Source organism: Mobula hypostoma, chromosome 23 (genome assembly GCF_963921235.1).
Source record: "Mobula hypostoma chromosome 23, sMobHyp1.1, whole genome shotgun sequence".
Classification (NCBI taxonomy): domain Eukaryota; kingdom Metazoa; phylum Chordata; class Chondrichthyes; order Myliobatiformes; family Myliobatidae; genus Mobula; species Mobula hypostoma.
This window is the reverse complement of record NC_086119.1, coordinates 51,123,323-51,392,990: the sequence shown is the minus strand read 5'-3', so window position 1 is coordinate 51,392,990 and position 269,668 is coordinate 51,123,323. Positions and strand designations below refer to the sequence as shown.

Sequence of the window (269,668 nt, the reverse complement as noted above, 5' to 3'; positions counted from 1 at the left end):
GCAGGATTTCACTGGTCAAAGCCGATATATTTATGCCAGATGATCACTATTGAAGACTAGCATCCTCTTCCATTGGGGTATCATGTAAGTGCAGACCTTTAGCCTCACAACTTTACAGTCTTGGATTTGATCCTGTCATATGGTACTGGATGTAGTTTACATATCCTCCCTGTACCATGTGGGTTTCCATCAGATATTCCAGTCTCCAGGCTACAGCGAAAAAGGAGAAGATGATAGAACTGACAGAATTGCTCTGCTGAGAACTGTCATGGATTGGATAGGACAAATGACTTCCTACATTGACAAAATAATTTTTGCCTTTATAGGCAAACTCATTCAAACAATTTGGTCTTAGTATTTGAGTTCCTGACTGCTCTTGCCATTTTCTGTTACACAAAACTCACTGATCAGAAATTCTTCAGCAGTTGTTATCTCCAATAATGCGGCAATAATCCGCATGTGCAAAAATTAAATTAATATTTATTAAATAATTTTGATTGAAGTTGCTTATCTATTAAACTGCCCAGGAAACTGCCTTCCACTCCTTGATTCAGGAAGGCACTACAATTCATGTTTCCATACGCATTAGGAAAATCATCACTCATGGTCATGTCTGCTCTTAGCTTTCTGGTTCCAAATCCCTGGCCTTTCATTATCCCAAAGGTGCAGGATTAAACTCAACATGCAATCTCACTACCATCTCATTGAATAAAGCATCTTTGTCTTGAGAAATGCCAGGAGATTTGGCAAGTTGTACATTTACCTATGCACATTCCCATTAGTAAGATTCTTGTTGGGATAGCTATCCTGTGCTTTCATAGGCATCCTTAGCAAGCATATCTTCATCTTCATGTTCAATAATATTAGTTGCACATTCTACATAAAAACTGAAGGATTCACACACTCTATCCTAAATGCTGCAGTTCTTATGTAACCAGATTGGATCTGAACTGCCATTCTTTGCCACAGCAGTACAGCTTTAACAGTTACCAGTTATAGGGGATGATCAGCATTCAGTACCCATGAGTTCTCCCATTGAACTTAAATTCTGTTGCTTCAGGTTTAGACATAAAAGTATATGCAGTTGCCGGATGTATTCAACTTGTATGGGCAGCTTCAGTCCTTTCCCATTCCATCCAAACCACAGTGTAATGAATGTCCACACGAGTCCCTAGTTTACATTGGAGTAACATGCAGAGTTACACATAGGGAACCTCTAATGAATGTGCCTGACCTCTACAAAACTTTCAGGGTCATGTGGTCAGATATGTCATACAGAGTTGTCAGATATCTTGGCATACACCACAGATGCCAATTTTTCAGGATTACACCAGAGCATTTGAGAATCATTCAACTAAACTTTAAGCAGTTTAGGAGAAAATAAATACAGGAGCATTAAGAAGAAATAGTTTGCTTTCTCTTTGAAAATTTTCATATACTAATTAATTGAGTATTGTTGAGACAAAAAAAGTAAAGGTTTGTTTTTTAGTTGGCAGCAGAAGCTGTGAAGATTTATGTTTGGTGACCAGCGACTGGAGTCTGGGGATGAGTCACTGGAGAAGGTGACAGCGAGGAGATCATAAACTGATAGCTCCAGGAGTCTGCCTGGTTAGTACCGGCAATCGTTAGACGCATGAATTCAGTGCAGCTTTCACAAACAAGACAAGAAATATCTGCAACATAAATATCCCCCTATTTGCAGCCTCTTTGGTGTTTTCCAGTGTATGAATCCTTAGATAGGAGGTAAAGCTGTGCCCATATATAATAACTTTGATATTGGCAGGATATTCCTGGATTTTAAGCAATCAATACAGTACATTTGAAGTTCACTATTAACAAAATGGCAGCTAATTTATGCACACCAACCTCCCAGAAACAGTTTTGTATTAATCACTAATTAATCTGAGATCCTTTAAAATAATGTTGATTGAGTTACAAATATCACCTCTGCTGCTCTTCCTGAAAAAAATAGCATGACATCTTACATTCATTGCAGAGAACCGGTGGGAGCTCAGCTGAAGGTCTCATCTGAAGAATACGCTTGTCTCCTTTAATACTCCATCAGTGTCAGCCTAAATTGTGCTCAAGCCTCTGAAGTGGGCCTTGAATAAAAAATATTGTGACTTAAAGGCATGTGTGGCCCCCACGAGGCCACAGTTGACACTTACGTGTGCGCATGACATACAGTGAAGTGCAGTCACCGTAAGGAAACAAGGCAGCAATTCTGCACGTAGATGATATTAAACACTGCTTCTTACATAGTGTGCAAATGCAACTTCCTGCTCCTGGGACCTATAATGTCCTTTCTAACCACTAGAGTAAGTGCAGTAATACTTAAGTGAAAGATGAAATCTATGGTATGAATGTAGGAAATAGGGCAGCACAGCAATGTAACTAACAGAGCTGCTGCCTCACAGTGCCAGTGAACCAGGCTTAATCCTGACATCAGGTGATGTCCACATGGGATTTGAATTTTCTCCCTGTGAGTCTGGATTCCGTTCAATGTGGGTTGCCTCTGGTGCTCTGGTTTCCCTCCACATCCTGAAAGTATACAGGATGGTTGATTAATTGGTCATAGCAAACTGCCCTTGGTGTACAGTTGAATGCCACAGCCTGTGGGGAGTTGATGGTGGTGGGGGGGACATGGGAAGAATGAATTTCGAGTAGAGTGGGACTGCTATAGATGGGTACTCAATGGCCGGTCTGGAGTCAATGTGAGGAAGGTTCTGTTTCTGCCAGGCTGGTTGTCCTTACTGTTACCTCTGAGCTGCACAGGTGCACACCCACGCATAGAAACATAGAAAATAGGTGCAGAGTAGGCCATTCAGCCCTTCGAGCCTGCACCGCCATTCAGTACGATCATGGCTGATCATCCAACTCAGAACCCTGTACCTGCCTTCCCTCCATACCCCCTGATCCCTTTAGCCACAAGGGCCATATCTAACTCCCTCTTAGATATAGCCAATGAACTGGCCTCAACTGTTTCCTGTGGCAGAGAATTCCACAGATTCACTACTCTCTGTGTGAAGAAGTTTTTCCTCATCTCCGTCCTAAAAGGCTTCCCCTTTATCCTCAAACTGTGACCCCTCGTTCTGGACTTCCCCAACATCGGGAACAATCTTCCTGCAGTAACTGAAACACTCACAACACACTGGAGGAACTCAGCAGGTCGGGCAGCATCCATGGAAAAGATCGGTCAACGTTTCGGGCTGGAACCTTCGTCAGGACCCCAGCATCTGCAGATTATTTTGTGTAACCGAAATACTCCCATGCTCATAGGTCTTGTTGTGACACGCTGCAGGTTTCCTTTATATAATGTTAATATAATTTTGAAACCTATGTTGATATCAAATGGTTCAATTTAATTCAGAGAATGTATACAGTATAGAATCTGTAATTCTCACTCTTCACAGACATCCAGGAAACAAGAACCCCTCAAAGATTGAATGGTAGTAATGTCAGAGCCCCAAAGCCCCACCTCCCTTCTCCCACACACCAGGAACAGCAGAACCATCGACTGCCTGCTTCCCCTCCCCAACTTGTGCCAGCAGAAGCCTTAGCCCCCCCCAACCCCCACCCCCCCCCATCATGCAAGCAATAGCAAAAGGGTCCCCAAAGAGACCTTGATCTAGAGTCTATCAAAAACCACGGCCCATAACCCAGCTCTTCGTTATCCATCGAGGGAAAGAGAGGTCGCTAGTGCAACAACAAGAGTGGGAGATCAGCAACTTGCTGTTCCGATATTACAATCTTCCGCATTGCTTCTCCAAGTCCCCTGACTTGTGGATCGACAGGCTTTCACTCTCTACCAAGAGTGAGAGAGAAAGATCGCTCAAGTGTGTTCAGACTCCTAAGATCTTCATTCGGCAGAATCGGCGCGGAGCCAGATCTACAGAGCTGCTCCCTGAGGACATGCATCTTCCAGGCTGTTCCTGGAGATATTGAAGTGCCAGGCCGCACAGCTGGTCTGAAGTCCCACCGCTTGCAAAGAACCGTAGTTTGAGCTGCAGATCATGGACTTTGAGAGAACCCTAACCACCTTGAAAAGAAAAAGAAAGACATAGGAGAAGAAGAAAAAGCTGCTTCATGGATGAACTGAATGAAGTCACCTGGGTCTGCAAAAACTGTTGTTGTCATCTAAAATAATTGTGAAATACCCTGTCATTAATTATATGTTAATGAATATAATCCATAATTTTTCTAAATAATAAGCATACAACAACCTTTTCTTTGAAACATTTTAGAGCTTCAATACATTTACATTGTCAGTGTTTTAAGTTACAAATTCTAACAATAAACACAGAATGGAAATCGATAGCTCATTGTTAATAAACTGCTGGCCTGCTGAACACCGACGACATCTAGTCAAAACATTTCACTTTTGCCATTGTGTCTGTCAGTTGTTTTGACAGCCAGACATTGTTTACTTGTGTTGTGAGTTGTGGTTTGTGTTTGTTTGACGTGCAAAATTAAACATTTAAAGTGCTGTGCAGTTTTCAGGCCATGTAAAAATTTCCCGCTCAGAGCAATGTTTGGTCCAAGCAGCTGTAAAAAAACAACTAGAGGGAACGTTGGTTGTTATTCTGTAATGTCATAGTTGATTATGAAACCACATTCCAACCCTCTCCATAAACATCGCAGTGATAATGTGCGTGAAGCTGCACTGGGACGTCAGTTTAAATTATGTGACTAATCCCCAGGATGAGGTTTATTCCCAAAAAATTCTGATCCTCAATTGAGAGAACCACCGACAGAACACAATGGACATCATCGGGTGGAGATATTTAAGAGGACAGTGCAAAAATGATGATATAACAAGAAGAGAAGATGCTCAGCACTCTTCTACGTCCAGTGATTTTAAATGGTGTAAGCTAATTTCTTACCTTCATTTCATTGAGCATCCACATTTGCTGAAATATTATTTATCTAAGCACCGTATCCTTGCAGTATTAACAGCACACGTTTCTTGAAATGGAAACTAGGAAACACCATTGTAGAAGGAGATCCAAAAGCATTTTATTGGGACTACTTATAATTTTTTTAGTACAGACCAATGTATTTTTTACATATTTCCTTCAATTGTTTTTTTTGTGAACCTTTTTGATTCTTAAGGTTTTTAAAATTGTTTTGAGGAATCTTGGCATGACTGGCAAAACCAGCACCTATTGTCCATCCCTAATTGCTCTTAAGAAGTGGGAGTAAGCCAGCTACGTGAACCGTTACAGCCTGCCTGATGAAGATACTCACACGGTGCCATCAGCTAGAGACTAACAGGTCTTAGACTCCGCTACAATGAAGGACAGCGATATATTTACAATACAAGATGGTGCACAATTTGGAAGGGAACTTGCAAAAGAGATGGCTTTGGAGGGGTTGTCAGAGCAGCATGGTTGAGTAACAGCAATGCATTTTGCTGATAGTATACGCTACAGCCACTGTGTGTCAGTGGGGAATTGAGGGAATTGTTTCTATAACTACCTCACATTGTATATTTCGTTACCTTCTCCGTGGATTGTCACCTTGTTGTGGTGGAGAAGCTTGTGTGGTCCTGTGATTCTGAGAGCGATGCCGTCTGGAGCTATGCTCCTGGTAGGGTCACCCATGGCGGTAAGGTCGAGGGTGAGGTCCCTGACAAAGAACAATCCAACCAAGACCTCAACGGTGGAACAGGCGAACGATGTTACTTGGAACTCAACGGCTGTGAAGGCGGATGAAGGCTGCGACAAATCCATCAGCTCCAATCGCCGTGGTTTGCACGCTATCGTAATCAGTTGGTTGATTTGTGAAGTATCGTGTGCTTCCTGGAGTGCAACATCAAGTACACGTCAAACAAATACACGCACAGGCGTCTTTGCTCTGTGGGCCACTTCTTCAGAACGAAGACCATCATCCTCAACCTCGAGGGATAGCCACGACGATTTCATTACTGATTGGTGTACAAGAAGGGAATATCACACCATTTCTGAATGTCTAACACGTGCCCATGAACAATGAAAGAAACCCCCGATTCATCAGGTCAACAGACCAGAACCTTGCAGTTAAGATATATTCAACCAAACAGAACAGGGACTGTTAATGGAAGGTCAGATTGGCATTATTCCTGAGATTGTCCACACATGCATCTCATTCAAGCATGAGCTAGTATGACTTTTATTTTATTTGTTTGCTAAGTAACATCATTGGACTGGTCAATCCCAAATTACAAGTTCTGAGTAATTATAACATCGCTGATGATTACCAATCTCATTCCTTCCTTTCCTGGATGGCAGATCTTCCCTATATGATGATTTTAAAAACTGAAAATTAAATTGTTGTTGATCCTTTAAAAATATTTCTATACTTCGTCACTGTGTAAATGCCCAGTTGGCCTCCAGCCACTAAAGCGTATAAATTGTTGTATTACATTTCAAAGTCATGAGAGTAGCCCCTGTATCTTACCTAACACTGTATTTAAAAGTCCCGTCAACAGCATGATCAGCAATTATGAGTATAGCTTTGAGAACCTTCCTTATGTCATGTTGCACTGGCTCATTTTCGTCTACTTGTCCATTGAAAGTTTTGCTGTTGCAGCCAGAACTTAAGGGACATAGCAAATACATTCCGTACTGTTCCAGCAACTGGTTCCATTGATGCTTAAACAATGGATAAACAATGATAGGAAAAATAGTATTCTTAGTGAAGTCAGAGGTACTTAGGGTTATGAAGACCAGTACCCATAGGTAGTGTTCTTTGTACAGAAGGGTAGCAGAGCTCTGTCAGGGAGATCTCAGTCAAGGTGTATGACTAGTGCAGGCTGCCTTCTCTTTGGGGAAGTTTGCTGCTCACTGCTCTGGGCTGAGTAAAAATAAATGGATTTGTCTCTCAAATCTGGAGTTTAGATGTCCTCCCTGATACAGCAGTCAACAGCAAACTATCGGATGTAGCAGAGATCAGCAGCAGAAGTCGGGAATTATCCCGTGGTTAGGAAGGTGAGGGTGACCATGACCTTGAGCTCCATGAACAAAACGTGCAGGAAGCATGTGAGCCTGCACTTGAGGTTACAGTAGGTCACAGAATTTAGCACAGGGAAAGTCTACAAGTTGAGAGCAGACCCCCTTAATAGCATGGTTTCAGGGTATTCAGTGCTAGTTCTGTTCTATGAGTAGGTAAGTACTGCCACTTTTCTGATTGTGGACTTACAGTTTGGATAAAACTACTGACGTGATTTAGGAAGTTTTACAGTCAAAGGAAAGAAGCCGGGTAAACAAACATTGTGCCACAATAGCCAAGAGTTAAGTTTCTTATCAAGTGATAAGGTACCCTGTAATGTTCATAGTTTTTACTGCTCCAACTCAAGCCAACTTTTCACCTGCATAACAACGCTTTTCTCAGTGGTGTTAAGAAATTTCTAGATCCATTGCACCATGTGCAATTGTGCTGTAATCAACCTGGCTGTCACTTTTTGTAACTAACAACAGCCAATTTCATTTCCCTAATGCTGTCAAATATCTTGAGAAGGGAAGAGGAAGTTGGACAATGAACAATCCAAAACTGGGCTTATTTACCTTTCTACAACCACTTAAGGAGCACCACTGGCAGTTGATAGTATAGCTTATCTTCCTGATTTCTCAGCTATGAGTTACAGTTATAGAGTTGTGAGATGCAGAAATAGGCCCTTCAGTCCATCATGTCCGTGTCTATCTACATAAATCCCATTTGCCTGCACCAGATCTGTGTCCATTTATGTCTTACCTATTTATCTAAATGACTCTTAAGCATAGAGATTGTATTTCACTCCACCATCTCCCTTGGGAGTAAGTTCCAGATACCAACCACTCTCTGTGTGAACAAACTTTCACACAAACTAAATTTGTGCCCTTCAATATCTGATTCCCCTACCATGTGAAAAACCTATCCTATCTGTAGTGGCAAAAGCTAATCCAAAATCAAAACAATTGCTGTTAGCCCATGACCACCATGGGTTGTTATACTTGCACCCCCAGCTCCAATGAAATGATTGTTCTCAAGAGTTGAATTCCTGATTTCGATCCCTTCTTAGCAATTAGCAGACATACAAATTTGAAGCAATATTAAGTGGTCAGCAAAGATATGACCTCCACCAGTCCCAAGCCACAAACTGCCACGAAATAAGCAAGAATACGTAACTCATTCCCTCCTATTTTTCCACACCCCCACTCGTGACGAGTTACAGTACCATAATAAACATAAAAAACCGTGCAGTACTGAATACAAAGCAGATAGGGAACAAATGCATGGCTCCTACAATACCTATACCTCTGATAATTTTATATACCTCTATCAGGTTATCCTCAGTCTCTTTTGCTCCTGGGAAAACAGATCCAGTCTTTCCAATCTTCCCACAACACTAAAACCCAGCATTCTGGTGAACCCTCTCTGCACTCTCTCCAGTGCTCATCCTTTCTGTAGCATGACAACCAGAACTATTCACAACTCTCCAGGTGCTGCCTATCCAGTGTTTAGCAAAGTTCTAACACAGCATCCCAACTTTTTTATCCGAAGTCTTAACTTGTTGAAAGTTCAAAGTGACCTTACTATCAAATTACATATATCACCATATACCAACCAGAGATACATTTTCTTGCAGACCTTCACAGAAATACAAAGAAACACAGAAGAATAAATGAAAAACCACACATGACAGAGGCAGACAAACGACCTATGTGCAAAAGACAGTGAACTGTGCAAATACAAAAAAAATTTAAAAAAGCAATAAACACTGAGAACAGGAATTGAAGAGTCCTTAATTTAAAAGTGAGTCCATAGGCCATACAATCGGTTCAGTGCTGGGGTGGGTGAAGTTATCTCCTCTGGTTCGAGAGCCTGATGGTCGAGGAGTGATAGCTGGTGATGTGGGACTAGAGTCTCTTGTACCTCCTTCGCAATGGCAGCAGCCAGAAGAGAGCATGGCCGTGATGGTGGGGTCCTTAAGACCATAAGACATAGGAGCAGAATTAGGCCATTTGGCCCATGGAGTTTGCTCCACCATTCAATCAAGGCTGATCATTCTTTTTATCTCCTCATCAACCCCAGTTCCCAGCTTTTTAACTGACATGTGGCTGTTGTGTTTTACTATTTATTGTTATGTTTATTATTTAGTGTTGTGTTTGTTATGTTATGATTGCACTGCTCCTGAGAAACACTGTCTCATTCTGCCCTGCAGAGCTGATGTACGGTTAGAATGACAATAAAGTTTTTTGAATCTTGAATCTTGAATGAATCTTTGAATCTTCTCCCCGTAACCTTTGATGCCATGTCCAATCAAGAACCTATTGATCTCTGCCTTAATACACCCAATGACCTGGCCTCCACAGCTGCATGTGGCAACAAATTCCTCAAATTCACCACCTTTGGCTTAAGAAATTTCTCCGCATCTCTGCTTTGAAAGGGCAGCCCTCTATCCTGAGGCTATACCCTCTTGTCCTAGACTCTCCCACTGTGGGAAATATCCTTGCCCCATCTACTCTGTCTCGGCCTTTCAACATTCAAAAGGTTTCAATGAGGTTCCCTCTCATCCTTCTGAATTCCTGCGAGTACAGACCCAGAGCCACCAAACTTTCCTCGTATGATAACCCTTTCATTCCTGGAATCATCCTTGTGAACCTCCTCTGGACCCTCTCTAATGCCAGCAATCCCTTTTCTCTTTTCTAAGATGAGGTGCCCAAAACTGTTCACAATACTCAAGGTGAGGCTTCACCGGTGCCTTATAAAGCCTCAGAATCACATCTTTGCTCTTGTATTCTAGAACTCTTGAAATGAATGCTACATGACATTTGCCTTCCTCACCACCGACTCAACCTGCAAGTAAACCTTCAGGGTGTTCTGCACAAGGACTCCCAAGTCCCTCTGCATCTCAGGTTCCTGAATTTTCTCCCCATTTAGAAAATAGTCCACACATTTATTTCTACTACCAATGTGCATGACCATGCATTTTCTCACATTGTATTTCATTTGCCACTTTCTTGCCCATTCTCCCAATCTGTCTAAGTCCTTCTACATCCAACCTGTTTCCTCAACACTACCTGCCCCTCCACCAATCTTCATATCATATGCAATCTTGGCAACAAAGCCATCTATTCCATCATCTAAATCATTGATATACAGCATAAAAAGAAGTGGTCCCAACACCATTCCCTGCAGAACACCACTAGTCACTGGCAGCCAACCAGAAAAGGATCCCTAATGATGGATGCTGTTTCCTGTAACAGTACTGCTTGTAAATGTGCTTAATGGTGGGGAGGGATAGCTTTACCTGTGGTGGACTGGGCTGTATCCAATATTTTTAATAGGTTTTTCCATTCAAGGGCATTGATGTTCCCATACCAGGCCATGTTGCAACCAGTCAGTATACTCTCCACCATGAATCTATAGAAGTTTGTCAAAATTTTACATGACATGCTGAATCAGCACAAACTTCTAAGGAAGTAGAGGCACTGTCAAGTCTTCCTTGTGATGGCAGTTATGTGCAGGACCCAGGACAGATCCTTTGAAATGATAACAGCGAGGAATTTACTCTCTCCACCTCCAATCCCCTGATGAGGACTGGCTCATGAACTTCAAGTTTTCTCCTCCTGTAGTCAGCTGTATGGTTTTACTGAGATTGAGTGAGAGGTTGTTGTTGTGACATCATTCAGCCAGATTGTCAATCTCCCTCCCATATGTTGATTATCACCACCTTTGATTCAGCCTACAACAGTAGTGTCATCAACAAACTTAAATATGGTGTTGAAGTTGTACTTAGCCTCACAGTCAGAAGTAAAACGTGAGCAGAGCAAAGGGCTAAGCACACAGCCTTGTACTGTACCTGTACTGATGGTGATTGTGGAGGCGGTGTTGTTGCCAATCAGAAATGAGTGAGGAAATCAAGCATCCAGTTGCACAAGAAAGTATCGAGGCCAAGGTCTGAGTTTATTGATTAGATCTGAGGGGATCATAGTATTGAAAGCAAAGCTGCAGTCAATAAAGAGCATCCTGATGTATGTACCTTCACGGTCCAGTGTTCCAGGGTAGAGTGAAGAGCCAATGAAATGTCATCTTCTGTTGACCTGTTGTGATGGGAGACAAACTGGAATGAATCCAACTCGCTTCTCAGGCAAGAGTTGATATCTATCATGATCAACCTCTGAAAACACTTCATCACTGCCTTGCAAGTGCTTCTGGATGACAGTCATTGTGGAGGTTACCACATTCTTCTTAGGGGATTCGTTAGTTAGGGTAACAGAATGAAGGTTCTGTGGATGAAAAACGAAATTCCCAGATGGGATGTTGCCTCTCAGGTGCCAGGGTCCAGAACATCTCAGATCGAGTCCTCAGTATTCTTAAGCAGGAGGGTGAACAGCTAGAGGTCATGGTCCATGTAGGTACCAATAATGTGGGTGGGAAGAGTATTGAGGTCCTACAAAGTGAGTTCAGGGAATTAGGTGCTAAATTAAAGGACATAACCTACAGGGTTGTGATCTCAGGATTGTTACTTGTGCCATGTGCTAGTGAGGACAGAAATAAGAAGATTATATAGCTAATGAGATGGTGTAGATGTCAGATTTTTGGATCATTGAGTCCTCTTCCAAGGAAGGTGTGACATGTACTGAAGAGACAGTTTGCACCTGATCTGGACTGGGACCAATACCATCAGAGATAGAAGCAGAATTATGTCATTTGGCCCATCGTGTCTGCTTTACCATTCAATCATGGCTGATTCTATTTTTGTTCTTCTCCTCAACCCCAGTTTCCGGCCTTCTCCCTGTAACCTTTGATGCAATGTCTAATCAAGAGCCTATCAATCTCTGCCTTAAATACACCCAACGACCTGGCCTCCACAACTGCAGGTGGCAACAAATTCCACAAATTCACCACCCTCTGGCTAAAGAAATTTCTCCGCATCTCTTTTTTAAATGGACACCCCTCTATCCTCAGGCTGTGCTCCCTTGTCCTAGACTCCCCCACCATGGGAAACATCCTTTCCACATCTACTCTGTCTAGGCCTTTCAACATTCAAAAGGTTTAAATGAGATCCCCCTCATCCTTCTGAATTCCAGCCAGTACAGACCCAGAGCTATCAAACGTTCCTTGTATGATAACCCTTTCATTCCTGGAATCATTCTTGTGAACCTCCTCTGGACCCTCTCCAATGCCAGCACATCTTTTCTAAGCTGAGGGAGCCAAAACCATTCACAATACTCATTCACAATAACCATTCACAAGGCCTCACCAGTGCCTTATAAAGCCTCAGCATTACATTCTTGCTCTCGTATTCCAGACCTCTTGAAATGAATGCTAACATGGCATTTGCCTTCCTCACCACCAACACGACCTGCAGGTTAACCTTCAGGGTGTTCTGCACAAGGACTCCAAAGTCCCTCTGCATCTCAGATTCCTGGATTTTCTCCCCGATTAGAAAATAGTCCGCACATTTATTTTAAAGCGGTGATAGTTCATTTGAACGCATTAAGACATCTCTGGTGACCGTACTGACCTTGGAAGCAGTTGTGCTTTTTAGCTGTATCAGGCTGAAATGGGAATATTTGCTCGTAGCCATTGAGAGTTCTGCTGCTACTCGAGTTGCTCCTAGGCCTAAGAAGAATAATGTGAGCTGCCTTAATGACTATCACCCAGTAACACTCACATTGACAGTGATGAAATGCTTTGAGAGGTTGGTCATGACTAGACTGAACTCCTGCCTCAGCAAGGACCTGGACCCATTGCAATTTGCCTATCGCCACAATAGGTCAATGGCAGACGCAATCTCAAAGGCTCTCCACGCAGCTTTAGATCACTTGGACAACGCAAACACCTACGTCAGCATGTTGTTCATCGACTATACCTCAGCATTTAATACCATCATTCCCTCAATCCTGATTGAGAAGTTGCAGAACCTGGGTCTCTGTACCTCCCTCGACTTCCTAACTGGTAGACCACAGTCTGTGCGGATTGGTGATAACATCTCCTCCTCGCTGATGCTCAACAACACTGGTGCACCTCTGGGGTGTGTGCTTAGCCCACTGCTGTACTCTCTGTATATACATGACTGTGTGCCTAGGCAGAGCTCAAATACCATCTATAAATTTGCTGATGATACAACCATTGTTGGTAGAATCTCAGGTGGTGATGAGAGGGCGTATAGCAGTGGGATATGCCAACTAGTGGAATGGTGCCGCAGCAACAAGCTGGCACTCAACGTTAGTAAGATGATTGTGGACTTCAGGAAGGGTAAGGTGAAGGAACACATACCAATCCTCATAGATGGATCAGAAGTGGAGGGAGTGAGCAGCTTCAAGTTCCTGGGTGTCAAGATGTCTGAGGATTTAACCTGGTCCCAACATATCAATATAGTTATAAAGAAGGCAAGACAGTGGCTATAATTTATTAGGAGTTTGAAGAGATTTGGCATATCAACAAATACATTCAAAAACTTCCATAGTTGTACCATGGAGAGCATTCTGACAGGCTGTATCACTGTCTGGTATGGAGGGGCTACTGCACAGGACTGAAAGAAGCTGTAGAAGGTTGTAAATCTAGTCAGCTCCATCTTGGGCGCTAGCCTACAAAGTACCCAGGATGTCTTCAGGGAGCGGTGTCTCAGAAAGGCAGCGTCCATTATTAAAGACCTCCAGCACCCAGGGCCTGCTCTTTTCTCACTGTTACCATCAGGTAGGAGGTACAGAAGCCTGAAGACACACACTCAGCGATTCAGGAACAGCTTCTTCTTCTCTGCCATCCGATTCCTAATTGGACATGGAATCTTTGGACACTACCTCACTTTAAAAAAAATATACAGTATTTCTGTTTTTGCACATTTAAGAAAATCTATTCAATATACATAATTGATTTACTTGTTTATTTATTATTATTATTATTTTTATTTTATTTATTATTTTTTTTTCTCTGCTAGATGATATATTGCATTGAACTGCTGCTGCTAAGTTAACAAATTTCACGTCACATGCCGGTGATAATAAACCTGATTCTGATTCTGATTATTTCTACTACCAAAGCGCATGACCATGCATTTTCCAACATTGTATTTCACTTGCCGTTTTCTTGCCCATTCTCCTAATCTGTCTAAGTCCTTCTGCATCCTACCCATTTCCTCAACACTGCCTGCCCCTCCACCAATCTTCGTATCATCTCAAACATGGCAACAAAGCCATCTATTCCATCATCTAAATCATTTATAGACAGCATAAAATGAAGTGGTCCCAACACCAACCCCTGCAGAACACCATTAATCACTGGCAGCCAACCAGGAAAGGATACTTTTATTCCCACTCGCTGCCTCCTACCAATCAGCCAATTCTCTAACTATGCCAGTAACTTTCCTGTAATACCATGGGCTCTTAAATTGGTAAGCAGCTTCGTGTGACATCTTGTCAAAGGCCTTCCGAAAGTCCAAATATACAACATCCTCTGCATCCCCTTTATCTATCCTTCTTGTAATCTCCTCAAAGAATTCCAACAGGTTCATCAGGCAGGATTTTCCCTGAAGGAAACCATGCTGAGTTTATTCTATCTTGTCCTGTGTCACCAAGTACTCTATCACTTCATCCTTAACAATTGACTGTAACATCTTTCCAACCACTGAGGTCAGGCTAACTGGTCTATAATTTCCTTTCTGCTGCCTTCCTCCTTTCTTAGAGTGGAGTGATATTTGCAATTTTCCTGAACTCTGGCACCATACCAGGGTCAAATCATTTTTGAAAGATCATTTCTAATGCCACCACAATCTCCAACACTACCTCTTTCAGAACCCTAGGTGCAGTTCATCTGTTCTGGGTGACTTATGTACCTTTAGTTCTTTCAGCTTTTTGAGCACCTTCTCCCTTGTAACAGTAACTACACCCACTTCTCTTCCTTCACACACTACATCAGCATACTGCGAAGACTGATACAAAATACCATCTCCTTGTACGCCCATTATTATTTCTCCTGCCTCGTTTTCTAGTGGTCCTATATCCACTCTCATTTCTCTTTTATTTTAAAATATATTTGAAAGAACCTTTATTATCCACTTTTGGTATCATTTGCTAGCTTACTTTCATATTTCATCTTGTCCCTTCTAATGATTCTTTTAGTTGCTCTCTGTAGGGTTTTAAAAACTTCCCAATCCTCTATCTTCCCACTAATTTTTGCTTTGTTGTATGCCCTTTCTTTTGCTTTTACAATAGCTTTGACTTTCCTTGTCAGCCACCGTTGTACTATTTTACTATTTGAGTATTTCTTCATTTTTGGAATACATGTATCCCACACTTTCCTCATTTTTCCCAGAAATGCACACCATTCCTGCTCTGCTGACAACCCTGCCAGCAGCTCCTTCCAATTTACTTTGGGCAACACCTTTCTCATACCACTGTAATTTCCCTTAATCTACTGAAATACTGCTACATCAGACTTCACTTTCTCCCTATCAGATTTCAAGTTGAACTCGATCATTTTCTGATTCCTGTCTCCTAAGGGTTCTTTTACCTTAAGTTCCCTAATCACCTCCAATTCATTACATAACACCCAATCCAGTATAGCTGATCCCCTCGTAGGCTCAACGACAAACTGCTCTAAAAAGCTATCTCTTCGGCATTCAACAGCCTTACTTTCTTGAGAACCATTACCAACCTGATTTTCCCAATGGACCTTCATGTTAAAATTTCTCATGATTACCATAACATTGCCCCTTTATCCTAGTGGGAAAATGTACTAGTGCTGCACAGAGAGGTTTAAATGAGAGTTGCAGGGGGATAGGAACCAGTGCACCAGAACAGATAGTGGAGAGGTATTGAAGACAGATGTTGACAAAGTCAGGGATCAAAAGATTGAGCATGGTGCAACTAATGATCTGAGATGCGTACAGTTCAATGCAAGAAGTATTGTAGGAAAGACAGATGAGCTCAGGGCATGGATCGACACCTGGAATTATGATATTGTAGCCATTAGTGAGACTTGGCTGAAGAAGGGGCAGGACTGGCAGCTCAGTGGGGTTCTGCTGTTTTTGATGTGACAGAGTGGGAGGGGTGGTGTTACTAGTCAGAAAAAAAGGTCACAACAGTGCCCAGTCAGGACAGACTAGAGAATCACAAACAAGAGAAAATCTGCAGATGCTGGAAATCTGAGCAACACACACAAAATGCTGGAGGAACTCAGCAGGTCAGGCAGCATCTATGGAAAAAAGTACAGTCGGGTTTCAGCCCGAAACGCCGACTGTACTTTTTTCCATAGATGCTGCCTGGCCTGCTGAGTTCCTCCAGCATTTTGTGTGTGTTGCACAGATTAGAGAACTTGTCTAGTGAGGCTTTACAGGTGGAACTGAGGAATAAGAAAGGTATGATCACATTAATGGGGCTATAGTATAGTCCTCCCAAAAGTCCATGGGATTTAGAGGAACAAATTTGTAGAGAGATCGTAGATTGTTTCAAGAAACATAAGGCTGTTACAGTAAGTGATCTTAACTTTCCACATATTGACTGGGAATCCCATACTGTTAAAGGACTAGATGGGACAGAGCTTGTCAAATCTGTTCATAAAAGTTTCCTCAATCACTACATAGAAGTCCCGATGAGAGAGTGTGCAATACTTGATCTCCTGTTAGGGAATGAGACAGGGCAGGTGACAGAAGCTTGAGCAGGGAAACACTTTGCATCCAGTGATCGCAATGCCATTAGTTTCAACGTCATCATGGAAAAGGACAGGTCTGGTCAACAGGTTGAGATTCTAAATTGGAGAAAGGCCAATTTTGATGTTATAGGAAAAGATCCGGCAAGTGTGGATTGGGACAGGCTGTTTTCTAGCAAAGGTGTACTTGGTAATTGGGAGGCCTTCAAAAGTGGAATTTTGAGAGTAGAAATCTTGTATGAGCCTGTCAGAGTAAAAGATAAAGATGACAGGTTTAAGAATCTTTGTTTTCAAATGATATTGAGGCCCTCATTAAAAAAAAGACCTGGAAGTGCACAGCAAATAGGAACAAATGAAGTGCTTATGGAGTATAAGGAATGCCAGAGAACACTCAAGAAGTAAATCAGGAAGGCTATAAGAAGGCACGAGGTTGCCCTAGCAGACAAAGTGAAGGAGAGTCCTATGGGATTCTACAGGTATGTTAAGAACAAAAGGATTGCAAGGAACAAAACTGGTCCTCTGGAAGATTAGAATCTACGTGTGGAGCCAAAAGAGATCAGGGAGATCTTAAATGAATTTTTTGCATCTGTTTTTATTCAGGAGAAGGACACAGAGTCCGTGGAAGTGAGGCAAAGCAGCAGTGAGGTCATGGACCCTATACAGATTACAGGGGAGGAATTGTTTGCTGTCTTGAGGCCAATTAGGGGGGATAAACCCCAGAGCCTGACAAGGTGTTCCTTCGGCCCCTGTGGAAAGCAAATGCAGAAATTGCAGGGGCCCTAGCAGTGATACTTAAACCAGCCTTAGCAACAGGTGAGGTACTGGAGGATTGGAGAATAGCTAATGTTATTCCGTTTAATATAGCCTGTTTAAGAAAGGCTCTAAAAATAAAACAGGAAATTATAGGCTGGTGAGCCTGACATCAGCAATGGGAGAATTATTCAAAGGTATTCTAAGGGTCTGGATATATGACTGATTAGGGAAAGTCAACATGGCTGTTCGTGTGGTAGGTCATGTCTAACCAATCTTATACAGCTTTTTGAGGAAGTTACCAGGAATGCTGATGAAGGCAAGGCAGTGGATGTTGTCTACATGGACTTTAGCAAGGCATTTGACAAGGTCCCAGGTGGAAGGTTGGTCATGAAGGTTCAGTTGTTTGCAATTCAATATGAGGTAGTAGACATTGGTTTTGTGGGAGAAGCCAGAAAGTGGTAGTAGATGGTTGCCTCTCTGACTGGAGGCCTGTGATTAGCGGTGTGCCGCAAGGATCAGTGCTGGGTCCATTGTCGTTTGGATTCTATATCAATGATCTGGATGATGATGTGGTTAACTGGATCAGCAAATTTGCAGATGACACTAAGACCGGGGATGTCGTGGACAGTGAGGAAGATAATCAGTGGGATTTGGCCCAGCTGGAAAAATGGCAGTTGGAATTTAATGCAGACAAGGCGTTGCATTTCGGTATGACCAACCAGTGTAGGCCTTACACAGTAGAGCTCTGAGGAGTTTGGTAGAACAAAAGGATCTGGGAAAACAGGTCCATAATTTGTTGAAAGTGGCAGCACAGGTAGATAGAGTCATAAAGAAACCTTTTGGCATTTTTGTCTCATAGATCAAAATATTGAGTGCAGGAGATGGGATGTTATGTTGAAGTTGTATGAGATGTTGGTGAGGCCTAATTTGGAGTACTGTGTGCAGTTTTGGTCACCTACCTACAGGAAAGATGTAAATAAGGTTAGAAGAATACAGAGAAAAATTACAAGGATTTTTCCGGGACTGGAGGACCTGAATTATAAGAAAAGATTGAATAGATTAGGACTTTGTTCCTTGGAACATAGAAGGTTGAAGGGAGATTTAATAGAGGTATACAAAATTATATGGGGTATAGGTAGGGTAAATGCAAGCAGGCTTTTTCCACTGTAAACCAGCGAGTTGTTTGTTATGTCTCCCCTCTCGCTGTGAAATGGAGACATCTCTTTCTCCCTTATTAAGGAGAGAGAGAGAGCCTGTGGTATGTCGAATACCGGGTGAATGCGTAGTCTTAGGGGTAACTGCAAGTCTGTGTCTTCACTGTTGCTTTGCTCACATTTGAGTGCTTGGTGGTGGGTGCTGATGCTTTTTTTTGCAGGTGGGGGGAAGGGGGGATCGTTGCTTGCTGCTGCAAGTTGAGTGGAGCTGGGGGGTTACTTTGGGGCTCTAACATTTAACTGTTATTCATTTTTTGGGGGCACTCCTCTGTTTTTGTGGATGGTTGCGAAGAAAAAGCATTTCAGGATGTATATTGTATACATTTCTCTGACATTAAATGTACCTTTGAAACCTTTGAGGTTGGATAGGACTACAATTAGAGGTCATGGGTTAAGGGTGAAAGTGAATAGTTTAAGGGGAATATGAGGGAAACCTCTTCACTCAGAGGGTCAAGAGTGTGTGGAATGAGCTGTCGGCACGAGTGGTGCCTGCAAGCTCGATTTCAAACTTTAGGAGAAGTTTGGACAGGCACTTGGAGGGCTATGGGCCAGGTGCAGTTCGATAGGACTGGGCAGTTTGAATGTTTCAGCACAGACTAAATGGGCTGAAGGGCCTGTAGTTTTCTATGGCTCTATGACTATTACAAGGTCACAGGTAGAGATACTGGCAGATGATGAAAGTGTCACAACGGTGCGGATATGGCCCTAGTGCGGAGTGAGAGACATTGACGTGGGTCGATAGTTCACGGACTTTAATGTGAACAGTGTTAAAGGGAAAAGAAAACAATAAATGCTAGGCCAAACAGGGCGGTTGACTAAAACTCTCAAATAGAAAATGAAGCCTACACTGCAGCTGAAAAGAACAACTAAATATAAAACGAATACCACTAGTTTTCAGAGTCAGTTGACAGGACAGTTCAATTTCCCAGGCAAAGCCGAATGCAAACAGGCAGCGAAACGTTGCTGTGTCCAAGTCTCGACAAATACTATGATGGAATGAATGGAGTTAAATACTATCACAATGAAATAATAATTAGCTGGCACGTGCATATTCACGAGCACAATTGCCGAATCTGCTGTGCTGCCGAATCCATGGTTGTGACAGGGCTCCCTCTCTCTAGGCGCAGTCCCTGAGACACCACAGACCTGTGTACGCTGGAAGTCCTGGATGATGGACTTGTCCAAGATGTCCAAGATGTCTTTCAGTGATGCTGGTAGATAAGTTTCATGGTGTACACTGCCAATATCAGAGTCAAAGACTCCCACGTGGAGACAGAAACAAGAGCTTTTACAGAAGTAGCTCGACCAAGTGACACTGTGAGATGGATCACTCTCAAAGTGAGGACCCTCTGATTGGAGCTAATCAGGCATCTGTTTCAACAATAAAACTAACACAGAATCCCTGAGCCTATTAAAATAAACTTAAAATTAAACAGAAAGCACCAGGAAACCGCATTACAAAGTGCGAGCCGCTCAAGAACAACACAAGCTAATCTTAATCTCTTAATAACTTGTTAAGCAACAATTAACCAGTTCAGGTATTCTAAAAACCTCAGAGCCCAATGCTCTGATGCCCTGCACAAGCCTGAAGTAGTCACTATAGGACTGATGCCCTGCACAGGCCCGAAGTAGTCACTATAGGACTGATGCCCAGCACAGGCCCGAAGTAGTCACTATAGGACTGATGCCCAGCACAGGCCCAAAGTAGTCACTACAGGACTGATGCCCTGCACAGGCCCGAAGTAGTCACTACAGGACTGATGCCCTGCACAGGCCCGAAGTAGTCACTACAGGACTGATGCCCTGCACAGGCCTGAAGTAGTCACTATAGGACTCCTCTCCCTATAACTGGCACTTGATGGACCTGGAAGACCTGAAAAATTGAGATCTAGGGAAGACTCGAGGGACCAAGGGAACTTGAGAGGGAGGCATGGGGAGCTCGAGAGGCAGGGGGACTCGGGGATCCAGAGAGACTGAGAGACCTGGGAACCCCAACAGACTGGGGAAATCCAACAGACTGGGATCAAGAAACTGTGGGCGGGGCCGAGAGGGAGGCTTGGGAGTCCTCAAGATGGGGAGGACATTGAAAAGCCCTAAAGACATTGAATAAGCCTTGGAAACAATTGGAAAAATAAAAACCTTAGGAACAGAGAAAAGTCTTTGAGAAACCTTGACAACATGAAACTTGAAACCTAGAGAAGGAACCTTTTGAAATCTTGCTCTGTGTTTTATCTTTTGCAATTTTTTTCCAGAGGCAATTAGGATATACTCTCAATTTTACAGATCAAGACAGCACAGACAGATTTCTTTCATCACTAAGAAAGTTGGTTCTCTGTAGATCTGCTTAATTTTCTACATGAAAGTTCAATCTTCCTAAACTGTACCATGACTTTCATCAAGAGGCTAAAAATACTCTTGATAGGGTTTCTTTGTGTATTCGCACAGTCAGCCAGGGATCAGCTTTTGGAGTAGGGCTCTTCCAGAATTTACTCTATTGACTTGAATGACAATCTGTTGAATCAATTGAAAAGCTTGCTTGAAGCGCTCATTTGTTATGCAGACCTGAGGCACCAGACCACAAAGCTGGGAGCCTGGGTACTTGTGACTTGAAAAGCGTGGAATAGATACCGGAGAAACTCAATGTAGACTAGAGAAACTCGGAATATAGACTCGGGACTCTCGAAACGTCACGGTTCAAACTTTGCTGGGTCTATTATTTGGCAAGATCCTTCTGTCACGCTGGAGGCAGAAACAAGAGTTTATACGTAGGAATTCCAACAGGATATTGTTGCATAGACGAATCACTCTGACCGATGAATCTCATGGCCAAGGTCAGTTGCCCTCTCTCTGCTGGGTCCATCTTCGTGTGGTCGAGACTTGCTGTCACCAGGTTCGGATATGACTCAAGTGCGGAGTGGGGGACACTGAAGCGGGTCGATATTTCACGGACTTTAACGCAAATAGTGCTAAAGGGAAAAAGAAAATAATAAACGCTAGGCCAAACAGGACCGTTAACTAAAACTCTCAAATGGCGAAAGAAGCCTACACTGCAGCTGAAAAGAACATCTAAAAATAAAACGAATACTGCTAGTCTTCAGAGTCAGTTGACCCGATCATCCAATTTCCCTGGCAAGGCAGAATGCAAGCGAGCAGCGAAACGTTGCTGTGTCCAAGACTCGACAAATACTATGTCAGAATGAATGGAGTAAAACACTCTTACAATGAATTAATAATTAGCTGACACGTGCATATTCACCAGCAGAATTGCTGAATCTGCTGCGCTGACAAATCTGTGGTTGTGACAGAAAGTACTGCAAGTCAGGAGCTCCATAATGAAGGTAGCCCAACCGGTGAAGACTATAATTGATTGCTCTCCATGTGTGTGAGCAGTTGTTCGATAAGATTCAATTGATTAGCAGCAAAACTAAGATCTACATAAGAGGATGGTAGACAAGTTTTTGTAAATTCTTGTGGGATATACCAAATAATTGGTTGGTGAGGTGGAGCTACGTCTCTAACGAAGGATGTGTAAGGCACTCCTCCCCTCCACTATTCTGCAGGTCACATTTGGGCAAGGAAGAGCACCTGCTCAGTCCCCTGATCAGGGTCATGTGAAGCTATGGGTGCAGATGATGGACGGCTGTACGGGCAGCTGGCGCATATCACAAGTCCTGGCTATGCGACCACTGACAACAATCAATCTCTGCAGAGTATTGAAAATGGCTGGTGTCACCTGTCTTGTAAAGAAACTGCCCAGAAGAAGCCAATGGCAAACCATTTCTGTAGAAAGGTCATGATGATGACCATGATCGCCCACGTCATGCGACAGGGCACCTAATGAATGTCAGATACTGTGGTTCAGGGCTCTGCAGAGGAATATGAAAATGATTATGGCTAATTAAATGACGTAGCTGAAGCTGATGGAAAGCGTGGGCTGGGTTCTGTGTGGTAACCCACAGTATCCATGGGCCTGCAGAGGCACTTGCCACAGCACACCATTATGTGAATCAAATATACCGTGGCATTATTGGCCCAAGGCCCATATTGGTATTCATCTGGGAGGTAAGCCCAATATTGTCAGCTGAGACCAGTTCTGTGCCCTGAAGCACATGAGGAGGAGCCGTGCAAATGAAAACAGAAATGGGTATTGCTCAGTGTGTATGAGAGTGATTGTGCAAGCCCAGAAACATTACCCCATTTCGACTGATTAATGTGCATTTATGTTGGCACCATTAATGAGCTCATAGAGATGCTGGAAATCTGAAAGAGAAGCATCAAGTGTCAGAAATACTCAGCAGGTCAGGCAGCTTCTGTGGAGAGAGAAAAAACATTAGAACTTCAGGTCAAGGACTATTTTCAGTACTTACTGCTTTTGTTGCTGATGATTAGCTGCCCACCATGCTGGATTTGGTGGATTCATGACACTTCAGCAATTAGGGTCTTTCCCATAGCTGAATGAGGTTCTGACAGTTGGAGCAACCCGGCAGTTAATAGTGTATTAATATTCTGTGTGGGTTAAAATCAGATGGGGCGAAACAAGTAACAAGGCTGAGAGGGTTGGTTGCCTCTGGGAGTTTTGGTGAGAGATCTCAGCTTACTGGGACATGGGAACTTGTCAAAATGGGGCTATGGGGGAGATTGTGGAGTACCAGGAATGTGGAACTCCGTTGTGAAAATGGGCAACGTAAGTCAGAAAGTTCACATGGGTTAATTGGTATATGTCCATAACCACCAAAATAAAACTTGGTGATTGTCAACATGGATGATTGTAGACCTGAGCTATAAAATTGGGTTCTATGATATAACTCTACAATCTGGAAGCACAGTGGACCTAAATCTGAGAAGGGAGCTTTCATGCTACAGGAGAAGATGTTTTCCAGAACTGAGGTTTTCTGGAATGATAACAGAGTACCTTTGCAGTTGAGACCTTAGAGGTAAGAAGATCAATGGGTTGATAGATTTATAATTGATTTAGTTGATTAATGTGTACACATATATAGATATATCCGTAAGTAATTGGTTAAGTGTATAACTTCATATGGGTAATATTTAACTGATATAATTTATGCATGTAAATTGTTTATTTTTTAAGAGGAGGCACTGCAACGTACATGAGAGTTAGAGTTGAGTCTGTACTTTGCTGTATCAGCTACTGCTGTTAACTGGAAGTTGGCTGTCTTCAATAAAGGATGTTTTTCTACCCTTCTTTTATCAGCACCAGCACCAAAGAGTCTAAAGACACTGCAGTTGTCAGTGGTGGAGGAATATAGTCTACTAGCTTTACTACCTTGTTCCTCACTGACAATCCCTAATCTATCAAACCCACCTTATTTTCTTGTCCCCAGCACTTAAACAAGCATTAAATTAAAATATTCAAACAAAATGAAAATATGTCTCCAATGCCCTTATGCGGTCCAGGAGATTAGTCTTTAATTCTAGAGATACCACACAGTGCAGGAAATCTGATAATCTTGATTGGTGGTTGGCTTGTGTTCCATTCAAGGTCTAGTAAAAATGCAGCAGTTGATTGATTGCCTTAGTAGTACAAGACTAAATTATTCATAGTGCTTGTCTTGTCCTTTCCAGTCCAATATGTTCACTAGCAATCTCTGATGTCTTACTCATATTGTTTGTCCAACCCAAGTATTTGATTTGCTCCACCTCCGATGTTTGATACGAGTTCAAGCTCAAAGGACATGTGCAATTCTATGTTGACAATATTCTCAATTTCAAGATGTTCATAGAAAACATAGAAAACCTACAGCACAATACAGGCCCTTTGGCCCACAAAGCTGGGCCCAACATGTACTTACTTTGAAATTTACCTAGGATTACCCATAGCCCTCTATTTTTCTAAGCTCCATGTACGTTTCCAGGAGTCGCTTAAAAGACCCTATCGTATCCACCTCCACCACCATCACTGGCAGCCCATTCCACACACTCACCACTCTTTGCGTAAAAAACTTACCTGACCTCTCTTCTGTTCCTAGTTCCAAGCACCTTAAAGCTGTGCCCTCTCGTGTTAGCAATTTCATCCCTGGGAAAAAGCCTCTGACTATCCACACGATCAATACCTCTCATTATCTTATACACCTCTATCAGGTCAGCTCTCATCCTCCGTCGCTCCAAGGAGAAAAGGCCGAGTTCACTCAACCTATTCTCATAAGGCATGCTCCCCAATCCAGACAACATCCTTCTAAATCTCCTCTGCACCCTTGTTATAGTTTCCACATCCTTCCTGTAGTGAGGCGACCAGAAATGAGCACAGTACTCCAAGGGGGGTCTGACCAGGGTCCTATATAGCTGTAACACTACCTCTCAGCTCCTAAGCTCAATCCCACGATTGATGAAGGCCAATGCACCGTATGCCTCCTTACCCACAGAGTAAACCTGCGCAGCAGCTTTGAGTGTCCTATGGACTCAGACCCCAACATCCCTCTGATCCTCCACACTGCCAAGAGTCTTACCATTAATGCTACATTCTGCCATCATATTTGACGCACCAAAATGAACCACCTTACACTTAATTGGGTTGAACTCCATCTGCCACTTCTCAGCCCAGTTTTACATCCTATCGATGTCCCGCTGTAACCTCTGATAGCCCTCCACACTATTCATAACACCCCAAACCTTTGTGTCATACCCCACTGTGGTAAACCATGTATATATGTTGTAACTCGGTTACCTGTCTGGACACACACCTCTGCTGACTGCCCCTGTGGCTCCTCTGACTGCTCCTGTGGCTCCTCCCACAGAGTCCTGTATAAAGGTGTTCACCTTGCCCCTCCCCCTCAGTCCAGGGACAGACACTCACTGTGGAGGTCGTATTGTACAACGAATAAAAGCCTTTCAGTATTTTACCAAACCTCAGTCTTTTAGAGTAATTGAAGGTGCTTCAATTTTATTCGCTGTACATTTTAAAACATGGAACAGGCCCTGAGACCAGACAAATTAGACCTCGATCTGCAAATGCCTGACGCTGGAAGCGCTTTCGAACTCTGGCTGGCCTGCTTCGAAGCGTATCTAGAGGAGATTAAAGCGACCGACCCCGTAGTGAAGCGCAGAGTTCTACTCTCCAGGGTCAGTCCACGGGTCTATTCGCTGATCAGAGACCAGCCGAACTACGACGGCGCGATGAACGCACTCAAAAGACAATACCTGCGACCGATAAACAGTGTCTATGCTCGGCATCGCTTAGCGACACGGCAACAACGGTCCGGGGAATCGAGTGCTGAGTTTGTCCAGGCCCTACAGACGCTCGTGCGGGTCTGCAATTGCCAGGAGCTGACGGCGGCGCAGCATGCAGAACTCCTAGTGAGAGGCGCCTTCATTACGGGGACCAGGTCAGTGTACGTGCGCCAGCGGCTGCTGGAAAAAGCCGATCTTACCCTAAGTTCGGCAATCGAGCTGGCTGATACGTTGGAGGCCGCTCTGCATAACTCCGAGGCTCTCCAGGCACGCGATCCCCCGATGGCCTCGTGGGCGCCGCAGACCCCGCAACCCGCCGACGAATCGACCTCGGCTGCCACGAGTTGTGAGTCCGCGAAGTGCTACTTCTGCGGACTGGAGAAGCACCCCCGGAAACGCTGCCCGGCCCGACAAGCTACCTGCTCCAGCTGCGGAAAGAAGGGCCACTTTGCCAAGGTCTGTAAGTCAAAACCGCGAGCGGGATCGAGCAGCGCCACGTGCCAGATGTGGGGGTCGCCATCTTCCCTGCACACTGCCACCACGTGCGAGACATGGGGGCGGCCATCTTGGTCGGCGCCACCTCCCACCACCTACGACCAATGGGTGCTCACGGGCCACCCCACCGCGCCGGACCATGACAGTGACCCCACCCTGCCTTCCGTGACCCTCGACCAAAGCGCTCCCCACCAGCTCGCAAGGTCAATGATGGACATCCTGGTGGAGGGGCACAGGACAAGCTGCCTGTTTGACACAGGCAGGACGGAGAGTTTTATCCACCCAGCCACGGTGCAGCATTGTGGACTCATGATACAGCCGGTAAGTCAGAGGGTCACCATGGCCTCCGGGTCGCATACAGCAGACATCCGGGGGGGTTGTACAGCGACACTAGTGGTGCAGGGCACAGAATATTGGGACTTTAAGTTACTGGTCTTGCCTCAACTGTGTGCCCCTGTGCTGTTGGGGTTGGACTTCCAGAGCCACCTGAAAAGCGTGACAATGAAGTATGATGGGCCCCTCCTGCCAATCACTGTCATAAATCCCCTGTTTTGTAGAGATATGTCACGTACCCCGCTACTGACCACACACACACACACCGACCCGCACATCCCACCCAACATCATGCCAACTGCCACACTACCGACACCACTTGCGGCCTCTCCACCCTCAGGATCCCTCCCCCACTGCTGTTCGCCAACCTGACCCTCGACTGTAAACCTGTGGCAACTAAAAGCAGGAGGTACAGCGCGGGGGACAGAGCTTTCATTAAGTCGGAGGTGCAGCGGCTGCTCAGGGAGGGGGTCAGTGAGGCAAGCACAAGTCCTTGGAGGGCGCAAGTTGTCGTTGTTCGGAACGGGGAGAAGAATAGGATGGTCGTGGACTATAGCCAGACCATCAATAGGTTCACGCAGCTCGCGCGTACCCTCTACCCTGCATCACGGATATGGTCAATCAGATAGCGCAGTACAAGGTGTACTCGACCATAGACCTAAAATCCGCTTACCATCAGCTCCCCATCCGCCGGGAGGACCGCCCTTACACCGCCTTCGAGGCGGACGGCAGGCTTTATCAATTCCTGCACGTCCCCTTCGGTGTCACAAATGGTGTATCTGTCTTCCAGAGGGCAATGGACCAGATGGTGGACCAGTGCCAACTGAAGGCCACATTCCCATATCTGGATAACATCACCATCTGCGGTCACGACCAGCAGGATCACAACAACAATCTCCAAAAATTTCTCCAAGCGGCCAAATCTTTCAACCTCACCTATAACAAGGACAAGTGTGTATTTGGGACCACCCGACTTGCTATCCTTGGGTGTGTTGTGGAGAATGGAGTCATTGGCCCTGACCCCGACCGTATGCGCCCCTTGTTGGAACTCCCTCTTCCCAGCACCCTCAGAGCCCTCAAAAGGTGCCTGGGCTTCTTTTCATATTACGCCCAATGGGTCTCTAACTATGCAGACAAGGCCCGCCCCTGGTCAAGTCCACCACATTCCCCCTCTCTGCCGAGGTCCACGCGGCCTTCAACCGCATAAAAGGGGACATTGCCAAAGCAGCAATGCACGCGGTGGATGAAGCCATTCCCTTCCAAGTAGAGAGTGACGCCTCCAACTTTGCGCTGGCTGCTACCCTCAACCAGGCGGGAAGACCAGTGGCGTTCTTCTCCCGTACCCTTCAAGGCCCTGAAATTCGGCACTCTGCGGTAGAGAAAGAGGCCCAGGCCATAGTGGAAGCTATAAGGCACTGGAGGCACTATCTTGCCGGCAAAAGGTTCACCCTGCTAACTGACCAGCGCTCAGTCACATTCATGTTTAATAATCAGCAGCGGAGCAAAATCAAAAATGATAAAATTCTGAGGTGGAGAATCGAACTCTCCACCTACAACTATGACATCATGTACAGGCCTGGGAAGCTCAACGAGCCCTCCGATGCCCTATCCCGGGGAACATGTGCCAGCGCCCAGATCGACCGGCTATACGCCCTACATGTAGATCTTTGCCACCCGGGAGTCACCCGGCTTTTCCACTTTGTGAAAGCCCGGAACCTGCCTTACTCCCTTGAGGAGATCAGGGTGATGACCAGGGACTGCCAAGTCTGTGTAGAGTGCAAACCGCACTTCTACCGACCCGAAAAGGCACCACTCATCAAGGCCATCCACCCCTTTGAGCAACTGAGTGTTGACTTTAAGGGCCCACTTCCCTCCACCGACCGCAATGTGTACTTTCTTAACGTTATCGACGAGTACTCGCGGTTCCCCTTCGCCATCCCCTGCCCCGACACCACTACCACGTCAGTTATAAAAGCCCTGCGCAAGCTCTTCACTCTGTTCGGATACCCATGCTATATCCACAGTGACAGAGGGTCCTCGTTTATGAGTGACGAGCTGCGCCAATATCTACTGGCTAGGGGAATTGCAACCAGTAGGACCACGAGCTATAATCCCCGGGGGAATGGACAGGTGGAGAAGGAGGATGCCACGGTGTGGAAGGCCACAATCTTAGACCTCAGGTCAAAGGGACTGCCGGTCTCCCGCTGGCAGGAGGTCCTTCCCGAGGCACTCCACTCCATCCGCTCCCTGTTATGCACGGCCATCAATGCCACCCCTCATGAGCGGCTCTTTTCTTTTCCCAGAAAATCGACCACTGGGACCACCCTACCAACTTGGCTGACGTCCCCAGGGCCAGTGCTGCTTCGGAAACATGCGAGGAGCAATAAATACTCCCCGATGGTCGGGAGGGTTCACTTACTTCATGCGAACCCCCAGTATGCCTATATGGTTTTACCTGATGGGCGGGAGGACACGGTCTCCATCCGCGACCTGGCGCCCGCAGGAGCTCCGGGCCCCTACCCTGAACACTCCGTGGTGACTATTGACCCCGTACCCACCAATGTATGTACCTACGAGACACCGTGCACCCCAAACCCTACACAGACACCACACGACACTCCCATACCGGGCGCGACGCACACGCACGAGGGATTACCGACGACTAACGTGCTGACACCTGAAGTCAGGCCGGAGCCAGTACAACCGCCATCGCCGGTGCTACATAGATCACAGCGACGGACTCGACCGCCTGATAGACTTAACCTGTAAATATACTTCTTGTAAATATTGTCAGTCACTTCACCCCGCGGGACTCTTTTTAAAAAAAGGAGGGGTGAATGTGGTAAACCATGTATATATGTTGTAACTCGGTTACCTGTCTGGACACACCCCTCTGCTGACTGCCCCTGTGGCTCCTCCCACAGAATCCTGTATAAAGGTGTTTGCCTTGCCCCTCCCCCTCAGTCCGGGGGCAGACACTCACTGTGGAGGTCGTATTGTACAGCGAATAAAAGCCTTTCAGTATTTTACCAAACCTCAGTCTTTTGGAGTAATTGAAGGTGCTTCACCCATCCCTCTACTTCCTCATCCAGATCATTTATAAAAGTCACGAAGAGAAGGGGTCCCAGAACAGATCCCTGAGGCACACCATTGGTCACCGACCTCCACGCAGAATATGACTTGTCTACAATCACTTTTGCCTTTTGTGGGCAAGCCAATTCTGGATCCACAAAGCAATGTCCCCTTGGATCCCATCCCTCCTTATTTTCTTAATAAGCCTTGCATGGGGTACCTTATCAAATGCCTTGCTGAAATCTATATACACTACATCTACTGCTCTACCTTCATCAACACGTTTTGTCACATCCCCAAAAAATTCAATCAGGCTCGTAAGCTACGGCCTGCCTTTCACAAAGCCATGCTGACTATTCCTAATCATATTATGTCTCTCCAAATATTCATAAGTCCTGCCTCTCAGGATCTTCTTCATCAACTTACCAACCACTGAAGCAAGACTCACTGGTCTATAATTTCCTAGGCTATCTCTACTCCCTTTCTTGAGTAAGGGAACAACATCTGCAACCCTCCAATCCTCTGGAACCTCTCCTGTCCTAATTATGGGTCCATTTAGAATGACCAATTAACCTACCAACCAGTAGATCTTTGGAGATTGGAGGAAAACTGGACTACCAAGAGGAAACCCACAAGGTCACTGAGAGAATGTACTGGCAGCAGTGGGAATTGAACCCAGATCATGCGTACTGTAAAGCGTTGTGCTAACCACCACACTACCGTATCCCCCTTGGGTGCTTGGGTAGATGATGCAAAACTACTGTAAATTATCCTAACATCACATCATCCATGACAGGGTCATAAACAGTGAGTGCCAGGTGATAATATAATAGATTTTTAAAAAGCAGCAATGGCTGGCTACATCGGAAAAATAGATGTGTTCGGTTGCACAAAAGATAACTGGCTGTAGTATGTGCAACAAACTGAGCAATATTTTGAAGCAAATAAAATAGGCAATGAGAATTGAGAGCCAGTTTTGCTGAATACATTGTGCTTGAACCAAACCAGCCAAAGAGAGCTTTGCTGAGATCGTGAAAGTAATGCAGGAACATTGAGGTTTAAAACCATTGCTAATTGCAGAATAGAAGACTGAGGGGAAATTTGATAGAGGTATATAAGAAGAATGAGTGGAGATTTGATAGAGGTATATAAGAAGAATGAGGGGGAGATTTGATAGAGGTATATAGAAGAATGAGGGGAGATTTGATAGAGATATATAGAAGAATGAGGGGAGATTTGATAGAGGTATAAAAGAAGAATGAGGGGAGATTTGATAGAGGTATATAAGAAGAATGAGGGGAGATTTGATAGAGGTATATAGAAGAATGAGGGGAGATTTGATAGAGGTATATAAGAAAAATGAGGGGAGATTTGATAGAGGTATATAAGAAGAATGAGGGGGAGATTTGATAGAGGTATATAGAAGAATGAGGGGAGATTTGATAGAGGTATATAGAAGAATGAGGGGAGATTTGATAGAGGTATAAAAGAAGAATGAGAGGAGATTTGATAGAGGTATATAAGAAGAATGAGGGGAGATTTGATAGAGGTATATAGAAGAATGAGGGGAGATTTGATAGAGGTATATAAGAAGAATGAGGGGAGATTTGATAGAGGTATATAGAAGAATGAGGGGAGATTTGATAGAGGTATAAAAGAAGAATGAGAGGAGATTTGATAGAGGTATATAAGAAGAATGAGGGGAGATTTGATAGAGGTATATAGAAGAATGAGGGGAGATTTGATAGAGGTATATAAGAAGAATGAGAGGAGATTTGATAGAGGTATATAGAAGAATGAGGGGAGATTTGATAAAGGTATATAAGAAGAATGAGGGGAGATTTGATAGAGGTATATAGAAGAATGAGGGGAGATTTGATAGAGGTATATAAGAAGAATGAGGGGAGATTTGATAGAGGTATATAGAAGAATGAGGGGAGATTTGATAGAGGTGTATAAAATTATGATGGGTATAGATAGAGTGAATGCAAGCAAGCTTTTTCCACTGAGGCAAGGGGAGGAAAAAAACCAGAGGACAAGGGTTAAGGGTGAGGGGGGAAAAGTTTAAAGGGAACATTAGGGGGGGGTTTCTTCACACAGAGAGTGGTGGGAGTATGGAATGAGCTGCCAGACGAGGTGGTAAATGCGGGTTCTTTTTTAACATTTAAGAATAAATTGGACAGATACGTGGATGGGAGGTGTATGGAGGGATATGGTCCGTGTGCAGGTCAGTGGGACTAGGCAGAAAATGGTTTGGCACAGCCAAGAAGGGCCAAAAGGCCTGTTTCTGTGCTGTAGTTTTTCTATGGTTTTCTATGGTTTTTCTAACATTTTAGATTTCATATGTGGAATCAAATGGAAGGGGGTCCATTTCAGCATACCTAGCTGAATTGAAGAAGTTGTCCGAGCATTGTTAGTTGAGTGATGGGCTGAATGACACATTGAAAGATCGTTTAGTTTGTGGAAGCTTACAAGAAAGCATTCAAAAACGGCTCCTAACAGAAGCACAACTTACGTTTGAAAAAGCACTTGATACAATATTGGGCACTATTATTAGGAGCCCACACTTATGACATAGAGTTCAAAGGTACCAAACAACACAGCAATACTGATGGTTCGTCATGTCTTTCACTATTGGCAAATGAAGAAGAAAATTCTTCATACCGTGACCCAACAGAAGTGTCGCTCACCATATTGGTGGCCCAGTTGCTGGTAACAAATTCTGAAATACAAAGGGAAAGAAGGAGTGACCCAACATTGACAAAACTCTATGACATCACCATGCAAGCATGGCCAGCTCACGGTAACCCTATGTTTCCAGAGTTCTCACCAAGACGAGGCCAACTGTCGGTACGTCAAAGAATGCTGTGGATCTCGTCTTGTGTTTCCCTCTAAACCGCACACCAGAATATTAGAAAATCTGCATGAAGGACACCTGGGTACAATCAAGATGAAGAGTCTCCCCTGGAGCTACGTGTGGTGGCTGGGAATAAACAGATTGAAAACTTGGCCAAAAGCTGTTTGGGATGCCAAAAAGTTCAGAATGCATCCCACAGGCACCGTTACTCCAGTGGGAGTAGCCACTGTCACCATGGCAAAGACACATATTGACCTTGCTGGGACATTCATGGACTCCATGTTTCTGATTGGTGTGGATGCTCATTCAAAGTGGCTGGTGGCTATACTAATGAAGTCAACCCATGTCAGCAAAGACTGTCTCCGCTCTGAGGGCTATCTTCACCCGAAATGGCTTACCAGAACAAATCGTGAGTGACAATGGACCACAATACACATCAGAAGAACTCCAACTGTTCATGAAGAAAAATGGCATGAGACATTTCAAGTCAGCTCCTCACCACCCAGCAACGATTGGGTTAGCTGAAAGGTTCTTGATGGTTTATCCAAACCTTCAAGAAGTCCATGGACAAGGAGGACATTTCTTTACAGCACAAGGTGGACAACTTCCTTTTTGTGTACTGGAACTCTGTTCATGTGATGACAAATCAAACACCTGCAATGCTGTTCATGAACAGGAATCTGAGATCTCGCATGGACCTCCTGAAACCGGATCTACGGAGGGAAGTGCAGAATAAACAGTTCATCCAGTTGCCAAGTGAAGCAGCAAGGAGCTTTGAGATTGGACAGGAAGTCCTCATGCATGATTACCAAGAAGACATGTGGATACCCGGTAGGACAGCTACAAGAACTGGACCGCTGATGTACACAGTGGATGTTGGAGATCAGACATGGAGATGCTCCGAAGAACACATCGGAGTCCATTGTATTCAAGAAGATGGACACATTACAGTCACCGGACTTACCTCTCAGTGATGATCATGTCACTGACAGCAACGTGACACTGAAAACCAAGAACGTTGTCTTAGTCAAGACACCTACCAAACCTGATGCCATTCCACAAGTCCAGAGGCGCAACGAGAACGTTATCGTTGACAAGACACCTACCAAACCTGATGCCATTCCACAAGTCCAGAGGCGCAACGAGAACGTTATCGTTGACAAGACACCTGCCAAACCTGATGCCACCCCATAGGTCCGGAGGTGCTAATCTGATAGAAACAGAGCGCCACCCAAAAGACTGAATCTTCAGAACCATGAAGTTGACATGGACAGTTATTGTGAAAGCATGTTTATTTGGAATATGGGTTTACAAAAGGGAAATTGAATGTTTTGTACAAATACAGTTTTATGTTACATTAATCTAAAGGGGGAGGAAGTGTAATGTATGGATCTATTTCTTTTAGAGCAATGACCCCCCCCCAGAACTACATATTGATCTGTTGTCTGCACATGCACTGTTGAATACACATGTGTATTGTTATTGCTCTCTCTTTCTCTCTCGCTGCAATGTGAACACACCAGTAAAACCATCTCCCACGTGCATGTTTTTAGTTAATTGATACGTAGTTGTGCACAGACACAACAGCTGGTGCAACTTGAAAATCTCACACCCCTTGAATGAATAAGAAACTCCTACTCCTATTTTCAGGTGTTCTTACCTTGAGAGCCAACGGAGACTAGATGTGCTAAGTGGCCTCCTTTTATGTCATGAGAAATAAGAATAATAGGAGGAAAAGCAGCTACTCTCACTAATTCCAATTCCTTTTCCTTTACAGAATGCACAACTTAAGCATGTGCATACACACACACACACACACACACACACACACACACACAGAGTGCTCTGATAATTTTGAAAGTCAGTGAAGTTCAATATGTGCATTGCAAATTAATTTTCCAGTGTTCTAATCCTCCATTAGGAAAATAATTAGTGGGTGCAATTCAGAATTCTATCATTAGCAGCCTGCAGTCTGTGCAGCTCAGAGCAGGTACTAAAAACATACAAAAAAGAGTAAACTGGGACAATGGTATTGCAGGAAAAGCCAGAAGAAAGGAACAAGATGAATATTTTCAAGTGGTGTTATGGATGATTGTGCTTGTTCATAGGATCAATGATCATCATCTACCTACAACACATTATACCTGTTCCAACTCTTTGCAAGAACTGCCAGGTCTGCAGTGTGGCAGTCTGGAACTCTACCACTATAGCCAAGGGGCTGAGTGAGAACTGAACCCAGATGCAGAGATCACACAGAATGCTGGAATGAATATTCAGACAAGTGCGTTACTGGATAATTTGCCTTTCCAGCATAGTTCCAAAACGAAGGCGATAATCCAAATCAAAAGGCCAGGCATTGGTTCAACATAACAAAAACAGGAGTCAAAAAAGAGTAGGCAAGCATTTTCAAAAAAATACAACAGACTGCATTCAAAGTTCTAAAATAAAAACAGATGCAAAATAAAAAAAATAGCAAAGCAGGTGGAAAAACACTCAAAAAGGAATACTGCACCGGATTACAAGACCAGCATCCTCTCAAGTGTTGGCACAAAGACTGAGCAAAGGACAGCCCAGTTCACAAGTGATTAGGCACAGGTTTAGGGAATTACCACTCAGGTAACGCAGCAAGGCATGAATGTTTAGACACCAGAAGCCCACCGAGGTCTTCTAGTGGCCAACTGCGGGATGGAGACCAAGGTCTTGACAAGAACTTATCTAATTAACTACTCTGTCCAGGGAGGTGTGCAGCTTTTCCCTGTACAATACTTATCCAATTATACTTGGAAAAAATGCTATTGAATCTGTTTCCACCACCGTTTCAGTCACTGGATTCCAGACCAATGCTAGCTTGTTGCTTTACAAAAAAATCTTATTCCCTCATAGTGGTGTATTTTGCTATTATATTTACTCCCCTCCTATCTCAAAGAATGTTATCTCATGAAAATAAATAAATGGACCAAGCACAGCTTTTATCAGTGAATGTGGCTGCAGCCTTCTGTTAAATTTTTGAAGCTGAAAACTCATCTTTTATTCAAAAGGCCAGAAATAGTGATTCATCTTGACTTTAGCCCAACACTGAGAAACAGATAGTGCATCAGTGGGAGAAATGGAAGCTGTAGCACTGTGATACAGGTTTCCCTCATCTGTGCCTGGCACGAAAACAGGAAGGCTTGCTACATGGCTCTAACATTACCACTCTGCACTTAACGTTTATACATTCTGCATAAAGCAACACAGTAGGAATTCAATTCAATTAGGCAAAAGCTGCTCTGCAGCTCAACTCTATTCATCCTGCTTTGCTCCCTGTACCTTGATAGATTTACCTGACAAAAATTCCGTTTGAACCTCTAACATCACAGCCATTTCAATGAAAGTAAGCAGATAAGTTTAATCTCATTGCGATTCTTCTGTAGTCACAAAGCTACAACAGTCTCTGAATAATAAGCCTTTTAAAAATTAAACATTTCTTAAAAACATCCCCGTGGAGCTGTAAAAAAACATAGCTGCTCTGCCTAACTCCATACTAATCAATTTCATACATTTTACCCCCACCATTCCCAGTCTACTTTTCCCAATCTTCCATTTTTCACTACTGGGGAGGCAACTAATATTCAATATAGCAAAATGAATGAGCTGTCTCTGACGCCATTTACAAATTTTGTGACTCTGCCCCAAGGCCTAATTTGGAGTTGGTCTGAAGCCTCCCTATTGGTGCACATACTCTCTGCCCCTCAATGTTATGCAGCCAAAGTGGAACATGTGCAATTTTAGTGTTTAGTTAACGTTTAAGGTCAAGACAATTTATCAAAACTAGGAAAGAAAGAAAATAAGTTAGTTGCCAGTTGCAAAGAAGGTAGGAGAGGGATGGGAGAACAAAGGGGATCTCTCTAGTAGTTGAGGTTAATATGGCAGTGAATTTGGCTTTATTATTGTGTGCTGCTAACAGGAGTGTGGAACATGTCCAGACTATGTAAGGAGAGAGGAAAAAGCTGAGCCAAAATTCTAGATGGATGACCAGCAGATATGGCCAATTCTGAGACAAACAGAAAGAAATTGTGAGTTTCTTACAGTTAATCTCAATAGAAGAAAATACAATACATGTATTACAGGGGTAGGACCACGAACAGGACCTCAGAGCAAGATTGCAGTACCAGAGAGACATGAGGGTCTGCTGTTTACTATGCTTTGCAGAAACATGGCTCATCACCACCATTTCGGCCGCAGCCCGACGGTTTCACCATTCACCACAGAGACAGAACAGTTGGGTCTTTTAATGGTGGAGGAGGTGAATTATGCTTTATGATTAACTCAACATGCTGAGTTAATGTTTTGTAATTTATATTTTTTTATTATTATGTATTGCAATGTACTGCTGTCGCAAAACCACAAATTTCTTGACATACGCCAGTGATATTGAACCAGATTCTTATTCTGATTCTAATTCTAATCCAAGAAGGACACGAAAGAACGGGAGCAAGAGTAGGCCACCTGAACCATCAAATGTCCCTACCATTCAATGTGATCATGGCTGATCTACTCAAGGCCTCAACTCCTCTAGGCCAGAGCAATAGCCCTTGAGTTTCTGATCTTTCAAAAACTGATCTATCTCCTGTTTAAATATTTCTAGTAAGCTAGCTTCCATTAACTCTGTGGAGATATTCATCCAACTTTATAAAACTTCCCCTTCACTTCCTTATCTTTGAGGCCGGAATTCAGAATTGCTTCAATGCTGGAGACACAAGAGACTGCAGAAGCTAGAATACAGAGCGACACAAAAGATGCTGGAGGAACCCAGAGGTTCAGATCTGCTCTCATTCTTTTAAACTCCAGTGAGTACAGGCCCAGGGCCATCAAACACTCCTGGTATGTTAACCTTTTCATTCCCGAGATCATTCTCATAAGCTTCCTCTGGACCCTCTCCAATGCCAGTACATCCTTTTTTAGATATAGGATCCAAAAAAGGGCGGGAGGAGAAGATGGTGGCGCGACGCAGTGCGCGCAGCCTCTCCGGTGAAATGATACCGTATTTGTTAAATAGGGTACCGTGCACAATTCTGTTTTGATGGAGACAGCCGTGAGAAGCATGGAGGAACATCTAGCGAAACTTCTGAAATGCCCAGTTCGCTGCCGCTGCTACTGTGCGATCAAGAATCTCCGGAGGGAAGGCCTCAAAATCCTTGGCTTTGCCTGCTGCTGGTGGCTGGGGCTGGGGTCGAAGCACTTGGCAGAGATGATGCTCAGTGCTCGGTGTTGGAGGGCTGGTCGGAGGCTTGAAGTTTTCGGACGACCCAGAGTCGGACTGTGGTCGGGCATGGCAGAGTTTTCTTCCTTCTCCCGTCTGCGTGAGATGTGGGACTTACGAGAGACTTCGAACTTTTTTTACAGTGCCCATGGCCTGTTCTTCATCAAGTTATGGTATTGTTGCACTGTTGTAATTATATGTTATAATTATGTGGTTTTTGTTAGTTTTGCAGTCTTGGTCTGTCCTGTGTTTCTGTGATATCACACCAGAGGAATATTGTATCATTTCTTAATGCATGCATTACTAAATGACAATAAAAGAGTCATTTCATAATCAAATCTAAAAAAAACTGCTCACTATACTCCAAATGGAGGTTATAATAGTTTGATCTAAAACCAGTGTATTATGCCTAAACCAGGGGGACTACAGTGGGATGAGGGAGGAGCTGACTAGCATTACTGGGAACACAGTCTATATATGGTGGGACAGTTGGAAGAACAGTGGAAGACTTTCAAAGAAAGTTTTCATGGTGTTCATCAAAAGTATATTCCAGTTATAAGTGAGGCAGTAAGGTTGGGTGAGCCAACATTGAGCCAGCAGGAAATAAAAGAAGGCATTAAACTAAAGGCTCTTGCATACAACACCAGCAAGAGTAGTGGGACACTGGAAGATTGGGAAAAGTTTAAAAAGCAACTAAGAACCAATAAGCAAGCAAATAAGAAAAGGGGAAGATGGATTATGAAAGTAAACCAGCACAAAATATAAAAATGGATAGTAAAAGTTTTCATAATTACATAAAGTGAAAAAGGGAGGAAAAATAAACATAGGTCCCTTGAAAGATGAGAAGGGGGAATTAATATTGGGTGATGTAGAAATGGCAGAGGCCTTGATCGACTATTTTATAGAACATAGAACATAGAATAGTACAGCACAGTACAGGCCCTTCGGCCCACAATGTTGTGCCGACCCTCAAACCCTACCTCCCATATAAGCCCCCACCTTAGATTCCTTCATATACCTGTCTAGTAGTCTCTTAAACTTCACTAGTGTATCTGCCTCCACCACTGACTCAGGCAGTGCATTCCACGCACCAACCACTCTCTGAGTAAAAAACCTTCCTCTAATATCCCCCTTGAACTTCCCACCCCTTACCTTAAAGCCATGTCCTCTTGTATTGAGCAGTGGTGCCCTGGGGAAGAGGCGCTGGCTATCCACTCTATCTATTCCTCTTATTATCTTGTACACCTCTATCATGTCTCCTCTCATCCTCCTTCTCTCCAAAGAGTAAAGCCCTAGCTCCCTTAATCTCTGATCATAATGCATACTTTCCAAACCAGGCAGCATCCTGGTAAATCTCCTCTGTACGCTTTCCAATGCTTCCACATCCTTCCTATAGTGAGGTGACCATAATCCAAATCGTTGATGTACAATGTAAAAAGAAGCAGCCCCAACATGGACCTCTGTGGAATACCACTGGTAACCAGCAGTGAACCAGAATAGGATCCCTTTATTCCCACTCTCTGGTTCCTGCCAATCAGCCAATGCTCTATCCATGTATGTAACTTTCCCGTAATTCCATGGGCTCTTATCTTGTTAAGTAGCCTTATGTGTGGCACCTTGTCAAAGGCCTTCTGAAAATCCAAAAATACAACATCCACTACATCTCCCTTGTCTAGCCTACTGGTAATTTCCTCAAAAAATTGTAATAGGTTTTTCAGGCAGGATTTTCCTTTAAGGAATCCATGCTGAGTTCTGCCTATCTTGTCATGTGCCTCCAGGTACTCTGTAACCTCATCCTTGACAATCGACTCCAACAACTTCCCAACCACAGATGTCAAGTTAACAGGTCTATAATTTCCTTTTTGCTTCCTTGCCCCCTTCTTAAATAATGGAGTGACATTTGCAATCTTCCAGTCCTCTGGAACCATGCCAGAATCTATTGAATTTTGAAAGATCATCGCTAATGCCTCCACAATCTCCACAGCTACTTCCTTCAGAACACGCGGGTGCATTCCATCTGGGCCGAGAGATTTATCTACCCTTAGACTATTCAGCTTCCTGAGTACTTTCTCTGTCGTAATTGTGACTACACACACTTCTCTTCCCTGCCACCCTTGAGTGTCCGGTATACTGCTGATGTCTTCCTCAGTGAAGACTGATGCAAAATACTCGTTCAGTTCCTCTGCCATCTCCTTATCTCCCATTACAATTTCTCCAGCATCATTTTCTATCAGTCCTATATCTACTCTCACCTGTCTTTTACTCTTAAGATACTTGAAAAAGCTTTTATTATCCTCTTTGATATTATTTGCTAGCTTCCTTTCATAGTTAATCTTTTCTCTCTTAATGACCTTCTTGGTTTCCTTTTGTAAGATTTTAAAAACTTCCTAATCCTCTGTCTTCCCACTAGTTATTGCTTCCTTGTATGCCCTCTCCTTTGCTTTAACTTTGGCTTTGACTTCTCTTGTCAACCACGGTTGCATCCTTTTTCCACTCGAAAATTTCTTCTTTTTTGGAATATACCTGTCTTGCACCTTCCTCATTTCTTGCATAAACTCCAGCCACTGCTGCTCTGCTGTCTTTCCCGCCAGTGTCCCTTTCCAGTCAACTTTGGCCAGTTCCTCTCTCATGCCACTGTAATTTCCTTTACTCCACAGAAATACCGACACATTGGATTTCGGCTTCTCTTTTTCAAATTTCACAGTGAACTCAATCATGTTATGATCACTGTCTCCTAAGGGTTCCTTCACCTCAATCTCTCTAATTACCTCCGGTTCATTACACAATACCCAATCCAGTACAGCCGATCCCCTAGTGGGCTCAACAACAAGCTGTTCTAAAAAGCCATCTCAAAGACATTCTACAAATTCTCTCTCTTGAGATCCAGTGCCGATCTGATTTTCCCATCCACTCGCATGTTAAAATCCCCCACAATTATCATAACACTGCCCTTCTGACAAGCCTTTTCTATTTCCTGTTGTAATTTGTAGTCCACATCACTGCAGCTGTTTGGAGGCCTATAAATAACTGCCATTACCCCTGCTATTTCTTAACTCAACCCATAAAGATTCTGCACCTTCTGATCCTATATCACCTCTTTCTAATGATTTAATATAATTTCTTAACAATAAAGCCACGCCTCCCCCTCTGCCTACCTTCCTATCCTTCCGATACACCGTGTACCCTTGGACGTTCAGCTCCCAGAGACATGCGTCCTTTAGCCAGGTCTCAGTGATGGCCACAATATCATACCTGCCAATCTGTAGCTGTACGACAAGATCATCCACCTCATTCCTTACACTGCGTGCATTTAAGTATAACACCTTAAGACCAGTATTGGATACTTTTCGCTTTGATTTCACTGCAACTTTATTGCACTGCAACTCATCCCAATGGCTACAAATTTGCCCCATCACCTGCCTGTCTATCCTGACATCTTTACTGCTCACTATCTTAGATTTATTTCTGTTTTCCCCTTCCTCCGCTCTGTCATTCCTGTTCCCATCCCCCTGCCAAATTAGCTTAAACCCTCCCTAACAGCTCTATTAAACCTTCCCGCCAGGATATTGGTCCCCTTCGCGTTCAGGTGTAACCTGTCCTTTTTGAACAGATCATACTTCCCCCAGAAGAGATCCCAATTATCCAAGAATCTGAAGCCCTGCCCCCTGCACCAGTCTCTCAGCCACGCATTCATCTGCCTGATCTGACTATTCTTGCCCTCGCTAGCACGTGGCACAGGTAGCAATCCCGAGATTACTACCCTGGAGGTCCTGCTTCTCAGCTTCCTTCCTAACTCCTGGAAATCTCTCTTCAGGACCTCCTCCTTCGTCCTATCTATGTCATTGGTACCAACATGTACCAAGACAACTGGCTGCTCACCCTCCCCCTTCAGAATATTCAGGACCTGATCCGAGACATCCCATACCCTGGCACCTGGGAGGCAACACACCATGCGGGTATCTCTGTCAGGCTCCCAGAATCTCCCGTCCGTTCTCCTGACTATGGAATCCCCTACGACTACCGCATTTCTCTTCTCCCTCCTTCTCTCCTGCACAACAACGCCAGGCTCAGTGCCAGAGACCTGGTCACTGTGGGCGTCCCCCATCAGGTCATCCCCCTCAACAGCATCCAGAACAAGATATTTGTTGCTGAGGGGGACAGCCACAGGTGTGCTCTCCACTATCCGGGCATTTCCCTTCCCTCTCTTGACAGTGACCCAGTTTTCTGACCCCTGTAGCCTAGGGATGACTACCTCCCTGTAGCTCCTGTCTGTCACCTCTTCACTTCCCCTGATAAGCAGTAGGTCATCAAGCTGCAGCTCCAGATCCCTAACACGGTCCCTGAGGAGCTGCATCTCGGTGCACCTGGTGCAGATGTGGCCATCAGGGAGGCTGGAGGTCTCCCACGATTCCCACATCTGACACCCTGAACAAAGCACTAACCCTGCAGGCATGCTACCTAATTCTACAGGAGTGAATCAGGAAAAGTAAGTCTACTCATCCACTTACCTCGCCAAACAGACGAACTTTTTAAACCGTTAGCTTGTACCGTTAGCTGTGAGAGCCCTGCTGTTCCTGTCTGTCTGGGCCGATTCGCGAAAGGGGGGGGAGGGGAAGAAAAAAAAAGAGTTGGCGCTTCGCTCTCGTCTCTTCCCGTTTACCGCCGAAGCCCATTGAAGCCAAAGCCCTACACTCTGCTGCCCGCTCCGACAGCTGCCCACTGTATAGGGTGGTCTCCTTTTTAATCTCTCTGCGCGGTCCTGTTGACGTCACGCGCCTGCGCAGTCTCGCCCTTCTTGCACTCGAAGAAGTTTTTAAAAAAACTGCCTTCCTTCAGAATTCAGCTCCCACGATGCTCTGCAGTCCCGATCCAAAAGGAGCATAAGGACCAAATGAAGCGTAATGACACTAAGTTGAATGGAAAAGGAAATTGTGCAGAGGATGATAAAACAGGCAGGAAAGTTGTCAACACGCATAAGCAAAGCTTGAACCAGGGCATATAGCCTCAAGATTTGGGAGAATACATTTAGATCAGAGATGATGAGAAATTGTTTTTTTCCTAGAAAATAGACAATCTGTGGAATTCTCTGCCCAGGGAAGCAGTAGAAGCGACCTCAGTAAGTATATTTAGGACACAGTTAGGTAGATTTCTGTAGAGCAGGGTAATTAAGGGATTTAGTGAAACAGCAGAAGTGGAGCTGAGTCCACAGCTAGATTAGTGATGGCAGAGCAAGCTCGGTTGGATAGATAACATCAGAACATAAGAAATAGAAGCAGGAGTAGGCCATCCGGCCCATCGAGCCTGCCCTGCCATTCAATAAGATCATGGCTGATCTGTCCGTAAACTCAGCTCCATCTACCTGTCTTTTCCCCATAATCCTTGATTCCCTTACTATGTAAAAACCTATCTAACTGTTTCTTAAATATATTTAGTGAAGAAGCCTCAGCTGCTTCCCTGGGCAGAGAATTCCACAGATTCACCACTCTCTGGGAAAAACAGTTTCTCCTCATCTTCATCCTAAATCTTCTCCCCTGAATCTTGAGGCAATGTCCCCTAGTTCTAGTCTCACCTACCATTGGAAACAACTTTCCTACTTCTATCTTATCTATCCCTTTCAAAATTTTGTGTGTTTCTGTAAAATCCCCTCTCATTCTTCTGAACTCCAGAGAGTATAGTCCCAGTCTCCTCATAGGTTAACCCCTTCATCCCTGGAATCAACCTGGGGAACCTCCTCTGCACGGTCTCCAAAGCCAGTATATCCTTCCTCAAGTATGGAGACCAGAACTGCACACAGTACTCCAGGTGCAGCCTCACCAGTACCCTGTATAGTTGCAACATGACCTCCCTGCTCTTGAATTCAATCTCTCTAGCAATGAAGGCCAACATTCTGTTTGCCTTCTTAATAACCTGTTGTACCTGCAAGCCAACTTTTTGCGATTCATGAACAAGCACTCCGAAGTCCCTCTGCACAACAGCATGCTGCAATCTTTCACTATTTAAATAATAATCTGCTCTTCTATTATTCCTTCCAAAGTGGATGATCTTGCATTTACCAACGTTGTATTTCATCTGACAGACATTGGCCCACTCACTTAACCTATCTATATCCTTCTGCAGACTTTCCACTTCCTCTGTACAATTTGCTTTTTCACGCAGTTTAGTGTCATCAGCAAATTTTGCTACTCTACACTCAGTCCCCTCTTCCCAATCATCAATGTAAATGGTAAACAGTTGCAGGCCCAGCACCGACCCCTGCGGCACCCCACTCACCACTGACTGCCAACTGGAGAAACACCCACTTATACCAACTCTCTACCTTCTAATGGTTAACCATTCCACTGTCCACGCCAATACACTCACGGTGGTGTCTGAAAAGAGGAGGCTGTCTAAGTTGCATGCCATCTTGGTCAATGTCTCCCATCCACTACATAATGTACTGGGTGGGCACAGGAGTACATTCAGCCAGAGACTCATTCCATCGAGATGCAACACAGAGTGTCATAGGAAGTCATTCCTGCCTGTGGCCATCAAACTTTACAACTCCTCCCTTGGAGGGTCAGACACCCTGAGCCAATAGGCTGGTCCTGGACTTATTTCATAATTCACTGGCATAATTTACATATTACTATTTAACTATTTATTACTATTTTTCTATTACTATTCTGTTACTATTTATTATTTCCATGACTATCACTATTTACTGTTTACTAATAGTAGTATTACTATTACTATTTATTATTTATGGTGCAACTGTAACGAAAACCAATTTCCCCCGGGATCAATAAAGCATGACTATGACTATGCTATGACTAATACACTTCCTCCAACTCCATGCACACGTATCTTATTTATAAGTCTCTTCTGCGGCATCTTATCAAACGCCTTCTGGAGATCCAAGTATATGACATCCACCTGTTCCCCTCTATCCACTGCGCTCATTATGTCCTCAAAGAGCTCCAGTAAGTTTGTCAAATAGGACCTGCGCTTTCTGAATCCATGGTGCATCTGTCTAATGGAGTCTAACGGAGCCACTCCTTTCTAAATGTTTCGCTATTTCTTCCTTAATGACAGCTTCAAGCATTTTCCCCGACTACAAATGTTAAGCTAACTGGCCTATAGTTGCCCGTCTTTTGCCTACATCCATTTTTCAAAAGTGGTGTGACATTTGCTGTCTTCCAATCTGCCAGGACCTGCCCAGAGTCTAAAGGGTTTTGATAAATGATTACCAACGCGTCTACTATAACCTCCACCAATTCCTTCAGCACCCTGGGGTGCATCCCATCAGGACCAGGCCCTCTAGTTTACTCATCACTATCTCTTTAGTGACAGTGATTTTATCAAGGTCCTCACCTCCCATTTTTTCCATAACATCCTTCTTTGGCATATTAGACGTGTCTGCCACCGTGAAGACTGACACAAAATAGTTGTACAAAGCCTCAGCCATTTCCTTAACACCCAATATCAATTTCCCCTTCTCATCTTCCAAGGGACCTACGTTGACTTTAGCCACCCTCTTCCGCTTTATATATTTATAAAAACTTTTCCAATCTGCTTTTTATATTTTGTGCTAATTTACTTTCATCTTCCCTTTCTCTATTTCTTGTTTAGTCATTCTCTGTTGCTTTTTAAAGTTTTCCCAATCCTCCAGTCTCCCACTACTCTTTGCGACTTTGTACACATGAGCTTTTAATTTGATACTATCTTTTATTTCCTTAGTTATCCATGGCTGGCTCTCCCCACACTTACTGTCCTTACTTTTGACAGGAATATATTTTTGTAGAGCACTGTGAAAAATCTTTTTAAAAGTATTCCACCGTTCCTCAACTGTCCTACCAAATAGCCTGTGCTCCCAATCCACATTAGCCAGCTCCTCCCTCATCCCGTTGTAGTCTCCCTTGTTCAAGCATAATACACTAGTTTTAGATCTAACTATTTCATCCTCCATCTGAATGCGAAATTCAATCATACTATGATCACTCTTTCCAAGAGGATCCCTGATTACAAGATCGTTAATCTTACCTGTCTCATTGCACAGGACCAGAACTAAGATAGCATTTTCCCTTGTAGGTTCACGAACATGTTGCTCAAGAAAGTCATCACGGATGCATTCTATGAAGTTCTCTTCAAGACTTCCTTGACCAACCTGATTCACCCAATTTACATGGAAGTTAAAATCCCCCATGATAACTGCCGTTCCGTTCTTACAAGCTCAGTTATTTCTTGGTTAATCACCTCTGCCATTGCAATATTTTTATTAGGTGGCCTGTAGACAACACCCACCAGTGATTTTTCCCCTTTACTATTCTTAATCTCTACCCAGATGGACTCAACATTCTGCCTCATCTGATGAGCCATCACACCCAACAGACTCCAAAGCGGTATATCTGTTTTGGAGGGAGATGACTGTAGGAGACTCCTGTACTACCTTCCTTCTACTACTCTTCCTGTTGGTGACCCATTCCCTATCTTTCCTTAGATCCTTAAACTGCGGTGTGACCAACTCACTAAATGCGCTATCCACAACATGCTCAGCATCTCGGATGCTCCAAAGTGAGCTCCATGCGCGCTCCAGTGCTGCCACGCGGTCTATCAAAGATTCAAAGATTCAAAAAACTTTATTGTCATTCCAGCCATACATCAGCTCTGCAGGGCAGAATGAGACAGCGTTTCTCAGGGGCAGTGCAATCATAACATAACAAACGCAACACTAAATAATAAACATAACAATAAATAGTAAAACACAACAGCCACATGTCAGTTAAAATCAGTTATAAGTGTCCAGTGCAAGTTAAAAGTGTCCAAAGCAGAGTCAGGTGGAGCAGCTATTTAGCAGTCTGACTGCCTGTGGGAGGAAGCTGTTTAGTAGCCTTGTGGTTTTAGTTTTGATGCTCCTGTAATGTTTGCCTGATGGCAGAAGAACAAACAGTTCATGGAGAGGGTGTGAGGGGTCTTTAATGATGTACCGTGTCTTCTGGAGGCATCGACTCTGAAAGAGGTCTTGGACAGAAGGTAGGGAGACCCCAATAACCTTCTCTGCTCCCCTAACCCTCTGCAAGGCTTTTTTGTCGACAGCACTGCAGCTGGAGTACCAGGTTGTGATGCAAAAGGTCAGCACACTCTCAACCACGCCTCTGTAGAATGTAGTTAAGATGTTACTGGGGAGTGATGCTTGTTTAAGCTTCCTCAGAAAGTGCAATCTCTGCTGGGCCCGTTTCACAATCCCAGTGGTGTTCCTGGACCAGGTGAGATTGTCCGAGATCTGCACCCCAAGGAACAATGTTTTCCACTCTCTCCACTGTGGAGCCGCTGACGCTGAGGGGTGTGTGCTCAGGCTGAGACCGTCTGAAATCGACGATCATCTCCTTGGTTTTGGTGACATTAAGCATCAAGTTGTTATCCCTGCACCAGCTCTCTAGGTGTTTGACCTCCTCCTTCTGATCAGGAGCTGCAGCTAGACACATTTCCTGCACACGTAGTCTTCAGGGACACTGTCAGCCTTCCTGAGTTCCCACATGTCACAGGAGGAGCATGGCACGGGTCTGAGCTCTCCTGCCATGACAGAGCAATGGATGATAGCGGAAGAGGACCACGGGAGAAAGGGAAGAGCCCGCTGGGGTTATCTGTGAGTCTCTGCGAATCAGTTCTTCACCAGAGCCCTGTTTGAGCCAATGCCCTCTCACTCTGCTGCCAGCTGTATATGGCGGTTTTCTTTTTAAACTCTTCCCACTCTCTACTGGCTGACATCATGCGCCTGCGCAGTCTTGCCTATCTTTACCCCGAGTAGTAAAGTGCCTTCGCTCCGAAAATCCCTTCAGACGTTCCACGTGCAGCCTTCTTGCTTCGATGGCCAACTCCTGCTCCTATTTCTTATGTTCTCATGTCCTTCTGTCATCTACTCTTTTCACTCAGCATTCACGTATTGGAATGGAGAGCATCGCTTAAGGTGATATCATTCCTGTCCATGCCCTGCCCATTTTGTGGTATTCACACTAGCTCAAAATCACGGAAGCAAACAGCACAAGAAAGGGACTTTCAGCCACTTCTTCCATGCTAACTGGCAGGGATAACTTCAATCACCATGACCCTAAACTGATTCTACAATCTACAGATTCACTTTCAAGGACTCTTTACAACTCATGTTCTCAGTATTATTTTTATTTAATCACATTGCATATTGTTTTTTCAGCTTTGTCTGTTAATGTATAGTTCTTTTAATGTTAAATTCTATTTTATTCCTTTTTCCCTTAAATACCTACAAGAAAATCAATCTCACGGTTGTATATGGTGGCATATATGTACTTTTCCTCTGTCAGAGGACAGAGGGAAAGATGGACGGACAACATTAAAGAATGGACAGGGAAAACACTTGCAGTGACCCAGGCTCCGGCACACAACCGCGACAGATGGAACAGACTGGTACGAAGCTTGTCATGACAGTGCCCCAACGACTCCACCAGGAGCTTAGGGCACATGGCAATATGTACTTTAATAATAAAATTATTTTGAACTTTGCTTCTGTGAAAAACCTACCTTTCAGATCTTCCTAAAAATTTCTTGCTTGTCATCTGAAACCCTTTATTTCTAACTCACCTGCCCTGAGGAAAGAACAATACTGACTCTCTAGCAACATGTACAAAAGTACAAAATGCTGGAGGAACTCAGCTGGTCGGGCAGCATCAATGGGAAAGAGCAAACAGTCCACGTTTTGGTCGCGACCCTTCATTGGGACTCATAACCTGCCTATTCCCTTTGCATTTTATAAACCTCTAGCAATTCATCTCTCTACCTTCTATGTTCCAGAAAGAATAAACCCAACCTATCTTACAGCTACAGTCCTGTATTCCAGGCAGCATTGTAGTGAATCACTTCTGCACTCTCTCTATCACCACCACATCCTTACCGTAGTGGGGTAACCAGAAATATACACAGCACTCCAAATGCAGCCTAACCAAAGATTTGTTTCACTGCAACATGGCATTCCTACTCTTATACTCAATGCTTTGCGAGCAATCAATGCCTTTTCCTCTACCCTGTCCGTATGGTCACCACTTTCAGGAAGCGGTGTACCAGCACATCAGGATTGTCTTTGTACATCAACACTTCTAAGGTCTTTGCCATTTACTCTATATGCCCAAACAGAATTTGACTTCCCAAAGAACATTACCTCTAGTTTAAGTTCCATTTACCACTGAAGGTGGAGCTTAGGAGGGTTAGCGGCGCCTAATGGCAACTCCTTTGTTTACATCTTCGGAAACAGCTCTACTTCCACCTTTAATATCTTTATTTTTCCCTTTTAGGGTTCTCTTGACCAGGAGTTACAAGCAGGCTTTGGTTCTTTGCAGGAATAGGACATGCTCTCAGGGTTCCAAGACTGGCCGTTATTCAACATGCTAAGGGTTTGGCCTGAGAATCTTGATCATGTTCGGAAGCCCAAATCTCGGGGCTCTGGAGACGGGTGGATTGAGAGTTGGTGTCATGGCAGGAGACTCGTGTGTTGTCAGGGAGGCCAGAAAATCTTCCGCTGTGAGCCCAAAGACCCGAGGTCTTTGCGATCTTCGGACACAGACTTGGAAAAAAGTGATGAAATGGACTTTTAACATCATAAACCAGTGGGTTGTTGTGTCTCCTGCTCGCTGTGAAAATGGGGGACACCTCCATCTCCCTTGCCAGGGAGAAAGAGAATCTGTGGGTTGTCGAATGTCGGATGAAATGCGAAGCTTTTGGGGTAACTTTACATGGATAGGTACATTTACATGGAGCTTAGAAAAATAGAGGGCTATGGGTAATTTCTAAGATAAGGACATGTTCGGCACTGCTTTGTGGGCTGAAGAGGCTGTATAGTGCTGGAGGTTTTCTATGTTTATGTTTCTAATTACATAAGTCGCTGTGCGATATTGCATAAATAAGTGGTAAGTAATGTGTTAATTTAGTGATTAATTTGGCTCTAACATTGATAGGTTACCTCCCCACTTGAAAAGCAGTGAAGATTAGTAGACAAACTGTAACCTGATAAATTTGCAGTCACTGTATTATACCTTTACAATCAACTCCTCATACTCCTCCATCATGACCCCTGTGTACATCTTGTTTTGAAAACCAATCCACCATATATGTTGGTACAAAGGCACACAAATGGGAGAGTATGATCTGAGGAGTCCTTGCCATTAAGGGCAGAATCCATCAAGTACAGAGAAGAAGACACCCTCCTTTTTACACTGTGTTACATAGCTCGTGGGTATCTTGTGATTGTTTTATGACCATGATGTAATTGAGTATCTTGTGAGCATGATGTAATGGTCTTGTGATGGTGCGGTGATGTAATTTTCCCGTCAGTGTGAGGTCATGTGATGACATGTTCCCTACAGGTATATAACTGGAAATCCCTGTTGTCACACAGTTTAGTTCATCAGTTATGTCCTTATGCTGTGTATTCATCTCATGACGCAGTTTCACCAATTGCTGCCAGTTTTTGTGTGTTGCACCTTTGATTTACCTTCACAGTCTAGTATTGGAGAGAGAAGACCTTACTAAAGTATGGGAACCTGAAGGATTGAGTAAAATTGGTGTCGTTCGGCGGTTTCATAAAGGATCAACCTTATTGAATCTTTGTTCAGGAATAGTGGCCTGCATCTGAGATAGCCCCTGCAAGATCAGGAAGGTTTGTGCAGTGTTCACCGTCCAGGAAAAAGGTCAGTTCCTTTAGGCTGTTTTGTTTCCTTCATCATGAATCCTTTGGACAGAATCAGCAGTAACATCATGTCTTCGAAGAAATCCATTTCCAGAGAAGTCTCTCCTTATTGACTGTGTAAATCATTTGGACTTTTGAATTTATCACTTTAAGACTGTGCTCGAATTTATCACATTAAGAACAGTTCCAGAGTTGCCGTATAGCAGTTAACTTCTGGTTAAGTTAGTCGTTTGAATACTTTTCGCTATTGTTGAGCAGAGTTTAATAAATGTTTATGTTTGTCCATAAAACCTGACACAATTCCATATTCATTGTTGCTGATGACGTAACAACTGACTGTCCTCCTTCAGATGATGAACCAGTGACCCTCCTTGTTGATCAACACTTGGAAGAAGCACTGAAAGTAGCAAAGGCAGAGAATGTACCTCGTCTGGTGAATATAATGTCCATCACCAAGGACCCGGTAGCAACATCACTGAGCAAGCTGGTCAAGGCCCAGCTTCATATCTACCAAGATGGGGAAAACAATAAACCTATAAACCTCATTTTTAAAAATTCAAAAGTAAACTGATTATCAAAGTACACATCTGACACTATATACCACCTGTGATTCATTTTCTTGTGGGCATTCACTGCATTCACAAAGACCATGGATTTACTTCCCTGGCACAAAACTATTGTGCTACGCCAATAGCTTTTGGGATGGCCTGGTAAAGGAAGTCATTGAAATAAAACTAAAGGAAAAGAATTTGAACGAAGATGAAGGTCTCGATCTTAATAAGAACTGGAATTTGATTGTAAACAAGGTTTGAGAGCAGAAACCTGATTGGATGAGGACTAACCAATCAGAAGGGATGGACTACGGGGATGTAAATACCACCGGACTAGACACACCCAGGCACCATCCCTGATGAAGATGGCAGAGTTTGTCATCGAATCATTGGTTATAATTGATACTTGTACCTGGCTGGAAGCCCGAAAAGAGTTTATTCATCATATACACCGAGAAAGCACTGGATCCTTTTTGAGTTCGGGGAGTTAGGTGCTAAGTTAAAGGACAGGACCTTCAGGGTTGCGATCTTAGGATTGCTATGTGCTAGTGAGGCCAGAACTAGGAAGATTATACAGTCTAACACATGGCTAAGGAGTTGGTGTAGGAGGAAGGGAATAAGATTTTTGGATCATTGGGCTCTCTTCCAGGGAAGTTGGGACCTGTACAGAAGAGATAGTTTGCACCTGAACTAGAAGGGGACTAATATCCCAGTGGGAAGGCTGTTAAGGCTGCATGGTGGAGTTTAGAGTTGCAGGGGGATGGGAACCAGAATGCCAGAACAGTTGGTGGAAAGGTTATGGAGGCGATGTTATTAAAACCTCAGACAAAGTTAGGAATCAAGATGTTGAGCAATGTGCGACTAGCGTCCTGAGCTGTGAATATTTCAATGCAAGAAGTACCGTAGGAAAGACGGAAGAACTCAGGGCACAGATTAACACCTGGAATTATGACATTGTAGCCATTAGTGAGACGGTTGCAGGAGGGGGCAGGACTGGCAGCTCAATATTCTGGGACTCCATTATCTTAGATGCGACAGTGTAAGAGATACTAAAGCAGGGTAACTACTCAGGGAAAATTTCGTGGCAGTGCTCAGTCAGGACGGACTGGAGAATTTGTCTAGTGAGGCATTATGAGTGGAACTGATGAATAAGAAAGGTATGACCATGTTAATGGGACTATATTAAGACCACCCAGCTGTCCAAGGGATTTAGAGGAACAAATTTGTAGAGGGATTGTACTGTTGCAAGAAACATAGGGTTGCTATAGTAGGTAATTTTAACTTTCCACATATTGACTGGGACTCCCATACTGTAGCAAGGATAGAGTTTGTGAAATGTGTTCAGGAAAATTTCCTTGTCAGTACGTAGAAGATTGAGAGAGTGTGCAATACTTGATCTGCTACTGGGAATGAGACAGGGCAGGTGACAGAAGTTTGTGTAGGAGAACACTTTGCATTCAGTGATCACAATGCCATTAGTTTCAAAGTAAGTATGGAAAAAGATAGGTCTGCTCCATGGGTTGAGATTTTAAACTGGAGAAAGGCCAATTTTGATGGTATAACAAAAGATCTGGCAAGTGTGGATTGGGACAGGTTGTTTTCTGACAAAGGTGTGCTTGGTAAACGGGAGGCCTTCAAAAGTGAAATTTTGAGAGTACAAAGTCTGTATGTGCCTATCAAAATAAAAGGTAAAGATAACAGGTGTAGGGAGTTTTGGTTTTCAAGAGATATTGAGACCCTGGTTAAGAAAAAAAAGGAGCAGGTAGAAAGAAATGAGTTGCTTATGGAGTATAAGAAATGAAAGAGAACACCTGGAAAGAAATCAGGAGAGTAAAGAAGGTATGAGGTTGCCCTAGCAGACCAACTGAAGGAGAATCTTAAGTTCAGATCAAATTGGTCCTCTGGGAGATCAGAATGGTAATCCCCGTGTGGAGCCAAAAGAGATGGGGAGATTGTAAATGAATTTTTTGAATCAGTATTTACTCAGGAGACAGACACAGAGTCGATATAAATGAGGCAAAGCGGCATCGAGTTCTTGGACCTGATACAGATTACGTAGGAAGAGGTGTTTGCTGTCCTGAGGCAAATCAGGGTGGGAAAATGGCCAAGCAGAGAAATTTAAGTCATCCTCAGCAACAGGACAGGTACTGGAGGATTGGAGGATAGCCAATGTTGTTCTGCTGTTTAAGAAAGTAAATTATAGGCCAGTGAGTCTTGACATCAGTAGTGAGAAAGTTATTGGAAGGTATTCTCAGGGACTGGATAGACATGGCCTGATTAAGGATAGTCAGCATATGGCTTTGTGCATCGTAGGTTATGTCTCACTAATCTTATAGTGTATTTCGAGGAAGTTACCAGGAAAGTGGATGAAGGCAAAACAGTGAATGTTATCTACTGCATGGGATGGGAACCAGTATGATCGAGCTGAGGATGAGCCAGCAGGATTACAAGTAGATGATGGGTGTAACATGAATGTAAGGAAGGACAAGCCGATCATTGGGTACAAATACAGACAACGCAAAGAGTTAAATTGTACCACAGAGGCAAAATTAAAAAGGGAGAAGAATGCAAGACTGAAGGTGGTGTATTTAAGCGTGTGTTGTATTCGGAATAAGGTGGACGAACTCATGGCGCAATTAGAGTTTGGTTGATATGACATAGTGGGCATCACTGAATCCTGGCTGAAAGAAGGCCATAGTTGGGAGCTTAACGTCAAAGGATATATTTCATATCGAAAGGACAGGGTAGGAAGGCATAGACGGTGGTGTGGCTTGGTTGGTAAGAGATGGAATTACATCTTTAGAAAGAGGTGACATACAGTCAAAGAATGTCGAATCTTTGTGGGTGGAGTTAAGAAACCGCAAGGGTAAAAAACACGATTATGGGAATCATATATGGGATCCAAATAGTAGTCAAGATATGGGGTTGAGATTGGAAAAATCAAGTTGGAATCGGATCACAAGAGAGTGACTTCGTTGAATGCCTACGAGATGGCTTTTTAGAGCAGCTTGTGCTTCAGGCTATTCAGGGAAAGGCTATCTCAGATCGGATATTGCATAATAACCCAGGTCTTACTGGGGAGCTTAATGTAAAGGAACCCCTAGAAGGCAGAGATCATACTGCAATTTGAGAGGGAGAAGCATAAGTCACATGTATCAGTATTGCAATGGAATAAAGGGAATTACAGAGGCATGAAAGAGGAGCTTGCCCAGCTGGATTGGAGGAGGATACTGGCGGGGATGATGGCAGAGCAGAGATGGCAGAAGTTTCTGGGAATAGTTCACAAGGCGCGGGATAGATATGTCTCACTGAATAAGAAGTTCTCAAATGGCGGGGTAGGCTGACAACGGAGGTTAAGGACTGACTGCATAAAAGCCAAAGATAGGGCATATAAGGTAGCAAAAGTGAAAGGGGCTTTTTCTGGTTGGCTACTAGAAGCTAGTGGTGTTCCTCAGGGGTCAGTATTGGGACCACTACTTTTCACACTGTCTGTCAGTGACTTAGATAATGGAATTGATGGCTTGGTGGGAAAGTTTGCAGATGATACGAAGATAGATGGAGGGGTAGGAAGTGCTAAGGAAGCAATGTGATTGCAGCAGGACTTAGACAACTTGGAAGAATGGGCAAAAAGAGGCATATGGGATATTTTGGGAAACGTATGATAATGCATTTTGGTAAAATAAACAATAGTGCAGACTATGATCTAAATGGGAAGAAGGTTCAATCATCAGAGGTGCAGGGAGACTTAGGGGTCCTCGTGCAAGACTCCCAGAAGGTTAATTTACAGGTGAGTCTGTGGTAAAGAAGGCAAATGCAATGTTGCCATTTATTTCAAGGGGAATAGAATATAAAAGCAAGGAGATAATGTTGAGCCTTTATAAGACACTAGTCAGGCCGCACTACTGTCAACAGATTTGGCCCCATGTCTCAGAAAAGATGTGTTGTCATTGGACAGAGTCTAGAGGAAGTTCTTGAGGATGATTCCAGGAATAAAGGGGGTAACATATGATGAGCATTTGGCACCTTTGGGCCTGTACTCACTGGAATTTAGAAGAATGCGGTGGGTGCTCATGGAGACCTAATGAATGTTGAAAGGACTGGATAGGGTGGACGTGGAGAGAATCTTTCCTATGGTGGGGGAATCCAGAAAATTGAGGGGTGACCTTTTAGAACAGAGTTAAGGAGGATTTTTCATTTAGCCAGAGAGTAGTGAATCTGCAGAACGCTCTGCCACAGACTGCAGTGGAGGCCAAGTCCGTGGGTATATTTAAGGCGGAAGTTGATTTGTTTCCTGACTAGTTGGGGCATCAAAGGATATGGCGAGAAGGCAGGTGTATGGGGTTGAGTGGGGTCCAGGATCAGCCATGATGGAATTGATGGAACAGACTTGATGGGCTGAATGGCCTAATTTTGCTCCTATGTCTTAAGGTGTTGAGGTCTGCATGGACGTTGGTCAAGGTCCCGTATGGGAGGTTGGCCAAAAGGTTCAATTGCTAAGTATTCAAGATGAGGTAGTAAATTGGATTAGACATTGACTTTGTGGGAGCAGCCAGCAAGTGGTAGTAGATGGTTGCCTCCCTGATTGGAGACCTGTGACTAGTGGAGTGCCGTAGGAATCGGTGCTGGGTCCATTGTTGTTTGTCATCTGTATCAATGATCTGGATGACAATGTGGATAACCGGATTAACAAATTTTTGGATGACACCAAGATTGGGGGTGTAGTGGACGGTGAGGAAGGCTATCATAGCTTACAGAGGTATCTGGACCAGCTGGAAAAATGGACTGAAAAATGGCAGATGGAATTTAATACAATCAAGTGTGATGTGTTGCATTTTGGTGGGACCAGCCAGGGTAGGTCTTTCCCAATGAAAAGCAGGGCACCGAGGAGTGTGGTAGAGCAAAAAAAATCTGGTAATGGAAGTCCAAAATCATTGAAAGCGGTGTCACAGGTTAGATAGGGTTGTAAAGAAAGCTTTTGGCATATTGGCCTTCGTAAATCAAAGTATTGAGTACAGGAGATGGGATGTTATGTTGAAATTGTATAAGACATTAGAGTATTGGGTGCAGTTTTGGTCACTCATCTACAGGAATGATGTACTGTAAATAAGGTTGAAAGTGTACAGAGAAAATTTACCAGGACGTTGCCAGAACTGGAGGACCTAAGGTACGAAGAAAGATTGAATAGGTTGGAACTTTATTCCTTAGATCGTAGAAGATTGTGAGGGATTTGATAGGAGTATACAAAATTATGAGGGGTATAGATAGGGTAAATGGAAACAGGTTTTTTCCACTGAGGTTGAGTGGGACTACAAGCAGAGGCTGTGGGTTAAAAGTGAAAGGGAACACGAAGGGAAGCTCACTCAGAGGGCCGTGAGAGTATGGAATGAGCACCACAAGTGGTACGTGCAAGCTGGATTTCAACGTTTAAGAGAAATTTGGATCGTGCATGGATGGTAGGGTTATGGTCTGGGTGCAGGTCCATACAAGTAGGCAGTTCAATGGTTCAACATGGACTAGATGGGCCGCAGGGCCTGTTTCTGTGCTGTACTCTTCTATGACACTATGACAAACAACCGGTGTGCAAAAGCGGACAAATTGTGCAAAGAAAAAAAGGACAATAATAATAATAAATAAATAAGCAATAAATATCGAGTTGTAATGCCCTTAAGAGTGCAAATACAAGAAGAAAAACAAAATAATAATAGATGAATAAGTAACAAATAATATTGCGATGAGTTGTAGGGTCTTTCAGTCCACAGGATGTGGATTTCAGCTCAGCATTGGGGTGACTGAAGTTATTCAGAAGTCTGATGATCGAATGGTAGTAAGTGTTCCTGAACCTGGTGGTATGGGATCTAAGATCTCCTCCCTCATGGCAACATGGAGAAGAGTGGACGCTCTGAAAGGCTGGTTCCTTGATGATGGATGCTGCTTTCCTGCAACAGCGCTCCATGTTGATGTGCTCAAAGGTGGGGAGGGCTTTACCCGTGATGGACTGGGCTGTATCCACTACTTTTGGTAGGCTTTTCCGTTCAAGGGCATTGGTGTTTCCATGATATAACCAGTCAGTATTACACTCCACCATGCATCTATAAAGGTTTGTCAAAATTTTAGATGATACGTTGAATCTTAGCAAACTTCTAAGAAAGTAGAGGCGCTGTTGTGCCTTCTTTATGATGGCATTGATGCACTAGACCCAGGACAGATCCACTGAAATGATAATGTTGAGGAATTTAAAGTTACTGACTTACTCCACCTCTGATCCCTTGGTGAGGACTGACAGATGGACTTCTGGTCGCATCCTCTTGTAGTCAATAAACAGCCCTTTGGTTTTGCTGGTGTTGAGTGAGAGGTCGCTGTGGCACTATTCAGAGAGGTTTTCAATCTCCCTCCTATATACTGATTAGCCACCACCTTTGATTCGGCCAATGACTGTGGTGTCATCAGCAAACTTAAATATGGTATTGGAGATGAACTGAGCTTAACAGCCTTAATTATAAAGTAAGTGGGTCTAAGCACACAGCTTGTGGTGATGATAATTGTCGAGGAGATCTTGTTGCCAGCCCAAACTGACTGGGATCTGCAAGTGAGGAGATCGAGGATCTAACTGCACAAGGAGGTATTGAGGCCTTGGTCTTGGAGCTTATTGATTAGTTTTCTGTCTCTGATCGCTAAGCGCTCATTTTTGTATGAACCCTTCCCAACCTATTTTATTCCCATTTACTGCAGTCGGCTATCCTACCAACCTGCATGTGTTTGGGATATGCGAGGAAACCAGAGTGGTCAGACAGGCAGCTCTGGAGGTTAGAGCTGGACCTGAGCAGGAGGCACTGTGGGCTGCATTTTAGATTTGGTCTCACCGCTGTGCTGTACTTGGCTGGTTTCTCCCAAGCCTGCGGTCTTTACGTTGTAGGAGGGCCAGGGTTGCAGGTATTTGAACAGCACCACCAGAATCAGGTTTATTATCACCGGCATGTGTCGTGAAATTTAACTTAGCAGCAGCAGCTCAATGCAATACATAATATAGAAGGAAAAAAATAATAAATAAATAAGTAAACCAATTACTGTATAAGTATATTGAATAGATTAAAAATCATGCAGAAAAAACAGAAATAATATATCTTAAAAAAGTGAGGTAGTGTCCAAGGGTTCAATGTCCATTTAGGAATTGGATGGCAGAGGGGAAGAAGCTGTTCCTGAATCGCTGAGTGTGTGCCTTCAGGCTTCTGTATCTCCTACCTGATGGTAACAGTGAGAAAAGGGCATGCCCTGGGTGCTGGGGGTCCTTAATAATGGACACTGCCTTTCTGAGACACTGCACCCTAAAGATGTCCTGGGTACTTTGTAGGCTCCAAGATGGAGCCGACTAAATTCACAACCCTCTGCAACTTCTTACTGTCCTGTGCAGTATTCCCCCGCCTCCAGAATGTCAGAATGCTCTCCATGATACATCTATGGAAGTTTTCCCCGTGTATTTGTTGACATGTCAAATCTCTTCAAACTCCTAATGAAGTATAGTCGCTGTCTTGCCTTCTTTAGGAGGATGATGGCGCCTAACAGCAACTCCTTTGCTTGCATCTTCGGAAACAGCTCTATTTCTGTCTCTAATATCTCTTTTTTTTTCCCTTTCAAGGTTCGTTTGAGACCCTGACCTGGGGTTACATGCTGACTTTGGTTCTTTGCGGGAATGGGACCTGCTCTCGGGGTCTCTTGACTGGTCGCTATTCGATATATCAAGGACACAGTCTACGTATGTAATCGGTGTGTTATGGGAGGCAGAAGATCGAAAGCAGTGAGCTGGCTGCTGGCTGTGTGCCCAGAGACCCGAGTTCTTTGGGCATAGAGCTCAGAAGCAGCGACGCAACAGACCTTTAACACCATAAATCAGTGAGTTGTTTGTTATGTCTCCCATCTCGCTGTGAAACAGAGACACCTCTTTTTCTCTTATTAGGAAGAGAGAGAGAGAGCCTGTGGTATGTTGAATACCAGGTGAACGAGTAGTCTTTGGGGTACTGTAAGTCTGTGTCTTTATTGATGCTTTGCTTCACGCTTGAGTGCTCAGTGGGGGGCGCTGATGCCTTTTTCCCTGGTGGGGGAGGGGGTATCATTGCTTTGCTGCTGTTTGTGTGTGGGTGGGGGACTTGGGGGGGACTTTGGGGTTCTAACATTTAACTCTCATTCATTCTTTGGGGCACTCCCATTTTCGTGGATGGTTGCGAAGAAAAAAAGAATTTCAGAATGTATATTGTATACATTTCTCTGACATTAAATGTACCTTTGAAACCTTTATAACTGCTTCAATATGTTGGGACCAGGTTAGGTCCTCAGGGATTCTGACACTCAGGAACTTGAAATTGCTCAATCTCTCCATTTCTGATCCCTCTATAAGGATTTGTATGTGTTACTTTGTCTTACCCTCCCTGAAGTCCACAGTCAGGTCTTTCATCTTACTGAAGTTGAGTGCCAGGTTGTTGCTGTGACGCCACTCCATTAGTTGGCATATCTCGCTCCTGTACGTCCTCTCGTCTCCATCTGAGATTCTACCAACAATGGTTGTATCATCAGAAAATTTATAGATAGTATTTGAGCTATGCCTAGCCACACAGTCATGGGTATAGAGAGAGTAGAGCAGTGGGCTAAGCACACAACCCTGAGATGCGCCAGTGTTGATTGTCAGCGAGGAGGAGACATTATCACCAATCCACACAGATTGTGGTCTTCCAGTTAGGAAGCTGAGGATCCAATTGCAGAGGGAGGTACAGAGGCCCAGGTTCTGTAACTTCTTAATCAGGATTGTGGGAATGATGGTGTTGAATGATGGTGTACCAACAAGCACCCTTTGAAAGTGTGCACTAATCTAATATAGAAATTATCATCTTTCCCTGTCATAAGATCTAAGCTTAATTCAATCCAAGCACTGTGGACCAACCTTTACAAAGCTTCAGCAGCTCAGGGAAGTTGGTCAGTGCCATCTTCTCAAGGTTAATAAGAGATGAGCAATCAATGCTGATCTTGTCAGCATCGTCCATAGGCTGTGATTGAAAATAAATGTCAAAGCTATTTCAGTGCAAGTTTTGTTTTGCAGTTAACAACTGATATACTATTATTCAAGAAGGGACTGAGAAACGGTATAGGGGACTATGAAATATTTGGCCTTACATCTGTTATTGTGGCATTTATGGAATCTAAAATGAAGGAAGGGGGCTACAGAATACTGGAAAATGATAATATGATTGGTCATGGCCAGAACAGTTTTATGATGGGGAAATTGTGTTTGCCAGTTATTTCTTGAGGAAGAGACTGTGTTAGCAGATGAGCGGAATATGGTGGTGAATTTCCAATAGACATTTGGAAAGATCTGAAGTGAAAATATAATGCATAATACAAGGGCTTCTGGGGTTGGGGATTAATTTATTGGCGTGGATAGAGCAAGGATTCAAGTGAAGCAATGGGCAGGTATTCGTTGCTTTCTGCATGATGCCACAAGGTTCACTTCTCGGTCCTCCATTATTTATGAATTATATCAATGATTAGATACAAAGGGCAGTTTGTAATGTATCTACAAAGTAAGAGGCCACAGAGTAAGTAGAGGAATATGAAAATGTCCAGATTTAGAGTACATTGCTCCCCCCGCCCCTCCCTGATCCAGAGCAAGTGCATCCTCAGCCTCTCCCTGATCCAGAATACATTGCTCCACAGACACTTCCCGACCCACAGTAAATAAATCCATAGTCCTATCTGATCCATAATATCAAAAGTGGGATTTTGATCAGACAAGTGAATTAAGGGTTACGAAACCAAGATGAGCAGGTTAATTTATCCGTTAACTATGATAAAGCTGAATGAACAGCATTAATAGTCTACTGCTGATTCAGTATTTCTAATCCAGGGATTGACTGATTTTGAAGACAAAAGAGACCGTAGCAGCTGGAATCTCGAACTATGAATAGAACTCTGGAAGAAGCACCATCTTTGGCTGTAAAATGTGTTGAACTGACAGCTTTTGATAACTTTTGATATTAAGGGAATTCAGAGATATGGGTTCAGTGCAAACAAAAACACTGATGAAAAGATGAAATAAAATCACACGGATTAGTGGAGTGGGAAGAAGTGGTGAACTTGCCCACTATAGCTTCTTATTTCACCATCAAGGACGTGTATAGAGAAAAGTGCCAGGAAAAGGCCAGCAATGTCATGAAGGAATCCACCACCCTGCTCATGCACTGCTTGTTCCACTCCCTCTACACAGCATCCACGCCAGGACCAGCAGAGACAAAAGCAGTCAGTCCCCAAACACTGAGGCTGATCAACACCTCCACCTGCAACACGCCCCCCACTACCTTACCATTTCCTGCCAGAGTCACTCTATGCACAGACACTCCTGTACCTAGCATCAATTTATGTACATACAATCAATCTATGTATATAAGCTATCATATGTATTGATATTTATTGTTTTTCTATTATTGTGTTCTTCATCTAAAGTTTGTAATTGTGTTTTGTCGTGCTGCATCAGATCCAGAGTAACAATTATTTCAATCCCCTTTACACTTGTGTACTGGAAGTGTCATTAAACAATCTTGAATCTTGAATTATTATTATTATTATTGAAGCTGGAAATCTCAACTTTCCAAATCAGAAAGAATTGTCCCTGTAAAACAAAGTTGATATTTATAGCTAGTATCAGATTAGAAGTAAACTTGTGATAGTGATGGATTTGAAAATCATCATGATGTAAAGAGATAAATTCAGTAGTCACATAGTTTGGAGGGAGTGTAAGGAGCTCAAAGCTGCATTACTTACAGCCAGATTCAAGGTACATTTATCAAAGTATGTATACACTATATAACTGTGAGATTCATCTTCCCCGCAGACAGCCATGAAACAAAGAAAACCATGGAATTTGTTCAAAGAAAAACATCAACCTTTCCCCCCACATGCAAAACACTAATTGTGCAAATGGCAACAAAAAAAAATGGAGAACAGAATATAAAACACAAAATCTACAAATGTACATAGTCCAGGCATATTCATTTCAGCTCAGTGTTCAATACTGAGAGTATGCAATTAATTCATTTAATCCAGATGTAATATGAGTTGCCTCATCGGGTTGGAAAACAATGTTGAACTACCTTAAGACATTCATATATTTTAATACACTTTACAGGAGTTTTATCAAATACAACTTCATATCAATATAGACATATCAAACAATCAAACAGCTTGGCCAAATAGACAATATCAGTGGTGGAGGGCCAGAGAGGTGCGGAAAAGGAACTCTACAGCAAGTTGAATGAAATACAGAGGACACAGAATAACTTAAGCACTTTGGACGAGAATATTATATTTGTGAGCTTGCCGATCAGGACCTAATATTAGTGAGTACATCAGTGATGGAACATGGTAAGAGTTATGTTACAGACAGAAGGGCTTTAGGTGACCTGAAGTCTACAGAAGGTGGGAGTACAGCCAATGCTGAACTGGCTGATTGTGCAACACAATTTATTTTTGGCTTCTAACACAAATAGATAACAGGTGGCACCTCTGGAAAAGCATTGAAGTACCCAGCAATTGTTTTAATAACCTCAGCATGCAGTGCTGGCTGGTGGCGTAGTGGCATCAGCACCGGACTTTGGAGTGAAGGCTCCCGAGTTCGAATCCAGCCGGCTCCCTTGCATGCTTTCCATCCGTGCTGGGTTGAGCGTCGAGCTAGCAACTCGGCCTCGTAAAAATAAGAAAGCCTGCTAAAAAAAACACCATCATGACGGCGTCCCGATGACTTCACTTCCTTCTTCAGCATGCAGTGGTTAATTTTATTTATTTTAAAATGTTCAATGGTCCGCAAAGGATCCCATGGACCTCCTGTTGTATTCATTCATTTGATGAGCTTCCAATGCAGCCAGGCTGTTAATTGGCTCCTGTTGAACCAGCTCATTTAATGTGATATGTCGCACCTGTTTTAATAGACTTTGATAATAATGCCAACCTATTTTTGGATCTCCCCCTCCCCCTCCAACTTTCAAATCCCTTACTCACTCTTCCTTCAGTTAGTCCTGACGAAGGGTCTCGGCCTGAAACATCGACTGTACCTCTTCCTACAGATGCTGCCTGGCCTGCTGCGTTCACCAGCAACTTTGATGTGTGTTGCCAACCTATTTGATAGGTTCTTGTACCAGCATATTTATTTAAAATGGGTATGTTTCAGTAATATTGACAGACATTCAATGCATGATAGATAATTTTCTGCTAAAAATATCTGGTGCACAGATGGTATGTTTCTTTACCATGGGATAAAGTCATGAAAACCCAATCTTGCTTCTGTAAGTGACCTGAACCGCACCAATCTGGGAGTCTAGTGCCAAATGGAAGCTTTTTGGCATCTTTTTCCTGGGTGCACTGACCACCATTAACTCTACCCCAGTTGTTCACCACCTATCAGCTACTGGAGGTGCTTGGAGCCTGTGCTTGTTACTCAAAAGCAAATCTGTTACAAGGCAACCCCATTAACTGAGCAAAACTAAAAGCAGGAGAAGCTGAAAATACTCAGCAGGTCAGGCAGCATCTGTCGAAAAGGCAGCAGAATTAACATTTCAGAATAGAGACCCTTCATTCCAACAAGGGGCTTCCAAATGATTTGTTAACTTAGTTTCTCTCTTCATAGCTGCTTGACAGTCTAGGTTTCCAGCATTTCCCATTTTGATTTCAGATTTTCAGCATCTGCAGTTTTTTTTTTAACCAATTTTCACCAATTAAAGACCCTGCTGGAATTGCTCCTCTATGAGATCTGCCACTTTGTGGGATCGTTGTCAGGAAACGTAGCGGAGGCTTGACCCAAATACAGAGCAGCTGAGAGGATTTATCAGTGTGTGATAATTTTAATAATAAGCTGTAAAGTAACAAGCTGCAAGGGTCCATGAAACAAGAGAGAACAGATACTAGACATGACAAGGCAACAAGGTAACTGAAGGTTAAGAGCAACTGGTTGAGGCTGGCTAGCTCATGTGAGCGAAAAAGGATTGTGGGTGCGAGCTGGGTTTAAATAGGCTACCGGTGATGAGTTAGAGATGAGTGGCAGGAGACTCCTGTCAACTGGGTGCAGATTGGGAAGAACCTGCACGTGCAGGCCTGCGAGAACCCCTCCCCCGACAACCCAACGATCCAGGTGGATCCGGTGGAACTCCTCCATGAGTGATGGATACAATATGTAACTGGATGGCACTCTAGATCTATCCTCCAGAGTGTACCCTTTCCAGTCAACCAGGTATTGCACACCCCATCCACGATGACTTATATCTATCAACCGTGTACACTGGACCACCTCCCACCACCCCAGATTCCAGAGGTGCAGACTCAGCTGGGTTGAGTGATCCATGGACAAAGGTCTTGAGGCAGGGCACATGGAAGATAGGAGTAATCCTGAGGGGCAGTAGCAGCTGCAGACAGTAAGTGACTGGATTAGTGCAATGGATAATCTTGAAAGGACCAATGAATCGGGGTGAGAGCTGGCGGTTGTCGGTGCACAGGGCAGATCTCGGTCGGTCAGTCAGACACGATCCCCAGGCCAGTATGGTCCGGCTGGGTGCCGATGGCTGTTAGTTTGGCAGTAGTAGTAAGTGCAATTGGCAGCTGGGATAACACTCCGTGCCCTCTGCCAAGCATTTTGGCAGCAACGAACCAGGGCTCTGATGGATGGGACCTCCACCATTGGCTCCTCCATAGAGAACAACAGGGATTGGTAGCCATGAAGCACTTCAAAGGGTGACATACCTGCGGCAGAGGAGGGGTATGGATTGTGGGACTGCTGGGCCCAGAGCAGATACGTCTTCCATGAGGAAGGGTTAGAGGTGGCAAAACATCACAGAAACTTCTCCACTTGCTGATTGGCTCTTTCTAAATTTCCACTGGTTTGCAGACGATAGCCAAGAGGCAAACTCACTGAGGTGCAGAGGAGGGAGCAGAAGCCTCACCAGAAGTAGGAGACGAATTATGAGTCCCAGTCCAAAACAGGGTCCTGGGTGAAGCCATGGAGGGAGAACTACATGTTGGAGAGCCAGGTCCGCTGTCTCAGTGTTTGATGCAAGTTTGTGGAGGCCAGTGAAGTTGGCTGCTTGGGAGTATGGGTCCACCATGGCCCCGTCAGAAGCCATGATGAAATCCATGTGATGTGCAGCATCAAGGGATTGGCAGGGGCTGCAGGAGCCCAGAGGGCCACTGGTTGGAGGAATTGGACTGGGCACACTGAGCACAATGAACTGATGTACATCTGGGATCATGGTGGGACACCAGAATCAGTGTTGCAGATAATCCAGAGTTCATCATCTGCCTCGATGGCCAGAGAGCAGTGAGGATTGGCCTCACTGAAGTGCCTCAGAGCACATGGCAAAGGGCACGGAGCGTTATCCTAGCTGCCTGTCGCACTTACTACTACTGCCAGGCTAACAGATGTCGGCACCCAGCCAGACTACACTGATTATCCATTGCATCAATCCAGTCACTTACTGGTGTGTTGACCAGAGCAGGGACATGCTGTAAAGCCTGACAGATTGGTTTAATAAAGTCACAGATGATCGTGGCACGGATCTGGGAGGGTGGAATGATGGGCTGAGGGTTAATCTCCATTTCAGCTAGGTTAAACCGTTGTGACAGGGCTTCTGCCTTAGTGTTCTTGGAGCTGGGTTGATAGGAGATGGTGAAATTGAATTGCTCAAAGGAGGGGGCTCATTGAGCCTGACTTGAGTTGAGTTGTCTTGTTTACTGAATGGATATGAGGTTCTGGTGGTCAGTGCAGATCAGGAAGGGCTCGGTGTATCCCATCAGTCAATGTCTCCATTCCTCCAATGCCCACCTGTTGGCAAGTAGCTTCCTGTCTCCTACTCCATAATGGCAATGTGTTGAGTTGAATTTGCATGAGAGGAAGACATAAGAGTGTGTCTTTCTGCCTGGTCTTCGCTGGGAGCAGATTCCTTGACACCCAAGTTGGATGCGCACACCTCTACCACAAAGGTATGGAGGAGTTTGGATGATGGAGAACGGGAGCAGTAGTGAAGCATCTCTTGAGCTCCTTGAAGGCAGACCAGCTTGTCCATGAGGTAGGTGAGAAGAGTGGCAGTTTGACTGTAGTTTCTGATGAGCTGGCGGTAGAAGTTAGAGAAGCCCAAGGAATGTTGTAGGGAGCATAATCAGGGCTATTGGATGACAGCATGCATTTTCTCTGGGCCCATGGTTATGCCTTGAGGTGAAAGGATGTAACCCAGGAAGTGGAACTGGCATTTTTCTAACTTACGGTACAGATGGTCTTTGAGGAGATGCCGAAGGACAGATTGGATGTGAGCAGCATGGTCTTGGGCAATTCCGGGAGAAGATGAGATTGTCGTCAAGGTACTGTAGATGAACACATAACTGTATAGAATATCTCGGAGGATCCTATTGATGAAGGTATGAAGAATGGCTGGACTATTGGGAAGTCCGAAAGGCATCTTCAAGTATTTGTAGTGGCCAGTGGGTGTTGTGAATGTCGTCTTCTCTTCATCTCCCTGGTGGATGCAGATCAGGTTGTACGCACTCTGTAAATTCAGTTTGGCGAAGATTTAGGCCCCACAGAGCACTTTGACTGTGCTATCCATCAAGGGCAGGGAGTAGTGGTTCCTAAAGGTGATTTTGTTGAGTCCATGGTAGTCAATGCAGAGACAAAAAACCCCCAATTTTCTTCTTGACTAAGAAGAAGCCTGCAGTGGCTGGGTACTGGGCTGCTCAAATGAAGCTGTGCTATAGCACTTTAGCAAAGCAGTCATTCATGGCTTCAGCCTCAGGAGGAGAGGAGAGAGGGAGAACAGACAACTTTGGGGTGGGTTGTTGCCTGAGAGGAAGTCCATCACAGAGCCGTGTGCTTAATGAGATGGCAGGGTGCTGACCTCCATTTTACTGAAGGCGATGACTAGGTCATGGTATTTCCTGTGGGAGTTTAGTGAGGTCAAGGACTTCCTCCGTCTCAGAGTGAGGTCAACTGAGATTGCAGGCAGGTAAGCCCCCAACCCAGCAGAGAACCGGATGAACGGGTGAAGTGAGGGTGCTGAGTCAAAAGCCAAGGGCAATCCAAGATGACAGGAGAGTCCATCAGGAGGAACTGGATGGAATCGTGGTGCTCTCCAATGCTCATGTGTACAAACTGTGTGCCCCATGCACACTCTGACTATCCCAGACCCCCAGATACACCCATCAATGCTGTGATGCAGAAGGGGGAAAGAGGGGCTCAGTAGGGTTTCCAAGCTGCACATACTGAGTCCAGTGCAGAGAGCTGCCTGCAGCACCAGAATCTACCAGAGCTTCCTATGCGCGTAGAGCCATTAGGATGTGGATGAGGACAGAAAGTGTGACTCGGGCTATGCTGCTGGAATGAAGAGAGGGAGGGAGGGAGGGGAGTTTACCCATTAGAAGGCTCTTCGTCTCTACTTGGTGAAGTCATTTCCCAGACACAGTGGTTATTTGATGCATGGGTGACTGGCAACTCTGCAGTAAGGGCACAAGTTATTTCTACACCAACGCTCACTCTTGACGGGGGGTGGGCTCTCCCTAACTGGGTGGGGTCTGGAGGCATTAACAATGAGGGCCCTGCAGCCTGAAATTGTTCTATTGTTCTGGGGTTCCATCTGAAGATCTGAAGGGTCTTTCGATGAGATGCTTGCCAGTTCAGAGGGCAATACTGATGTGGATTTTGGGTTTGTTGGGCATCTCCCTGATAGAGAGAGCTCATCTTTCAAGAACTCTAAGAGGCCAAGATGGTAATGGGCCAGCAGCCCATTTGGGACCTGCTGTGAGGCCCTAAGTTCCATGGTGTAATCCAGCAGCAAGCATGACCATTGACGCAGGTGAAGTATCTGATCAGCCACTCCCTTTCACTTCCCGGATGGTGGAAAACCTGCTGCATCTCAAAGGTGAATCCTCCATGTTTATTGCAGATAGTGGTTTTATTGTGCCAGTTAGCAGCTATCTGGGTGATAGCTCACCCAGTCGAGAGAGAGGGATGACGAAGGCAATCGTGGCTTGGTTCACAGTTGACTGAAGCTCGAAGTGTAAGACAGGAAGATACGGCATTGGGTTGGGTGTCTATCGAAACGGTCAGGCACTGGAATCTGGGGCTCAGAGGAAGGAGGTTGACTGTTGTAGGGTGCTGCATCAAGATGGAGACTTGGTTGAGTATGGCGAGTAGATGGTCAATGGTTTCCTGCTGCTTCTAGATCATTCACCCTTGTTGACAGTCAACTTCCTTTAGGTAAGCATACTCTGCTGGGTCAATCAATGGTTCACTCATCCTGTCAGGAAAGGTAGCAGAGGCTTGACCCAAATGCAGAGCAGTGGTGATGATTTAGCTGTAAGTGATAACTTTAATAATGAACTGCAAAATAACCAGCCACGAGGGAACTCAAAAGATAAGAGAGAACGGATACTAATCTTGACAAGGCAACAAGGTAATTGAAAGCTTGGAGTAACTGGTTGAGGCTGGCTGTTTGAATGAGTGAACAGGGATGGTGGAAGAGAGCTGGGTTTAAATAGGCTGCAGGAGCTGAGTTGGAGATGAGTGGCAGGAGACTCCTGTTAGCTAGGTGAAGACTGGGAGGAACCTACGTGTGCGGTCCTGACAATCATAAGATGGTGCTTGTTGCAGGACTTTAGGCAATCTAAGTAGCTGGTGAATGCAAAGCCTGATGCTCCTGGTTTGGCTGCGTACAATGTTTTGTATATTCTCTGGGTTAGGATATTGGTGATGAGGCCTCGCATCCAATTGGTGCAGTTTCCTTGGACTGAGCTGTTTCAATATAGGTTTTCATATATTGAAGGATTCTGAGACACTTGCCACCTACTTTTTGTACAGAAATGTACCACTAAAACAGAAATTAATGCTCAGATGATCTGTATTCTTTGTGGTTGTTGTGAGGTTAACTCTGAACACTGAGACTCTTCAAGGTTTTTAATACAGTAACACCAAGTGATATTTCCCATCTACCTGAGAGGGCAGTGAAGACTTCACCTGCATTGTAACACCTGTAAATTCAACTCATTCACACTGTGATTTCCAGCATGAGGCAGCTGAAATGGATTTCAATATAACAAGAAACAAGGACAGCAAATACTTCTGGGACACTTTGACTCGATGTGAAAATCAGGTATTTTGAGACACCAGTCTCCCCGGTAACCCTGGCATGGCATTTGCATCAACATGTAATGACATCGTCCCCTGTGCAAACAGAAACAAACATTACCAGGCTGGAATGCTGGTAGAAAACAAAATTACTTGCCTATGATCTTGAGCACTGGCTACAGCACTCAACTAAACCTGTTCTTTGCCTGATATGCTGCCTGTACCGATTATCTTCATTTCAAACAAGATTTCTGCTCCAATACATTACTGTTCTTCTCTCCAATAGTTTCCTGAACTGAGGCATGGATTCAAGGGGATATTGCTTTGTTGATCCAGAACTGACTTGTCCACAGAAGGCAAAGAGTGGTTGTGGACAGGTCATTTTCTGCATGGAGGCCGGTCACCAGTGGTGTGCCTCAGGGATCTGTTCTGGGACCCCTACTCTTTGTGATTTTTATAAATGACCTGGATGAGGAAGTGGAGGGATGGGTTGGTAAGTTTTCTGATGACACAAAGGTTGGGGGTGTTGCAGATAGTGTGGAGAGTTGTCAGAGGTTACAGCGGGACATTGATAGGATGCAAAACTGGGCTGAGAAGTGACAGATGGAGTTCAACCTAGATAAGTATGAGGTGGTTCATCTTGGTAGGTCAAATATTATGGCAGAATATAGTATTAATGGTAAGACTCTTGGCAGTGTGGAGGATCAGAGGGACTTTGGGCTCTGAGTCCATAGGACACTCAAAACTGCTACGCAGGTTGACTTTGTGGTTAAGAAAGCATACGGTGAATTGGCCTTCATCAACCATGGGATTGAGTTTAGGAGCCAAGACGTAATGTTGCAGCTATATAGGACCCTGGTCAGACCCCACTTGTAGTACTGTGCTCAGTTCTGGTCGCCTCACTACAGGAAGGACGTGGAAACCATAGAAAGGGTGCAGAGGAGATTTACAAGAATGTTGCCTGGATTGGGGAGCATGCCTTATGAGAATAGGTTGAGTGAACTTGGCCTTTTCTCCCTGGAGCAGTGGAGGATGAGAGGAGATCTGATAGAGGTGTATAAGATAATGAGAGGCATTGATTGTGTGGATAGTCAGAGAGTTTTCCACAGGGCTGAAATGGCTTGCATGAGAGGGCACAGTTTTAAGGTGCTTGAAAATAGGTACAGAGGAGATGTCAGGGGTAAGTTTTTTATGTAGAGAGTGGTGAGTGCATGGAATGGGCTGCCGGTAACAATGGTGGAGATGATAGGATCTTTTAAGAGACTCCTGGATAGGTACATGGAGCTCAGAAAACTAGAGGGCTATGGGTAACCCTAGGTAATTTCTCAGGTAAGGACATGTTCAGCACAGCTTTGTGGGCCGAAGGGCCTGTATTGTGCTGCAGGTTTTCTATGTTTCAAGTGCCAGTCTTCTGCCCCGCTGATTTCCACCACAATAGAGAATCTTCCTTTCCCACCCACACCAGACTCAGAGACAATTACTCTTCCCAAGCAGAAAGACTGATCAACACCTCCACCCGCTGTCCCCCCACCACACCTCCCACCGCTGTTATGTGTTGGAACTTCAAAGCATTAAACTAATTCAAAGGAAGACACGCGAGTCTGGGAATGCAGGTCTAACTTCGTGTTTAAGTGAGGCATTCACGTATCACGTGGTAATGTGATGATCTGTGCAATTCACATATTTATTGTTTCAATGATCAAGAATACTTAATCAACCAATATATATAGATAAGATTACTCAAATATTACTTAAATATTAAATACACAACAACCAGCACTCCTTTATCATTTCCTGTCAGTCACCTATGTACAGACACTCCTGTGCCTAACGTCACTTTATGTACATAAAATCTATGTATATAAGCAATCTTATGTAATTATATTTATTTTTTTTATCATCGTTGTGTTTTTTTTTCTGCGCTGCATCAGATCCGGAGTAATGACAATTTCATTCTCCTTTACACTCGTGTACTGGAAATAACATTAAACGAACTTGAATTTCAATATTCTTCAGGTGGCAGTGACTTTACTGCATCTTAAAAAGGCAATAAGGATCCCTACCACCCATCCCACAAACTCGCTGATCCACTCCCTCAGGAGGGAAGTACAGGAGCACCAGAACTAGGACTGCTAGACTGGGTAACAGCTTCTTCCCTCAGGGTATTCGATAGACTTCACCCTGCCACCACCAAAGTCTCGTCACCCGGATGGCGAGCTGTTTACTGTATACCTCTGCTGCACACGTCGCGTGCATTTTGAATTATATTTTATTAAGTTATTTGTGGTAATGTTTTGTTTTATGTGCCGCGTGTGATATATTGTGTATATATTGTGGATGCATTGTGGTGCAGAGGAATGTTGTTTTAGACCATAAAACATGGAGTCTTCATGACTGATCCCTTTTTTCTCCTCCTCCTCAGCCCCACTCTCCAGCCTTCTCCTTTGATGCCACGGCCAATCAAGAACTTATCAAGCAACACACATCAAAGTTGCTGGTGAACGCAGCAGGCCAAGCAGCATCTATAGGAAGAGGCGCAGTCGACGTTTCAGGCCGAGACCCTTCGTCAGGACATATCAAGAACTTATCAAGCTCGGCCTTAAGTACACCCAGTGACCTGGCCTCCACAGCTGCCTGTGGTAATAAATTCCACAAATTCACCACTCTTCGGCTAATGAATTTTCTCTGCATCTGTTTAAATAGACAACCCGATATCTTGAGTCTGTGCCCTCTTGTCCTTGACTCTCCCATCATGGGAAACCTCCTTTCCATATCTACTCTGTCTAGACCTTTCAACATTTGAAGTTTTCAATGAGATCACCCCCCGCCCCCCCCGATCCTTCCAAATTCCAGCGGGTACAGACCTAGAGCCATTGAACATTCCTCATATGATAACCCTTTCATCCCAGAATCATCCTTGTGAACCTCCTCTGAACCCTTTCCAATGCCAGCACATCTTTTCTTAGATGAGGAGCCCTAAACTATTCACAATAGTCAAGGTGAGGCCTCACCAGTGCCTTATAAAGCCTCAGCATCACATCCCTGCTCTTGTATTCTAGACCTCTTGGAATGAATGCTAACATGGCATTTGCCTTCCTCACCACCAACTCTGCCTGCAAATTAACCTTTAGGGTGTTTTGTACATGGACTCCCAAGTCCCTCTGCATCTCAGATCTCTGGATTTTCTCCCCATTTAGAAAATAATCCTCTCATTTATTTCTTTTACCAAAGTGCATGACCATGCATTTTTCAACGTTGTATTTAATTTGCCACTTTCTTGCCCATTCTCCTAATCTGTCTAAGTCCTTCTGCAGCCTACCTGTTTCCTCAGCACTACCTGCCCCTCCACCAATCTTTGTATCATCTGCAAACTTGTCAACAAAGCCATCTGTTCCATCATCTAAATCATTAGTATACAGCATAAAAAGAAGCAGTCCCAACACGTCAACAGTATCGGTGGAACACCACTAGTCACTGCCAGCCAACCAGAAAAGGATCCTTTTATTCCCACTCACTGCCTCCAACCAATCAGCTAATGCTCTAACTCTGCCAGTAACTTTCCGGTAATACCATGGGCTCTTAACTTGGTACGCAGCCAAGATGCATGGCACCTTATCAAAGGCCTTCTGAAAGTCCAAATATACAACAGCCACTGCATTCCCTTTATCCATCCTACTTGTAATCTCCTCAAAGAATTCCAACAGGTTCTTTAGGCAGGATTTTCCCTGAAAGAAACCATGCTGACTTTGTTCTATCGTGTCCCTTAACCTCATCCTTAACCACTGAGGTCAGGCTAACTGGTCTATAATGTCCTTTCTGCTGCCTCCCTCCTTTCTTAAAGAGTGGAGTGACATTTGCAATGTTCCAGTCCTCCGGAACCATGCCAGAGTCCAATGATTCTTGAAAGATGATTACTAATGCCACCACAATCTCTACCATTACCTCTTTCAGAACCCTAGGGTGCAGTTCATCTGGTCCACGTGACTTATGCACCTTTAGGTCCTTCAACTTTTTGAGCACCTTCTCCCTTGTAATCGTAACTGCACTCACTTCTCTTCCTTCACACACTACATCAGGCATACTGCTCGTGTCTTCCACGCTGATGACTGTTGCAAAATACTTATATAGTTCATCCGCCATATCCTTGTCCCCTGTTATTATTTATCCACCCTCCTTTTCTAGCAGTCCTATATCTACTCTCATCTCTTTTATTTTTATATAGTTGAAAAAGCTTTTTCTATCCATCTTGATATTACTTGCTACTTTACTTCCAAATTTCATCTTTTTCCTTCTAATGATTCTTTTAGTTGCTTTCTGTAGGTTTTTAAAAGCTTCCCAATTCTCTATCTTCCCGCAAAGTTTTGTTTTGTTGTATGCCCTCTCTTTTGCTTTTACATCAGTGTTGACTTCCCTTGTCAGCCACAATTGTACTATTTTGCCATTTGAGCATTTCTTTGTTTTTGGAATATATCTATCCTGCACTTCCTAATTTTTCCCAGAATTACAAACCATTCCTGAACTACTGTCATCCCTGCCAGCATCTCCTTCCAATTTACGTCAGCCAACTCCTTTCTCATGCCATTGCAATTTCCTTTACTCCACTGAAATACTGCTGTGTCAGACTTTACTTTCTCCCCATCAAATATCAAATTGAACTCAATCATATTGTGATCACTTCCTCCTTAGGGTTCCTTAACCTTCAGCTCCCTAATCACTTCCAGCTCATTACATAATCCAGTATAGCTGATTCCCTAGTAGGCTCATAGACAAACTGCTCTAAAAAGCCAGCTTGTAGGCATTCAACAAATTCACTCTCTTGAGATCCATTTTGTTTGGCTGTACATATGTACAGTCAGATGACAATAAACGTGAGCTTGAACTAACTCCCTTCCATAAGTACTGGTATCATACTCCCTATCCACTCAACTCCTGACTTCTCCAAACTATCTGCGGCACCAGCCACAGTATAGGCCTGATTGAGCCTGTAGCCTCTGATCTCAAGTGCCTGACCCTAGGAAAAATGCATCAAGTAGCATATTTTCATCATCGATTTGGATCCAGCTGAAGATTTTGCCAAACAATTGTCAGGGTTTTCATTGTAGAGCACCCACTAAGGTGCACAAGATTGTCTAGGAGTACAGTTAGTAAAGATCCCATGCTGTTTGCAGATTTTTGAGATTGTGCCTCTCGCTCAAAGGCACAATTTGCAGACTCAGACAGAGTATTTGATTACCTTGAGCCCAAGCTGACTGCTCTAAGCAGAAGGAATCTCTTTCGGATACCTAGTGGTCGTATGTTCCTGAGCACAAATGTACAACCTCATTATGTTTATTGAAAGTGGTACATACAATTCTATGTACTAGAGCAGGGGTTCCCAACCTAACTTAATGGTGTTGGTCCATGGCATAAAGGAAATCGGGAATCCCTATTCTAGAGAGAGAGAGAGACCAACAGGTTGAAAAAGCTCATCTCATATTGAGAAAATGAACAACCATAATATCTATCAACTTTGATCAACAGTAACACTCTGCTCAATATTTAATTTTTACCCAGCTTTGATAACACAGATTATCTAAGTATTATTTATTTCTCTTAGCGATGTATCATTATGCATAGATTAGTTTCTGATTTTAACATTACATCCATTACTAAATTTCTTAACTTTTCTTATGACCATGGAATGATTTGAGTTGACTTTGAAAGAGCCACTATAAATACAGGTCTTTTTTTCCTGGGCTGGCAAAGACAAGCATGGATGTACAGTACACTATCATTATGTTTATTGACAGTGGTTTATTGACGAGGTTATGTACTAGAGAGAGAAAGCAATAACATAATTCCCCTCTATTTATGCTGCCTGACCTGCTGAGTTTCTCTAACATTTTATGTGTATTGGCCAGGTGGCAAGTGCCTTCAGAGCCATCTAAAGTTATAAATGAATCAGAGAAAGAAAACAAAAATATATGTTGGATTAAGTGACATCTGTAGAGACAGAAAAATTGAATTAGTGCTCTAGACAGTTGCCTGGCACCACAGCTAGCCAGTTCTGACATAAACAGGAATGGCTGGTTATCTGAAACTCAGTGTTGAGTCCTGAGGAATATACTGTAGCATATCAAGGAAGATATCATGGCAGGTGAAATTTAATGTGGATAAATGTGAGGTTATCCACTTTGGTGGCAAAAATAGGAAAACAGATTATTATCTGAATGGTGGCCGATTAGGAAAAGGGGAGGTGCAATGAGACCTGGGTGTCATTATACACCAGTCATTGAAAGTGGGCATGCAGGTACAGCAGGCGGTGAAAAAGGCGAACGGTATGCTGGCATTTATAGCGAGAGGATTCGAGTACAGGAGCAGGGAGGTACTACTGCAGTTGTACAAGGCCTTGGTGAGACCACACCTGGAGTATTGTGTGCAGTTTTGGTCCCCTAATCTGAGGAAAGACATCCTTGCCATAGATGGAGTACAAAGAAGGTTCACCAGATTGATTCCTGGGATGGCAGTACTTTCATATGAAGAAAGACTGGATGAACTGGGCTTGTACTCGTTGGAATTTAGAAGATTGAGGGGGGATCTGATTGAAACGTATAAAATCCTAAAGGGATTGGACAGGCTAGATGCAGGAAGATTGTTCCCGATGTTGGGGAAGTCCAGAACAAGGGGTCACAGTTTGAGGATAGAGGGGAAGTCTTTTAGGACCGAGATTAGGAAAAACTTCTTCACACAGAGAGTGGTGAATCTGTGGAATTCTCTGCCACAGCAAACTGTTGAGGCCAGTTCATTGGCTATATTTAAGAGGGAGTTAGATATGGCCCTTGTGGCTACAGGGGTCAGGGGGTATGGAGGGAAGGCTGGGGCGGGGTCCTGAGTTGGATGATCAGCCATGATCATAATAAATGGCGGTGCAGGCTCAAAGGGCCAAATGGCCTACTCCTGCACCTATTTTCTATGTTTCTATGTTTCTATATTAAGATGTGGTCCTGTCCTTGAGTTCACGTTGGGCTACAGTGGGACAGTGCAGGAGGTCAGAGTAGGATGGAAATGAATGCAACAGGCACCTGGAAGGAAAAGGATTATACTCTTTCCTCAGCAGGTCTGTCCCCATAGTCTGTTGGGTAATCCGCCTTTCTTCTTCGTTTTGGATTCCAGCAACTACATTGTTTTAAACGACATAATTCTAGCATGTTGTTTTGTTGTTTTTTCAATATAATACTCTCCTTCATCTATTAGCCATATTAATCTAAAAGCATGCATCACTAGGACAACCTCGGTCTCTACCGTATCACAGGACACACCCTCAGTTCTCTCCGCTCTTTCCCTCTCTGCAACTTAAAGCATAATGCTTTCCCGACATTTCCAGTCCAGATGAAGGGCCATTGATCTATTTCTCTCTCCAAAGATACTACCTGACTTGCCAAATGCTTCCCATATTTCCAGTTACTGAAGATTTCCAGCATTTGCAGCCTTCAGATTTTCAAATATTAGTTCCTGTCCCTTAATGGAGAATTTATTTCGTGGTTTCATTAAGTTCCTGCCTATTGAGCCATGAATTTCAAAATTTATTTCACATTGGCCTGGAGTTTCACACTTGCTGCATCTCACTATTGATCCTTATGTGCCACTGGGTCATCAGTAACTGCCTATACAACGATCTCACTGTCCTTCCCTCTCTTCCTGCAGGAGGACCTGATCTGCAATGCAGCCGTAAGCATCTGAGGTAACTGCAGTCGAATGTTCTGTGCTTGACTTTTCCTGCAAAAGGATGGTGCAATGAAGAAGAGAAACTACCCGTTAATGAGAGGAAGGAATCAACAATTTATGACCTTGTGAAAGTTTTATGAACGTACGTCATATAGTTACATTTGCCATTGCTGCACTATAGCACAGCACATAAAGTGATTGAGTTGTAAAGCTTCTGTCTTTGAAGATCTTGTTTAAAATGCAAGGCTATCTAAACAATAAGTGGGCCATAAGATAGAGGAGCAGAATTAGACCATTGAGTCTGCTCCAGCATTCAGGCATGGCCGATTTTTTTCTTAGCCCCATTCTCCCATCTTCTCCCTATAACCTTTAACCCCATTACCAATCAAGACCTATCAGCCTCTGCCTTGAACACACCCTAAAGCTGACCTCCACAGTCCTTTGTACGAACGAATTACGCAGATTCACCACTGGCTCATTGAAGCAATTCCTCCTCATTTCAGTTCTAAAGGGATGTTCCTTTATTCTGAGGATGTACCTTCAGATCCTAGGTTCTCCTACTCATGGAAACATCCTCTCCATGTCCAGTTTATCCTTCTGTATTCAGAAAGCTTCAATGAAATCCATGCCCCCATCCCCGCATCCTTCTACACTTCAGTGAGTACAGACCCAGAGCCATCAAACAGCCGTCATACCTGAAACCTTTCATTCCCGGGATCACTCTGGGGAACATTTGCTGGACCCTTTCCACAGATACGCAGTTTTCCATATGCACACAACATTCCTAGACACACGGCATTACATAGACGCACAGCTTTCCATAGACGCACAGCATTCCATAGATGCACAACATTACATAGACGCACAACATTACATAGACACACAGCTTCCCTTAGACACGGCATTACATAGTCGCACAGCTTTCCATAGACACACACCATTCCATAAACACACAGCATTCCATAGACACACAGCATTCCATAGACACACAGCATTCCATAGACATACAGCTTTCCATAAATGCAGAGCATTCCATAGACATACAGCTTTCCATAGACACACAGCTTTCCATAAGTGCACAGCATTCCATAAACGCACAGCATTCCGTAGACATACAGCTTTCCATAGACACACAGCTTTCCATAAACGCACAGCATTCCATAGACATACAGCTTTCCATAAATGCACAGCATTCCGTAGACATACAGCATTCCATAGACATACAGCTTTCCATAGACACACAGCTTTCCATAAACACACAGCATTCCATAGACGCACACCATTCCATAGACGCACAGCATTCCATAGACGCACAGCATTCCTTAGACTCACAGCATTCCATAGACACACAGCTTTCCATAAACACACAGCTTTCCATAAACACACAGCATTCCTTAGACGCACAGCATTCCATAGGCACACAGCATTCCATACACATACAGCTTTCCATAAACGCACAGCATTCCATAGACATACAGCTTTCCATAAACGCACAGCATTCCATAGACATACAGCTTTCCTTAAATGCAGAGCATTCCATAGACATACAGCTTTCCATAGACACACAGCTTTCCATAGACACACAGCATTCCATAAACGCAGAGCATTGCATAGACATACAGCTTTCCATAAACGCACAGCATTCCATAGACATACAGCTTTCCATAGACACAGAGCTTTCCATAAGTGCACAGCATTCCATAGACACACAGCATTCTATAGACATACAGCTTTCCATAAACGCAGAGCATTCCATAGACATACAGCATTCCATAGACATACAGCATTCCATAGACATACAGCTTTCCATAAGTGCACAGCATTCCATAGACACACAGCATTCCATAGACATACAGCTTTCCATAAACGCACAGCATTCCATAGACATACAGCTTTCCATAAACGCACAGCATTCCATAGACATACAGCTTTCCATAGACACACAGCTTTCCATAAACGCACAGCATTCCATAGACACACAGCTTTCCATAAACGCACAGCATTCCATAGACACACAGCTTTCCATAGACACACAGCATTCCATAGACACACAGCTTTCCATAAACACACAGCATTCCATAGACGCACAGCATTCCATAGACTCACAGTTTTCCATAAACACACAGCATTCCTTAGATGCACAGCTTTCCATAGTCACACAGCATTCCATAGACACACAGCAATCCATAGACACACACAGTTTTTCTTAAACACAGAACATTCCATAGACGCACAGCTTTTCAGAGACTCACAGCATTCCATAGACATACAGCTTTCCATAAACGCACAGCATTCCATAGGCACACAGCATTCCATACACATACAGCTTTCCATAAACGCACAGCATTCCATAGACATACAGCTTTCCATAGACACACAGCATTCCATAGACATACAGCTTTCCATAAACGCACAGCATTCCATAGACATACAGCTTTCCATAAGTGCACAGCTTTCCATAAGTGCACAGCATTCCATAGACACACAGCATTCCATAAACATACAGCTTTCCATAAATGCACAGCATTCCGTAGACATACAGCTTTCCATAAATGCACAGCAATCCATAGACATACAGCCTTCCATAAATGCACAGCATTCCATAGACACACAGCATTCCATAGACATACAGCTTTCCATAGACACACAGCTTTCCATAGACACACAGCATTCCATAGACATACAGCTTTCCATAGACACACAGCATTCCATAGACATACAGCTTTCCATAAACGCACAGCATTCCATAGACATACAGCTTTCCATAAGTGCACAGCTTTCCATAAGTGCACAGCATTCCATAGACACACAGCATTCCATAAACATACAGCTTTCCATAAATGCACAGCATTCCATAGACACACAGCATTCCATAGACATACAGCTTTCCATAGACACACAGCTTTCCATAGACACACAGCATTCCATAGACATACAGCTTTCCATAGACACACAGCATTCCATAGACATACAGCATTCCTTAGACACACAGCTTTCCATAGACACACAGCATTCCATAGACGCACAGCATTCCATAGACATACAGCTTTCCATAAATGCAGAGCATTCCATAGACATACAGCTTTCCATAGACACACAGCTTTCCATAAGTGCACAGCATTCCATAGACATACAGCTTTCCATAAACGCACAGCATTCCGTAGACATACAGCTTTCCATAGACACACACCATTCCATAAACACACAGCATTCCATAGACATACAACTTTCCATAGACACACAGCTTTCCATAAACGCATAGCATTCCATAGACACACAGCTTGCCATAAACGCATAGCATTCCATAGACATACAGCTTTCCATAGACTCACAGCATTCCATAAATGCACAGCATTCCATAGTCACACAGCATTCCATAGACACACAGCTTTCCATAATAACAGCATTCCATAGACACACAGCATTCTTTAGATGCACTGCATTCCATAGACACACAGCATTCCATAGACTCACAGCTTTCCATAAACACACAGCATTCTATAGACACACACCATTCCATAGACGCACACCATTCCATAGACACACAGCTCTCCATAGACACACAGCATTCCTTAGACACACAGCTTTCCATAATAACAGCATTCCATAGACACACAGCTTTCCATAGACACACAGCATTCCATAGACACAGCATTCTATAGACACACAGCATTCCTTAGACACACAGCTGTCCACAGACACACAGCATTCCATAGACACAGCATTCTATAGACACACAGCATTCCATAGACACACAGCATTCCATAGTCACACAGCATTCCATAGACACACAGCATTCCATAGACTCACAGCATTCCATAGACACACAGCTTTCCACAGACACACAGCATTCCATAGACACAGCATTCTATAGACACACAGCATTCCATAGACACACAGCATTCCATAGACACACAGCATTCCATAGTCACACAGCATTCCATAGACACACAGCATTCCATAGACTCACAGCATTCCATAGACACACAGCTTTCCATAATAACAGCATTCCATAGACACACACCATCCCACAGACACACAGCATTCCATAGACACACACCATTCCACAGACACACAGCATTCCATAGACACAGCATTCCATAGACACACAGCATTCCATAGACTCACAGCATTCCATAGACACACAGCTTTCCATAATAACAGCATTCCATAGATGCACAACATTTCATAGACACACAGCTTTCCATAGACTCACAGCATTCCATAGACGCACAGCTTTCCATAGACGCACAGCATTCCATAGACGCACAGCATTCCATGGACACACAGCTTTCCATAGACGCACAGAATTCCATGAATGCACAACATATTATAGACACACAGCATTCCATAGACACACAGCTTTTCATAGACACACAGCATTCCATAGACAAACAGCGGTCCATAGACACACAGCATTCCATAGACACACAGCGTTCCATAGACACACCGCTGTCCATTGATACATAGCATTCCATTGACACACAGCACTCCTTAGACACACAGAATTCCATAGACTCACAGCTTTCCATAGACACACAGCATTCCATAGACACACAGCTTTTCACAGACACACAGCTTTCCATTGATGAATAGCATTCCATACATGCACAACTTTCCTTGGAGATACAACTTTTCATCGACGCAGAGCTTTCCATAGATGCAGGGTTAGTTATATTATGTTGGCACCCAGCACAATCCTCGTTGATTTTGTTTGACATGAACAACGCATTTCACCGTATGTTTGGATATACATGTGACGAACAATACTAATCTAGTCCTCTTGAAATGAAGGATAACAATGCATTCATCTTCCCTGCTGCCAACTCAACCTGCAAGTTAATTTTAAGGGAACTCTAAAATTTGACTCCCAAATATTTGTGCATTTGCGATTTCTCAATTTTTCCCTCATTTAAAAAGCAGTCTGCAATTTATTCATCTTACCGAAGTGCATAAACCTGTATTTCTCTGTGCGGTATTCCACCTGCCACTTCCTTGTCCACTCTCCATCACATCCAAGTCCTTCTGCAGAACCCCTGCCTCAGCACCCTACCTGTCTTTCCATCTATTTTATGGGTTGTCTGCAAACTAGAGCATCATGCTATCAGATTCTTAATAGATAAAGTGAAGAGTTGTGATTCCAACACTGTCTACGTGGAATTCCACAACTCCTGCTGAGGACCCTTTATTCCTGTTTGCTTCCTTCTGCCAGTCAGCCTCCGTTTTCGGGAGATGAAAACGCCATTTCAGTGTGGACAGAAGGTCAAAATGAAGAGAAAAAGTTTTATTTTCAAAATTATCCGGCGTAGTGTAGACGTAGCCTTCCTCTAACACTATGTATTCTTACCTTGTCTAGCAGCCTCCTCTGTGACACCTTGCCAAAGGCCTAAAAACCAAGTAAATAATGTCTAGTGACTCTCCTTTGTCTAACCTGCTTGTTAATCCCTCAAAAGAATTCTAACAGATTTGTCAGTAGTACAGTCATACCATATGTACTTGAAAGATGTATGTGACATTCAGACAAGCGTTATTGGGATGGGAAGCAGCTTCTTCCCCCAGGCCATGAGACTGCGGAGCTCCCTCCCACCACCCAGGTGTCATCACATATGAAGCACCAGTATCATTAGACTGTTTACTTTTTAACTAGCGTCATAAATGCTCTTTATCATTTGTTAGTTTATTTGTGGTAATATTACTTTATGCATTGTGTGTGAGAGCATCCTTCAGGAGGATGAACCCCCCACAGGAAGCATTTGGTCCAGACGGGATACCTGGCCAAGTACTAAAGGCCCGTGCTAATGAACTAGCTGAGTACTCACTGATAAATTTAACATCTCGCTTCAACAGTCTGAGGTACCCACCTGCTTCAAGCAGGCTTCAGTTATACCGGTGCCTGAGAAGAAAGTGGTGACCTGCCTCGGTGACTATTGGGCTGAGTGCAGGTCAGTGGGACTAGGATAGGGTAAGAGTTCGGCATGGACTAGAAGGGCCGAGATGGCCTGTTTCCATGCTGTAATTGTTATATGGTTAAAGTTGAAATGTTAGTAAATATATTTCCTTTGTAATTTTATACCCGTGTGTGATCTGAACGTTCCAAAAGGTCCCAAGCTCTTTTTAAATGTAACACTGTGTCATAGTCCGGTCCGTGTTCCGGTTCACAGTCCAGTCCATGGTTCCTTGTTCTGGGGTTTCTGGTTTTCCCCAGTTTCTGTTGTGGGCACATGTTTCTCGTTTTGGGGCTGAGACATAAATACCTCTGCAAACCAGGGATTCCCTGCTGGACTGTCCTGTTCCCCTTCCTATCTTTTCCCCCCCTCGCCTGACTCTCTGCCTGCTCACTTAGCCCGGAGCAAGACTGGAGCCTTGTTAGGTCAAGATAAGGAACTGTCTTTCGTTGTGTGGAATTGTCTCTCTGTGTCCACGCCTTCGCTAGGTAGGTCTGGCTGTTTGCTGCTACCTAATGTTGGGATCCGTCTCTGTGCCTATGCCTTCGCTAGGTGGGTCCGGCCGTTTGCCGCCACCTAGTGTTGGGATCTGTCTTTTCATGTTCAGTATTCTGTGTATGAGTCCCGGCCCTACGTCCTGTTCCCAAGGAGGGGTCCCAGCTCTGTTTTCCATGCTCCTGTCTCTTCTAGTCCAAGACTCTGTGCTCCTGAAGGCCCTCGTCCAGTCTGTCGGCTCTGTGTTCCATGCTCCTGTCTCTTTTAGTCCGAGGCTTCCATGCTCCTGTCGGCCCTCATTCAGTCCGTGCCTAGTCCAGCCCTATCTGAGTCCTGTCCATGTGCCTTCACCTGTCCTTGTGTCTCGCCCTACCCAGGAGATCCACACCCAAGTCATGTCCAGTCCTGTAGCCTCATCTTGTCCTCGCATAGTTCTGGAGTCCGAGCCCGAGTCAAGTCCCAGGTTCTGGGTCCTTGCCCAGTCTCTGGCTCGGAGTCCATACCCAAGCCTCAAAGTACCCTAGACCCTAGACCAAAGTCCCCAGCCTGTCTCCAAGCGCAAGACCCTAGACCAAGACCCCAGCCTGGCTCCAAGCCTCAAGATCCCACACCAAGACCCCAGCCTGACTCCAAGCCTCAAGAATCTACACCAAGACCCCAAGCCTGTCTTCAAGCCTCAAGACCCCGGCCTCCAGTCCTGCAGTCATGTCATGTCCATGCCAGGTTCTGGGTCCTTGTCCAGTCTCCCGCTCGGGGTGCAAGCCCTAGTCTGCTTTCTTGTCCCTGCTCCTTGTCTGTATCCTGTCACATTCCTACTCTAGTCAAGTCCTGTTCCTGTTCCTTCAGTGTCTGTGTCTTGCATTTGGGTCCATTAGCAGCACCCCCATTTTGACACGTTGCCTCACCAACGGATGACTTCTCACAATGAATGCAGCCTGCTGAAAAGTTCCAAAAGGCCCTGAACTCCTTTTTAAACCTTGTGCTGCCTCAACAACTAACTACCTCACAAAATGATTGTAGCCTGCAGAGAATTTCTGCAACTAATATTCTCAGACAGTGAGCTCTAGATGCTCATCTCCTACTGGGTTTTAAAAAAAATCAGCTCCAATCTAATTACAATTACCTTAAATCCATGTTCCTTTGTTTTCTCAAACACATCCCTCTTCCATCCTTGTAGTTTCTTGGATATCTACTCCAGTTTAAGCAATCATTCATAGAGAATTTGTTTAGAATTGGAGCTGGTTACAAGGATCAGCTGAAATAAATAGCATTCATGTTTCTAATGGATTGCTACATAAACATGAGGGTAGAAGTAAAGGAGATGACACTGATAGAGTTAAATGGAATGTTGGGGGCAATGACCTGTGCGTAGCATTTACACCAGCATTAAACATTTGATCCAAAGGGCCTGTTTCTGTGCAGTCCATTCTATTTCATTCTAGAATCAATGCTCCGGTAGCTAAAACCGAGCTCAGTAGCATTTTTATATCCTTTCCTACTGACCATGAGAACATCTTTCAGCTATGTTACTGTGGCAGAAAGTAATTGAGACGCAATCCTAGATGCACTGTCAGGCTGTTCTATAGTTAACACTCTTAACAAAAGCTCACCGATATTTATTCTGTGCTGGTTTCCGTTTTACAAGATGATGTTTCACTTTCATACTGCCAAACTTTGTCATTCAGTTAAACAGCTCGACAAACTCCACCGTAGGTTCCAGAGATACTGTGAACGGGGTGAATTAACTGCTAACGTGCAGAAAATGCATCCTTAAACCACACAGTAGAGGCCTTTTCAAATTGATTAGCTGGATGTTCGGTAGGAGTTGATCAGTGTGGTTGGAAAGGGACCAGAGATGTACCTGGAAGAGATTAGCTGGGTTATGGATTGTGGGTTTGGGATTGACAGGATTATTCTACTGGGAGTCAACACGGACTCAAAGTGCTGAATGAGCTCTTTCTTTGCCATAGTCATGATGACGCCACTAACAAGACCAATATTTCTTTCTCCTCCAGATAGAGATTAAAGATCCAGCGGCTCAATGAAAAGAGCAGGGAGAGGCCCTTGCACTGAGTATTATTTATTCCAAAAGAAATTGTGTTAACACAAACAATCTGTTTATTAGTTGTGGAATTTTGCTGTGCACAGATTTTGCTGTGCTTCCTATATTCTAGTAATGATCATGATACAAAAAGTGGAGGAGTAGAGTAGTTTGGGACATCCTGAGGCCCCAAAAGACCCCTAATGAACACAAGTTTTTTTTGTTTTTCAGTGATGTTGTTCATCTACTGTGCATTGCAGGAAATAGCTAAATGCTTGTCCTCCCTTGACTAAAACAGCCTGGATGAAGCTGGCAATCAAGTTCAAAGAGTCACAGGAAGCAAAGTAAGGTGCATTCTGTCTCTGTCTCCAGAGGCAGACTATCTAACAACATCTTTTATCAAACCACTGACTCCCATGGTTACCCTGACTACACCCTCCCATCCCATCACTTGCAAGGATCCCTTCTCTTAGCTCTTCCATCTCCACGACATCAGTTCTCATTACAAGACTTTCCATTCCAGGACATCCAAGATATCCTCTGTTTCAAAAAAATGAGGTTTCCCCTCCATTGCTACCAACACACCCTCACCCACATCTCCTTCATTGCCACACGTGCCCTCACACTATCACCCCCAATATAACAGAGATTAGGTTGTTCTTGCACTCACCTCTCACCCCATAACCCTCCATGTCCATCATATCAACTCCACTGTCTCCAACAGAATCCCATCAGAACAAGTCTCTCCAGAGTCTTCATGATATGGGAGGTCAATGCCACCGGTCTGTAGTCATTGAGGCCGCTGGGGCGTGGTGTCTTCAGCATAGGGACGAGGCAGGACGTCTTCCACAGTACAGGAACCCTCCGGAGCCTCAGGCCCAGGTTGAATACATGGCGAAGTACTCCACATAGCTGAGGGGCACAGGCTTTGAGCACCCTGGTACTGACACCATCCGGTCCTGCAGCCTTGCTAGGGTTGAGACGTTTCAGCTGTCTTCTCACCTGTTCAGCCGTGAAGCCCACCATGGTGGTTTAAGGTACTCTAAGGGCATGCTCAGCACAGCTTTGTGGGCCGAAGTGCCTGTATTGTGCTATAGATTTTATATATTTCTATTTACAAAGACGGGTATGTAAAAAGGGCCCAAAATATCACTGGGGACTCGAGTCACCCCAACCACAAACTGTTCAAACTGCTACCATCCAGGAAACGGTACTGCAGCATAAAAGCCAGGAGCACCAGGCTCTGGGACAGCTTCTTCCACCAGGCTGTCAGACTGATTAATTCATGGTGATACAATTGTATTTCTGTCTGTCTTGTTGTACATACTATTCATTACAAATTATGATAAATTGTACATTACACATTTAGACGGAGATGTAATGTAAAGATTTTTACTCCTCATGTACATGAAGGACCTAAGAAATAAAGTCAATTCAATTCAATTTACTTTACTTTATTAGGTGCATCTGTGCACCTGCTCATTAATGCAAATATCTAAACAGCCAATCATGTGGCAGCAACTCAATGTATAAAAGCCTGTAAACATGGTGAAGAGGTTCAATGTTGTTCAGACGAAACATCAGAATGGGGAAGAAATGCGATCTAAGTGACATTGTCTATGGAATGATTGTTGTTATCAGACATGGTGGTTTGAGTATCTTAGAAACTGCAGATCTCCTGGGATTTTCACACACAACAGTCTCTAGTGTTTAATGTTAACCAATTTCCCCCGGGATCAATAAAGTATGACTACTACTACTACTACTACATTACAGAGAATGATGTGGGAATAAAAAATCCAATGAACAGCAGATCTGTGGATGAAAATACCTTGTTGATGAGAAAAATCAGAACAGCCAGACTTGTTCAAGCTGCCAGGAAGGTGACAGTAATTCAAATGACCACGCATTGCAGAACAGCATCTCCGAGCACATGTTGAACCTCAAGGTGGATGGACTACAGCAACAGTGGACCACTAGCATACACATAGTGGCCACTTTATTAGATATAGGAGATATCTAATAGAGTGGTCACTGAGTATATATTAGAGTTCATCCTCCACATACACTCTAATATTAATATCCACCCCCTTTCCCACATTCCTCTAGCTCCTATCCAATCTATATTTAAAATATAACCCGGGCCAGGACTATACTTAGAGATACTCTTAATTTGCTGCCATCACTTTGAAGGACAGACCAATGACACTGCAAAGGGATCCCCTTTGTGAGGCATGAATTCTGACACTCACTATGTGTACTTAGCACAGTGATCTTACAGTGCCAACTATAAAACCGGAGTTCGATTCCCACTGCAATCACGTTCACATTTTCACATTCATAGATCAGAGTCTGTAAGGAGTTTACTTGTTCTCCCTATGAACAAGTGTGTTTCCTCTAAGAGCTCCACTTTCCCCCCACATTCCAAAGACATACAGTTAGTGTTAGTGAGTTGTGGTTATGCTATGTGGGTGCAAGAAGCATGATAATGCTTGCAGGTTGCCCAGCACAATACCCACTGATTTGATTTGTCATAAGCGACACATTCTGCTGTATGTTTCGATATTCTGTATATGTGGTTCCTAAGGTTGTCATAGCTAGGATGGTAGTGGGGATAAGCTCCCATTACCTATAAAGTGCTCCAAATGGCATATGTTTCCAACAGCCTCTGACAACCAAGTCCAACTCTTGGCTTTCACGCGTGGCTTAGCTACTCGGCCTGGCAGAACCGTTTCTACTGACAAGAGAAAGGGCAAAGGCAGATCACTGGTGCCTCAAAACCAGTTGCTTCAGGTAGGTGGGGCTCATTAGCCTTGGATGGCAGCCTGCCTAGAAGGAAAACTCTGATTTTAAACCTCTGCTGCCTTGCAGCCATACCCACCCATGGGAAAGGCTTCGTGAGTAAACCCCAAGGAAGAAATCTGGAGCTGGGGTCCCTAAGGCAGTTTGATGTTGTTTACAACTTCACTCTGGCAGCCTCTGTGACAACACTGATACCAAGCTGTATTGGTGCTACATCAGTGACGGGCAGAGGGGGAACCTGCTGCATAGGCAACAGCCAGTTCTTCAAATCTTCCCACCCAGGCTTGTGCCCTGAAGAGGACACAGTCCACCAGAGGCACAAACCCATGATCCCCTGCGATTGATGGCTGCCTACTACTGTATATGTGATAAATAAAGCTAATGTTTAATCTAATCTTTAATAACTTATGTGATTATTGGACTGGACTTTATATTGGTGCCCTTCAGGCTTGTGGACGATCTGTTAAGTTTGTGTGTTTAAAAGGGGGGAGTTGGGGTTTGTGCTGCTGTTGCTGTTCTTTTCTGCAAGTGAGGGGGTCAGGGATTGATATTGTGGTTGTTTTCTGCTGCAGGCGAGGAGGGATTTTCTGGTCTGTGTGTTTTGTTTCTTTTCTTTTTCATGCCGGTTGGGGTGGGGGAGTTGATGTCTTTTCTTTCATCAACCCCCATGGTCTTTCTGTATTTCATGGCTATCTGGAGTAGACAAATATCAGAGTTGTATTGTACATGCATACTTTGTCAATAAAATGAACATTTGAACCTTTAATGCTTTCATCCTGAATTAGACAGTTCTTTATTGCCAGTTTTCCCTTGTCCAATTGTATACACTCCACTCTTTGCAGAAATAGAGCTCCACAAATTCACAGTCAAGCACCACCACAGTTTATACACAAGCTCCGCTTTAAACTGGAACTAATGTTATCCACTTTTTCATGAGCACACTTCCTCATATATACTCTGCTTCGTGCACTCGCACTTTCACTCAAATATTCCTCCTCACAAAACCACAGGTCTTGGGAGTAACACTGTTCATGATGATGTTTTAACACTTGACATAGAGGAGCTTCAGCCACAAATTCACAAACTCAGCTCCCTTGTCTGAGAGAGGAGGACATGCTAAGGGAGGTCTGAGATGCCATAATCATGAGCATCTTCAATCAGGAGACAAATCTGATTGTGAAGACCACAGAGGGATATCCCTGCTGTCTATCAAAATGAAAGTCATCAGTTCCTCAACTGCTTCTTCCCAGTAGCTAAAGAGTTGCTAGTTCATGCATCTAAGCCATCCACTTAACCAGCATATCTACACCAGATCTAATTTCAATACAAGATGGTGTCAACCAAGCTTGTGTCATTGCTTCAACCCTTTATCTTTCTCACCACATTGCTGTATGCCACCTACTGCAATCTTCCTGCTGGAGTGGAGTTAATCTGCATGAAAAAACAGGAAATGGTTGCTCCAACCTCAGTCAGCACAGACAACACCATGTATAAGTGAGTGATAGAACCTGATGAGAATGTGGGGAGAAGATAAAATGAAATTGAGATAGAATGTATGTAAATTGCTGAATGATTGTTGACACAGACTCAATGGGTTTAAGAGCCTGTTTCTGCGCCGTATCTCTCTAAAATTCTAAATATCTGTCCACAAAGGTCCTCCACCTACCAGTCCCTGTGGTACAACACTGTCCTCCAATGATATAGGTCCACAAGGCACTGCAAAACATATACAGCATCACCTTCCTTATCTGTGCAACTACATCACAATGAAGCATTGCTGATGAAATTTACTAACACCTCTGGTGCATCAACATAACATTACACTGCATGAATGTTTAAAGATCAAGACCTCCATTTTAATATCATTTACAAAAACTCCATTTCCCTTACTTATTGCTAATCACCTTCACATTTTCTCATTACTTATGATCATGGTTTCTAACACCTAGGTCCAGGTATTGTATTCCCTCACTTCACTTCTCCCTCTCTCCCTTTCAAACCTGTCAGATAAATAATCTAGCAGGTAATGTACTACGGTAAGCAAGGCACTGAAAGGACAAGTATACTGGATTGCTTTTTTTCAACTATCAATTGACAGTAATGTCTCCACAATGACTATTAATTTAATGTGTAAACAATTCATTTATTTTATTGTAAGTGCTTAACACTCATAAATTATTTCAACTTGTTTTCTACTTTTTCTGATGAGATCTTACTTAATTATGTCCTGACGAAGGGTCTCGGCCTGAAACGTCGACTGCACCTCTTCCTAGAGATGCTGCTTGGCCTGCTGCGTTCACCAGCAACTTTGATGTGTGTTACTAATCACCTAGTGCCTTTGTAAACTGTCAATTCTCATCCACTCTGCCCACTCAGCTATTGTCCAATGCTACAGCTTTTTATTTTTCTTGTATTATTTTTGAACATATTTGTTCCAGAATCCTCCCACCTCTTTTATTAGTTTAAATCCCTAATTTTTGTCATTTACTTACTTAATTATTTTATTTACAGATACCCTGTGGAACAGGCCCTTCTGACCCAACGAGCCACACCGCCCATCAATCTACCTATTTAACCCTAGCCTCATCACAAGACAATTTACAATGACCAGTTAAGCTACTAACCGGTACGCCTTTGGAATGTGGGAGGAAACCACAGCACCCAGAGGAAACTCACATGCTCACAGGAAGGACATACAAGTTTCTTGCAGGAGATGCTGGAATTGAACTCTGAACTCCAATGCCAGCACTGTAATAGTGTTGTGCTAACCACTAAACTACCATGGCGCCCCATCAATTTACCAAGACATCAGTTCCAATAGATATTTTCCATTCAGACCTGGCGCATTTGCCCCATAAAGTGACACTCCTGTCTCTATATTACTTTATATCCAGAACCTTTGCTTAAACAGTTCCTCACGATTGAAGATAACTGGCTTCCACTTCAGTTCAGATGCTGAGATGACCGATGAAACCAATGTAGGAATCAGAATCAGAATCAGGTTTATCATCTCTGGCATGTGATGTGAAATTTGTTAGTTTAGCAGCAGCAGTTCAATGCAATACATAATCTAGCAGAGAGAGAGAGAGAAAAAAAAACATAATAATAAATAACTAGTAAATTGATTATGTATATTGATTATTAAAAATGTGCAAAAACAGAGATACTATATATTAAAAGAAGTGAGGTAGTATCCAAAGCTTTAAAGTCCATTCAGGAATCCGATGGCAGACGGGAAGAAGCCGTTCCTGAATTGCTGAGTGTGTGCCTTCAGGCTTCTGTATCTCTTACCTGATGGTAACAGTGAGAAAAGGGCATGCCCTGGGTGCTGGAGGTCTTTAATAATGGACGCTGCCTTTCTGAGACACCGCTCCCTGAAGATGTCCTGGGTGCTTTGTAGGCTAGTGCCCAAGATGGAGCTGATTAGATTTACAACCTTCTGCAGCTTCTTTCGGTTCTGTGCAGTAGTCCCCCCATACCAGACAGTGATGCAGCCTGTCAGAATGCTCTCCATGGTACAACTATAGAAGTTTTTGAGTGTTATTTGTTGACATGCCAAATCTCTTCAAACTCCTAATAAAGTACAGCAGTTGTCTTGCCTACTTTATAACTACATCAATATGTTGGGACCAGGTTAGATCCTCAGAAATCTTGACACCCAGGAACTTGAAGCTACTCACTCTTTCCACTTCTTATCCCTCTATGAGGATTGGTATGTGTTCCTTCGTCTTACCCTTCCTGAAGTCCACGATCAGCTCTTTTGTCTTACTGACGTTGAGTACCAGGTTGTTGCTGTAGCACCATTCCACTAGTTGGCATATCTCACTGATGTACGTCCTCTCGTCACCACCTGAGATTCTACCAACAATAGTTGTATCATCAGCAAATTTGTAGATGGTATTTGAGCTATGCCTAGCCACACAGTCATGTGTATACAGAGAGTAGAGCAGTGGGCTAAGCACACACCCCAGAGGTGCGCCAGTGTTGACAGTCAGCCAACAGCATATGTTATCACCAATCCGCACAGACTATTGTCTTCTGGTTAGGAAGTCGAGGATCCAATTACAAAGGGAGGTACAGAGGCCCAGGTTCTGCAACTTCTCAATTAGGATTGTAGTAATGATTGTATTAAATTCTGAGCTATAGTCCATGAATAGCATTCTGATGTAGGTGTTCCTGTTGTCCAGGTGGTCTAAAGCTGTGTGAAGAACCATGGAGATTGCATCTGCCATTGACCTATTGTGACAACAGGCAAATTGCAATGGGTCCATGGCTCTTCACACGGCAAGAGTTCAGTCTAGTCATAACCATCCTCTCAAAGCATTTCATCACTGTCGATGTGAGTGCTACCGGGTGTTAGTCCTTCAGGCAGCCCACATTATTCTTTGATACTGGTATAATTGTTGCCTTTTTGAAGCAAGTGGGAACTTATGCCTGTAGCAGTGAGAGGCTGAAAATGTCCTTGAATGGCACAGGTTTTCAGAGCCTTACCAGGTACTCCATCTTACACAACCATAGACTCCTACACAAATGGGAGAGGCGGTAACCATAGACTCTTACAGAAATGGGACAGTGGGTGGTTAATAGGGTGGGCAAGGAATTTAAAAGTGATGCACAGCTTACAAAAAAACTTCTGGGTGCCTCCGATGACCTTGGGTTCTCAAAGTTATTCCATGTGCTCCTCCTCCACTTTAACCTGTTATGGCTTGAGGTTCCCACCTTCGGTGGAAGCTTTGAGCACAACATTGAATCTCTCAGTCCACTCTGCAATCTCCTCACAGGAGGTTCACAAGAATGATTGGGTTAATATACTGCATGAGAAGCATTTGATGGCTCTGGGCCCGTACTCACTTGAGTTTAGAATGAGTGGGGATCTCATTGAAACCTATCGAATATTGAAAGGCCTAGATAGAATGGATGTGGAGAGTTAGTTTCCTACAGTGGGCAAGTCTAAGACCAGAGGGCACAGCCTCAGAATAGAGGGATTGCCATTTAGAATGGAAATGAGGTATTTCTTTAAATGGAGAGTAGTGATTCTGAGGAATTCATTGCCACAGGCAGCTGTGGAGGCCAAGTCATTGAGTATATTTAAAGCATAGGTTGATAGGTTCTTGATTAGTCAGGGTGTTAAAGGTTGCAGGGAGAAGGCAGAAGAATGAGGTTGAGAGGGAATGGTGCAGCAGACTCAATGGGCCTAATACTGCTCCTATCTCTTATGGTCTTATGACAGTGCTTGTGTTATGTGCTTTTGGAGTTAGTGTCAGGCATGCAAATGATGCAGTCTTCTTAGTGGAAGTAGCCATAGCCTTGAAGCTGAAATTGCTGGATTGCCATAAGTGAATTCTATTGTCCTTCCAACAAATTGGAAGGATTTGGTGAACACTGTATTGTTAGTACTTTCCAGTGCTTTGAAATTTGACTCAAATCTAGGTCTGATACACAAATCGCAGATGACTGTTAACTTTTAGGTAATGGCTTTTATGGTAGGTCTGAGGTCTTGGTACAATGGAGGTGATGGTGAATTTCTTCATCGATGTCTGCCTTCATTGAGTTGGCTACCAAAATATGAGAAGTTACAATATATCCTCAAATTAGTTTGCATCTGCTAATTTATGCATGTTCTGGTGACAATTCAGATGTTCAAAGTTTCATCTCAAGCAAAAGCTGGTCAATAGCCCCAGGGACTATTGCTGGAATGTCATCTACATCCATGACATTGACACAGAACCTTCATGAAAATTGGTTAAAAGAGTAAACAAGTGAAGTGACTGGGATGTGTTGTGTAGGCGGCTGCATAGAACACACAGACTAATTAGCCACTGTAAATTGGTTCTAAACCTCTCACTCTAAATAGGTGAATGATAGAACCTGGGAGAATGGATTCTCAAGTCATAAACAGGGAAATTAATGTTGCCTTTTGCACACTGGTTAAACTCCCAATTTAGTGTAGTCTTTTGATTTTTTTTATGATGTATTGAAATGAAAGATTGGTAGCTTGGTTTGGCTGCTTGTTTGTGCCTGGAGGATAGGTGGCAAACGTTTCGTCGCCAGTCAAGGTAACATCATCAGTGCACAATTGAGTGTTGTTTTTGCCGAGTGCTTGTGTTTATATTGTTCTGACTCATGGTTCCAAATGGTTGCTGTTGCACTGACCACGAGAATGCACTGACGATGATTATGGGTATTATTTTATTACGGGTTTATTGAGTATGTCCACAGGAAAATGAATCTCCGGTTTGCACATGGCGATGTACTTTGATAATAAATTTACCTTGGAACTTTGAAACTGCATGCACAATTTCTACCTCAGGCCTAAGAATACTGTCATGGAGCCATTGCCACTAAAGGCATCTTTTAAGTTTAATCGCTATTAAATAGGTAAGTGCAACAGCTCATTTTTTTTAGTTACGCTCCCAAGAATATAACATTAATGAACACCTTTTCTTCAAAGAGGAAACACTGGATGGGCCACTGAAAGGTCCTGTTTGTCTGTGAATACTGCAATTCCTCTTCGACCCAATAGCCACTCAGTGTATGTTCATGGGCTTCTGCTGTAACCCATCCATTTCAAGGTTTGATGTGTCATAGTTAGACAATTTAAGACCTAACCAAGTGCAATACCAAACTCTGGCAATAACAAATAGCCTTTCACTAACAGATCTGTTTTAAACATCACCGTAACACAGAATACAAATGATCATGATGGGACAGAAACGTATCTGTACCACTACTGAGTGCTGACACCTTGATTTGTTACCCCTTCACTACACAAGGCATATTGTTTATCTGAGTGTACAAGTGGGCAGTGCAGAGATGGGACGTAGCAGGAGGCAGGCAGTGTGAAGACGGCAGGAGGTAAATAAGCAGGAACATTAATGTTGGATTCTGATAAGAAGGTGAGAACGGGAACCATTAGAGAAAAAGGGAGAGGAAAATGACAATTAGAACCAGATGGGGGAGGTGAGATGCTGATGGATGGTGGGGAAAGGGGACAAAAATGGGTGAAGGAGAGGGCTTGGGGGGGGGGGGGAGGAGAGCGACAAACATGAGAGGACAGGAAGATTATGTGGGGGAGGGGAAGGGGTGGGATTTATTTTAAATTGGACAACTCTGTTTTCATGCTATTGGGCTGTAGACTACCCACATAAAGTTTACGATGTTGCTTCTCCAGTTTGTGTTAGGCTTCATTCTGGCTGTAGAGATGGCCAAGAATTGACAGGTCAGTAGAGGAATGGGAAGGAGAGCTGATAAGGTCTGTAACTGGGAGCTCAGGATTGCCACTGCAGACTAAGCGAAGGTGTTCTCCAAAATGATTACTAAGTCTACATTTAGTCAGGAGGCTACAACGGGAGCATCAAATGCAGTAGACATGGTTGGAAGAGATGCATTTGAATCTGTGCCTCACCTGGATCTACTAAGATCCCCAGATGGTGGTGAGGGAGGAGGTGGAACAACAAGTGTTGCACCTCCTGTGATTGCAGGGATTAGTGCTGGGGAAATGAGGGATGGGTGTGAAAGTTTGAGTGGACAAGGGTATCATTGTGGTGTGGTCCTTGCAGATGGATGGTGAGAAGAAGTGGTGGCTGGCAGGACCAGGATTCTTTCTTGCCACTCCCCTTCTCCTCTCTATGCTGGCAATTTTACCACCCACTCCCAGTCCTCATCCAGGGTTTTGGCCCAAATATCAGCAATTACCTTCCTTCCACAGATGCTGCATAATCCACTGAGTTCTTCCAAACTGTGTGTTGCTCCAGATTCCAGCATCTACATCTGGAGCCTCCTGAGTCTCCAAGACTAAGAATAATTTGAATTAAACTGGTGAGTAAATGAATAAATCAGTTAACATCAGACAGCCATAAAAAAAATGGGTTAATGTTATATGTAGAAATCTTCTGAATTCAACTGAATCTTTATATCTTCACTGTACTGACTTTTCCATTTTCATTTTCCTTTTCCTAAGGATAATGAGGCAACCACTGGCCGACATTTAAAACATTATTGTCCAGGAAGAAAAACTTAGTATCCTTTCAACGTCTAAGAATGTAATGTAAGTACTATGATCCTATCAAGAACCACTTCATACACAAATACAACCTCTGAGGAAATATGAAATAAAACACAAAATTCTAGAACGTCATGCTGCACCTGTGGAGAAAATATACTAGTGTTATTATTTCAGGTCTGTAACCTATTCATGGATTCCCACAGATGCTGTCTGAACATTTTTGGATTAAATGTCCAATGTGATGCTCGAACATGGAAACTACAGCAAGCATTCATGCTGAAAAAAAAATGAACTAAAGAAACCCAAGTTCATCCATTTGTTATTAAAATTATTAAAAATACAGACAGGATGCATGAAAAACAATTTAATAAGAAACACATTTTCATTCCCTACCATCAATCCCCACCTAATTTCAAAATTAGTTTTCATACATTATTTTCAATTCCGCAGGCCAATCAATTTTCTCCTGACTCACTGCTTCTCCTGTTTGCTCTCATGCTGGTTTTTCGACATTGAGACAATGAATTTTTCAAAGCACTAGGGAAAGTATTTAGAAACCAAAGCATGGAAAGATGTCCAGTCACTTAAACAGTCCACATACACATTCTCAAATGTATCATTCAAAAGGAGGGAAATCCTCCCCCATTTTGAATATTTTTGTTCTTTTCCCTCCATCTCCAATCTCATAAGTCAAAGATATACGGAGATATCTTGGATTATCTTCTGCTGGAGCTAAAGTTATCTTCCCTTTTAACACAGTGTCCTGGAACACTTCAACAGGTTCATCTAGATAAAGAATGGATTGTTTCCAATGTGTTTCCTCTGCAAAGGGAGAAGTTGACAAGACAACTGGCTCCAACTCATTGACATTAGCATCAACTGTCTTGTGGTCATCTGCATTGGCATTCAATGAATGGGGGTTGTCAGTCTTGGTTGTAAACACGTTGTGGCTGCTGGTATTAGCACTGTCTGCATGGGAATTAGTACTGGATGTTTGACACTCATCATCTGCAAAGGTACCAGTATGATTATCTGTATGTGGACCTGGTACGCTTTGACTCTCAGCATCAGGGGCACTATGGTCATCAGCACAGGTGCTGTCCGCAAGGAGGCCACGGCCAACTTCCCTTGCTGGGGGAGAAGTGGGGAAAATAACGTTAAACCAGAAGGCAAAGGCGTGCATGGTGGCAATGCCAAAGGAGGTGATGGTGAAGGAGCCGCCTAGTTCGCTGAGTTCCTGCTCGGTGACAGTGTACAGGTCGATGGCAGCAAACATGTAGGGCCGGCCCAGGACGTCCTCGCCGTGCAGGGCACCCACCGCCATCTCGTCGTTCATGAGGCAACGGCGGGCGAAGGAGGCCATACAGGCCATGTCGACGCCGTGGAGCTCCTTGACGCCGGCCCAGAAGGACAGGCGCTCCTGCAGGACCGAGTCGGTCACCGGGGCCACGTAGAGCTCGGCGCGGCAGGGGAAGAGCAGGCCGCCGGGTTTAAGCCAGCGGTCCCGGGCGTGCAGCACACTGCGGAGCATCGACTCGTACATCAGGCCGTAGCCCATCCACTCGCTGACGATGGCGTCCACCCGCTCGGGCAGCGCCGCCTCCTCCACGCGCCCCTGCAGCACGAGCACGCGCCCGCCCAGTCCGTTGGCCGCCACCACCTCGCGCGCCCGCTCCGCCATCACCGCGCACGCCTCGCTGGCGTAGACGCGCGCCGCGCCTGCCTGCGCGCAGAACGCGCTGAGGATGCCTGTGCCCGCGCCCACGTCCAGCACGGCCAGGCCGCGCAGCAGCCCGGCGCCTTGGAGCGCCCGGCGGTACGAGCCGGTCCGCACCGTGTCTGCGATCATCTCCTCGTGAATGGACACGTCCGAGTAAGAGTTGAAGTAAACGCCGTCCTGCCATTTCCGGGCCTCGCGGTCTGTCCCCGGCCTCTCCGGAGCCTCGCGGCCCGCCACCGGCCTCTCCGGAGCCTCGCGGTCCGTCCCCGGCCTCTCCGGAGCCTCGCGGCCCGCCACCGGCCTCTCCGGAGCCTCGCGGCCCGTCCCCGGCCTCTCCGGAGCCTCGCGGCCCGTCCCCGGCCTCTCCGGAGCCTCGCGGCCCGTCCCCGGCCTCTCCGGAGCCTCGCGGCCCGTCCCCGGCCTCTCCAGAGCCTCGCGGCCCGTCCCCGGCCGCTCCGAAGCCTCGCGGTCCGCCACCGGCCTCTCCGGAGCCTCGCGGCCTGTCCCCGGCCTCTGCGGAGCCTCGCGGTCCGCCACCGGCCTCTCGGGACCCACCGTCCGTTTCTCCCGGGCGTCCAGCCGCGGCCTTTTCTCGGGCGGTCGATCACAGCCCGGCTCCATTATCGAATGGTGGCTCGGCTCTCAGCCTGCATCCTGCTGGCTGACTGGGGTCGGCTTGTGCCGCAGCCTCAGCAGTCGGCAGCGATAAAGCCCCGGTTTGCCCCACCCACCGCAGCGATCGGAAGCGCCGCTCAGCTGGTACCCAGGTGCCGGGACAGCGCTGCCCTGCAGGCGGGAGCTGAGGAAGTGGGGACCGCTATCTACGGAGGCTCAGGCCCCGTCCCTCGGCAGTTCACCACTGTCTGACATCTCCCAACAGCTCTCTGGCACATTGCTACAGAACTCAGTACAGATCTACAATGGGTCCAGCTCTCCCCCCAGCAAAACTTCTCTAGCACTGCCAGACTGAACGATAACACAGTACCTCCAAACAAATAAATGGATTGACCACTACAGATGGAGTTTTAATTGTAAGATCATATTTGGCTATTCTACAGTGCTTTGACGATGTGACTAGCAGAGTAGATAGGGATGAGCGTTTTGGGTTTAGAATGCTTTTGTGAAGGCCCCAGGAGTAGAGCAGATGGAGATATCAGAAACTGGAAATCTGGAGCACACACACACAAAGTTCTTAGAAGAACCCAGCAGCATTAATGGAGAGAAATAGTTATCAGGACTTGAACTGGGGTAACAGCCTGATGTATATTGAAATTTTGCAATTGGATTGACAGCAAAGAATAAAGGGATATTTCTCAAGCTGGAAAACTCGGGTACTCCCAGTCCCTGATTGCAAGGGCACCATTTCCTGTAATACACTCAGCAGGCCAGGCAGCATCTGCGGAAAAGAGTAAACATTTGACCTTTTGGGCTGAGACCCTTCATCAGGAGTGGAAAAAAGAGGCCTCTACTGCCGTGATGAGGCTACACTCAGGATGGAGGAGCAACACCTTATACTCTGTCAGGGTAGCCTCCAACCTGATGGCATGAACATCGATTTCTCGAACTTCTGGTAATTGCCCCCCTTCTCCTTCACCATTCCCTGTTCCCTCCCTCACCTTATCTTCTTACCTGCCCTTCACCTCCCTCTGGTGCTTTCCCCCCTTCCTTTTCTTCCATAGCCTTCTGTCCTTCCCTCCTCCAGCCCTTTTCTCTTTCACCAGTCAACTTCCCAGCTCTTTACTTCACCCCTCCCCGTCTCCCAGGTTCACTTATCACGTACAACCTTGTGCTTCCTCTCCTCTGCCTCCCCCCCTACCTTCTTACTCTGACTTCTTGTCTCTTTTTCTTCTAACCCTGATGAAGGGTCTCGGCCTGAAACATCAACTATTTACTCTTATCCATAGATGCTGCCTGGTCTTCTGAGACCCTCCAGCACTTTGTTTGTGTAACTTTGATTTTCATCATCTGCAGGTTTTCTCTTGTTCACCATATACTTTTCTCAGTTTCTCCATCTCCGCAGCATCTGTTCCCATGATGAGGCCACTCACTCCAGAATGCCACAGGTGTTCTCATTGTCTCAGAAGGCAGGGTTTTCTCAGGGAGAAAACAAAAGAGAAGCTGTCGAGAGTAAGTACAAGTTCTAGCTGATGGAAAAGGATATTGATGGAAAGGAATTGGTGGAGTCTGTTTTCCAGAAACAAACGGAGAGCATGGGGCCTTCCTAATGGTTAAAAGGATCAAAGGTAATACTTGTTTCCATCTCAGAATCAGAATTAGGTTTATTATCTCTGGTATGTGTTATGAAATGTGTTAACTTAGCAGCAGCAGTACAATGCAGTACATGATAATAGAAAGAAAAAATAAATCATGTAAGTATATATGTATATTGAATAGTCAGATTAAAAAAGTGCAAAAACAGAAATAATATATTGTATATTTAAAAAAAAGGTGAGGCAGTGTTCATGGGGTCAATGTCCATTCAGGAATCTGATGGCATAGGGGTAGAAGCTGTTTCTGAATTGCTGAATGTGTGCCTTCAAGGTTCTGTACTTCCTTCCTGATGGTAACAATGAGAAGAGGGCATGTCCCGAGTGACGGGGATCCTTAATGGATGCCGACTTTCTGAGGCACTGCCCCTGGAAGATGTCTTGGATACTACAGAGACCTGTACCCAAGATGGAGCTAATTTTACAACTTTCTGTAACTTTCAGTCCTGTGCAGTAGTCCCCCCACACCCACTTCCCCATACCTGACAGCAATGCAGCCTGTCAGAATGCTCTCCAAATCTCTTCAAACTTCTAAAGAAATATAGCAGCTGTATTGCCTTCTTTGTAGCTGCATCAATATGTTGGGACCAGGTTAGATCCTTAAGAGATCTTGACACCCAGGAACTTGAAATTGCTCACTCTTTCCCCTTCTGATCTCTATGAGGATTGGTTTGTGTTCCTTCATCCTACCCTTCCTGAAGTCATACCTTGCTCCTATGCGCCCTCTCATCTCCATCTGAGATTCTACCAATGATGGTTGCATCATCTGCAAATTTATAGATGGCATTTGAGCTATATCTAGCCACATAGTCATGGGTATAGAGGGAGCAGAGTAGAGGGCTAAGCACAGTATCCCTGAGGTCCATCCCTCTGCAATATCAATCCAGTTTCCTCACACATTTTCCTAAGCTTTTTAATTCCATTCAGACTTTCTACTAAGCCTGCTGACTGAGGGTGGTAGTGACAATGGAAATGCTGGTCAATCTGTAAGGTTTTACGTATTGGTTTTATTACCTTCCCAGTAAAATGGATACCATTGTCGCTAGGCAGTTTTCATGAGATCTTGAACTTCGGTTGATTTCCTTAATAAACATTTAGCTACTGTAACTGCATTGTGCTATCTCCAAGGAAATGATTCAACCTATCATGAAAAACATCAATAATGACTATAAGACATATTTATAAACTTCACACAGAAGTAATTCTATGAAATCCATCTGTAAATACATGGAATGGTCCATCAGACCTTTCCACCTTCACTAGTTTCCCCGGAGTTTGTAAAAAAACATATCATACATTGTCAATAAACTTGATTTACAGCTTTTTGAATTATGTGATTGATTAACCCCTCTTGCCCGTTTGTGTGAACTTGTGAGCAGTTGCAGACACCATCGGAGACGTTATTCTGGCCGTGTCCTCGGAAAGTGAGAGAAGGCTGGAGAGCAGCCTTCTTGGCGGCCTGTTCCGCAGCATCATTGCCATGAGAAAATCATCAGTTTGTCCTGTATGTGCTGAATGTTTAATGATAGCTACCTGCTTAGGCTGCTGCAGAATGCTACCCTGAAGAGATAGCGGGAGTCAGGATATATATTGACACTGATCCTTGGCAGGATACATGCTGTAGTAAGAGCAAAAAGTTCTGCCTGTTGGACAGAGGAGGATGGAGGGAGAGCAGCAGCTTCAACAACACTGGTAGGACTGGTGATAGTGTATCCTGCACGGGGCTTACCAGAATCATCACACATTGCAGAACCATCCACAGGGAAAATCTAATTGGCATTAGTAATAGTCAGCTTAGTCAAATCAACATGGGGCTCACTCACTTCTCTCGTGACTGTTTCACAACAGTGTGGACCTCCATCGTTTTTGGTAGGTAAAAGGGTGGCCGGGTTTAGAACCATTCGCTGGAGAATCTGAACGTTAGGATTTGCCAGTATTTCAATCTGTCTTGCTGAGGTGAGGTGTTGGGTAGTGCATTGAATTAGCAATGTTTCAACTGCATGGGGTAAAATGCAAAATGCTTTAGGGTTATAGACTGGGCTGTTGTACAGCATAATAGGTGGCTGCCACCACAGGCAGGTAACCTGGCAGTCCCCTGGCAATTCGATCCAGTTGACTACTAAAATAAGTGATAGGCCTTTTCTTGTTGCCGTGCTCCTGCATCAGGACCGCCTGCGCAAATGCCTCCCTAGGGTGTATGAAGAGGTAGAATTCTTTATTATAGTCTTGTAGCCCCATTGCAGGGGTAGACATTCTTGCCGTGTTTGACTGTGCCTTCAGCCTAGGGGTCCAGACCAGTGGGTCTGGTTTGGCAGGGAGGTCTCCTGGCAATGACTTGACAATGGCCGTATAATCTAAAATGCATTGTCTGCAATATCTGGTTATACCCAAAAAGTGCTTCATTTCACAGTGTCTTGGGCCATGGTGGCTTGGTTAGAGCCTTTATGGGTTTTCACATGATATCCAGTGTCCTGGGACAAAGTATGTCCTAAGTATGTAATGACTGACTGAACCCATTGCAGTTTCTGCTTGGAGACCTTATGCCCCTTTTGTGTAGCTCACAGAGGAGATATGTGGCTCAGCTGGGAGATGACATCTGCCACACCTATGACAGAATCTGTGAGTCACACAATGGCCTCATCAGTTCCCTCACAACTCACAGAAGCAAATTATCTTTGATCCCGAGTGAATGCCGAAGAACAAGTGATAAACACAAGTTCAGCTGAAATTATTTTTTATTTATGACAAAAAGATCTTCCTCAAAAAGAGAATGGTCATAAATCCAAGAAGCATTGACAAGAATATATTTATGTGAAAGCTGTCACAGGTAAACATTAGTATCTCTATCTAGGAATTAATTAAATAGCATCTAATGGCTTTCTTCAATCAAAATGATCCTTTGAGTTGACAGTTTCAAAATCTAATCATCACAATCCTACTTAGAGGATTTTGCCATGCAAATATGTTGTGTCACCATTTACATCATCAAGAGGCACCACAGCAGTGCACAGTAATGCCAACACTATTACAGCCTAGAGCATTCTGGAGTTTGGCATTCTATTCAAGCGTTATCTGTAAGTTTATACATTCTCCCCATGAACCATGTGGGTTTCTTCTGGGTGCTCCGGTTTCTTCCCACCAGCGCGCTGCGCGTGTGCAGCCCTCTGGTGAAAAATGATATCGTATCCGTTAAATAGGGGCCGTGGACAATTCTGATTTGATGGAGAGGGACGTGAAAGTACAGAGGAACATCTGGAGAAATTTCTGAAACGCTCGTTTGCTGCTGTCATTACTGCGTGGTTGGGAATCTTCTGGAGGGTAGGCCTCAAATTCCCCGGCTTTGCCTGCTGTTGGCAACCAAGATTGAGGTCAAATCGTTAGGACAGAGATGGCACTCAGTACTTGGTGTCGGAGAGCTGATCAGAGCTCGAAGTTTTCAGATGACTCAGAGTCAGACTGTGGTCGGATATGGCAGGGAGAGTTCTTCCTTCTCCCGTCTGCATGAGATGTGGGACATTTGAGAGACTTTGAACTTTTACTGTGCTCATGGACTTCTTCATCAAGTTACGGTATTGTTGCACTGTTGTAACTATATGTTATAATTATGTGGTTTTGTCAGTTTTTTTCAGTCTTAGTCTGTCCTGTGTTTTGTGATATCACACCGGAGAAAATATTGTATCATTTCTTAATGCATGCATTACTAAATGACAATGAAAGAGGACTGCGTGTCCTCATAATCTAATCTAAAAACCAGATTGCCACCCTTTGAAATGTTTTTAACAAATTCTTATACATTTCTCTTTACACATTTTTCTTCTTCCTTCAATTACAAGTAGTCCACAATTAACGCCACTGTATTTTAATAGTATATTTAATGTTATCATCTTATTAGTTTATTTCACTAACGTAAGGTTGTGGAGTGGTGTAATTAAATTGGATATGCTAATGAGAAGATAGAGGTAGCACAGAAATCGAAATGTGCCAGCTTCAGGAGGGGGCACATATTTTTGTAATGTGTGGTGCTTCTGTAACTGCATGTGTCATTAGATGGTTGTTGCAGGGGTGCGTGGTGGGTAGAGAAGGGGAGGTCACCAGGACCCTACCTCAAATAATCTTCTAAATTACATGAGATTATGGAGGTGGTATGCACACTTGTGAATGTTCACAAGTCACCACCCTGCATGTTCTACCTTGTGCAGCTCCTTGCTCTGGTCTTGGAGTCAAAGCTTAACTTTCAAATTATATCTGGACTAAGTATGGTGAGACTTGTCCATATTCCATTTTGTGGTGTCATAGAGTGAGCTGATCTCTTTTATCAGCACGGTAGCAATTTGAACTGGATACACAGGACTCTGAGTACAAGGGCCATGGGTCTGGCTCAGAGGCAGTGAACAGGGGACATCATGGAATGACCCAGACCTTGTCTGCCATCTCTCTGTAGAATGGTTAAATTGATCCCCTATACCTCCTTAGACACCTGGTCACATAAACATGCAAGGTATGGAATTAATTGTTCATATCTAGAGATCAACTAGCAAAGCAGAATAATAAATAGAGGCTTTCTTTGTTTTACAGGAACTTGAATGGAACACACAGTGTTTCTCACTGCTGGGGATACATTGATATAATAATAAAAACTCATAATAAATTTTTGGAGCTAGAAATAGACCCAGGTCCATATGATTCTTCAATCACATGATTCCCCAAACACCTGCTTTGAGCCTTGTCAACTGGAAGTTTCAACCTTTGATTCAATAGCTATTAAATTAACAGAAGTAGGGCTTCATGGAAATTTCTGATTCAAGTTCCCAGCTGGGAAGACTGCTGAGTTTATGCATTGCTGGTGTTAACGTAAGATTCTGGAAGTGCAACAGACTGCCTATTAATTTCAAAGAGCTGGTTGTCATGTCTTTTTTAGTTGGAATAGGCCAAAGGTGTGTAGAGCAATGTCCTATGTGTTTGTCGTAGTGTGCATTTGAAATATTCCACTTCCTTCCTGACACTAAATGCAGCAATTACACCTCAACAGATAAGATCATTTTTGGCTGAGAAATAATTAATGCATTTAACTAGGCTGCAACTGTGGATATACAGCCTAAAAGAACCACAGGAAGATCTAAGCTTCTCATTCATACATCCCCATGTTCATTCTTTACTGTATAATTTATAAAAGTTTACAGTCTGCCCTAAAATCATGTTGTGCAAATTCTAGCCTGGTGCACTAGAATTAGATAGTGCAAGTCTAACTCAGAAATGCATCAATCCAGATTATGAGATTAAGTCTTTGGCATGAGCTTTGTCCAGCTTCGATATAAAATGAATACCTGAACTGAACCAAGATAAAGCCAATCTGACAGAAGTGCTTATAGTTTTTCCTGGCTTGACCCAACCAGTTCAATAAAAAATACCATCCTAAGCACGCAACCCATGCTGGAGAAAGAAGGAATTCATTCCAGACTGCTTGAGCCCAAATGTAATATATAAAATTGGGTCCTACTTGGTATTAGGTCAGGTAACCGGGCTCTGAGCACAGCCTCTGTTTCAGTGATGAAAACAGCACCAGCAGCAGGCTGTGTAGCTTTACAGTGCCAGTGCCAGTGATTCGATTCCTGCTGCAAATAGGGAGTTTGAACATTCTCGCCAGTGCCAGTGATTCGATTCCTGCTGCAAATAAGGAATTCGAACATTCTCCCTGTGGCCACGTGGGTTTCCACTGGGCGCTCTGGCTTCCTCCTGCATTCTAAAAATACATGGTTAGTGATTTCTGGGCATAGTATGTTGGTGCCAGAAGTGTGGTGACACTTGTGGTGTCCCCAGCTGATTGCAAAAAAGCCATGGCACAAATGACGCATTGATGTATGTTTTGTTGTTTCGATGTACATGTGACGAATAAAATTAATTTTTCTTTTTATATGGTGGGCTAGGTGAATAAGTGAGAACTTGGCAGATCAAATAGAATATGGTAACTAGTATTGTCATCCATTGGTTTAACATGCTAAGTATTTTTTATACAAGAGATTAAAAGGTTTTGACATTGAGAAGGACTTCTGTATCCTTGTACTTGATTCATTGAAAGTTGCAACTTTTACTGAGAACACACCAGGAGTATTGTGTGTACTGGTCTCTCTCTACTTAAGGCAAGATACACTTGCAACACTGGAAGTACAACAAGGGTTCATTAGATTGATTTCTGAGATGGGAGCTGTTTGTCACACAGGGAAAGAATGAGAGGTGATCATACTGCAACATTCAAAATTTAAATAGGGCTTTAGAAGATAGTTGCAGGAATGACATTTCTCTTGTCCATGATGTTTAGAAATAGCTCAGAAAGTGAGGTTAGTCATTCAGGGTTGCGGTGATAAGAAATTTTGGTAGTGTATTAGTTTCTTGAATAACTTTTTGCCTATTAAGTGAATCAGGGGATATGGAGCTTGTCTTACCAACCAGGATCTTATTAAAAGATAGGGCAGGCACAAGGGGCCAAATGATCTTCTGCTTCTCTTCTGTTTCTGTACCACACAGCAGACAATAGGATCTGCAGTGCACCTTCCTGTGCAATACAGTCTGCAGGAAGTTCAGATCTGTGTGGTGGTCACATTGGTTTTAATTTTACAGCTGAGTACATCTCCGCTGCAATCAGCCCATTTCCCCAAAACAATCTGAAGGCCAGCTCATGCTGAACAGATGCCTGATGGAATTTAATTGTTAGGGATTGAATAGATTATATTATTTCATCCAATATTCTTGAATCAAACACAAATCCTGCAGGTAAAGAATAAAGGAATTCTGAAATAAAAACAAAAGTCCGAGAAATATTGGGAAGGAAATTGGGACCTGTGCAGCATGAGCTTGTGATTGCACAATGTTAATATTCTTTCAGCACTTTCTGTCTACCACTATGCATCACAATAATTACATGCAAGTTCTCTTTCTATTACTATAGAGGAGCTTCACTCATAATTTTATTATTACGTTATTTTGTCTTTGAAGTGGATTACAAGTATAAGTAAGTTATTAATTCTTCTATAGTCAGATTGCAAAGGTTACTAACAACATTGGAGTTTAATTTCCCATGAAAAATATGTGTTTAATTTTATCCTTCCTGTTATGTTTTGTAACTCCAAACCATAAAAAAAAACTAATTGAAAGGAAAACAAGAGTCCAGAATGTGAGTCTAACTTTGTTTTTACTTCAAGTGAGGCACACATGTATGACATGGTAGTGTGATGATGTGTGCCATTCATGTACTATTACATATAACCCATAATGAATGGTGACAGGACAATTGTGTCCCGGTCAAATGCGTCCTGGTCCCTGGCGTCCCTGGACATTTGCGTCCGTTTCTTTGCGTCACGGACATTTGTGTTCCAATATATGTATATCTCATATTAGATTTGTGTCCCAATATATGTATATTTCATAAAAGGTATAATTTTACATACTCAAGTAATTTTTTTTATCAAAAACAGTTTTATTAATTAACAAAGGGATTGTAGCATGCATTTTATTGATTAAAAATTTAATTTATAAGTCCAAACTTATAAAGAATGCATGTTGTGGGCAACCCCTTGTAAGAAACTTAATTTGTCCTCAGGATTGTAACGTGCAAGTAATGATTGAAGGTGCTTATTGATATTCTTATTTCTTGGTTGGACAATCATCCCTGTTTGGTAGTCAATTTTCTTCTTTGTGGCCATAGCTTCCTCTTTCTTCAACACATCAATTAATTTCCAAACGGAGGCGTGTTGACAAGTAACTGAATTTTGGATAGCATTATGCCACCCCTCTAAACTACTGTTAGATCTAGGCAGGTTGTTCATTGTTCGATCATGAACATTCCATGATGCAATGGAAAACGTTGCTGCAATCCTGTGCCCACTTATTCCTCTTGCTTGGCCAATGTATGCAACTTCAAAGGATGCGATGAATTCGGGAGGTAAGACGTGATCTTCACTCAGATCCAAAAAGCCCCTGCTACCACATCATTTACTGAAAGGAAAACTAATGCAGAGAAACATCTAATTTATAAATTGAATTCTTGATCTTCGTTAGACCATTGTCTTAAACGGAGGTTGCATATTTTCTTAAAGATAGATTTTGACAGATGGAAAATACACGAGCTTATTGTTGAATTAGGATATGTTTCTGCTATACTCTTTCTTGCTCCTAGTTCAAAATCCATCAGCACTAATTTGGGATTAAGTTGAGTGCGAGGCTGCAACAAAAGAGTGAATAAACGGTCATCTTTAGTCTTATTGGGTAGAAGAGCAAAAACACGGGGAATACTGAATGTACCATCTTGGACATGGATGCAGTACAATTAATAATAGGTTTGTGGGCAAATTTTAAAAATACCATCTGCTGCCCAATTCTGAAATTGTGTCAATTCATCCAAACCCTCTTCAGAAGCAAAGATGAGGAATTCTGCAGATGCTGGAAATCCAAGCAACCCACATCAAAGTTGTTGGTAAACGCAGCAGGCCAGGCAGCATCTCTAGGAAGAGGTACAGTCAACGTTTCGGGCTGAGACCCTTCGTCAGGACTAACTGAAGGAAGAGCTAGTAAGAGATTTGAAAGTGGGAGGGGGAGATCCAAAATGGTAGGAGAAGACAGGAGGGAGAGGAATGGAGCCAAGAGCTGGACAGGTGATTGGCAAAAGGGATATGAGAGGATCATGGGACAGGAGGACCAGGGAGAAGGGAAAGGGGGGCGGTGGAACCCAGGGGGGATGGGCAAGGGGTATAGTGAGAGGGACAGAGGGAGAAAAAGAGAGAAAGAACATGCGTATATAAATAAATAACAGATGGGGGAGGTGGGGCATTAGCGGAAGTTAGAGAAGTCGATGTTCATGCCATCAGGTTGGAGGCTACCCATACGGAATATAAGGTGTTGTTCCTCCAACCTGAGTGTGTCTTCATCTTTACAGTAGAGGAGGCCGTGGATAGACATGTCAGAATGGGAATGGGATGTGGAATTAAAATGTGTGGCCACTGGGAGATCCTGCTTTCTCTGGCGGACAGAGCGTAAGTGTTCAGCAAAACGATCTCCCTGTCTGTGTCGGGTCTCGCCAATATATAGAAGGCCACATCGGGAGCACCGGACGCAGTATATCACCACAGCCGACTCACAGGTGAAGTGTCGCCTCACCTGGAAGGCCTGTCTGGGGCCCTGAGTGGTGGTAAGGGAGAAAGTGTAAGGGCATGTGTAGCACTTGTTCCGCTTACAAGGATAAGTGCCAGGAGGGAGATCAGTGGGGAGGGATGGGGGGGGGGAACGAATGGACAAGGGAGTCGCGTAGGGAGCGATCCCTGTGGAAAGCGGGGGGGGGGAGAGGGAAAAATGTGTGCTTAGTGGTGGGATCCCGTTGGAGGTGGCGGAAGTTACGGAGAATAATATGTTGGACCCGGAGGCTGGTGGGGTGGTAGGTGAGGACCAGCGGAACCCTATTCCTAATGGGGTGGTGGGAGGATGGAGTGAGAGCAGATGTATGTGAAATGGGGGAGTTGCGTTTGAGAGCAGAGTTGATGGTGGAGGAAGGGAAGCCCCTTTCTTTAAAAAAGGAGGACGTCTCCCTCGTCCTGGAATGAAAAGCCTTATCCTGAGAGCAGATATGGCGGAGATGGAGGAATTGCAAGAGGGGGATGGCATTTTTGCAAGAGACAGGGTGAGAAGAGGAACAGGCCAGATAGCTGTGAGAGTCAGTAGGCTTATAGTAGACATCAGTAGATAAGATGTCTCCAGAGATAGAGACAGAAAGATCTAGAAAGGGGAGGGAGGTGTCGGAAATGGACCAGGTAAACTTGAGGGCAAGGTGAAAGTTGGAAGCAAAGTTAATGAAGTCAATGAGCTCGGCATGTGTGCAGGAAGCAGCGCCAATGCAGTCATCGATGTAGCGAAGGAAAAGTGGGGGACAGATACCAGAATAGGTTTGGAACATGGATTGTTCCACAAAGCCAACAAAAAGGCAGGCATAGCTAGGACCCATACGGGTGCCCATAGCTGCACCTTTAAGGGAGATCGTTTGCTGAACACCTACGCTGTGTCCGCCAGAGAAAGCAGGATCTCCCAGTGGCCACACATTTTAATCTCCAATGATGAACATTTCTCCTCATTGCTGAGACAGAGGGCATTTCTGCCATTGAAAATTCATCATGTTTTGACAAAGTTTTTCCAATGAGATGTCTTGTTGGTTCTTGTGTGGATATTGCAGTTTCTTTCAACTCTAAAATTGCAGCAGCAGAAGAACCATGGTTATGCTCATTAATTCGTTTTGTTATTACATCGCTCTCGGTATGAACTCTTGCTGTGCAGGATCGTACCACACATCTCCAGTACGTTTTCATGCCCGTGGCATTTTTCTTATGATAGTGATAGATATAATTTCCGTCATCAACAAGTATGTTTCCACCTTCGCTTGATTTCAAGAACTGTGACACAGCTTAGTTTCTGAAAAAGAGTAAATTTAAAGCCAAATTGTAATGGGAAACGTGGGAGTTTGTTTATAAGTAGCTCAGTCGCAAACGAGGCACCCCTCATTTGCCTACAATTACCCTAATTGATTAGACGGTTGCTTTTTGAGCTGAGCTAAGAGGCTTAGCATATATAATACGGGGTTTGTTACCCAGTAATAGTTACATATAGTGGGACACAAATGACCAGGACGCAAATAAAAACAACAGACGCAAATGTCCAGGGACGCTAATAACCAGGACACAATCGTCCAGGACGCAAATACCCTAGTACCGTAATGAATTATTTGAACAAAGGATGCTTATGGACTCCTCTTCTGTCTCCATCTGTAGGTAGGCCTCATCTAAGTCCACTTTACTAAAGTGTTTTCTTCCATAAGATCTTCAAAGTTATACTCTATCCTGGGCAGAAGGTATTGGTCTACTTTCAGTACTGGTTTGATAGTGATCTTATAATCACCCCAGATCCTGACCATTCTTCTTGGCTACTTGGACCACTGGCATTGCCCATGGGCTCCTTAGCCTTGGAAAGAATTCATTGGATACAGCATTAGTTGATTGGCAGTAGTCAAATGAGTAGAATAAAGGCAGTTTTTTCTCATTTGGCTGCTGATGGCTAGTAGCGTTTTACAGAGGTCGGTATTGGGACTGCTTCTTTTTACGTTGTATGTCAATAATTTGGATGACGGAATTGATGGCATTGTGATGGAACTTGTGAACGATATTTTGGAGGGGCAGGTACTGTTGAGGAAGTAGGGACACTGCAGAAGGACTTAGACAGATTAGAGATACAGACAAAGTGGCAGATGGAATACAAGCATTGACTATTTTAAATAGGTAGAAAATTCTAAATTGGGAGGCCTCATACAGGATTCCCTAAAGGTTAACTTGCGGGTTGAGTAGGTGGTGAGGAAGCCAAATGCAATGCTAGCATTCATTTCAAGAGGACTAGAATATAAAAATAAGGATGTAATGCTGAGCCTTTATAAGGTGAGGCCTCACTTAGAGTATTGAGAGCAACTTTGGGCCCCTTATCTAAGAAAGGATGTATTGACTGTTAGGTCATATACTGTTATAGTAAGTATTAATTTCAACAGCAACCAGTTTTCAGATCTGAACGTGGACTGTAGATTGAATTTAGAATGCAGCTCTGATCAGTGGTCTTCCTGGACCTGCAGATCGGGGTTGATTGCAAACCAGGAAACACTGATTCACTTGAGATGCCTGCATAAGCATGAATGCAGCAAGAGAGACAATACTGATTAACATTCAATCTAGGGTGCCTGTGAAGATTTAGATGTTTGAAAATTATAGTAACTTAGATGAAGCTTTGTCAATCCAAAGTACTTAAGTAAACAATGTCAATGGAACAATTGCAAACTGCATTCGGTTACCATTGATCTTAAGGGTATAAAAATAAGATATAGGAGCAGAATTAGGCCATTTGGCCCATTGAGTCTGCTCTGCCATTTCATCATGGCCGATCCAATTTTCCTCTCAGCCCACTTTCCTGCCTTCTTCCCATATCCCTTCATGCCCTGACCAATCAAGAATCTATCAATCTCTGCCTTAAATATACATAAAGGTTTAGCCTCCAGAGTTGCCTGTGGCAAAGAATTCCACAGATTCACCACTCTGGCTAAAGAAATCCCTCCTCATCTCTGTTCTAAAAGAACACCCCTGTACTCTGAGGTTGTGTTCTCAGGTCTTTGACTCTCCCATCATAGGAAATATCCTCTCCACATCCACTCTATCAAGGCCTTTCACTATTCAATATGTTTCAATGAGGTCACCCCTCATCCTCTGAATTCTAGTGAGTATAGGCCCAGAGCCATCAAATGTTTTTCATATGACAAGTCGTGCAATATACTTTTGAGTTTCGGAGGCCTCTTCTTCCAAGAGTGTCTCGAGTATGATGCCTGCTTGTGTGCTGAGTAAAGAAAATCACCAGCTTCAGTGTCTCCTGGACAATTCAAATTTTATGAGGTTAAATTTCAGGGTTTTCAAGAACACTGTAATAGTGCCAGGCCAAGACCTGCCACCATGCCAAATGAAGATTTTTATATGATGTCTTTCCTAAAAGGGCCAATTGGTCCAAGATTATGAAGACAAGAAGGTAAAAGTGAGTCTGTAGAAGAATATATACAGAAGATTGTACAGAAAATGGAACAATATTCAGGAATGCCAAAAGAACAGGCTGTGGGACCTACAATTAGTGTTACTGCAAATAGTCGTCAGCCCAAATCGCACTCCGTTCTTTCCAAACAGATTTCAGCCAGACCCAGTGGAGATCAACATAGGAGCGCAGGATTTATATCATGCCTTTCCATTTTCTCCGGATGTGCCTGTAAACCTATGAGGAAGAGACTTATTATGTAAAATATGAGCTACTATTACCTGCACTCCTGAGGGACTTAATGTGTGTATACCAGAGAGCCACTGTGAACTGTACTATTTTAGTAGTAGTCAACCTATTTTGTATACCTGTGTAGTTACTCACTGCCCACTTATCAAGGAGTTTGGAACATTTTTATGAGAATGCCTTGAAAGCCTCCAGAGATTTCTCTAGATTCTGTTTAGATCTACAATTTGGTCAGTGGCACTTTTATATTCACTGAGCAGCTTATTATGACTCTGCTGGCAATTGTTCTATACATTTCTGAAATATATGTGGGTTATTCCAGTAATACAACAGCAGCACAACTTCCTCACAAGGTTCAGTGGATAATACAAGATCAGGAGAACAGGGAAACCCACCTAACTCTAGCAGTTTCCAGAGGTAAGGTGGTCAATGGTCTGTGAGGACAGCCACGACAGAAGATCCTGGAATTGACTGGATGGAGTCTGTGGTGATTGGAAGCAGGTAAGGCCTTTCTTTTATTGCTCCCTAGTACACTATGAGCAGAGGCAACCTTTGAACAGGATGTTGTAGGAGGGCTGTTGTTCAATGCTGATGTGGAACCTTTACTTTCCAAGATCCAACCACAACTTTGGGACCTCCAGCCCTTTGGAAATTTCATTGGATCCTGGGCAGTGGGTAGTCTGTGAGAAGGTATTCTCCTGCATTTGAGCAGAGTTCTGCGGGCTTAAGACACATGTTTTCAAGATATGAAGGGTCTCGGCCCGAAACGTCGACTGTACCTCTTCCTGGAGATGCTGCCTGGCCTGCTGCGTTCACCAGCAAATTTGATGTGTGTTGTTTTCAAGGTGCTTGCTGCCATCCCAAATGCTTTTTCTGCTGACGTTTAAGGACAGCAACTCCAGGGAGCCAGAGGGGATATTACTCTTTTTATAAGCACCCTTTGAGAACCTCGTTAATGTTTTCCCTCTGACCACCTAGTATTCTTGCAGTGACACAGCTTGAGTAGAGTGCATTGGGAATCTGGTGGAGAGATCACTGCCATTAATGTACTTACCTTACTACGAGATTTTTGAGGAATCTGTGGCAACATTAGTGGTATCTCAGATTGAGATACTGATGAATTCATTGTCGTATATGTAGGATGCAATGAAATTTCTTGCTTGTGCAAAGCTTACACAGTAACCAGTACACATCATAATAATAAATATAACAATCAATACGGTTATGAGCCACGTGTGGGCAGCCCTCCGGTGAAAAATGATATTGTATCTGTTAAATAGGGGCCGTGGACAATTCTGATTTGATGGAGAAAGGACGTGAAAGCACAGAGGAACATCTGGAGAAATTTCTGAAACGCCCGTTTGCTGCTGTCATTACTGTGTGGTCGGGAATCTTTCGAAGGGTAGGCCTCAAAATTCCAGGCCTTGCCTGCTTTTGGTGACCGAGAAGGAGGTTGAATCATTCGGACAGAGATGGCGCTCAGTACTCAGTGTCGGAGAGCTGATCAGAGCTCGAAGTTTTCGGATGACTCAGAGTCGGATTGTGGTCAGCATGGCAGGGAGAGTTTTTCTTCCTTCTCCCATCTGCGTGAGATGTGGGACATTTGAGAAACTTTGAACTTTACTGTGCTCATGGACTTCTTCAAGTTATGGTATTGTGCACTGTTGTAACTATATGTTATAGTTATGTGGTTTTGTCAGTTTTTTCAGTCTTGGTCTGTCCTGTGTTTTGTGGTATCACACCGGAGGAAATACTGTATCATTTCTTAATGCATGCATTACTAAATGACAATAAAAGAGGACTACGTGTCTTCATAATCTTAAAAAAAAATTATGTAATTTTCTGTTTGCTCTTGGTTTACAGTATCTGTAGAGCCTTTCCATTTTCCTTGAGGCACTGCAGTTTTCAATCCAAGAACTTCTTGTGTATTACTTCCTAATTTTCTTAGAGACTCTCATTGGATGTTTCTGTTATCCTCTGCTTTCATAGAGGTTAATTATAGTGGACTTCAGGGAAACCCATATACTGTGTAGACATTCTGTCGCTCCTGTTGGTTTGGGTCATTAAGTTGTCTATGAGGAACATTAAAGAGTTTTCATTATGGGGTCCATGGGACCTTCTATATTGATTTACTTTCAGCAAAGTTTCTGTTGTTGCTATTGTTCTGGGGCCAAACTGATGGATTAGGCTGTCGTTAATTCAGCGGTCATTTACATCTATCAGTCCATGGGTGATATGGACATCCTTACCACCAATTGATTAGACCATGTTAATTGCCAGAGCCTAGAATGTTGCTCCTATGAGGTCTTTATGCTTGTATGTCAGATTAAAAAATTGTCAAGAGGAGGACTCTGTCTGAATTAGCTTTCCCTATTCCCACCTTATTAACAAGCTTGAGGGACTTGTCCTCTTTCTCATTTTGGAGCTGAAGTCTCACAGGACCGTCAGTTTGTTTTCCTTTGGGACATGAGCTAGAGCTGTCTTAAGATTGGAGTAGAACTTTACATGGCTTCCAAGAGTAGGGGATGTGCACAGTGTGCCAGTTCTACCTTAGAGTGAGTTGTTGGGAACACACAGGGGAAGTCACTGAAATGCCAGACCATCTTATTCTTGCTGGTGAAACCCACCCTGTGAAGACAAAATTTCTCTTCTGGTTTGCGCTTTTTTACAAGAGGTTGTCCTTCATTTAGCCTTGCCCACAGAGTGGTAATACCAAAGTCAAAGTGTCTGACTTCATGAGCTATGATTACAGAGCAAATTCAGGTTTGTCACAGCTGGGACAGCCCACTAGAGTCCCAGCTTTCCCAAACTTCATATTGAGGAGTGGAAATTTTTGTGTGCAATTTTTAAAAAATGTGAGATGGTCATTGTACACCACCACCATGTGGGCTTGATGGATTCTCAAGCTGAAGTAGTTCAAAATATCTAGTGACCAGGCTCTGTTGCATGGCCATTGAGAGACACATGTAATTGGAGTCTCCACTGAATATAGGAAATATTTGAGATGCTAATGCTTCCTTAGGGGGAACCTATCTCCATCTGCTGGGCAACTGCATGGAACCTAGCAACCCACCCACGGAGTACCAGGAAACAGTGATTTGTCAACTTCAGTCAGTTTAGAGTTGGAAAATTTTCCTGCTGTCCTTTGGAAGAGGGTCTGGTTGGTTTGGGAGTTGGGGGAGGTGGTGGTTCTAGACTTTGAACAACATGGCCTTTGAGAGTAGGTGGAGTGTCCTCAAAGGTGGTGAGCAGTGGTGATTGGTGTGGTACTCACTTTGGGAAGGAAAGAGCAGGTGGCAGTTGGAAGTTGTAGGTAGTTAGTGTCAGGGAGGTGGGGGTGAGCCGAGAACTCAGGTGAGAAATAAATGGAGAAGTGGTAGAGGTGGGTATAATTACAATATTTAAAAGGCATTTAGATGGGTACATGGATAAAAAAGGTTTAGATGAATATGGATCAATTGCAGGCAAATGGGACTAGCTTAGATAGACTCCTTGATGGATACTGTTGCCACACTAACAACAAATTGATTCCATGACTCTACAGCATATCAAGTGATTTTATTTATATACTTAAATATGATATTCTTTCAGACCTCTCCTCACAAAACAAAACTTCCCAGACTCATAATTTTTGGGCTGGTTACTGAGTTCAGTCTTCTCTCTCCTGGTGCATATATATCTCCCTTTCTCATGCTAATGAGAACTGAATTTAATAAGCCAATTGCAGCCTGGTGAGTTCAATTAGTTCTTCTTCTGACATATTCAATTACTTTAAGTACATAGTTCACTATTACATAGCTCAGGTTTTAGTCAAGCCTGGTTGGACATATTAGCTGTGAGACAACAAAGGCTATTAAAGAGTACAAAGCATCCATTGTCTCTTACCAACTATGTTAATACATTTCCCACAGCTTACAAAGCATGTAATATTTCTGAATGTATTTTGCTTTCTACAATTATAAATATATTTTCCTCCATTTTGAATTAAACTACAGTGGCATGCCGAAGTTTGGGCACCCCTGGTCAAAATTTCTGTTGCTGTGAATAGCTAAGCGAGTAAAAGATAACCTGATTTCCAAAAGGCATAAAGTAAAGATGACACATTTCTTTAATATTTTAAGCAAGAAAACTTTTTTATTTCCATCTTTTACAGTTTCAAAATAACAAAAAAGGAAAAGGGCCTGAAGCAAAAGTTTGGGCACCCTGCATGGTCAGTACCTAGTTACACCCCTATTAGCAAGTATCACAGCTTGTAAGCGCTTTTTGTAGCCAGCTTAGAATCTTTCAATTCTTGTTTGGGGGATTTTCGCCCATTCTTCCTTGCAAAAGGCTTCTAGTTCTGTGAGATTCTTGGGCCGTCTTGCATGCACTGCTCTTTTGAGGTCTATCCACAGATTCTCGATGATGTTTAGGTCAGGGGACTGTGAGGGTCATGAAAAAACCTTCAGCTTGCGCCCCTTGAGATAGTCCATTGTGGATTTTGAGGTGTGTTTAGGATCATTACCCTGTTGTAGAAGTCATCTTCTTTTCATCTTTGGCTTTTTTACAGACGGTGTGATGTTTGCTTCCAGAATTTGCTAGTATTTAATTGAATTCATTTTTCCCTCTGCCAATAAAAGTTCCCCGTGCTACTGGCTGCAACACAAGCCCAAAGCATGATCGATCCACCCCCGTGCTATTAGTTCTATTTTAACGTCATCAGTCCACAGGACTTGTTTCCCAAATGCATCAGACTTGTTTAGATTTAAACTTAAATCTAAACCTCAGAGGCTCCATCTTCCTCTCACCCCAACCCTCCCCTCTCCACTGACACCACCAGCCTCCCTCCCCCTCCCCCCTCTGATCCTACTTCTCATCCGTGCCGGATCTTTACCATCCCCTCAGACCTTCAACTGTCTGCGGCAGAGCGCTCTGTCCTCAGTAAGGGCCTCACCTTTATCCCCCTTCGCCCATACCTCAGAGAGTTCCGCATTCGCCATGACGCTGAACTCTTCTTCCGCCGGCTCCGTCTTCAAGCCTACTTCTTCGGCAAGCACTCTCCCACCCCCACCGATGACCCCTTCTCCTGTCTTCAACTCTCCTCCTCTTCATGGACACCCCACTCTGGTCTCCTGCCTGCTCTGGATCTCTTTATTGCTAACTTCCGACGAGACATCAACCGTCTCGACTTCACCGCACCAACCTCACTCCTTCCCAACGCTCTGCTCTCCACTCCCTCAGCACCAATCCTAACCTTACTATAAAACCCGCCGATAAGGGGGAAGGGGGGTGCTGTTGTAGGCTGCCGTACTGACCTCTACCTTGCCGAGGCACAGCGACAACTCGCGGATACCTCCTCTTATTTACCCCTCGATCATGACCCCACTAAGGAGCACCATGCCGTTGTCTCTCACACCATCACCAACTTTATCCGCTCGGGGGACCTCCCATTTGCCGCTACCAACCTTATAGTTCCCACACCCCGCACTTCCCGTTTCTACCTCCTACCCAAGATCCACAAACCTGCCTGTCCTGGCAGACCTATTGTCTCAGCTTGCTCCTGCCCCACCGAACTCGTTTCTGCATACCTTGACACTGTTTTATCCCCCCTTGTTCAATCCCTTCCTACCTATGTCCGTGGCACTTCTCACGCTCTTAAACTTTTCGATGATTTTAAGTTCCCTGGCCCCCACCGCTTTATTTTCACCATGGATGTCCAGTCCCTATATACTTCCATCCCCCACCAGGAAGGTCTCAAAGCTCTCCGCTTCTTTTTGGATTCCAGACCTAACCAGTTCCCCTCTACCTCCACTCTGCTCCGTCTAGCGGAATTAGTCCTTGCTCTTAATAATTTCTCCTTTGGCTCCTCCCACTTCCTCCGAGCTAAAGGTGTAGCCATGGGCACCCGTATGGGTCCCAGCTATGCCTGCCTTTTTGTTGGTTTTGTGGAACAATCCATGTTCCAAACCTATTCTGGTATCTGTCCCCCACTTTTCCTTTGCTACATCGACGACTGCATTGGCACTGCTTCCTGCACGCATGCCGAGCTCGTTGACTTCATTAACTTTGCCTCCAACTTTCACCCTTCCCTCAAGTTTACCTGGTCCATTTCCGACACCTCCCTCCCCTTTCTAGATCTTTCTGTCTCGATCTCTGGAGACAGCTTATCTACTGATGTCTACTATAAACCTACAGACTCTCACAGCTATCTGGACTATTCCTCTTCTCACTCTGTCTGTTGCAAAAATGCCACCCCTTCTCGCAATTCCTCCGTCTCCGCCTCATCTGCTCTCAGGATGAGGCTTTTCATTCCAGGACGAAGGAGATGTCCTCCTTTTTTAAAGAAAGGGGCTTCCCTTCCTCCACCATCAACTCTGCTCTCAAACGCATCTCTCCCATTTCATGCACATCTGCTCTCACCCCATCCTCCCGCCACCCCACTAGGAATAGGGTTCCTCTTGTCCTCAGCTACCACCCCACCAGCCTCCGGGTCCAACATATAATTCTCTGTAATTTCCGCCACCTCCAACGGGATCCCACCACTAAGCACATCTTTCCTTCCCCGCCACCCCGCTTTCCGCAGGGATCGCTCCCTACGGGACCCCCCTGTCCATTCGTCCCCCTCATCCTTCCCCACCGATCTCCCTCCTGGCACTTATCCTTGTAAGCGGAACAAGTGCTACGCATGCCCTTACACTTCCTCCCTCACTACCCTTCAGGGTCCCAGACAGTTCTTCCAGGTGAGGCGACACTTCACTTGTGAGTCGGCTGGGGTGATATACTGCGTCCAGTGCTCCCGATGTGGCCTTCTATATATTGGCGAGACCTGGCGCAGACTGGGAGACCGTTTTGCTGAACACTTACGCTCTGTCCGCCAGAGAAAGCAGAATCTCCCAGTGGCCACACATTTTAATTCCACGTCCCATTCCCATTCTGACATGTCTATCCACGGCCTCCTCTACTGTCAAGATGAAGCCACACTCAGGTTGGAGGAACACTACCTTATATTCCGTCTGGGTAGCTTCCATCCTGATGGCATGAACATTGACTTCTCTAACTTCCGTTAATGCCCCTCCTCCCCCTCATACCCCATCCGTTATTTATTTAATTTATTATATATTATATATATATATATATATATATATATATATTATATATTCTTTCTCTCTCTCTCCTTTTTCTCCCTCTGTCCCTCTCACTATACTCCTTGCCCATCCTCTGGGCTTTGCCCCTCTCCCTTTCTTTCTCCCCGGGCCTCCCGTCCCATGATCCTCTCATATCCCTTTTGCCAATCAACTTTCCAGCTCTTGGCTCCATCCCTCCCCCTCCTGTCTTCTCCTATTATTTTGGATCTCCCCCTCCCCCCCCCACTTTCAAATCTCTGACTAGCTCTTCTTTCAGTTAGTCTAGACGAAGGATCTCGGCCTGAAACGTCGACTGTACCTCTTCCTAGAGATGCTTCCTGGCCTGCTGCGTTCACCAGCAACTTTTATGTGTGAGACTTGTTTTGATGTTCCTTTGAACCTTTTGAGTAGAACTTTTTGGCCGCAATGAGCAAAGGTATGTTTGGAGAGAAAAGGGTGCAGAATTTCATGAAAAGAACCCCTCTCCAACTGCTAAGCAAGGGGGTGGATCGATCATGCTTTGGGCTTGTGTTGCAGCCAGTGGCACGGGGAACATTTACTGGTCGAGGGAAGAATGAATTCAATTAACTACCAGCAAATGCTGGAAGCAAACATCATACCGTCTGTAAAAAAAAGCCGAAGATGAAAAGAGGATGGCTTCTACAACAGGATAATGAACCTAAACAGACCTCAAAATCCACAATGGACTACCTCAAGAGGCACAAGCTGAAGATTTTTTCATGGCCCTCACAGTCCCCTGACCTAAACATCATCGAGAATCCGTGGATAGACCTCAAAAGAGCAGTGCATGCAAGATGACCCAAGAATCTCACAGAACTAGAAGCCTTTTGCAAGGAAGAACGGGCGAAAATCCGCCAAACCAGAATTGAAAGACTCTTAGCTGGCTACAAAAAGCATTTACAAGCTGTGATACTTGCCAAAGGGGGTGTTACTAAGTATTGAACATGCAGGGTGTCCAAACTTTTGCATGCCACTGTATCTGTTTGATGAACTGAGTGGGTCGAGCAGCATCTCTGGGGGAAAAGGAATTCCTTATGTTCGAGCTGAAACCCTGTATCAGGAATGAGAGTGAAGAGGAATCAGATTCAGGTTTAATATCACTGGTACGTGTTGTGAAAGTTGTTAAGTTTACAGCAGCAGTACAATACAATACATGATAAATAATATAGAAAAAACTGAATTAAATAGTTGAATTAAAGAAGTAGTGCAAAAACAGAAATAAATAAGTAGTGAGGTAGTGTTCATGGGTTCAATGTCCATTCAGAAATCGGATCGCAGAGGAGATGGTCAATATAGAGAGAAGAGGGTTAATGGTGAGATAAAAGCCGGAGGTGATTGGTGCACCAAGAAAGGTCAGAACCACCACAGAGAACAGGCAGTATTTCAGTCTTATTTGCTTGTTTAAATCATTGAGTCATTATGAAATGAGACATTCTGATGTTGGAAATGTGCAGGATAGGGCTAAGGTTAACGGCATGTCAGAAGTATGAGCCTTGAGGGAGATTTAAGCTTCTCAGAACAAAGAGTGATCTAAAAGAGTTGTGAAAGCTGGTAAGTGGAAAAGGCGGAATAAAGTCAGAAAACTAACTAGCAAATTTGGTGAGAATGTGGTATTTTAAGGGCTGCAATTTGAGTAATCTCTAAAGACACAGTCTGTAAGGAGTTCGTACGTTCTCCCCATGACCATGTGGGTTTCCTCTGGGTGCTCTGGTTTCTTCCCACAATACAAAGACGTACCAGTTGGTAGGTTAATTGGTCATTGTAAATTGTCCGGTGATTAGGCTGTGGTTAAATTGGGGGTTGCTGGGTGGCGAAGCTCGAAGGGATGGAGGGACTACTCCGTACTGTATCTCAATAAATAAAAATAAATCATCAATCCATTAACTGTCTAGATACACACATTGATTTGCAAAGCATGTAACTACTAAATGGATGCAATCTCTGAATCATTCACTGATAAACAGGCACATTGATTAGTGATGCATCCTGATGCTCACCAATTTCTGTTTTAGACATTGGTGTTTTCACCACTATCTCCCTGAAGTCCATTTACACCTTGGACTTCAACTACTGCACAGAGTCTTGTCATCTTCAGAAGTTTTCGGATGACTCTGCCATAGTTGGATGCACCAGCAAGGGAGATGAGGCTGAGTACAGGGCTACGGTAGGGAACTTTGTCACATGGTGTGAGCAGAATTATCTGCAGCTTGATGTGAAAAAGACTAAGGAGCTGGTGGTAGACCTGAGGAGAGCTAAGGTACCGGTGTCCCTTGTTTCCATCCAGGGGGTCAGTGTGGACATGGTGGAGGATTACAAATACCTGTGGATACGAATTGACAATAAACTGGACTGGTCAAAGAACCCTGAGGCTGTCTACAAGAAGGGTCAGAGCCATCTCTATTTCCTGAGGAGACTGAGGTCCTTTAACATCTGCCGGACGATGCTGAGGATGTTCTACGAGTCTGTGGTGGCCAGTGCTATCATGTTTGCTGTTGTGTGCTGGGGCAGCAGGCTGAGGGTAGCAGACACCAACAGAATCAACAAACTCATTCGTAAGGCCAGTGATGTTGTGGGGATGGAACTGGACTCTCTCACGGTGGTGTCTGAAAAGAGGATGCTGTCTAAGTTGCATGCCATCTTGGACAATGTCTCCCATCCACTACAAAATGTACTGGGTGGGCACAGGAGTACATTCAGCCAGAGACTTATTCCACCGAGATGCAACACAGAGCGTCATAGGAAGTCATTCCTGCCTGTGGCCATCAAATTTTACAACTCCTCCCTTGGAGGGTCAGACACCCTGAGCCAATAGGCTGGTCCTGGACTTATTTCATAATTTACTGGCATAATTTACATATTACTATTTAACTATTTATGGTTTTATTACTATTTATTATTTATGGTGCAACTGTAACGAAATTATGGTCACCTCACTATAGGAAGGATGTGGAAGCATTGGAAAGGGTACAGAGGAGATTTACCAGGATGCTGCCTGGTTTAGAAAGTATGCATTATGATCAGAGATTAAGGGAGCTAGGGCTTTACTCTTTGGAGAGAAGGAAGATGAGAGGAGACATGATAGAGGTGTACAAGATAATAAGAGGAATAGATAGAGTGGATAGCCAGCGCCTCTTCCCCAGGGCACCACTGCTCAATACAAGAGGACATGGCTTTAAGGTAAGGGGTGGGAAGTTCAAGGGGGATATTAGAGAAAGGTTTTTTACTCAGAGAGTGGTTGGTGCGTGGAATGCACTGCCTGAGTCAGTGGTGGATGCTTCTCGCAATTCCTCCGTCTCCGCCGCATCTGCTCTCAGGATGAGGCTTTTCATTCTAGGACGAGGGAGATGTCTTCATTTTTTAAAGAAAGGGGCTTCCCTTCCTCCACTATCAACTCTGCTCTTAAACGCATCTCCTCCATTTCACGTACATCTGCTCTCACTCCATCCTCCCACCACCCCACTAGGAATAGGGTTCCCCTGGTCCTCAGCTACCACCCCACCAGCCTCCGGGTCCAACATATTATTCTCCGTAACTTCCGCCACCTCCAACGGGATCCCACCACTAAGCACATCTTTCCCTCCCCCCCTCTCTCTGCATTCCGCAGGGATCGCTCCCTACACAACTCCCTTGTCCATTCGTCCCCCCCATCCCTCCCCACTGATCTCCCTCCTGGCACTTATCCGTGTAAGCGGAACAAGTGCTACACATGCCCTTACACTTCCTCCCTTACCACCATTCAGGGCCCCAAACAGTCCTTCCAGGTGAGGCAACACTTCACCTGTGAGTCGACTGGGGTGATATACTGCGTCCGGTGCTCCCGATGTGGCCTTTTATATATTGGTGAGACCCGACGCAGACTGGGAGACCGCTTTGCTGAACATCTACGCTCTGTCCGCCAGAGAAAGCAGGATCTCCCAGTGGCCACACATTTTAATTCCACATCCCATTCCCATTCTGACATGTCTATCCACGGCCTCCTCTACTGTAAAGATGAAGCCACACTCAGGTTGGAGGAACAACACCTTATATTCCGTCTGGGTAGCCTCCAACCTGATGGCATGAACATTGACTTCTCTAACTTCCGCTAGGCCCCACCTCCCCCTCGTACCCCAGCTGTTACTCCTTTTTATGCACACATTCTTTCTCTCACTCTCCTTTTTCTCCCTCTGTCCCTCTGAATATACCTCTTGCCCATCCTCTGGGTCACCCCCCCCCCGTCTTTCTCCCTAGGCCTCCTGTCCCATGATCCTCTCGTATCCCCTTCTGCCTATCACCTGTCCAGCTCTCGGCTCCATCCCTCCCCCTCCTGTCTTCTCCTATCATTTTGCATCTCCCCCTCCCCCTCCAGCTTTCAAATCCCTTACTCACTCTTCCTTCAGTTAGTCCTGACGAAGGGTCTCGGCCTGAAACGTCGACTGCGCCTCTTCCTATAGATGCTGCTTGGCCTGCTGCGTTCACCAGCAACTTTGATGTATGTTGCTTGAATTTCCAGCATCTGCAGAATTCCTGTTGTTTAGGCTTATACGGGAGGCAGGGTTTGAGGGTCGGCACAACATTGTGGGCCGAAGGGCCTGTACTGTGCTGTACTATTCTATGTTCTATGTTCTATGAAAAACAATTTCCCCCGGGATCAATAAAGTATGTCTATGACTATGACTATCAGTCCAAACCTATCTTTTCTCTCTCTCTCTCAATCTTTAGACAAAATGCTGCTGAATCCAATTTCAAACATAACTGTAAATTGGCCTTTTGATTTCCCTTTTATTAAAATCTTTCTTTAAAAGGCTTGACTGCACAGAAAGGCAGAGCAGAAATTAGACAGAGCTCCAAATACATCTCTCAAGTTACTATAGATGTCCAATAATGAATATCAAACTTCAGAAACTATTTTTAAGATGATGGATTTCACAATATTTGTGATGAAATGCTGCAGGAATTTTTTGCTGTTCTTGATCTTGAAGTTCAGTCACTAGGCCCTTGAGTTCCAAAGTTGTCCGCTGTCATCCTGAAATGGGTGATTTCGGTCCTATTTGTCTTACATAAAATATAGAGCACGACAGAACTGGAGAGGCCAACAGCCTGTGATGTTGTGCCAATCCTGATGCCAATTTATACTGTATTTTCTCTTCTGGTGCACTATCTTTATCCCTCCATTCCCTTCATATTCATGTGTTTATCTAAAAGCCTCTTAAACTCCACCAAATTGCATGCTTCTACAACTACCTGTGGTAACACAGCCCAAGCACCTACCACTCTCTGTAAGAAAGTTGCCCCTGTCCTGTTTTGTTTATGCAAATACTGACAGGTTGAGTGCAGAAATGTCTGCTTCAAGAACAATTTGTGGGAAATAGGAATACCTTGGATGAGCATGGACCAGCTGGGCAGAAGAACCCGTGCTGTAAGACTGAGTTTTTTTTGGAAACACAGATTACTGAAATTGCTAAGCATAGGTTTCTTTTTTCATTATTATCCATTGATTCTCAATGCCAAGGTCATTGTTTGTCTCCTTTGAATTGTTTCAGTACCAGGTGAACCTCCCTCCATGTCTGATTCACGCACAGGGTTGTGCTTCAGAGATGTCAAGAGGGCTTAGCAGCCTTCTGTAATGTATATTTAAATGACAACTTTCTTAGGCATAATCACAACTTTTTCTTAAATAGACCTTAAATAGAAATGTTTGTCCACTAAGATATCTTTAGAGATTGTTGAATCATACAGCAAGCCTATAGAAAGACAAGCTGATGGCAACACAGTGAGGTCAAAGGAATCTTATGGCCATCATTGCTAATAACCAGTACATTTATGAAATTCCTCATTATTAACTGAGTTTTATTTCCACAGATGACCAGGTGGGATTTGAACTCAAAAGTTTTAGACCATTCAAGGCCTCTATGTTACTAGTGCAGAATTTAAACCACCATATTGGGGGGAAAACAAAATAGGTGTCAAATTAGTTATAGAGAGAGATGTAGTAGAGGAAAAGAATGATTGAATTAACAAAGAGCCACCATGTCCATTCTGATCAGGAAGCACCTATCCATACTAATCCCATTTTCCAGCTCCTGGTTTGTAGCCTGCAGTACTTTGGTAATTCAACTGCTTGTCCAGGTGCTTCTTCAACTGCTTCTTGAAGATGTTTCTCTGCATTGATCACCCCATTCTGACAAACAAGAGAAAATCTGCAGATGCTAGAAATCCAAGCACCACACACAAAATACTGGAGGAAATCAGCAGCACCTATGGAAAAAGGTACAGTTGATGTTTCAGGCCAAGACCCTTCAGCAGGACTGACAATGTGTTCCAGATTCCAACCAAACTGCAGTTGACAAAAAATCTTTATTGTCAAATCTCCACTAAACTTCTTTCTCCACACCCTAAATCTGTGCCCTCTTGTTTTGACCTTGGCATGGGAATTTTTTTTTAACTACTTTGGCTCCACCTCTCATTTTGTATACCTCTGTCAGCTTCCCCCTTGGCCTCTCTCTTAAGGGAGAAAAAATGTCAACATTCATTTCGAGAAGACCAGAATATTAAAACAAACATGTAATGCTGTGTCACAAAACAACTTTCCCCCATCACCCTTTGTCTTCTGTTACCAAGCCAACTTTGAACTTAATTTGCCAGCTTGTCTTAGATACCATGAGCTCTAATTTTTGGTCCAACCGTTTATGTACCAATTCCTAAGCAGTTTATTATCTGTAGGACTGAGAGTTCTTCCTTTCCTGAGCTATAGAATGCTAATGCAGTAGCATATATCTCTCCAATAAAAAAAACTTTCTGTCCTGCTAGGTGCCATGTGTCATTAGCTTAATTCTTTTTAAAAAGTACAAGGGGAGTAATTTAAGCACTTGGGAAGGGTGACAGATTGTGAGGTCCAGAAGAGGTCTATGCAAGAATCGATAACAGCAGGAAAGAAGCTGTGCTTGAGTCTGGTGGTATGTTTCTAGGTACTTGGACTTACACTCAGAGTTTGGCCCAAAACCTTCATGGTTTTGCTTCTTCCCAGTAATGAAAAAAAATGAATGAAGATTGGGTGATGACTTTGTGGAGCAATTCAGAGAAACATAGAAAACCTACAGCACAATACAGGCCCTTCGGCCCACAAAGCTGTGCCGGGCATGTCCCTACCTTAGAACTACCTAGGCTTTACCCATAGCCCTCTATTTTTTAAGCTCCGTATAGCCATCCTTAAAATACCCTATCGTTTAAGAGGCTCTCTTAAAAGACCCTATCATTTCTGCCTCCACCACCGCCACTGGCAACCCATTCCACGCACTCACCACTCTTTGCGTAAAAAACTTACCTCTGACATCTCCTCTGTACCTGCTTCCAAGCACCTTAAAACTATGCCCTCTTGCGCTAGCCATTTCAGCCCTGGGGAAAAGCCTCTGACTATCCACGCGATCGATGCCTCTTATTATCTTGTACACCTCCAGCAGGTCACCTTCGTCCTCCGTCACTCCAAGGAGAAAAGGCCAAGTTCACTCAACCTATTCTCACAAGGCATGCTCCCCAATTCAGGCAACATCCTTGTAAATCTCCTCTGCACCCTTTCTATGGTTTCCACATCCTCCCTGTAGTGAGGCGACCAGAACTGAGCACAGTACTCCCAGTGGGGTCTGACCAGGGTCCTATATAGCTGCAACATTACCTCTCGGCTCTTAAACTCAATCCCATGATTGACGAAGGTCAATGCACCGTATGGCTTCTTAACCACAGAGTCAACATACGCAGGTGCTTTAAGTGTCCTATGGACTCAGACCCCAAGATCCTTCTGATCCTCCACACTGCCAAGAGTCTTATCGTTAATGCTATATTCTGTTCCACACAATCTGCAGGGGCAATCCTATATGTGGGTGTTTTGCAGAGATTTCCTGATCTCTACTGCTGAGTACAGTGTGAAAATCAAAGGAACATGCATAGGCTGGAGATCTGAGGTGAACACATAAAGTACTGGAAGCTCCATGAAAGTGAAGCAGCATCTGTGAAGAAAAAGAGAATTAATGTCTCGCCATGAAACCCTTTGTCAGAACTGAAGGGAGTCTAAAGTTGCACAAAGTTGGCAAGATATGCATAGGACAAAGATAAGATCTATAATAAAAAGAGACCATGGTTATGAAGCTATCTGGTTGATAGAATAACAATTAGAGAGAGAGAGAGACAGAAAATGTATAAACTTTGTGAAATACAGGTCAATAGGAACAGACATAGAAATAAAGATTAGAGATTAAGGCTATTCATACCATCTGTTTGTGTTGGCTAAAATTAGCTTATTATTGTTAGGTACTAAACAATACCTCAAAGCCGGCCGGTAGTGTAGTGGCATTCACACCGGACTGTGAGGCGATTGGTCCTGGGTTTGAATCCGGCCAGCCGCAAGGCATTGAACAGGAACAACTACTACTAACTATTGTTACATACTTGGATACAATGAAAATCTTGTCTTACAACTTGTTCATACAGGTCAAGTCATTACATAATACATTGAGGTAGAACAAGGTAAACACAATAACAATATAGAATAAATGTCATAGCTACAGAGAAAGTGCAGTGCAGGCAAGCAGTAAGGTGCGAGATTATGACAAGGTGGATTGTGAGGTCAAGAGTTCGTCTTATCGAACTAGGAAAATATTTCACAGTCTTATAATAGCGGGGTAGAAGCTGCCCTTGAACCTAGTGGTACATGCTTTCCAGCTTTTATGTCTTCTGCTCAACGGAAGAGGGGAGAGGAGAGAATGTCCAGGGTGGGTCAGTCTTTGATTATGCTGGCTACTATACTGAGGTAGTGAGAAGTATAGACAATTAAGGGAGGGCATTCTGCAAGGCATTTCTAAGGTTCTTCTATACACAGAGATTCTGCCGTTATTGGAGATCTTGAGGAACATAGACAAAGCACTGGAGAAGCCCAACAAGCCAGGCAGCATCAGCGGAAGTGAATAAACAGTTGATATTTTGGGCTGAGACCCTTCGTCAGGTCTGGGCAGGAGGGTGGAAGAAGCCAGAATTAGGTGGTGTAGGGAGGTGAAGGAGTACAAACTGGCGGGTGATAGGTGAAACCAGGTGAAGGGGGAGGGCAATGAAGTGAGAAACTGTGAGGTGATAGGTGGAAGAGGTAAAAGGCTGAAGGAGAAGGAATCTGATAGGAGAGGACAGTGGACAATTGGAGAAAGGAAGAAGAAGGGGCAACAGAGGGAGGTGATGCATAGGTGTGGAGAAGAGAAGAGGTAAGATGGGAGCCATAATGAAGAATGGGAAAAGAGAAGAGGGGGGAGGGAGGGAAAATTATCGGGAGTTAAAGAAAGTGAAGTTTATGCCATTTGATTAGAGACTACCCAGGCAGAATATGAAGTGTTTCTCTTCCAACCTGAATGTAGCCTCATTGTGACAGTGGAAAAGGGCATAGACCAACATGTCAGAACAAGATACCAACCTGATGGCATAAACATCAATTTCTCTAACTTCTGGGATATCTTTTTCCTCCCTCTTCTTTCTTTTCCCATTCCCCTCTTACCCTCTCTATTCTCCTCACTTGCCCATCATCACCCTTCCCCCTTCCCATTCTCCCATGGTCTGATGTCATTTCCTATTAGATTTATTCTTCAGCCCTTTACCACTTCTTCTTAAGTCATTCCCCCTTCCCCATCCATCCACCTTCCTCCTCACCTGGTTTCATCTATCACCCTCCAGATTGTCCTCCTTCTCCACCCACCATCTCCACCTTCTTATTCTGGCTTCTTCCTGCATCCTCTCCAGTCCTAATAAAGGTTTTCAACCCCAAAATGTTTACTGCTTATTCATCTCTATGGATGTTTCCTGACTGATTGAGTTCCTCCAGCAATTTGTGTGTGTTTTTATTTCTCCTTTGGGCTTTAGGTTCCAGCAACATCTTTAACCTTCACTTGACTGTATTTAAGTGTCTTTTGTTTGTTCTCTCTAACTAGCCTCAAAAACGTTAATCAGCTGATGACAGAAACAACATGGTGACCCTGGTTTTATCCTAACAATTGTCTTCCCTTTGACTTTATCTTTCCCTGTTCCAACATTAAACTTCCTCTACAACTTTTGAGATATTAACTCAGTTTTCTTTTCATTTTTGTTCTCTGATTTGCTAAAAATTGTATTTATTTCTCCTACCTCCTGGGATCTGTGGATTTTCTCTACCATACCTGTCTGTTCTTCCATACTACAGTTAACTTACACACATATTCCTGGCAATCTCTGGGTGGTATATTAAATCAACCATCTCTACTCTCATGTTGACTGGGCTTGACAGCGTTTTTTCAAAGATTTAAGTTTTCTTTTCTGGTATATACTCCTAGATTTTGCTGGATTTTCTTATCTTGCATTTCATAAGAATGCTCTTAAGGTGAAGCCATTCCAGTTACAAATCTAAGCCACCCTCAGTTTGGAGGTGCAACACTTCATATTTCATTTGGTTTGCCTCCTCCCTCTTTTCTCAAGTCTTTCACTTCATCCCACCTCACCCACCTTCCCCCTTGCCGGGGTTCACCTATCACCTGCCAGCTTGTACTCCTTTCCCTTCCCTTACCTTCTTATTCTGGCTTTCCCATCCCTCACCCTCTTCTTTCCCAGTTCTGATTAAAGATGACTGTTTATTCCTGTCCATAGATGCTGTCTGACTTACTGAGTTCCTCCAGCACCTTGTGTGTGTTCCTAGTTACAATGTAGATATTTACACATGAGGAAAAAGGAAATGAAAGTGAAAGCCAGAGACTTCTGAGTGACCTGAAAGTCACGACAAGAAAATACGGCAGGAAAAAGGAGCTTGTGACAGAGGCAATAAAAATGCTAACCAGCCAGGTAGAGTCTCAGTAGGGACTGTCCCTCCAACACATCATACTCAGCTGTCTATTAACAATAGTCTCATCTCTTCTCTTGCATCCCCATCAATTCCCCCCAAATCTCCTGACTTTCATGCCATCCATCTAACATCAGAGAAAATTCACAGTAGTCAACACATATTTGGGATGTGAGAGAAGGTGGAAGTCACAGAGAATGCACAAGCTGCAGAGAGGTGGTAGCCAAGATCGGGACCAAACCTGGTTAGCTGGAACTGTGAGGCAGAAGTGCTAACTGCTGTGGTGATTTTGTCATCTCAGAGTGTAGAAGTTCCTAGAGGAAGTGAGAAAAAGAAAATATGAATATCAATGAGAAAGCATGAGAAAAGACTGTCAGCAAATAGAAAGGGAGTCTAAATATATTCAATGGGTCGGGAAGGGGAAGAGTTGGAACCAATCAGAGACCAGTGGGGAGATCTAACTCCGAAGGCAGAGGATAAATAACTAATGGACGGAATGAGAACTTTACATCAGGCTTCACAATGAAGGAAGGTGCTGTTGGAGTCACAGCGAACAATACAGTTGTTGAGGTTTTTGATGAGCTAAAAATTTATACACTATGTACTAGGAAGGTTAGCTATACTTAAAGTGGATAGATCTCCTGGTTTGGATGGAATGTATCTTTGGTTGCAGAGGGAGGTAAAGGGAAAAGCACAGAGGCCGTAGAGTCATAGAACAGTACAGCATGGATACAGGCTTTTCAGCCCATCCAGTCCATGGCAACCACAGTGACCACCCAGTTACCCTGATTTCCTAAGCTGAGCCCATATTCCTCCAAGCCCCACCCTCTACATACCTATCCAAGTTCTTGTTAAATGATACTGTTGTATCTCCCTCAATCACTTCCTCTGGCACCTCTTTCCTCTATGTGAGAAAGCTGTCCATTGGACCCATTTTAAGTCTTTCCCTTCTCATCCTAAACCTATGCTCCTAGTTCTGGAGAAACGACTATTAAATGGTTCAGTTTAACATCAGAAAATATACACAGTATACAACCTTACTCTTACTCTTTTTAAGAGACATCCATGAAACAAGAAACCCCAAAGAATGAATGATAGTAATATCAGACCCCAAAGCCTCACTTCCCTCCTCCCACACTCAAGCAGCAGGGGAAGCATCAACCCTCCCCTCTCCCTCCCCATCACCCTCTCCCTCTCCATCCCCCTATCCCTCTCCTCCTCCTCTCCCTCCCCCTCCCCTCCCCCTCTCCTCCCCTCCCCCCTCCCCTCCCCCCTCCCCTCCCCCTCCCCCCCACTTGCACCAGCAGGAGCATCACCTTCCCACACCCCACTCCACCCCACCATGCAAGCAATAGCAAAAGCCCCCAAAGAGTCCTTGATTTTGAGTCCATCAAAACTACAGTCCATAACCCTTGGTTTCTCAGACAGGCTCTCTCTCACCAGCAAGGGAGTGAGAGGATGCTCCTACAACAATAAGAGCGGAAGACCAGCAGCTCGCTGTTCTGTTGTTACAATTTTCCGTGTCACTTCTCCAAGTCTCCCCCCCCACCCGACTCAGAGACCGACAGACTCTCCCCCTCCATTGAGAGAGAGAGAGAGATCACTCGAGTATAGAGGCCTTCTTCCAACAGCAGCACACACTATCTGCTGTCTTGATGTTTCAGTCATCGAAATCGGTGAGGAAACGTGTCGTATATGGGCCCTTCCTCCGAAGGCGAACGTCTTCCAGGATGGTCCTGGAGATGTCGAAATGCCAGGCCGCCCGGCTGGTGTGACTATCCACCGCTTGCAGAGAACAGTAGTTTGAACTGTAGATCACGGGCTCTGACAGCCCAACCATCTTGAAAGGAAAAGAAACACACAAGAAAGGAAGAATAAGCAGTTTCTTGGATGATCTAGAAAAAGTCACCTAGATCTACAAAAACCTCTGGCCCCATCTTTCCTAGCCATAAATATATATGTGTTTAAAATTATAAGAGACATCTTATCTATACCTCTCATAGTTTTAAACACTTCTACATGACCCCTCATTCTCCCACCTTTTAAGGAATAAAGATGTAGCCTAGCTAACCTCTCGCAATAACTCAGATTCTCCTGTCCTGCCAACATCTATATAAATGCTCTCTGCACTCTTTCCACTTTAACCACATCTTTTCCGTAATTGGGTAACACTCTAAGTGCAGCCTCACCAATGATGTAGACAACTGCAACGTAATGTCCCAATTACCATACACAGTGTCCTGACTGATGAAGGCCAGCATCTAAATGCCTTTTTCATCACAAAGCTGCTTTCAATTGCTGGGCACTTGTATTCCAAGGCCCCTCTATTCCATTATACTCCCCAGTGCCTTACCATTTATAGCATAAGTCCTATGCTAGTTTGACTTTCTCTTTATTGAAATCCAAAGCAACACACGCTGAAGGAACTCAGTAGGTCAGGCAGCATCTGTGGAAATGAATAAACAGTTGATATTTTGGGCTCAAACTATTTTCAATTTCTTACCCCTTCTTCATTATCTACAATAACTCCTGATATCATTTGCAAATTTGCTGATAAAGTTTCTGCATTCACACCCAATCATTTACATAAATAATAAAAACAGTGACCCCAAATCTGGCCTCCGTGGCACATCTCCAGGAACCGGTTTCATTTCCAAGAAAGAACCTTTGACCACTTCCTACCTCTCAACCCCTAACTAGCTCACCCTGGATTCCATGAAACTTAACTTTCCAGACTCACTTACCTAACAGGACCTTGTCAAAAGTCTTGCTGAAATCCAGATAGTTAACATCCACTCCTCTACCCCTTCAAAAAGCTCTTAACAAGTTAGTCAAGCACCATCTTTCTATGTACAAAGCCACACCCTATCCCAATATTTGTAGATCCTGCCCCTCAGAACTTCCCCACTATGTCGGGCTGACTGGCCTATTGTTTCCTGGCTTCTCCTTGCTATCCCATAAAACAAAACGACAACATTAACCACCTTCCACGCTTCAGTGGATAAAGATGAAATATTTCCACTAGAGCCTCTGCAATGGCTTTTCTAGCCTCCCACAAAGTCTAAGGATGCCCTGGGGATCAATTCACTTTAACACATGGTAAGACTGTGAATACCCTTTCCCGGATAATATGAATATCCTCAAGTATCTCCATTTCTCTCTTATCTCATGAGGAACCATGACTTTCACTTTCCGTAAATTCTAATGGGAAATAGTTGTTGAAAATCCCACACATTTTCTGTGTCTTGAGGCAAAGGCAGCCCTGCTGATCTGTAAGGGGAACTATTCTCTCCCTAGTCACTCTTCTTAAAATAGTTATAGAACTTCTTAGGATTTTCCTTAACCCTACCTGCCAGGTTCCTCCTGAATTGTATATGATTTTTCTTTAGAGTAATCAAGGGATTCACTCCTTCCTGACTTCCTAACCTAAATGCATACTTTATTCTTTTTCTTCCTTAGAGCCACAATATCTCTCATCAGCCAGAATTTCTCTTCACTCACATGTTGCTTCTGGACTCATAATATCGCCAAACTACTGTCTCCCACTTGCCATTCATACATTTCTCCTAAGGCAGGCTTGGTCAATCACTCTCTGCTATATCCTGCTGAATCCCACAAAATTAGCCATGTCCCTAACATGTGAACCTGTCATATCCTTTTTCATCTCTGTCTGAAAGCTAATAGATTATGGTCACTACAGCCGAAGTGCTCCCTGCCTGCTACTTCTGCGAATCACCCTGCCTCTTTCTCGAGGAAAGAGGACCAGGTCGAGACAACAGAGACTTATGGAGAAGAGGAGTTTGGTGGGTAATAAAATGGACGAGTTCACGGCGCTAGCCAGGCGTCAGAGAACATTTTGGGAGTGCAGTGTTATGTGTTTTACTGGAACGGGGCTGCACGAGGACATACCCGATCAAAACTTCTCCATGGACGGCTTCCAGACCATTCGGGCTGACCAGAAGTGCACTGAGAGCGGTAAGCATAAAGGAGTTGGGTGCTTACTGTTCTGGTTAACAACGGATGGTGGAATCCGGGTCATATTACGATCGAGGAACGTGTTTGTAGACTGGATATTGAACTTTTTACTGTTGGACTTCGGCCATATTCCACCAAGATACAACACTGGGCGGCACGGGAGGTCGTTCCTGCCTGTAGCCATCGAACTTGCAGCTCCTCCCATGGAAGGTCAGACACCCTGAGCCAATAGGCTGGTCCTGGACTTATTTTCCATCTGGCATAGTTTGCATTTTGTTGTTTGATTGTTTGTGGTTTTTGTATTGCTATATTTATACTCTATTCTTGGCTGGTGCGGCTGTAACGAAACCCAATTTCCCTCAGATCAATAAAGTATATCTATCTATCTATCTAAAGGGAAGTCCAGTATTCCACCCTTCTTCTATGTTTTGACTCAGGAAGCTTCCATGGACACTCTTCACAAATTCCACCTGACCACCATCTTTCAGACATTCATAGGCTTGGAGAGAAAATATGCAGGTGCCGGAAATCCAGAACAAAAGCAGAATGCTGGAAGTGTTCAACAGAACCAGCAACCACAGCGGGAAGAGAAACAGTCAACATTTCACATCGAGGACCATTTACTGGAACCGGAAAGGTGAGAAGACAGCTGCAGTGAGGCGTAGGTTACAGATACAGATCAAAGTTGCCAGTGGGAAGGTGAGAAGGGTTAGGTTCAAGGGGGATGTGATGGGTAAGCTTTTAACTTAGAGAGGTTTGGATGCCTGGAATGCGCTGTCTGGTATGGTGACAGAGGCAAATAGATTGGAGGCTTTTAAGAGACGTTTGAATAGGCACATGGATGTTAGGAAGATGGAGGGATATGGACGTGGTGTAGGTAGAAGGGATTAGTGTTCCGGTGTTTTTGATTTGCTTTTCAGCTGGTTCGGCACAACTCTGGGCCGAGTGGCCTGCTCCTGTGCTGTACTGTTCTACGTTCTATGAAGTCTACATAGAATAATAGGGAGAGACACGCGGCATTCGGACCAATGTTGATTGATGAGAGAAAGCCAAAGAAACTTAGAAAGCCTACAGCACAACACAGGCCCTTCGGCCCACAAACCTGTGCCAAACTACCTAGGCTTACCCATAGCCCTCTATTTTTCTAAGCTCCATAAGGAGTCTCTTAAAAGACCCTGTCGTTTCTGCCTTCACCACTGTTGCCGGCAGCCCATTCCACACACTCACCACTCTCTGCGTAAAAAACTTATCGCTGACATCTCCTCTGTACCTACTTCCAAGCACCTTAAAACTGTGCCCTCTCGTGCTAGCCATTTCAGCCCTGGGAAAAAGCCTCTGACTATCCACAATGCCTCTCATCATCTTATACACCTCTATCAGGTCACCTCTCATCCTCCATCGCTCCAAGGAGAAAAGGCCAAGTTCACTCAATCTATTCTCATAAGCCATGCTCCCCAATCCAGGAAACATCCTTGTAAATCTCCTCTGCACCCTTTCTATGGTTTCCACATCCTTCCTGTAGTGAGGCGACCAGAATTTAGCACAGTACTCCAAGTGGGGTCTGACCATATAGCTGCATTACCATTACCACTCGGCTCTTAAACTCAATCCCAGGGTTGATGAAGGCCAATGCACCGTATGCCTTCTTAACCACAGAGTCAACCTGCGTAGCAGCTTTGAGTGTCCTATGGACTCGGACCCCAAGATCCCTCTGATCCTCCACACTGCTGAGAGTCTTATCACTAATGCTGTATTTCTGCCATCATATTTGACCTACCAAAATGAACCACTTCACACTTATCTGGGTTGAATTCCATCTGCCACTTCTCAGCCGAGTTTTGCATCCTGTCAATGTCCCGCTGTAACCTCAGACAGCCCTCCACACTATCCACAACATTCCCAACTTTTGTGTAGCTACAATACGTTTAGGAGAAATTGTATCCTTGTTTATTGATGAGGCAATTTTACTTTCACACAGTCGGTCGTGTGTGTCTGGAAGTGGCGAATTCAGAGATTACAATTAGTTTCTCGTCACATACAGCAGGGTGCGCTGAAATACCCCGCAGACATAAAGCACACAGAGTAAACGGTATACACGATAGTAATGAAAATAACAATAAGAACAACAGCGAGAATAAGACGACAGGACTGTGCAAAGAGACAGTGCAGCAAAGAAATGCTAAAGTTTGAGTAACGGAATAACCGACTGAGGCGAGGAGTCCAATAAGATAGTAGATTGAATTAGAACTGGACGAAAAAAGAATTTGCAGGAGTGGGAGTGGCGCTCGGTGTCTGTGACATAAAATGGAGGGGTTGAACAGACTCGAGTAGCGCTGTAACCACACCGGGAGATGCAATCTTCAGCTGAGAACTGTGCGGGACTGCCTCAGTGCATAAAAGCACGAGGTCTGAACAGGGTCAGTGTTTGCCTAGTCGCCGAGAGAAACTTCTGCCGCTGGTATTACTGTACTAGAACTTATAGCAAAGCCTTCTCTCCTCCGAAGCGGCGCTGATGGCGAACGTGGACGAGAACTCCGAGTCTATCACCCAGCAGGACAGGGGCCGAGTCAACGTGTCTGCTGCCAGGTCCTACCTCGCCATCGGTATCCTGTTGGTTATCAACCTGCTGAACTTTATGGATCGATACCTCATTGCAGGTGAGTGAGAGCTGGCCGCTCCGTCCCATACCGCGCTGGGAGGACAATTCCAAGTCTACCGCTTCTGATCAGCCCCGCTTCCCAACCAAGCGAACACGGGGCTGGAGAGAGTAAAGTGTTTCACAGAGCCGCGTACCTGCTCACGTCTCAGGACTTGGCTCTGGGACTCCGGGGCAGTATTTGAGGAGACTGGTTTTGGGACGGGAGAAGGAAGACCGGGGTTCAATCCCCTGCCTACTCTTTATTCTCCCCTTAGCAGAAAGGATAAGAATAAGCGGATATAGTATTTGAGGCATTGCTGAAAGGACTGAGGAATAGATGATTAAAAAAGCGTTATTACCCTCTGGTTATCTGGAACTGGCACAGTATCGGTGGTTGGAAGCTCCCTTCTCTCGTTATCATTTGTGACTGTGGCAAATGCAACTTGGCGTGACAATACTGGTAAAAGTACCACTGCACAGTTTTTAGCAAGTGGCCTAACTGTGGGCTGGAGACCTGTGTAGTTGTAAATTCATTCATTCTATGACCTGAAATCTCAAATTATTTATCCTTGCTTGGCCGTGAACGTGAAAGGCTTACTGTTTCTACAGGATGAGAAAAATGTCTCTGATTTTCAGTAACGTCATCAAAGGGCACCTATACCATCTTCAAAAGATTTTACCTGATACAGACTGCTGTTTCCTTTATGGCTCCAAAGTGGTACGCACTAGTTTACAAATTTACTCGAAGGGAAAATCTTAAATAGTAAAAGAACAGCATTCGGGGTTAGTGTCATAGACATCTTTGATCTGTGGATGGAATTGAAATACTTCTTCATATTTCTCAAGCTGTAAGGTACTGTTAGTGCCCAGCAATGTCAGCCCCGGCGTTCTTCCTTCTGTAAGTTCTCATCTCCCGAGAGCTCACGTTCAAGCCCCACTTCAAAGTACTGATCAGAAAAGCTGGTTTGACTCTCCCGTGCAGCAGTGAAGAACGTCCGAGACCTATCACAATGATCAAAGATTTGATATGAGTAAACCTGCTACTGAATAATTTGGGGAATTAAGTGGTGAATGATACTTACTAGATTGTGGAAGTGTGCTACCGTAGCCAAACGACTACACTTATTTTCCATTGTGGCATTATTATGTGGTGTATTTTTTGTTTGCTCTCAGGATTTTATCATCACACGAAGAATGTGTTTTACTCCTCATCCTCGGTAGCATTTTGATGTAAACAAGTAGGGTTTTAAGTCATTTCCCAGGGCAATTAGGAGATGACTAGACTTTATGTGATATGGCAGTCATATCTGGCCAGATGATATCAGGATGATAGGATTCATTTCCTAAATGACAAATGTAAATTAATGGAGTTTTTAGATTAGAGAACAGCACGATCACCTCGACTGATTGTAATCCAGATAAAAAAAAAGAACCTGAATTCAAATTCTCTTGCCATCATTAAGGAATCTGAACCCCATCAATTGTTGGTGTGGATGTGTGGCTTGCTGGTTCCTCCTTCTTGCTCTTAGCATTCTCTAGGTCCCTGAGGAAAAGGCAGTGGTTGCACAGGTGTGCATTCAGCTTTTGTGGAAGAGCACCGGTCAAGCCAATGACTAGAGTTAGTAGTGGGATTGATCCATTTCACGGGGAGGTAAAGGCACCTTCTATATGGCAATAGATAGACAAAGAGTTGCTGCTGAAGAGTAGAGCACTTTTATTGAGACTAAAGCAGGTCAGAACCTTTTGGCTAAGACCATCTTTGCTGTGCAAAGACTACACTATTTCAAGCTTTAGATTTTTGTGCATGTGAAATCAAATGGGCATTCCATGCCATCTGATGTCAGTACCCATGGCCACAGCCCCTCTGTGCTGGGATGTCGTGCACATGGAGATGGTGCCAATAATTTCAACCTTTAGTCTTCTGCTCCAAGTTGAAAATGACCCCCCCTCCCCACCTAAATGTTTGGGATGCTCTACTTTAAGCTATCAGATTCGCTGCAACATTCTTGCCTGCAGCTTTGCTTGGCAAGTGTCTGCTCAGAGGGGCAGCTGAAGGAAAGTTTCCTTGAAAGATAGTAGTGTGTTCGATCACAAACATGAGAAAATCCGCAGGTGCTGAAGGTCTAAAGCAACACACACAAAACGCTGGAGGAACTCAGCAGGTCAGGCAGCATCCATGGAAAAGAGTAACAGTTGACGTCTTGGGGCAAGACCCTTCTTCAGGACTTTAGTGTGTTCAATGTTATTTTGCCCTACAGTAATTGGAAAAATTCATAATCTCCATTTCCACCTTTCCATTGATGGATCTCCCCTGATTGCCCATTACCTTCAGGTGGAAAGTCAGCAAACGATCAACTCTCCCTTCTCCGCCAATACTTTTAATTAATAAATAACCCTCAAATCAATTTAATATTCTAAGGATTTTCTCATGAATTTCGCCAGGCAAAGGTTAACATCTGTAACTTCTACCTTAAAGCTTGCTCAAGTGAGCAAGTGGCATAATGTTCAGAGTTGTTTTAAAGGCAGGAGCTTATCAGCATATAGGAAGGAGATTCAAAATCTGGCTGATTGGTGCAACAATCTCTCGCTGTTAGCAAGACTAAAGAGATGATATTGACTTCAGGAGGAGGAAACCAGAGGTTCTTGAACCAGCCCTCTTTGGAGATTAGAGGTGGAGTGAGTCAGCAACTTTAAATAACTCAGTGTTATCATTTCAGAAGATCTGTCCATTATGAAGAAAGCATGGCAGCACCTCTGCTTCCTTAGAAGTTTGTGAAGATTTGGCATGACATCTAAAACTTCGACAAATTTTTATAGATGTATTCTGAAGAGTATATTGACTGTTTGCGTCGCCGTCTGATGTGGAAACATCACTTATACAGAAAAGCTTACAAAAAGTAGTTGATACAGCCCAGTTCATTATGGTTAAGCCTCCCCCATCATTCATCTATGCAGAATGCTGTCACAGGAAAGGAGCATGCAATGCTGAGGACCCCCACCACCCAGGCCATGCTCTCTTCTTGCTGCTGCCATCAGGAAGAAGGTACGGGAGCCTCAAGACCCACATCACTTGGTTCAGGGACAGATATTACCCCTCAACCAATGGGCTCTTGAACCAGAGAGGATTATGAAAAAGTAGATAGGTTGTTCTAATTCGTGCTTAGCTTGAGTATAGAAATATCAACCCGAGGCCCTCCTAAGTGGCATTATGGATAGTTTAGGAAGAGACTAACAATGGAGAACTGGAGCAAGTTTTTTTTTTGGAATTGCCAAATTAGCCAAAGAAGTGTTTCCTCTAATTCCTCCAGTCCCTTTGCAGTCAAAGATAGCAGAGCCAGACCATCCAATTACGTATAACAAGTATATCTGGTATGAATTGGTGGTACTATTCTTTTAAAAAAAGTCCCTGACTGTGAGCAGCAACATTTCATATCTGCAACTGTGTTGATGCCAAGTTGCGTCCTTCACTGAGTCACAGCTCAGAATTAGTTTTTAAACGTTTAGGTTTCTAGAGATGATTTTGGCGGGACAGAAATGGAAACTAGGAGTTAAGTTGTGCCTCACTTCTCTAAGTCACAATTTTACCATCATTTTATTGACATCATCTTTTTATTGTCACACTTTTGCTGATAAGCCCAAAATAAAACAACAGAAATATAGAAGAGGAAGGGGACTTAAAATGAAGCATGGCTGAGAATCTCTCAACATCATAAGCAAGGTTATCTGTGAAAGAAATCAATCGGTGAATTGAAGGACCAATGTCTCCTTTTGAAGCATTTGTTTCAAATGGCTGGAAATACTTAGCAGATCCGGCAGCAACTGTAGAGAGAGAAATCGTTCACAATTCAAGTTGATAAAAATCTCAAAATGTTAACAGTATTTCTCTCTCAATTGAAGCTGCCTACATTGCTCTTCCTGTTTTATTCTCTGCCAAATCCCATCAACATAGTCTACCCTTCACCTACACAAGAGAGACCAACCTACTAAACTGTACATCTGTGGGGTGTGGGAGCAAACCACATGGTCACAAGGAGGACGTGCAAATTCCACACAGAGATTGCCAGGGTTCAGCATTGAACCTGTGTCTCTGGAACTGTAAGGCAGCAGCTCTACCGCTGAAAGCAGAGCGGTCAGTGTAGGCATTGACGATGTTGGTGGCCAGCAAGGGATGGGAGAACTGCCTGATGGTGTCATCAGGGGAAGGTTAGATCAATGACTGGGATAGACGTGATGGGAGGCAATGTGGGGGGACAGCTAAGGATGGATCCTTGGAGAGATCCAAAGGAACTGAGGGTGATATGTCATTGTAGGGGATAATGGGTCAGTGGTTTGATTTAATATCAGGGAACGTATACAGTATGCAACCTGAAATCCTTACTTTTCACAGACATCCGTGAAACAGAGAAAAAAAAAGCCCAAAGAATGAATGCCAAAAACTAGAAGTCCCCTTCCCCCCACACACTAGCAGCAAAAGCATCAACCCCCCCCATTCACCAGATGATCTTCACTGACCTTGATAAATGACTAATCTGTCTATGTACTGTTCAGTCATATCTGTGTTGTTTCTTGCAGGTATATTGAACAAAGTTCAGGAGTACTTTCAAATACATGACAGCTTAACTGGTTTACTGCAGACTGGTAAGTGAACGATAGTTCAATTCCACTGTATTTCACTCTTCTTTGACATCAGATGGGGTGTGGCATGAATGCTATTATATAAAGCTCTTTATCAATCACCCCTCAAACAATAGCTTGAGTTTTGATTGTAAGTTACATTTAGTGGCCACTTTATTAGGTGGCTGGCATCCGTCTGTCTTGAAGGACAATGGGTGATAGTCTTCATCGTCACAAGCCTGGTCAGAAGGTATGGAGATCTTGAGATGCCCAGTCATCAAGATCCCCCTCTTGGCCTCACCAGTGTAAGACCATAAGACATAGGAGCAGAATCAGGCCATTCAGCCCATCAAGTCTGCTCCACCATTCCATCGTGGCTGATCCCACTCAACCCCATACACCTGCCTTCTCACCATATTTTTTCATGCCCTGACTGATCAGGAAACTATCAATTTCCACCTTAAATATATGCACAAACTTGGCCTCCACCGCATTCTGTAGCAGAGCATTCCACAGATTTACTACTCTCTGACTAAAAAAATTCCTCCTTCCCTCTGTTCTGAAAAGTCGCCGCTCAGTTTTGAGGCTGCGCCTTCTAGTTTTGGATACCCCGCCCCCCATAGGAAACATCCTCTCCACACCCAACCTATCTAGTCCCTTCAACATTTGGTAGGTTTCAATAGGATCCACACACATTCTTCTAAATTCCAATGAGTACAGGCCCAAAGCTGCCAAATGCTCCTCATATGTTAACCCTTTCATTCCTAGAATCATCTTTGTGAACCTCCTCTAGACTCTCTCCAATGCCAACGCCTCCTTTCTGAGATATGGGGCCCAAAACTATTGACAATAGTGCAGCCTGACTAGTGTCTTATAAAGGCTCAGCATTATCTCCTTGCTTTTATATTCTATTCCCCATGAAATAAATGCCAATATTGCACTAATCTTCTTTACTACAGACTCAACCTGTAAATTAACCTTCTGGGATCTTGCACGAGGACTCCTAAGTCCCTCTGCACCTCTGATGTTTGAACCTTCTCTCCATTTAGATAATAGTTGCACTATTGTTCCTTTTACCAAAATGCATTATCATACATTTCCCAACACTGTATTCCATCTGCCACTTTTTTGTCCATTCTTCCAGTTTGCCTAAGTCCTTCTGCAATCGCATTGCTTCCTCAGGACTACCTACCCCTCCATATTCGTATCATCTTCAAACTTTGCCACAAAGCCATCAATTCCATTATTTAAACAATTGACAAACAATGTGAACAGTAGCGGTCCCAATACTGAATCCCAAGGAACACCACTTGTCACCAACAGCCAATTAGAAAAGGCCCCATTTATTCCCACTCGCTGCCTCCTGCCTGTCAGCCGTTTCACTATCCATGCCAGTATCTTTCCTGTAATGCCATAGAATTTTATCTTGCTAAGCAGCCACATGTGTGGCACCTTATCAAACGCTTTCTGCAAATCCAAGTAAATGACATCCACTGCCTCTCCTTTGTCCACCCTGCTTGTTACTTCCTCAAAAAACTCCAACAGATTTGTCAGGCAAGATTTCCTTTTACAGAAACCATGCTGTCTTTGACCTATTTTATCATTAGTCAAGTACCCCAAAACCTCAACCTTAATAATAGACTCTTCAGCACTTCCTCAACCACTGAAGTTAAGCTAACTGGCCTATAATTTCCTTTCTTATACCTCCCTTCCTTCTTAAAGAGTGGTGTGACATTTGCAATCCTTCAGTCCGCTGGGACCATGCCAGAATCAAGTGATTCTTGAACGATCGTGACCAATGGATCCATTATCTGTTCAGCAACCTCTCTCAGGATTCTGGGACGTAGTCCATCTGGCCCAGGTGACTTATCCATCTTAAGACCTTTGAGTTTGCCTAGCACTTGTTCCTTTGAAAGAGCAATGGCACTTACTCCTGCTTCCTGACACTCATGGACCTCTGCCACAATGTAGTCTAAGGGAAATATTATGAAGCAATACGTTTGGCATCAGCTTGGCTGCAGGAGCTGCCGGAAGGATGTTCAATGATGTCCAGCCGCTCTAGGGGCTCCACTCTGGATTTGCTGTCTGGGTTTACTCCCGTAGTCTACACCTCTCCCGAGACTGCTCACAAGGCAGTGGGACTACTTACTCATAGCTGGTTTTCAATATAGAGGTAGATTGGGAAAATCAGGTAGGTGCTGGATCCCAAGACAGAGAATTTGTAGAATGTCTGTGAGATGTTTTTTTCAGAGCAGCTAGTGGTTGAGCCCACTAGGAGAAAGGATTGGGTTGTGTGCAATGAACCAGATTTGATTAGGGAACCTATGGTCAAGGAACCCTTAGGAGACAGTAATCATAATATGATAGAATTCACCCTGCAATATGAGAGGGAAAAGCTAAAGTCTGATGTATCAGTAATACAGGGAATTATAGAGGCATGAGAGAGTAGCTGCCCAAAGTTGATTGGAAGGGGACACTAGCAGGGATGACGGCAGAGCAGCATTGGTTGGAGTTTCTGGGAGCAAATCGAAAGGCACAGGATAGATACATCCCAAAGAAGAAGAAGTGCTGTATTCTAAAGGCAGGATGATACAACCATGGCTGACAACGGAAGCCAAAGACAACATAAAAGGAAAAGGGAGGGCATATAACGGAACAAAAATTAGTGGTAAGTTAAAGGATTGGGCAGCTTCTAAAAACCAACTGAATGCAATTAAAAAAGCACTAAGTAGGGAAAATATTAAATTTGAAGGTAAACTGGCCAATAATTAAAAGGGGATGCCAAAAGATTTTTCAAATATATAAAGAGTAAAAGGGAGATGAGAGTAGATATTAGACTGCTGGAATATGACACTAAAAGGGTAGTAATGGGGGAACAAGGAAATGACAGTCAAACTGAATAAGTATTTTGCATCAGTCTTCACCTGTCTGACACTAGCAGTATTCTGGAAGTTTGAGAGTGTCAGAAGTGAGTGCAGTTGCTAATACTGGCGAGAAGGCACTTGGGAAGTGGAATGGTCTGAAGGTAAATAAGTCACCTGGACCAGTTGGACTTCACACCAGGAATCTGAAAGAGGTACCTGATAGTGGATGCATTACTAATAATCTTTAAATAACCACTAAATTCTGGCTTGCTTCCAGAGGAATGGAAAATTGCAAATGTCACTCCACTGTTCTAGAAGGGAGGGAGGCAGAAGAATGAGAATTATAGGATTATAGGCCAGTTAGTCTGACCTCAGGAAGATATTGGAGTCGATTGTTAAGGATGAGGTTTCAAGGTGCTTAGAGGCACATGATAAAATAGGCCAAAGTCAGCATGGTTTCTTCAAGGGAAAATCTTCTCTGACACATCAGTTGGAATTCTTTGAGGAAATAAAAAGCTGTATAGACAAAGGAGAATTGGTGGATGTTGGGTACTTGGACTTTGACAAGATGCTGTACATGCGTGCCTAAAAGATAAGTGCCCTAGTATTACAAGAAAGATATTAGCATGGATGGATGATTGGCTGATTGGCAGGAGCAGAGACTGGGAATAAAATGGGCCTTTTCTGGTGGCTAGTAGTGTTCTACAAAGGTTGGTGTTGGGACCATTCTTTTTATGTTATATGTCAATGGTCTGGATGACCAAATTAATGGCTTTGTGACCAAGTTTGTGGATGATATGAAGGTAGGTGGAGGGGCAGGTGATGAAAAAGCAGGGAGGCTGAAGAAGGGCTTAGACAGTTTAGGAGAGTGGGCAAAGAAGTGGCAGATGGAATACAGTGTCGGGAAGTATATTGTGATGTGCTTTGGTAGAAAGAATAAAAACATAGACTATTTTTCTAAGCATGGAGAAAATTCAAAAATCTGAGGTGCAAAGGGGCTTGGGAGTCCTCATGTCGGATTCCCTGAAGGTAACTTGCAATGTTAGCATTCTTTTCGAGTGGACTAGAATGTAAAAGCAAGGATGTAATCCTGAGGCTTTATAAGGCACTGCTGAGGCCTCACTTGGAGTATAGTGAGCAGTTTTGGACACCTTGTCTAAGAAAGGATGTACTGACATTGAAGAGGATTCAGAGGAGGATCATGAGAATGGTTCTGGGAATGAAAGGGTTAGCCTGTGAGGAAAGTTTGATGACTCTGGGCCTGTACTCACGGAGATGAGGAGGAATTTCTTTAGGTGGTGGCGAATCTGTGGAATTCTTTGCTATAGGCAACTGTGGAAGCCAGGTTATTGGTTATATTTAAGGTGGAGGATGATAGTTTCTCAATTAATCATGGCATGAAAGGCTACTGGCAGAAGGGAGGAGAATGGGGTTGAGAAGGAAAATGGATTAGCCACAATGAAATGGCAGAATAGACTTGATGGGCTGAATGGCCTAATTCTGCTCCTATATCTTACGCTCTTTATGGTCGAATCGTATCTCACACTTCCTTATCCAAATTGTTTTTTTGCATATTAAGGGTTAATTGAGGGCTCCTGTACACACTAAGGATTCCTGCACTGATCCCTTTAGCATACTAGAGTATCACAGAATTTAAATCATTAAAGCAATCCTGCTTTATGTGGAAGTTGCAGCAAGACAAGGGTTAAAATACGTCCAGGCAAGCAGAGTTTATATACAGTGTGCAGTTGACCCAGGCAGGAGAGGTCTCTGAAGAACATAGTTTCCCTTTGCACAGCATAAGGCCAGAGTCATTTGTCATACCAAGACAAGATAAAGATGCAAATAAAGGATTCCACGGTAACTATTGTTTTAGTTACTTTGCTAATTCTTAAGTATTTTGGCCTGAGATGTATAGATTTTATTGGCTATTGATAGCTGTATTATTGTAGTGTGATTGATTATGCAAATAAGGAACATTAATATCCACAATGTTACCAGTCAGTCAACATCTGTATCCAACTAGTCAATTTCTGTTTAAAACTGGCATTTCTTTGTTCAAACTTCAGAGCAGTCTGGTGACGGGCCGGGTTGTTCTCCTTGTATGCAAGTAAATAAAGTGTGATCGAGGAACGAAGTTTTCAGAGTCCAGTTAGTTGATAACAACACCTGTCACACTCTAATGCCAAGTCAAGTTTGGATTCATTTTGCCAATTTGCCTAGAAACCCATTGGCTCAAACCTTTTCAATTAGTTTTCTGTTAGGTACCTTATCAAAGGCCTCATTAAAGTCTGTGTAGACTACGTCAACTGCACTCTTCTCATCACTAGATATTGTACTTTAACAAACACAATTATATTGATAAATTGATAGTTGGTCGTATGTAAAAAATTCAGTAAAAAACTTTCAGAGTCATAAAATATGAAAAATTAGTCATACAGAATCTTGCACCATCTAGGTTGTACTAACTATCCCTGATGAGAATCCAGGATAAATGTCTTGACTAGAAAGGCTGACTATCCATTTAGCCCCCACCAATGCTGCTTGACCTGAGTCCCTCAATCAGTTACCCCTTTACCCAGCATTTGCAGCCACTTGTGTCTCCTCTGCATGATTAATCCCTTGCATTTCCAAATATAGATTAATCCTATCTGTCAGACTCCTTTCCAAAAAATATTCCCAACCATTGCCTGGCTAATCTCTGCTGCCTTTCTTGAATAGAAGTAACACTTTTGTTGACCTCCAGTCATCTGGTGCATCACCTGTGGCCAGTAGAGTTAAAATTCTCTGTTAGGATGCTATCAAGCTCTTGCCTTGCTTCCGATAGCAGCGGGATATATCTCATTAGGCTCCTGAGGATTTATCCATCCAGTACTTCCTCCTTCCTGATGATAACATGCTATGGAAACCCTCCATTTGCAACTGCAGTGTTTTCCCTTCTTAGTGAACAGAGTAGTTATTACATTAAGACCTTACCAACATCTCCTTGCTCAAGACACAGATTGTACCTTACATTCTTACTCTAAACATACTTGTAAAATGTTTTGGATTTTCCTTAATCTTCTCAGCCTCTGATACTTTGTGGCTGCTCGCTCATTCTATTTGTAATTTTTCTGAATATTCACCTACATATTCTATACTCCAGAAGGGCCTCTCCTGCTTTCAGTACTCCATATCTGCCATTAGGCTTCATCTTTTCCCTTTATCAAACCAAAGATATTATTTGACACTCTGGGTTTACCTTCCTAAGCTTTCATCCTTACAGGGACACAATGGTACGAACTCTCAATATTTCACTTTTAAAAGATTCCCACATGGATTTACCACAAGTATCTGCTCCCACTCCACTTTTTCTGGGTTCTGCTTTAAGATATTGAAATTGGCCTTCCATAACTCAGGATCCTGATTTCCTGACCCTCTTGAAACCTTTCCATCACTCAGAGTCATGAAGTCATCCAGCATGGAAACAGGCTCCAGAGCCCAACTGGTCAGTGCCAACCAAGATGCCCATCGAAGCTATGCCCATGTCCCCCCATCTGGCCTATATCCCTTTATACCTCTTCTATCCATGAACCTGTCCAAGTGCCTTTTGTTAATGTACCTGTTCTCTGACAACTCAGTCCATATACTGGGAACACGCTCTGGGTGAAAATGTTGTCCTTCAGATCCTTAGTAAATCTTCTCCCCTCTCCCTCTAAACCTATGTCCTTTAGTTAATGATTCCCCAACCCTGAGATAAAAACTAAAAAATCACCCTATCCATGTAGTACCTTGTGGATTTTATACACTATAATATCACTGCTCATTCTCCTATGAATAAAATCCCAAAATGCTCAACCTCTCTCCATAAATCCCAGCAACATCCATATGAATCACCTCTGCAATCTTTCCATATAGCAGGGTGACTAAAACTGATTATGATATCCCAACTGTGGCCCTACCAATGTCTTGTAACTTCCTGTGAGTTATGGTGACTTCTCTCAAACTGTTCACCACAGATACTTTACCTCTTGCCCAACCTCATTTCCTGAGGTTAGATCTGGTACTGTTGCTTCTACAATAATATTATCTACAAATTAATTTTCCTGATAAATTGCACCCCTCTAGGTTTTTCATGCTAAGGCAATTCCAGTTACTATTGGGGAAATTGAAATACTTTTTTGTTTATGTACTTTTCTGTGAACTGTCTACATGTCTATCCCTCTCCTGATAACTCATTGAGAGGCCTGTAGTAATCTGCCAATAAAGTGATTGCTGGGTCCATTCTTGTTTGTCATCCATATCAATGATCTGGATGATCATGTGGTTAACTGGATCAGCAAGTGTGCAAATGACACCAAGAATGGAGGTGTGGTGGGCGGTGATGAAGGCTATCAGAGCTTGCAGTAGGATCTGGATCTGGAGGAGAAATGGCAGAGGAATTTAATGCAGACAAGTGTGAGGACCAACCAGTGTAGGTCTTATACAGTGAGTGGTAGGACATTGAGGAGTGTGGTAGAACAAAGGGATCTGGGAATACAGGTCTATAATTCATTCAAAGTGGCTTCACGGGTAGATAGTGTCCTAAAGAAAGCTTTTGGCACATTGGCCTTCATAAATCAAAGTACTGAGTACAGGAGATGGGATGTCATGTTGAATTTGTATAAGAAACCGGTGAGGCCTAATTTGGAGTATTGTGTGTAGTTTTGGTTACCTACCTACCGGAAAGATGTAAATAACGTTGAAAGGATACAGAGAAAATTTACAAGGATGTTGTTGGGACTGGAGGACCTGACTTATAAGGAAAGATTGAATAGGTTAGAATTTTATTCCTTCGAGCGTAGAAGACAGAGGGGTACACATACAAAATCATGAGGGGTATAAATGCAAGCAGGCTTTTTCCAGCGAGGTTGGGTGGGACTACAACTAGAGGTCATAGGTTAAGGGTGATGGTCTCCTTAATTAATATTTCAATGCCCTCTCCTGTTTTATTTCTTCCCCTATCAGGCCTAAAGCTCTTATACTCTTCTTTCTACTATATCTTTGTGAGTACAATATCATATTCTGCTGTGCTGATCAAAACTTTTAAGTACATCTACCTTGCTATTTGTTCATTAAAATAGAGGCAATTTAGTTTCCAGTGATAGAGAGATACAACAAGGAGAGAGGCTTTGACCCACTGTCCATGTTACCCACCACCCATTTACACTAATCCCATTTATTGATTCTTTTCACATCCTCATCAAGTCCCTCCAAGACCTGCACATGAGGGACAAATGACAGTGGCTGTTAACCTAACAGGCCACATGTCTGCGGGGTGAGGAAGGAAACCTGCGTATATATTTCCCTAAAGCAACACACTAAGGTGTTGGAGAATATCAATGGGTCAGGCAGTATCTATGGAGGGAAATGGACAGTTGGCATCTCGGGAATGCAATTGAATATTGTCCACGTACCCGAATGCATGCAGCTTTGATGAAACTCAGGAAGCTCAACACCATCCAGGACAAAGAAGTCAGTGGGTCTAAGTCCTGGAACTCCCTGCCCAAACACATTTGGGAGCACCTTCAGTTAAACAACTGCAGCAGCTCAAAGTGGCAGCTGACTGTCACCTGGAGGGTTGTTAGGTATGGACAAATACATGCAGCCTTTCCAGCATCTTTGAGAACCCGACTAATGAATAACACCTCTTTGGCTCTCCTTTCTTGTAATTCAGTTCATCAGTCCTCTTTGTAATGGATTTCTCCATGCCTGTTGCAATACCTCTTCTGCGAGCTCTCACAGTACCACCTTTCATTCCAATCGTTTTGGTTGAGTCTTTTTCTCCCCTGAATCCCCTTTCCCCACCATTTTCCAGCTTCCAATGTTCTCTCTTCAGAGAGAGAGTGAGGTTGCTGAATTGTAGCTTGTGGTAATTTATATGACAAATGGTGCCTTATTCCAGTGAAAGGAGTGAAAGAAAGATGTCAATTTACATTGCATCACATTAACTGCCCTAAAAGAGACCAAAAGTTTTTCTGTCTAGATTTAGAGAAAGACTTAGAAAAGGTAGTAGCTGCTATAATGAAAAAAACAGTAGCCAATTTGCACAACGCAAGCATAGTATATTTAGTATTTCAGTAACGATGGAAAAATATTGTAAATAAGTTGTTTATTGTTTACATAAATCATTGTGGGTTGTACGTAAAGTACATGAATGGCATGTTATTATGCCACTGCATCATAAGTGAGGCCTCACTAAGGAGAAACTAAGTATACATGAGTTATCCTGGGCTCCCGTGTTTTTCTTTCAATTAGTGACTGGAGTTACAAAACATAACAGTGGCAATGAGGAAGTTTTAAAATGAACCGGAGATGACGACCTACCTGTTGAAGTGCAGCGAGGCAGTGGGGTTAAAAACAGCGCGGCAGGTTTCTCTTTGGAAAAGGGAGAGAGAGAGGGAAGTTCAAATGGTAAAAAAAAGTGCAGCACGTGGTTTTTCTTTGCAAGGGGAGAGAGATACAGCCGATCGATCTCCACAGGGAATGGCCATGTCTGCAATCCTTCGTCTCCACACTCCCGGACTAAGGCCGGCATGGAGGTTGCTGTCTGCACTGAGCCTTAATGAAAAGAGCAAGAACCAAGCAGCTGGCAGGAAAGAGGAGGAAGCAGAACGAGCCTCTTGCTTGATATGGAGCAGGCGGGAGGCGTTGAGCTGGAAGTCAGGAGCAGGTGGGCAGTGACTTGGCCACCATACTGACCCACCAAGTGGAGAGTGCAGTGGTTAAGGGTGAAAACACTCTATGAAGGTTGGTCACCACCTGACGACATCAGCTCCTGGCCAAAGGCTATGGTTACTTCATCAGGTAACTGAAGAGAACACCTCCAGTGTATGATGCAAGCGACGTCTGCTTCATCAGTGACTTCCAGGAAAAGACTGGATGGCAACTAAGAAAGGTTGGTGACGCTGGAAAGACAGCAGACCTCCAGAAAAGACTGGTATGGGCACACAAGGATAGTAAACATAGGTGCTGCACTCACAAGAGGGATGACCTGCATTGCATCTTGGAAGCTAGACTGGCAGGACCTGCCTACAGGAAAATCATAGCAACCAAACAGGAGGGAACGGGAGGTTTGCCACCCGGCAAGTCAGATGAAGACCCTGAACAAACCATTCAAAAACTGTTCATCTGATGAAAAAGATAGTGTCAAAGATCTCATCAGCAAACCGAGGGCGCAGCTGCTCAGGCTCAGGAGGGTGGGGCAGCTGCAAAAGCAAAGAAGGAGAGAGCAGCTTGTTAAGAACCCAACCAGGTTCACCAGGGCTCTTCTCAGCCAGCACCCTAACCAGCTCAAAGCAGGAGGCGGAAGAATTTCGAGGTGAATCACACAGCAATCCCCGTAGGAATCAGGGATGAGAGTTCAATCCAAAACTCCCCCAACCAGGAATCCCAGCAACAGAGCTGAACGTGACAGAGCCCACATGGCAGGAGGCCCAGGATATTATTGAGAGAGCAAAGTCATCTACCACCACAGGACCAAATGGTATAACCTACAAGTTATGTAAGGAGTGCCCAAAACTCCTCTGGAGGTTGTTCTGATAATGAGTAAGATTTCGACCAAAGGCACTATCCCACCAAGCTGGAAAATGGCTGAAGGATGCTTTGTTGCTAGGGAAGAAGATTCCTCTACAATAATGCAATTTAGGACAATCTGCTTCCTTAGCATAGAGTGCAAGATATCGTTCTCAGTGCTTGCGAGAAGGCTGACCTCTTACTTAACGGAGAACCACTACATCAGCACATCCGTCCTGAAAGGTGGCATCCCAGGTTCCCAGGTTTTTTTGGGTGCCTTGAACACACCTGAATAATCAGCCAGTTGATCCATGAGGTCAGGCAGAAGAAAGGTGACCTAACAGTCGTCTGGTTAGACCTAGCCAACGCCTATGGATCAATTCCACGTGTCCTCATACAGGCTGGCCTGGACCACTACCATATCTCACCAGTAACATGAGACATGATCACCAGCTACCTAGGGGGATTCAAGCTACGCTTCACTTTAGCCCACTTTACAACCAGGGTGCCAAGACCTCTTAAAAGGGATTCCAGGCTGCTGTACCATCTCCCCCATCTTGTTTGTCATGGGTATGAACCTCCTCATACCAGCAGCAGCAGACGTAACCTAAGGCCCAGAGATGGAGCCGGGCATCCGACAACCTGCAATACAGGGGTTCATGGGGAGCCTTGCAGAAGGTGGTTAGGGGAGCAGAGAAGGTTATTGGGGTTTCCCTACTTTGTGTCTAAGACCCCTTTCAGAGTCAATGCATCCAGAAGACACGGTACATCATTAAAGGCCCCTCACACCCTCTCCATGAACTGTTTGTTCTTCTGTCATCAGGCAAACATTACAGAAGCATCAAAGCTAAAACCACAAGGCTACTAAACAGCTTCCTCCCACAGGCAGTCAGACTGCTAAATAGCTGCTCCACCTGACTCTGCTTTGGACACTTTTAACTTGCACTGGACACTTATAACTGATTTAACTGACATGTGGCTGTTGTGTTTTACTATTTATTGTTATGTTTATTATTTACTGTTGCATTTGTTGTGTTATGATTGCACTGCTCCTGAGAAACGCTGTCTCATTCTGCCCTGCAGAGCTGATGCACGGTTAGAATGACAATAAAGTTTTTTGAATCTTGAATTGAATCTTGAATCTTGAATCACAGTAATTACTGTAATCCATGTCCAAGCAAGATGGGTATTGGAAACCCTGGACAATGTAGCTACCTAGGCTAGGATGACCTTCAAGGCCAGAAAGTCCAGGTGCATGGTGATCAAAAATGGCAAGGTTACAAGTAAGTTCAGTCTTCAAGTACAGGGAGAAGTCATTCCATCCCTAGAGGACAACTCAGTAAAGTGTCTTGGAAAGTGGTTTAATGCAGCAATGAGGAACAGCGCCAACATCACCGACACTGTAAAGCAGACTGAAGAGTGGCTGAAGAAGATTGACAAAACCGGACTTCCTGGTAAATTTAAGACATAGCTGTATCAACATGGTCTTCTGCCAATGCTGCTCTGCCTTTTCACAGTGTACGAGTTCCCTGTGGCTACTGTAGAAGGCATCAGAAGGAAAGTCAACAAGCATCTGCAGAGGTGGCTGGGGATCCCCTCAAACCTTTTTTCAGTGGGGCTGTACATAAAAGATCAGACTAGCTACAGCTCCCATTGTCATTGCTAGTGGAGGAGTTCAAGGTGGCAAAGTTTAGAGTCATGTTAACACTGAGGTGTTCCGACGACAAGCTAATACACCAAGCAAAAGTCATGACAAGATCGGGCTGAAAGTGGGCCGCCAACTTGGCCATAGACCTAGCAGTGAGCTCCCTGCAATTGACAGAGACATCACTGGCAACCCATGCCTGGGATGGCAAGCCTAGGCTCTGCACACTTCCAGTGATGGGGGAGTGCAAGTGCAAAGGATAGGCATGACATAGTCCGTGCAGAGGAATGGAACCGCGAGGATGGAAGGTGGAGGCAGTGCAGTTGGGGGTCACAGAGTGCTTGGATGAAATGGGATCTTCCCAAGCTCAAGATCACTTGGGCAGAGGTTTGGAGACTGGAACCTTTCTGCATTTCTTTCTTCCTGTGGTTCTTGTATGGCACCCTCCCTCTCACAGCTGCACACAAGGGGACTGAGAGAGGACCCTACCTGCAAGCTTTCTGTCTTTCTGGCTGTTGAAAAAGCAAAAATGGCTGACAACATCAGAACGATAGTCACGTTTGATAACACAACAGATAACTGGCTGATGTATACAGAACAAATTGAGCAATATTTTGAGGTAAATGGAACAGCTGATGAGAAACAGATGCAACTGGTGGAAGAGCATAGTTTGCTTAGAAGTTTAACTGTTTCAACCAAACCATCTGAAATGAGCATTGCTGATATCTTGAAAGTAACGCAGGAACATTTAGAACAGAAACCATTGTTGATTACTTTAGGTTTCATAAGCGGAATCAGAAGGAAGGGGAGTCCATTACATTTTAAGTGGCTGAGTTGAAGAGATTGTCTAAGCATTGCCAGTTTAGAAGTGAGCTTAATGATGCACTAGGAGATCATTTAATTTGTGGAATCTTACAAGAAAGCATTAAAAAATGGCTCCTAACTGAAGCACAACTCACATTTAAAATTGCAGTTGAAATCACTGTATCAATGGGAATGGTAGCTGGAGTTGCAGTCAGGAATGAAAATGAGTGTGAAAAAATTGCAACATCTGAACAGAAATTGCCTGGTTGAACAAATTGTGTTACTGCTGTGGCAAGGGCTCACATACACCAAACCAGTTCCGATTTAAAGGTAAAATATGCAGACAAAGCAACAAAGTAGGACACATACAAAGCACATGTTGACAGACAGAAGTAGATGAACTGCACTGAGAAGAGATAAAGATAAAAAGTCATGTACTGGTTTCAAAAAGAGAACCTGCATGCTGTTGATGAAAAATCTGATAATGATCAGAGGAGATTTTGTTAAAGAGAAAAATGATTTGCTTTCTGTCTGTTATCTACACTTTAGAAATTGAGAGGGGACTCAGTTTAATGTCTTATTCAAAAGGCGGCATTTGCAACAGTAAAGGGCACCACTTGGTTGTATTACGTTCTCCAGTGCCGAGAATGGAATTTGAACCCACACCCACTTCACGTTTGCAGTGCTCGAACTGAGCCATGCAATATGCAGAATGCCTGCACTGTTAGCAGCAGAGGACGGACTTGTGACTCTGCTGCCTTGGAACTATTGAGTTGCTGCTGAGATGTACTGAGGTGGAGTTTGAAAGAGAAAGCTCATTGTTTGCATTTCACCATGTAACCACCAGCAGGTTTGGGCTTTTCATTAAAGTGTGCAAATCCAAGAAACCCAAACCTGTTCATGGGCCAGTGTCAGAAAGAAAATAGTACTTTGACACATGACTCTGTGCAATCCAAAGATGAAGTGCTAAATTATGACCTGTACCTGTACTGCACTTTCTCTTTAACTGTTACACTTTATTCTGCATTCTGTCATCGATTACCTCAGTGCACTGTTGTAATGAATTGATCTGTAGCAATAGGATGCAAGACAAGATTTTCACTGTACCTTGTTACAAACGACAATAATTCCAAACTTGCACTTACACCGGAGAATCTGTTAGGAGAACTACGGCAGATTAGACTGGGTACAAGTGTGCTTCATCTGAAATTTCATTGAAGAGAAACAGCCAGCAAGGATTAAGATGTTCATATTTTATTAATTGCTTGAGTAAGTATTAAGTATTTGTATTTGTATTATTTTTAACAAAATTAATTATCTTCATGGCTTTGGAATGTCAGAATTCACTGCAGTTTTCATAAGCAGGAAGTAAGGCTTGGCTATCTTTCGATGAACTTTCCAGCCATGTAATCGGTCTGGGTTTCTCCTGGTTCCTTCTTGACCTTGCTGAGATGGGATTCTCCTACCATGATGTAGGACTTTGCCACCGAGGTGTCTAGCAAGAGAGCTTTAGGTGATTCACACGGGCAACACATCACAGGCTTCAAATTCTGTGCTGATTTCACCACTGACTTGCCTGCTTTGTTCAGTCCCTACCTGCAGCTACCTGGTGCTGGCGCCATTGTTTGGTTACCTGGGTGATCGATACAACAGGAAGATTCTGATGGGTGTCGGAATAGCCATATGGAGCACTGCGATGCTGGCAGGATCATTTGTTACTCAGTCTGTATGCTGATATATTTTTATTTCTTAATCTTGTCAATGTTGGAGCTCAAGAATGAAAGATTTCTTGGTCAGCTCTTCTGTAATGCTACATGCTTGTGCTTACTGTCTGTGTCTAGGCTGGTTTTCATTACCGTTGCTGATTAGTATGGTGTTTATTGCCACTATTGTGTTTCCATAAAATTGACAAGACGTGGGTAACAGCATTTTACAGTAGTACTTATTTATTCCAAACAAGCAATCTGGAAGAACCCATAGTCAAAATAACAGCAATGCTTCCCGATAGGATCAGGGTGAATTCACCAATAAAATACTCCCAGTCACTTGCAGCAGTCTCTAGATGTGATAATGGGAAAATCAGCCAACCATCCCTATTCTGGTTGGAAACAGTAGTAACACAGAATCAGTAGCCCAAAGTGGTTATTTGTCCCTGGGATGTTGTAGAATAGAATATACTGACTGCACTTGGAGTTAAGGTATATTTCTCCTCTTTTATTCTGGCAATGCAAGCATCAATGTTGAGCCAATCTTTCATTGTCCATTCAGGAGAAGATGGCATTGGCCCTTATTTCCATGTTTTGGGATGTTCATAACTCTATTTGATAAAGAATTCCAAGAATTAAATAGGATGTGATGAAGTTTTGACTTAGAAATGATGTTGATCTTATTCTCCTCCTACCCTTATCCTTCCAAACGGCATCCATCTTGAGTTTGGAGAGTGCTTTGAAGAAGCTCCTTCCTCAGTTTGATCTGTTGAGATACTTGAAAGACCTGGAAGCCAAAACTAGAATGGCACATACCAATTTTTATGTCTCAGAGCCTAAAAATGCTCGCCAGATAGTGACAATTTGTACAAAAATTTGATGCATTGAATTGGTGTTCATTGAAAGCATACGACTCACTGGACATTGGGCCTCATGGATTGGATTGTCTCTGATGCGAGAACTCAAAGAAGAAGGAATGGTGTATAACCCCTGTAACTGCTGGTTGAGTTCTCAGCACCACTCTGGACTTGGAAATGTCTCTGATTCTCCGCTCCCGCTCACTGTTTTTTAAAACTTGCTTTTCTCCTCAGGGCTTTTGGTTGCTAAATTTGTGCTTGGCATTTGTTGGGGTAGGGCAAGCCAGCTTTGCCACGATTGCACCAACTGTTATTGCAGACCTTTTCGTGGATGCCAAAAGGACGTGGGCACTCTGTGCCTTCTACACTGCGATTCCAATAGGAAGGTACGTGCATTCCCTCCACACTTTCAAACACTGATAACAAAGGGGTGGGTAGGAATTAAGCACATGTGTTTCCTCAGCCCCTACCCCCACCACTTCTCACCCTAATTGCTGCTCTTTTTGACTGGGACCACCAAATCACTCTCAGTATACCACTGCAGCCTTATTTTTCTGTCATGGGGGCAGAGATGGGGTGGGTGGAAGGTAACATGATACTGGTCAAAGCCAGCCAGCCGCCTGCACTCTTACCAGACCATGGTCCAGGGAAAGTTTCTTCTCTGGGAGGGTGGCATCCTCTATCCTTGCCAGCTATGCAGGCCATATCACTGAATACACTGAAGCCTCAGACAGAGTTTTGCTGTATAGTGGAGCTCAAGGTTAAGATCGGATCAGCCATGATCTTATTGAAAGGCGGTGGAGGCTTAGTGACATATGGACTACTGCTACCCTCTTAGTGGCTTGCAGCCCAACCACCACTGCCAGCTCAACGGGACTTAACTCAACAGCCATCCTCCCCTACCCTACCCGATAACCCGTAACAATCCCAGTCAATTAATCTCCCTCTAACCTCCCACTATTCCCATTCAGTCACCGTATTCCTATCCCCATCCAGCACCTTTTCATTTCAGTTTCCTAATCCCTTTCACTTCCCTTTCCAGCAGCTGACATTCATACAATCACACCACCACCATACCATCTTAAATCCACTCCTGCCCTTATCCCACTCCCCCACTGTCACCCACAAACACATCCCCTCACCCAATGACAAACATGCACTCCAGCCTCAGCCAATCACTCAGTTACCCTCTGCCAGCTGCCCCACTCTATTTCTGCTTCTTATCAGATCACCAGCACTTCCTTCATTGCTCCTTCCATATAGGCCACTGGCTTCAGGACCAGTCATAGCCCCACCCTGCCCTTTACACCCAAACTCAGCTTTAAACCCTTATTCCAACCCTATCCCATCCCATCTCATACCCAAACTACATCTTCGACCTAACCTTTAATCTGATACCACCCCTCCCACATGCTACTTGACAAATGCAAGGTGGCTTTAATCCTTTGATGCTTCTGATGCAGTTATATCTTTAGGGTTTTCCAAACCAACAGAATCTTAACCCCAATTGAACTTTATTTCCATTTATGATCATCAATTCCATGTAATGTCCTAGACGGATCAGATCAGCCTTAGCACAGAAGCACAATTCGGATTCTTGGATGGTATCAGCTGACTGGGAAAAATGATGGTGTGGCGACCCACTTTCTGGCACACACAAACCGGCTCACAACAGCGCGTGCAGGCAGAAGGCCGGCCCCAAAAAGGACGCCAGGCCATCTTCACCAGCAGGGGGAAAATCCCGCGCATGGAAAGGGTCTGGGAATATGCATTCCCTACAGCAGTCCCGCCCCAGGGAGGGCGGGAACGGGAAGGCTTTAAAGCAGGCCATGAAGTTTGAATAAATCTCTTTATCGCAACTCCAACTCACCGACTCCGTGTGGTTATTCTAGCGCTGTGTGTAGCACACTGCTACAATGGCCCAATTAAACACTGATCTTCTGTGTGGCTGATACCAGATCAAGCCTTACACAGTTTTTAGCCTCTTGCTGGGGAAGAAGTGTGGCTGGTTTCCAATGCTTTATCTCCAGAAGTCTTTATCTTCAGAAGAGTGTCCCTTGGTTAATAACTTGGACATACTCTTTTCCTGTGGATGCAAATGCTCCACAGGATGTCAATCCATTGTTTCAGTAAATAAAACTAGTGATACGTTGTAGTCTACTTTGAACACTTTCTCCATTTCAACAGAAGTCAATGTTTGAGAATTTTAAACAAGTGGAGAAGCGTGCTTATGATTTAAAATGTTTACCATGGCTGTTCAGTCAGTCAGCACATTTCTGGAACATTAGCCAAACTTGTGACATCCAGGAGTCCTTTAGGCCCTAGCATTTTGCATCCACATGAAAAGTAAGTTGCATTTTTAAATTTGCTCTGAGGAGTCCACAATAAAAATCTGTTCCCTCCTTGAACAGCCTCCATGGTAGGTGACTTTGTGGTCAGTGAGGGTTAAAGGGACATTTACTCAGGCTCCCATCACCAATGGATGAGCATATTACTTACAATCTGGATGCCTGTTAATCACCATAAGATAGAAACTGATTTAAGTTAATTCCAATTCTTTGACGCTGGAGCAACATGCAACACTGGAGGAAGTCAACTGATCCAGCACATCTTGTGTTGGTCTAGATTCCAGTATTTGTGTTCTATTATATCTTCTCTTTGATGCTGGAGATATCTTTGGAGTGGTGAAGGTTAATGTCATCAAACTGTGTGTTAGATGGTCAAGGTTCTGAAACACATTTGCTGTTTGCATGATTGGAAGATTAGACAAAATAAATGCAACATATTCATTCTATTGCAGTGGCCTTGGTTACATCCTTGGGTTTAGGATGATGCAGCTGACATGTGACTGGCACTGGGGATTGAGGGTAAGATTAGTTCGTACGCAATTTCATGCTTACTGTTGTATTTCATTTGCTTCAGGGATTTCTACACCATGTCTCCCATTGTAATATCACAACATTTTCCCTGCACAAGAGAGACATTTTAAAGCCCAATCCACACTCTTTCACAAAGGATGTCCATCAGGGAGGAAGGGAAAGTTGATGTGGGTTGATTGGGTGTAAAATGCCCCTTTGTGAATCGTCAGCCAGTAATACATGTGTTTCAATTGAAGTTAAATAAAATAGAAAGCAGGAGAGTTGTAAAGTTAATCTGAAATTTCCTATTAGAAACTATTTGATTCAAGACAATTTGTTTTTCAGACAGGCTGAATGTCGCTGATTTCTCTTGTAAATGTCCCCTGTACCCTTGCACTGCACCAAACATAATCTATATCATCAGATAATGAAGAAACCCTCTTGCTCCATGGCCTGCTTGCTAAGTCTTGCAGATAGCCCTCATGTGGGTGACAAGAAGAAACCTTGCCAACAGATGCATGGAACTTTCATACTCGGTCTTAACCAATTGAATGATCCAATGCTCGCACAATCAGCACAGTGCAAACATTGTGTTCTACCTTGGGCAGAGGATTTGAGACAGATTCTTGTAATGCTTTAGTGGAATTTCAGAGATTTAGGGAACTATCACAGAACTACCTTCTCCTTGAGTATAAGCATAAATACTGTTGAGTTCGTGTTTGATTAATATTTAAATTAGCAGTGTGCTCTGTTTGCTTGCCTCCCACAGGTCACTCCATGTATTGGTGCTCTTGCCATATTGCTCCTTGCCTTCCTGATGCCAAACCCTCATCGAGGAGCATCAGAAAACCTGACAGAGACCCTGAACTCCAGAACCTCCTGGGATCAGGACCTCAAATACCTGATGACAAAGTAGGTTCCCCGTGTCAAGCTTGTCTCTGTTCACTTTGTGCAGGGAGCAGTGGCGACGGTGGATGATTGTAAACTCAGACCCAGCTGTGGTCAGGTTTCAACAAAGTCCGTTTGCCTTGAATGTTGCTGCCAGGTCATAAGCCCAGAACCGGAGAACCTTGCAGAGTATTAATCCAGGTTTGATCTTGACTTCCAACTGTATGGAGTTTGCACTTTCTCCCTGAGACCATGTAAGCTTCCTCCAGGTGCTCCGATATCCTCTCACATCCCCAAAACGTGCAGATTAATTAGACGCTGTAAGTTATCCCAAGTGTGAAGGTGAGTGATAGAGTGTAGGGTAGATGATGGGAAGGTGGGAAGAATAAAGCAGGTTAGAATAGAATTAGTGTCAATAATTGGCATGGACCTGTTTGGCCAAATGGTCTATTACCCTGCTGCATCTTTCTGTGGCTAGCTGATTCTATCACTCTAGATCTTTCAGTGCTCACCTTTCCTCATTTAATCTATCTCATCTAACCCCACTCTCCCTGCCCTTAATCAATCCAAGTCAAGTGCTTAATACTGTAACAACTCTTCTGAAATCTGCTACAAGTTTAAGAAATATGAGTCTGCCATATTCTCTGCTTTCCGTGAAGAACTTTGCGAAAGTTGCCTTTAATTTTTGCAATTATCTGGAATGTATCATTTTAGCCTCACCTGTGGAGACCATCTTTAACTGATTATAAACATGACAACCTCTTTTATATCATAGCTTGAGCTCCAATAAAAGCATTTCCCAAGCCTTTGCTTGTAATTATAACCTTTCACATGTGACAACATCCCTTTTTCTCATTGCTTACATCTCCACCCTGTAATTCACAACTTCAAATGCTGTCCTCAGTTAAGATCATGGATGTTGAGGACAGCCTCCTTGCACAGGTATTTGCAGATACTTCATCATACAATCGGGACATCTGTGGAAAGAGACATCTCAGTTAATATTTCATCAGAACATCAGAATGAGATGTTTTTCTTATTCTCATTCCTGTTCTGATGTGGTGATCCATGGCTTCCTCTTGTGCCGAGATGAGGCGAGGAGGCCACTCTCAGGATGGCGGAGCAACACCTTTTATTCGGTCTGGGTAGCCTCCCACCTGATGGCATGAATATCAGTTTCTCCTTCTGGTAACAAAAAATTACCCGCTCCCTCCCTTTCCTCTATTCCTCACTCTGACCTTTTACCTCTTCTTAGCTGCCTATTACTTCCCCTGGGTCCCCTCCTCCTTCCTTTTCTCCTATTGTCCACTCTCCTCTCCTAGCAGATTCTTTCTTCTCCAGCCCTTGACTTTTCCCATGTGCCTGGCTTCACCTATCACCTCCCAGATCGCCAACTTCCCCTCCCCCTACATTTTAATTCTGGCATCTCTCCCTTTCCTTCTCAGTCCTGAAGAAGGGAGTCAGTCTGAAATGTCAACTGTTTATTCCTTTCCATAGATGCTGCCTGGCCTGCTGAGTTCTTCTAGCAGTTTGTGTGTGTTGCTTGGGATTTCTAGCATCTGCAGACTTTCTTGTGTTCGTAATCCATAAATAAATTTATCATTGTTTCTTTACTACTATATATATTGTTATCAGTGCATTATGTGTTGAGAAAGAGTGAGAAGCTTTTGTTTTGTGTGCCAATCAGACTGATTAAGCTGTTTATTATTATACTGAGGTAGTAAAATAAGAAGAGGTTGGAGAATATAGTTGGCTCTTGCAATGAACATCTTGCTCTCTCCTCTCATTTCTAAAATGTATTCCTTTACACCTTTCTCAGTCCAGCTGCAATGCAACTTGCCTGTGCTTCCCACAGCTCAAGGGCATTCTGTGACCACCAACTGTTATGTGATGCCTCTCTTACCTCCTTATGACAGCAACTAAAGTCTGCCTGGCTTTATAAAGAATTGTACCTGGATTAGACTGTGCTCAGGATCTTTTCTGGGTACATTAGTAAATTGAATTGGTGTTCCCAGATGAGATTCATGTTTGCCTTTTCAAATGACATATCTAAAGTTGCGCAATGTGTAATGCTGGCTTTCTTGTCATAAAGTGGAGTCAGAGAAATGTATAGCATAGAAACAGGCCATTTGGCCCATCTAGTCCATGCTGAAACCATTTAAACTGCCTGCTTCCATCAACCTGCTCTGGGACAGTAGCCCTCCATACCCCTACCATCCATGTACCTATCCAAACTTCTCTTAAACATTGAAATAGCTCACATGCACTGCTGCTGCAGGTAAGCTCATTCCACACTCTTGAGACCCTCTAAGTGAAGAGGTTTCTCCTCAAGTTCTCCTTAAACTTCTCACCTGTCACGCTTAACCTATGACCTCTGGTTGTAGTCCCACCTAACCTCAGTGGAAAAAGCCTGCTTGCATTTACCTTATATATACCCCTCATAATTTTGTACACCTCTATCAAATCACCTCTCAATCTTCTACATTCTAAAGAATACAGTCCTAACCTATTCAATCTTTACTTATAACTCAGGTCCTCTAGACCCAACAACATTCTTTTAAATTTTCTCTGCACTCTTTCAACCTTCTCTACATCTTTCCTGTAGGCAGGTGACCAAAACTGCACACAATACTCCAAATTAGGCCTCACCAATGTGTCACACAACTTCAGTATAACATCCCATCTCCTGTACTCAATACATTGATTTATGAAGGCTAATGCACCAAAAGCTTTCTTTATGATCCTATATCCACCTGTGATATCACTTTCAATGAATTTGAGAGCAGCAAGTTGCAACCCGTGACCTTTGTTGAACAGTCTCTGCACAAACAGGAGGAGTCCTGAGAAAAGTCTTGGACCAAATTGACAGTGCTCTACCATCTCCATAGACGCTGCCTGACTTACTGAGTTCCTCCAGCATTTTGTGTGTGTTGCTTTGGATTTCCAGCATCTGCAGACTTTCCTGTGGTCATTGCAGTCAGTCATTTCTTTTTCTCTTGCTGTTGTAGGAGACACCTGTTTTGACTTTCAGAGTCAGGTTTCAGAATTCAGTACAGGCCAGTCAAAGTTCACAAAGTGTACTAAGACTAATTGAGGAATTCTTTCTCTAACAGTTATCACTCCCCCCATCAGTTACTCAGGAATTGGTCAGGGACCTTGGGCCAGAGAGGAGGCTTCTACCTCAGTCCTCACCATCCATGACCTCTCTGACGAACAATGGCTTACCAAGCCTCTCACACCTGAGACATGTGACATTTGACCACCTCTCTCCAAGGATGTCAAGGTCACGGTATTCTGAATTTACTCGCTGCCAGCTCGTTCCAAACAACCTCAACAGGTCATCGTCTTGTCTCTCAGTTTGCTACAGTTTCAGGAAGGTCCCCCATGCACAAAAATCACCAGGTCAGGCACTCTCATCTGCTTTGGTTCCAGTCAGGAGCAGGTGGCATCGCAGGCTTCCCACCACTTCAGCTGCTTGTGTTTGTGCCATGTTTATCCTTGTAGCTGAAACAAAACCAGGAGGTAGTGAAGAAGCTTATCGTAGATCACAGGGGGGTCGTGATCAGTTAGAAAGTGGGCCAAGGTGTGGCAAGTGGATTTCAATAAAGTTAAATGTGAGGTGATGTATTTTGGGAAGTGAAACCAGTGTAGGACCTATTACTCTGAATGGCAGGGCACTAAGGGGTTTAATAGAACAGAGGAACTGAGGTGCATAGTTTGCTGAAACCAAGGTGGTGAAAAAGATGTTTAGCCCGCTGGCCTTCGTGAGTCAGGTTATTGAGTATAGGAGATGGGACATAACGTTACAGTTGTGTATATTGTTGGTGAGGCAGCTCTTGGACTACTTTGTACAGCATTGTCCGCCCTGTTATAGGAAAGATATGGTTAAACTGGAAAGAGTGCAGAAAAGATTTAACATAGAACATAGAATAGTACAGCACAGTACAGGCCCCTCGGCCCACAATGTTGTGCCAACCCTCAAACCCTGCCTCCCATATAACCCCCCACCTTAAATTCCTCCATATACCTGTCTAGTAGTCTCTTAAACTTCACTAGTGTATCTGCCTCCACCACTGAGATAGCACCATGAAACTTGGCAAAATAGTTTGAAATATTTAATCACATTGACATCGGGACTGTTGTGGTACTGGCCTTCAGAATTCGTTGCAGTGCTGCAGAGCTAGAGGCAGAGCTCGGCGATGGAACAGGAAGCGTCTGGCCTCAGCTCACTCTCCCCTTCTGCCTTTCAATTTGAATGCACGCAAGTCTGAGACATATTGAGCTCAGAGCTGGAGATTCCTTGTGCAACTGCTGGATGTATGTGTGTACTTTTTTCGCTGTCTCTGCTGTTTTTTGAAAATATTCTGCAGACCTTGGCTGTGACATTTCCTATAAACGGTTGTAATGTGCTTTAGGACTCATATCTTTCTAGTTGTGGACTGTGACCTTTCTAGGTTGGACTGTGACTGACATTTGACCTATGGGCCTACTCCACCATTCATTGAGCTCATGGCCAGCCTTCATCCTCAATACCATTTTCTTGCCATTCTCTAATCCCAGAGTGCCTCAATTCCTTAATATCCAGAAATCCCCTTTATGAACGAGGCCAGCAAATCAGCCTCCATGGCCTTTGGGGTAGAGAATTAAATGCATATTCAGTGAAACAAATGTAAAATTGCCGTTTGTTCCAAAAATAGTGATTTCAAAAACAGCAGACAGTATAAATACTGCAAACTTGGTTTCCACTGGGAAGGTTGGCATATGGCTCAACATCGCCATGCCATGGACAGAGGGGGAACTGCCAATTTATTTACCATTGTGAAACTATTAGTTGTTCCTGAAATACAACAGCAGGAGTGCTAGCTGTCATCTGGCACTCCACTCAAGTAACCGGTCTTCATCTGTCATGTACCTGTAGAGGACATCACAGGTGAGCTTAGTCCTGGATAGGAAATACCTGACCAATATTTTTCCCAAAGACTCTGAGACCAACTGGTGCTTTCTGTCTGGTCAGTTTCTGACCTCATGGGCACAGCTCTGAGAGGAAACTCAGGAAGGATAGGTGAAGGCTGCTGCCGGAACCAAGCAGGAGTCCTTTAAAGGAAGGTGGTTCTTGGATTTTGCTTGAGATGTGCTGAATGCCCAGGCAACAACTGCCTGGGAGGGACAGGTTTCTGTGTCACATTACCAGTTCAATAGAACATCTCCAAAAGGTGACCTTTACCCCTATGACATCAGTACATCGTTCTACCCAGGGACCCCCCAACCCCCAGCCCTGCAGCTGAGTTACTCTTTGCTCTACAATGGTCTAGAAAATGAGCCAATTGGTGAGAATCAGTTGCTCAATGCCAATAACTCTGGCATTTGCCTTTCCTGCCATCTCTACTCCAAGCAACTCTTTTGCTTCATTCCCTGAATGCAGCATTACGGTACTGGACAAACCGTGATAAGACCATAAGACCACACATAAGACATAGGCCAATTACAAACAAGAGAAAATCTGCAGATGCTGGAAATCCAAGCAGCACTAATGCACGAAATGCTGGAGGAACTCAGCAGGCCAGGCAGCATCTATGGAAAAGAGTGAACAGTGGACGTTTTGGGCCGAGACTCTTCATCAGGGGTCAACCTGAGTTCTGTTGAAGGTTCTTGGCCCGAAATGTCGACTGTACTTTTTTCCATAGGTGCTGCCTGGCCTGCTGAGCTCCTCCAGCACTTTGTGTGTGCTGATAAGACATAGGCCATTTGGCCATTGAGTCTGCCCCAGCATTGCATCATGGCTGATTTATTATCCCCCTCAAGCCCATTCTCCTGCCTTCTCCCCGTGACCTTTGATGCCCTGACTAATTAAGAGCCTAATAAGCTCTACTTTAAATAAACCTGATAACTAGGCCTTCACAGCTATCCGTAGCAATGAATTCCACAGATTCACCACCCTCTAACTAAAGAAATTCCTCCTCGCTCCTGTTCTAAATGGACATCCCCCTATTCTGAGGCTATGCCCTTTTGTCCTAGACTCCCACCATAGGAAACATCCTCCCCACGTCCATTCTCTTTAGGCCTTCCAATAATCGATAGATTTCAATGAGACATTCTCTCATTCTTCTCAACTCCAGTGAGTACAGGCCCACAGCCGTCAAGCACTCCTCAAATGGTAATCCTTAAATTCCTGGGATCATTTTCATTACCCTCCTTTGTACTTTCTCCAATGCCAGCACATCTTTTCTTAGATAGGAGGCCCAAAACTGCTCATAATATTCCAAATGTGGTCTGACCAAAGCCTTATAAAGCCTTGGCATCCCATCCTTTCTCTTACATTCTAGTCCTCTTGAAATGAATTGTATTTACCTTCCTTACCCCTGACTCAACCTGCAAGTTAACCTTTAGGGAATCCTGCAAAAGCACTGTCAAGTCACTTTGCACCTCTGATTCTTGAGTTTTCTCCCTGCTTAGAAAATAGTCTACACCTTTATTCCTTCTACCTACGTGCAGAACCATACACTTCTTTACACTATATTAGATCTGCCACTTCTTTGCCCCTTCTCCCAATCTGTCAAGTTCCTTCTGCATACTCCCTGCATCCTCAGCTCAACCTTTCCCTTCACCTGTCTTCATACCATCTGCAAACTTAGCCAGGAAGTCATCAATTCCATCATCTAAACCATTGACCTCTAATATAAAAAGAAGCGGTCCCAATCCCGTCCCCTGAGGCCCACCATTATTCACTGGCCGCCAACCAGAATAAGTCCCTTTATTCCCACTCTTTGTCTCTTGCCAATCAGCCAATCTTCTACCCATGCTTGTATCTTTCCTGTGATAACATGGACTCTTACCTTGTCAAGCAGCTTCATGTGTGGCACTTTGTCAAAGGCCTTCTGAAAATCTAAATAAACAACATCCTTTATCTATCCTGCCTGTTATTTTCTCAAAGAATTCCAACAGATTTGTCAGGCAAGATTTCCCCTCAAGGAAACCTTGCTGACTTTGGCCTACGTTATCATGTGCCTCCATATACCCCAAAACCTCACTCTTAATAATGGATTCCAATATCTTTTGAACCACTGAAATCAGGCTAACTGGCCTATAATTTCCTTTCCTCTGCTCTCTCCCTTCATAAAGAGTGGAATGCCATTTGCAGTTTTCCAGCCCACTTGAACCATTCCAGAAAACCATCATTACTCATGCTTCCACAATCTCTTCAGCTATATCGGTCAGAACCCTGGGGTGTAGTCCATCTACCTTTAGACCTTTCAGTTTCCCAAGCACCTTCTCCGTATTAACTTCTGCCCCTTGACACTCACCAATTTCTGGCTTACTGCTAGTGTCTTCCATGGTGAAGAAGGACACAAAATACTCATTACATTCATTTACCATTTCTTTATTCCCCCATTACTACCTCTCCAGCGTCATTTCCCAGCGGTCCGATATCCACTCTTGCCTCTCTTTCACTCTTTACATAGCTGAAAAAAACTATTGGTATCTAATATTATTGGACAGCTTACCTTCATATTTAATCTTTTTTTTCTGTTCCTTGCCTTCTGTTAGTTTTTAAAAGCTTCCCTATTCTCTAACTTCCCAATACGTTTTGCTATATTTTATGTCCTCCCATTTGCTTTTATGGTGTCTTTGACTTGTCAGTCACAGTTGCCTCACCCTCTCTTTAGAATACTTCTTCATCTTTGGGATGTATCTATCCTGTGCGTTTTGATTTGCCCCCAGAAATTCAAGCTACTGCTGTTCTGCCTACATCCCTGCTAGTGTCCCTCTCCTTAGCTTCTCCCTCTCAAACTGCAGGGTGAATTATGATCACTGCCTCCTTAGAATCCCTTTACCTTAAGCTCCCTAATCAAATCTGGTTCATTAAACAATATCCAGTTCAAGTTCCACTACAGCTGGTGAGGTGGGGAGGCAGAGACCTGCGGGAGGGGGGTGGTGGTGGTGGGAGGCCGAGCGAGGTAAGCAATAGCAGGAGAGACCATAAGACCATAAGGTCTAGGAGCAGAAGTAGGCCATTTGGCCCATCGAGTCTGCCCTGTCATTCAATCATGGGCTGATCCAATTCTTCCAGTCATCCTTATTCCCCTGCTTTCTCCCCGTACCCTTTGATCCCCTGTCTAATCAAGAACCTATCTATCTCTCCCTTAAATGCACCCAATCACTTGGCCTCCACAGCCACTCGTGGCAACGAATACCGCAGATTTACCACCCTCTGACTAAAGTAATTTCTCCACATCTCTGTTCTAAATGGACGTCCTTCAATCCTGAAGTCGTGTCTTCTTGTCCTAGATTCCATATTTACAATGTATCCACAATGCTTTCTTTGAAATTAAACACAAACTTCACACCTCCCAATTTGCACCCACAACACAGATATCTAAATGAGTATTAATCAGACAGACAGACAGGAGCAAGGTTATCAGTAGGAGTCAGTAAGGGCCAGTGGCTGACAGTCAATGAGAGGGGCAGTTGCAAAGCGAGAGATTAATAGACACACACCTACACACACAGTGTCCCTCAAAATCAAGAGCAAGTTGCTTCCACTTCTGTGGGTTTGAGGTGCCTACTGAAGGCAGTGTGGGATCTGCAGATGGCACAGGTATTTATGATTTGGTACATTCCTGTCGTTTATGTGAGCTCCCCATACAAGGACCAGAGGTTTTCACTGCTATCCTGAATGTCAGGTCCTGGACCAGTTTCCCCAAAAATTAATGTTATACTATTCAAGAAAGCATTGTGCACCTCCTTACACCAGCGGTAGAATTCCAGATTGGTGTGAGATGACAAAGCGGTAGATGGTAGCCCTAAACTTCAGGGTGTTTTCTTTGAGCACTGGAGATAGAATGAGTCACAAACATAGTAATGACCACTGGGAAACTCTTCTGATCAGCAAAATTCAGGCAGTGGAAGCTCTTGTGTGTTTGGAAAGGCCTGGGTTTTTAAATGACATACGAGCATCCGCACCTGGTCTCAGCAGAATGGTGCTGTAGTGGTCAGCAGGTGGCGTAGCTGCCTCACCGGTCTAGACGCTGGGATTGATGCTGGCCTCTAGTGCTCTCTGCACTGAGTTACATATTGTCTCTGTGACCATATGGTGCTTCAGTTTCCTCCCACAGCCCAAAGCTGGGATGTCAATTCATCACTGCAAACTGTTCCTCGTATTGGAGGATGGCAGGACAAGGACTGGAGAATGGCAGGACAACTAGGAAAAGTTGATGCAAGGGAGAGAAGATAAATTAAAGAGAAATTTTTAGTGTGGAGTTGTTGGACCTGTTCTTATTTATGGGACAAGCTTGCTGGGCCAAACAATCTCCCATGTGTCCTGAACATATGAATAGGAATGGTGAGAAAAGGTAGTATAGTGTTCCTCATTCCAGTGAGACCTCCATATTGGCCAGTGTAGAGCTCCAGACACGAAACTGTGCAGTGTGGTGATCAACAACACACAAAATGCTTGAGGAACTCAGGCGTTTACAGAGGGAATTGGACAGTTGATGTGTCAGGACGCGATCCTTCATCAGTCCAGATGAAAGGTTTTGGCCCAAAACATTGACTGTTCTTTCTCTCCATAGATGCCGACTGACCTGCAAAGTTCCTTCAGCATTTTGCAGGTCGATCCAAATTCCACCATCTGTAGTCTCTTGTGCCCGTGATGTCATTAGATATGGCTGATACTGGGAAAAGGGTCAGGGCAGAAGGAAAGTGGCTCAAATCAGGAGCCCAAATATGGAATTGGCCCGATTTCACAAAAGGTGTTAAATAGTTCAATGTCCTTTGGGTAACATTAATTTTTAACTATTTAGCATATAGAAGCACATTGAACTTTTAGTTTCTGTTTCTAGCATCTAAAAGGTGACACTCTATTCCAACCTATAACTGCAGAGGGCTCAAGTCAGCTGGTCACCTTTTCTGCTCAGGGAATTTAAACCATTATTCTTCCTCCTCACTGAAGTCCTGACACCACTTTGCATGTCCTGTGGATGTTGAGTGGTATTGGTATTTGATGCTCCACAATATTCTGCGTGGGAATTTAAACTGGAGGTGGCAGTGTTTTAGGGTCCTTTCCCAGCTCTGGGCAGTCTCAGGGTGAGCAGAATGTGTTAACCTCACTGGAGACCTGCTCTGTGTTGAAGGAGCACTAGGAGAGCAGCAAGGACACAGAGCATATTGTGAATCCAAATCAGATTTATTGCCACTGACATACGTCACGGAGTTCCAAACAAGAGAAAATCTGCAGGTACTGGAAATCCGAGCGACACACACAAAATGCTGGAGGAACTTAGCAGACCAGGCAGCATCTATCGGAAAAAAAGTGCAGTCGATGTTTTGGGCCAAGACCCTTCAGCATGACTGGAGAAAAAAAGTTGTAGAGCAGAGTTAAAAGGTGGAGGGAGGGGAAACACAAGGTGATAGGTGAAACCGGGAGGTGGAGGAATGAAGTAAGGAGCTGGGAAGTTGCTTGGTGAGAGAGATACAGAGCTGGAGAAGGGAGAATCTGATAGAAGAGCACAAAAGGCCATGGAAGAAAGAGTAGGACGAGGAACACCAGAAGGCGGCGATGGGCAGGCAAGGAGATAAGGTGAGAGAGGGAAAAGGGGATGGGGAATGCTGAAGGAAGGGGGATTGGGGCATTACCAGAAGTTTGAGAAATCGATGTTCATGATATCAGGTTGGAGGCTACCCAGACAAAATATAAGGTGTTGTTTCTCCAACCTGAGTGTGGCCTCATCACACCGGTAGAGGTGGCTGTGGATAGACATATCGGAATGAAAATGGGAAATGGAATTAAAATGGGTGGCCACTGGGAGATCTGCCTTTTCTGGTGGATGGAGCGTAGGTTCTCAGCGAAGTGGTCTCCCAATCTACTTTGGGTCTCACCAATGTACAAGAGGCCACACCGGGAGCACTGAACACAGTATATGACCCCAATGGACTCACAGGTGAAGTGTCACCACACTTGGAAGGACTGTTTTGGGCCCTGAATGGTAGTGAGGGAGGAGGTGTAGGGGCAGGTGTAGCACTTGTTCAGCTTGCAAGGTTAAGTGCCAGAAGGAGATCAGTGGGGAGGGACGAATGGACAAGGGAGTCACATAGGGAGTGATCCCTGTGGAAATCAGGAAGTGTGGGGGAAGGAAAGATGTGCTTGGTGGTGAGATCCAGTTGGAGATGGTGGAGTTTGTTGTTCTGTAGCGGTGAGTAAGTGAGTGAATGAGGCCTCATTGGTCAGGGTTGACCATGGATGTTGTGCCATGTAGCAAGCTCCCCCTCTCCGCACATCTGATGAACCCATGGGATGGCTGAGACCGATACAGTTTAGCACCAGTATCATCGTAGGAGTTGCCAGTAGGACTGCCTTAGGGACTCCAGTTACGAATTTTTCTCTTGGAGTTTACTCACAAAGCCTTCCCCATGAGTGGGTATTGCCACAAAAAAAGCAGAAGTTTGAGATTAGAGCTCTCCTTCTCCTGTTTGTAGAAACACACACCATTGGGAGCACTTTAATAGCTAGTGGGAGCTTGTCCCCTCTACAACCCCTGGCTATGACAATCTTAAGGAACCTTTTGCAGCAGTAGCATGGTGCAATTCATAAATAATAGCTACAGGTTACAATAAGAAATAAATAAAAAATACATGGTGCAAAAAGAGAGCAGAGTAGCGTGGTAGGGGTAATGTTCATGGGTTTGCGGCTGGGTAACTTGTCTGAGAGCCACTATGTCTCTGCTGCAGAGACCTGGGTTCAATCCTAACTTCTGTGTTTTGCATGTCCTCCCCGTGACTGTGTGGGTTTTTCCTGGGTGCTCTAATTTCCTCCCAAAGACGTGATAATTGATTGCGGTAAATTGCCTTTCATGGTGAAGTATGGGGGGGGGGGTGTTGAATCTGTGGAATGCTCTGCCACAGACTGCAGTGGAGGCCAAGTCCGTGCGTATATTTAAGGTGGAGGTTCATCATTTCCTGATTGGTTGGGGCAGCAAAGGATATGGCGAGAAGGCAGGTGTGTCGGGTTGAGTGGGATCCGGGATCAGCCTGAAGGAATGGCGCAGCAGAGTCGACGGGCTGAACGGCCTAATTCTGCTCCCATGTCTTACGTGCTTCTGGTTGATGGGAATGCGGGGAGAGCAAAGAAAGAGGACTGGTGTAGGATTCAGACTCAGAGGGTGCAAGGGCCTGTTTTCATGTCGTATCTCTATGACTCCACAATTCAGTCCAATGCTGGTAGGAGTGACCTCTGCACAATTCTTATGGGAATAAAGCCCTGCCTTCTCCAATCACACTCTCCTTCATTGTGTGTGGCACTGTATGATAAATGGGAAGGATTCAGAAGAGAGCTGGCGGCTCAAAGCTGGGCACCCGTGAGGTGTTGTGGACCAGCGGCAGCAGCAGGAATATTCACTGTCCCGCTCCGTAACTGTTTTGCACTTTCTCAACTGTTCCCGTCAGGGGTAGAGGGTAACACAGGAGCAGACACGGCTGCACAGCAAAAATTACACATGACAGAGCAGAGCCAAAGTGAAGTAACATCAAAGCTCTGCAGTCCTGCCATGTCTACTTGTGAATATTGGTGAATAGTTAAGCTTTCCAATAGAAGGAGGAGGTGGCTCCAAGAACCTCCCCACCCTCAATGTCAGTACCTGCATAGCAATACTCAAGGTAAGGGTGACATTAGTGGCCACTTTCAGCCAGACATGCTGTCCCTTAATGATGGTCCATCTTCTTCCTGAGATGCCCCCCATCACAGACACCAGTCTTCAGGCAGGTCAATTCACTCCACATAGAAAGCACAGGATGTAGCAAATGCTAGGGGACCGGACAACTTTCTAGCAGCACCCCGAAGACCTCCAGAGCCAGCTGCCATCTAGCTCTGTCCAAATGAAGAGTCTCAACCTGAAGTTGACTGTTCGCTTCCTCCACACAGATGCTGCCTGACACCCGCTGAGCTTTTCCAGCATCTTGGTTGTTGCTGCTGCAGGTTCCAGCATCTGCAATAACTTGTATCTGCCCCAGTTAGAAAGTTGTCCCAGGACAGTTACCGCACTGAATATTGTCCAAATCTATCCTGTTTACGAAAAGGAAAAATAGTCACTGCATCAGTGTATTATTAATCATCCGCAACGTGATGGAATGGTCACCACAGTGCCCGTGGGAGCACACTCAGTACCCTGGCGCTTCATTGGCATTGCCAATAGATGTATCCACACTCTACAAGAGTGCTGCTTGGACTGTGCACGTGTCTCTCTAAGGCCTGGTTGCTGTGAAGCCTGTTGTTGGCAGTGCCATGATCTGTTAACGGATCAGTAGTAAAGTGTGCGATCCTGACTCAGTACCTGAATGAACATGACTGACCTTCCACTGCACGGAGATTGCATTGGTGCTGGAGTCTGTAGAGGACAGCCTGCTTATCTGTAATGGCTCACACCAGCCTGTGGAAGCCCAGTTCTCATTTGCTGACTCCCCTCTGTCTCCCCCATGGCGAGTGGCGGTCGAGGTCACTCGCGGATCTACGCTCTCCAGCCAGCAAGGGTACGAGGGGTGCTTGCTAGCTCCATACTGATGTGGGACGCATGGATGCTTTATATGTTTCTTAGGTGGAATATGGCCCATCTGCATCTCACCCAGGCCCATTGAATCCTTGTTGTCTTGGCTTTCAGCTGGAGTTTCATGTTGTCGTCCCTCGGTTTTGCCACTGTGGCCTTCACGTCTGGTGTGCTGGGGTTCTGGGGACCAATCTTCCTGAATCGTGTGTACGGAGTGTCATCCTCAGCAAAATGTTCAATCTGCTCTCAAGACAGGTACGGCCATTTCTTTCCATGCATTATACATAATTAGGCAGTTCAATCAGCATTTTACTGTCGTCTGCTGGAGAAACTCAAGCAGGTCAAGCAGCATCTGTGGAAGGAAAGGGATTGCTGGTGTTTGAGTCAAAATCTTCCATCAGAACCCCAAATATCAACAACCCTCTTCCTCCCACAGATGCTGCTCAACCTGCTGAGCTCTTGCAGTAGATATTTGTGCTTCAGATTCCAGCATCTTCAGCCTTCCGTGTCAACTGTTTACTAAACACTGTTGGTTCACCAGTGTTGCAGTGGGGATGAAAACATGTGACTATTCAGTCCACCATTACATGGCTCCTGTCTCTAACCTGGTCCCAATGTGTTTTTGCAGCTATAAAAGAGGCAAGGCAGCGGCATTGTTTCATTAGGAGTTTGAGGAGATTTGGTACGTCACCGAAAACACTCAAAAATTTCTATAGATGCACTGTGGAGAGTATTCTCACTGGTTGCATCAATGTCTAGTATGGGGAGGGGGGGCTACTGAACATGATCAAAGTAAGCTGCAGAGAGTTGTAAAAATGGGTCAACTCCATCATGGGACACTAACCTCTGTAGTATCAAAGACATCTTCAAGGAGCGTTGCCTCACGAATGACGTGTCCATCATTAAGGACCCCCATCACCCAGGACATGCCCTCTTCTCATTGTGCAGGAGCCTGAAGGCACACATTCAGCAATTCAGGAGCAGTTTCTTCCCTTCTGCCACCCGACTCCTAAATGGACATGGAACTCATGAACACTACCTCACAACTTCTTTATTTCTGTTTTTGCACTACTTCTTTAATTTAACGATTTAATAATCATACACACATATAGATGTATTTACTGTAATTCATCACTTTTTCTTTATTATCATGTATTACTTTGTACGGCTGCTGCAAAGTGAACAAATTTCATGACATGTGCTGGTGATATTAAACTTGCTTCTGATTCCTCTTTAGCAGGTTACTCAGTGATTTAGAGGAAAAGCCACAACTTTTTCAGGGCAATTAACTTACCACAATCTGGAGATCAGTGACCAACCCACTGACCACACTTTTTTACTGACACAAGACTTCAAAGGTTGTTGCTTTCCTGATACAGCTACACGGGGCTTGTGTTGCAATACAGAACAGCTGAGGACCAGGCCCTTTGGCCTGCAATGTTTGTGCTGACTATGATGCCAAGCTGGCTAATCCCATCTGCCAGCTCATGGTCATATCCCTCCATTCCCTGCCTTTTCATGTGCCTGTAGGCTTACATGTCTCTTAAATGTTGCCATTGTATCTGTTTCCAGATTAATATCTGAGACAGAAATAGAAACAGGCCTTTCCAACCCAACTGGTCCATGCTGACCACAGCACCTTCCCTGCTAGGCCCAGTTGCCTTAATTCATTCCATAAACCGCCAAAATATTCCCCTCCATGTGCCTATCCAAAGACCACTCAAATGGTGACAGCCTCGGCAGATTCATCTGGCCAATCACTCCAAGCATCTTCCTCTCTCTCTAGGTGAAAAAAACATGCAGTCTTTTGAATTTGACCTGGAGAGTAAGTTATTTGGGAGCCCCTAATTACACAAAATGATGGGTGTCTGTAGTTGACACCCATAACTTGGTTACTTTGCCAGCAGGTAGGTGTTTGTCTCGTGGGGGATGTATTCAGAGATGGGATAAAGATGCACTTTTTCAGCCGTGCAGCAGTTAGACTTAACGTGGGGAACCAGGGGCTGCCCTCTTGCCGATACTTGCCCCTGGTCTTCACTAACTTCTTTAGAGTCTCGAGTCAGAACAACACAACGTGCTTACAGGCCCCACACACAAAAAATGCTGGTGAACGCAGCAGGCCAGGCAGCATCTCTAGGAAGAGGTACAGTCGATGTTTCAGGCCGAGGCCCTTCGTCAGGACTAACTGAAAGAAGAGATAGTAAGGGATTTGAAAGTGGGAGGGGGAGATCCAAAATGATAGGAGAAGATAGGAGGGGGGAGGGATGGAGCCAGGAGCTGGACAGGTGATTGGCAAAAGGGATATGAGGTTGGACACATTCCAAGGAAGGATATATGGCTGTAATAGCGAGTCTGAATCAAAATGTGGTCAAAAAGTTGAAGGGCCGAAGAAATTATAGATGGAGAGCAGTGAGAGATGGTTTCACTAAACTCCCGTCGAAGAGAAGATTTAAATTTCTTCAGTGTAGGCATTACCAGAAGAGGTTTCGCAGCTGTGAATTTAAAAACGCAAACACGAGGAAATCTGCAGATGCTGGAAATTCAAGCAACACACACAAAAAATGCTGGTGAACGCAGCAGGCCAGGCAGCATCTATAGGAAGAGGTACAGTCGATGTTTCGGGCCGAGACCCTTCGCCGGGACTAACTGAAAGAAGAGATAGTAAGAGATTTGGAAGTGGGAGAGGGAGGGGGAGATCCGAAATGATAGGAGAAGACAGGAGGGGGAGGGATGGAGCCAAGAGCTGGAAAGTTGATTGACAAAAGAGATATGAGGTTGGACACGTTCCAAGGAAGGATATATGGCTGTAATAGCAAGGCTGAATCAAAATGTGGTCGAAAAGTTGAAGGACCGAAGAAATTATAGATGGGAAATTAAAAATGGCGTTCAGCATCTTTTTTAGATTATGAGGCCACTCAGTCCTCGTTTATTGTCATTTAGAAATGCATGCATTAAAAAATGATACAATGTTCCTCCGGTATGATATCACAGAAACACAAGACAGACCAAGACTAAAACTGACAAAATCCACATAATTATAACATATAGTTACAACATTTCAAAGCAATACCGTAATTTGATAAGAGCAGACCATGGGCACGGTAAAAAAAAGTCTCAAAGTCCCGATAGCCCAACATCTCACGCAGACAGTAGAAGGGAGAAAACTCTCCCTGCCATGAGCTTCCAGCGCCGCAAACTTGCCGATGCAGCATCCTGGAAGCACCCTACCACAGTCCGACTCTGAGTCTGTTCGAAAACTTCGAGCCTCCGACCAGCTCTCCGACACCGAGCACCATCTCTGCTGAACGCTTCGACCCCACCCCAGCCGCCGAGCAACAAGCAAAGCTGAGGATTCGGGGCCTTCCCCTCCGGAGATTTCGGACCAGGCAGTAGCGGCGGCAGTGAAACAGGCATTTCAGAAGTTTCAGCAGATGTTCCTCCGTGCTCTCACATCTGTCTCCATCAAATCAGAATTGTGCACGGCCCCCTACTTGACAGATAACAGATATTCATCACCGGAGAGGCTGCGCGCGCTGCGTCGTGCCGCCATCTTCTCCTCGTCCTTGCTACCCTTCTTAAAAAATGGAACAATAGTAGGCACCTTGCAGTATTTAGGAACTTCACCAGTAGCTAATATTGCAGAAACAAGGGTCTCTGCAATTTCTTCTCTCGCCTCCCACAAAGTCAAAGGATTTACCTTGGAGATTTATCCACCGAATGGGTTTATAAGACTGAAAATGCCTCCACACTTGTAATAGGAGTTTTCTCAAAAACATCTCCACTAGCTTCTTTTACTTCTTGAGCAACCATGAAGTAAACACCAAAGAAAATCTGTTTTAAATCACACCCATCTCCTGCAGCTTGAGACATAGGCAGTCCTGATGATCTTTAAAAGTTTTAGCCAACCTTTTATCCAGTGAGGGTAAGAATAGGATAACTTGGCAGGTGCAGGTGGTGGGGGTTCAGATTTATGGATCTTTGGGATCTCTTCTGGGGAAGGTACAATCTGAACAAGGGGGACGGGTTACAATTGAACCTGAGGTGTCCAATATCCTTGCTGACAGGTTTGCTAGAGCTGTCGGGGAGGGTTTAAACTAAATTGGCAGCGGGGATGGGAACTGGAGTGATAGTGCTGAGGATGATGTGGTTGGTTTACAAACAAAGACCATGTGTGATGAGACACCTAGCAAGGAGAGGCCAAAGATCAGGCAAAATTACAGTCACTGGATGAGCTGCATTGTAAAAGGTGGATAAAATCAAAAAGGGTGAATGTAGGATTGAAGGTTTTATGTTTGAATGTGCACGGTATACAGAATAAGGTAGATGAACCAGCAGCACAGTTACAGATTGGTGTGTATGATGTTGTAGGCATTACTGAATCACGGCTGAAAGATAATTATAGTTGGGAGCTTAACGTTCAAGGATACACATTGTATCAAAAGGACAAGCAGGTGGGCAGAGGGGATGGTGTGGCTTTGTGATAAAAAAATGAAATCAAATCATTAGAAAGAGATGATAAGGGGTCAGGAGGTGCTGAAACATTACGGGTAGAACTAAGGAACTGCAAGGGTAAAAAGACCTTGATGGGCATTGTATACGGACCCCCAAACAGTAGTAAAAAAGTGGTTTACAAATTACAAGGGGAGATAGAAAAGGCACGTTAAAAGGGCAATGTTACAATAATCCTGGATGATTTCAATATACAAGTAGTTTGGGAAAATCAGGTTGGTGCTGTCCCAAGAGGGGGAATTTCTATCATTCCTTCGAGATGGCTTTTTAGAGCAGCTCGTGGTTGAGCCCACTAGGGGATCAGCTATTCTGGATTGGGTGTTGTGCAATGAACCGGAATTGATTAAAGAACCCTTAGGGGTAAGTGATCATAATATGATCAAATTCACCCTGATCTCGAGAAGAAGAAGCTAAAGTCAGATGCATCAATATTACAATGGAGTAAAGGGAATTGGCCAAAATTGATTGGAAAAGAACTCTGGCAGGGATGAAGGCAGACCAGCAATGGCTAGAATTTCTGGAAGCTTTTTGGAAGTCACAGGATATATACTGTACATCCCAAAGAGGAAGAAATATTCTAAAGGCAAGATGACACAACCAAAGCTAACATGAGAAGTCAAAGCCAAAGAGAGGAAATATAATAGAGCAAAATTTAGCAGTTTGGTGGAAGCTCCAGGTGTCAGGGGTCATGAAGTCTGTGGAGATACCATAACTAAAGAGAAGGTTCTTGGGAAACTGAAAGGTCTGAAGGTAGATAAGTCACCTGGACCAGGTGGTGTACGCACCATGGTTCTGAAAGAGGTAGCTGAAGCAATCGTGGAGGCATTAGTAATGATCTTTTAAGAATCACTAGAGTCGTTCGAGATTCTGGAATGTTTCCTGAAGATTGAAAAATTGCAAATGTCACTCCACTCTTCAAGAAGGGAGAGAGGCAGAAAAAGGCCAGTTAGTCTGACCTCAGTGGTTGAGAAGATGTTGGAGTCAATTGTTAAGGATGTGGTTTTTGCGGTACTAGGAGGCACATGATAAAATAGACTGTAGTCAGCATGGTTTCCTCAATGAAAAATTTTGCCTGACAAATCTGTTGGAATTCTTTGAAGAAATAACAAGCAGGATCAAAGGAGAATCGGTTGATGTTGTCTACATGAATTTTCAGAAGGCCCTTGACAAGGTGCCACGGATGAGGCTGCTTAGCAAATTAAGAGCCCACGGTATTTCAGATACTACTAGTATGGATAGAGTATTGGCTGACTGGCAGGAGACAAAGAGTGGGAATAAAGGGAGCCTTTTCCGGTTGGCTGCCTGTGACAGTTCATGGGGGTCTGTTGGCACTAATTCTTTTTACGTTATATGTCAATGTATTGGATGACGGAGTTGATTGCATTTCTGGTGAAGTTTTTAGATGATATGAAGATAGGTGGAGGGGCAGATAGTTTTGAGGAAGTAGAGAGACTGCAGAAGGACTTAGATTAGGAGAATGGGCAAAGAAGTGGCAGATGGAATATAGTGTTGGAAAATGTATGGTCATAGACTGCTACGCGAAATAAAAGAGTAGATTATTTTCTAAATGGAGAGGAAATTCAAAAATCTGAGGTGCAAAGGGACTTGGGAGTCTTTGTGCAGGATTCACTACAGGTTAATTTGCAGGTTGTGTCTGTGGTGGGGAAGACAAATGTGATGTTAGCATTTATTTCAAGAGGACTAGAATAGAAAAGCAAGGATGTAATGTTAAGGTTTTATAAAGCACTGGTGAGGCCTCACTTGGAGTACCGTGAGCAGTTTTGGGCCCCTTATCTAAGAAAGTACATGTTGGCACTGGAGAGGGTTTACAGGAGGTTCCTGAAAATGATTCTAGGATTGAATGGCTTGTCATATGAAGAGCGTTTGATGGCTCTGGACCTGTATTCACTAGAATTCAGAGAATGAGGGGTGACCTCATTGAAACCTATCAGATGGTGAAAGGCCTTGATAGAGCAGATGTGGAGAGGATGTTTGCTAAGGTGGGAGAGTGTCGGACCAGGAAACTAGAGCAAAATCTTGTGGCAGAATGCTTAAAAACAAGAGACCATGCTGCTTAAAAGATAGTGCTGCTTTGTGTTTAGCTATTTTATACCCCTAGGTAAGGAAACATTCTATTCAAATTTATAGATAAGAGTTAACCAATTAAAAAGTAATTATTTATCTAATGCAGAACACAGATACTTCTAGAGCGTTCCAGAATTATACTTTGTATAACCACTAGAGGCATATTAATATTACTTATACATACTATAGCCACTAGGAAGCATAGTAAGCAGTTACTTGTATATAAGTAATTATTTAAAATACAATTAGATAATTAATTGTTAAATTGCAAACAAAATAGCAATTAAACATTCTAATCTAAGAATTAAACAGTCAGACCATAATCTGTGCCCCTGTCAATCTTTTCCATCATTAACTGAAAACTGATAGATTATGGTCATCAGAGTACTTCCATTACTTGCACTATATTGTACTCAGTATTACACCCTCCTGAATAATCTCTATATATTGACTTATGAATCTCTCTGGACACATTTCATAAATTCCTCATCAAGACCCTTAACACTCTGGTTGGCCCAGTCAATACCAGGGGAGTGAAAATCTCCCACTGATACAATCCCATTAATCTTATAGCTATGATTAAATTCTCTGTACACCTGCTCCTCAATTCCCACTGACTGTTGGGGAGGGTGGGGGAAGTGGTGTATTATACAGTCCTAGTAGAGTGACCCTCTGCTCCTTGTTTCTAAGTTGTACCGATATGGTGTCACTGGATGATCTTACAAGAATGTCATGTCTATGTACTGCTGTTATGTCCTCCCATATCATCTTGCTTGACTCTCTTATCTATAGCATCTGTATCTTGGAATATTGAGCTGGCAGTCCTGCTCTTCTCAGCCTTGTTACTGTTATGGTTGTAACATTCTTGTCCACAAAGTCACTGCACACTCCGGGCTCATCTGCCTTACCTGTTAAACCTTGTACTTTGAAATAAATGCAGTTTAACTGGGTTTTCCTTTTCCTATTTACTCTGTCCCTGTCTATCCTGATTGCTAAACTTGCTCTCGCTGCCTACTGCCTGTATCTCAGAAGTCCCAACGATCCGCAAACCTGAATCCCTGCTCCCTGCACCAATCCTCAGCCATAAATTCATCAGGCCTGTCCTCCCACTTCTGACTTCACTAGCACGTGTCATTGCAAGTAATCTAGAGGCTATCACCTTTGATGTCCTGCTTCTTAACTTCTTTCATAACTCCCTATACTCATTCTGCATTTTCCTTTGTTTTGCCTTGGCCACTTGTACCAATGTGTACAATGACCTCTGGCTGTTTGCCCTCCTGCTTGAGAATTTTCTACGTCCTTGACCCTGGCATCTAGAAGGCAATACATCGTCTTCAGTGGCCACAGAATCTCCTGCCTGTTCTCCCCCCCACCCCCCCACTATGAGTTTGACTGTACCCTTTCCCCCTGAGCCTCAGAACCAGTCACGGTGCCAGAGACCTGTCTACTGCTGCTAGCCGCTGAAGAAATGCCCCCCACAACAGTAGGCACAGTATCCAAAGAGGTCCACCTGTTTGTGAGTGGAATAGCCACAGGGGAACCCTGCATTGTCTGACTACTCCTCTTACTTTTCCTGGTGGTCACCATCTATCTGAAGCCTGCACCTTGGGTGTGACCACGTGTAAAAGTCTCATCTATGGTGTTATCAGATTTCTGGACGATCCTGAGTAAACCCAGCTCCAGTTCCTTTACCTGGTCTGTCAGGAGCAGCAGTTGGGTACACAGCCCACATCGTGCAGGAGGAGCATTCCATTCCACTTTCCAAAATCCCAACCTGCCTACACTGAATTAACTGCTAAATATCAACAACAAAATAAAACCTTACTTGTTCTTGCCTGTGCCTCCTCATCGAAGCTTTTTATAGATCCCCTCTCACTCTGAACACCTGCGCCACCTACTTACTCAGCCTCTTCCTGCCGAAGCCTCAGCTGCCCTGTCCTTCGCAGCCCCGCTCCGACAATTGCTATTCCAAAATGGTCATTCCGCTTGATTCTACCTTTTTATTGTCTTCTGTTAATTAGCTAATTAGCCCATCAACTGTTAACTAACATTTTTCAAACTTGATTCTTTTACATTTCTGCAAGTGGATACTGGCAAGTAAGCCCTTAGGCCTACCTCTTCAACTGTCTTGCTCTCAGCCCCGAGTCTCAAGGCCTGCAAGATGAAAACTCACACTTCCCGCTCATTTCTGATTTGTACAGTATACTGTTTGGAGCCATCGTCTGCGCATCGGGAATCTTCGCAATTTTGATCGGCGCAGTGCTGTCGAAAACCTTAAGATCAAAGAACCCTCAGGCAGATCCTATTATTTGTGCAGTTGGTCTGTTGCTCAGTGCCCCTTTCTTCTACATCGGTATTGTGTTTGCTGAGAAGAGCATTGTGACAACTTTTGTAAGTATTGATACCACACTATCAAACTTTGTGCTGGCACTGACGTTATTATGTATTACAGAGTGTTTGATTGCCAGCAGTAATCTGACTTGGAATTGATACACAATGATGTCCAGAGCGGCTTTAAATGAACTTCATATTAAAACCATGCTGCGGGAATTGTAATGTTAACAATAGTGTACTTGTGACCACAGACAAAACTCTCACACTACAGGTCCAGTTATTCTAGACTAAGTGTCATAGAGTCATAGAGCATACAGCATGGGAGCAGGTCCTTTGGCCCATCTCGTTCATGCTGACTAGTCCTATCTGCTCATATATGACCTTGTAGTCCTTTAACCCCCTCCTATCCATGGACTTATCCAGATGGCTTTTAAATGTTGTTAATACGCCCACCTCAGCTCGGGTAGCTCATTCCAAATATGCACTACCCTCTGCATGAAGAAGCTGCCCCTGATGTCCCTTTTAAATCTCTTGTCCATGATCTTAAACCAATGCCCTCTTGTTTTTAAGCTCTCTCACCCTGGGTGAAGAAAATGTGTTTTCACATCTCTCTGCCATTATGATTTTATAATCTCTGTTAGGTCACCCTCCAATCTCCTACATTCCAGAGAATGAAGTCCTCGATTGCGCAAGCTCTCCTTGTAACTCAGGCCACCCAGTCAAATCAACATTCTGGTAAATCTTTTCCGTGGTCTTTCTAGTTTAATAATATCTTTCCTATAACAGGGTGATCAAAACCGTACCCAGCACTCCAAATGCAGCCCCACCTGTGTCTTATTTAACTCCAACAGAACTTGTCACCTTCTGCCGAGGGGTCTTGGCCTGAAACGTTGGCTGTACTTTTTTCCGTTAGTGTTGCCCGGCCAGCTGAGCTCCTCCAGCATTTGGTGTGTGTTGCTCAGATTTCCAGCATCTGCAGATTTTCTCTTGTTTGTCAACTTCTGTACCTAGTGCCCTAACTAATGAAGGCCAGCATGAGGCAAGCACCTTCTTCACCACCCTATCCACCTGTGGTGCTGCCTTCGGCGGACTCTGCACTTGCAGTCCTAGGTCCCTCGGATCCATAACACTCCCCAGGGCCCTACCCTGGTTGCATCAGCCAATGTGAAATGCTTCACATTCATCTGGATTAAAGGCCATTTGCCAACCCTCAGCCCAGAGGTTCAGTTGATCGTACCCTCTGTAATTTTTCATAACCTTCCACACTACCTACAATGCAACCCATGAAGGCAGCACCACAGGTGGATAGGGTGGTGAAGAAGGTGCTTGCCCCATGCTGGCCTTCATTAGTTAGGACACTGGGTACAGAAGTTGTCAAACAAGAGAAAACCTGCAGATGCTGGAAATCCAAGTAACACACACAACATGCTGGAGGAGCTCAGCTGGCCAGGCAGCATCGATTGAAAAAAGTACAGTCAACATTTCAGGGTGAAATAGGACAGATAATTACAAATGTGTTTAACATGCTGGCCTTCATCAATTTGGGCATCAAGTTAAGGATTATGGATAATACGTTGTAGTTATGTAAGTCATTGGAGAGACCGCACCCAGAGCATTGTGTACGTATTTGTCATCCTGCTTTAGGAAATATATCATCAAGCTGGAGAGAGTGCAGAAAATATTCATGACAATGATGTCTGGACGAGAGGGGCTGATTTATAAGGAAAGGTTGGGACACTGGATCTTTATTCCATGGAGTAGAGGAGAATAAGAAATAGGAGCAGGAGTAGGCCATGTGGCCACCAAACCAACTCTGCCATTCAATAAGGTCTGCTGTGGACTCATCTCCATCTCCCTGCCTTTTCCCCATCATCCTGAATTCCCCTACTATGCAAAGAATGAGAGGTGACCTCATAGAAGTTTCTGAAAAAACGGAGGATGTGGGTCATAGTCTTCCCCAAGCTTGGGGAGTCTAAAACTAAAGGGCACGGGTACAAGATAAGAGGGGGGAGATTTAAGAGAGACCTGAGAGGCAAATTCTTTACACAGAGAGTGCAGAGGACCTGGAATTTGCTGCCAGAGGTTGAAGTATTTGGAGGTATGTGGAGGGGAGAGGCTTGAAGAGTTATGGGCCATATTGGTCAACTGGGATTAGCAGGGTGGATGCTGTGGCTGGCAAGAACCTTCTGAGCGGAAGGGCCTATTCCAAGCTGTAGTTCTACATTCTATGACTCTGTGACTATAATTTTTGAGGGGAGCTGATTTGGCAGCAGTAGTAACATGGTGCTGCTTTTGCACCAAGATTAGGTAAAGTCCAGCTTTAAGGTTAGATACAGTTATCTACTACACGGCACTTTCTCTGTAGCTGTTACACTTTATTCTGCATTGTTATTGTTTCACCTTGTTCTACCTCAATGCACTGTATAAACAGTGCACAAGACAAGCTTTTCACTGTATCTTGGTGCATGTGACAATAATAAACCAATTCCACTGACCCAGTGAGCAAAGGAGGACATTGGGCCCTGCAGAAGACTGAGGGGCGACCTCTCTGAAATATCGAATGGTGAAAAGCCTTGGTAGACTGGATGTGGACAGGATGTTTCTATGGTCGGGGAGTCTAAGACCAGAGGACACAGCCTCAAAATAGAGGGCCTTCCTTTTAGAACGGAGATGAGGAGGAATTTCTTTAGCCAGAGAGTGGTGAATCTGTGGAATTCGTTGCCACGGGCGGCTGTGGAGGCCAAGTCATTGGGTATGGTCTATATTTAATGCAGAGATTGATAGATTCTTGATTATTCAGGGTATGAAGGGATACAGGAAGAAGGCAGGAGACTGGGGCTGAGAGGGAAATGGTTGCCCATGATGAAATAATGGAGCAGACTCAATGGGCCAAATGGCCTAATTCTGCTCCTATATCTTATGGTCTTACAGGCTTATGTTCACGCCAGCCTAAACTGTCCTGCTGTTAATTACAATTTTCAGGTTGATACATATGTTCCAGGTGGTTATTGGGGGAATATTTTACATGTGGTGAGAGTCTCTGTTTCCATTCTCCTTATGGGCAGTGAATTCCATTCTGCAATGACTTGCTGAGGAAAGCAAAGTTCTTTAACTCCACTCTGATTTTCTATCATTAATGTACATCTGTGCATCCCAGTAAAAGTTTTCTCTGCTAAGATAAATAGGTCCTCCCTGTTCCCTTGTTTAGCACTCATATAATTTTATATGCCTTAATTAAACTTCTTTTCAGTTTCCTTCATTCCAAAGAGAAAAGCCTGTATTAGTCACTCGTTAAATAAACTGTGTATTCAGTTTGATGCCAAGCGTTGGTGCAGCTGTACTCTTCGATGCAAATGAAGTGTGTTCCATCACATGCTTGCTTGTGACTTAGACTTAAAGAATCTGTTAAACAGCATAAGAAGCAAGGCCCATTGTTTTCTTGTTGGCCCTCGAGCACTGTGCACATCTATACTAGTCCCATTTACCAGTACTTACCCCATCATCTTCGACCATCAAAAGTTTATATATTTAAATATTGTGTGAATTCCTGCTGCCATCACTCTTCAAGCTGAGCCTTCCAGATTTCGGAGTCTCTGAGTGAAAGATCCCCTTTAAAGGCTTCTGAGGCATCCGTTAGTCTTGCGAGACCCTGGATCTGCGTCTGGAAAGTCTTCACTCTCCAGGGCGCAGGCCTGGGCAAGGTTGTATGGAAGACCAGCAGTTGCCCATCCAGCTTGGCACCAGTGTCGTCACAGAGCAATGTGTGCTTAAATGCCTTGCTCAAGGACACAACATGTTCACTCGGCTGGGGCTCGAACTCACTACCTTCAGGTAGCTAGTCCAATGCCTTAACCACTTGGCCAAGTGCCCACAAAAGCCTCTGAAAGACTTACATCTTACATAACCTATGCCTTCTTGTATTGTATGGGAAAGGTTTCTACCCTACCTAGGCCCTTCAAATCTGGCACACTTACCCATCACTTACCTTTGCAGAGGAAGGAGGCAAGTTACTCTCTGCAGATATCCCGGTGAATGACTAGATACTTAATGATCCTGGCTGAGGGAAACATATTAGACTTGGCACTGCAAAAAAATCCCCTGCTTTTCATCATAGAATGTTGATAAAGTTTCCCCACAGACACTCCCATTGTGTGTGTTGTTACAGCCCACTGCGTTCAAAGCCTGAATAATGGGAAGGAATTACTATAATGTGTGCTGCAATATTCTGTGAAGTTAACCACTATACAGGAGAAATCAATATTGTATGTATCGTCTATTATTCTCATCTGCACAATAGCAAAATAATCTGCAGCCTACAATGCAATGTTATGTCCAATAATCAATAAAGCATGATAATATTATCCTCTACATATTATCTTATTAAATATGTAGGCTAATTTACAATACAGCTATACTGCAAAACATACACACCCACCTAAGTATTCAGTCCCGCATAGGACGGGCTCAGTATTCAGTCCTGCATAGGATGAACTCAGTAATCAGTCCTGTATAGGATGGACTCAGTAATCAATCCTGTATTTGATGGCAGTCCGCATAGGACAGGCTTATTGTTCATTTCTGTATAGGGTGGGCTCAGTGTTCTGTTCTGCATTGGACAGGCTCAGAATGATGTTACTGCAAGCATTGCTATTCTCTTGCTGTCCTCTGCAATCTGAGTATCTTCCTGTCTAGAGTTTGATTGCAGTAAAAATGACATGCTGAGTAAAATTCTTCTTCTTCCAAAGGTTTGCATCTTTTTTGGTGAGCTTTTCATCGGCCTGAGTTGGATAATAGTTTCAGATATTCTGTTGGTGAGTAGCAAGTAAAAAGCCCCAACTCTCCCATCAACTGTTTCTAGACTAATGATATTTTAGTTCTGTGAAGAGGTGTGTTCAAATGTAGAAATGTGTGAGGGAATTCTAAACCTGCATTCTCTACTCACAAACTGAGATCATGAAGTCAATGATTTTTTGTTAAGAATCCCACCACAAGATTAAGAGTTTTTGGAGCAGGTGTGGTCACCCAATCCTCTCAGCCTGTTCTGCCACTCAGTAAAACCCTGCTGCTCTCCCACCTTGGCACTATTTTCAGCAATATCTTCACATCCCTAGATGGCCCAATTATCCAAAGGTCTATCCACCTCTGAACAAACAAGACTGGGCTTCCACCTTTTGTTGGTTCATTTTGTGCCATGTTGTATGACATGGGCAATCATGGTCTTTCCATGACCACGATTGTTCCTGCAAATTTTTCTACAGAACCGGTTTGCCATTGCCTTCTTCTGGGCAGTGTCCTTACAAGACCGGTAACCCCAGCCATTATCAATACTCTCCAGAGATTGTCTGATGTCAGTGGTCGCATAACCGGGACTTGTGATGTGCACCGTCTGCTCATATGACCATCCGTCACCTGCTCCCAGGGCTTCATGTGACCCTGATCAGGTGGCTGCTCCAGGTGCTACCTGCAGGCTAACAGATGGAAGGAGCGTCTTACACCTCCACCCGGCCACCCAATTTTCCCTCCTTTGGGTGTAAAATATCAGGGTTTCACATCTCTGTGTAGTGTAATTTCTCCTTGTTTCATCTGATTAATTGGTGCTTATCTTCACTACTAACTCAATGTTTCTCCCTCTCTGGTTTTGTCAGGCGTTTCCAGCATTCTCCTCTTCATTTTAGCAAAAGCTTCCACCTGCAGCTCACAGATTTTGCATGGCCCTTTGCTTCCCATCACCTCCTTCCTCTATAACTTCCCTTTCTCATGTATTAAAGTGGGATCACCTGGGCATGGCTGGCCTCACCCTATTCAATTCAAGTTTAATTGTCATTCAACCATACACGAATACTCATGAATACAGCCAAACAAGACAGTGTTATACCAGAGGCAAGGTGCAAAACACAGCACCAACAGTCATACACAACACACAGCACATACAAGATAGCAAGCACAAACGGTATCGCAATCACACAATGAAAGCGTCCCAAAACTCACACTATCAATCCATAGTTGACCACAATAGAGCCCGATGCCCACCGAGTGAACACCAGTGGGCAGCACTGACTCCAGCTTAGACGTTGTGCCACACTGCCTCTGGTGGAGTCCACCGACCTGTACACAGGCGACACCGTAGCTTGAGATCTAGTCCACACTACGACTGAGGCCAGCAAGCTCCCCAACCCTCCGCCCCTGCTCTCGTCCAATAAACCAGCGAATCGAACTTGCAGCAATTCCAAATGAAATATTCAGATATTCCCTTTGTTTTATCCATCTCCCCTCCACCCTCCCTACAAATGATTTGTCTTCTCACTTACCCTTTTCCATGAACTATTAGCTGTTTCTTTTCCCAGAGATACTCGCTGATCGGCTGAGTGCTTCATAAATGCATTTCATGTTCTTAATTCTGTCTAACTAATCTGGAAGCTCAATTTCTGCACCACCATTTCCTTATATTCACTCACCCAATAATAAAGTTAGCTTCACTCCATTCTCCCACTTAAGACTATAAGACCATAAGATATAGGAGCAAAATTAGGCCATTCTGACCATCGAGTCTGCTCTGCCATTCCATCATGGCTGATCTATTATCCCTCTTGACTCCATTCTCCTGACTTCTCCCCATAACATTTGATGCTCTGATTAATCAAGAACTTATCACCCTCTGCATTAAATATAGCCAATGACTTGGCCTGCACTGCCATCTGTGGCAATGAATTCCACTGATTCACCAACCTCTGACTAAAGAAAATTTTCATCGTCTCGGTTCTAAATGGACATCCCTCTGGTCCAAGACTTCCCCACTATAGAAAACAACCTCTCCACATCTACTCTATCTAGGCCTTTCAATATTCAATAGGTTTCAATGAATTCCTCCTCATTCTTCCTATCTCCAGCAAATACAGGCCCAAAGCCATCAAACGCTCTTCATTCCTGCGATCATTCTCGAAAACCTCCTATGGATCCCCTTCGATGCCAGCACATCTTTTCTTAGATAAAGACCCAAAGCTGCCCACAGTACTCCAGGCGAAGAATGATCAATGCCTTATAAAACTTCAGCATTGCATCATTGCTTTTGTGTTCTAGTCCTTTCTAAATGAATGCTGACTCAACCTGCAAATTAACCTCTTAGGAATCCTGCATGACGGCTCCCTAATCCCTTTGCATATCTGATTTTAAAATTTTCTCCCCATTTAGAAAATAGTCTCTGCCTTTATTCCTTCTAATAAAGTGCATAACAATGCACCTCTCTACACTAAGTTTTATCTGCCACTTCTTTGCCCATTCTCTCAATCAGTCTAAGTCCTTCTCTGGACACCGTGGTTTCTCCACACAACCTGCCCCTCCACCTATCTTTGTATCATCTGCAAACTTGGCCACAAAACCATCAATTTCTTCATCTAAATCATTGAAATATAATGTGAAAAGAAACAGTCCCAACACTGACTCCTAAGGCACATCAATAGTCACCCTCAGTCAACCAGAAAAGACCCCCCCCATTCCCATTCTTTCCCTCCTGCCAGTCAGCCAATCTTCTATCCGTGCTAGTATCTTTTCTGCAATACCATATGTTCGTACCTTGTTAAGCAGCCTCACATGTGGAACTTGTTAAAGGCTTTATGAAAATCCAAGTATACATTATCCACTGGCTCTCCTTTGTCTATCCTGCCTGTTACTTCCTCAAATTATTCTAACGGATTTGTCAGGCAATATTTCTTCTTTAAGGAAGCTATGCTGACTTTGGCCTATTTTGTCATGTGTGTCCAAGTACCTTGAGAGCTCATCTGTAATAATAGATTCCAACATCTTTCCAACCTAAGTCAGGCTAACTGGCCTATAATATCCTTCCTTCTGTCTCCCTTCCTTCTTAATAAATGGAGTGACATCTGCAGTTTTCCATTCCTCCAGAACCATTCCAGAATGTAGTGATTCTTGGAAGATCATTACTAATGCCCCCACGATCTCTTCAGCCACCTCTTTTAGACCATGGGGTGTACACCACCTGATCCAGGTTGCTGATCTACCTTCAGACTTTTCAGCTTCCCAGGCACTTCTCCTTAATAATAGCAACAACAGTCACCTCTGGCCTCTGACGCTCCCACATTTTGGTATTCTACAATGTCTTCCACAGTGAAGACTGGCGCAATTTACTTACTAAGTCTGTCTGCCATTTCTTTGTCCCCCATCACTACCATCATCATTTTCCGGCAGTATGATAGCTACTTTTACCTCCCTTTATATATTCAAAAAAAGCTTTTCATATCCTCTGTCGTATTATTGGCTAGCTTACTTTCATAGTTTATCTTTTCTCTCTTTACAGCTTTTTAGCTGCCTTCAGTTTGTTTTTAATAAGCTTTCCAATCCTCTATTGTTCCACTAATTTTTGCCCTCCCTTTTGCTTTCATGCTGTATTTGACTTCACTTGTCAGCAACGGTTACCTCATCCTCCCTTTAGAATATTTCTTCATCTTTGGGATGTCTCTATCCTGACCCTTCTGGAATGCTTCCAGAAACTCCAGCCATTGCTATTCTGCTATCTTCCCTGCTAGTGTCCCCTTCCAATCAACTTTGGCCATCTCCTCTGCCGTGCCTCTGAGATTCCCTTTATTCCATTATAATACTGGTACATCCAATTTTAGCTTCTCCTTCTTAAAATGAAGGGTGAACTCTATCATATTATGATCACTTTCTCCTTTACCTTAAGTACCCTAATCAAATCTGGGTCAGCACATACACCCAATCTAGAATTTCCATTCCCATATTTGGCTGAATAAAAAGCTGCTCTAGAAAGCCATCTCGTAGGCATTTTACAAATTCCCTCTCTTGGGATCCAGCATCAACCTGATTTCCCAATCTATAGTACATGCGTATTGAAATCCCCCATGAGTATTGCAACACTGCTTTTTTTGTATGCCTTTTCTATCTTCCGTTATTAATTGGAGCCCACATCTTGGCTACTGTTCGATGGCCTATATGTAACTCCCATCAGAGTCTTTCTACCCTCGCAGTTTCTTAACTCTACCCACAAGGATTCTACATCTTCTGATCCCATGTCACCCTTTCTAAGGATTTGATTTCATTTTTTACCAACAAAGCCACCCACCTCCCTCTGCCTACCTGCCTATCCTGTTAATGCAATTTCTATCCTTGAATGTTAAGCTCCCAGCTATGATCTTCTTGCAGCCACAACACAGCGATGCTTAGAACATCAATTATACACATAATGTAGTATATAACTTGTTTCTGTGACTGTATTTTACTGATTTCTTATATGTGCTATATGGGCCCTGTGCTGTGTATGACAGTTGGTGTTGTGTTTTTCACCTTAGCCCCGGAGTAATACTGTTTTATTTGGTTGTATTCATGGACATTCATGTATGGGTGAATGACAGTGAAACGTTGAACCAATTGTTGTACAAGATCATCTACCTTATTCCATATATTGCAGGCATTCAAATATAACACCTTCAGTTGTGTATTCATCAGCTTTTTGGATTTTGTCTCCTGTATCACTCTGGTTTCCATACCCCTGTCAAATTAGTTCAAACCCTCCCCAACAGCTCTAGCAAACCAGCCCACAAGAATATTAGTGCCCCTTGGGTTCAGATGTAACCTGCCCTTTTTGTACAGGTCATAACTGTACCTTCCACAGAGGAGTTCCTCCCCCGGCTCCAATTCATCAGCCACACATTCATCTGCCAAGCCATCCTGTTCTTACCCTCACTGGTGGATGGTACAGGCAGCAGTCCTGATATTACTATCCTGAAGGTCTTGCTTTTCAGATTTGTACCTAAAACCCATTATTTTCTCTTCAGGATTTCCTCCCTTTTCCTACTTAAGTCATTGATACCAATATGTGTCATGACTTCCAGCTGTTTACCCTTCCCCTCTAGAATGCTTAGACCCATTCAGAGACATCCCTGACCCTGGCTTCAGGGAGGCAACATATCATCTGGGAGACTCTTTCATGTCCACAAAATCCGCTTCTGCTCCTCTAATTATGGAATCCACTATCACTACAGCACTTGCCTTCTTCCCCCGCCCCACCCCACTCCACTTCCCTTCTGAACCACTCAGTGCCAGAGATCAGTCGCTGTGGCTTCCCCCGGTCAGTTGTCCCTACGAACAGTTTCTAAAGCAGTATACTTATTATTGTGGGTAACAGCGATAGGGGTACTCTGCACTGGCTGCCTAATCCCTTTCCCTCTCCTGACTGTTACCCAGGTATCTACCTCCTGCAACTCAGGGGTTGACTACTTCCCTGTAGCTCCTATCTATCTCCTCCTTATTTTTCTGTATGAGACAGTCACCCAGCTCGAGCTCCAATTCCTTAACACAGTCTCTAAGGAGCTGAAGCTTGTTGCAGTTCATGCAGATGTAGTTATCGGGGAGAATGGAGGTCTCCCAAAGTTCCCACATCTCACAGAAGGAACTTTACTAACTCTGGACTCGTTCTCAGTGTACTAGCTATAAACTAACAGAAAATAAAACCTGCTAGAAAGTGACTTGGAACCTCTGCCTGTGCTTGCCCAAGCCTGTTGCGTCAAAGCCTGACCTCTCTAAAACTGTCCACTCACACAATGGCCGCTCCACTTACACCTCACTTCTTTTTTATCCTGCTGAGTGCCTAATAGATCTTTATGATTGCAGCCCACCAAAAAAGTCCTGAAAGCACCTGAGCTCTTTAAATACCTGCAAGAAAATGAATCTCAAGATAGTATAAGGTGACATATAAGTACTTCGATAATAAATTTATTTTGATTTTGACTGTTCGAAAAGACAGATGTTAGACACGTATTTGTGATTGCTCCACTTGATCCAAATAGATTTTATGAATCAAAATAAGGATTTTGGTTGGGGAAGACTTTGAATGATTTTGTGAAGACACACTCACCCACAAGCGCCTTTATAAATTCCAGAGAACTGTGGTGTATTCATTCAGGTCCTCTGATGAGTCCCTTGAACAGGGCGCAGTCCACTGACTTGAAACAATCTTGTAGCCACTCTTCTGCCTCCTGTGACCACCTCTGCATTGCCCTTATCTCCAGTGCCTTTTCCTTTCGACTCTGCCCATATGCAGGTAGGAGGAGGACAGACAGATGGTTAGATTTCCCGAAATGCCGTCGAGGGATGGAATAGCAGGCAGTCTTGATGGAAGTGTAGCAGTGGTTGAGTGTGTTGGATCCTCTGGTGCTGCAGGTGATGTGCTGATGGTAGTTGGGCAGACGTTTCTTCAAGCTAGCCTTATTAAAACCCCGGCAAGGATTTGAAAGGCATCAGGATAGGCTGTTTCTTGTTTGTCAAAAATGGCATCAAAGAATAGATTACTTACTTCCCCCTACCAGGTCTATAATGACTTTCCATACTTCATTTCCAAATCTAAGCTAGCACTATCTTTGGTTTCTGATTATTTGATCAGCAGTCTCTCTCCAACGGCTTCTCCTGCTCTCTCTTCCCCTAAAGTGTTGGATTCACTTGTTAATGCGAATTTCACATTTCCATTTGCTTTGTCTGTTCCAAGTAACGTAACAGACAGTCATTGGTATGATTTGTCAACAACTTCATCATTGTTGCAATAGTTACTCACATTTATATGATGACCTTAATGCAGTAAGATGTCCCAAAGGCAATTCACAGGAGGTTTGTCAAGTAAAAACTTGACATCATGGTGCTCCAAGGTACAGTAGATCCTCTAAAACTTAAGCTGTTTTATGGAGGGTAGAGAAATAGAAAGGGTTATGGATGAAATGCCAGAACCCAGGGCCTTGGAGGATGAAGGTAACATTGCCATTGATGATCAATATCAGGATTACTTATAGAGCCACAGAGCATGGACACAAACCATAATCCCTGCTCAATGCCAACCAAAATGCCTACCTAAACTAGACCCATTTTCCCATGTTGACTCATATTCCTCCAAACCTTTCTCATCCATCTTCCTGTCTTAATGTCTTTTGGAGGTCAAAAAGGTCACTTAACAAACCAAAATTGAAGAATGCAAATATCTTAGGCTGAAGATCATTTTACTTTTCCGATATGCCCTGATGGAGCCTTATCCTCTATAGACAGTAATCTCCACTGATCGATGGACAAATGACCACTTTCAGTGCTGTGCATCTGTGACTTACTGGAGCCTTGAATGTCCACATGGATTCCCATGCTTGGACAGAGAATTCAGGACTTCCCACTTCCAGTTTAGCCGATTAGACAAGCCTGCTTCAGGCAGGGCAAGCTAGAGGAGTTTGGATCGTAGTGCCAGAAGAGAGCATTCTGGAAAGGGTTAGTGCTTGGGTGAGCATGAATTCAGTTTGGGGTGAAAGGTAAACGACAATGTCTGTTTTCATTGTTTCTTCAGTATGTCGTTATTCCACCCTGTCGCTCAATGGCTGAGGCAGTGCAAATTACCATCTCCCGTGTTCTCGGTGATGCCTTCAGTTCGTACATTGTTGGTGAAGTAAGTAGTACCCTCTTCTTATGCTTCATTTTTCCCACGGTCTCCATTCCAGTGAACGCAAGGTCTAACTCAGCAGTGTAAACCATCTTCTGTGGTTATCCCTCTGCACCTGAAGAAGGAATGTACCTGACCTGGAACAGTGCAATGCTGATTCCTAAGTATCATCCCAGTCCAGACAGAAAGGGGACTGTCTTTTCAAGGAAAATTGAGTTGGAAGGGATTACTATTGTTACTGGAGCGTAGAAGAATTTATCTTACTGAAACATACAAAATGGAAATGGTGTATAAACTAATTAATTTTCTTATTTGCACGTAGATCTCCAATGCTCTTCAGGAGGGACGACAGCCTTCTACATATCGAGAGTTTGTGAGTCTGCAGTACGCGCTCTTAATCTGCCCTTTCATTGTTGTTATTGGGGCAGCCTTATTCTTTTGTACTGCTAACCATTTAGAGGAAGACCAAAGCAATACAATCAAATATGTTCAAGGTAAAGCTCTGCTGTGCTAAAAGTGTTAAATCGTGGAGACCCACTGTATAGACTCGATATCTATTGCTTTAAGTGTGCATGAACTAACTGAGGTGATTTGGACAAATGATTTGGTGGTGGTGGAGTGATGACAAGGAGCAATCCTAACCTTTGAGCAAGAACATTCAGGTGAAATCCATAAGCTGAACTCACACATAAATATTGGTGAAAATTCAATAATTCCCTCAGAAAGCTGCTCTGCCAGGAGTCAAATAAAAATTTAAAAAATGAGATTGATAGATTTCTGCTTGAAGAAGACATTAAAAATGTTGCTTGATGGATGAGATTCTGACATGGGTTAGGCATAATTTCTCCTGGCTATGTCATGTCGAGTTTGTTATATGCATGTATTGTACATTAACACACAAGTGCAATGAAAAACTTACTTGCAGAAGGATTGCACATAGCATCAGAGAAACATTCCCAAATAGACATAAATTATTCAAGAAAGGACAGAAGTCCAAAGTTCTTCTAGTGTTACTGTCCTGAGGTAGTGATTTGGGTTGTACCAGTAGGTTCAAGGACTGAATGGTTGAAGGAAAGTATCTGTTTTTGAACCTGCTGCTGTAGTACTTGAGGTTTCTAAACCTCCTGTTTGATGGTAACTGTGAGATGACATACTCAGATGGTAAGGGTCTTTGATGGTAGATGCTGCCTTGTTGAGATAGTGCCTCTGTTTTTCCCATTGCTTCAAGAAACTCACAATCTTCAACGTTACCATCATTTTCTACATTGTATGCACTTGTCCTCTCTGTTGGGAAGCACTGATTAAATACAGCACGTTCTAGAGCAATAGGTGACTTTATGGCTTTCAGAACACTGGTTTATTTCTGCTGCTTTTGCTTTGTCTGTTCCTGAGAACGTGACAGAGAATCCTTACTACGAGGGGTGATTGATAAGTTCATGGCCCAAGGTAGAAGGAGTCAGTTTTACAAAACCTAGCACATTTATTTTTCAACATAGTCCCCTCCTACATGTACACACTTAGTCCAGCGGTCGTGGAGCATACGGATCTTGGACCTCCAGAAAGCATCCACAGCTGGGGTGATTGATAGGTTCGTGGCCTAAGGCAGAAGGAGATGAGTTGTACAGCTCTCATTACCTGCACGTGCAGTTCAACTCTTTGAGTGATTATGCAGAAAGTTTGAAGTTAATAACTCATCTCCTTCTCCCTTAGGCCACGAACTTATCAATCACCCCTGATGAGTTATTAACCTCAAGCTTTCTGCATAATCACTCAGAATTGACCTGCATATGCATGTAACAAGAGTTGTATAACTCATCTCCCTCTCTCTTAGGCCACGAACTTATCAATCACCCCTGATGAGTTATTAACTTCAAACTTTCTGCATAATCACTCAGAATTGACCTGCATGTGCATGTATCAAGAGCTGTATAACTCATCTCCTTCACCCTTAGGCTATGAACTTATCAATCACCCCTGATGAGTAATTAACTTCAAACTTCCTGCATTATCACTCAGAGAGTTGACCTGCATGTGCATGTATCAAGAGCTGTATAACTCATCTCCTTCTCCCTTAGGCCATGAACTTATCAATCACCCCTGCTATAAATTACCAACAGCTTCACCATCGCTGCATTATGTCGTTCCTTGCAGGGTAGAAGGTGAAACTAAATGGAGCCTTGTGAATGCATTTCCAAAGAACGGTCACTAATCTGAACCATTAGCAAAATCAAGCTGGATAAACTCAGCAGGTCTAGCAGCTTCTGTGGGGGGAAGTAAGCAGTCAGTGTTTCGGGTTCAGACCCCTCATCTGGACAAACGTAATATTGATAGCCAGTACAAAGAGGTGAGAAGAAATGCTGGCAGGTGATGGGTGGATCTAGGTGAGGAGTGGGTGATCGACAGATGGAGGGAGGGGTGTCAAACGCTCAGAAGTGAGAGTGGAGGCTGTGGATTGTGGAGAGGAAGGTGGAGCATGGAATCGTGAAGGAGGTGGGGAGGGCAGATGGGAGTTTAATGTTCCCTCTAATTTGTAATGATCGGTGTGTGCAAAAATCTTTTGCCCAGTGACAACAAAACGTGTGCACTGAATTTTTAAGTGGAAGCTATTCCAAGGATAATACACTACCAAGTCCAGTCTGCTGATCATTCTTTACAAGAAATAAGATAATGCACATCAATGAGTTTGAATGTTTTTGCTCTCATTCACTGCACTCCTACAAAACGTATGGAGCAGGCCTACAGCAGGTGTAACCCTCAGGTTGGGCCAGCATGTGCTTGTCCAGGGGGAGGGAGCCTTTGGCCCAGCCAAACTGAGAAATCTCGTTAGTGTGGATGCTGTGAGGTGTTGCCTGGTTACAAATCCGTACCGCAAAATATCAGACAGTACTGTACACCAATTAAACGATTGAGCTTTATAATTCTTAATCTGACTCTAGGGTTAGCAAAGAAAAGAAAAAGGGCCTGTTTTAATGAAACAATCTAATGTGCACGTTGGAGCTCAGGGTTCCGTCCACTTGTTCCCCATCGGCCTCCTGTAAAGCATCGCTGACTCCTGGACCCTTGCTCCAAGTCCACTCCATCCTGCAGTCCACCAACTCTTTCCATTCGTGTCTCCTCCATCTCTCGCCAACGAAAGACCACGAATCCCTTTTCTCAGACACACAAGAAGAAACAACATGCCTCTCATTGTACAGCGCACATTCCAAAGCCCCCGTTATCTCTAGTCATAACCCAAACACTGCTGCTACAGAGAAACCATTACATTAGCAGTGAAACATTACAGAGAGGCTATTACATTAACAGTGAAACCTTACAGAGAGTTACACAGGTAATGAAGGATTTTCTCTCCGGAGTTTTAGCATGTACGGAGTCTTTTGCTTGTTAAGTGACACTTTAAAAAGCCATTTCTAAATATCACTCCACTTCTTCCCATGTACAAATTCTCCAGCAACTTTTGCATTGCGACAATACACAAAGTTAACACCACCTTCTGTTCTGTACATAAATATTTCTTGTACTGCAGGTTCCTGACCTCATGACTGCGATGAAGCAGTTTCTACTGTTTCACTAAGCCATTCCACTTTAAATGAACTAGCAGTCCCTCTGCGCTTCACACGCCCTTTGCTTCTTTGGAACTTGACATAGTGAATCAATAATTCCTTCAATAAAAAAGTATAAGTAAGCCAGTTCTAAAATCTGCAGACAAATCATTGAAAACTCCACATTGTCAGCACCGTCTGCATCAGAAACTGAAAAAGGAAATGTGATTGTGTACGTTCGTGAAATATACTTAACATGTCAATGGGGTAGTGGGTGACAACCTTTTAAATTCCTTTATGCACCAGTAGCGAAAGATGTGTGTGTGCGCACACCTTAGAGGGAACACTGGGGGAGGTGACCAAGTGAGAACACTGGGGGGGGGGGGGTGACCCAGTGAGAACACGGGGGGAGGTGACCCAGTGAGAACACAGGGGGAGGTGACCCAGTGAGAACACTGCAGGAGGTGACCCAGTGAGAACACAAGGGGGGAGATGACCCAGTGAGAACACTGCGGGAGGTAACCCAGTGAGAACACGGGGGGAGGTGACCCAGTGAGAACACTGGGGGAGATGACCCAGTGAGGACACTGCGGGAGGTGACCCAGTGAGAACACTGGGGGAGATGACCCAGTGAGAACACTGGGGGAGGTGACCCAGTGAGAACACTGGGGGGGAGTGACCCAGTGAGAACACGGGGGGGGGGGTGACCCAGTGAGAACACTGGGGGAGGTGACCCAGTGAGGACACTGGGGGAGGTGACCCAGTGAGAACACGGGGGGAGGTGACCCAGTGAGTACACGGGGGGAGGTGACCCAGTGAGAACACGGGGGGAGGTGACCCAGTGAGAACACGGGGGGAGGTGACCCAGTGAGAACACGGGGGGAGGTGACCCAGTGAGAACACTGGGGGAGGTGACCCAGTGAGAACACTGGGGGAGGTGACCCAGTGAGAACACTGGGGGAGGTGACCCAGTGAGAACACTGGGGGGGAGGTGACCCAGTGAGAACACGGGGGGAGGTGACCCAGTGAGAACACTGGGGGGAGGTGACCCAGTGAGGACACTGGGGGAGGTGACCCAGTGAGAACACTGGGGGGAGGTGACCCAGTGAGTACACGGGGGGAGGTGACCCAGTGAGTACACGGGGGGAGGTGACCCAGTGAGAACACGGGGGGAGGTGACCCAGTGAGAACACGGGGGGAGGTGACCCAGTGAGGACACTGGGGGAGGTGACCCAGTGAGAACACTGGGGGAGGTGACCCAGTGAGTACACGGGGGGAGGTGACCCAGTGAGGACACTGCAGGAGGTGACCCAGTGAGAACACTGGGGGAGGTGACCCAGTGAGAACACGGGGGGAGGTGACCCAGTGAGAACACTGGGGGGAGGTGACCCAGTGAGTACACGGGGGGAGGTGACCCAGTGAGAACACTGGGGGGGGGGAGTGACCCAGTGAGAACACGGGGGGAGGTGACCCAGTGAGAACACGGGGGGAGGTGACCCAGTGAGGACACTGCAGGAGGTGACCCAGTGAGAACACTGGGGGAGGTGACCCAGTGAAAACACTGGGGGAGGTGACCCAGTGAGAACACGGGGGGAGGTGACCCAGTGAGAACACGGGGGGAGGTGACCCAGTGAGAACACGGGGGGAGGTGACCCAGTGAGAACACGGGGGGAGGTGACCCAGTGAGAACACGGGGGGAGGTGACCCAGTGAGAACACGGGGGGAGGTGACCCAGTGAGAACACTGGGGGGGGGAGTGACCCAGTGAGAACACTGGGGGAGGTGACCCAGTGAGAACACTGGGGGAGGTGACCCAGTGAGTACACGGGGGGGGGGGAGGTGACCCAGTGAGTACACAGGGGGAGGTGACCCAGTGAGAACACTGGGGGAGGTGACGCAGTGAGAACACTGGGGGGGGGAGTGACCCAGTGAGAACACTGGGGGGGAGTGACCCAGTGAGAACACGGGGGGGGAGGTGACCCAGTGAGTACACGGGGGGGGTGGTGACCCAGTGAGAACACTGGGGGAGGTGACCCAGTGAGAACACTGGGGGAGGTGATGCAGTGAGAACACTGGGGGGGGGAGTGACCCAGTGAGAACACTGGGGGAGGTGACCCAGTGAGAACACTGGGGGAGGTGACCCAGTGAGTACACGGGGGGGAGGTGACCCAGTGAGTACACGGGGGGGAGGTGATGCAGTGAGAACACTGGGGGGGGGAGTGACCCAGTGAGAACACTGGGGGAGGTGACCCAGTGAGAACACGGGGGGAGGTGACCCAGTGAGAACACTGGGGGGGAGTGACCCAGTGAGAACACTGGGGGAGGTGACCCAGTGAGAACACGGGGGGGAGGTGACCCAGTGAGTACACTGCAGGAGGTGACCCAGTGAGAACACTGGGGGGGGGGAGTGACCCAGTGAGAACACTGGGGGGGGGTGACCCAGTGAGAACACGGGGGGGGGGAGTGACCCAGTGAGAACACTGGGGGAGGTGACCCAGTGAGAACACTGGGGGAGGTGACCCAGTGAGAACACTGGGGGAGGTGACCCAGTGAGAACACTGGGGGGGGGGAGTGACCCAGTGAGAACACTGGGGGGGGTGACCCAGTGAGAACACTGGGGGGGGGGGAGGTGACCCAGTGAGAACACTGGGGGGGGGGAGGTGACCCAGTGAGAACACTGGCGGGGGGGGAGGTGACCCAGTGAGAACACGGGGGAAGGTGACCCAGTGAGAACACAGGGGGAGGTGACCCAGTGAGAACACTGGGGGGGGGGGGAGAGAGTGACCCAGTGAGAACACTGGGGGGGGGGGAGTGACCCAGTGAGAACACTGGGGAAGGTGACCCAGTGAGAACACTGGGGGGGGGGGGAAGGTGACCCAGTGAGAACACTGGCGGGGGGGGGGAGGTGACCCAGTGAGAACACGGGGGAAGGTGACCCAGTGAGAACACGGGGGAAGGTGACCCAGTGAGAACACAGGGGGAGGTGACCCAGTGAGAACACTGGGGGGGGGGGAGTGACCCAGTGAGAACACTGGGGGAGGTGACCCAGTGAGAACACGGGGGGGAGGTGACCCAGTGAGAACACTGGGGGGGGGGGGAGTGACCCGGTGGGGTGATGATCAGATGAAGTAGATGCGAGAGGAGAAAGAAACTGAATCACGAAGGGCTGAAGATGGAAGTTGGAAAGAAGGGAGGACCTGGGTAGATCAGTGGGAAAGAGAAAGGGAGAGCAGGTTACCTGACAATGGTGAATTCAATGGTCAACCCATTAGGTTTCAGACTACCCAGTCATAATATGAGGTGTTCTTCCTTTAATTTGCACCTTGCTTCAGCCTGGCAGTGAAGGAAGCTAAATATGGACAGGCTGGTGTGGGAAGGGGAATGTGAATTAAAATGGCTTGTAACAATTGTAGACAGAGTGTATGTTACCTAGACTGTGCTTAGTCTCACCAATATAGAGGAGGCCTCATCAAGAGCTCTGAATAACTTAAGCAGGTGAATTTCCATTTCAACTGGAAGAACTGCTTAGGTCCCTTGGTGGTAGTGAGAGAGGGACAGTGTTGCACCTCCTGTGGGGAAGGGATGATTGGAGAGGGTGGAAAGCAGTAAAGGTGGGTGGGGGGGGGTGGTATATTTGGCGAGAGATGAGATCACATTTTAAATGGTGGAGATGTTAGAGAATAGTATGCTGGATGTGGAGGCTGGTGGGATGATAGGTGAGGACCAGGGAAACTCTATCCCTATTGTGTTTGGGGGAGGCAGGGTGAAAGCGGATGTGAAATGGGGGCTAGAAAATGCACATTTCCCTCTTCAAGCAACCTAATTGTTGATCTGATTTTCCTGTCTCCTCAGTGTGCATCTACCAAAACTCGCCTCAAAATAGTATAAGGGTACATACTCCCTGCTCCCCCTTCTCTAAACCTCAGGATTAGTGTAACAGTAATCCTCTCTGACTACAATTTAATTTCAATCCAAAGTGGATTTGGACTCCTTCATGATAAAAGTCTTCTGCCTGTAACCTTGTTGTGGTGTGTGCTTTCTTTACCGTTAAAACTAGTTCAAAAATCAGCTGCTTGGATCCATTCCTTCTTTTACTACTTAACCCTGGGGATCAGTACACAGTCCAGAAAGGGGGTAGCTCCTGATGATATCAGCCTGGGCACGTGGTAGCATAGAAGTTCGCGCAACGCTATTACAGCGTGGAGCGATCTGAAGTTCAGAGTTCAATTATGGTGTTGTCTGTAACAAGTTTGTACGTTCTCCCTGTGAATGGTGTGGGTTTCCTCACAGAATCCAAAGAAGTACTGGTTAGTATTGTGTATTGTCTTGTGATTATGTTGGTATTAAGTAGGTGGGCTGTTGGATGGTGCGGCTCAGCTCGTTTGGCTGGAAGGGCCCGTTCTGTGCTGTACCTCTAAATCAATAAAGGGAGAGGAGCGAATGCATTATCAGGACAAATCCATTGTGCAACGTACAGAGAATTCCCACTGGATCTCCTCATGTATCTGGTCTAGCTGCTGGTCAGGAATCGAGCTCTTTACCCCCAGAGTTTCAACACAAAATGCCGACAATTATTCCCCCCCACATGCTGCCCATTGAGTTCCTCCAGCAGACTCCTGCTTCAGTTTCCGGTATCTGCAGTCTCCTGTGTATCCTTGATGACCCTTAAGATGGTTCACTGTCCTTTCATATCTGAGTTTGGTCTCTGGCTCAAGCTGAGCACCTTCCCCATGTTAATGGTGGGCACAAGTTCTACGTGCCTCTCACTGTGGTTGGACTAGGCTTAAAGTAGAACTAGAGTCATAGAGTACTACAGCATAAAAACACACTCTTCTGCCCATCTAGGCCATACTGACCTGATATTCCACTTAGTACCATCTACCACATCTGAACCATCTCTCTCCAAACCTCTTCCTTCCTTACAAACAACTTTTAAATTGTCATGGTTCCGTTTGGTTGTTCCCCTTTAACGCTCCTTTCTCCCTGATTATGCTCTAATTTCAGCTATTAGATTTCCAATTGCTGCTAGGTTACTTAATTACGGTACACCTGGTTTGCATCAGAGACTGTGAAATAGGTACGATGGCGTCACACACAGGTCGCCAGTTTGTTGGTCGATTCTTGTGTGATACTTCATTCCCTTGTCCACTTAGACCCGTTAGTTCTAAGTTTAGTTCCAGGTTCTGCTCTAGTTTCAAGAGAGTCCCTGTAGGTCCCGTCTCCTTGTCAAGATTCCTCCGGTTTGCTGTTCTACGTTCACTTCTACGCCAGCATCCCCAACTCAGTCGATGTGCTGGTGTCCTGCACTTGGTTTCTCCTCAGTCGCCCCCTGCAACATAAATGTTACAACTGAATCCACATCTACCACTTCTGCTGGCAGCTGGTTTCACAATTGCACCACCGTCTGAGTGAAGAAATGTCCCCTCAGATTGCCCTTAAATATTTCACCTTCACCCTAAACCTGTGACCCAAACTGAGGGGGAAAGCCTGCACGGATTCCCCCTATCTGTATGCTTGTAATTTTATATACCTCTGTAAGGTCTCCCCTCATCCTCCTGGGCTCCAGGGAATAGTTTTAACCTATTCAACCTTTTCCTATAACTCAGGACTTCAAGATCCAGCAACATCCTTGTAGTGGGTGACTAGAACTTCACACAGTACGCTAAATTTGCCCTCACCAACTTCAACATAACATCCCAACTCCTGTTCCACGGGATTCCTTGGGTAAAAGTCCTAACACCATGTGTTCTGGATGGCACTGACCGCAAGGAACTGCAGAGAGTTGTGGACACATCACGGGACCCAGCCTCCCCTCGATGGACTCTGTCTATACTTCTTGCCTCCTCAATGAAGCAGTCAGCCAAATCAAAGACCCCACCCACCCTGTACATTCTCTCTTCTCCCTCTCCCGTCTGGCAGAAGATAAGAAAACCTGAAAGCACATAACTCCAGGCTCAAAGGCAGCCTCTATTCCATTGTTATCAGAACCTTGTACAGACCTCTTTTATGATAAGATAGACTCAGAGTCTACCTCGTTATGATCTTGCACTTCATTGTTTACCTGTTTTCCGTAACTTTTACTCTTTATTCTGCATTGGATAAAGCAGATTATTTTATCCTGCTTTAATATAGCAGAATTGCTATACTCTGCTATAAATTGGTTTACCTTATTTTAGCTCAATGCACTGTTTAATGATTGGATCTGTATGAACAGTATGCAAGACAAACTTAAGACTGTATCTTAGTAGATGTGACAATAAATTAGTACCAATAACAATTTATCATCAACAAGATTTCTTTTTTAGGGCAAATCTTTTGAATTTTTCAATGAGGATTTGCCTGGAATGGAGAACTGCGGTTCCAAGGAGAGATTGGATCAGCTAGGTTTATTCTACTGGAGCCTTAGAGGCTGAGGACGACCTTACAGAGACTTACAGAATTAAAGAGCATAGAGAGGATTGATAGAATCGTTATCCTAGGGCAGAGTAGACCAGAACTAGAGGGCACAGTTTGAAGTAAGTGGTATAAATTTAAAGTAGGAGTTAGGCTGTCTCACAGAGGGTGATGAGTCTGTGAAGAGCTGCCAAAGGAGGTGGCAGAGGCAGATACAGCTGTAAGGTTTAAGAAATGTTTGAGTAGGATAGTGTGAAATCAGGTTTGCGGGTTCAGTGAGTGGGGACATAAGGCACTGTAAGTCAGTTAACTATTTACTTACAGGACAATACAGACACTAAGCATTCATTAAACTCGTCAAGTTACACTTGGTTACAGGTACCTATCTAAACTGTGTGCATGAAGTGCCAGGACAAAGAGACACTAAACATACACACAGTGGCAAACACTTATCTAAAGTGTGCACCTGGGCCCACTTTACTGCAGTACACCCTCCCTGTCTCGTGTTTCTGTGGCACCATCCACTACCTGATCCACAGAGACCCAGACAGCAAAAGAGGCAGGGTGGTTTCCGCACACTAGATTTAAACTCTACCGGTGCAGGGACGTCATCTGCTGAACGGCAGGTAATGGGACGGCCTGTAATGCTCCTTACATGGGCCAATCCCTGCCTCCTAGGGGGGAGTGTGTTTCGACGAGTGGGTAAGTTTGACATTGCAGTAAGAGGCGCAAAGGAATACAGGCCTAATTTAGACAAATGGGATCAGTGTAGAGAGGTAGCATAGTCAGCAATGATGAGGTGAGACAGAAGAGCCTGTTTCACTGCTGTCTGATTCTACCATTAAGGATTAAACACAACATCCAACTGCTTTCCACTTATTAGTGGCACTGACAGATCAATATTGCATTTATCAATAACCTAAAGCTCATTAGCAACAGAGCCAATGTTCTTAATAGCTACAAGCTCTGAGCCATTAATCAGGTATTATGGCCTTTTTAAACAACAGTGTTTAACAATGGCAATTAACCAGTCTTTTCTTTGAAGAGGACAAATTCATCTGGACAGAGAGAAATCAGTTGAATTTCAGCTTTCATGTTACCTTTAATGGTACAGTCAATAAAGTGGGAGTCTGGCAAAGTGTGAATTATTTCCTTGATGGAATCAACCAAATGAAAAACATGTTGTTTCACAATGAGCAAAAGTCCCATTTGTGTCCCCTTGATATTGCTATATTGTTTTCAATGGTAGAAATCTTTACAGACAGAAAATGTTGAGAGAAAGCCACAAACATTGCCTCAGGCAACAGCAGGGATCTTGCAGCCCTTTGTTATTGGCAAGCTACCCTCCAAGGACAAGTTGAATGGCTATCCTTCCTATTGTCATGGTCAAAGCAACCAGGCAACTGCTAGAACGTAAACAGTGCAACACAGGAACAAATTAAAATCTTAAGTAAACTTAAAAGGTCCTACTGCAGTTGTACAGGGCCCTGGTAAGACCACACCTGGAGTATTGTGTGCAGTTTTGGTCTCCAAATTTGAGGGAGGACATTCTTGCTATTGAGGGAGTGGTAGGTTCACAAGGTTAATTCCCGGGATGGCGGGACTGTCATATTTTGAAAGATTGGAGCGACTGGGCTTGTATACTCTGGAATTTAGAAGGCTGAGAGGGGATCTTATTGAAACATATAAGATTATTAAGGACAAACAACAGGAATTCTGCAGATGCTGGAAATTCAAGCAACATACATCAAAGTTGCTGGTGAACGCAGCAGGCCAAGCAGCATCTATTGGAAGAGGTGCAGTCGACGTTTCAGGCCGAGACCCTTCAGTTAGTCCTGACGAAGGGTCTCGGCCTGAAACGTCGACTGCACCTCTTCCTATAGATGCTGCTTGGCCTGCTGCGTTCACCAGCAACTTTGATGTAGATTATTAAGGAATTGGACACACTGGAGGCAGGAAGCATGTTCCCGCTGATGGCTGAGTCCAGAACCAGAGGCCACAGTTTAAGAATTAGGGGTAGGCCATTTAGAACGGAGTTGAGGAAAAACTTTTTCACCCAGAGAGTGGTGGATATATGGAATGCTCTGCTCCAGAAGGCTGTGGAGGCCAAGTCTCTGGATGCTTTCAAGAAAGAGATGGAAAGAGCTCTTAAAGATAGTGGAATCAAAGGTTATGGGGATAAGGTAGGAACTGGATACTGATTGTGGATGATCAGCCATGATCACAGTGAATGGCGGTGCTGGCTCGAAGGGCCGAATGGCCTACTCCTGCACCTATTGTCTATTGTCTAATATCACGTCTTACACAATATTCATATTCCTCCATTCTCTAAGAACCTCCTACATTTCTCCATTATGTTTGCCTCCACTGTACATTCAAGCCACCCACAGCTCCCCGTGTAAAAAATTTACCCTTCACTTCTTGAACCTACTCTCTCTCACCTTAAGTGCACACCCTCGAATAGTAGATTTTTTTGCTCCTGGGAGAAAGATACTGGCTGCCTACTCTATTTATGCCTCTGATTATCTGTTGAACTTCCATCGGGTCTCCTCTCAGTCTCCACCACTGCAGAGAAAACATCCCAAGTTTGTCCCACTTCTCCTCATAGTACATGCCATCTAATCCAGGAAGCATCCTGGTAAAGCTCTTCCCACACCCTCTCCAAACTCTCCACAATGGGGCGACTAGAGCTGAATACAATATCCAGGTGTAGATGGAGCTCGTCAGCCTGGGAAGGCAGTCCATCTAAGAGAGGGAAAGCTCTAATTTCAAACCTCCGCTGTCTTTCAGCCATCCCCCCTCATAGGAAAGGCTTTGGGAGTGAACCCTGAGGACAAATCCAGAGCTGGAATCCCTGAGGCAGTCCGACATTGCCTTCACCTCGTTCTGACAACTCCTGCGACAACACTGGTGCCAAGCTGTATCGGTCCTAATGCCCTTCCCTTGGACAACATCGGTGTCATGGAGAGGGGAGACTTGCAGCATGGGCAACTGCCGGTCTTCCATACAGCCTTGCCCAGGCCTGTGCCCTGGAGAGGACACTCAGACTTTCCAGGCGCAGGTCCATGGTCTCGCGAGACTAACGGATGCCACCTACCTACCTGGGTGTGGCCGAACCAGAGTTTTGTAAATCTGCACCAACTCTTGAATTGAAGAGTGTACAGGCACTATTGGGGGGAGGGGGTATCTTTGTAGATTTTGTACCAGCTGCACTTCTGCTGGGAGAAACATTACCTGGACAAAGGGTATTTCACCTCTGAGTAACAGCTGCAGCTTATTGTCCAGCACTCATTTGCACATTTGGAGGATTGTGAGCAGTTTTGGGCTTTATCTAAGGAAGGACGTGCTGTTATTGGATAGGGTTCAGAGGTGAGTCATGAAAATGATCCCAGGAGTGAAGCGTTTGATGGCTCTGTTCCTGTACCTGCTGGACTTTAGAGGAATGAGGGAGTACCTTATTGAAACCTATCAAATATTGAAAGGCCCAGACAGAGTGTACATGGAAGGGATGTTTCCAGAAGTGTGAGAGAGAGTCTTGGATCAGAGGACACAGCCTCAGAATACAAGGACATCCCTTTGGAACAAAAATGAAGAGAAATTCATTTAGCCAGAGGTTGGTGAATCTGTGGAATTCATTGTCACAGATGGTTGTGAAGGCCAAGTTGATAAATTCTTGATTAGTCAGGGTGTCAAAGGTTATAAGGAGAAAGAAGAAGAATGGGGTTGAGAAGGATAATAGATCAGCCATGATGGAATGGTGGAGTAGACTCAATGGGCTGAATGGCCTAATTTTGCTCCTATATCTAATGGACTTATGGTCTAACATAAGAATAGGATCATCAGGAGATCACGCAGCCATTCAAGCTGCTCCTCTACTCAATATGAACAAGACTAATGTGTGGAGTTTAGGCCAACACTCCCACCTAGATTTTCCCAGGCAGTAACCTCTTTCTTAGCCTTGAATGTGACCTCCTGTCCACAACACTGGGGGATGTTGAATTCCAAAAAATTGCAAACCTCTGAGTGACCTTTCATGCTAAAACTATGCTCTTTATCTTTGGATTACAACTCTCTCTGACAGTGGGAGCATTTTCATAGCACTGAGCTGTCAGCCCCCCTTGTGTTTGAGTGAGACCCAAAAGAGATTGCAGGTACTCGAAATCTGGAACAACACACACCAAAAACTGGAAGAACTCAGCAGGACAGGCAGCATCAGTGGAGGCAAATGGACCTTCGATGTTTCAGCTCAGAATGAAGGGTTTCAGCCCGAAACTGTTAACTTAATTCCATAGCTGCTTCCTAATCTTCTGAGTTCCTCCAGCCTTCTGAGTGAGATTGTTCCTCATTCTCTTGAACTCCGCAGAGTGTAGGTCCATTCTGCACGTTCCTTCCTATAAGAACACTAATAGACTAAATGACAGGATCTAACTTAAAGGAGACCAACCCAAGTCAGGTTTCTGGTGCTGATTCCAGACCCACCCTGTAAGTCATATTGATACAGCCTTCACAGGGGATGTGGACGTACATAATGCTTGAGTAACTCTGACAGTTTTCAGTTGTGAAATGGATTGCAGGATTTGCTCTGCTGTGTTAGGAATGATTCATCCCGCAGTTCCTGGGAGTTCCTGTTGGGAGAATCTCTGTGAGGCAAGTTTCAATTAATCTCTGAAGTCAGTAAACAATGTAGGGAATAAGATATTATGGAGGGCAGTCAGTTTCCTGTGATCTTTCTCTCTCACCCACTCATCCCCTCAATTTTGTGTCCTACAACACTGAAATTCTGCCTGATTTAACTGCTGAATATTCCAGCTCCCTGCCAAGTATCTAAAGTGCCTGCCCAGATGATGGTTCAAGCGGATTTGCTGTCTTATCACAGAAGTACACTCTTGAATAGGGATGGCAGGGAGCTAAAGGGCAACAAGAACCCCGTTGCCCTTAATTTCCCCAACAATTATGGTCATGGTGGGAGGTGTACATCCCCAGGCTAGAAGGGAAGGAAGATGGGAGCTATTCTAAAGGTTGGCGGCTTGAGTCTTTCAACGTACCTTTTATTTTGAATAACCCAGAGGTAAAATCTGTTCCAGACCGGCAAATATAAATATCAGCTGGAAGCAAACTCCTGTGTCAGCTGTGGCTCAGCAGGTAGCACACTTGATTCTGAGTCAGTTGTGGTTGTGAGATTGGAACCCTCAAGGTACAGGCTGGCACTCCGGGACAATCTTCCCAACAAGATATTAAGACAAAGGTTTTCCTGCTCCTTTTGGGAGCGGATACTGATTGGAAAAACAAGCAGGGGTAGTTGTTGATTGTTGATCCTCCAGCTGACACGAAAAATATGATTTGATCCTTCACTTCAGTGGGAACTTTCTGTGTGTATATTGGTTTGTTATGTGTCTTCCATTATAACATCAGTGAAAGAAATATGTCAAGCACTGCACTTTTAGAAAACTTAGTTGCCTAGATGGGAGGCTAGGTGGAGACATGTTTCTCACAAAGGAGGCATAGGGCACTCCTTCCCTCTGCTAGCCTGCAGGTAACCCTTTGGGCAAGGTGTTACACCTGCTTAGCCCCCCAATAAGAGTCATGTGAAGCCATGGGAGCAGGCGGCGGATGGTCGTGTGAGCAGCTAGTGCATGTCACCTCCTGGTTTTGCGACCAGTGACACCAGGTAGACAATCTCTGAAGAGTATTGCTAATGGCTGGGGTCACCCATCTTGTAAAGACACTGCCCAGAAGGTAATGGCAAATCAGTTATGTCGAAAAATTTGCGAGAACAATCATGGTCACCATGATAGCCTACGTCATATGGCACGGCTAGTAATGATGATGAGTTGCCTAGAAAGCTTTTTCCTACAATTATGGAGGACACTATATACAGTAAATGCAACTCTTTCCTTTAACATTTGTAGAAGTTAAGGGAAGATAACTCAGTCAGATTCGCTTATCCTCATTTGGATCCCAGCAGTGGAGGCATATGTTGCTGCATATGGCACTTTCAGAGTCTTGGACTAACTAATCACCCCTTGTTAAAAAGAGCTAACTCAATACAAAATGGAAACTGCGTTGGTGACCTTGATATTCTGGGTGGGTTGAGAAAGTAATGCTGCACGTTCGCCCATCAGGCCAAACCACAGGAACACGAATGGTAGCAAATTGGGAACGTTTTGATGTTGAGTGAAATGATGCTTGGTTGACTGCACCCAAAGAAAAGTGCTTATTTTCATTCTTCTTGTTGGAGAGTTAAGGAAAGGATGTGCCTAGAAATAGCTGACTTGGACACGATGGCACTGAAAACAAACAAAGTACAGAGCCATTTTAAGACACTGTGCTGCTCTTTAATCAGTGTTTGTCTAAACTAGTGTATCATTTGAAAGTAACTATTAATTTAATTCTGACAGGCAGATTTCTATTTACTTAGCACTCTGCAAAGTTGCCAATATTTTGTACACAATGGAAGGACACTTAAAAATAAGTGAAAAACAATCTACATGGTTTTAACTGTCTTGGGACAAGTCAATATTTGTTAAAGTGCATCCTAACACACAGCCAGCATAACTAAAGGACCCAATCACCCTAGACGTACTCTCTACTTCCCTCCCCCATCGGGCAGAAGGCTCAAAATCCTAAAAGCATGTACCACCATGCTCAAGGATAGATTCTACCCCACTGTTGTAAGACTTTTGAATCGTTTCCTGGCGTGATAAGGCGGACACTTGATAAGGCCCCACAATATGCCTCATTGAGACCTTGCACCTTATTGTTTACCGGCTCTGCACTTTCTCTGTAGCTGTAACACTTCATTCTGCATTCTATTATTGTTTTACTTTGTGCTACCTCAATGCACTGTCTAATGAATAGATCTGTATGAACAGCATGCACGACAAGATTTTCACCAAACCTCGGTGAATGTGACAATAATAATAAAAAACCAATTTTTAACTGCTTGCATTACTCTGCCCGAACCTGAGCTGAATATTGTCGATCCATTCCCCTCTTGCCTCTTTAGTGTTGCTACCCTGTGCCCCTTTTCTCTCCGCAGTACACAAATGAATTATGGAATCGTATAGCAAGGACCACAACGTCCCAAGTCAAAGTCAAGGTTGAGTTTATGTTCTTATGCACAAGTCCAAAGAAAAACTTATTTGTCATAGCACCACAGGCAAATAACGTCAGATAAGCATTCACAAGAAGTATATAAATTACACACAATTTTTAGAAGGAAGTACACAATTAGACAACAGAAAAACTAAATTTTATTCAGATTCAAAGTGCAACCAACTGAATCATGTTGCAAACACTAATTTTCTGAAGCGTGGTGGCCTGCATGATCTACCTTACGAAGGAAGCCTAGCCGCTACTTTGGCTGGGTTTAGTGTAACTTCATGGCTTTTGCAGTCTCTGGACTAGAAATTATCTTAAACAACCAATGCAACACTTTATGTTCTTTTCAAGCATCTTATATGAGCAGGACTGAAGCCTATTGTTAAGCATTTGTATCTTTTGCCCAGTTGGAGGAGGGAGGAGATTGAATGACCAGGGCGGGAAGGGTTCTTGACTACAGAGACAGCCAGAAGGTGTAGACAGAGTCTATGGAGGGGAGGCTGATTTTTGTGATGAACTGGGCTGCATTCTCAACAGTGCAATTCCTTGGAGTCTTGGCGTGATGCGTCTGGACTCTTTGATTTAGTATTCTAGGGTGATTTGCTTATTCAGGAATCTTGGTTTGCAGCAAAAAAGATAGCTTGCAAAATTTCTATAAGTTTGATCCCCTGTTAGGGAAAAAGGACACTGGGATACTGACGAAATATTGACTTCAACGAATGAGCAAATAAGCACAGGACAGAGAAGAAAGGTGAATTTGAAAGTGTGAATTCAATGTCATTGGCTATGGAGAAAACAAAAGAAGAGCTGGGTTAACCAAAATGCAAAGAACATAGAATTCTATATAAAAAAACATTTGACATTAAAATCTCCACCAACAAATCACTGCTCAAAGGAATTAGACTTAAACGCATTTAATCGTTCAGTTTTTCTCTTAGTGAGTTTTATAGTCATTAACAAATTTGGATCATAAAAATAGTTTGCTTCCTCCCCCGATCATTTTCTGTAGCAACTTCAATGGCCAATTAACATGGAACTTCAGTAATGTCATAGGGAGGATGAGGGAGATGCTGATTTTGCTTATGAAGGACCGATGCAAATCAGACAGCAAATTGCAATGATAATGGGGTATCTTTCTAGTCACCAGCTGCTGGGCAGTTTACTCATTAACAGCGAAAGACATTGTTCCTTTACTGATGATGTCTGGCAAAATCTGAGCCCTGGCTGTCAGGACAATTATACTGAGTGATGGCAACATTTCTGCAAATGAAGCATTGGAAAGGAACATTTGAGCTAACACCGTCTTCAGAAAGATGTTGTTTAAACAGCTCGATCCAAAATGTGGTGCAACAGAACCCTATTTATGTAAAGTCGATAATATTCATTTCTTTGTCGGTGCATTTGGGGCTTGTCAACAAAAGTTGACAGAGCTATTTCCAACCACATTTACATGTGATTAATAGTTTATTGACTTACCTCTAGAGATCAGTAGCTTCTAGACAAGTGTCGACAGATGAAGTAATGACTGTTTTTCAGATTCCCTCAAATGAGCTGTATGCCACAAAAGTTGATTTTAGTTCATCTTTCCATTAAATCAGCATGATGCAAATGACACCTTGGCGGTTCTGTACAGCTCTGAACAGAACTGTTGCTTATATTGCTGTTGGTGGGTCATGTTCTCCTACCCCTTTGCCCTATGCTTCTCTGGTTTCTGTTCCTTGACCTCTTTCCCCAAAAGGACCCTGCGTGTTTTTAACCTTTGGCACATTAGCAAGTTTATATCTTTGTGCATCCCACGTTCCATCATCTGTGGTGCTGTGCTTGGAAAATGAAACATGTTTAGATTCTTGTTTTAGAAACATAAAAGCATTGAAAATAGGAGCCTGGTCTGCTCTGCAATATGATCTTCTCTGATCATCCAGATGCAGTGACACAAAGAGTGCTGGAGGAACTCAGTTGGTCAGGTAGCATCTATATATGGAGGGAAATGGTCAGTGTTTCGGGATGATTTGAGCTAACATTGTGAGAACTTAATTCAGAAAGATGTTTAAACAGCTCAATCAAAACTGCGGTGCACAGAACCCTAGTTATGTGGAGCTGATGATATTCATTTCTCAGTCTCAGCCCAAAATGTTAAATGTCTGTTTCTCTCCATAGATACTGCCTAAGCAGCTGAGTTCCTCTAGATTGTGTGTTGCTTCAGATCGCATCACGTACAGTCCCTCTTGTTCCAACTTTCTCCCCATATCCCTTACAATCATAGAGCACTACCACACAGAAACATGCTGACCTGTTTCTCTGCCTCACTCCATCAACCTACGCCTAGACCATTGCCCTCCATACCCCTCACATCCAAGTACTTCACCAAACTTCTCTTAAATGTTGCTATCAAACCTGCATCCACCACTAGCACTGGCAGCTCATTCTTCTGAGTGAAAAGGCTTCTCCTCCTGTTCCCCCTAAACTTCTCACCTTTCACCCCTAACCCATGACCTCTAGTTGTAGCCCTACCCAACCTCAGTGGAAAAAGCCTGCTTGCGTTTACCCTATTTACCCTTAATCTTCTATGTTCCAAGGAATAAAGTCTTAACCTATTCAATCTTTGCTTATAGCTCAGGTCTGCCAGACCCAGCAAAATCCTTGTACATTTTCTCTGTACTCTTTCAAACTCATTTACATCTTTCAAGTACATAGGTGACCAAAACTGCACACAATACTCAAAATTAGGTCTCACCGTCTTATACAACTTCAAGGTAATACCCCATCTTCTGTATTCAATACTTTGATTTAGGAAGGTCAATGTGCAATAAACTTTCTTTGTAACCCTATCTACTTGTGCTGCCACTTTCAATGAATTATGGACCTGTATTCCCGGATCTCTTTGCCTTACCACACTCCTCAGTTTCCTACCATTCACTGTGTAAGACCTTCCCTGGTTGGCCCTACCAAAATGCAACACCTTGCGCTTGTCTGTATTAAATTCCAACTGTCATTTTTCAGCCCATTTTCATTTGGTCTAGGTCCCACTGCAAGCTTTGAAAGTTTTCCTTGCTGTCTTGGTGTCATCCACAAATTGCTGATCCAGTTAACAACATTATCATCCAGATCATTGATTGGTACATATATGACAAACTACAACGGACTGAGCATCGATCCCTGCGGTACTCCACTAGTCACAGGCCTTCAGTCAGAGAGGCAACCCTCTACTACCACTCCCTGGAGTGTTGGACTCTGTGGGTGATTTGGTACGAAATTGTGAGGGGTCTAGTTAGGTAGATAGTCAAGAGTCTGTTTGCCAGTGTGGAATGGCCAAACACTATAGGGCATAGGTTCAGAATGAGAAATAAGTTTATTCGCACTGATTAGACATTGTGAAATGTGTTGCTTTGTGGCAGCAGTAAGGAATAGCTGAGGAGGCCAAGTCGTTAAGTATATTTAAAGCGTAGGTTGATAGGTTCATGATTAGTCAGGGTGTCAGAGGTTCTGAGGAGAAGCCTTGGATTGGTGAGCCATAATAAAAGCCGTATAATAAATAATCAGTGGCGGAACAGACTTGATGGGCCAAATGGCCTAATTTGCTCCTTTGTTTTATGGTCTAATGAAGTAGTATGTCAGAAATCTGATGGAGGGGAAGAAGCTGTTTATGAACAGCTGAGCGTGGGCCTTCCCCGAGGGCAGTAATGAAATGAGGGAATGTACCAGCTGGTGGGGGAGGGGACATTTGTGAGGCAGGTTTTTACACAGTAAGTGGGAAATGCCTGGGGTGGGCTGTCAGAGGACGTGATAGAAAACAGCCATGAAGGTAATGTTTAAGGGGCCTTTAGACTGAGAGATAAAGTGGCAGAGAATGGGAGGATGTGCCTGCAGATGGGAGCAGTTAGATTCTGTTCATAGTGAGGACAAGCACTGTGGGTCGAAGGGTCTGTTCCTGTACCAACACTCATCAAAGTTGCTGGTGAACGCAGCAGGCCAGGAAGCATCTCTAGGAAGAGGTACAGTCGACGTTTCGGGCCGAGACGTCGACTGTACCTCCTCCCAGAGATGCTGCCTGGCCTGCTGCGTTCACCAGCAACTTTGGTGTGTGTTGCTCGAATTTCCAGCATCTGCAGAATTCCTCGTGTTTACTGTTCCTGTACTGTGCCTTTCTACATTCCATGTTCTAAAAATTGTGAGGCACCTGAGGTCGGGGCTTTGAGGCGGTTGGCATGCCCTGCTCAACCTAACCCTAACATATGACAGAATCTCAGATGTTCCTAAGTATTTCACAGCCAAAGACACTTCTTCTAGTTCAGTTGTCCTAATAGAGAAGGAAATGTGATGACCAATTAGCAAGGTCCCACCAGCAGTGAAGAGACAACCTACTTCCAGTGGCTGAACTGACCAGGCTGACAGTAAGGAGTTAGCAACTGAGCCATAACTGATAGCAATTTCTCAGAAACAGACTACTGCTCCTGCTTCCTTCAGTGAAAGTCCTAACCTTGCTACACCACTTCCTTATGGCACTCAACAGAGACAAGAGTCTTAGCATGGGTCTCAAAGTTCAAAATACATTAATCAAAGTATGTATACATTGTACAACCTTGAGATTCGTCTCCTAACAGGCAGCCACGAAACAAAGAAACTCAAAAAAGATTTTAAGAAAGACCATCAAAGACCCAGTGTGCAGAGAAGGTAAAAAAAACCATTAAATACAAGCAACCAGCGTTCTGAACTGAAGTCCACAAAAAATTTGTCCACAGACTCTTAGCTCAGCACAGAGCCAAGTAAACATCACAGAGCAGCAAGTTGAATCGGTCCAACCCTCGCCTCGGGCCCCAACTCCCTAACCTTTTCAATCTGGCCCGACACTTAAATCGTCATCCAAACACCGGTTTCAGTTGCTTTGATATGCTCTGGGGCCTGGACTCCGCTGCCTTGATTCGGCCTGTACCCGACCTTTCCCAGTCGGCCCGGTGGTTAAATCTTCATCCAAACATCAGTTTCAGTGCTTCAATAAGCTCTGGGTCCAAACCCCTCTACCTCGATTCGGCCTGTACCTAACCTTCCTGTGTTGTAGACTAAAGGCAAGTCTCAACAGCCCTTGGTCACTGGTTTATCCTATGCATTGGGCATTGGTCTAGTGTTCATTCTGAAATATCCAGTTGCATTGATTTGTAGGTTATGATTATCTTTGTAACTCACAGCAAGACTGTTAGTGTTGTCAAAGTCTCTGTCCAGAATGCAGTTGATTTGCCACAGTAAGCGTCTGTGTGAGAGTGTGAGGGAGCAAAGAGAAAGACGGAGAGAGACAGAGGTTACAGGTAGCAAAAGTGGAATAGTTTTGAGACCCTATTCTGCAATCAGTGTATACAGTGACCCTGTGCTTTTCCTTAACTCTTGTGGAAATGCATGGCAAGAAGAAATGAGATAATTTCTTGCAACGTACACAAAATGCTGGAGGAACTCATGGCCCGCTGAGTTCCTCCAGCATTTTGTGCGTGTTGCTTGAACTGCCAGCATCTGCAGATTTTCTCTTGTTTGAAATAATTCCTTGTTATATTTTTGTTGAAAGGGAATTACCTTCAATCAGTGCTCTCCCAAGTCGTGGGTAGGGTGGTATTTGAATTTCTCCTCACTGCCTCACTCAGAGCCATTTCCTTATCCTATTCACAGACTTTGTGTCTTTGATGATGTTTGCTCATTTCTGGACTGGGTTAATCTGTTAAAGCCTTCTGCTTCTAATTGCCAAAATGGTTTCAAGTAGCCTTGCATCTTATTCTCATAGATACTGAGTAACCCTTCTGGTGTTCCCGATGCTTTCTATCAGAGTCATAGAGCACAGAAAAAAGCCTTAAACCCACTGTGTCCTTGCTGACTTTCTGCACTAATCCTGCCCATCAACACGGGTAGTATAGCCTTCTATGCATTGGTAGTTTCAGGTTTCATCTTGATACTTCTTAAATTCTGCAAGTGTAACCATCTCTCCCACATACATACCGCAATCTCTCCTTTCTAGTTTGAAAGCATGTAAAAATGCTATTCTTCACAAAGTCAACCCATCCAGTGGTACTTGTTCCTGAATGAACCTTGATTGTGTTAATGATTTACAAGATCGAAACACCTCCAAGCAATTTTCATTCCACACAGACATCTGCTAACCCCTCAGGCTGTCATAAGGGGGCGCTGAAGGCAGACCCAAAAGCAAGACACAGACACAGAACAACGAACAGAAATAGGTTTGTGGAGATAGCAAGGGGAGTCAGGAAGAAACGACGCTGGACATTGACACAGGCCCTGGACAAGACTAGGATTCAGGGCCTGGGCTATCACTTGGACTAGAAACACAGCACCCGGACTGGGAACTGGGAACGAGGAGCCTGGACTAGGAGCATGGAACTCCGGAACCAGAGCCTGGACAAGGACCCGGAACCTAGGTCTTGGTTGGGACTCGGAACCCGGATCTAGGCTAGGACTCGGGACTAGGATCTTGGCAAGGACAGGATGTGAAACTCCTGCAGGATGAGGCACATGGACAGGACGAGAACACAAAGCCATGGCTAGGACAGGACGAGGTTCTTGGATGTGGCTAGGACAGGACGAGGGAACTCCAGCACCAGTCTGGGCAAGGTACTCCTGGGCTGGGCTGGGTGAGGTAACTCCAGGGCTGGGTGTGGTTCTATAACTAGATTTGGCTCAGCTCTTGGACTTGGCTGGGTTAGGCTCTAGGGTACAGAGCCAGGACTCCTACTTGGGTGCGGAGCCACTGGGACCCTTCTGGGACGCAGGGCTGGGATGCTTTCCAGGACGCAGGGGCTGGGACCTTTTTTAGGATGCATGGCCGGGATGACTGCTGAGGATACTTGCCGAGGATTCTGACAGAGGTTGCAGGCGAGGTAACCATCGGGGATTCTGAAGGGAGGGGAAGGGAACTGTTCTGCCAACAATCCCTGGTTTGCAGAGGTATTTATGTGCCAGACCGAAATGAGAATCAGGTGCCTCAATTAATGCACCCAACAAAACAAAGTAGAAGACAGGAAAACCCAGAACAAGGATCGATGGACTGGACTGTGAACTGGAATGTGGACTTCACGGACCAGACCATGACTGTATTCCCTCCCCCCCCCACCCCATGGGAGCCTCCTGGCGACCCAAAAGGCTTCCCCAGGCTATGGACTGGTGGGGGGGGGGGGCGCATTCAACAGGAGGGAACCCAGGATGGCAAGAGTAAAACAACAGTGACTGTATTGCTGGGTCCATACTTGACTGGACTGTTCTGTTACAAGACGGCGCTGGGAGCGGACCCAACTACAAGACAGAGACACTGCAGTTCTAGGAACAGGACTAGGTATAGCAAGAAAACAAGGGGAGTCAGGAAGAAACAACGTTGGACAGGGACACAGGCCCTGGATGAGACTAGGATTCAGGGCCAGGGCTAGGACTTGGACTAGAAACACGGGACCCGGACAGGGAACTAGGAACAAGGAGCCTGGACTAGGAACACGGAACTCAGGAACCAGAGCCTGGATAAGGACCCGGAACCTGGGTCTTGGTTGGGACTCGGAACCGGAACCCAGGTCTAGGCTAGGACATGGGACTAGGATCTTGGCAAGGACAGGACGTGGAACTTCTGCACAGGATGAGGCACATGGACAGGAAGAGAACACAAAGCCTTGACTTGGACAGGACGGGAACACAAAGCCTTGACTCGGACAGGATGAGGTTCTTGGACAGGACGAGGAACACCTGGGCTGGGCGAGGATTCTCCAGGGCTGGGCTGGGTGAGGTAACTCCTGGGTTAGATTTGGCTCGGCTCTTCGACTTGGCTGGGTTAGGCTCTGGGGTACAGAGCCAGGTCTCCTACTTGGGCTCAGAGCCACAGAGACACAGGGCCAGGGTGCTTTCCAGGACGCAGGGGCCGGGATGACTGCGAAGCATATTTACCGAGGTGACTGCCCAGGTAACTACCGAGGATACTTGCCAAGGTCACTGCCGAGGATACTTGACGAGGATTCTGACGAAGTGACAGACGAAGGTTGCAGGCGAGGTAACCATCCCAGATTTCAAAGGGAAGGAAGGGAACTGTCCAGCCAACAATCCCTGGTTTGCAGAAGTATTTATGTGCCAGACCAAAATGAGAATCAGGTGCCTCAATTAAGCCTAGGCACCCAACAGAACAAGGTAGAAAACAGGAAAACCCAGAACAAGGATCGATGGACTGGACCATGAACCGGAATGCGGACTTCACGGACCAGACCATGACACAGGCTCTATTTAGCTGGGTAGGTATTGCTAGCTGTTGGAAAGGAGATGGTGTTGTTTACAGGCACAAATGTATATTGTGGGCTGAAGGCATGAAGGAAAACAGGAACGTCACCACCTTCCCATATGGTGTTGCTCACACTTGACTGGTTAGGGAAAGACACCATGTGTTTCTGCAGGTCAGCTGCTATTCCTGCTTTATCAGGGCTTCTGACAACCTCTCACCAAAGTTATAAATGGAGGTAAGCATCTCAGGGTGATTCCTTTTCTAGAACGAAGTGTGAGTACCATGTGTGAATGAACTAGATGCCAGAAAAATCCTCGCTCTGTCAAGTCCATGAGTGATGTGTCTGAAACTTACAGAACTCCTCAGGGATTGACAGCATATTGAGGGATGATGCTTTCCCCGCTGTGCTGTCTGGAACATGTCAGCAACAGGCTGAAAATGCAGGACATGCTCAAGCAGAAACTTCTTTACTCAGAAGAGATTGAATCTTCGTGGAATCTCTGTGTGTAATCAAGGCAGCAACTGGTTGAAATTTTGAATTTTAGGGCAAAGTGATTCTGAAGTAAAAGATCAGCCGTAGTCTTATTGAACGGTGAGGGAGCGGGTACAAGGGCTGTGGTCTGCTGCTGCTTCCATCTCTTTTGTTCTTAATGTGCTTGAAATTGGTTGCGGGCACCTCAGTCATTCTGATGTTGAAGCAAACAAATCTCCAGGTCTGGATGTTTGGATCTCAAGGTCTGGGGCAAATAAACTGTAACATAGCTAAATGTGGGATGAAGGAAGAATTAGAACTATTATCCATATTGTTGATAATTAGAAACTGATAGAGGCAGCAGAGTAAAGAAGTGTAGGGTGAAAACAAAGATAATTTAAAATAGTTTTGCCGGTCAGCAGACATTAAAACAACTCAAATAAGATCATAGTTTGTATTTCAAGATGGGTTCCTCCAGCATCTTGTATGTATAACTTTGATTTCCAGTGCCCGCAGATTTTCTCTCGGTTGTGTTTGTATTTCAAGCTGATTTGATTTCAAAACTGGTGTGATTGTAGAGTTGTACAGTTCCTGAAGGGTAGTTACTGCAGCTGAAACTGTTGACGCAGGACCTAAGCCTCTGGCACTTCCTTCCCGATGGCAACTGCGAGAAGAGAGCATGGCCTGGATAGAGGGGCTCTTTGATAGAGATAGCGCCTTATTGTGGCAGTGCCCCTTGTCGGTCTGCTCAATGGTGAGGAGGGCTTTTCCTGTGATGTGCCGAGCAGTATCCACCACTTTTTGTAGGCTTTTCTGTTCTTTCCCCTCAGAAACTCCTTCCCCACTTCTGTAAACCTGTATCCTTTTGTTTTTGGTACCCCTACCATGAAAAATAAAGATTTTGAAATTTTATCCTGTCTATGCCTCTCAACATGTTATATACCTCTGTCAGGTCACCATACATTTGTTACGCTTCAGGGAAAATTAGCCCAGCCTATCCAATCTTGTCTTGTTACCTGAATGAGAGGATTTTACATACATCTTGGTGAATTAACTCCTGTGCGTCCACGTCCTTCATACAGAGTAGAAACCAGAACTGCACACGATACTCCAGATGCGGTCTAACCAAAGTTTGATAACAATGTGACATGATATTCCAATTCTGTGATATGGAGAGTTGCATCCCAAACACGCTAAGAGCTCTTGTAAGGCCATACTTACCGTTCACAGTTCCTGCTGTAACAGAAATAAAAAGAGAATGTAGCGCAGAAACAAAAGATGGCGGTCAATATCTTGAATTCTCTGCTGAGAAAATATTTGAGAACAAAGCTCTTAGTAAGTTATAAATAGATTGGATATTGTAACTGACGAAGGGATTCTTTTCACTATGAGTAAATCTAAAGATGAGGATCATAAATATGAACAAAAAGATACAACTAAATCAGACAAGGAAATTGAATAGAAGTTGGGTGTGTTATTGAATATCACAGGAGCTGTTTGAGACAGAAAACACGCATTGCATATTTTAAAACGGGAGCTAGAGAGTGAAGGTATGAGAGAAAGTTATAACGGCTTTGAGAGGTTGAAGGTAAGTAGGTGGAATGGGAGGTTATGCGTGTGATATAAGAACTAGCATAGGCCATTGGCCCGACTAACCTCTGCTATATTCTCTATGGATATTGCTGCAAATAAGAAGTATCAAGGCTGCAAAACAATTCTAAAATATACTGATGAGTTAATGGTAATTTTAATAGCATTGTTAATTAGTAATGGAATACGACATTTTTAAATGGGTGGCCTTGAATGTTAATATTCTAATGGAAAATACTTTGCCTAATATCAAATAATCATCATCATTATGTGCCCTGTTGTATGACGTAGGTGATCAAGCTCTTTGACCAGGCAAATTTTTCTACAGAAGTGGTTTGCCATTGCCTTCTTCTGAGCAGTGTCTTTACAAGATGGGTGACCAATAGCCATTATTAATACTTTTCAGAGATTGTCTGCCTGTCCTCAATGGTTGCATAGCCAGGACCTGTGACCTGGACCAGCTGCTCATACGACCATCCACCACCTGCTCCCATGGCTTCACGTGACCCTGATCGGGGTGGAGCTAAGCAGGTGTTACACCTCGCCCAAGGGTGACCTGCAGGCTAGCAGAGGGAAGGAGCTACCTTATACCTCTAACCAAGTTAGAGTCGCAACTCCAACCTGCCACCCAAATATCAAATAATATAATTATTAATTCTCACTGTCAAAAGCCCACTATCCTCCTCCAATTTATAACTATACTCTTTTTGTCCACCCCCAAGGTCCTTCATCCCAACATTACCACCAGTATAATCCATCATTAAATGGCTTTGTTGCAAACACCACTTTCGCTATGTTTAAAGAACTTCTTTTCTGGCGAATTATTTCATGAAGCTCCACGAGAACTCATGTAGGTGGGCCTGAAATTTGATTTAGGTTTGATGGCTCCTAGTTCTTAGCCAGTCCTGATTTGGTGATTGAGCTGGACTAAGACAAACAAATTATTTCTAGAGAGACACAAGAGTTTCAGCAGATGCTGGAAATCTTGAGCAGCATACATACACAAAATGCTGGAGGAACTCAGCATGTCAGGCAGCATCTAAGAAAGCAAGTTAAGTTGATATTTCAGACCAAGACCTTTCATCAGAACTGGAACGGAAGGGGGCAGAAGATGGAATAAAATGGTTGGGGGAAGGGGAAGGAACACAAGCTGACAGGTGTTGGTTTAGGGTCTAGAAACATAGAAACATAGAAAATAGGTGCAGGAGTAGGCCATTCGGCCCTTCGAGCCTGCACTGTCATTCAGCATGATCATGGCTGATCATCCAACTCAGAACCCCGTACCTGCCTTCTCTCCATACCCCCGATCCCTTTAGTCACAAGGGCCATATCTAACCCCCTCTTAAATATAGCCAATGAACTGGCCTCAACTGTTTCCTGTGGCAGAGAATTCCACAGATTCAAATTGCCATTTTCCCTGTTTAACTTTGCTTATGCTTGCTTATAAGTTTAGATAATCACGTGTTTATCTGCAAATGTTCCGTGGATTTTCAGTAATTTGTAGGATAGCTGGTTCTGTATTTTTGTATCTTCTTTGTCTGTAGCCTGTGTCACGCCATGAATTGCAGTGTCTCCTGGTCTGCTCTTATCAAAGAATTTCCTTAACTGTTTGGTTTGAGGTAGTTCTCAGCATAAGAGGACCACAACTTTGTTCTTTGTCTTTTTCTTGTCTTCTTTCTTTGGTTCTTAATTACCGTAGATTGAGATGGTTGTAACCAGATTTATCCATGATTTTTGACTTGCAAAGAACCTTCTGGACAACATTATCTCCAAATCAAACGCAGGTGATAGGTGAGTCCAGGTGAGGGGAAAGTAGGGAGGAGCTACAAGATGATTGATAGTAGAGGTAGAAGGCTGAAGAAGGACTACCCACCTTTGCCCACACCTGGCAGTTGAGGGTGGGATCTGAGGATGATGTCTGGTCAACGGAGTTTAATTTAGAGGTTGTACTATTTATTTACTGCTAGCATCACTGCACGGGTCTGAGCTGGTCACAATCGACAGGAATGGTTAAAGAAATGTTCTAAATATAAAGTATCCTAGACTGTTGACATTACAAGGTGAGGCGGGTAAATCTTTGAGCAAGAGGCAAAGAGGCTGCAGAGAGGTAGAAACATAATAAGCAATTGATCAAGAAGAAGGTGGGTGGAACAATAAGAAGAAATGTGAGTTTCCAAAGCAATTCAAAGTTTCCAAATCTGGAGGGGAGGGGTTTGTTGGAGATGGTTGCTAATTCAAGGCTAGAATCTGAAGTAGTGACGGGGAGAGCGTGGAGGTGGGGGCATTGTCAGATGTCCAACACCCCCCCCCCATTTCCACTTTATTTACTTTTATAAACTTTAGAAACTGCAATTCACATTTTAAGCCTGTTAATATGCACATCTGACAAGGTCCCACATGGGAGGTTGGTCAAGAAGGTTTAGTCGCTTGGCATTCAAGATGAGGTAGTGGAGACCTGTGGCTGGGGGATTGCCTTAGGGATCGGTGCTGGATCCATTGTTGTTTGTTATCTTGATGATAATATGATAGATCCCCTAATATGATAATTCATAGATCAATGTATTGAATACAGGAGATGGGATGTTATGTTGAAGTTGTATAAGACATTGGTAATGCATAATTTGGAGTATTGTGTGCAATTTTGCTTACCTACCTACAGGAAAGATGTAAATAAGGTTGAAACAACACAGATAAAATTTTACAAAAATGTTGCTGGGACTGGAGGACCTGAGTCATATGGAAAGATTGAATAGGTTAGGACTTTATTCCTTTGAATGTAGAAGATTGTGAGGAGATTTGATAGAGATATACAAAATTATGAGGGGTATCGATAGGGTCAGTGCAAGCAGGTGTTTTCTACGGAGGTTGGGTGGGACTACAGCCAGAGGTCTTGGGTTAAGGGTGAACGGTGAAAAATTTAGGGGGAACATGAGGAGAAATCTCTTCACTCAGAGGGTCGTAAGAGTGCAGAATGAGCTGCCAGCACAAGTGGTGTATGTGAGCTTGATTTCAATGTTTAAGAGGAGTTTGGACAGGTACATGGATGGTAGGGGTGTGGAGGGCTATGGTCCCAGTGCAGGTCGTTGAGAATAGGCAGTTTAAATGGCTCTGCATGTACTAGATGGGCCAGAGGGCCAGTTTGTGTGCTGTACTTTTCTATGACTTTATGACACTATTTAATGTGTTAATATAGAAAGTTTTTGGTTTGTGGCTGTGTTAATTGTGTACAATAATAAGCATTGTTGATGATGCTGGGGTGGCAGTGGATTGTTGGCCCAGACAGAGATCAGCTGAGCGCTCGCAGTGTCTCTCTGAGTCAACATGCAGAATCTGTCAGTATGCTGATTTCTCTGCTTTGGTAATAACACATATCAAAATAACCACGTTTCATTGACTAGACACCTGGTAGAAATAGCTTCAAGACAAGTATTTACCTCCAGGATTAACAATGTTAGTGGGAAAAGACGGCACTCAGAAGATGTGGTTCACGCTGGACACCAATATTTAATAAAAAGACTCCACTATTCAAGTTTTCCTGCCAGTAGATGTGTTCACATTTCTTCTCATTAATTTCCGTCACCACCTTCCCGATCAATTACTTGACATGTTTCTGCCTCTCTGCAGCCTCTTTGCCTCTTCCTCAGAGATTTTCCCAGCTTGCAGCTTGTAGCTTGCAGTGTCAGTAGTCTTGGGTACTTTATACTCAGTCCAGTTCTTTAACCATTCATGTCGATAGTGACCAGCTCAGGCCCGAGCAGTGATGCTACCAGTAAGTAAATAGTTAAGAGTACAACCCCTAATTTAGTTACTTCCATTCACAAATCCTCAATTCATATCAACAATTTCCCCATTTGTTGCGTCTCAATTTCTATATAGCCCATGAGGCAAAAATGTTTAAATCCTTGTTAGCTCAAAAAAGGTGATTTCCTGTTTGTAGGTCATAGAATTGTACAGCAAAGAAACAGGCCCTTCAGTCCAACTGGTCCATGCCGTCCAAAATTCCCATTTGCCCACATTTAACCAATGTCCCTCTAAGCCTTTCCCAACTATCCACAAACAAGGGAAAATCTGCAGATGCTGGAAATCCAAGTAACACACAGAAAATGCTGGAGGAACTCACCAGGCCAGGCAGCATCTGTGGAAAAGAGAACAGTAGGCGTTTCGGGCCGAGACCCTGCCGGGTACCCAACCTGGGATCCACGGACCTCCTACTTAAGGGTGTTGGTCCATGGCATAAGAAAGGTTGGGAAACCCTGCTCCAAATGAACTATACTCAGCAGCTCCTTTTTGATACACTTGTACACTTGCTGATCAGCCAATCATGTGGCAGTAACTCAGTGTATAAAAGACTGCAGACACGGTCAAGAGGTTCAGTTGTTATTCAGACCAAACATCAGAATGGGGAAGAAATGTGACCTAAATGACTTTGACCATCAAATGATTGTTGATGCCATACAGGGTGGTTTGAGCATCTCAGAAAGTGCTGATCTCCTGCGATTTCCATGCACAACAGTCTCTAGAGTTTACAGAGAATGGTACAAGAAACAAAAAAGAAATCCAAGGAGCAGCTGCTTTGCAGGCAAAAATGACTTGTTAATGAGAAAGGCCAGACTGGTTCAAGCTGACAGGAAGGCAACAGTAACTCAGATAACCACACATTACAACAGTGGTGTGCAAAAGAACATCCTGAATGCACAATACTTCGAACATGAATGGGCTACAGCAACAAAAGGCCATGAGCATAATTCAGTGGCCATTTTATTGAGCAGCTCCTGTATCTAATAAAGTAGCCATTGAGTGTGCATTTGCTGCTTTTCTCCTTTCCCGAACAGGGCTGGCAGAGACAATCCTCCAAGCTAGGCAACTCCAGAATGTCAAAGCAAATACATCCCCTGTAGCCATTCTCTTTAAACCTCAGAGAAGCTGATCATCCGGTTCGAGGGATTTGTCAGTTTTCAGTCTCCATTTTTTAAATTTATTTAGAGATAAAGAATGATAACAGGCCTTTACATCCAACAGAATGATAACAGGCCCCTTGGTCAACAGAACGATAACAGGCCCTTCTGTCCAACAGAACGATAACAGGCCCTTCTGTCCAACAGAACAGTAACAGGTCCTTTTTCCAACAGACAACACACATCAAAGTTGCTGGTGAACGCAGCAGGCCAGGCAGCATCTCTAGGAAGAGGTACAGTCGACGTTTCAGGCCGAAACCCTAGACGTCGACTGTACCTCTTCCTAGAGATGCTGCCTGCCCTGCTGCATTCACCAGCAACTTTGATGTGTGTTGCTTGAATTTCCAGCATCTGCAGAATTCCTGTTGTTTGCCTTTTTCCAACAGGTCCACTTTGTCCAATTACACCCACGTGACCAAATAAACTTCTAACCCCTACATCTTTGGAATGTGGGAAGAAACTGGAGCACCCAGAGGAAAGCCACATGCTCACGGGGAGAATGTACAAGCTCCTTACAGACAACGGCAGGAACTGAACCCGGGTTGCTGGTGCTATAATGCGTTACGTGAACCGTTCTTCTCTTGTTTCCTAAATTTTTGGATCCCAGTTTTCCAAGAATATTATTTTTCTCCTACCACTAAGTATTAGGTTAAGTTCTATGTCACTTTGTCATTCCTTCTGTCTGTAAATTGCTTGTGACTTCTGCTAATCATCTTCTATTCACCTTCAGAGCTTTTACAATCTACTGGCATGTCCTTTGCTGGTTTGTTGTCCCTATATTGTCTCTCTCTTTATGAGTTTCTTGATGATTCTGACTCTCTAACATACTAAGTTTTGTATTTGAGAAGTCTTTATATTTATTCTGCTTTCTCAATTACCACAGCCAATTTACACAGTTTGTTTTGTTCAGAATTAAGTCCCCAGATTTGGATTTAACTAAATCAGGCGTTAAATCCGACAGTATTCCAATTGCTCTTTCCCAGGGACTCATTGTCTCTGGATTATAAATTAACCATGGCATATTGCACCAACTAATTCTGAGATGATTTGTTTCCTAGTTGGTACACAGAGGTAATCCACAGAGTCCTGCAAATTTGATACATGCCATTAATGTGTTTGTGATTACTAAGCAACCTCTGGCTCTCTGATTTTTATCATGACTGGCACTGTAATTATTGTTAGGAGGCTCATAAGCTACCCCACCCATGCTTGCTGTCCTTTGTAGTCTGTTAGCTTCACCTGAACTAGCTCTGCATCTTGTCCTCTATGAAGAAAAGCTTGACAGGCTCAGCTTGTGTCGGCTGGAGCTGAGAAGAATGCAATACAGTTCAGGTGTTAAAGGATCTTAACTGGGGGAGTGTGGAGAAGATGGCTCCCCCTGTGGGAGAATCTAAAACTAGGTAAAGGCCCCTCTTTAAAAAATGAAACATCCACTTAACACAGAGATGAGATAAATTTATTTTGACTTTCATAAGATAGAACATAGAACATAGAAATCTACAGCACATTACAGGCCCCTCAGCCCACTGTGTTGTGCTGACCATGTAACCTACTCCAGAAACTGCCTAGAATTTCATGTACCTACCTAAGAATCTCTTAAAAGAGCCTATTGTATCTGCCCCTACCACTATTGATGGCAGTGCAATCCATGCACCCACCATTGTCTGTGTGAAAAACTTTCCCCTGACATCCCCTCTGTACCTACTTCCAAGCACCCTAAAACTGTGCCCCCTCCTGTTAGCCATTTCAACCCTGGGAAAAAGCCAATGGCTATCCACATGATCAATGCCTCTCATCATGTTATACACCTCTATCAGATCACCTCTCATCCTCCATCACTCCAATGAGAAAAGGCCAAGTTCACTCACCTATTCTCAGAAGGCATGCTCTCCAATCCAGGCAGCATCTTTGTAAATCTCCTCTGCACTCTCTCTAAATTATCCACATCCTTCATGTAGTGAGGTGACCAGAACTGAACACGGTATTTCAAGTAGAGTCTAACTAAGGTCTTATATAGCTGTAACATTATCTTATGACTCCTGAACTCAGTCCCACGGTTGATGAATGCCAACACACCATATGCCTTCTTAACAACACTGTCAACCTGTGCAGCAACTTTGAGTGTCCTATCGACATGGACTCCAATATAGTCATAGTCATACGTTATTGATCCCGGGGGAAACTGGTTTTCATTACAGTTGCACCATAAATAATTAAATAGTAATAAAACCTTAAATAATTAAATAGCAATATGTAAATTATGCCAGTAAATTATGAAATAAGTCCAGGACCAGCCTATTGGCTCAGGGTGTCTGACCCTCCAAGGGAGGAGTTGTAAAGTTTGATGGCCACAGGCAGGAACGACTTCCTATGACGCTCAGTGTTGCATCTCGGTGGGATGAGTCTCTGACTGAATGTACTCCTGTGCCCAACCAGTACATTATGTAGTGGATGGGAGACATTGTCCAAGACGGCATGCAACTTAGACAGAATCCTCTTTTCAGACACCACCGCCAGAGAGTCCAGTTCCATCTCCACAACATCACTGATCTCGCTGATCCTCCACTCTGCTAAGAGTCTTACTATTAATACTATATTCTATCTTTGAATTTGACCTACTGAAATGAACCACTTCACATTTACCTGGATTGAACGCCATCTGCCACATCTCAGCCCAGTTCTGTATCCTATCGATGTTGTGCTGTAACTTCTGACAATGCTCCAGACTACTCACAACACCCCCAACCTTAGTGTCATCAGCAGAAATCCAGATGAAGAGTCCTTGGATCTCTATTCCTAATAAGGAGGTGGAAATTGAACAGTTCTAAGACAGAGGTAGATAGTTTCATGGAATTGGAATTGGTTTATTATTGTCACATGTACTAAGACACAAAAAAAAAGCTTCACATACAAAATGCTGGAGGAACTCAACAGTTCAGGCAGCATTGATGGAAATGAACAGTCAACAATTCAGCCTGAGACCCTTTTCAGGATTGGACAGGAAGGAGGATAATGCCAGAATGAAAAGGCAAGGGGAGGAGGAGAAGGATAGCCAGAGGGTGATAGGTGAAGCCAGGTGGGTGGGAAAGGTAAAGGGCTGGAGAAGAGGGAGTCTGATAGGGGAGGAGAGTGGACCATAGGGGAAAGCGAAGGAGGAGGGACACTGGGGGAAAGTGATAGGCAGGTGAGAAAATGTATGAGGCCAGAGTGGGGAATAGACAAAGAGGGGAGGGGGAAATTATTTTACCAGAAGGAGAAATCAGTATTCATGCCATTAGGTTGGAAGCTGAGCTCATGAGTGTGTGGGAGGTGGGATATAATTTGGGAAATTATGAGGTCGTCCACCTTCATGCCAATACCAGAGAAGCAGGGTACTTCTTCATTGGTGAGAGATTGGTAAATGTTGATCTTTAAAGGTGTGCTTGTGCACTGAGAGCCATAATGATGGTGCTGAAGTTAGGACAAACAACGTTAATTTTTGTTGTCGGTAACTTTGAGTAAAGCAACAGAGAGGTCTTGTTTTAATTACATGGTTGTGTGGTGAGATTTGTATGTGGTGCATTGTGTACAGTTCTCATCACTTAATCTGGTTTTAATAGGCTGAGCTCAGCAGACTGGTTTCAAGGGTGGTTTGTCATATGAAGAGTGATTGAGTGGGACTAGATTCCCTAAACAATGGAGATGACCACATTGAAAGTTACACAATTCTTACAGGGTCTGGGGAGTGCTGAGTCATGGCTACAGTTACAGGAAAGAAGGTAGGACAATTTAAGATTGAGGTGAGATGGAATTTCTTTACTCTGAAGTGAGTAATCTTTTGAATCCTCTGCCTTGGAGAACTGTGGAGGTTTAGTCCAGGTTCACTCATAAATTGGTTATCATTGTCAGATGTACAGGTACAGTTAATAAAACTTTGCTTAGCAGACTTACAGATAATTTCATCACAATGGGGTAGTTCAAGGGGAAAGCAATAAGAGAATACAGAAAAATCTGTAAAAGTTACAGAGAAAGTGCAGTGTAGGCAGGCAAAAAGGGGCAAGGCCATGCTTCGGTAGATTGTGAGATCAAGACTCCATCTTATTGTACAAGGCAGCTATTCAATAGAAATATAACCGTAGGATAGAAGCTGTCCTTGAGCCAGTGGTACATGCTTTCAGGCTTTTGTTTCTTTTGGTTCATGACAGAAAAGGGGTGTGCGGGGTCTTTGATTATGCTGGTTGCTTTACTGAGGCAACAAAAAGAGTAGACAGAGTCCATGGAGGAGAGGCTGGTTTCATGATGCACTGAGCTGTGTCCACAACTCAATACAGTTTCTTGAGGTCACGAGCAGAGCAGTTACCATATCAACCATTATGCATCCATAGAGGATGCTTTCTACGGCACTTTGGTGTGGATCAATGGGGACGTGCCTTATCTGTTTAGTCTCCTGAGGAGATTGAGGTTCTAGTCATGACCATAGCGTCCACATGGCTGGACAGGACAGGCTCAACCCCAGCACTTCATAACACAGATCAAAGATTTCTGGATGATACGAAAACAAGGGGAATGGACAAGACTTAGAGATGAGCTAAAGGAGATGTTCTGATCTGGTACATGAAGGAACAAGTCTGAAGGTTGAGGTATCTGCTCCTGCTCCCATTTCTTTGTTTATTGCTTCTTGTAACCACTGTTTATTGGACCTGTTTTGAACTGTCCATAAAGTAAGTATATCCCTCCTTAAAGAAAATGACTAAAGCTAGACAGAGTACAGTAGATTATTCACCAAAACCTCTGTGTATTTTGCCTTTGCATCCTCTTTATATTCTCCTCTCAATGTGTGAGGAACCTCATTTTAATTTTTCAGTGATACCCCACTTGCCTCTGTGGAGTTATGTCCTGCCTCTCCTAAATATGCATGACATGTGAAATGGGTATTGTGCAACATTCAGGTCAGGGGAGTTGCTGTTACATCACTGATTATTATCATTTTGTTTTGTAGATTCATCAGCGATCGTGGACTGAGACTGGCGGTCTGTTGCCCAATGCTACTTGCCCTTGAGAAGACGTTGTTGCCACCTCCTGAACTCTTGTCATGATGATGATTAATGCCCTCTGGTAGAGCTTTTAAGTGGGAAGCTCCAGGAATTACCCTCCTCTGCTGAAAATTGTTTCATTTGCAGCAAATTCTTCCATCTTATGAAACAACATCATTTGAACAAAGCCCCGAGAACCATTTAATGTCTGCTTGCTTAGACTAGTTTTGAAGTGTAGCCACTGTTGTAACAGGGATATGCAGCATTATTTTTACTCCTCTATAGGGCCTCACAACAGCTGTGAAATGGTTATAAACAAATAACGTCTCTTTTCTAATCAGCTAAAGAGCAAGTAGCAGCCAGGACCTCAACAAAGATCTTCATGTCCATTTGTTGGAGCATTCAGTTTAAACTTCTCATCCCGGGAGGATGAAGCTGTTTAACTTTGGAACTTGGTTGTCCAGTTTTCACAAGTCAAACAACAAAATTAAAACTTCTCCATCATTACCAATTTGTCCCTTGCCACATCACTCTCAAGAGCTACTGCTGCGTTCCACAGGAACCATCTTCATTCCAGTACCTTACTCCATATCTGTGCCTGACCTTATGAGAGCAAGTGGGAATTATAGCAAAAGCAGCACTTCCCATCGCCCAAGTCCAACAGTGTTCACTTTCCCAGTCAGGTCAATACATAATGCCATTCTCCACTCGTAGTCTGAGGATATGGTGACTACTGGATCCATTTGCACCAAATATGTAAAATCTGCACCAACTGTACTTTGCACTTTGGGCTGAGCCATTGTAAATACAGGGAGGGTATTTAATTCTCTGTGACAGTGAGTAAGATTTAGACAATGGGAGTAGAAATGGGCCATTTGGTCCGTCGAGTCTGCTCTGCTATTTCATCATGGCTGATCCATTTCCCTCTCAACCTCATTTTCCTGCCTTCTCCCCATACACTTTCACGCCTTGACTCATCAAGAACCTATCAACTTTAAATAGACCCAATGGCCTGGCCTGCACAGCCGCCTGTGGCAAAGAACTCCACAGATTGACCATTCTCTGGCTAAAGAAATTCCTCCTCATCTCTTTTCTACATTGATGTCCCTCTATTCTGAGAGTGTGCCCCTGGTCCAAGACTCCCTCACCATAGGAAACATCCACTCCAACTCCACTATATCGAGGCCTTTCAACATTCAATAGCATTCAGTGAGATTCCCTCTTTCTTCTTTTTTTAAATTTTTTTATGCATTTCTACATAAGACTACAAAGAGAAAACCCAACAACAAAATGGAGATTTATACAGTGCGAAACAAACAAATCCAATATAGTACGTAATTCATAACAATAAGAAAAAGCACCCAAAAGAGAATTACGTAAAATTAGTATCCACCCCAACCTCCCACTGAAAAAGAAAAACCCAGGCCAACCATTTCTGCATATGAACGAAAAAAAAATCAATCGGAGCATTCAACCCCAGAGAGCTGTCAATATATATAGGAAAAAGGAAAGTATAATGCCGACTACCAAAAGTATAATATAATTCACAACAAAAAACCGTATAAGTTACAAAAAAAAAGCTGAAAGTGAGGGATTGTAGCACACAGAAAAAAAGGATGAACTTACACTAAAGAAGAATTATGAAAATATTCAAGAAAAGGTCCCCACACTTTATGAAACTTTATGTCCGAATTAAGGTGAATAATTAATCTTTTCGAGATCTAAACAGGACAAAATATCACAAAGCCATTGAGCGTGAGTGGGTGGGGCAGCATCTTTCCACCTAAGAAGAACCAACCGTCTAGCCAAGAGAGAGGCAAAAGATAATGTTCGGCATTTAGTTGGGCTCAAGTGCATAATTACTTCACCCAAGGTGCCAAAAAGAGCAACCAGAGGGTTAGGTTCTAAATGGCAATTAAGAATATGAGATAGGGTTGAAAAAACTTCTCTCCAGAATTTCTCTAGACTAGGACAGGTCCAGTACATATGGATAAGGAAGCCTCAGTCCCTCTGCACTTATCACAGATAGGACTAATGTCAGGATAAAACTGCGATAATTTAGTTTTAAACATATGAGCCCTCTGTACAACCTTAAACTGCAAAAGGCAGTGGCCAGCACATAGAGAGGTTGAGTTGACTGACTTAAGAATTAAATCCCAAACTGCATCAGATAAGGAGATATTTAAATCTTGTTCCCAAGCAGTTCTGATTTTACTGAAAGGGGCACGTCTCGAAATCACTAACTTATCCCGAATAGCAGGTATTAAACCTTTACCCAATGGATTGATACAAAGAAACAAGTCCAGAACATTTTTTTCAGGCATCTCAGGAAAGTTAGATATCGAAGGGTTAATGAAATGTCTAATTTGAAGATATCTAAAGAAATGGGTATTAGGTAGATTAAACTTTACAGACAGTTGTTGAAACGTTGCAAAACGATTATCTGTAAAAAGATCTTCAAAGCGCCTAATACCCTTTCTGTACCAATCATAAAATGTTGAATCCCGCATAGAAGGTAGGAAAAGATGATTGTGTAAAATAGGACTAGAGAGAGAAAAACCATGAAGACCATTAAATTTTCTGAACCGAGCCCATATTCTTAAAGTATGTCTGATAAGAGGATTAACAATAAGTCTAGGCAAATGACAAGGAAGTGCAGAACCGAGAGGTGCAGAAATGGAAAGATCCTCAGTAGAGTTCAACTCCATTGCCACCCATTTTGGGCAGTCAGACTTATTATGGAAGAAAGACCAAAAAATGAGACAACGGATATTGGCTGCCCAATAATATAAGCGAAAATTAGGGAAAGCCATTCCACTTTCCTTTTTCTCAATCTTCTAAATTCCAGCAAGTAAAGGCCCAGAGCCATCAGTCACTCCTCATATGATAAGCCTTCCATTTCCAGAATCATTCTTGTGAACCTCCTCCGAAACCTCTCCAATGTCAACACATCATTCCTCAGATAAAGGGCCCAAAACTCTTCACAATACTCCTCACCAGGGCCTTATAAAGACTTAGCATTACATCTTGCTTTTGTATTCTAGTCTTCTTGAAAGGAATGCTAATATTGCATTTGCCTTCCAGACCACCAACTCAACCTACAAATTAACCTTTGAGAAATCCTGCACAATGTCTCCCAAGTCCCTTTGCACCTTGGATTTTTGAATTTTCTTCTCGATTACAAAATGGTCTATGCTTTCATTCCTTCTACCAAAGAGCATGACCAAACACTTCCCAACACTGCATTCCACTTGCCACTTCTTTGCCCATTCTCCTGATCTGTCCAAGTCCTTCTGCAGCCTCTCTGCTTCCTCAGTACTGCCTGCTCCTCCACCTGTCTCCATATCATCTACATATCTAGCTACAAATCTGTCAATTCCAGCATCCAAATCATTGATATATAACATGAAAAGAAGCAGTCCAAACACAGACCCTTGCGGAATACCACTGTTCAATTGCAGCCAATCAGAAAAGCTTCCTTTTATTCCCATTCTTTGTCTTTTGCTATTCGGCCAAGGATAGTATCTTTGCCTTAATACCATGAGCTCTTATCTTGTTAAGTAGCCTTGTGTGGCACTTCATCAAACTCCAAGTGCACAACATCCATGGATTTTCCTTTGTCTGTTCTGCTTGTTATTTCCTTAAAGAATTCTAACAGATTTTCTCTTAGGAAACCATGCTGACTTCCGCCTACTTTATCATGTGTCTCAAAATACCCCAAAGCCTCATCCTTAGTAATGGACTCCAATATCTTCCCACCACTGAAGTCAGGCTAACTGGCCTATAATATCCTTTCTTCTGCCCCCCTCTCTTCTTAAAGAATAGAGTAACATTTGCAATTTTCCAGTCCACCAGAACCATTCCAAAATTCACTGGTTTTTTAAAGATCATTACTAATGCCTCCACAATCTCTTCAGCTATCTCTTTCAGAACCCTGGGGTGTTGTCCATCTGGTCCAAGTGGCTTACCTACATTCAGACCTTTCAGTTCCCCAAGCACCTTCTCCTTAGGAATAGCAACTGCACTCACTTCTGCTCCCTGACACTCCCGAAGGTCTGGCACTCTAGTAGTCTCCACAGTGAAGACTAATGGAAAATACTTGTTCATCACTATTTCCTTGTCTCCCGTTACTGCTGCTCCAGTGTCATTTTTTGCAGCAGTCCAATGTCTACTTCCACCTCACTTTTACTTTTTAAATATCTGAAAAAAAAACTTTTTGGTATCCTCATTATTGGCTAGCTTGCCTTCACATTTCATCCTTTCTGTCTTGTTGGTTGCCTTCTGTTGGTTTTTAGAAGTTTCTCAGTTCTCTAATTTCCCACTAATTTTTTGCTCTATTATATGCCCCCTCTTTTGTTTTTATGTTGGCTTTGACTTCCCTTGACAGCCAGGGTTGTGTCATCCTGCCCTTAGAATATTTATTCTTTGGGATGTATCTATCCTGTGTCTTCTGAATTGCTTCCAGAAACTCCAGCCTTTGCTGCTCTGCTGGCATCCCTGGTGGTGTCCCTTCCAATCGACTTTGGCCAGCTCCTCTCTAATTTCCTTTATACCATTGTAATACTGATACATCTGACTCCAGCTTCTCCCTCTTAAATTGCAGAGTGAATTGAATCATATTATGATCACTTCCTCCCAAGGCTTTCTTTACCTAATCAAATCTGGTTCATTACCTAACACCCAATACAGAATAGCTGATCCTTTAGTGGGCTCAACCAGAAGATGCTCTGAAAAGCCCTCTTGTAGACATTCTACACATTTTATCTCTCGGGATCCAACACTAACATGATTTTCCTAATTTACCTGCATATTGAAATCCCCCATAACTATTGAAACCTTGCCCTTCTGACAAGCCTTTTCCATAACCCGTTGTAATTTGTACCCCACAAACCTGCTACTGTTCAGAGACCTGTATATAGCTCCCATCAGGGTCTTTTTACCCTTCCAGTTTCTTAACTGTACCAACAAGGATTCTACACCTTCCAGCCCTATGTCACCTTTTTCTAAGGATTTGATTTCATTTTTTTTTACCAACAGAGCCACCCACCCCTTCTATCTACCTGTCTGTCTTTTCAATGCAATGTGTATTCTTGGACATTAAGCTCCCCACTATAATCTTCTGTCAGCCATGACTTAGTAATGCCCACAATGTCATACCTGCAAATCTAGCTCTGCTACAAGATCATCTCCTTGCTTCTGTATACTGTGTGCATTCAAATATAAAACCTTCAGTCCTATATATAACACCCGTTCAATTTTGTCCCCCTTTTACACAGCACCTCATCCCACTGACTAGAATTTTGCGCTATCATCGGCTCCTCCTTCCTGATAGTCTCACTGTATACTTCCTCTGCTTGTAAGCCAACAGCCCTGTCCTCAGCCCTGTTACTCCAGTTCTCATGCCCATCCCTCCCCAACAGCTCGAGCAAACCTGCCCACAAGGATGATGAACCCCCTTGAGTTCAGCTGTAAGCTGTCCCTTTTGTATAGGTCATGCCTTCCCCAGATGAGATCCCAGTGATCCAGAAATCCGAAGCCCTGCCTCCTGTACCAGATTCATCTGCCAAATCATCCTATTCTTACCCTCAGTGGCGTGTGGTACAGGTAACATACCAGATGGATTGCTAACCTGAAGCTCCTGCTTTTCAGTTTCCTATATAGCTCTCTAAATTCTCTCTTCATGACCCTGCTTTTCCTACCAATGTCATTGGTGTCAATATGTACCAAGACTTCTGGCTGCTCACCCTCCCTCTTTAGAACGTTGTGGACCAGATCTGAGACATCCCTGACTCTGGCACCTGGGAGGCAATTTATTTCACCGTGGCAAGTTAATCTGCAGATCTTCATGACGATTTTCATCATTGCTTTTGTCTTGGGATTTGCTGTTACAATGATTCCTTTAGACTGACAATCGATAGAGTTCTACATCCATTGAAGTTCCTGGTGTTTATGTCATATTAACATTCAGACTGCTGTTTGAATCCACATACAATACCCATTTGAGGAACTGTGTAGGGAATGCAGAGTGTAGGCAGACAAAGGAAAGGGAATTCCAGAATTATCAGGAATGAAGACTTGCAGCTTCTCCTAAAAACGGGGCTTTGGGAAACTGGTGCAATCAGTGGAAACATGGCATTGGCAGCACAGGATAAATCCAGGATGGATTGGATGGTTCAGGTCTCTTTTCCCCTCCTGATGTGTTTGTTTTAGTGACTTCCGCCCCGGTCTACAAGGGCAACTTGATAAAAATAAGCAGTTTTGCTGAGAGATGGTGCTGAGCAGTGGGAGAGGGAGTTTAGTTGAATATTTGATCCATGATCAATTGACCTGTTTTCTTAGTATGAAATGTTGACATTGCCGGCAGTGAAACTTTTACTTGACTATACAAACAACAAACAAAATTTACATGCTTTTTTATCTCTCCTGAATGCTCCAGGAAATGTTGATCGATATCCATTCCTGACACCCTGTAGGTAAAATCGTCCCATCTGGTAATTGATTTATTATTGTCACATGTACTGAGATATGCTGTAAAACTTGGTATTGCATACTCTCCATACAGATCATTTTAAAACACAGTACATCGAGCTACTTAGTACAAAGGGAATAGCAATAACAGAATGCAGAATATAGTTCTACAATTACAGAAAATGTTGTGTTGGCACTTGGCCAAGTGGTTAAGGCATCGGTCTAGTGATCTGAAGGTGACTAGTTCGAGCCTCAGCTGAGGCAGTGTGTTGTGTTCTTGAGCAAGGCACTTAACCACGCATTGCTCTGCGATAACACTGGTGCCAAGCTGTAGTGCCCTTCCCTCAGACAACATCAGTGGCGTGGAGAGGGGAGACTTGCAGCATGGGCAACCTTGCCCAGGCCTGCACCCTGGAAACCTTCTAAGGCACAAATCCATGGTCTCACAAGACTAATGGATGCCTATATTATATATTACAGAAAGCGTGGGCAGGTTTTCAATAAAATTCAAATGTTACTGTCTAGCAGCTTTAACAACCCTGTTTTGAACCTGAGAGGAGTTTGCATCTTCTGCCTGTCACAGTGTGGCTTTGCTCTGGGTGCTCCAGATGACCCAATGATGTACTGATTGGTGGGTTACTTGGCCACAGTAAATTACTCCTCCTGTAGGAGCATCACGAGGGAAATGAGAGAGAATAAGTGACTGGGAGAATAGGACCGACGGGATTGCTCTGGGAGCTGGTATAAATTCAATGGGCCGAATGGCTTCTTTCTATAACATAAGATAAACATGAGATAAGGATTAAAAAGAACTTCACAGAAAAAAACAGTTAAGGGATCTGGATTGCTTTATTCTTGCTGCAAGCACAATGCAACCAAATTGATGATGTTTTTGTACGTGTGTATGATGGTACACTTTCATATGTAGTATATGCAAAAGTACTTGAGTTTTCAGTATATGAATATGTATCATAATTACAATGTATGCTTAATGCACTATGTTTTGTGCAATAGAGGTGATGTGCAAATAAAAGTGTTTGTCCAGTAGGTGAAAGTACTTAAAGAAATCTTGAATAATTTCTATGCTGTCCTTCATGGTATTTAGAACATCTTTCATTTTTGGTTGGTCGTCAAGTCTTTTTGATAAATGTACTTGAAGTAACAAATCATACGTGATGAGCTTGCAAGTGATTTTGCCTAATCTTTTCACCCTCTGCTTGGTAGTTACATGACATGCAAACCAGCTGCCAACACAAGTGGTGCATGCAAGCTCGATTTCAACATTTAAGAGGTTTGGATAGGTGCATGGATGGTACAGATATGGAGGGCTATGGTCCCGGTGCAGGTCGATGGAGTAGGTAGTTTGAATGTTTTGGCATGGACTAGATGGGCCAAAGGACCTGTTTCTGTGCTGTTTTTCTCTATGATTCTATGACATGATAGCATTGTGCAGTCACCTTCCTACCAATTACTGCCATGGGAGTTAAAATTGGGAAATTGGTTTACTATTGTCACATGTCAAAAACTGTTTTGCATATGACCCATACAGATCATATAATTGCATCAGTACATTGAGGTAGCACAAGGGAAAGCAATTACTATAAATTGCACTTTGCACATTTAGACGGAGACATAATGTTAAGATTTTTACTTTCCATGTACGTGAAGGATGTAACTAATAAAGTCAATTCAATTCATTGACAGCATGCAAGGTGTTATAGTTACGGAGAGACTTCAGTGCAGGCAGTGTGGAGCACGGCCGTGATGAGGTACGTTGCGAGGTCAAGAGTTTGCCTTATTGACTAAGAGATCAGTCTATAGTCCAATAACCTCCTGGTGCCTATTTGTGCTGTCATTTTGAGCAAATTTAAATTTTCCATTTCAGGACTTTGTTTCTTCCTCTGTCTGTAACCCCCTGAAACTGATAGCAGTACTCCTCTCCTCCAGTTCCAGTTTCCTGTCTATCCCCCAATTACACCTCTCCACCAATGGCAATTGTGTCTTTAGTTGGCAAAGGCCAACTCAAGAATTTCCTTCCTAACCCCCTCTGACTCTCCATTTCCCTTCTTCCTTGTAACCCGCCTCACTTCGGTCAGTGGCGTTGATGTTGCTGATGCAGTAAAGGTAAGGCTCACATATAACCATACCACCTGGACCCGATTAATGCAGTGTGTATTCAACATCTGAAAAGGAAGAGGAAGTCATTCTTATTGATGGCTTTCAGGATTTGCTGGGCACAAACATTCAATAAAGAAGAGTGCTGATGTCTATTTTAAGTCACAAATTTTCAACGAGAGCAGGCTACTCAATTCTCAAGCCTCCTCCTCTATTTTGTTACGTCCTGTCTCATCTGTATAGTGCCACCTTTTACCCAGTTTACCCACTTCCCTTGATATCCTTCCCCAGTAAAGATCAACGGCTTTCCCATTGTGCTGGAGAATAGAATTCCACTAAACTTTCTGTGGAATAACTGTAACCTTGTTTCACTTTTGACGGCCTCTGTTTTAAATACTGGGATGTGTTTCTTGTCCTGGACTCCCCACTGGAGCAAATAGTTTCTCCGTACCTCACCAGATCCATTAATTATCTTCAATACATTGACTAAATGACCTTCTAACCTTCTAGTTCAGAAGGATACAATCCATGTTGATGTAACATTTTCATAATTTAACTCATAAATATGTAAATTAAGAGCAGGACAAGGACACACAACTACGTGAGGCTGCTCCAACATTTAATAAGATCATAGCTGATCCGACTTTAATCTTAAATCCACATGCTGTAGTGACCTTTCATGCCCTTGTTTACCTTTGTCTTAAAAATAGTCAAAGACTGCTTTTTTCTGCTGCTTATATGATGATATGTGCCTGTGATGCTGTTGCAAGGAAGATTTTCATTGTACCTGTGCAAACGTGTACTGGTGCCTATGACAATAAACTCAACTTCAACTTCACTGCCCTCTGGAGAACAGAATTCAGAAAATAGATTTCAGATTCCTCTATCTCGTAATTTTAAACACCTGGTTGTAAGTTCCTCCACAATCCTCTCTTTCTCCATCCCGTAAGACCCCAGAAGATCTTACACATCTCAATTACTCTTCTGAACTCCAGCAGATACGAGCCTAGCCTATGCACCTAGTATGACAACACACCCGTTTCAGACTTTAGACTGGTAAACCTTCACTGAACTTCTTCTAGTGGATAACTTTCTTCCTTCAACAGGGAGAGAGTACACAACTCTAGGAACACAATCTCCCTACTTTCGTATTCAATTCCTCCAGCAATAAACAATACTGTTATATCAGCATTCCTAATCATCTGTTGCATCTACATTCAAGTCTTTTGTGAATCACTCACTGTGACGCTCAAATCCTTTTGCTTTGCTGAGTTTGCAATCTCTCAACAGTTAAGTAATATGCTTCATTTTAATTTTTTTTCTGTCAAAATGGGCAATGAAACTTTCCCCACATTATTCTCCATTTGCCAGATCCTTGGACACTCACTGAACCTGTCTACTTCACTTTGTAGATCCAAAAGAAAATACTGCAGATGCTAGAAATCTGAAACAAACAAGCTCAGAAAATATTGGAAACATCACCTGATCAGGCAGCCTCTGCAGAGAAGGAAACAGTTAATATTACATGTTCCCACACTGTTATCAGAATTGGGAGAGAGAAAATGAATTAGTTTTCAGGAGCGAGAAGGTGAGAGAGGGATGACATCATGTGCTTACATATCGAAAGTATCTGGATGAATTTTCAAAGCACCGGGGAATGGTGTCATTCCACTTCAGGTAAAGTCAGCTTTCAATGAGATGATAATCTAAACTAACACAACATACACAAAATGCTGGAGGAGCTCAGCAGGCCAGGCAGCATCCATGGAAAAGAGTTAACAGTTGACACTTCGGGCTCAGACCCTTCATCAAGACTGGAGAAAATAGATGTAAAGTCAGAATAAGAAAGTGGGGACAGGGGAGGAAGGAGTACAAGGTAGTAGGTGACAGATGAAACTGGGAAAGGGGGAGAGGTGAAGTAAAGAGCTGGGAAGAGATAAAGGGCTGGAGAGGGGGGAGTCTGACAGGAGACGACAGAAGTCCATGAAAGAAAGGAAAGGGGGAGGAGCACCAGAAGGGAAGCGATGTGCAGGTAAGGATATAAAGACCATAAGACAAAGGAGCAGAAGTTGGCCATTTGGCCCATCAAGTCTGCTCCTCCATTTTATCATGTGCTGATCCATTTTCCCATTTAGTCCCACTCCCCCGCCTTCTCACCATAACCTTTGATGCCCTGGCTACGCAGATACCTATCAATCTCTGCCTTAAATACACCCAATGACTTGGCCTCCACTGCCGCCCGTGGCAACAAATTCCATAGATTCACCACCCTCTGGCTAAAAAAATTTCTTCGCATCTCTGTTCTGAATGGGTGCCCTTCAATCCTTAAGTCATGCCCTCTCGTACTAGACTCATGGGAAACAATTTTGCCACATCCACTCTGTCCACGCCTTTCAACATTCGAAATGTTTCTATGAGGTCTCCCCTCATTCTTCTAAACTCCAAGGAATACAGTCCAAGAGCGGACAAACGTTCCGCATATGTTAACCCTCTCATTCTCGGAATCATTCTAGTGAATCTTCTCTGTACCCTCTCCAACGTCAGCACATCCTTTCTTAAATAAGGAGCCCAAAACTGCCCAGAGTACTTCAAGTGAGGTCTTACCAGTGCCTTATAGAGCCTCAACATCACATCCCTGCTCCTATACTCTATTCCTCTAGAAATGAATGCCAACATTGCATTCGCCTTCTTCACTACTGACTCAACCTGGAGGTTAACCTTGAGGGTATCCTGCACGAGGACTCCCAAGTCCCGTTGCATCTCAGAACTTTGAATTCTCTCCCTGTTTAAATAAGAGTCTGCATGTTTATTTCTTCTGCCAAAGTGCAAAACCATACACTTTCCAACATTGTATTTCATTCGCCACTTCTCTGCCCATTCTTCCAATCTATCCAAGTCTCTCCGCAGACTCTCTGTTTCCTCAGCACTACCGGCCCCTCCACCTATCTTTGTATCATCAGCAAACTTAGCCACAAAGCCATCTATTCCATAATCCAAATCGTTGATGTACAATGTAAAAAGAAGCGGCTCCAACACTGATCCCTGTGGAACACCACTGGTAACCGGCAGCCAACCAGAATAGGATCCCTTTATTCCTACTCCCTGTTTCCTGCCAATCAGACAACGCTCTATCCACGTATGTAACTTTCCTGTAATTCCATGGGCTCTTATCTTGTTAAGCAGCCTCATGTGTGGTACCTGAAGGGAGGGAAATGGGAATGGGGAATGGTGAACAGGGGTGGGAGGGATTTCTAGAAGATTGAGAAATTGATGTTCATGCCATCAGGTTGGAGACTACCCAGATGGAGCATAAGGTGTTGCTCCTCCAACCTCAGTGCCACCTCCTGACGGTAGTAGAGGAGGCCATGAACTGACATATCGGATTGGGAATGGGAAGTAGAATTAAAATGGGTGGCTACCAAGAGATCCCATTGTTGTGGTGGATGGGGCATAGATGCTTGACGAAGCGGTCTCCCAATCTACATCGGGTCTGATCGATATGCAGGAGGCCACACCGTGAGCACTGGATACAATAGACGACCTCAACAGACTCACCTGGAAGGACTGTTTGGGGCCCTGAATGGTAATGAGGGTGGAGGTGTAGGGGCAGGAGTGGCACCTGTTCTGCTTGCAAGGATAAGTGCCAGGAGGGAGATCAGTGGGAAGGGATGAATAGACAAGGAAGTCACGTAGGGAGTGATCCCTGCAGAAAGTGGAAAGTGCAGTGGAGAGCATTATAACATGCCACATCACTGTGTGGTGTGGAAACTGCACTGTGGCAGACAGGAGGGCTCTGCAGCGGGTAGTGAAAACTGCCCTACGCATCATTGGCACCAGCTCACCCACCGTCAGGGACATATATACAGAAAGGTGCAGGGAAAAGGCCTGCAATATCATGAAGGATCCCATCCACCCTGCTTGTGGACTGCCTGTCCCACCCCATCAGAGAGGCTACGCAGCATCTACATCAGGACCACTAGATTCAGAAACAGTTACATCCATCCAGGCCATCACACTGATCAACACCTCCACCCACTGCCCCACCACTACAAACACATCTCCTAGTGTCACTCTATGTACATTCAATCAGTCTACGCATATAACAGTTACTTGTACATTGTGTTTTATACATTGCTTTTATATTTATACTTACTGTGTTTTTGTTGAATAAAAGCGAAGAGGGAGATTAAAACATTGAGGCAAATGTGGAAGGTGAGTTTCAGCTGATTGCCTTTTGATTGCTGGTGGGATCGCTCTGCCTTGGAGAGGGGAGACTGTCTTTTGATTGCATGTGGGATCGCTCTGCTATGGAGAGGGGAGACTGTCTTTTTTGATTGCATGTGGGATTGCTCTGCTATGGAGAGGGGAGACTGTCTTTTGATTGCTGGTGGGATCACTCTGCTATGGAGAGGGGAGACTGTCTTTTGATTGCTGGTGGGATCGCTCTGCCTTGGAGAGGGGAGACTGTCTTTTGATTGCATGTGGGATCGCTCTGCCTTGGAGAGGGGAGACTGTCTTTTGATTGCGTGTGGGATCGCTCTGCCTTGGAGAGGGGGACTGTCTTTTGATTGCATGTGGGATCGCTCTGCCTTGGAGAGGGGAGACTGTCTTTTGATTGTTGGTGGGATCGCTCTGCCTAGGAGAGCGAAGACTGTCTTTTGATTGCTGGTGGGATCGCTCTGCCTTGGAGAGGGGAGATTGCCTTTTGATTGCATGTGGGATCACTCTGCCTTGGAGAGGGGAGACTGTCTTTTGATTGCGTGTGGGATCGCTCTGCCTTGGAGAGGGGAGACTGTCTTTTGATTGCGTGTGGGATCGCTCTGCCTTGGAGAGGGGAGACTGTCTTTTGATTGCTGGTGGGATCGCTTTGCCTTGGAGAGAGGAGACTGTCTTTTGATTGTATGCGGGATCGCTCTGCCTTGGAGAGGGGAGACTGTCTTTTGATTGTTGGTGGGATCGCTCTGCCTTGGAGAGGGGAGACTGTCTTTCGATTGCTGGTGTGATCGCTCTGCCTTGGAGAGGGGAGACTGTCTTTTGATAGCGTGTGGGATCGCTCTGCCTTGGAGAGGGGAGACTGTCTTTTGATTGCGTGTGGGATCGCTCTGCCTTGTAGAGGGGAGACTGTCTTTTGATTGTTGGTGGGATCGCTCTGCCTTGGAGAGGGGAGACTGTCTTTTGATTGCGTGTGGGATCGCTCTGCCTTGGAGAGGGGAGACTGTCGTTTGATTGCGTGTGGGATCGCTCTGCCTTGGAGAGGGGTAAGGTCTACTGCTGGACCTAGAGAATGTTACCCAGGTTTTCTGCATTTTGGATATAGATCTGGATTATAGACCTTTTTTCATTCTTATCGTGTTTTTATATTCTGTGTTATTTTGTCCAATCTTTCTCATTTTTTTTGTATGTAGAAGAGGGGGATTTGGAGGTCAATGTGCCTGTTCCATTTCTGTTCATTTTTTTTGTGCAGACAGGAGGGATTTGGGAGCTGATGGTTGTGTTACTGTTCTTTTCTTTCTTGGTTTCATGGCTATCTGGAGAAAAAGAATTTCAAAACTGTATATTTTAATAATAAATGGACCTTTAAACCTTTGAACCTTTTATCTTTATGCCTATTGTGTTTTTTTTATGCTGCATTGGATGCAGAGTAACAGTTCTCCTTTACATCTGTGTACTGAAGAGCAACAATAAAAAATCTTGAATCTTGAATCTTAAAGTATAATCCTCCGGCCTGTTGCCTCTCTTATTTCCTTTTCAATGGTCGGTATATTCTTTCTGCACCAGAATATTTCAAGTGAGGAGCACTGGTGTCAGCCCAGTGGTGATCTACAATGCATACCAACATCAAATTTGTTTTCCTCAGGCATGACGAGTATTGTTGTGATCGCTTTAATTTGTTATCCATCTATCAGTACTCCTAAATCTCTTTCATTTTCCATGCACATTATTTTATTTCAATTAAATTAATAGTCTATTCCTAGATCCTTTGTCCCACTTAGCATTTCTCTACAATGAATTTCATCAGTAACTCATTTATACAGTCCCCAGGGACAGCTGTGACAGCCTGGTCTTTTCAAAGACTCGTATTAAGAAATAAGAAGCATCCAAATCAAATCTCTTATTTGTTGAGTCACTGAAATGCCTGATCTGGTGCCAGCCCTCTAACTTTGAATCCTCCTTAAAGGTGCCTTTGTAGTCGTTGATGTTAACTGCAGTTACAAATCACAGTAGCAAACAACTGGAAGGAACAATCCATTTGGCAGCCACTGCCCATGGTGCTGCATAGCTAATGAAGTGCAGTCACTGTTATAACATAAAGAGATAAATATGTGTCACAAGCAGTAATCTGGTAACCGTGAATTAAATGGTTTTAGTAATGCTATCCTTCATTTTGTCAAAGAAAAAATCATGGTCTTTTATCTTGATCTGAAGAAGCAGATTAACAACAATTGATTATGTTGAAGTCAGGATTGAATCTATAACGTTTTGAGGTGAGGGTGCCATTTACCAAATCAAGGCTGATAGGATATAGTCTTTCAACATAATGATTCCCCAAGGAATTCTCTAATTTGTTCTGCTCCTGGAGTGAGAGCGAGGCTAACCTGGCCTGCTTTCCTGCTCCTCCTTCTCTCCTTCTGAGTTCTGACAAGACTTTGGGATCTGACAGGTCAACTTTGTTTGCCTGCTCAGTGATGCGAATTGACTTGCTGAGTGTTTCTAGCAACTGCTCGCTGCAGTAGTTTAATTTGTTTATAAAATAAATCACATCCACTTTCTTCCACATGCCCTGCATCTGCCAGTTAGACCATTTGTGGAACATACCTTGGTCCTCCTGAGTAACTCACAAACCTGCAACTTAGCTCCAGCCATCATTTAATCTTCCTCTCCTTCAGTAAAATTCTAAATACATCAGAATCAGAATTGGGTTTATTATCACCAGCAGAGTCTGAAATTTGTTAACTTAGCAGCAGCAGTTGAATGCAATACATAATCTAGCAAAATTCAAAATAATAATAATAAATCGAATAAAACATAATAATAAATAAACAAGTAAATCAATTACATATATTGAACATATTTTTTTTAATGTGCAAAAACAGAAATACTGTATATTAAAAAAAATGAGGTAGTGTCCAAGGGTTCAATGTCCATTTAGGAATCGGATGGCAGACGAGAAGAAGCTGTTCCTGAATCGCTGAGTGTGTGCCTTCAGGCTTCAGTATCTCCTACCCGATGGTAACAGTGAGAAAAGGGCATGTCCTGGGTGCTGAAGGTCCTTAATAATGGACGCTGCCTTTCTGAGACACCGCTCCCTGAAGATGTCCTGGGTACTTTGTAGGCTAGTGCCCAAGATGGAGCTGACTAGATTTACAACCTTCTGCAGCTTCTTTCAGTCCTGTGCAGTAGCCCCTCCATACCAGACAGTGATGCAGCCTGTCAGAATGCTCTCCATGGTACAACCACAGAAGTTTTTGAGTGTATTTGTTAACATGCCAAATCTCTTCAAGCTCCTAATAAAGTACAACCACTGTCTTGCCTTCTTTATGACTACATCAGTATGTTGGGACTAGGTTAGATCCTCAGAGATCTTGACACCCAGGAACTTGAAGCTGCTCACTGTCTCCACTTCTGATCCCTCTATGAGGATTGGTGTGTGTTCCTTCGTCTTACCCTTCCTGAAGTCCACAATCAGCTCTTTCATCTTACTGACGTTGAGTGCCAGGTTGTTGCTGTGGCACCATTCCACTAGTTGGCATATCTCACTCCTGTACGCCCTCTCGTCACCACCTGAGATTCTACCAACAATGGTTGTATTGTCAGCAAATTTATAGATGGTATTTGAAGTATGACTAGCCACACAGTCATATGTATATAGAGAGTAGAGCAGTGGGCTAAGCACACACCCCTGGGGTGCACCAGTGTTAATCGTCAGTGAGGGGAATATGTTATCACAAATCCAAACAGACTGTGGTCTTCTGGTTAGGAAGTTGAGGATCCAATTGCAGAGGGATTGTGGGAATGATGGTATTAAATGCTAAGCTATAGTCAATGAACAGCATCCTGACATAGGTGTTTGTGTTGTCTAGGTGGTCTAAAGCCGAGTGGAGAGGCATTGAGATTGTGTCTGCCATTGACCTATTGTGGCAATAGGCAAATTGCAATGGGTCCAGGTCCTTGCTGAGGCAGGAGTTCAGTCTAGTCATGACCAACCTCTCAAAGCATTTCATCACTGTCGATGTGAGTTACTGGGCGATAGTCATTAAGGCAGCTCAGATTATTCTTCTTAGGCACTGACCTCTTAGTATCTTCTCCATCAACTTACCAACCAGTGAAGTAAGACTCACTGATCTATAACTTCCTGGGCTATCTCTATTCCCTTTCATGAATAAGGGAACAACATCTGCAACCCTCCAATCCTCTGGAACCTCTCCCGTCTCCATTGATGCTGCAAGGATCGTCACCAGAGGTTCAGCAATCTCCTCCCTTGCCTCCCACAGTAGCCTGGGGTACATCTTGTTCGGTCCCAGTAACTTATCCAACTTGATGCTTTCCAAAAGCTCCAGCACATCCTCTTCCTTAAAATCTACAAGCTTAAGCTTTTCAGTCTGCTGTAAGTCATCCCTACAATCGCCAAGATCCTTTTTCATAGTGAATACTGAGGCAAAGTATTCATTAAGTATCTCTGCTATCTCCTCCAGTTCCGTACACACTTTTCCACTGTCACACATGATTGGTCCTATTGTCTCACGTCTTATCCTCTGGCTCTTCGCATACTTATAGAATGCCTTGGGGTTTTCCTTAATCTTGTCCGCCAAGGCCTTCTCATGGTCCCTTCTCACTCTCCTAGTTTTATATCCCCTGAACATTCGCCACGTTTCTTCCGTACATTTCCCTGAGAACATCTGTTTCCAATTTATGCTTCCAAGTTCCTGCCTGATAGCCTCATGTTTCCCCTTACTCCAATTAAACATTTTCCTAACTTTCCTATCCCTCTACAACACTATGGTAAAGGGGATAGAATTGTGATCACCATCTCCAAAATGCTCTCCCACTGAGAGATCTGACTCCTGACCAGGTTCATTTCCCAGTACTACATCAAGTACAGCCTCTCCTCTTGTAGGCTTATCTACATATTGTGTCAAGAAACCTTCCTGAACACACCTAACAATCTTCTCTCAATCTATATCCCTCGCTCTAGGGAGATGCCAAACGATATTTGGGAAATTAAAATCTCCCACCACAACAACCCTGTTAATATTACATCTTTCCAGAATCTGTCTCCCTATCTGCTCCTCAACCACCTGTTACAGGTGGTTTATAAAAAGCACCCAGTAGAGTTATTGATCCCTTCCTGTTCCTAACTTCTACCCACAGAGACTCCGTAGACCATTTCTCCATGACTTCCTCCTTTTCTGCAGCCATGACATCTCTGATCAACAGTGCCATGCCCTTTTGCCTCCCTTCCTGTCCTTTCTGAAACATCTAAAGCCTAGCACTCAAAGTAACCATTCCTGCCCCTGAGCCATCCAAGTCTTTGTAATGGCAAATTGCAATGGGTCCAGGACCTTGCTGAGGCAGGACCTATATATTTGTACATACAGTGGTATGCAAAGGTTTGGGCACCCCGGTCAAAATTTCTGTTACTGTGAAGAGTTAAGTGAATAGAAGATTAACTGATCTCCAAAAGTCATCAAGTTAAATATAAAACATTCTTTTCAACATTTTAAGCAAGATTAGTGTATTATTTTTGTTTTGTACAATTTTAGAGTGTCAAAAAGGAAAGGAGCACCATGCAAAATGGAAAGGAGCTCTCAGATAACTTTTACCAAGGTCTCAGACCTTAATTAGCTTGTTAGGGCTATGGCTTGTTCACAGTCATCGTTAGGAAAGGCCAGGTGATGCAAATATCAAAGCTTTAGAAATACCCTGACTCCTCAAACCTTGTCCCAACAATCAGCAGCCATGGGCTCCTCTAAGCAGCTGCCTAGAACTCTGAAAATTAAAATAAATGATGCCCACAAAGCAGGAGAAGGCTATATGAAGATAGCAAAGCGTTTTGAAGTAGCTGTTTCCTCAGTTCATAATGTAATTAAGAAATGGCAGTTAACAGGAACGGTGGAGATCAAGTTGAGGTCTGGAAGACCAAGAAAACTTTCTGAGAGAACTACTTGTAGGATTGCTAGAAATGCAAATCAAAACCCCAAACTGCAAAAGACCTTCAGGAAGATTTAGCAGACTCTGGAGTGGTGGTGCACTGTTCTACTGTGCAGTGACACCTGCACAGATATGACCTTCATGGAAGAGTCATCAGAAGAAAACCTTTCCTGCATCCTCACCACAAAATTCAGCATCAGAAGTTTGCAAAGGAACATCTAAACAAGCCTGATGCACTTTGGAAACAAGTCCTGTGGGCTGATTAAGTTAAAATAGAACTTTTTGGCCGCAATGAGCAAAGGTATGTTTGGAGAAAAAAGGGTGCAGAATTTCATGAAAAGAACACCTCTCCAAATGTTAAGCACGTGGGTGGATCGATCATGCTTTGGGCTTGTGTTCCAGCCAGTGACACGGGGAACATTTCACTGGTGGAGGGAAGAATGAATTCAACTAAATACCAGCAAATTCTGGAAGCAAACATCACACCGTCTGTAAAAAAGCTGAAGATGAAAAGAGGATGGCTTCTACAAGAGGATAATGATCCTAAACACACCTCAAAATCCACAATGGACTACTTCAAGAGGCACAAGCTGAAGGTTTTGCCATGGCCTTCACAGTCCCCTGACCCAAACATCATCGAAGATCTGTGGATAGACCTCAAAAGAGCAGTGCATGCAAGACGACTCAAGAATCTCACAGAACTAGAAGCCTTTTGCAAGGAAGAAAGGATGAAAATCCCCCAAACAAGAATTGAAAGACTCTTAGCTGGCTACAGAAAGCGTTTACAAGCTGTGATACTTGCCAAAGGGGGTGTTACTAAGTACTGACCATGCAGGGTGACCAAACTTTTGCTTTGGGCCCTTTTCCTTTTTTGTTATTTTGAAACTGTAGAAGATGGAAATAAAAAAGTAAACTTGCTTAAAAAGTTAAAGAAATGTGTCATCTTTAACTTTATGCCTTTTGGAAATCAGGTCATCTTTTACTCGCTTAGCTACTCACAGTAACAGAAATTTTGACCAAGGGTGCCCAAACTTTTGCATGCCACTGTATGTTAAATTAAATAAGTAGCGTTAAAAACATAGTGAGGTAGTGTTTATAGGTTCAATGTCCATTCAGAAATCTGATGGCAGAGGGGAAGAAGCTGTTTCTAAGTTATTGAGTGTGTACCTTCAGGCTCCTGTACCTTCTCCCTGATGGTAACAATGAGAAGAGGGCATGACCTGGGTGATGGGGTTCCTTCATGATGGATGCCCCCTTTTGAGGTATTGCTCCTTGAAGACATCCTGGATGCTGGGGAGGCTAGTGCCCATGATGGAACTGACTAAGTACTCAAGATTCTGCCCCTTCTTTTGACCCTGTGCAGTGTCCCCCCATACCAGACAGTGATGCAGCCAGTTAGAATGTTCTCCACAGTACGTGTAGAAATTGGTGAGTGTCTTTGGTGACACTTGAATGCATCTGTAGTAATTAATCCCAGCCTACGCAAAACTGCAGTCCATTATTGTAAAATCTCTTGCTGTAGAATGCAACTTTCTATACATTGACCACAGGGAACAGATCTATCCTGCTGAATATGCAGTCTTTGCAACGTATGTAGGTCAGCTAGTGTCCTACTGATTCTATAAATAAGCTTCAGAAATAATTTATCAACACATTAATATTTTAGCATTTATTACTACGGGCTCTATTTGTGTTGCTGAGGTTTGATTTCTTTGAAAGTTAATCAATCATTTGAGTCACAGACCACACAAAAAATTAAACCAGCTTGCATTTATTCCGGTACGATTCTAACCTAACATAGCATCATCTGCCATTAATGGAAGAAAACCACACTATTCTTTCAAGTATCAGGTCTGCTCGAACTCTTTGATACTGCAGTGGGTCAAAGAGATCAAGAGTTGAGAGAGAGAGAGGGAGAGAGAGAGAACAGTGCAGGTAGACACTAGTTACACAGGCCATGATGAAGTTCATTGTGATGAGGCCTAGAGTTCATCTTTATTGTACGAGACATCTGTTTGAGAGTCTTGTAATGTAGGATAGAAGCCCAGCTGATGTGTGAGGGGGTAATTCTGGGGTGTAGGTGCTCCTGCACATTCCATAAAATCATTTTAATAACTTCTTGTTCAACAAATTTTTTATGAAGAAACTTGCCGTAACTTCTCCAGTGATTAGTGAGGAGAATGGACATTTACTCTGTAGGTAGGTGCACATCATCAGTATGTGACTCATCGCCAATGTGGGGTTGAGACAGTCGAATCCCAAATTACCTGGGATAGTGAGACTTAAATCTGTTTCTGTCTGGATATATTTATTCATTGCCCAGGATCAGGATATCAGTAGCAAAGCTTGGCATTTATTGCCTGATCTTAATTGCCCTCGAATGCCAGTCAGAGGCCTTTCAACAACCTGCCTTTGTTGGGTCTGGAGACATGGAGGACAAAGCCAGAAAAGGAATGGCAGATTTCCTTCCATCGGCCAGTCACAGACACAAAAACAAAAACTCAGAAGGTTGGAATCAGGTTGATTATCACTTTCATACAGTATGTCATGAGATTTGTGTTTTTATGGCAACAGTACAGTGCAAGACATAAGAAATTACCACAAGTTACAACAAAAACATTGTGAAGGAGAGGAGTAGAGAGGGTTGATTGTCCATTCAGAAATCTGGCGATGGAGGGGAGGAAGCTTCTGCTGAAATTCGGTATGGCTCCTGTACCTCCTCCCTGATGGGCATTGAGAAAGAGCCTGTCCTGGGTAGTGAGGACTTTTCAAAATGGATGCTGCCTTCTTGAGGCGCTGTCCTCGATGACGGGGAGACTTGTGTCCGTGATGGAGCAGGCTGAATCCACAAGCCTCTGTGGACTCTTTTCAACTTGTGACTTGGAGCCTCCGAACAAGATGGTAATGCAGCCAGTCAGAATGTTCTCCACTGCATATCGGTAGAAGCTTGCGGGAGTCTTTGGTAGCATACCAAATACCCTCAAACTCCGAACAAAATAGAGCCATTGGTGTGCCATAGTCATGACTCTGTCAATGTATTGGGCTCTGCATTGATCCTCTGATCTGCTGGACATTTCCAACAGATCTCACCTGCATCTCACAGCTTCGTTGCCTTTTTCTCTCACTTCTTAACCACCAGATGGCTTTATCAACAACTTATCTACATGATAGTCCTGCATCCACACTGTCTCACATAGTCCGTTACCCCACCATCACCCCTGCATCCACACAATCACACATAGTCCCTTCAAACTACCATCTCCAATACATCCACACTATCACACATAGACCCTTCCCCCACCATCTCCACTACATCCACACGATCACACATAGTCCCTTCCCCCACCATCTCCAGTACATCCACACTATCACACATAGTCCCTTCCCCCACCATCTCCACTATATCAACACGATCACACATAGTCCCTTCCCCCACCATCTCCAGTACATCCGCACTATCACACATAGTCCCTTCCCACTACCATCTCCACTACATCCACACTATCACACATAGTGCCTTCCGCCACCATCTCCACAACATCCACACTATCACACATAGTCCCTTCTCACTGCCATCTCCACTACATCCACACTATCCAACATTGTCCCTTCCCCCACCAACTGCACTACATCCACACTATCACACATAGTCCTTCCCACAACCAAGTCCATGACATCCACGCTATCACATGTAGTCCTTTCCCACTACCATCTCCACGACATCCACACGATCACACATAGTCCCTTCCCACTACCATCTCCACTAAATCCACACTATTAAACACAGTCCCTTCCCACTGCCATCTCCACTACATCCACACTCTCACACATAGTCCCTTCCGGCACCATCTCCACTACATCCACACGATCACATATAGTCCCTTCCCACTACCTTCTCCTCTACACCCACACTATCACACATAGTCCCTTCCCACTACCATCTCCACTACATCCACACTATCAGACATAGTCCCTTCCCACTGCCATCTCCACTACATCTACACTATCACACATAGTCCCTTCCCACTGCCATCTCCACTACATCCACACTGTCACACGTAGTCCGTTCCCACTACCATCTCCACTTCATCCACACTATGACACATAGACCCTTCCCCCACCATCTCAACTACATCCACACTATGACACATAGTCCCTTCCCACTACCATCTCCACTACATCCACAGTATCACACATCGTCCCTTCCCACTACCATCTCCAATACATCCACACTATCACACGTAGTCCGTTCCCACTACCATCTCCACTACATGCACACGAGTACACATAGGTCCTTCCGCCACCGTCTCCACTGCATCCACACTGTCACACATAATCGCTTACCCCACCATCTCCACTGCATCCACACTATCACACATAGTCGTTTCCCCACCCTCTCCACTACATCTACACTATCACACATAGTCCCTTCCCACTACCATCACCACTGCATCCACACTATCGCACATAGTGCCTTCCGTCACCATCTCCACTACATCTCCACTATCAGACATAGACCCTTCCCCCACCATCAGCCCGGCATTGACACAATCACACATAGTCCCTTCCCCCACCATCTCCACTACATCTGCACTATCACACATAGACCCTTCCCCCACCATCTACACTACTTCCACAATGTCACACATAGTCCCTTCCCACTACCATCTCCACTACATCCACACTATTACACATAGTCCCTTCCCACTACCATCTCCACTGCATCCACACTATCACCCATAGTCCCTTCCCACTACCATCTCCACTGCATCCACACTATCACACATAGTCCCTTCCCACTACCATCTTCACTACATCCACACTATCACTCATAGTCCGTTCCCACTAACATCTCCACTTCATCCACACTAGTACACATAGGCCCCTCCCCCACCATCTCCACTGCATCCACACTGTCACACATTGTCCCTTCCCCCACCACCACCACTGCATCCACACTATCACACATTGTCCCTTCCCACGACCATCCCAACTACACTCACACAATCACACATAATCCCTTTCCCCAACCATCTCAACTACATCCACACTATCGCACATAGACCCTTCCCCCACCATCTCCACTGCATCCACACAATCACACATAGTCCCTTCCCCCACCATCACCACTACATCCACACTATGACACATAGTCCCTTCCCACTACCATCTCCACCACATCCACACTATCACATATAGTCCGTTCCCACTACCATCTCCAATACATCCACACAATCACACATAGTCCCTTCCCCCACCATCTACACTTCATCCACACTACCACACTTAGTCCGTTCCCCCTACCATCTGCACTACATCTACACTATCACACGTAGTCCGTTCCCACTACCATCTCCACTTCATCCACACTTAGACACATAGTCCCTTCCCACTACCATCTCCACTACATCCACACTATCAGACATAGTCCCTGCCCACTACCTTCTCTACTACATCCACACTATCACACATAGTCTTTTCCCACTGCCATCTCCACTACATCCACACTATTACACATAGTCCCTTCCCCCACTATCTCCACTACATCCACAGTATCACATATAGTCCCTTCCCACTACCATCTCAAATACATCCACACTATCGCACATGGTCTCTTCCCACTACCATCTCCACTCCATCCACACTATCACACATAGTCCCTTCCTACTACCATCTCGAATAAATCCACACAATTACACATCGTCCCTTCCCACTACCATCTCACTACATGCACACTATCACACTTAGTCCCTTCCCACTACTATCACCACTACATCCACACTATCATACATAGACCCTTCCCACTACCATCTCCACTACATCCAAACTATCACACATATTCCCTTCCCCCATCATCTCCACTACATCCACACTATAACACATAGTCCCTTCCCCCATCATCTCCACTACATCCACACTATCACACATAGTCCCTTCGCACTACCATCTCCACTACAACCACACTATCACATAGAGGCCCTTCCCACTACCATCTCCAATACATTCACACTATCACCCGTAGTCCGTTCCCACTATCATCTCCACTACATCCACACTATCACTCATAGTCCGTTCGTCCTACCGTCTCCTCCTCTTTCCCAGTTCTGTTTACGGGTTCTGGGTCTGAAACGTTAACCGATTCTCTCTGCCTGATCTACTGAGTGTCTCCACCATTTTCTGGTTTTCATTTCAGCAGCTGCAGCTATTGATTTCTGGTGAACAGATGTGCTTTTATGAAAATTACTACTGAAAGCCTAAGTACTAATTATTGCTTTTAAACTCCTGATTACTAACATACTTTACACCCCCTGCTGATATGAATTTGAAATGCCTGTATCCAAGATGTTACCAAGGTGACAGGAGGGCATACCAGACGGGTACAGTTGTGAGGGGGGTGGTGGTGTGGTGGAGGAGTGTTGTTGGGGGGGGTGGCGATGAGGGAAGCGGGGTGACCTGCTCTGCTCTCTTCAGCTGTCAAGCTTCCCTGTCATTGTGGGCCGTGATGGGAGCCACGGGGACAGGGAAAATCTGCCCTTTTGCTCCTGTTGCTGCTGTGAGCTGTTTCTGCTCTCTGTGCCTTTGATCTTCATCTCCATGAAGTATCAGGCATCTGAAGAGAATTATGTTGAGATATAAATAATAAAGATAACAAGAAGGTGAACCCTAGGCAACGTGTTGAGATGGAGAAGGCAGAGCTGAGCTCCAAGAGCAGTGTAGATGCCAGGAAGTATTTCCTTACACAGAATGGGTCTGAGCAGCAGGAAAGGTCACAGACCAAGTCAATGACTCACGGAAGCTGCTGACCTCAGGAACTCACACACATATTTGCAACTCAGATCCACTTTTCCGGCTGGTTGTGAAGCATTGTATACATGTTCATTTTCCAGTCCAGGGCAGTGTTTGTTGCCCATCCCAAGCTGCTCTTGATGAGGTGTCGGTGTGCAAGCTTCCAGAAGTAATACTGTCCATGTACACCTGAACAGGGTGCTGTGGTTCTGCAAAAGCAGCACTGAAGGAACCATCGGCAGCTGTACAGTCAGAGTCGTGCTGCAGTGAGTCCCACCTCCAGAGACCCGGCTTCTATCCTGACCTACCATCTTTTCTAATCACAAGCAAGAGAAAATCTGCAGATGCTGCAAATCCAAGCGACACACACAAAATGCTGGAGGGACTCAGCAGGCCAGGCAGCATCTAGGGAAAAGAGTACGGTTGTCGTTTTGGGCCGAGACTCTTCAGCAGTATTCACTCCAAAGGGTCTCGGCCTGAAACGTCGAATATAATTTTTTCCATTGTTGTTGCCTGGCCTGTTGAGTTCCTCCAGCATTTTGTGTGTGTTATAGAATATAGAACATAGAACATAGAATAGTACAGCACAGTACAGACCCTTTGGCCCTCATTGTTGTTCCGACCCTAAAACCCTGCCTCCCATATAACCCCCCACCTTAAATTCCTCCATATACCTGTCTAGTAGTCTCTTAAACTTCACTAGTGTATCTGCCTCCACCACCGACTCAGGCAGTGCATTCCACGCACCAACCACTCTCTGAGTAAAAAACCTTGCTCTAATATCCCCCTTGAACTTCCCACCCCTTACCTTAAAGTCATCTCCTCTTGTATTGAGCAGTGGTGCCCTGGGGAAGAGGCGCTGGCTATCCACTCTATCTATTCCTCTTATTATCTTGTACACTTCTATCATGTTTTCTCTCATCCTCCTTCTCTCCAAAGAGTAAAGCCCTAGCTCCCTTAATCTCTGATCATAATGCATACTCTCTAAACCAGGCAGCATCCTGGTAGATCTCCTCTGTACCCTTTCCAATGCTTCCACATCCTTCCTATAGTGAGGCGACCAGAACTGGACACAGTACTCCAAGTGTGGCCTAACCAGAGTTTTATAGGGCTGCATCATTACCTCACGACTTTTAAACTCTGTCCCTCGACTTACGAAAGCTAACACCCCATAAGCTTTCTCATGTGTTGCTCGGATGTTATCTGTGTGGATTGTGTACATTCTTCATTTGACTGTGCTGATTTCTTCTGATCACACCAGTTTCTTTCCACACCCCTAAGGCTGGTAGGAGAGTTGACCAGAGTGTGCCAGTGGGGGTAGAGTCTGGGGTAGATGATGGGGATAGGGTCTGGAGGTAGATGATGGGGGTAGAGTCTGGATATAGATGATGGAGGTAGAGTCTGGGGGTAGAGTCTGGGGGTAGATGATGGAGGTAGAGTCTGGTGGTAGATGATGGAAGTGGAGTCTGGGGGTAGATGATGGAGGTAGAGTCTAGGGGTAGATTATGGAGGTGGAGTCTGGGAGTAGATGATGGAGGCAGAGTCTGGGGGTAGATGATGGAGGTAGATGATGGGGTAGATGATGGAGTAGATGATGGTGGTAGATGATGATGGAGGTAGATGATGGGGTAGATGATGGAGCAGATGATGGTGGTAGATGATGGTGGTAGATGATGGAGTAGATGATGGGGTAGATGATGGTGGTAGATGATGGAGGTAGATGATGGGGTAGATGATGAATTAGATGATGGGGTAGATGATGGTGGTAGATGATGGAGGTAGAGTCTGGAGTAGATGATGGATAGATGATGGTGGTAGATGATGGAGTAGATGATGGAGTAGATGATGGTGGTAGATGATAGAGGTAGAGTCTGGAGTAGATGATGGTGGTAGATGATGGAGGTAGATGATGGGGTAGATGATGGAGAAGATGATGGGGTAGATGATGGTGGTAGATGATGGTGGTAGAGTCTGGAGTAGATGATGGGGTAGATGATGGTGGTAGATGATGATGGGGTAGATGATGGTGGTAGATGATAGGGGTAGAGTCTTGGGGTAAATGATGGGGTAGATGATGGAGGTAGAGTCTGGAGTAGATGATGGGGTAGATGATGGTGGTAGATGATGGTGGTAGATGAAGGAGTAGATGATGGTGGTAGATGATGGAGGTAGATGATGAGGTAGATGATGGAGTAGATGATTGGGTAGATGATAGTGGTAGATGATGGAGGTAGAGTCTGGAGTAGATAGAAACATAGAAACATAGAAAATAGGTGCAGGAGTAAGCCATTCGGCCCTTCGAGCCTGTACCGCCATTTATTATGATCATGGCTGATCATCCAACTCAGAACCCCGCCCCAGCCTTCCCTCCATACCCCCTGACCCCCGTAGCCACAAGGGCCATATCTAACTCCCTCTTAAATGTAGCCAATGAACTGGCCTCAACTGTTTCCTGTGGCAGAGAATTCCACAGATTCACCACTCTCTGTGTGAAGAAGTTTTTCCTAATCTCGGTCCTAAAAGGCTTCCCCTCTATCCTCAAACTGTGACCCCTCGTTCTGGACTTCCCCAACATCGGGAACAATCTTCCTGCATCTAGCCTGTCCAATCCCTTTAGGATCTTATACGTTTCAATCAGATCCCCCCTCAATCTTCTAAATTCCAACGAGTACAAGCCCAGTTCATCCAGTCTTTCTTCATATGAAAGTCCTGCCATCCCAGGAATCAATCTGGTGAACCTTCTTTGTACTCCCTCTATGGCAAGGATGTCTTTCCTCAGATTAGGGGACCAAAACTGCACACAATACTCCAGGTGTGGTCTCACCAAGGCCTTGTACAACTGCAGTAGTACCTCCCTGCTCCTGTACTCGAATCCTCTCGCTATAAATGCCAGCATACCATTCGCCTTTTTCACCGCCTGCTGTACCTGCATGCCCACTTTCAATGACTGGTGTATAATGACACCCAGGTCTCGTTGCACCTCCCCTTTTCCTAATCGGCCACCATTCAGATAATAATCTGTTTTCCTATTTTTGCCACCAAAGTGGATAACTTCACATTTATCCACATTAAATTGCATCTGCCATGAATTTGCCCACTCACCCAACCTATCCAAGTCACCCTGCATCCTCTTAACATCCTCCTCACTGCTAACACTGCCACCCAGCTTCATGTCATCCGCAAACTTGGAGATGCTGCATTTAATTCCCTCATCCAAGTCATTAATATATATTGTAAACAACTGGGGTCCCAGCACTGAGCCTTGCGGTACCCCACTAGTCACCGCCTGCCATTCTGAAAAGGTCCCGTTTATTCCCACTCTTTGCTTCCTGTCTGCTAACCAATTCTCCACCCACACCAATACCTTACCCCCAATACCGTGTGCTTTAAGTTTGCACACTAATCTCCTGTGTGGGACCTTGTCAAAAGCCTTTTGAAAATCCAAATATACCACATTCACTGGTTCTCCCCTATCCACTCTACTAGTTACATCCTCAAAAAATTCTATGAGATTCGCCAGACATGACTTTCCTTTCACAAATCCATGCTGACTTTGTCCGATCATTTCACCGCTTTCCAAGTGTGCTGTTATCACATCCTTGATAACTGACTCCAGCAGTTTCCCCACCACCGACGTTAGGCTAACCGGTCTATAATTCCCCGGTTTCTCTCTCCCTCCTTTTTTAAAAAGTGGGGTTACATTACCCACCCTCCAATCTTCAGGAACTAGTCCAGAATCTAACGAGTTTTGAAAAATTATCACTAATGCATCCACTATTTCTTGGGCTACTTCCTTAAGCACTCTAGGATGCAGACCATCTGGCCCTGGGGATTTATCTGCCTTCAATCCTTTCAATTTACCTAACACCACTTCCCTACTAACATGTATTTCGCTCAGTTCCTCCATCTCACTGGACCCTCTGTCCCTTACTATTTCTGGAAGATTATTTATGTCCTCCTTAGTGAAGACAGAACCAAAGTAATTATTCAATTGGTCTGCCATGTCCTTGCTCCCCATAATCAATTCACCTGTTTCTTTCTGCAGGGGACCTACATTTGTCTTTACCAGTCTTTTCCTTTTTACATATCTATAAAAGCTTTTACAGTCCGTTTTTATGTTCCCTGCCAGTTTTCTCTCATAATCTTTTTTCCCCTTCCTAATTAAGCCCTTTGTCCTCCTCTGCTGAACTCTGAATTTCTCCCAGTCCTCAGGTGAGCCACGTTCTCTGGCTAATTTGTATGCTTCTTCTTTGGAATTGATACTATCCCTAATTTCTCTTGTCAGCCACGGGTGCACTACCTTCCTTGATTTATTCTTTTGCCAAACTGGGATGAACAATTGTTGTAGTTCATCCATGCAACCTTTAAATGCTTGCCATCGCATATCCACCGTCAATCCTTGAAGTGTCATTTGCCAGTCCAAGATATCCTGAAGTGGGAGGGTGAAGAGCCAGAGGTCCTGGTACATATAGGTACCAATGACATAGGTAGGAAAAGGGATGAGGTCCTGAAAGAAGAATATAGGGAGCTAGGAAGGGAGTTGAGAAAAAGGACCGCAAAGGTAGTAATCTCGGGATTACTGCCTGTGCCACGCGACAGTGAGAGTAGGAATGCGATGAGGTGGAGGATAAATGCGTGGCTGAGGGATTGGAGCAGGGGGCAGGGATTCAAGTTTTTGGATCATTGGGACCTCTTTTGGCGCAGGTGTGACCTGTACAAAAAGGACGGGTTACACTTAAATCCTCGGGGGACCAATATCCTGGCAGGGAGATTAGCGGGGGCTACTGAGGTGACTTTAAACTAGAATGGTTGGGGGGTGGGAATCAAATTAAAGCGGCTAGGTGTGAGGAGGTTAGTTCACAACAGAGGGATGGGAACCAGTGCAGAGAGACAGAGGGGTGTAAAGTGAGCGTAGAAGCAAAAAGTACAAAGGGGAAAAGTAAAAGTGGCAGGCCGACAAATCCAGGGCAAGCATTAAAAAGGGCTAAGAGAGTTGTAAAAGAGTGCCTGAAGGCTTTATGTGTCAATGCATGGAGCATTCGTAATAAGGTGGATGAATTGAAAGTGCAGATTGTTATTAATGATTATGATATAGTTGGGATCACAGAGACATGGCTCCAGGGTGACCAGGGATGGGAGCTCAACGTTCAGGGATATTCAATATTCAGGAGGGATAGACACGAAGGAAGGGGAGGTGGGGTGGCGTTGCTGGTTAAAAAAGAGATTAACGCAATAGAAAGGAAGGACATAAGCCGGGAAGATGTGGAATCGATATGGGTAGAGCTGCGTAACACTAAGGGGCAGAAGACGCTGGTGGGAGTTGTGTACAGGCCACCTAACAGTAGTAGTGAGGTCGGAGATGGTATTAAACAGGAAATTAGAAATGTGTGCAATAAAGGAACAGCAGTTATAATGGGTGACTTCAATCTACATGTAGACTGGGTGAACCAAATTGGTAAAGGTGCTGAGGAAGAGGATTTCTTGGAATGTATGCGGGATGGTTTTTTGAACCAACATGTCGAGGAACCGACTAGAGAGCAGGCTATTCTGGACTGGGTTTTGAGCAATGAGGAAGGGTTAATTAGCGATCTTGTCGTGAGAGGCCCCTTGGGTAAGAGTGACCATAATATGGTGGAATTCTTCATTAACATGGAGAGTGACGTAGTTAATTCAGAAACAAAGGTTCTGAACTTAAAGAGGGGTAACTTTGAAGGTATGAGACATGAATTAGCTAAGATAGACTGGCAAATGACACTTCAAGGATTGACGGTGGATATGCAATGGCAGGCATTTAAAGGTTGCATGGATGAACTACAACAATTGTTCATCCCAGTTTGGCAAAAGAATAAATCAAGGAAGGTAGTGCACCCGTGGCTGACAAGAGAAATTAGGGATAGTATCAATTCCAAAGAAGTAGCATACAAATTAGCCAGAGAAAGTGGCTCACCTGAGGACTGGGAGAAATTCAGAGTTCAGCAGAGGAGGACAAAGGGCTTAATTAGGAAGGGGAAAAAAGATTATGAGAGAAAACTGGCAGAGAACATAAAAACGGACTGTAAAAGCTTTTATAGATATGTAAAAAGGAAAAGACTGATAAAGACAAATGTAGGTCCCCTGCAAACAGAAACAGGTGAATTGATTATGGGGAGCAAGGACATGGCAGACCAATTGAATAATTACTTTGGTTCTGTCTTCACTAAGGAGGACATAAATAATCTTCCAGAAATAGTAAGGGACAGAGGGTCCAGTGAGATGGAGGAACTGAGCGAAATACATGTTAGTAGGGAAGTGGTGTTAGGTAAATTGAAGGGATTGAAGGCAGATAAATCCCCAGGGCCAGATGGTCTGCATCCCAGAGTGCTTAAGGAAGTGGCCCAGGAAATAGTGGATGCATTAGTGATAATTTTTCAAAACTCGTTAGATTCTGGACTAGTTCCTGAGGATTGGAGGGTGGCTAATGTAACCCCACTTTTTAAAAAAGGAGGGAGAGAGAAACCGGGGAATTATAGGCCGGTTAGCCTAACGTCGGTGGTGGGGAAACTGCTGGAGTCAGTTATCAAGGATGTGATAACAGCACATTTGGAAAGCGGTGAAATGATCGGACAAAGTCAGCATGGATTTGTGAAAGGAAAATCATGTCTGACGAATCTCATAGAATTTTTTGAGGATGTAACTAGTAGAGTGGATAGGGGAGAACCAGTGGATGTGGTATATTTGGATTTTCAAAAGGCTTTTGACAAGGTCCCACATAGGAGATTAGTGTGCAAACTTAAAGCACACGGTATTGGGGGTAAGGTATTGGTGTGGGTGGAGAATTGGTTAGCAGACAGGAAGCAAAGAGTGGGAATAAACGGGACCTTTTCAGAATGGCAGGCGGTGACTAGTGGGGTACCGCAAGGCTCAGTGCTGGGACCCCAGTTGTTTACAATATATATTAATGACTTGGATGAGGGAATTAAATGCAGCATCTCCAAGTTTGCGGATGACACGAAGCTGGGTGGCAGTGTTAGCAGTGAGGAGGATGCTAAGAGGATGCAGGGTGACTTGGATAGGTTGGGTGAGTGGGCAAACTCATGGCAGATGCAATTTAATGTGGATAAATGTGAAGTTATCCACTTTGGTGGCAAAAATAGGAAAACAGATTATTATCTGAATGGTGGCCGATTAGGAAAAGGGGAGGTGCAACGAGACCTGGGTGTCATTATACACCAGTCATTGAAAGTGGGCATGCAGGTACAGCAGGCGGTGAAAAAGGCGAACGGTATGCTGGCATTTATAGCGAGAGGATTCGAGTACAGGAGCAGGGAGGTACTACTGCAGTTGTACAAGGCCTTGGTGAGACCACACCTGGAGTATTGTGTGCAGTTTTGGTCCCCTAATCTGAGGAAAGACATCTTTGCCATAGAGGGAGTACAAAGAAGGTTCACCAGATTGATTCCTGGGATGGCAGGTCTTTCATATGAAGAAAGACTGGATGAACTGGGCTTGTACTCGTTGGAATTTAGAAGATTGAGGGGGGATCTGATTGAAACGTATAAGATCCTAAAGGGATTGGACAGGCTAGATGCAGGAAGATTGTTCCCGATGTTGGGGAGGTCTAGAACGAGGGGTCACAGTTTGAGGATAGAGGGGAAGCCTTTTAGGACCGAGGTTAGGAAAAACTTCTTCACACAGAGAGTGGTGAATCTGTGGAATTCTCTGCCACAGCAAACTGTTGAGGCCAGTTCATTAGCTATGTTTAAAAGGAAGTTAGATATGGCCCTTGTGGCTACAGGGGTCAGGGGGTATGGAGGGAAGGCTGGGTTCTGAGTTGGATGATCAGCCATGATCATAATAAATGGCGGTGCAGGCTCGAAGGGCCGAATGGCCTACTCCTGCACCTATTTTCTATGTTTCTATGTTTCTATGATAGGGGTAGAGTCTGGGGGTAGATGATGGGGTAGATGATGGTGGTAGATGATAGGGGTAGAGTCTGGGGGTAGATGATGGGGTAGGTGATGGTGGTAGAGTCTGGATAGATGATGGGTATGTGGGGAGAAATAAAACAAGTGATTGGTGTAAGTGGGTTGATGTGGGTTCATCGGGCTCAGCTACCTGTTTCTATGCTACATGACTCTGACTTTAACAGTTATCTCAGAATATAGAATTTACTAATGCAGCATGGGAACAGGCCTTTTGGCCAATCATATTGTACCCAACTAATTAAACTAGTAATTAAATGCCTAGCTAAACTAAATCCTTCTGCCTGCACAATATCTATATCCCTCCATTCCATGCACACGCATCTGCCTAATAGCCTCTATCATGTCTCCCACCCATAGCAGCAATTTCCAGCCACCCACCATCCTCTGTGTAAAATAACTGGTTTGAATTTTACCCCTTTCACCTTCAATGCACGCTTTCTAGTGTCAGACATTTTGAGCCTTGATGGTGTATGACGTGGAAGGCAGCTCGGAGTAAAAGCCTCTGCTTTTCCAGACGGCAGAGATTGCGAGTCTGGGCCGTGCTGTCAAAAGGATCCGTATGTATCATACTTACCCCAGTGGTGGAAAGGATCAGGAGGCAGATGGGGTGCAGGTCGTCAGACAGTTTGCATATCTGGAACAGCACTGAGGCTGCGGAGCTGGTTAGAGTGGTCCCCGCACAGACAAGTGAGAACCGTTTCATTCCTCATTTTAATTTAAATTGGTGGAGATGCTTTAGGGAGTTAGAGGTCTATTGGCACGGCTGGCACACACTACTCCTATTTTTTGTCTTGCATTCGCATTAGCTCTTCCTCCCACCTATCAGTACTGGGGGGGGGGGGGAGGCACCCACAGTGGCCAATCAACCCCCAGACCAGCACATATTTGGGATGTAGAAGGACACTGGAGCACTTGGAGGAAAGATGCAGCCACGGGGAGAATGTGTAAACTCCCAGGTTTATGTCTCACCACTGTGTCACTGTGTGCCCAGAATATCCTACCTCAGCCCTACTTTCAAAGAGTCGCTGCAAAAGTAGAATCGCAAGTTATTTACAAAGAGGTGGCCAGTCAGCCCATTCTGTCTGTACTGGTCACTTTTCATCAGCATTGCTCAAGGCCCCTCTAGTACACTTCCAAAAACTGTTTAAAAGAGATGAGTGCCTTTGCCTCCTTCTCCCTTTCAGGCAAAGTTTCTCTCTTTCCCAATTCTGACCTGACCCGTTTCTCTATCCACAGATGCTGCCTGACCTGCTGAGTATTTCCATCACTTTCTCGATACATCTCGGGTTTCCAGCATCAGTCATTTTGATTATGTGCATCAAAAAAAATCTGAAGAATTCTTATTTAGTGATATAACCTTTCCAGAATAACACCAAAAAAATCTTGATTTGCAAAATCTCCAAACCTGACAAACTGTGGTGATCTAAAGCTGAGATGCTTTGCAAATTCAGAGGGATGTCAAGCAATTTAACCAGGCGCAGGAGTACAACGGTCACAAAGGTGGAGCGTGCTGTGTATGCAGATAGCTAAACAAATCAGCCGGATCACTCGGGCACAATGCCCCCTCAGGAGCAGTATCCTTCTCGTAAAGGAACAACTTGCCGTGCACAAAGTTCCAGTTCCTGAAATGAAAGTCAAAGGCTTAGTGGATGAAGCTCAGCTTCCTTGCTCATGGGCTTTGCACTGAGATCGAGGCAGGGGTAGAAAAGAGGGAGGAGTATAGCAATGAAGGTTAAGGAAATAATTACAGAAGAGACGATGTTCAAGAAGGATCGGGAAAAAAACTGATGTCCAGAATGCCCCAATGATGTTGCAGGGTGAGTGAAATGGATGGCAGGCGGGTTGGATGGTCGGAGAAGTGCAAAGGTAGGTACCTGTGACACCTGGGGACATTCAGCCACCTGATTTGAACTGGGACAGGACCAGTGTGAAGAGCATAGAATGGGATTGATTCTTGAAAAGCATTGAAGTGAACTGTTTATCAAGTGACCCAACATGTCAATGGTGGCTTTTCCTCTTTTCATTAACACTGCCTGATCTCTGGGGATTGCCCGCATTTCACAGCTTGTATGTCTTCATTTTCTCTAGCTGTCCATATTAATCTATCCACCAGATAGCTTTTTCAACTGCTTACCACCATGGCGATGCTAACTCTCACTCTATCAGATGTATTCACGTTGTCCTAACCGTCCCACCCTACCCTGCCCATGACCTGTTTTCTCACCCAGTTCGGACAACGAGCTCTGGTTCCTTTTTCATGGCATCTGCCAAACCAGTATCTACTCTTTTTCTTTCAGATTTACATCACCTGCAATGGCACAATTTTCATTTAACCATATAACAATTACATCACGGAAACAGGCCATCGTGGCCCTTCTAGTCCATGGCAAACTCCCACTCTCACCTAGTCCCACCGACCTGCACTCAGCCCATAACCCTCCATTCCTTTCCTGTCCATATAGCTATCCAATTTAACTTTAAATGACAACATCGAACCTGCCTCAACCACTTCTGCTGGAAGCTCGTTCCACACAACCACCATTCTCTGAGTAAAGAAGTTCCCCCTCATGTTACCCCTAAACTTTTGCCCTTTAACTCTCAACTCATGTCCTCTTGTTTGAATCTCCCCCACTCTCAATGGAAAAAGCCTATCCACGTCAACTCTATCCCCCTCATAATTTTAAATACCTCTATCAAGTCCCC

At 44.2% G+C, this 269,668-nt stretch overlaps 2 protein-coding genes across 5 annotated transcripts; one reads left to right on the top strand and one right to left on the bottom strand.

The window, feature by feature from the left end:
• Positions 1-96,490: 96,490 nt before the first annotated feature.
• prmt6 (protein arginine methyltransferase 6) lies at positions 96,491-98,621 on the bottom strand. Its single transcript, XM_063031499.1, has one exon. The coding sequence runs from the start codon at positions 98,474-98,476 to the stop codon at positions 96,752-96,754; it is 1,725 nt and encodes a 574-aa protein (XP_062887569.1). The 5' UTR covers positions 98,477-98,621; the 3' UTR covers positions 96,491-96,751.
• A 38,356-nt stretch (positions 98,622-136,977) lies between these two features.
• Positions 136,978-240,991, top strand: LOC134336891 (protein spinster homolog 1-like). Of its 4 annotated transcripts, none has more exons than XM_063031502.1 (12): positions 136,978-137,528; positions 142,082-142,147; positions 156,559-156,695; positions 157,767-157,918; positions 160,333-160,399; positions 161,160-161,302; positions 174,925-175,065; positions 183,606-183,795; positions 188,484-188,549; positions 196,085-196,183; positions 196,500-196,550; positions 233,450-240,991. In XM_063031502.1, the coding sequence occupies exons 1-12, from the start codon at positions 137,384-137,386 to the stop codon at positions 233,507-233,509; spliced, it is 1,317 nt and encodes a 438-aa protein (XP_062887572.1). In that variant the 5' UTR covers positions 136,978-137,383; the 3' UTR covers positions 233,510-240,991. The 4 variants fall into 4 exon arrangements, with proteins under 4 accessions (XP_062887572.1, XP_062887571.1, XP_062887570.1 ...); XM_063031501.1 differs by having other exon boundaries at positions 196,500-196,561; XM_063031500.1 differs by having other exon boundaries at positions 196,500-196,671.
• The last annotated feature ends 28,677 nt before the right edge of the window (positions 240,992-269,668 follow it).

Coding starts and splice junctions, on each gene's coding strand:
- prmt6 (XM_063031499.1), bottom strand. CDS start 98,476: ATGGAGCCGGGCTGTGATCGACCGCCCGAGAAAAGGCCGCGGCTGGAC.
- LOC134336891 (XM_063031500.1), top strand. CDS start 137,384: ATGGCGAACGTGGACGAGAACTCCGAGTCTATCACCCAGCAGGACAGG. Junction 156,696..157,766: donor GATCATTTGTTACTCAGTCT/GTATGCTGATAT, acceptor TTTTCTCCTCAG/GGCTTTTGGTTGCTAAATTT. Junction 196,184..196,499: donor GTTCGTACATTGTTGGTGAA/GTAAGTAGTACC, acceptor ATTTGCACGTAG/ATCTCCAATGCTCTTCAGGA.